General features: G+C 42.5%; 2 protein-coding genes across 2 annotated transcripts; one reads left to right on the top strand and one right to left on the bottom strand.

The window, feature by feature from the left end:
* Positions 1 to 5,769: 5,769 nt before the first annotated feature.
* Positions 5,770 to 43,288, top strand: FAM98B (family with sequence similarity 98 member B). The gene is made up of 8 exons (XM_082735614.1): positions 5,770 to 5,917; positions 13,173 to 13,318; positions 14,424 to 14,558; positions 21,302 to 21,480; positions 24,813 to 24,893; positions 25,462 to 25,578; positions 38,511 to 38,678; positions 41,255 to 43,288. The coding sequence occupies exons 1-8, from the start codon at positions 5,847 to 5,849 to the stop codon at positions 41,654 to 41,656; spliced, it is 1,299 nt and encodes a 432-aa protein (XP_082591740.1). The 5' UTR covers positions 5,770 to 5,846; the 3' UTR covers positions 41,657 to 43,288.
* Positions 43,289 to 44,920: 1,632 nt separating this feature from the next.
* RASGRP1 (RAS guanyl releasing protein 1) lies at positions 44,921 to 127,201 on the bottom strand. Its single transcript, XM_082735613.1, has 17 exons — positions 126,896 to 127,201; positions 122,198 to 122,382; positions 79,821 to 79,926; positions 74,398 to 74,460; positions 73,278 to 73,409; positions 71,176 to 71,329; positions 67,740 to 67,913; positions 66,538 to 66,654; positions 64,018 to 64,293; positions 62,411 to 62,491; positions 60,985 to 61,089; positions 60,116 to 60,225; positions 59,118 to 59,262; positions 58,337 to 58,373; positions 57,279 to 57,431; positions 55,507 to 55,892; positions 44,921 to 47,434 (listed from the first exon to the last, which is right to left on the bottom strand). Exons 1-17 carry the CDS (start codon positions 126,928 to 126,930, stop codon positions 47,300 to 47,302), a joined length of 2,394 nt encoding a protein of 797 aa, XP_082591739.1. The 5' UTR covers positions 126,931 to 127,201; the 3' UTR covers positions 44,921 to 47,299.
* Between the last annotated feature and the right edge of the window lie 110,061 nt (positions 127,202 to 237,262).

Below are 237,262 nucleotides of genomic sequence, written 5' to 3'. Positions count from 1 at the left end.
CTGGGGAGGTTAGTTGTCATGATGTGAGAATATCCAAGTAACCTTGAAAGAGGCCCCCATGGGGAAGGACCAAGACCGCCTACCTACAGCCAGCACGAAATTGCCAGCCACAGGACAGATCCACCACAGACTTTAAGGCATTCTTCTGCCCCACCCAAGCTTTCGGATAGCTGTGGCCCTGGCTGATGTCTTGACAAAGATCTCATGAGTGACCCCCAACCAGACCACTCAGCTAGGCCACTCCCAAATTCCTGACCCATAGAAATTGTGACAGATAATACATGAGTATTGTTGTCTTTAAGGCACCAAGTTTAGGGGCAATTTGTTAAGTAGCAGTGATACAGTTATCTTGCCAAGACAAATGCAACTGAGCATTTTTGAAATTTAAAATCAATTAATTAACATATAATGTATTATTTGTTTCAGAGGTAATAAGTCTGTGATTCATCAGTCTTTTTTTTTTTTTTTTAAGATTTTATTTATTTATTTGAGAGACAGAGATTACAAGTAGGCGGAGAGGCAGGCAGAGAGAGAGAGAGGAGGAAGCAGGCTCCCCACTGAGCAGAGAGCCCGATGCAGGGCTCGATCCCAAGACCCTGAGACCATGACCCGAGCTGAAGGCAGAGACTTTAACCCACTGAACCACCCAGGTGCCCCAGTGTGATTCATCAATCTTACACAATTCACAGCACTCACCATAGCACATACCCTCCCCAATGTCTCTCACCCAGCCACCCCATCCCACCCCCCCATCCCCTGCAACCCTCAGTTTGTTTCCTGAGATTAAGAGTCTGTTATGGTTTGTCTCCCTCTCTGGTTTGGTCTCGTTTCATTTTTTCCTCTCTTCCCTTATGATTCTCTGTCATTTTTTCTTAAATTCTACATATCAGTGAGATCAATGATAATTATCTTTCTCTGACTTATTTTGCTTAGCATAATATCCCTTAGTTCCATTCACATCTACATTTATTTTCTGATGGCTGTGTAATATTTTGAGGAATCTTCAAACTGTTTTCCAGAGCGGCTGCACCAGCTTGCATTCCCACCAGCAGTGTAAGAGGGTTCCCCTTTCATGTTCATCCTTTTGCATCTGCTAAGCATGTATGTTTGCTGCCCATCATGATCCCATGGAGCTTTACCACAAGCCCCTGGACTGACCCTTGGTTAGATTCTAACTGCCACACAGAGTGCCACCCTACTTCAGTAGGAAGCAGGCACAGCGGTCATAGTTCCATTCCCTAATGGCAGTTAGGGTTCCTATTCCAGGGGGTAATGAATGAGGGATGGGAGTGGGGGTGGGGTGCTAGATAGGGTGAGATAGGTAGGGAGCTAAGTGATCAGGCTCATAGAAGTCCCCCAAATGTGGAGGTGTGTGGAAACCAGAAATCAGGGGACAAATTGGACCACCCTGCCCTAGGCCTTCGGGGTGGATTGTGTGAGTTGGGTTGTGTGGGGTGGGTGTCTTTATTGGTACTGTGACCAACAAAGAATAACCAGCCTTTACAAAGGAAGTAAGCCATCGAAGGTGTTAACAATAGATATGTTAAAAGGATTTAAATTCCTAGTGAGGTCCCTGGGTGCCTCAGTCCTTCTGCTCAGGTCAAGATCTCAGGTCCTGGGACTGAGTCCCAAATGGGCATTGGTGTGGAGCCTGCTTCTCTGTCTCCCACTCCCCCTGCTTGTGTTCCCTCTCTCACTGTCTCACTCTGTCAAATAAATAAGTAAAATCTTAAAAAAAACAAAAACAAAAACATCAAGGATTTAAGTTCTCTAGTTGTCTGGTTGACCAACCATGAAGGCCCTTGTTGGCAACCCTGCCTGTCACAGCCCTATCAGGACCCCCTCACTTTTGAGAGCTTTTCTGTATCTTCACTTTAAACTTCTATCATTTTATTGAAAAACAACAACAACAAAACAACTTTATTGCCAGATATTCACCATGAGCAGCTCAGGTTGCTGCTCCACAGCAGAAGCAGGAACTTATCTGAAACACAGGATCTTTACTGGACTGTCTCTTGTTGCTCTTTTCCCTTTTATGACTACAGATGGTGAATTTCAGCAAACGTGGCTGCCAACCTAGATGAAGAGAAATGCACCCCCCCCCCCAAGAGTGCAGGAAACCAGTACGGAGGACCAGGATGGTGGGTATCCATTACAGCTTGACCAGCTGTACCATCAAGGACTCCAGCTTGGTTTGCTAACCATTTTAAAGTCTTTTGAGGTTGTGTGTCCACCACCACAGTTATCTTATATCTCTCCTGTCAGAAAAGGAGGGAGGGATTTAGCCTCGGATATAAGAGGGTGCAAGTTGGCTCTGAATGAAGCAAGGGCTGAAGTGACAGGCTTTCATTGATGCAGCATCTAGAGCTCCTGCACATGCATTGGTTTCTGGCCAGAGTGGCCCCTAGCCATAGCTTGTGCTTTTCAGTGGTTGGGGAGACCGCAGTTGCTTCTGCTTTCCTTGCTCCCCCAGACTGTGGGCTTGTGGATGTATTTCAAAGTTATGGCTGTGCCACATACCTGGTATTTCCTGCCCTAGGGACTATGTTGAGCTACTGAGGTATACAAGTAACCTGGAAGTGTGAGGGAGTTCTCCTCCACATGGAGACAGGAGCTAGCTCTTAATTCTTCCTTCCTCACCCAGAGAGAGGTCTGAGAAATATGTTCACTTCATAAGACATCAGTAAAGAGATAGCAAACCAATTGTTGTTCTAAGCCGTGGCCACCTTGGTAATACACTTCATATATTGGTTTTCCTTTCCTGTCCCACTCCCTTCTCCCATTGGTTCTGCTTTCTAGGATTGAATTTTCTAGGATTGAATTTCTAGGTTTTATTGCCTAAGATTTTTGCCTCAAACTCAGCTTTTTATGAGACCCAGGCAAAGATTGTTGATACCATTTATGAAGTGCTTACTATATACTGGACACTGTTGCAAGCACTTTACAGTAATTTTTTTTTGCAAAATATATATAACATGAAATTTGCCATTTTAACCATTTTTAGGTATAGAAAATTATTTTTAAAAGTAACTTAAAAGTTAAGGTGGAACATACATAGAGACAAGTAAAGAATTATTATGTGTATAGCTCAATGGATTTCTGTAAATTAAACATCTGTTCAAAGATTTATTTACTTGAGAGAGAGCTCAAGTGAGCCCACAGAGTTGGGGGAAGGGCAGAAGGAAGGGGAGAAAAAGAAAATCTGATGCAGGGCTCAGTCTCATGGCCTGAGCCAAAATCAAAGTTTGTGGGTTGCTTAATTGACAGAGCCACCCAGTCTCCTCAGGTTTTCTTTTTAGTGATGTCCTTACGACGTCTGTGTTAAGGTAATTTTGTCCTCATAAAAAACATTGCAAAATGCTCTATGTTCTTCTAGTCTATGGAAAAGTTTGTATAAGATGGATGTTCTTTCTTTCTTAAATGTTTGGAGACATTCATCAGGAAAGCAATCCTGGCTTGAAGTGTTCTTCATGGGTGAATTTTAATTAATAACTTGATTTCTTTAATAGATATGAAATTATTCATATTTAAATTTTTCCTTATATTATTTCTGTCAAAATTGTCTCTCAAGGAATTTGTCAGTTTCATCTAAATTTTCAAATTTATTGCATAAAGTTTTTCCTAACATCCTCTTACTAACTCTCTAATGTCCTCTTTTTCATTTTGGATATTGATTATTTGTGTTATCTTTTATTTTCTTGATCAACTTGACTGAAGGTTTGTTATTATTAGTTTTTATAAAAAAGATGAAAATTTGACTTAATTTTCTCCCAATTATTTTTATTTATTTATTTATGAGAGACAGAGAGAAAGAGAGAGGCAGAGGGAGAGAGCCTGATGTGGGACTCGATCCTAGGACTCCGGGATCATGAGCTGAGCCAAAGGCAGATGTTTAACAGACTGAGCCACCCAGGTTCTCTTTTCTCCCATTTCAATGATGTCTGTTATTGATGTCTCTTTATTATTTCTATTTGTTTTTCTGGGATTTAATTTGCTTTGTTTTTCAGCTTATCTGGATTCACATTTAGATAATTAATTTTCAGTCTTTTTAAAATTTCTAATATTTACATTTAATGCTATCTCTTTTCTTAAAAAAAAAAAAAGAACGAGTCTAGAATCTCTTCTAGCATCTGGCCTTTTTTCTTTCCCACGTACCTGTCATGCTTTTTTTTTCCTTGTATTTTTAATTTTTCTTTTTTTCTGTGCTTCAGTTAGTAAAAATTGCAGAACACTCGAGATCAACGTTAATAAAGAACAGTCACCTCATTTCTATTTGATATTTGTAGAGACTTTTTTTTTTAAGATTTTATTTACTTATTTATTTGTTAGAGACAGAGAGAGAGAGAGAATGAGAGCACGCGAGAGCACACACAAGCAGGCAGTGGCAGGCAGAGGCCCAGAGAGAAGCAGGCTCCCTGTGGACCCTGGGATCATGGCCTGAGCTGAAGGCAGTAACTTAACGGACTGAACCACCAGGCGTCCCTTGTAGAGACGTTTTTTTTAACCAAGCTTACTAAAAATAGTGCTTTTTATGACTCTGCACCTGTTTGAAGGAGGCAACAATCATTCAAAACATACATTCTCTCTTTGGTTTAGGGATAAATTCAGATACATTAAACTGCAAATAATTTTATATTTAAAGCCTGGGTTATATGGTAGTCATTACTGAAATGGGTTCAAATTTAGAATTTTACAGTTTTGTGGGTAAGCTTTTTGTCTGTAGCAATAATGGAGAGGTGAGGGCATTACTTGAACTGGATCAAGGGATGCTATCTTCCGCAAGGGAGGGGACAGTACGTCGTTACAAGGGCCAATGGTTATGTGTCTGCACAACTCTCCGAAGACCCATTGGGTATTCATGTAGGTGATATAACTGGTTTTTGTTTTAGAGAGGGGGAGAGAGAGGAAAGGGGAGCAGAGAGACAGGTAGAGAGAATCTAAAGCAAGCTCCATGCCCCAGCACACAGCCCCACACAAGTTTGGATCTCAAGACCCTGAGATCATGACCTGAGGCCAAATCAAGAGTCCCACCCCTCACCGACTGAGCCACCCAGGTGCCCAGTGATCAAACTGTTAGTAACGGTTTTACCTTAAATCCGGACTCTCTTACATATGAACGATTAAGTTTTTTTTTTTTTTTTTTTTTGCATGGCTTAGAGAGTCTGAATTCACACAGAAGGAACATTGTTTTGTTTGGAACTTTATGGAGAGTTAGTCACAATTTTGGAAAACCCCATCGACCACCCTGCTCTGCCCCGGTCTCTGTTTCCCGCAGCGCTCGCTCGCGCAGACCGGGTCAGCTCTACCACACCCCGTCTGCGTGTGCCTTGAAGAGGATTCCACACAGACACCCGCCGAGCCCCGTTTCACAGCCCAACAATATCGTCATACATTCCTTTTCCTTTATTCTTTTTCAGTTGGAGCATTGCTGTGCACACTGATTTAAAAATAAGTGTCTCTGTTTGGCCTTCTGTACCAATTTTAGCCCAAGATAACGAACGATTCCATTTTGGGACTTTCGTTATTCAAAGAGAGATCCGGAGCCTGATGGGTTGAGAACAACTTGGGTAGAATCACGGTGTTTGCTAGGATTGCGTTCAACACACACAAGAGACCCAGCACAAAGCAACCTTTTTATGACTAGAATTTCCTGTTATCTTAAACCCGTCTCACTGTCCTCTCAAGCGGCTTTCCTCACCGCCCGCGGAACGGCCGGAACGGCTACGCCCCCAGTCGGAGGCGCTCCTCGTCAGTCCCGACTTGAGACTCCACCCGGAACCTTGGTGCCGTGACGCAGGTTTCCGGCGGGCTTCTTAGAGCGCCGAACGGCTTTGGGCCGAAGGACCATGAGAGGGCCGGAGTTGGGTCCCGAACCTACGATGGAGGGGGACGTTCTGGATACCCTGGAGGCGCTGGGGTGAGTATTCCCGGGGACGCCCTTCCCCTGAAAACGTAAGCTCTCCCTCCGCCTGGCTGCTGTGGTCTCCTGCCCGTGGGCCTCCGCTGGGCTCCGGCATCTCGGTGGAGGCCTCCTTCCCCGCCGCGCTCCCGCCGGCGCCGACGGAGTTAAGAGGGAGGCGGGAGGGAAATCCGTTTGGGGGGTGGAGCAGGGCCGGAGAGCTGGGGCGCGTGGCCCCCTCTTCCAAACTCCTGGCCTCGAAACTCCGGAGCCGCGAGCTGCGGCGTTGGCGTGGAGCAGCAGGGCTGGCACCAGCCGGTCTGAGGAGCGTGTCCCTGCCCCACGGGTGCTATTTGTGTTGACGTAGTTGTCCCGCCTGGGGCTGTGGGGTGCTGGAATCCCGACTGTGGCTGGGGGCTGTTGTCTCCGGCCAGGTACAACCTGTGGCTTAATTAGGGCTGGGGAGCGAACCTCTTACTTCCTTGACCAGAGCAAGTGTCCAAATTAATTGTGGGTCCATTCATTCAACCGTTTCATCCGTTCGTTAATTGCATATTACTGTGGCATTAATAGGCATTAATTAATGCATATTTATGTGCTAGGCAGAGGAAAGAGACAGTTTGCAGATTACCAGTAGCTCCCATAGTTGTTGAGGGCTACAAAGAGTCTACCGGAATTTGCAATTCAGAATGCTAAGTGCCGTGAGAACTCCTGGAATGATGTTAAATACTTCGAAGCACTGGGATCAGTGCCTGCAAAGTAGTTTCCCTTTCTCTGTTGTCATCCCAAACTATCTTGTGCTGTGTGTTTATTTAGCCTCTCTGGTACTGCCACCCCCCCCCCCCATCCCCCACACTCCAGGAAATCAGGTGCCTTTATCTGTCTTGTTCCAGCAACCTCCTCGAGTGTGGTCTGGGAGAATAAAGAGCGGTTGAATAAATGGGTAAATGAAGAGAAGTTCAAAGAAGAGAGTGCATAGAGACAGATAGTTTAGGATCAAAAAATACACCTTACTTAAAGAGTTTGGAGCCATCTGCACAATAGTTTGCCTTGCCAAATGCTGGAATTTCTTGAGTGGGGAAGGCTTGCCTTTGCACTTTACGGTTCTGTAGTGAAGTTTGAAAACCCCACCCCACCCCCCTTTATTTTTTTCTAAAACTCCACTTGCCTCTTCTATCAGTTGCTTCTTGTAGACCCCAGGATTATCTACTTTGTGATGTAACAAAGCCTTGCATTTAGTAGATAGGTCCAGGATAAATGTTTGTCAACTGAAAGAACTGAACCAGTGATCACTTAAGGGGCATTTTTATTCTGTAAAATCTCTTGGAAATTTTCACCTGACTTGCTTAAGCAGGTAAGCAAAACAAGTTAAAATACTTACTAGAAGTGAGTAGACCCCAAATAGTTTCAGATTCCAGGGCCTCCAGATAAAAATAGTATGATTCTGTAAGTAGTTTATGACAAAGAGAAAGTCAGTGCTTTTTTTCTCTTATTTCATTCGATTTATTTATTTATTTATTTTAGAGGGGGCTGGGTGGAGAAGCAGAGGGAGAGGGAGGCAGAATACCCTGACAATACTCTGAGCACAGATCCTCATGAGGGGCTCAATCTCATGACCCCTAGATCAGGACCTGAGTCAAAACCAAGAGTCAGATGCTTAACCAGCTATGCCACCCAAGTTCCCCGAATTTGTTTCTTTTGTAGGCATTTTGAAAAATGAACTTTGCTATAATCTTGACTTTTACCAAGGAAAATTAGTTTCAGATCATTCTATATGGAAATTAAAACAGTTTGCATACTTTATTTATTTATTTATTTATTTTTTTAAGATTTTATTTATTTATTTGACAGAGAGAAATCACAAGTAGTCGGAGAGGCAGGCAGAGAGAGAGAGAGGGAAGCAGGCTCCCTGCTGAGCAGAGAGCCCGATGCGGGACTCGATCCCAGAACCCTGAGATCATGACCTGAGCCGAAGGCAGCGGCTTAACCCACTGAGCCACCCAGGTGCCCCCAGTTTGCATACTTTAGAATTGATTTTTCCTGAAATAGCTGAGGACAAAATTTTGAAGTTGATTTTTCTTACAATGATAATGAAATGTGGAAAGTGGTATTTACTTACAATATGTGTTGTATTTGAGCACTATTGTAAAATACCCATTTAGTTTGTGAATAATGCATTTTCTGTTGTGACTGGACATTTAGCCTGTTAGTGAAAGTTCTTTAGTTTATAAGGTAAAATTGGAAATTAAAGGGAGGAGTTAAAAGGGAAAATGTATGTGAAAGAAGAGTTTAGTGATACACGTGAAAACTGGGTGCAGATAACTTTATTTCCTCATCTGAGAGGAGGAGACTAAAGCACATGATTTCCGAAGTCTTTTTTTAGTTCTGACCATCTATGATTTTGAGGAGGGGATCTCAGCCCTGGTTGTGCATCAGAATCATGTATGGAGCTTGTGAAATAAAAGGTTCCAGTCTGTTCTGTACGATATTGACTGGATCACGATCTTAAGGGGTACAGTACGGCATGCATATTTTAAAAATCTTCACATCTTAGTTTCGAATCAGCATTATGGAAGGAAGTTTATTTCAGTTACTTATTGAACACAACTGTATGTTGAAAACTTCAGAATAGAATTGATCTCTGTCCCCGTGGAGCTTACAGAAAAACGGATGTGATCACACAAATACTATAAACCTTAATAAGCTCTTTAAAGGAAAAGAGCAGGGTGACATGACATGACAGGAGGCGGACAGGAGTAAACTAGGTGAGATTCATAGGAAAAGAGGACAAGGGTGTTCTTAAATTGGGAACAAAAGATGAAAGCTCTTGAAGTGGAAAGGAACTTGCTGTATTAGAATAACTGGAAGGAGGCCCATGCACCTGGAGAGCAGAGAGCAATGGCCAACATAGTGGAAGATCTGATTGAAAAGTTAGGGGAGGATGAAGGCACGAAGCAATTTTTAGGCTGTGTTGTGGATTTTGTTCTTTGTTTTAACAGCAGTGGGGTGTGTTTGAAGGATTTTAAATAAAAAAGGGAGAGATCAGATATCTCGTTTTAAAAGTTACTTCAATAAGGTAGAGGTGGAGAATTTAGTAGTCAGGGCAAGAAGTGATGACTGCTCAGCGGAGGTGGATATGGAAAAAAGTGCGCACTGTAGAACTTAGTGATTGATTGGATATAAGAGCTGAAGGGGGGGCGCCTGGGTGGCTCAGTGGGTTAAGCCGCTGCCTTCGGCTCAGGTCATATCTCGGGGTCCTGGGATCGAGTCCCATGTCGGGCTCTCTGCTCAGCAGGGAGCGTGCTTCTCTCTCTCTCTGCCTGCCTCTCTGTCTACTTGTGATCTCTCTGTCAAATAAATAAATAAATAAATCTTAAAAAAAAAAAAGGAGCTGAAGGGGATGACGGTATCAGGGATTCATTTCTTCAGTAAGTATTGAGACCCAAAATGCAGTGATACACCTTGGAATCTAATTTGGAAAGGGAAGAAAATGAAGATAGCAGAGAGGTAGGAAATACAGAGAATATGGAGTGACCAGTGGAATGGAGGTAGAAATGAGATCCAAGGAGAGATGAAGGTGAGTGGTCAAAAGAGCAAGCTAAAAGAATAGTAGGTTGTGGTCAGGGAGTGACCGGTTTGATTTAGTGATTTCGGGGGTGGAGTAGTTTTTCCGGTGATGGCAAGGTCTAAGGGGTGCCTCATTGACATCTCATGGCAAAGGTCTGAAAAGATGAATTCCAGGAATTGAGAGCTCAGGATATTGCATAGGGTATGCATACAGGCAAATAGCAGAAATGGGATTGGAGAGAAAAACAGCACAAGGAATTTTGGGGAGTGTCCAAGCGATTAATAGGTGAAAACCACAAAAGGGAGAATGGCAAGTCTGACTGGCCTGCGCCTAAAGAGAGAAGGAGGTATTTATAAGATGGTGTGGGACCAATAATATGGATATTGTTTTGGGAAGCAAAGAGGGCAAAAACCCTACCATCTGTCTTTTAAGAACTTTCAGAAAGTAAAATCACCAAAGCTAGAGGTGGTAGGGATAATCTTTCTGACTATCAATCTTGAACAGTTGTTTGTAGATGAAACGCAGTGGAAGAGTTTGGGTCAGTAAGTGGAGAGCTGGATCAGAGACAAGCTAGTAGTGCATACAAATGACAGAGGGAAGGAAGGGGTCTCCTATTTTATATGTTGGCTGATGGAAATGGAAAAGAGAAAGTAAATTAGTCATCGCCTGTGTCTTTGTGGGGGTTTGCCAGTGGCCCTAATGGATTGAAGATTGGATCACCAGAGCTCGAAGCAACTCTATTTCCCAAATAGGTGGCTCTGGGAGTCTAGGCCTAGGGGAGGTGTCCCCAGTGTTTGGAATAAGAGTAGCACTTTCCTACTTAAATAAAAATACCTTGAATGAACTAAGAACATAATCCCTATCTTATTAGATATGGCAGTTAAGTGAGGTGATATACATAAAGCACACAACACTGGCCTAGTGTAAAATCAGTTTTTGGTGTTAGTTACCATATAATTGTGATTATTATTAGATGTTTGGTTTTGTTAAATGCATTTTTTCTTCTTTTTATTTTTACCTGATTTGGTGAGCTTGAGGCCTTAAGATTTGTAGGGGTTTTCCCCCTTCTAAATTCAGTATTTTTTGGTGATTTGAAAAATTTTATTGAATTTTATAATCGGCATTTAAGTTAAAAATAACCTCACCAATGATAAGAATTCATTAAATTTATTCAAGAGTTTATGATTATTTATTTACTGTAGAGATGAAAGTAAGTAGGGGGAAAGAAGATGTTTACTATTAAATCTCAGTAAGAGGCACTGTGAGATATGGAGGAAAGATAATGTATAGAAGAACCAGTCTTGCCTGTAGGAGCAGAGACAGTGATCTAGTCCCAGCTCTCTACTTGGCTGTGTCAACTGGCCAAGTTATTTCATTAACTTTCCTTATTAGCATAGACAGAAGTTTGAGTTCATATGGAGTGTTTGGGTTCAACTCTAGATTTAAATCCTAGTGTCATCACCTAGCTATTATCTTCTGATCCTACAGCATTAAGATCATGCCGACTTCACAGCATTGCTCTGAATACCAAGTGAATTACAAATAAATATAATTATCAGTATCTATGGCTGTATCTCTATTTGTGCATGCCTGTTACTGTGCCTAGCCTGCTACTTAAGGCAGGTATCTTAACCTCATTAAGCCTTAATTTCTTACCTGCCAAATGAGGATTTGAAAATACTCACCCTTCATGAGCTATGACCAGAGAATTCAGAGAAAAAGAAATGCAAATGGTCTTTAAATATATGAAAAGATGTATGGCCTTGCTTATAAGAGAAATGTAAATTAAAACTCTACTGAGATACCAGATGGTCAAAAATCTAAATGTTTGGCAACTTTGGTGAGTTACGGAGGAATGGGTACTCTTACACCTGATGGTACAATCACCGTAGAGGAGTATTTAATAATATCTAGCAAAGCTACATATTCATTTACCTTTTGACCCATCAGTCTTACCTCTAGAAATCTATCCCAGGTATAACCTGCCAAAAAGTTGCCAGTTTTTTTGGAAGAGCAAAACACTGCAAATAACCCAAATACTCCAGACATTGGAGTACTGTACACCTATAAAATAATTGAGTAGTGAGGCACCCGGGTGGCTCAGTGGTTTAAGCCTCTGCCTTCAGCTCAGGTCATGATCTCAGGGTCCTGGGATCGAGCCCTGCATCTGCATCTGACTCTCTGCTTAGCAGGGAGTCTGCCTCCCCCTTTCTCTCTGCCTGCTGCTCTGCCTGCTTGTGATCTCTCTCTCTCTCTGTCAAATAAATAAAAATTTTAAAAAAGTAATTGAGTAGTGTCTCTGCTGTTTTCTAGTATAGTTGACAATATGAATTTGAACCATGTGGTCCATTTGTATGTGGACCTTTTTCAGTAAGCTACGTACACTGTGAAACTATGGATGGTTTTCTTTACCGTACAAAGAAAGTATATAGTATGTATACAAAGTATGTGTTAATTGGCTGTTATACAAAAGAAGTATATAGCACGTATACAAAGTATGTGTTAATGGGCTGTTTATGTAATCAGTAAAGTTCCAGTCAGCTGTAGGGTAGTAGTAGGTAAGTGTTTCAGGAGTCAAAAGTTATATGCAGATTGGCAACTACATGGGGATTGATACCCCTCACCCCTCTGTTGTTCAGGGATTGGCTGTATATGTAAATGTATGTGTGTGTATTGTTTAAAGCAAGGAATAGAAGAGTGTATAGTAGACTACCTTTACCTAAAAAAAGAAGTATGTATATGTTTATATTTAAAAACAGAATGACAACCCCAAACTAATAAATATAGTTACCTATGGGGGTGGGGGAGAACAGAGTAGAGGGAACAACATTATGATTGCAAGCTACTTATAAAAAACATTAAAAAATTAAAGAAAAAAAAAGATTGAAAGCTTAATTTGAATGTACCTTGTTTTGTAAATTATACTTTGTAACAATGTAAATGTTTTACATAATTATAAAGCTAAATTAAATAAAATGAAGTCAAAACAGAGAGACAACAAATTGCTGAGTTGAAAGCAAAATGAAAGAAATGTTTATCAGTATATTGAGTAGGTAGTTTCATCACATGGAAAGGAATTTTTTTTTTTGTAAGATTTTATTTGTCAGAGAGAGAGCGCACACAAGCAGGGGGAGCAGCAGGCAGAGGGAGAAGCAGGCTCCCTGCTGAATGAGGAACCTGATGCTGTACTTGATCCCAGGACTCTGGGATCATGACCTGAGCCTAAGGCAGATACTTAACTGACTGAGCCACTCAGGTGCCCCTCAGCTTTAATTTTTTAATTTAAAATTTGCATGTATTCTTTTTTCACTAAATTTTCTTTTTTCTAGTTTTTGTTAGTAGTATATGGTTATTAGATTCTGTTCTATTTGACTTTGAGTTAGTTGTAATATTTATGTTAAAATTGGTTGATAATTTTACTAAGGAATGATAAAATAAAGGGAAAAAAGCCAAATGTCAGTTAAATAGGGCAGAAAATGGCAAACTATGTCTATAACAGACCCAATAATAAAAATCACAGGCTTTGCTGACCATATTAACAACTCTGGAGTTGCATTGTGAAAGCAGCCAGAGACAGTCTGTGAATGGATATCTTTATTGGCGATGTTCTGCTAAAACTTTATTTACAAAAATAGGGAGCAGGCCTTGGTATAGATTACTATCAAGTTTTTTTGTTTTTTAAACCTTTTATGTCTTCCTTTCTAGGTATAAGGGACCACTGTTAGAAGAGCAAGCCCTTACCAAGGCAGCAGAGGGTGGACTGTCTTCACCTGAATTTTCAGAGCTCTGTGTTTGGTTAGGCGCTCAAATAAAATCATTGTGCAACTTGGAAGAAAGTATCACTTCAGCTGGTATTGTCATTGTGTTTTATTTACTTTTGTATAATAGTAGAGTGAAATGATAGCTTATGATTTATAGTTTTGCCTGTGGTTCCTCTACAAAGAAAAAGCATTAATATTATGAAGGACTACAGTATATAATATTAAATATACTTAAATTAAATTATATATTAATTCAAAGTTGGCTCTTAAATTTATATAAGATTATAAACAATAACTGTTTACAGTCTTAACCTTAGTATTCTTTAGAAAAAGTAGAGTCTGAATTTGATTATTTACACAGTTTACTTTTTGAATAGTGCTTATTTTAAATTAAGGTTTTGTTTTTGTTTCATTAAAGTAATTTGAGTTGCATTAGCAAGCCTGTAACTCAGGACATGAATTTACATAAGAATACCATAAAAAAACTGTGCTACCTCAAAAAAGTTTAATTCATTTACTGTCTTGGTAAATGGAGTCCTTGTGGATGTTCAATTTGTAGAATTTCAATGAGAGAACTAAAATGAAAAATTTTTTATGATTGAGCATTTGATGGGGTACAAAATAGTCTTCCCTTCTGAAGCTATCTTTACTTTAAAATTTTCTTTTCTTGCCACATCCAATAGAATTCAAAGTAGCAAAGTAAAATTAGCTGAATTTAAAACATGTGGCACAAATTTCTACATAATTAGATTGTGAAAGAAAGATAAGCAATGAGGCTTAATTAGATGATTGCATTTGTTATCTGAGTCTGTAGAAATACAGTAGAAATAGATCATTTGCTCTGAAGCCAATTAATAATTTTAGCCATAGTAATGTTTTTAATATTTCAGTTACTGACATAAAATATTCCCAGTTTATCTGCTTTTGTGGAAAGTTTGTTGGAAAATACTCATCAGGGATTGAAGTACAAAAGTATATATCTCATGATTAGATACTTAAGTTCTTAAATTTAAGTGTTACTTTCTGTTGAAGTTGTTTGATTACCTGAGCATTGGGGTCACATGTGTAAGGATTTAATTTAAAGTTGAAAATTTATAATTGAATGTAAAATTGAAATCATTTGGAGGTAGATTTTACAGTGTCAGATTAGATTGTAAATATTTATTAAGTGTTTTATGATTTTTCTTCTTTAAAGGGAGAGATGATATAGAAAGCTTCCAGCTTGAGATAAGTGGGTTTTTAAAAGAAATGGCTTGCCCATATTCTGTACTCATATCAGGAGATATTAAGGACCGTTTAAAAAAGAAGGATGACTGTTTGAAGCTTTTATGTAAGTTACCTTTCTTTGAACATTTAAATTCATTTGTTTTTTGTGGTTTTTGTTATTTTCAGTATTTATGAAATTTCATTAGTGAAGCTTTAGAAATTTTGTTAGAAAGGTTTTAATCTGAAGCTGACTTAGAGATACTTATATAAATGTGGTATAAATTCTAAAGTGCAAAGATTTCAACTACTTACGATTGATTTGGCCAATATAGAATGCCCTGTTTGTGATTTATACATTATTTTAGTTATTTTTCTTTCATGTAATTCATCTCTGAGCATGCATGACTAAATGATTAAAGTTGGTCATTTAGAATCCTATTTATTCTTAAAACTCTCTGAAACTAGGCAGCTAAGTAGATTATTTCATGTTGTTTGTAGTGATAGATATTCAATGACAGTTCAAAAATACTTATTGATCACCAATTACTGTACTAGAAACTGCTCTAGGCACGAGAGTTGTATCTGTTTCTTAAAAAATTGTGTTCTCTGGACATATGAATTCTAGTGAGTGTGGTGTAATTTTTTCAGGGGTGAGTTTGGAGTATTGATTACCCTACATGCAGATAGTTTCCATAAATAATATGTCTATTTCTATTGGGGTCCTTAAAATTTTTTTTTTTAATTAAGTTGAATTTAATGTTGTTTTGAAAGTTACACAGTGGCCATTTGAAAGAATTTTTCTAGCATCCCTATTACTGAAGATTTCTATTATTTTGGGTTTCACCATTTATAAAGTGATCCATGTGGTATATTCCTAATAGGCTCTAGTGTTAGTAATGTTTGTTTCATTGGTGCAGAAATCATAAATGTTGAGTGGTACTGATAGTAGTGTCGACATTTGAATTACCTTGTGTGTGTTGGGGGGATAAAAATTATGTGCCCTCTGCCCCATCTCTTGCACTGTTTCCCCATCTTCCATTTAGTATGAGTCACTGATTTAATGAACCATTGTTAATAATTGTAGGTTGTACAGTAACCCTTAGATATATTGGGACAGAAAGGAAGCTAAGAAACAATGGCCTAGAGGAACTTTTATGCTCTTTCAGTCAGTGAGAACTGTGTACTCAATTGTGTTTCCCTTTTTGCATTATCTGCTAAAAATCTGAGCAATAATAGCAATACAGATTTATGGTACAAGTAAAAGTGAAGAGGAGATGGAAGAGAAATTGATATAGCTTTTTCTGATTATGAAAATGCATGCCTGCAAGGTGGGGCAAAACAGGGAATTAGTGTTAAATGGGTATAGTATTTGTTGGAAGATAAAAATGTTCTGGAGTTGGATGGTGGTGATGGTTGCACAACAGTGTGAATGTATTTGATGCTGTTATGTGCTTGAAAATAGAATGGAAATTTTATATGTTAAAAATTATATAATCATCCTAGAAATCTTAAAAAGTAGAAAGAATTGTAAGGAAAAAAAGTCATTGATAATCTCACTCCCCAGAGAGAATCATTAATAACTTCTTGGTATATTTTCTTTTCCAGCTCTTTTCCTTTACACACATACATTTAAATAAGATTGGAGTTTATCATAGATACAGTTCCTTCTCTTTCTTCTTTTCATTTAATGTGTTATGAGCATTTTTTCATCACTTAAAATTTTTTTTGGAAAAAATAAATTGGCTACATAACATTCTATGCTATGGGCATAACATTTTTACATAATGGCATTTAGATTCTTTTCTGTTTTTAATTTGTTTGTATTTTTTAATTTGCTCATTCATATTTTTGTTACTTTTACTTATATTGTCATATTTTGCCTCAGAGATATACCAGTTCACAGTCTTACCACCATCTCTTCCATCTTGAGTTCGACTGTCTTTAGAACATACTGACTAATAAGCCTCTTCATATTTTTCTTTGGTGTGTTTGCAACATGTAAAAGATAAAAAGGTCCTTACTATGTGAAGAGCTTTTATAAATCAAGAAGAAAAAGATAAAAACTCAGTGGAAAAATATGTAAATTACAAAAGACATGAACTGGCACTCTACAGAAAAAAGTTTTTTAAAAATTGCTTCTGAGGGGTGCCTGGGTGGCTCAGTGGGTTAAGCGTCTGCCTTTGGCTTGGGTCATGATCTCAGGGTCCTGAGATTGAGCCCCTCATGGGGCTCTCTGCTCAGCAGGGAGCCTGCTCCCCCCACCCGGCTTGCTGCTCTGCCTACTTCTGATTTCTCTCTCTGTCAAGTACATAAATAAAATCTTAAAAAAAAAAATTGCTTCTGAACATGAAAAGATGAAACAGTATTTCTCAGAGTTAAGGAGTTACAAAAGTAAAATGGCAGGATACCATTTTTCACCTAATAGGCGAGTAAATACCAAAAAAAAAGTCATCGTATTAGGTGGGAATAAGCATTCTCTTATATGATAGGCATGAAAATGTGGGAGAATAACTGTATAACCTTTTAGAAGGACAAATTCTCAGTATCACTTTAAAATTCACCTACCTTTTTTTTTTTCACCTACCTTTTGACTTGGAAATTCCGTGACTAGGAATACATTCCTATTTCCCTAAGTGTACAAAGATATATAAAAATGATGTTTATTATGGCATTTTTCATGTAGTTAAATAGAAAATGGCATATCCTGGGTGACTGGGTGGCTCAGTGGGTTGGGCCTCTGCCTTCAGCTCAGGTTGTGATCTTGGGGTCTTGGGATCGAGTCCCGAGTTGGGCTCTCTGCTTGGTGGAGAGCCTGCTCTCCCCCCCCGCCCCCCCGCCTGCCTCTCTGCCTACTTGTGATCTCTCTCTCTCTCTCTGTGTCAAATTAAAAAAAAAAAAAAAGAAAGAAAAGAAAAAAAAAAAGAAACGGTATATCCTTCCAGTGATACCATTATATAGCCATTAGAATGAAAATATATCAAATGTACTGATATGGACTGATTTCTGTATTGGTAAATTAAAAAAAAATACAGAAATGTGCAGTATGCTCTTATTTGTATAAAAGAAAAGTGTGTAGATGGTAGATGTGCATTCTCCATATACATACACATATGCCTAAAAAGATACCCAGGAAATTAATATTGATTGCCTCTAGGGAGGGGAAATCAGAAGGTCTGGGGTGGGAAGAAGACTTTTTATTATATTGTTTGCCGTCTGAATGGATTAGCACTTTAAATATTAGACTGAACTCTTTTTTGTTTGTAGAATTACGTGGAACATGTTTCCCAGAACAAAGGCAGACTGGCTTAGGTTCTGTCCAAAATACAGATTTTTGGTGATCTGTTTAAATGAAGTTTTGAAATCAGAAGGACTTTGGCATAATCCTCATAAACACGGCTTGATACATACTGGTCTTAACTTTTTGTGGGCTCTTTTGACTGTCACATGTAAACTTTGTGGAAAAGTCTTTAAGTCAGTGACTCTCAATCCTGCCTGCACATGAGAATTACCTTAGGTCTCATTAGCATATAGTAGCTCAATTCCTGCTTCAGATCTGCTGGTTCAGAATCTTTGAGGGTGGGACCCTGGCACCTCCACAGGCGTATCTCAGAGAATACTGTGAGTTGATTTCCAGACTACTACAATAAAGTGAGTATCACAGTGAAGCAAGTCAAATGAATTTTTTGGTTTTCTAATGCATAAAAGTCATATTTTCAATATACTATAGTTTATTAAGTGTGTAATAATAGCATTATGTCTAAAAAATGTACACAGCTTAATTAAAAATGCCTTATTGCTAAAAAATACTAGGTGTCATTGAGCTTTCATTTTTATTTTTTATCATTTTTAAAGATTTTATTTATTTATTTGACGAAGAGGTCACAGGCAGGCAGAGAGAGGGGCTGAGCAGAGAGCCTGATGCGGGGCTCGATCCCAGGACCCTGAGATCATGACCTGAGCCAAAGGCAGAGCCCCAACCCACTGAGCCACCCAGGTGCCCTGGTCATTGAGTTTTTAGTAGGTTGTAATCTTTTGCTGGTAGAGGGCCCTGCCTCTGTCCTAATAGCTGCTGGCTGTTCAGGGTGGTGGTTGCTATAGGTTAGTTGGCTGTGGCAGTTGTTTAAAATAAGACAGCAGTGAAGTTTGCCACATCATTCAACTCTTATAAACAGTTTCTCTGTAGCATGTGATGCTGTTTGATAGCATTTCACCTACAGGAGCACTTCTTTCAAAACTGCAGTTTATCCCCCCAAACCCTATTGCTGCTTTATCAACTAAGTTGATGGAATATTATAAATCCTTTGTTGTCATTTCAACAGTCTTCACAATATTTCACAATGAGTAGGTTCCATCTCAAACCATTTTCTTATCCATAAAAAGCAACTCCTCATCTGTTGAGTTTGGCATGAGACTGTAGCAATTTGGTCACATCTTCAGCTCTACTTCTAGTTCTCTTGCTATTCCCACCACATCTGCAGTTACTTCCTCTACTGAAGTCTTAGACCCCTCGAAGGCATCCACAAGGGTTGGAGTCAGCTTCTTCCAAATTCTGTTAGTATTTTGATCTCTACCCATGAATCATGGATGTTCTTAATGGCATTAGAATGGTGAATTCTCTTCAGAGGGATTTCAATTGACTTTGCCCAGATCCACCAGAGGATTCATGATCTATGGCAGTGATAGTCTTAGGGATTATATTTCTCAGATAATAAGACTTGAAAATAAAAATTACTCCTTGATCCATGGGCTGCAGAATGGCTATTGTGTTGGCAGGCACGAAAGCAACATTAATCTCATTGTAGAGTTCCGTGAGAGCCCTTGGGTGCGTTGTCAATGAGCAGTTCTGTTTTGAAAGGAATCTTTTTTTCTGAGTAGTGGGTCTCAGCAGTGGGTTTAAAATAGTCAATAAATCATGCTGTCACCCACGCTTTGTTGTTCCATTTACAGAGCACATGCAGAGTAGATGTAGTGTAGCAGAATTTTTAAGGGCCCCAGGATTTTTACAATGGTGAATGAACATTAGCTTCAACTTGAAGTCCCCACCTGCATTAGCCCCTAACAAGAGGTCAGCCTGCCCTTTAAAGCTTGGAAGCTAGGCATTGGTTTGTCTCTCTAAGAAGTCTTGGATGGCCTCATCTTCCAATAGTAATTAGGCTGTTTAATCTGCACTGGAAATCTGTTGTTCAGTATAGCCACCTTCATTACTTAGCTGGCTCTTCTGGATAACTTGCTACAACTTCTGTATCACACTTGTTGCTTCACCTTGTACTTTCATGCTGTGGAGACAGCTTCTTAAACCTCATGAACCAACCTCTGCTAGCTTCAAATTTTTCTTCTGCAGATTCCTCACCTTTGTCAGCTTTCATAGAATTGAAGAGAGGTAGAGCCTTGCCCTGGATTAGATTGGTTTAAGGAATGATGTGGCTGGTCTGGTCTTTTACTCAGACCACTCAGACTTTCTCCATATCTGCAGTAAGGCTGTTTCACTTTCTTATTTGTGTGTTCCCTGGAATAGCTCTTTTATCCCCTTCAAGAATTACCAAAATGTGACACGCAGACAGGATGTGAGCAAATGTTGGGAAAATGGCACTGATAGACTTGTTCAACACAGGCTTGCCACAGACCTTCCAATCTGTAAAAAATGGAATTGTCTGTGAAGTGAAATGCAATTAAATCAGGTATGTCTGTACTTTAGTTTTCTCAGATAGTTCTCAGCTGGGGTTGTGGAGTGTGTTTGTAGTGTGTATATAATTTTAAACAAAAACCAATCAGGTATTTTGACTACTACAGTGAAAGTTAATTTAAAACAAAACTGTAACCATGTATAAGAGTATTGAGTAATTTTCTTCTATATGGCTATTGAAAGGAGTAAATGAAATGATGGTAAAGGAACTTATGAACAGCCTGGGGTGGTCTATGCTGAAGGCCAGTCGTTATTCAGATTGCTCTGTCAGCTTATAGATCAGTTAAAGCTGTGCATTCTCCCCTGAGTTGAGCACTCTGTGCATATGAGAGAGCATATTTTTAGTTTTACCCATTCTACATTCTTACATTATTGATTTACTGGTGGGTCTCTCCTACTTGACTTTCAATTCTGCAGTAGGCATGATCTCTTTTTTAAAAAGTTTCCTCCTGCCCTCTTTATATTTGTTTTTGTGATAAGAACACTTAACGTAATGATCTACCCCTTAGCAAATATTTTTTAAAGATTTAATTTATTTTCAGAGAGAGAGAAAGGGAATGCAGAAAGAGGGGCAAAGGGAGGAGGGGGAGAAGCAGACTCCCTGCTAAGCAGGGAGTCTTACTCGGGGCTTGACCTCAAGTCCCTGAGATCACTGACCAAAATGTATCAAACTTTGCTTATGACTACTGTGCCATGGTCCCTCTGAGTTTAAAACCTTATTAAAACAGATCACCTGTTTCGTAAAAATTTGTTTGATAACTTCCAGTTTCCTTCCTGCCCCAGCCCCTGGCAACCACCATTCTATTCTCTGCTTTATGAGTTGGACTGTGTTAGGTTCCTGATAAAAGTGATATCACATTATATTTGTCCTTCTGTGTTTGGCTTATTTCACTTCATGTACTGTCCTCCAGGTTCATCCATGTGTTCACAAGTGGCTGGATTTCCTTTTTTTAAGGCTGAATATTCCATTTTGTGTATTATACTACATTTTCTTTATTCATCTACTGAAGGGTACTTAGGTTCTTTCCTTCTCTTGGCAATTGTGAACAGTACTGCAGAGGACATGGCAGTGTAAATCTCTTTGAGATGTTGATTTCAGTTCTTTTGTATATATACCTAGAAACGGGATTTTTAAGTGGTTCTTGTATATTTTAACATTATGTTTTTCCCTTTTTTCATTACAGTATTTTTAAGTACAGAGCTTCAAGCTTTACAGATACTGCAGAACAAGAAACATAAAAATTCTCAGTTAGATAAAAACAGTGAAATTTATCAGGAAGTTCAAGCTATCTGTGATACTCTTGGTGTACCCAAGTCAGCAACTTCTGACATTCCGCTTATGCTAAACCAAGTGGAATCAAAGGTACTGTATTTGTTTTATTTTTCATTTCCCAAAAATGGAATTAAATGCTAACGTGTAAATGTTGAATTAAAAATGAAAATATTTCCTTTAAGATACATTCTATTTCTGGAGAAGTGTATGTTCCTGTAAACCAAATATTGGGTTTTGAATTAATATGCATGTGATTTAATTTACCTATAGCTAATATTCAGGAATCAGGATTTTTTTTTTTTTTTAAAGATTTTATGTATTTGACAGAGATCGCAAGTAGGCAGAGAGGCAGGCAGAGAGAGGGAGAGAGGAGGAAACGGGCTCCCTGCTGAGCAGAGAGCCCTATGTGGGGCTCGATCCCAGGACCCCGAGATCATGACCTGAGCGGAAGGCAGAGGCTTTAACTCACTGAGCCACCCAGGTGCCCCAGGAATCAGATCTTAATGAGTGAGGGCCCTTAGGCCTTTCCAGAGTTTTCTGTGCTAGAAATCACTTTGCAAGTTAAAGGATCCCTTTCCTAAATAAAGTTGTGTTGTAGTATAATGAAAGAAGTAGAGTAATCCTCCAAAGTCAAAGGCAAACTACATTTAAAAAAATACTGATGCAGAATTGTAACATGGTTGTCTTTCGCAGTGAGCAAGCAGTTTCTGGTGGATAGGTGTTTAGTAAGTGTTTGTTTTATAGAGAATGAGTGAATGAGTTACCTGATATAGTTAAAAACAACCACAAACTGTATACCTTAAACTTTTTGAAAATTTCTTTTCAGTTATTAAACTACCTGCCCTTCTTCCCTGTTGAGCCACATATTAGAGAGAATGCTACTCTTGCACACCAAATTCCAGCCTAGTTTCTAGGAGTCCTCTAGGGGAATAATATAGGATTTATTTTAAAGGAAAAGAACACTTGCACTCTCAACAATAGGTACTAGGTAAACTCCAGTTTTAGACACACTGTTATACCAAATCCGTGAATAAAATAGCTTTGCTTTGATAATTTTTGAACTGAAAAAATAGATTTGTTTTCATTGAACGTAAGATAATTTTGGTATCATTAAGATGAAAACCCCATTTTAAAAACATTTTTTTCTTTTTGTGAAAACTGCAGACCAAAGAATAACACTGTGAATCACTCAAAAACATTGTTTTGGAATTAACAAGTTACTCTTCAATGTTTATTTTCTCTTTTATCTGGATTAAGAATGATACAGAATTGGCTAAAATGTCTAGGATAATTTCAGATTGAGACAAATTTCTAGGCTCTTTCTAATCTTCCCATACCTCTACATGTTGATCCCAAAGAGGCTTTTCCCTTTTATGGGTCTCCGTTAGTATTAAAAATACCCCAAACCTTTTGTTTCCCTACTTGAAGTAGGCGATAATACCTGTGTTCAGATGCTGGCAGGTTTATTTTAAGGTAGTTGTTACTTGGCCATTGTGGCCAAATATTTACTTGAAAAGACTTTTTTCTCCATTCGGTTCCTGTCAAAAGCAAAAATTTCCTTATTATACATGTGATGTGTCCAGAATACTCTTTGTCACCATCAGGAAAGAAAATTATTATTTTCTAACTTGAAGCTGCTCAGAGGTGAATCTAATGTAATTATAGTAATATAATGACAGACTTACAGCATTTACTGTTCTAAATGTTTATATATAATAACTCACTTATTTCTCACATTATAGATAATGAGGTAGTAGTTACTATTATTCTCTGCAATAGCCATATGAGGAAAGATTTAATAAATGGGACAAGTGTGTTTCTGAGCAGTAGTGGTAGACCTGAGGTTTGAACATAGGCAGGTTCTGGAGTCTGTGCTCTTAACTCCCTCTCTATTTGGGTTTAATTCTGAAACTTACTAAAACTGTTGTCTGGTGTTGAAATCCTGAGAGTGGAGCTGAATGTGATTATGTGTAAGACGTTGTAAGTATGCATTCAGAATCCTACATGAGTGAGGAGTTACAAATCATACTTTTAGTAATACATGGAATGATTAAAGTTGGAGTTATATACAATATTTGGGAAATCTACAGAAATTGACTATCTTAAGAAAATAATTCTTGGGGTGCCTGGCTGACTCAGTCATTAAGCATCTGCCTTTGGCTTAGGTCATGATCCCAGGATCCTGGGATCGAGCCCCACATCAGGTTCCTTGCTCAGCGGGAAGTCTGCTTCTCCCTCTCCCAGTCCCCCTGCTTGTGTTCCCTCTCTCACTGTCTCTCTCTCCCCCTTGTCAATCAAATAAATAAATAAATAAATAAATAAAATCTTAAAAAATATAATTCTTAATGATATGTAAGAATTGGACCATTGTACAGGCATATTTGCTGTGAGGCTAAGAAAGCTTAAGCTTTGAAGCTCCTCATTTGCAGAAGTTCTAGTTTCTAAGCTAATTTTTAAAAAAATAGCTTTCTGAAGATACAGTTTACATATCAAATTTACTCATTTAAAGTAGGTCAATTTTAGTATTTTTAAGTTATGGTTAGTGTATTTAGAGGCACAACCGTCATCTGAATAGAATTTTAGAACATTTCCATCACCCTCAAAAAACCTTATGCCCATTTACAGTCACTTGCCATTATCACGTTTCTGAACTAATTTTGTGTTCAAAGTTTTTAACTCATTTTCTGAAGAGTGCTCCTAATATTAAATAAGCTTCATATTCCTCAAAAATCTCTTGATTATTTTCCCTAGTTACCTTATAACTAAGAAACCGAAGATAGACCATTTGGTTTTGAAATTGTTTCTTTAGATAAAGTTACTTAAGATAGGAGCATGAGCCCAACTTAGGCTTTATTTTTCAGTCATTTTCTTAGGGATAAATTATTATTATGGGATGGTTGATTTGCTATAGTAAAAACAAATGTCTGATGTTTCGTTCACTAAAATAAAAGTGTTTCTTTGTAAAAGTAACCAAGTGTATATGTGGTCACTATAATTTGGAGGGATTGCTCTCCTAGGTTGTCTTGCTGAACTGTGAAACCAGAATGCTTAGAATTGTACCATGTGTAAGAGTGTGCATAAGAATGTGCCATTTCAAGAAGAAGTTCTGAAAATTATTTCACATAAGACCATACAGATTCTCATAGTATAACCTTTCAGCAACTGCTTCTCTATTCATCTGTGTATATTATTTCTTACTCTGGAAGAGAACTGTGCTGTGGTTTGAATTAATATAATTAATGCATCTTTGAAAAAGATAATCTGCATTGTGATATTCTTTCTTGGTATGTGAAGGCGAATTTCATTTACTTCACTTTAACATTTCACTTATTTTTTGGCATTCAAAACAACATTTTAAGAAGGAATAAGATTGTTTTAAATTGGAGATATACATTTTCACTATCTTCTATATTTACTTTTAGGTGAAAGATATACTCTCAAAAGTCCAGAAAAATCATGTGGGAAAACCACTGCTGAAAATTGACTTAAATCTGCAACAAGCGGTAAATTCCCTCCCTTTATTAGAGTAGTGAACATGGCTTAATTTTATTATTGGACACCTAATTTTACAGTAGGTAGCATGTGTTTATTATTTTGGAGAATTGATATCCTAGAGTAATAGGTCATAACATTTCTTCAGTCAGATTGTAAATTAGTTTTAATAATGCTTGGCCAAGAGTATGTATAGCATCCAGTATGTTAGCATAATTGTTATTTGAAAAGGTTAGTAGCTCAGAGTCAACAAGGTAGAAATTTGGGGTATTTTCTTTCTTTATTGGTCGACCACTTAACAAGTAGATATTTTACTTAACATGCTTGAAGGTGAGGTAAAGTCTCCCAATGTAAGAGTTTAATTCTTATGTTTACTATCTTCTGATATCATAAATGTTCTATCAGATACTCTTTATTGTGTAAACAATTTTACCATAAAGTCTCATGGGAACAGAAAGTAGTCACCAAGTACAGTATCTTTTGAATCAGTAGGACGTATTGAGTACAGTTTTTCAATTTTCTTTCTGGGCTATGCCAGAAAGAGTGTAAAGTTTATGATTTTTTTTCTGAATTCTTTAGGAACAACTGGAAAGAATCAATGATGCGCTGTCTTGTGAATATGAGTGTCGCCGGAGGATGCTAATGAAACGGTTAGATGTGACTGTGCAGTCCTTTGGTTGGTCTGATAGAGCAAAGGTAAGACTGTTTTCCCATTTGTGTCCTGTAGGTGGTACTCTGTGACAGCTCTTCAGGCTTTCTTGTCTCTTATTGTATAACTTGCCACATTTGCACTGATCATTCTGTATGAAGCACATGCCCAGGCCAACTGCTGGTCTTATATAATGATCCTAGTCTTTTGTAAATTCTGTCTGCAGATATCTTAATTTCTCTCCAAATCTCTCACATATATTTTAAACTCCTAGATGTGATTTATGCAATGATACTCATAAAGAAAAGGACATTATATGAGACAGTGACATAGAATGAGCAACTGGTCAAGAAAGCAGAATATTGGAATAAGTATAGGTAGTACTCATACCAGAACAAGTCTTCTTAAAAATGTCTAAGGCTGTGAACTGTGTTCTAGTTGAAGAGGACATTGGAGGGCAGATAATGAATATATTCACATAGTCCTGGAATGCTGTCTCCCATCACTCCCATTTTATGCCGTTAATCTGTAGCCAGGCTTCATCTGGATGCTCTGATCCACTCTGCATCATATTTTAGAAACTCTCCAAACAGTTAGCTGGGACATTTATAGGGCTCTCCACATTTGCTTCTCCTGTTTCAGGGATTACTGTTTTGTGCTCCTCGATGTCCAGAGTCTGAAAATCATTGCTTTGTGTAGGTTGTCCACTTTGCTAGTTGTTTGAGGTAGGAGGGTAAATCTGGTGACTCTTATCATCATAACATCATCATCATTATTATTACATTTTTTGTATTGACTTGGCAGTTCCTCTGCCCCCACGTTGTATCAGCTGGGGTCACTTACGGAGCTTTGTTAAGCTGGTGCTTGGAGTAGGCTGAAATATTCAAGGTGGTTGTCTCATATATCTGGCTTCTGTTGAGTGCTAGGATGCATTTGTTATCTTCTTCCTTCTTATGTGATCTCTGTCTCCATGTGGTGTCTTGTACTGGTTTCCTATGGCTGCTGTAACAAATCAGCATACACTTAGTGGCTTAAATAATAAACTTTAATTCTCTTATAGTCCTGGACATCAGAAGTCCTAAAATGAAGGTGACAACCAGGTTAACTTCAGCAAGGTTAAGTTAGCATTCCTCCCAGATGCTTCAGGGGAGAATCTGTTTACTTTGTATTTCCTAGCTCCCAAATGCCACCTGTGTACCTTTCTCTTGACTTCATCCTCTTATCTTCAAAACCAGTAGTGTGAGATCTTCCATTCTTTCTCTCTGCTTCTTTTGTCACATCACCTTTTGTTTCTCTCTTTTAAGTATTCCTATGATTATAGTGGACCCACCTGGATAATGTAGGATAATCTCTCCATCTGGAAATCCTTGAGTTAATGACACCTATGTCTGCAAAGTAACATATTCACAGGTTCCAGGGATTAGGATATGGACATCTTTGGGTGTCATCTTCCTTCTACTGGATTTTGTTTTTTCTTGCGTTGTATTTTTTTTTTCTCTTAAAGATTCCATCCACTTATGTGACAAACAGAGATTATAAGTAGGCAGAGGCAGACAGAGAGGCGGGGGTGGTGGTGGTGGAAGCAGGCTCCCCACTGAGAAGAGAGCCTGATGTGGGGCTCGATCCCAAAACCCTGGAATCATGACCGAGCTGAAGGCAGAGGCTTTAACCCACTGAGCCACCCAGGAGCCCCTGTGTTTCTTTATTATATGCTGCTGCTCCTTTTCTTTCTGAATATACTTTTAAAAATCAAATATTCTAATGAGTTCTCCATTTTCTGTATAATTTCCCTCCCAAAATACAGTATTATCCTGTTGCAATCATGGGCTTTTTGCATGGCTATCCTTGGTACTCCACTAATTCCTGGTTGCTGTGGCCACCTTTGTCATTGTTTATTCTCTCATTTTCCTATAGTAAGTCCATATATAACTTATAACAAAAGGTGCATAGGTGGTGATTTTTCTGAATCCTTGCATTCTGAAAATGTTTATCCATCTGTCACATTTGATTGATAGTGTGAGTAAATATAAACATCTAGGTTGAAAATATTTTCCCCTAGGAATACTAAAGGCATCCCTTCATTGTTTCCTAGTGTTTGGTGCTGCTGGTGAGAAACCTGATGTCATCCTATGTCCTTTTGGATGACTTTTTATTTTTCTTTGGAAGCTCTTGGGCTCTTTTCTCTAGACTTGGAGTTCTGAATTTTCATAGTAAGCGTTCGTATGGGTCTTTTTCTATATTCTGCTAAATACTGTGGACCTTTGAACATGTAGATGCTTAGCCTTTATTTATTTCTTCATTAATTTCTTCCCTTTTGTTTTCTTTGTTTTCTCTTTCTGAAAATCTTCTTAGTCAGATTTTGGACATCAGATTCATTTGAATTGCTTTATTTTTTTCTCTCATTTTCCATCTCTTTTCCTTTTTTGATGCACTTTCTTAGAAATGTATTCAATTTTATTTTGTTCTTAGCATTGAATTTTCTTTTTTAAAGATTTTATTTATTTATTTGACAGACAGAGATCCTAAGTAGGCAGAGAGGCAGGCAGAGAGAGGAATGGAAGCAGGCTCCGCTGAGCAGAGAGTCCATGTGGGTCTTGATCCCAGGAACCCAAGATTATGACCTGAGCCAAAGACAGAGGCTCAACCCACTGAGCCACCCAGGTGCCCCTTAGCATTGAATTTTTGTTTCTGCCATTTTTGTTTAATTTCCAGGGAGTCTTTTTGGTTCTTGAGTTTTCCTTTTTTCATATTTTTTATTCATTTTATGGATATATTATCTTCTTAAAGATGAAAATGTTATTTATTTACTTATTTACAGATTTTATTTATTTATTTGACAGAGAGACAGCGAGAGAGGTAACATAAGCTGGAGTGGGAGTGGGAGAGGGAGAAGCAGGTTTCCCACGGGGCTCGATCCCAGGACCGTGGGATCATGACCTGTGTTGAAGGGAGATGCTTTACGACTGAGCCACCCAGGCACCCCAAGATGAAAAATTTTAAAAAAGTTTTTGTCTCAAATTAACTGTTTCCTCCAGGGTAATTTTTTGTTTGTTTTTCTTAGTTTCTTTCTTTCTTTTTTTTAAAGATTTGACAGGCAGAGATCACAAGTAGGCAGAGAGGCAGGCAGAGAGAGAGGGGGAAGCAGGCTCCCTGTTGAGTAGAGAGCCCGATTCGGTGCTCGATCCCAGGACCCTGGGACCACGACCTGAGCTGAAGGCAGAGGCTTTAACCCATTTAGCCACCCAGGTGCCCCTCTTAGTTTCTTTCTTATGGTAGTTTTCTTCAAATGCAGGACAGTTCTTGGTTGTTCCTATTTAAGAGCAAGATACTGAAAAACTCTGTGTGTTTGCTTTTTAGATTTCATATATGTGAAATCACACATACATGTGATTTCACATTTATGTGATTTCACACATACATGTGATTTCACATTTATGTGATTTCACATATGTGTTATATATATTTCATGTAAGTGAAATCATAGTGTGTTTCTCTTGGAGTGGCTTAATTCACTTAGCATTATACCCTCTAGATCCATCCAGGTTGTTACAAATGATAAGACTTCTTTCTTTTATATAGCTGAATAATAATCCATTATTCATGTATATATATATACACACACACAGACAGCCTCCACACATCTTTTGTATCCATTAATCTGTCAGTGTCCACTGAGATGTTAGGGTGCTTCCATATCTTAGCTACTGTAAATAATGTTACAATGAACATAGGAGTGCATAATCTTTTCAAATTAGTGTTTTTGTTTTCTTTGGGTAAGTACCCAGAAGTGGTATTGCTGGATCAGTCCTATTTTAAATTTTTTAAGGACCCTGAATACTGTTTTTCACAGTGCCTACACAATTCATGTTTTGACCAATAGTACATGGGGGTTCCCTTTTCTCCATATGCTTGCCAACACTTTTTGTTTCTTGTGTTTTGATAATAGCTATTCTGACAGGTGTGAGGTGATATCTCATGGTGGTGATTTGTATTTCCCTGATGATGAGTGCTGTTGAGCATATTTTCATGTGTCTCTTGGCTGTCTGTATGTCTTTCAGGTCTTCTGCCCATTTTTTAATCTAAGTTTTTTTGATACTGAGTTGTATGAATACTTTATATCTTTATATCTAACATTTTTTGGATGTTAAACCTTTATTGGTAACATCATTATATATTAACATCTCATATTCAGTAGGTTGCTGTTTAGTTTTATTGGTTTTCCTTGCTGTGCATAAGCTTTCTTATTTAATGTTGTCTCATTTGTTTATTTTATTTTTTTTGCTTTTACTGTCTCTGCCTGAGGAGACAGATTAAAAAACAAACAACCAAAAAGCCTGCTAAAACTGATCCCAAAGAGCTTACTGTTTTCTTTTAGGAATTTTATAGGTTCAGTTCTTATTTTAGATCTTTAATCCATTTTGAGTTTATTTTTATGGATGATGTAGGAAGGTAGTCCAGGTTCATTCATGTAGCTGTCCAGTTTTCCTAGCACCATTTATTGAAGAGACTGTCCTTTCCCCATTGTATATTCTTGCCTCTGTTGTTGTATGTTAATTGACCATATAAGCATGGGTTTATTTTTGGGCTTTCTACTATGCTACGGTGATCTATTTGTCTGGTTTTTGTGCTAGTACCATACCGTTTTGATTTCTATAGCTTGTGTATAATTTATAATCAGGGAGTGTGATATGTCCAGCTTTGTTCTTTCTCACAATTGCTTTTCCTATTTGGTATCTTTTCTGGTTGCATATGAATTTTAGTATTATTTTAGTAGTAGTAGTCTGGTTCTGTGAAAAATGCCATTGGTGTTTTTATAGAGATTGCATTGAATCTCTAGATTGCTTTGAGTAGTGTGGACATTTTAAAAAATTATTTTTATTAACATATAATGTATTATTTGCCGCAGGGGTACAGGTCTGTTAATTGTCAGGCTTACACATTTCACAGTACTCAGCATAGCACATACCCTCCCCAATGGCCATAACCCAGCCGCCCTATCCCTACCCCCACCCTCACCCCCAAGCAACCCTCAGTTTGTTTTGTGAGATTAGGAGTCTCTTATGGTTCATCTCCCTCCTGATCCCATCTTGCTTCATTTTTCCCTTCCCTACCCCCCACAACTCCCTGCCCTACCTCTAAAATTCCTCATATCAGAGAGATCATATGATAATTGTCTTTCTCTGACTTATTTCGCTCAGTGTAATACCCTCTAGTTCCATCCATGTCATTGCAGATGGCAAGAGTTCCTTTCTTTTGATGGCTGCATAATATTCCATTGTGTACGTATTGAATAGTATGGACATTTTAACAATACTAATTCTTCTAATCCTTGAGTATGTATGTCTTTCCATTTATTTATATTGTCTTCAGTTTCTTTCATCATTGTCTTATAATTTTCATTGTACAGATCTTTTCATTCCTTAGTAAATTTATTCCTAGGTTTTGTTTTGTTTTTATGCAGTTATAAATGGAATTATTTTCTTAATGACTCTTTCAGATAGTTATTAGTATATAGAAACACAACAGATTTCTGTGTATAAATTTTGTATCCTGCAACTTTACTGAATTCATTTATTCGTTTTAATAGGTTTTTTGGTGTAGTCCTTAGGGTTTTCTATATGCAGTCTCCTGTCATCTACACATAATGACAGTTTTGCTTCTTACTTTCAGTTTGGATGGCTTTTTATTCGCCTTGCCTAATACCTGTGGCTAGCACGTCTAGTACAATGTTGAGAACAGTAGCAAGAATTAGGCATCCTTGTTCTGTTCCTGATCCTAGAGAAAAAACTTTTGAGCTTTTCACTGTTGAGTGTGATGTTTACAGTGGGTTTGTCATATATGGCTTTTATTATGTTGAAGTACATTACCCATTTTGTTGAGACTTTTTATCATTAATAAATGCTGAACTTTGTTAGATATTTTTTCTGCATCTATTGAGATGATAAATCATACAATTTTTTTTTAAAAAAAGGTTTTATTTATTTGACAGAGAGAGCGAGAGCAGGAACACAAGCAGGGGGAGTGGGAGAAGGAGAGAAGCAGGCCCCCTGTGGAGCAGGGAGCCCGATGTGCTGGGCTCAATCCCAGGACCCCAGGATCATGACCCAAGCCGAAGGCAGACACTTAATGACTGAGCCACCCAGGCACCCCAGATCATACGATTTTTATCCTTCATGTCACTAATGTGGTATATCACATTTGATTTGCAGATGTTAAACCAACTTGTATCTGTAGAATAAATCCCACTTGATTATGTATTTTTAATGTATTGTTGAATTCCTTTTGCGAATCATCTGTTGAGGACTTGATTCTATGTTTATTGGGGATATTGGCCTTTAATTTATTTTTGTTAGTGTCCTTGTCTGGTTTCAGGTGAACAGTGGCCTTTAAAAAGGAGTATGGAAGCATTCCGTCCTCTTCAATTTTATGGAATAGTTGGAGAAGGATATTAATTCTTCTTTAAGTGTTTGGTAGAACTTAACTGTGACACTCTCTGGTCCTGGACTTTTTTTTTTGTTGGGAGTTTTTTGATGACTGATTGAATTTCATTGCTAATAATCAGTGTATTCATATTTTCTGTTTCTTCATGGTTCAGTCTTGGAAGATTGTATATTTCTGGGAATTTATTAGTTTCTTTAAGTTGTCCAATTTATTGGCATGTAATTGTTCAATAATAGTCTGTTATGACACTTTGTATTTTGGTACTATTGATTATAACTTCTCTTTCATTTCTAATTCCATTTGGGCTCTTTCTTTTTTTCCTGGATGAGTCTGACTAAAGGTTTGTCAATTTTGTTTATCTTCAGAGAATCAATCAGTTCATTGTTTCTTTCTTTCTTTCTTTCTTTCTTTTTTTTTTTTTTTTAAGTCTGTAGTGCATTTATTTCTGTTCTGATCTATATTATTTCCTTTCTTCTGCTGGCTTTGGGCTTTGTTGTTGTTCTTTTTCTAGTTCCTTTAGGTGTAGCATATTTGAGGTTTCTTTTGTTTTTTCAGGTAAGCCTGTATTGCCATGGGCTTCCCTCTCAGAACAGCTTTTTTGCATCCCATAGATTTTGGAATGTTTCCATTTTCATCATCTCAGTATTTTAAAATTTTCTCTATGATTTCTTCATTGACTCTTTGGTTGTTTAATACATGTTGCTTGGTTTCCACATTTTGTTTTTTCCAGTTTTCTTCTTGTAATTGATTTCTAGTTTGGTGCAGTTGTGGCTAGAAGAGATGAATGGTATGATTTCAGTCTTAAATTTGTTGATACTTGTTTTGTGACTTAACATCTGTTCTATCCTGAGGAATGTTCCACATACCTTGGAAAAGAATATGTATTCTGATTTTCTATGGAATGTTCTCTCTATATTTTTTAAGTCCATTTGGTTTAATGTGTTTTTTAAGGCCAGTGTTTCCTTGTTGATTTTTCTGTTTGGATGATCTATTCATAGTTGTAAGTGAGATGTTGAAGTCCCCCACTATTACTGTATTGCTCTCAACTTCTTCTTTTATGTCTGTTAATTTGCTTTATATATCTAGGTGCTCCTGTGTTGGGTTCATAAATATTTACAAATGTTATGTCCTGTTGTTGGGTATTCCCCCCTTTTTGTTATGTAATACTCCGGTTTATCTTTCATTATGGTCTTTGTTTTTAAGATTTTTTATTTATGTATTTGAGAGAGAGAGAGCAGCAGAGGGAGAAGCAGGCTCCTTGCTGAGCAGGGAGACCGATGTGGGGCTCAGTCCCAGGATCCCATGATCATGACCTGAGCTGAAGGCAGATGCTTACCTGGCTGAGCCAACCAGGTGTCCCTGTTCTTTGTTTTAAAGTCTGTTTTGTCTGATACAAGTGTGGGTGTCCAGCTTTCTTTCCTTTTCCATTTGAATGTAATACCTTTTTTTTTCCCATTATTTTTAGTCCCTGTGTATCTTTAGATCTGAAGTAAGTCTCTTACAGGCAGCATATAAATGGATCTTGTTCTTTTATCTGTTCAGCCATCCTGTGTGTTTTGACTGGAGTTTATTTTATTAACATTTTAAGTATTATTGATATGTGTATTGCCATTTTTGCCAGAATTGCCATTATGTTAATTGTTTTCCAGTTTTTTTTGTAAGTTCTTCACTGTCTTTTCTTCTTGCTTTGCTCTCTTTCCTTGTAGCTTGATGCCCTTCTGTAGTCTTATGTTTAGCTTCTCTTTGCTTTATTTTTTGTGTATCGTAGGTTTTGGTTTTGGTTATCATGAATTTTATATATAACAACCTATGTGTATAATGGTCTGTTTTAAGTTGATGGTCACTTGGAATGAGTTGATGAATGCATACTAAAAGCACTACATTTTTTATTTCCCATCCCCACCAACATTGTATGTTTTTGGCATCATACAGTATATCACTTTATTTTATGTATCCTTAACAAATTACTGTAGTTATAGTTGATTTTACTACTTTTGTCTTTTAGCCTTCATACTAGCTTTATAAATGGTTGATCCACTACCTTAATTATATAATTGCCTTTACCAGTGAGATTTTTTTCTTTTATATATTATTTCTAGTCATGGCTTTTCATTTCTGCTTAAAGAATCCTTTTAACATTTCTTATAAGATCTGTGTAGTGTTGATGAACTCTGTTAGCTTTAGTTTGTCTGGGAAATTCTTACCTCCCTGCTAATTCTGAATGATAACCCTGCTGGATATTCTTGGTTTTAAGTTTTCCTTTCAGCACATCGAATAGATCATGTCACTCCTTTCTGGTCTGCAAGAATTTTGCTGAAAAAAATCAGCTAATATACTTATGAATATACTTATGGGAGTTTCCTTGTATATAACTAGTTGTTTTTTCTCTTGTCTTTAAAGTTCTCTCCTTATCTTTAGCTTTTGATATTTTACTTATATGTTGTGGTATGGATCTCTTTGTTTGGGACTCATATTGCTTCTTGGACCCGGATGTCCCTTTCGTTCCCAGGTTAGGGAAGTTTACAGCCATTATTGTTTCAAATAAGTTTTTGCCTCTTTTTTTTCTCTTTTCTCCTTCTGGGACCCCTATAATGCAAATATTGGTACATTTGATGCCTTGGAGTTCCCTTAAACAATCCTCATTTTATAAAAATTCTTTTTGCTTTTTGTGTTGTGAGCAGGTGATTTCCACTACCTTATCTTCCAGGTCACTCTCTGTTCTTCTCATTTAATATGCTTTTGATTCCCTCCTATCTTCTTTATTTCATTTATTGAGTGTTTCAGCTGTGATTGGTACAGTCTTACACTGTTGAAATTCTCGCTTCACCTGTTTTTCTCCTGAGTTGAGGAGCATCTTTATGCCCATTACTTTGAATTGTTTCAGATAGATAACTTCTGTTTCATTAAGATCTTTTACTGGGTTTTGTTTTTTATTTCATATGGAATGTATTTCTCTGTTTCCTCATTTTGTCTGACTCTCTCTGTATGTATTAGGCAAATTGGCTGCCTCTCCCAGTCTTAAAGGACTTTGTGGCTTTGTGTAGATGATGTCCTGTGGGGTCCAGAAGTGGACTTCCTCCCGATCACCAGTGCCACCTGCTCAAGGGGCATTGTCTGTGTGAGCTGTGTATGGGACTCCATTATTTATGGGACTCTGCCTGTGAATAAGGCTCTCAGTGGAGCACTGCCAGCATTAGCACATTAGATCGAGAGTTCCAAGATGGCGCCTGCAAGCATCAACACTAACAAAGTAGAATGTGATCTCAAAACTGTCACATAACAGTGTTTCCATTTCTAGAGTATATCTCAACAATTGCTTGCCTCTCTGTGCCTGCCAGACACCCCCAGGATTAGAGAGTGGACACGTTTACCCATGCTCTGGGTTCTTTTCCAACCTGTGTTTTATCTTTGGGTTCTTGGTTCAGTGAGCCCTTTAAAGAACAGATTTTCTCTTCTGTGTAGCTTAGTGGTTTTCCTGGTTGTAATCTCTGTTTCCAAAGTCTAACTTTGGGGGGGCTTATCTCTCTTGTGTCAGATATAATTCTTGGAGTGCCTCTGTTGAGCTCTTACCCTTCACTCCTCAGGGAGACATTCCATGTTTTTGAGATTCTTTCCCAACTGTGGATGGCTGTGCCTGGTGTGGGTTTTTTGGGTTTTTTTCCCCCTTGGTGAAAGGAGGTCTCCGCCACTCCTGCTTCTCTTGATGCTGCCTCTTAGTTCCTCTTTGTGGAGGCTCTATTTATTCAGTTTTCAGAGCTTTTTCTGAGGGACTTACTCCTCATGTATCTGTGTATCTGTGTATTTGTTTTGACCAGGGGAGGATGTGAGTTTCGGGATCCTCTATGCCACTGTCTGAACCCTCCTCTGAGAAAAAAATTTTATCATGGTAATCGAATATCTATAAGGCAGAGTTGTAGACTGTCATTCATGTCTTTTCTCTCAATAAACATTTATTCAGCACCTCATATGTGTCAGGCATTATGATGTACCTGGCTCTGGATGAGCATTTCAATATCCTATATGATCAGGTATAGAACATTTTTGGAAGATCTCTGTATCCACGATACCTAATCAGCTTCTCAGATGGGGTAAGCCTGTTTGTGTTCTCCATGTGCACCAGGATAAATTCCAGAAATGTGTGAGTGTGTGTGTGTGTGTGTGTGTCCATGTCACTGGAGTGACTGTTGTATGCAAGATACCCAGATACTCTAAGATACTCTTAAGAGCTATGAGTTAACAAAGAAGTAGATGACATGATTGGGGACCTCAAAAATGGAATAAAGTTCAGATCTTTGGGAGATACCAATTTTATTCACCTCTGGTAACTTTAAATGGAGTTGCTTTATGTATTTGGTTCTCCAGTTTAATATGATAGAATTTTCTTTTTTTAAAGATTATTTATTTGAGAGAGAGAGAAGGAGAGTGTGCCCGTGACTGAGTGTGCGTGGGATGGAAGAGCAGAGGCAGAGGGAGAAGCAGACTCCTTGCTGAGCTGGGAGCCTGATACAGGCCTTGATCCCAGGACCTGAGATCATGACCTGAGCCAAAGGCAGGCACTTAAGTGGCTGAGCCACCCAGGTACCCCTTAACCTGATAGAATTTTAATGGGAAAAAGGAATTTGAGAATATAAGGAAAATTGCGAAATGTAGTGCATTAAAGGTGTCTTAACATGCTAACTTAGGATGTTTTCACTATTGTCCTTAAATTTACCCAGAAATCCAAAATGAGTTTTGGTATGTTGTTTTAAAATTAAGAGGGACAGTTCATTCCAACACCATTTAAAACATTGTAGACGTGTTGACTCTTTCTTAGTCTTAAAGTTGGAGACTTTGAGAAAATATGCCTTTCGGCAATACCTTGATAATTACCTTCTCATCTTGGTCTTTTTTTCATCATGTTTAGGTCAAAAATTGTCTTTTTTGTTCTTTATTCCTTAGCCTGGATGATTTCTCAAAATTCTTCTTCTTAGGCTATTTTAGGTCAGTTTTGTCCTCTCAGTTGATCCTTTCCAATTAATTATATGAATACATGCAATTATACATGAGTTTTCTTGTTAAATTTAATATATCGTTGTCATTTCACCCCATTTCATGTGTCTGAGATTGTTGAACAACTCATAAAATATTGTTCTACAGCGTTCAAACTCTTTGTAGAATATTTTATCATATAAGTATACTGTATTAATACTGAGGTTTTAATTTTGTCTGACCTTCTAATGATATGCTCAGCAGTTAAATTTTTGTTCATGTCCATGATGTATTCTTAAAATGGAATTTCTTGATGAAACAGTATGTATAAATTTTAATGTTTTGATGCATACTCTATCTAGAATTGCCCTTTGGAAAGATTATATATGTTTATTAGTCTGATTTCTTCATTATTTTGCTAGTGTTGAGATAAGACTGAGTATAATTATATAGTTTACTTTTTTTCCACTGTATTCTGATCATTGTCCCATACCTCTAAAGGTTTTAATATTCTTTTTAAAGTTAATTTTTAGGAAGCGCCTGGGTGGCTCAGTCAGTTAAGCGTCGACTTCGGCTCAGGTCATGATCCTGGGGTCCTGAGATCGAGTCCCATGTCCAGCTCCCTGCTCAGCTGGGAGCCTGCTTTTCCCTCTTCCTCTGCCTGTCTCTCCTCCACTTGTGCGTGTGCTCTCTCACTGTCTCTCTCTCTCTCAAATAAATAGAAACTCTTTTAAAAAATTAATTTTTAATTTTTTTGCAGTAAAACTTGCCATCTTAAAGTGCACAATTGGGTGGTTTTTGGTAAATTCACTATATTTTGGTAACCATTACTATTGTCTAATTCCAAAACATTTCCATCACCCTAAAAAGAAACATGTACTCATTAGCAGTCATTCCCAATACTCCCTGTCTCCCTCCCCTGACAACTACTACTGTGATCTGCTTCTTTCTTTCTGGATTACCTATTCTGACAGTTCATGTAAGTGGAATCATACAGTATGTGGCATTTTATGTCTGATAGCTTAGCATAATGCTTTCAAGGTTTATCCATTGTTACTGAATGTAGCAGTACTTCCTTTCAGTATCCTGTTTATGACTGCATTATATTTTATCATATAATGATGCCATAATTTCTTATTTTAAACATTTTTTCCTGTATTAACTACTACTAGGAATATTAATGCATGTAACTTTTATTTGTAAATTGTAAGCTATATTCTTACGGTGGATTCAGGTTTTCTTTTTGTTTTTAAAAGCCTTGCTAATGTTTCCTTCGTAAAGGTCCTATATGTGCTTTTGGTTAAAGCTATTTTTAAGTATTTTTTTGTTAGCTAGTATTGATGGAATCTTTTTTGTGTGTTATTTTTTAATGACTTGTTATTGGTAATTATATATTATTTGGCATCTGTTGGTCTGTTTTTTCGTACAAATGATGAGATTTAAATGTTTTATTTTCTGTTTCTTCTTGCGTTATCTCTTTATTATTTCTTCTTTCTGAAGATGATGATTGCCATTGTTCTTTTATTGAAATGTTCTTTGGCTCTTTTTTCCTCTTTCTTTGGTTATTTAGGTAAAAACAGATGACATAGCAAGAATTTACCAGCCTAAGCGTTATGCTTTATCACCCAAGACAACGATTACACTGGCACATCTGCTTGCTGCTCGTGAAGATCTGTCCAAGATCATTAGAACAAGTAGTGGCTCCAGCCGAGAGAAGACGGCATGTGCCATTAATAAGGTTGGTTTTTCTTTCAGTATGGTGGAGAATGAATTTATATCTTCATTTGATGTTTTTACTGATTTCAATCCATTTTTCTCTTACACCCTGGTAAACTTCTAGAACAGAAAGTGGCAAAATTATTTCAGTTCATCCAGGCTTAGTTATGTTTTGCTTGTGCATGTTCATTTGAATCTCCATGTTCATAAATTGAACCACAGTTTTATTTGAATTAGAGTAATTAAGAATTGATTTTATCAGTAACTTTAGCAGGAATTATTTGCCTTCTTTTCAAGAATGTATTTATTTTTTGTCAGTAAAAATCTGCAGTAGTTGTTTCAGGTACTGACAGGTTCCTTTTATCCTTGGTGTAAAGGAAGAGTACATGCTTTGGAGACCTATAGGTCTGGATTCATATTCCAGTTCTGTCATTTACATAGATCTTGGGTAGGTTAGTGAATCTTTTGGAGGTTCCATTTTCTGATGAGTATAAGTCTATTTCTCCAGCATTGCTTTAAAACAAGCTCAAAGAGATTGAATTTTTTTACAACAGCAGCGATGGCAGTAATCTAGATTTGTCAGTTTGATTGGCATGTGCTCTGTATTTAGAGCACTTTATGTATTTAGAGCAAAAAGAAGGGATTTGGGCAATTTTGAAACATTGTTACTCAGCAAAAAAAAGTGTACTTGATAAAGTATATCTTGCTATTGGGGTGTTGGTATATAAAGTCTACTTGTTGATTATTGCTAAGTTAGTCACCAGTGTTTGTTCCTTCCTCTTCTATTTTAGATCAGCCTCCTCTGCCTTTTGAAACTATTCTGTCTTTAAATATGTTACTTAGTATCTTCTATCAGGTCATGGTCTAGTCTGATGGGATTAAGAGTTCTACTTTAAGTGACATTGCCCATCTCTTTTCCAAGTTTATAATTTGTAGTCTATTTGAAGGCAGTTTTATCAGTTCTTGGAGCAGTGTCCCCATGTGGTCACCAACATAGCACCTTGGTTTTGTGGAGAGACCAATAAAAATAACCACCAAGAAAAGCTGTTTTTTTTTTGCATTTGGTAATTAGGACATATTATTGGTGACTTGAAGAGAATGTTTGCATTCTTCCAACATTGCCCCACAGTAAGGATGTTGTGCTTTTTGTCTTACTAAAACATGGTTTTGAATAGAGGATCAATGGAAGTAGAATCAAACCGATTTGTAGGTCATTTTGGTTGAGGCAGTTACCGTTTTACCTTCTTTCCTGAAAGAGACAAGCAGGAAACTAGTCTCCTAGCTTTCTTTGTTAGCACTGTCAGTCTGTATTTATGGGCATATAAAGTAGCCCCTTTCTACAGAAGGCTGGGGACTTAAAATCAAACTCTTCCTGGCTTATCCTTCAAGTATTGTGAAGCATGGTTAAAAGAGCCTATCGAGACTTTATTTTCTCTATGATAATATATAGTATCTAGTATCATCATTGAAAATTAGTGAGCTTAAGTTTCATAAGAAAGGAATAGTTCATTGAGAATCCCTGTATCTTTAGAGGGATACCTTGGATTATAGTCATACGCATCTCTAACATCTCATTAAATTCACATGTTACCATATATACTTAATACTTTTAGTATATGTGCTGCCGAAGCGAGCACAATGCTTAATACTTTTAAAATAACATGTGTTTAGGTGTAGAGTTTTTTATTGGATAATCCATGACCAAATGAATGGCAGTGGAAAGTCCAGAGTTGTGTATAAATAGATACAAGGTTAATGAATATAGGGTATATAATTTATGTATATTGAAATTATTTTGCTAAAAATGTTTTATTATGGTGGGTACTGCATTTGTTACAGAATTTGGAAACAAATTTGAGCAAGAGAAAATTAACAAGCCCTTAAGTTTCAGCAATATTCCCCAGATTTTTTTTAAAGATTTTATTTATTTATTTGACAGAGAGAGATGACAAACAGGCAGAGAAGCAGGCAGAGAGAGAGGAGGAAGCAGGCTCCCTGCTGAGCAGAGAGCCCGATGTGGGGCTCAATCCCAGGACCCTGAGATCATGACCTGAGCCGAAGGCAGTGGCTTAACCCACTGAGCCACCTAGGCGCCCCCCGCCCTTTTTTCTTTTTAAAGATTTTATTTATTTATTTGACAGAGAGAGATGACAAACAGGCAGAGAGACAGGCAGAGAGAGAGGAGGACCCAGATTTTTTTTTAATTTTTAAAAAAATTTTATTTGTCAGAGAAAGCACAAGAGGGGGAGCAGCAGGCAGAGGGAGAAGCAGGCTCCTTACTGAACAAGGAAGCCGATATGGAATCAATCCCAGGACCCTGGGATCATGGCCTGAGCCGAAGGCAGATGCTTAACTGACTTGAGCCACCCAGGCTTCCCTTCCCTGGCTTGTTTAAAAGTAGTCCACACTGTGAGGAATTTGTCATACATTACATTTCTATTTTCAGTATTAATTCATGCTGCATGTCTGATGCTTTCATGTCCTTAAATATTTGGCTTCTGTTTCTTCATTAGAAAAAGTTCTATATCACTTGAATCTTTTATATAAATTGTAAGTTCTAAAATATTAGAAACTGAAAGACAGTGTTTTTTCACACAGGTGTTGATGGGAAGGGTGCCTGACAGAGGAGGACGGCCAAATGAAATTGAACCACCACCCCCTGAAATGCCCCCTTGGCAAAAGAGACAAGATGGCGGCGGAAGGGGTGGTTGGGGTGGCGGAGGTGGTGGGGGTGGTCGAGGAGGTGGTGGGGGTGGAAGAGGTGGTTGGGGAGGTGGGGGAGGTTGGGGAGGTGGTGGAGGAGGAGGTGGTGGGGGAGGAGGGTGGGGAGGAGGCGGGGGAGGGGGTGGTAGAGGAGGAGGTTTCCAAGGCAGAGGAGATTATGGGGGGAGGGGAGATTATGGTGGAAGAGGAGGGGGCTACGGTGGAAGAGGGGGCTATGGTGGAAGAGGTTATGGAGATCCATATGGAGGAGGTGGTGGTGGATATAGAAGATATTAAAATCTACCAAAATTAGATAGCAGTGCTTACTTCTTGGCAGAGACATTAGCTATAGTGTTGTAGATAACATACTTGAATGTCATTTTTGAAGTAAATACCATGTTAGATTCCCTATACCATTCTTGAATTGGGTTAATCTGTAAGAGTATTGTTTTATACTACCATTTGATCTCTTAGAGTGATGATTTTTTCCATATTCTGTGTACCCCTGAGCATGTCTTTTTAAAAAACAAAAAATGAGCAAAAATTATTTTTAAAAATGTAAATATTTATTACCATCATACTTGGAAAATGGAAAGTATTTTATTGTCATGATTGAATTTAGATTGTTACCTGTATTTTATTCAGGTTTGAAACATAAATTACCCAACTTGTAATGGAAAGGAATATAGACTATTGCCTCATCTGTATTCCTGTGGCTGTGTTTTGTATTTGATTATTATACTTTATGAAATAGGGAGCGGGACTGATCTAATAGTTGTGTTCAATAGATAGCTGTCATGACTTGTTTGTTCTTTTATAGGCAGCAATTCTTCTGACCAGGGTTTCTGTTAAAGGTCCATTAACTGAAGCTTAAGCCTGCTTTTTGCTATGCATATTTGATTTATTTTCCAGGTGGATTTGAAGTCTGTGATTTTGTTTAAGAAAGCAAAGTTAAAGACTGAGGTCAGAATTACTCTAAAGGGATAAGGACAAGTAATAATTTTATACATGGTGGTGTAAAAAATATTCTTCATATAAACCCGTCTCTTCATCATTTGTGCCATCACCTTAGGTGTTTGAATATTAAAAGCAGGCTGAGCTACATTGTTCAAGATTAGGGCAGTAATTGCCAGTGTCAGTCCATCAGAGGTAGGATCTCGGCATCCCTTGGAAATTCTGATTCATAAGCTCAATTTGGGAAACAGAGTCAGGGAATGGTTACATGTGTTTTGGTGGTTAGAGCAGGTTTGGAGATCAAGAGTTGTGAATTTGAATCATGGCACTAACCCAGGGGGTACTGTGGGCTGAAATGACCATAGTTCTCAAGGATTGATTTGTCCTCATTTGTCAAATGAGGAATGGTGACACTTGCACTCTTCTCAGATCGTTTCATAAAGACTTGAGTACAAGTACCATTTATTGAGGGGTGGTGTGAAGTGGTCCAAGTAACACATTTTTCTCTTAGTATAGAGAGTTAGATAAGATAGTTACACACACTTTTTCATTCCCACTGTAAAATGTGTATCCCAGTGTGGGCTCTTGGTTGACCTGTGCATAACAACTTTTTGTGATCTAGCAAACTCAACAGATAGAAAGATGTTTACCAGTGGACACATGGTATTTGATATTTGGCAGTTTCATTGTTATTGTTTTGTTTTGCTTTATAAAGTAAACCCTGTAGTGAAATCTAAAATAATGTTAAAACTTTAGATATTGTGTATATACTGCAGTCTTTGCCGTGTATTTTTCAAGCTAACTCTTTAAAGGAATTTGTTCAGGATAGGAAAACAAACTTTAGATTATTTGTAAAGTAGATTTTAAAAATGTGTTTATATTTAATGAAGATACTTAATTTAATAGTTGGGAAAAAAAGGATTCTTTTTAATAGCTATGAACTCTGAAAAATAAATAATTTTTAAAAGTATGTAATCAAAGACTACTGGAGTATAGTTGCTGATACAGAAGGGGTTTACAACTGCTTTCATCACTAAAGGTTTGTAGTAAACAATGGCAGAAACATTAATTTATCCATTTTTGTAAGATTTCCTTGTAACTTCATAGGAGTGCTGTTGAGTTACCCACTATACTCACTGTAAATCTTACCTGATTTATCATTCCTGGAATCCTATTGGAGCTGGAACCACTCCTATTTACATATTCCTATAAACTTCACTCAAATAAAAAACAGGGTGATCTAGACCCTAATATCTTATTCTTCCCTGGAAGGTAGGCTTTTCATGATACTCTTTTTAAAGAAGAATTTGTTTTGTAGAAGAGTGTGCTGAGAAGTATCTAGACTAGCAGTAGGCAGTTTGGGGCTTTGATATCAACAGCCATAATGTGAAAATGTTTTATAAATTGACTGCAGTACAAATGCAGAGTATGATGAATGGTACTTTCCAGTTTCCTACAATCTAAACCTTTTTATGGGCCTCCTCTTCATTCCTTTTTGCCTAGATCTGTTTCATTTTTCCCCTATTACCTCATCCTCCCCCCCCCCCCTTTTTTTCCTCCCTGCCTTAGTCTAGCCTTTGGTATCTTAATAGCACCTACAGACATGACTTAACTGAGAAATTCTGGATTAAAGTAACTAACCTCTTACCTGGACCTTATAAAGAATATGTGTCCCCATCTATTTTACACATAGCTCTCAGTAGAAGAAGGGACCAGGTGTTTTCTTTGAACCTATGGCCTTGTGTTCTGTAGATCAGGGAAACCTTGGTTCACTAAAGAGAAAAAAACCTTTCAAACAAGAATGCTTAATTACCTATATTTATGTCAAGAGAAGGTATGATGACCCAAAAAAGGTATGATGACCAGGGAATCTTCTGAGCAAAGGGATTATACCTTATAAGGAGCACAGGATAGATTAATTTGGGATGGAATCTGGGGATGGAAGAAAGGAGGCAGTTTACTTTCTCCTTCAGTGTCAGGTTGTCAGTGTGACTTAATTTGTATGAAGTGTTAGGAATTGCCAAAATGATAAATACACCCACATCTGAATGTACCAGAATGCATTCATAGTGGAATTTGAATGATTGAATTTACCCCCACTCCTCATTGGTCAGGTTTAACAAAAGTTGGCTGGGATTAAGAGGAAGTCAAAGCTACCTCTTAATCACTCTAAGTAGTCATGAACACAAATGAATTGCTCTGGGTGGTCTACACTGGACTGAACTGTATTTCAGTGAATCAATTTCACGTACAACTTCAAAGTTCTAAACTTGCTAGTTTTCTTAGAACTGTTGAATTAAAGACGAAAGCCACAGAAAGACAACCTTACATTTGTCTCCATTCTTAAGTATTTATAGGCTTAATATTTGGAGATTGCTGTAAGTCCTTATGCAGTAAGAAAGGAAAAGGTTGAAAATTTCTATACTGTTACTTCATGTTATAAGAAGGTTTAGAATAACTTAAATGAATAATTAGTTGCTTTGCTTTTCCTTCCAGGAAAACCCAGTTTGGTTAATAGAATAGGGAAGTGGTGTCAGCTTGGATTTTAGTAAAAATTCCAGAGAAGCTTCTACATATTCATGAACTAGAAGAAACACAAGACAGCTATTTGGTAGGGATCCTAATGTCTTTTATCATATAAATATTACACAAAGAAAGCTTACATTATGTATTTAAAAAAACCCTTTACAATCTGTACACTTGTTTTTTCCTTGCATTTCTTTTACATTATAATCCTTAGACAGAAATTCACAAATGGTCAGTAAAAAGGCAAGTCAGTTAACCAAAGAAAATGAGAAGTGATGTTGCTGTTGACAAAACAAGATTTGTCCTTGTTTTGATGGATAAATATAGCACAAACTTATTTCAAGTCAAGTCCTTATAAGACAGAAAAATGTGTATCCTAGGCTTGACAATTTTTTTCCAGATTATTTCTGTAGATACTACTAATCCCATGTAGCTAGTGCAAATATTAACTTACACGCTATTCGTCTTTTGCCCTTGCTGGACTGCAAAAAGTTGTGATAAAACTATTCCTTTCTGTCCATTTCAGTGGTAAATTCTGGAGTGCTTGAGACCCTCTAGGCGTATTAATTTAACTGATTAAGGGAGCTCTGACCTTTGGAATTCTAGAATTATAGATTATGTACACAGGAATTAACCTGAAGTCTGTATTTTGGATGGAGGGTAAGGAGAATGAAAAAATTTGTGTCACATGTCTATGTTTATAAAGAAATTGTGCTGTACCACCTTTGGTCTGTATCAGAGGAAAAGAATAATAATGAAGAACATGAATTTTAGAGATTATCATAAATTCACATTTGCTACTTATATGGACAAAGTACATCTTAACTTGTATACCAGGTGATGGACCTAAGCAGCCTGCTATGGGGATTTCTGAGTTTGGAATTAGGAAAGGGTAAATTTGTGTGTAAAGTAATTCTTTAAAACACTAACTGAAAGCTACTCACTAGTTTTGTCACTAAAGCTCAGTACAAGGAAGTATGCAAATGGAAACTGGTCTTTCATCAAAGAAACTTCTCAAATGATCTGACTCCTCCAAGGAAGTTACACTGTATATATACTTTGTATTCTGAATAAGATTTGGTGTTGCTGGCTTTAGGTTTCAACCTTTTAATTGTTGAGATTATGTTCTTGGCAGTTGGTCAGCTTGCATATGAATTTCAAGTCGGCTTGGTACCAAGTTTTCCAAGTATGGAAGGTAAGTTCCGCTTAAAAAGAAAATGATTATATGAACTTTTTAGAGAAATCAAGAGTGTGATAAATTTTATAGATCGGCAGTTTGTAAACAGTTGTCCAGACAACTAACTGAGCCCGTTTATCCTTAACCTTCATTAATAAAAAAACTCCTAGGACTCTTAATTGTAATTTTGCTTAACAGTACATTTTACATTGTGAGCAATTTATGTATCCTGTAACAAGCTAACTTTATATTTGTGGATTTGTGTAAATGACAAAGTTGTTTAATTCATTTCCATATTTTATAAAGGAAGAAACAAAATTCCAAGTCACATGCATGCTTGATATTATATACACATAATATATACATATATACACACTCTCAGGTCTTATTGAAGCCTCTCATCGAACTAGCTTATTTCTAAATAATATTAATAGTGAAGACAGTACAGCACAAAATCAGTTCAAAGTAGTTACTTCAAAGAAAAAAAGATAAAGATGGCACATGAAAAGTTAAACGGACTCTTTCAAAAAGCCATAAATTCCTAATTCTATCCAGTGTAGATATACAAGGACAAATACCATGTTGGCAGTAAAAATAGCTACCTGGTCAGTCATGTATTAGGTGGTATTAGCTATGTTTCCAGGTTTTTAGTTTGCCTACTTATGACTGTGAGACTAAAACTGTGAGATATCCTCATGTGAGTATGAGCCTAGTGAGGAAGGAGTGGTAGAAGGCTAATTGATTAGATATCTGAGGTAGTGAAGTGGGAACCAGATTTGAAAAGAATGCTGGAATACAGAGGAAGTGAATCTCTTTTGGGAACGTGAGTATCTTCCCATTGTAAGCAAGCTTTGGATGGAACAAAATAAATCCTTCAGTTCAAAGAAAACCCACAGAAGGAAGCAAATTGATTTTCCAGGGATTTTAGTTCTGAGGAAGTAGTAGTAGCTACACAGGCCACATAGGAGAAACAACCTTGTCAGAAATCTTGGTCATGTATTTATCAAGCTATTGGTATTAGTCCCAGGGGGGAAAAATGTTTATGGTGTGAATGGCAAAAATTCTGCATTCTTCAGCTTTCCTACCCATTGATTCACTGACTGAAGACAGTTTCACTCATTAGGAGTCTTCTAAGTAAAAAAAGGGTAACTTGCTTTTCTGTTTTAAAGTACCCTTTTTATATAACTGGTTGATCTAAGGTTCCCCAGGTGTTTGTGTTACTCATTTTACTTAAGAGATCTCTGATACATTCCTCTACACATTGTGATCCTTCAGTTTCCGGGCTAAGAACAGTCACTGTGATCCATTTGAGCTAAGACATGATTTTTGCTTGCAAGTTGGAGGGTTTCTATTTTCTTCTGTGCATATTTCAGTTGGATCTTTAGAGCATCATTATCTGCTTTCAGGGTATTTATTTCCTAAAGGGAAGGAGATGAGGTATGTTAATAAAGCAGCAATGAATAGCAAATCAGTTGCAATATTGGAAGTACTACACTTGATTGGCATTTTCTGTTCACTGTGGCTGAGAATTAAAAACTATTTTCAAGACATTTATTTTGCTCTGAATAGAAAATAACAAGTTAAATATCAAGTGAGCATGTGCAAACAGCAGTTAGTTTTTGTTATCATCTCAAAGATGGCTAGCAGGCAGAATAAACCATAAGAGGGGGATATAAAACCTTCGAATGCTGTATAGCGAGAGACCTCAGTTCTGAGGTATGAAAACAGTGACTCAGAATACTGTCATGAATATTATAGTTCTTTTAGTCTTCAGTCCCCCCCCAACAAGTCACTGAAAACTAATGGACTCCTTTGATAAAGAATTTTATCCTACCCCCTAAACTGGGATTTAATTATCTAATTTTCTGAGCAGTTGACTTACAGGCTATTGCAGTTTTTAAACTGAATTATGTCTAGCCTATGACATAGTATAAATTTAAGATATACAGCAGGTTTTAAACTGAATTATGTCTAACCTGTGACATAGTATAAATTTAAGATGTACAGCATGTTACTGTGGTATGTTGTAATACTGCCATTGTAAAGACAATCAATACCTTTCATTGTTATATTATCCTTTTTAATAATTGGAATAATTAAGTTCTGGACTCAACAGGTTTGAGGATGATAATTCAGTATTATCTACATTCATTGTACCATGCATCATATCTTTCAGGCTTATTTACCACTTGTAAGTTGGTACCGTTAAACAACGTCTGTACTTCCTGTCCTTTCCCTGGTAACTACCATTTTATTTTTTATTTTCATTTTTTAAAGGTTTTATTTGAGAGAAAGAGAATGAGCGAGAGAGAACACAAACTGGGGGAAAGGGCAGAGACAGAGGGTGAAGCAGGACTCCATCCCAGGATTTGGGGATTGTGACTTGAGCTGATGGCAGAGGCTTAACCAACTGAGCCACCCAGGTGCCCTGTAACTACCATTTTAATCTATTTTTGTAAGTTTGGCTTTTTAAAATTCCATATATAAGTGATGTCATACAGTATGTGTCTTGCTCTGCCTTGTTTCACTTAGCATAATGTGTTTGAGGTCTATTCATGTTGTTGCAAATTCCCTTCTCATGGCTGAGAAGGGAATTGTGTGTATGTATGTGTATATATACATTTTTGTTGTCCATTCATTGATGAGGTATAGACACTTGGGTTGTTTCCTTATTTTGGCTATTGTAAATAATGCTGCAGTGAACATGGGAGGGTATCTTTTTGAGTTAGTATTTTTATGTTCTTCAGCTAAATACCCAGAAGTGGAACTGCTGGATAATATGATAGCTCTGCTTTTAATATTTGAGGAACCTCCATGCTGTGTCCCATAGTGGCTGCACCAGTTTGCATTTTCACCAACAGGGCATAGGGTTTCCCTTTTCAGCACATCCTAGCAAGCACTTGCTCTCTTGTTTTCTTGATGCTAACGATTCTAACATGTGTGAGTTGATAGCTCATTGTGTTTTGATTTGCATTTCCTTGATTAGCGGTACCGAGCATTTTTTTTATATACCTGTTGGCCATTTGTATGTGTTCGTTAGAAAAATGTCTCTTTACTCTTCTGTCCATTTGTTGCCATTAAGTTGTATGAATTCTTTACATAATTTGGTTATAACCCTTAATCCGGTTTAGGGTTTGCAAAAATCTTCTCCCATTCTGTATATTTCTTTTTTGTTGTGTTAATTCTTTTGCTGTGCAAAAACTTTTAAGTTTGATTTAGTCTCTTGGTTGAAGAGACTATTCGTTCCACCTTGGGTGCCCTTGGTACCCTTATATTATCTCACTGTATAAGCAAGGTGTGATTCTGTACTCTCTATTCTTCCTTTGGCCTTTGTGTTAGTTTTTGTCTGAGTACTGTACTGATTTTATTACCATAGCTTTGAGTATACTTTGAAATCAGGAAGTCTGATCTTTACCTGTGTTCTTTTGTGGTTCCACACAGATTTTAGGGTTGCTTTTTTCCTATTTCTATAAAGGAATGCCATTGGTATTTTAATAGAGATTGTATTAAATCTGTAGATGGCCTTGGGAAGTATGGACATTTTAACAGTTCTTTGGGTCATGAACATGAGATATCTTTTCATTTGTTTCTTTCACTTCTTTGGTCAAATATATTCCCAGTATTTCATTGCTTTTGGTGCTATTGTGAATAGGATTGTTCTATTTCTTTTTGAGATATTTCATCCTTAGTGTGTAGAAATGCAGCTGATTTCTGTATGTTGATTTGGTAGCCTGCAGCTATACCTAAATTTTTGATTGGTTCAAACAGTGTTTTGGTTGTTTTGGCAATTTTATATATGCAGACTCATCATCTGTAGATACTTACACTTCTTTCCTGATTTGGATGCTGTTTCTTTGTCTTGCTTAATCACTCTAGCTAAGATTTCTAGTAATGTGTTGAGTAAGAGTGATGAGAGTAAGCCTCCTTAAGTCTAGTTTCTGATCTTGAGAAAAAGTTTTAACTTTTTTCCCACTAAGTATATTATTAGCTATGGGTTTGTCGTTTCGGGCCCTTATAATGTGGAAGTATGTTCCTTCTATATCCAATGTTTTTTTGTTCTTTTATTTTGAAAGGGTGTTGTATTTGGGGCACCTGGGTGGCTCAGTGGGTTAAGCCTCTGCCTTAGGCTCAGGTCATGATCTCAGGGTCCTGGGATCGAGCCCCGCATCGGGCTCTCTGCTTGGCAGGGAGTCTGCTTCCCTTCCTCTCTCTTTCTGCCTGCCTCTCCGCCCTTGTGATCTCTCTGTCAAATAAATAAAATCTTTAAAAAAAAAAAAGGTGTTGTATTTTGTCAAATACCTTTACTGCCTCTATTGTGATGATCATGTGATTTTTCTTTTGTTTTACTAATGTGATGTATTACATTCATTGAGTTGTGTATATTTGTTTATGCTTGCATCCAAGGGATAAATCATACTTGGTCATGGTATATAATGAGGTTCCCTCATCATATATTGTATATCTTGGAAGTGTTCCTCCTCAATTTTTTGGAAGAGTTTGAGAAGGACTGGTGTTTATTCTTCTTTGACTGTTTGGGAGTTGCACCAGTGAAGCCCAATGTTGGTTGCATATATGTTACAACTGTTATATCTTGCTGATGTAATATGTTGATGTATCGAGCCTTTTACCATTATATAAAGACCTTGTTTGTCTCTTGTTAACATTTGTGGCTTTAAATCTGTTTGACTTAAGTGTGGCTATGCTCCATTTTCTTTGGACTTCTATTTGCATGGAATATCCTCTTCTATCCCTTTACTTTGAGCCAGTGTGTGTCTTGAGAGTCAAAATGAGTTTCCTGTGGCAGCACAGAATTGGTCTTTTTTTAATCCATCCAGCCGCTCTGTGCCTTTTGACTGGTGAAACCAATCCTTTTTTTTTTTTTTTTTAGCATGATTACTGTTATGTAAGGACACACCACTGCCATCTTATTCATCTTACTTGCCTTCTGGTTGTTTTATATCTCCTTTTTCCCTCTGTTTCTGCTTACCCTTCTAAAGTGTGATTTTCCATAGTGAGTTGAGTCTCCTAAAAATTTTTACTTCAATTTAACTAACATATATTGTATTATTAGTTTTAGAAGTCGAATTTAGTGATTCATCAGTTGCATACAAGACCCAGTGCTCCTTACATCCAATACTCTCAAGGCCCATCACTCACTCACTTCAACCCTCCTCGCCTCCAACAACTGTCCGTTTGTCTCCTATAGTTAAGGGTCTCTAATGGTTTGTCTCCCTCTCTGTTTTCCTTAAATTCCACGTAGGAGTGAAATCATATGGTATTTGTCTTTTTCTGACTGACTTTGCTTAGCGTAGTATCTTCTAGTGCCATCTACTTCATTGCAAATGGCAAGATTTCATTCTTTTTGCTTTGTGATTATCATGCGGCTTACATGTAAAACATCTCATAATTAAAATAGTCCTTTTTATCTTGAAACTTTATAGGTGACCAAAGATAAAGTGCTGTCTCCACTCTTTTATTCCTTCCCATATATATATATATATATTTATTTACATTATATTTATTTATATTATTATTATAAATATTATTCATTCCCATATATATAATATTTATATATATAAATATATATATATTTAAAGATTTTATTCATTTGACAGATATCACAAGTAGGCAGAGAGGCAGGCGGGAGGGGGGGGAGGCTCCCTGCTGAGCAGAGAGCCCGATGCGGGGCTCTATCCCAGGACCCTGGGATCATGACCTGAGCTGAAGGCAGAGGCTTTAACCCACTGAGCCACCCAGGCGCCCCCCCCTTTTATATTTTTGACATTATAATTTATCTTTTTATGCTGTGAATTCATTGAGAAATTATAGTAGCTATAATTATTTATTAGAGAGAGAGAGAGAGCAAGCACAGGCAGACAGAGTGGCAGGCAGAGGCAGAGGGCGAAGCAGGCTCCCTGCCGAGCAAAGAGCCCGATGTGGGACTCGATCCCAGGACGCTGGGATCATGACCCGAGCCGAAGGCAGCCGCTTAACCAACTGAGCCACCCAGGCGTCCCTATAGTTACCTTTTAATGTTCCTTTCCTAAGGCCTTTCTCCTACAATTAAGAGGTTGAACACCTCATTCTAATATAGCTAGCTTTCTGATTCTGCTTGTTTCTTATCATTGCTGGTGTACTGTGTACTTTCATTAGCTTTTATGTCACTATTTAGCATGTTTTCATTTCAGCTTGAAGAACTACTTTCAGCATTTCATGCAAGGCAGGTCTAGCAGTGGTGAGCGCTTTCAGTTTTTGTCTGAGAAAGCCTTTATTTCACATTCATATCTGAAAGGTGACTATTGGATGACGTACTCTGAGCTGACAGTTTTAATACTTTGTCATTTCACTCTCTCATGGCCTATAGAATTTCTGCTGAGAAACCTGCTGAGAGTTAATGGGGTTCCTTCATAGTTTTCCTTTTTTTCCTCAATTTTTAAGATCCTTTCTCATTGGCTTTTGACAATTGCATTATAATCGGGTGGCACCTGGGTGGCTCAGTCAGTTGAGCATCTGCTTTCAGCTCAGATCATGATCCCAGGGTCCCTGGGGTTGAACCGTGCTTTGGGCTCCCTGCTCCTCAGGGAACCTGTTTCTCCCTCTGCCCTTCTGCACCATTCATGCTCTTTCTCGTTCTTTCGCTCAAATAAAATCTTAAAAAGTAACAATAACTGGGTGGTCCATTAGTTTCTTGGACTTGTGTATGCTCCAATTTCTTCTCCAGGTCTGGGAAATTCTAAGCTATTATTTCTCTAAATATGCTTTCTGCTCCTTTTTCCTTCTATATTTTTTCTATCATAATGATAGTTCTTATAGGGTTTCTTCACTTTTTTAAAATCCTTTGTTTTTTTTGCCTCTTCACAGTCATTTCTAAGTTGCTAGTTCTTTCCTTGATCTGCCTTATTTCCTAAACTTTCTAGTACATTCTTTATCTCATTGAATTCTTCAGGTCTAGAATTTGGTTCTTTAAAAATTTCAGTCTTTTTGACAAAGAACTCCTTCTGTTCATTAATTTTATTCCTTAGTTCACTGAATTACCTGAGTGTTTCTTGTAGCTTGCTGAATCTCTTCATAACAGCTATTTTGAATTTATCAGTTAGACCCCAATATTCCATGCCTTTGAGTTTGGTTGCTGAAATTTTTTTCTGTGATACGTGAGTTTCCATAGTGTCCCATGAAATGTGCCTCTGCCATCGTATTTGAAGTAGCATATACCTCTCTAAGTTGTTTACTTTGTTACCATTCAAGAGACTGGCAGTTAAAGTTCTTTCAGTTTTCATAGGGTGGCCACATAATATAGCTAAGTTTTGGGTTTCTTTTTACCTTAGCTGGCTCTGGTGCTGCGCTTGGGAGTGTGCATTAAAAAAGCTGGTGTTTAGAGTGCTGGCGGCAGAGGTGGAGGGCTGCCCATAGCATGATAGGGGGATCCTCAAGTGGGGGTACTCCCAGAGGTCCATGGGCAAACCTGAAACCCCAAGGTGGGGGGGCAGTGGGGAGAGGAGGGATGTGTTCCTTTTGCCTTTTGTTATTCTTGTATCTGTTTCTTTCCCTTCCTTCCCCCCATTCCTGGATGTCCCTCCTTAGAAACCTGAGTGCTGCTGGAGAGAAATGGGTCCCTCCAGCTATAGCCTGTGCTGTCAGGGGGGCAGTCACTCACCACTTTTGCTTTCCCTGTCCTCTGTGAGGGAGGAAGCCAGTGCATTGCAGTGTCATCCTGGGGAGGGAGGCTGAGTCCTAAGATTCTCCTCGGCGTCTGCCCCCGAACTCTACGTGGTCTGGCTCCACTCCCATGGTGCCCCAGCTGGTGGGACCTCCCAAGCTTGTGTATCTTTCCAGCATGTCTGACCTGGTTTACACTTTCCAGGGTTGCTCTTGCCTGATCATGACAAGATAGGGTGGAGCAGGCTCCCCCCTCGTTTCTGGGCACAGGCAGGTATAGATCCCCTGGGTGTTCCATGAGGTCACTTTTTTTGGTTATGAATAACCAGTTTGTTGTAAATAAAAGGGGAGAGTAGAAAGATACAACTCCCCTTGCCATGATGATGTCTCCAGTCTATGAATCTGGTTTCTTACGTTATACCATATTGATTACTCCCTCCCTGCAGTGGTAAGCAGTTTCTGGGTAATAAGAGTTGTTTCTTAATGGAAATTATCTGGATTGCTATGTGCTAGGTAAATGCGTTCCATAATAACAGAGTAATTATTCAAGATCTGGGGCAAACCATAGAGAGCATGGACTCCTGGCCTTGTATTTTACAGAGGACTAAGCCAGGCACAGTATCTCTGAGATTAGAATCACAAATCTGTGTCCCCAAGATGAGTTCTTATAAGTTGCCTTTGGCAGTTTCTACACCTGAAGAGAAAGGGCTTTGTGTAATCCACATTTTGTCACCTTCTGATTGACTTATTAAAGCAGGTCTTAAAAAAAAAAAAAACAAAAAAAAACAACAAAAAAAAACCACTCTGAGCCAGAGAATACCTTTCATCAAGAAAATTTGTTCTTTTTTCCTATATTCCTCCTACTATTATGTTCTTTGTTCCAGGCACCAAACCAAGAGTTTCACATGTATTATCTCACTTGTTTCTTCAACTATTTCTGTATTTCAGTTTCTAGGAGTCTGACGGGGAAGGTACAACACTAAGAAGAACGCAGGGAATTCTGAGGCCATTTTGGACAATTTCACTATGTAGTATGTTGAATTATTTAACGAATCCTAGCTAGATGGTTGTTGGTTTTCTGTTTGTACTGCTAACACATTGCTAACCTTGACATTTTAGAAAAATCTATGATGAAGTGGAGCTGAGCTTCCCTATCATTGGTAGGAAACCATCTGAGCCAGGACTCACCAAGAGCCCTGTACGCCAAACAAAAAGTACATTAGTAATTTTCCCTACAGAATTATTTGGGCAACTGCCTATTGTCCCCTTTCCTGTCCTCCTCTTTCATTATGCCCTTTTCTCTAACCTTGGAACCATATTCCCAAATTTGTGTTCTTCTTTTCTTGATAAACTTTTTTATAATGCCTTTACGGGGCCCCTTATAATTAGGACATTGTAAGCTGCACAGAAGAAAAAGCAGCTTCTATAATTGTTTATAGATTATATACAGCTGTTTATATGCACTTGCCAGATACGGTCTAATGCATATAGAAGATTTGCACATTCTTCGATGTGTTTGAGTTTCATTTAGAAAAAAGGGTGTGGTGTCAGCACCGTAAAGCTGATCAGTAGAAACTAGTTTATTCCTCAAAGCATCTACTTTGAACAGACTGCGTCCCAGCACCAACACTTTGAAAGGGCAGTAGGGAGCCTGGTATATCTTGTTCTACTCATTTAATGTGAGACATGGCCTCCACTGGTTTGAAAGAAAGCCAGAAGCCTTTCTTTCCTTTTTTGGTCTTATTAACCAACCTGGTTGGAATTTTTAGCTTACATATTCTTCCCTGGTTTAACCCCATTTCTCTGAGTCTAAAAGAAAAGAAAAGGAAGGTACCTGTTCCAGCTCTTGGTAGGTTGGAGGTCTGAGATGACGGAGATCCTCCTTTGACTTTATGAGGGATTCTTTGTTTTCCCACTTGACGAAAGCCCGCTTTCTGATCAAGACGGGGCTGGGGCATGGAGATGTGGGACTTGGAAGCACATAGAGAGTATCCTGGGCTGTCTTCCTTGGAGAGGACAGCCTAAAGGAACTGGAGGGGGCCTCAGTGCCAAGCCAAGGCAGTGATTCTGTCTGGGTGGCCTTGTGGGCAACAGTTCTCTTTAGCCGAACAGAAATCTTCTGTGAGGACACTCCCATGAGCATGATGGTCCGATCTTTATTTTCCTCACTGTGTTCCACAGTCTCCCCATTAGGGAATGTGAAAGGTCCTTCCTCAGGAGCTGTAGAAAGATACATGACGTATTAGTACTCTATCTCAGAAAAGCAGACTCAGGATTGACCTGTTACTTTCAACTGAGACCCTTTTTGTTGCTATAGGAGTTCCATGGGTCCAAAGTGGATTCCTTTTCAGGCACCCTCTTCAGGGAGTGAAGGGGCCTGAAGTCCAGGGGCTTTTGTTGGTGAAGCCACAGCCACTGGTGCCAGGCTACATCTACCTTGAGGACAGGACATTTTTCTATATGCACAAAGGTTGCCTAGAAGATTTTGGTTTCTGTAGATTAGCTGAAGTGAGGCCCTGCTTCAGTGCTCTAGAGAGAAATGGTCCATGCAGGTTTGCTGTGGACATTGGAATGTGGTAGCTCTCAGCATTCAAATTTTGGTCCTCATGCAGGTGGCCTCCAGGAGCTGGTACGAATTTTCTTTGGGATCTATTTGTACAGTCGACGTGGCTTAACTGTGAGAGTTAAAGTTCCAGCTTTGTGGAAATATGTCTTAAAATGTATTACCCTTAGTATGATACTAATTGGTAAAAGGAGAGAGAATCATTCTGGTTTTCTTCTTTCAACCAGCACCCTTGCCCAGGACCCAGCCTGAATATTGACCATTAGGAATAATTTCTTAGAAAAGTAAAGAGTGGATATATTTGAGATGATTGGTAGGCTATAAGGTAGACTATTGATCATCTAAATTTATTGTTTTACGAAGACTCAACAGTAATTCTGGGCTGTTTGGAACACATTTATAAATAGGTTTTAGATTCTGTTTAGCCTTTTTCATTTAATGAGGATAAAAAGGTTACCTTCCAGGATTGGGGAAAATGAAACAAAGTGTTTTTTTAAGAAACATGCATTTCTATTAAAATGTTACATATTTTTCATTACTAAACTTTATAGCCAAGATACTGGATTGGTGTAATCAAAATGGCTTCTGGACAACAAAAAGTTGTCCAAATGACAGTTATAATTTAAACCAGTAGTTCTAATACTAGAAACCTTATAAGGATCGTACTTAATTTTTCCACAGGGGAACATAAATTGACTTGAAGTATTTACCCAAATAAAGCTCAAAATTGTAATTATACTGTTTCAAGTATCAGAATATTTAAATTATTTACCCTAAAATAACAACCCTATACTTTTGGGGAGTGTTAGGGTGATTTTTTTCTTTTTTTTTAATTTCCCATTTTACAACCTGACCTTTGTGCTGCTGCCACATTTGTATTTTATGTGACAGAACTGTGGTCCCCAAAAGTGATATGTAATTCTTGAAATGTATCTGCAGTGGTTTTTACTAAGAGGGAGAAGAACAGAGGTAATCTTTGCTCCCCGAAAACTTTATCCTTTCCACTTCATTTTCCAAGATAAGTGTTCTCTGTGCCTACTTACCATGGAGCAGGTCTTTGGCTCCCAGTGGGTAAAGGTTAGATGTTGGCCCTCCACCAGGGCTGTTCTCTGTGGGGGCTGCTGGGTTCTTGGCTCGCTTCTTGCACTCAAACACCACCAGATCTTTGCATTGTTTGTGGCAGTTCATCCCGCAGTCTGTGGACAAGACATTCTGGTCAGGAAGTCTTTCGCTTTCTTCTCCAGACTCTCAAAACCATGTTTGTGAAGTGCTGTCCTGTCACACACGCCTGTCCTAGTCTGGAGTTGCCACCTCCTATTCCTTATGCACCTAGTAGTCTTCTCATCGTGAGTCTCAGAATCAGAAGCAGCACCCACTATCTTGGAGAGAAGTGGTTTCTTAGTCATCCTACATACACTGCCTACTTTACAGAGACCCCCTGGAGGCTCGTAGCTCTTACTCTTTCTTCCTCGCCATAAAAATCTCCTCTCCTTCACTCCTGAATTTTTCTAGTTATAAGGAAGGACAGTTAGGTCCAGAGGAATCTACTGATAAGAGAAAAGCTGAGGGGCACCTGGGTGGCTCAGTGGGTTAAATAAAGCCTCTGCCTTCGGCTCAGATCATGGTCCCAGGGTCCTGGGATCGAGCCCTGCATTGGGTTCCCTGCTCGGCGGGAAGCCTGCTTCCCACCCTCTCTGTCTGTCTCTCTGCCTGCTTGTAATCGCCCTCTTTCTGTCAAATAAATAAATGAAATCTTAAAAAAGAGAGAGAGAGAAAAGCTGACGAGGGCCTTTGGTAAATAACTTCTTTTCCCAAAGTGCCTTTCTTTGGAGACCCACCATCCCTGTTTCCAGGACAGCCCACACAGAGAGAGGACCGTGCAAGGGTCGGGGAGCTTCATAACTGGTCGCTCAGCCATTCCTCTTCTCTGTGGTGGCAGTCACTTTCAGTGGGTGCTCTAGGGAAACCAGTTCGGGAATGAGGTTGGGAGCTGTGCTAAGAAGTTGTGGATTCAGTGGACAACTCCTCTGGTAAAAAATGCTTTATTAGGAGAGCCTCTGAGACCAGGGAAAACAACACAGTAGACAAAGCTGAGCCTTACCTTTACATCGATATCCTTGTTTGATCACTCCCCAGAGCTATGAGACAGACAAGATACGGTTAGAGTGTACCGGCGACCATTCATCTGTCCAGTATGAGGCTACACAGTGGCATCCATTCTTTATTTTCCCTCATTGTGTTCTCTTCCTCAGGTGGGAAGGAAATCTCCTTTATCTTCCCCATCTTAACTCTCCTGACCTTAAATTGCAAATAGGAAGAGTTTGTGCTGATCAAAGTAAAAAATTCTCAAGAACTCACTAGCATGGACTTAAGAGGCCTTCCTGAGGCCTGAAGTAGATGAGTCAAAGAACTAACCACTTTCTCAGGACTCCAAACCAAGAACAAGCATGCAGAATCCTGGAGTCATGGACTGGGAGAGCCAGGGTGGGAGGTCAGAGAGGAGGAGAGCCACATGACTTCTTAAAGCAGTTCCTTTTGAAGGGGAGTGGGCAGGGATGTCTCATACTTCTTTTCTCTTACAATACCAACAGCATATGACTATAGTTACTTTAAAAAATATATCTGCAGTTCAACATTTCTTACCATTTGTCCCAGGCCTGTGGACCAAAGGAAGAAATCAGTTTGGGAGAAATGGTAGAGGAGTTCAAGTAAAAGCCATGCATTTGAGAATGAGCTTATTCCAGGTGTTTGCTTAGGCTCTAAGCTGGGATGGTTGATAGTTGATAAGGGTGGTAAGGTCTCTGCCTGGCTTAATCATTTAAATTGTCTCATACCCCCCCCCCCCCCCAAGTTCAGCCTCAAGCATTCAAACAACTACTTACAAATCCAGCACAGTTGTCACAGAAAGTAGGTTTCAGGTAGGTGGTCTCTTGAAAGTTGTGAGGAAAGCCCAGGCCCAGTTTGGAATAGATTGAGCTGGCCCTCATGAAGTAGGCTGTGATTTCTTCTCTGCTGATGAGGCCTTCCCTGCCAGCAAGGGACAGACAAGGTGTAAGTGGGGTCTGGGGTAATGAGAGTGGCTTCTAGCCTTAGAAACTCATCTCTGTTTTTACCCTTCTTTGGTAGGTATAGTACATAGTACTGGGGATGGTCTCCATGAGCCCTGCTTTTCCGTAGGTATGCGTAGATAGCATGTCATTAGGAGATAAGATGGCAAGAGTCATTTCTACAGAGGTAGAGTAAGTTTTCCTAGCCAATTTGAACACTCAAAAAAGACATGGAAACTGTAAGGGAGAGAAGTGCCTTATGCTGTGGTTTCTGACTTTAGACCGTACCTGACACATAACTGGAGCCCACCAGCCATCCTTTGATCTTTTTTTTTTTTTTTTTAAGATTTTATTTATTTATTTGACAGAGAGAGATTACAAGTAGGCAGAGAGGCAGGCAGAGAGAGAGGAGGAAGCAGGCTCCCTGCCGAGCAGAGAGCCTGATGCGGGACTCCATCCCAGGACCCTGAGATCATGACCTGAGCCGAAGGCAGCGGCTTAACCCACTGAGCCACCCAGGCGCCCCCATCCTTTGATCTTACACAGAGATCCAATATAGAGCTTGTGTAACCTTCCGAAAAGTAATGGGCACAGTATTAAATAATTGTTTCTCTTAAATCTGTGGATCAAGCAAGAAGGAACACTAAAGGTTTTCTTAATTTATAGTTGACTATTCCTTAACTGACAGGTTTTTGAAACCTTCAATTCTGACACATTTAAAACACTTTTATTTTTCATGGTCTGTGGTGGTCCGAACCAACACCAGATAGCCATTCGTGTGGTGCTCGCTCCTCAGCACCAGGAGCCTCCTGTTCCCGTTCACAAACGCTCACCTATCTTTGTCCATCACACAGAAGGAAAAGGGAAAACTGGCAGCAATCTTTTCAAACTCTTCCTGAGAAATATATCCATCCTGGTCATGATCATAGTTCTTGAAGACGGACTGTGGGGAAAAAAGGAGTTTCTTTGGTGATTACCAAAGCAAAACCATTCATTTCTCTCTGGGGCTGGAATATCTGACAAAAGCCTCTCCTCAGCCTGAATGAGAGAACGAGGAGACGTGATCCCAAAACTGCAGAGAAGCACTGGGGCACGTGGCAGGTCTGCCCTGGTCCCGTGTCTGTGGGGGCTGGGATACAGGGGCTGCTCTCCCTCTGCTCTGCCCCTCTTCCAGTGCTGCTGCCAAAAGCCCAGCGGAAGTGCTCCTTCCCCCTTAGTCCTACACTGCTCGTGGTTCTGTCACATACTGGCTCTCACTTTTCTGTTACTACCAAGGATTGGTCCACAAGGATGAATATAGAGACCCAAAAGGATGTACTCCCTGCTCAACAGGATTAGTGAAGACAATAGAGAGGCCCCAGATTTTCAGTATGAGATTCTCCTTATTATCCTTACTCAAACCTTTTCTAATGCCTCTCTGTCTCACAAATCAACTGCCAGCCTTTAAATATATGCCCTCCTAACTAGGTCTTCAAGAGACAGCACACCTCCCCCCAACATGAGGCCCGAGTGTGTTTGCAAAATGTAACCTGTGAGCTGTCCTGCAGGCACAGTATGAGAAGCAGCTCCCCGTGCTCACTAGGAACAGGTTTCAAGTTTCCCACCTTTGTGTTTCTGCCATTGTGGGTGTGCCTCCCCTGCCCCCCATAAAGCTAAGCCAGGCTGTGCCTTGCTTTGTCTGCTGAAACATAGCTGTACTTACATCCACCATCCTCTGTACGTGTTTGCTTATGGTCTTTGGGTCCGGTTTGGGAGATACTCCAGAGGCCCAGTCCACTACTACTGGTGGTTTTGAGGGTGTTAGTGGCTGAAATGAAATATTCAGAGAAATCCCCATGAGTAGAATGTAGTACAACGTACAGCTCCTTCCTTTCCCACTACCTCATGGCTGCACTACGGACAACTGCCCGCTCTGTGCAGGGCACAGGGGCAAGCTGCTGAAAGCCCACATGGAATTGAAATCTCTCAACTGTCATTGTGGCCAGTGCAAGTGTGCTTCACAGCTGACCAAGTGCCCCTCATATATATTCAAATATATATATCTATTTGACATTGAGAATTTTGAGGTAACTCAAAATTCTCCATTCCCTCTGCATTAAACCTTTTGTCAGAGCTATCAGCAAAAGTACAATGGCTCCTTTAAATTTTCTCTCTGTTCTCTACTTACTAACAGACGTAGATGAGGAGAAAAATAGCTGAAACAAAGGCAGGATGACAGAAGGAGAGGTCTAAGACCTGGACAAGCTGCGATGGAATCCATTCTTAACATGAAACTTGCCCCTATAAAAATCTTTTCCAAACATCGGAGAATGTACCCTTTCCACTGAAATACCCTCTAACGCCCTGAAAACAAACTGCCAACTATTTTCAGTGAAGAGCTTTCATTACAGTAGGAGCTAGAATGTGATTTTTCTGTGTAGAGGCAATGAAATCTGGCCACCTGAACAGAGAAATTGGATTACTTATGCACGGGTACCTCCCTGCTTGAGTACCACATGATTGGGGGCTGAGAAGCGTCGCAGGAGACTGGAGGGTGGGGTGGTGGATACCCATCCTTCGGAAAGAAGGCTGAAATTCTCACCTGCCTGGAGGAGAGGCAGGCCAGACAACCTGTAAGGGTCCTACCAGGCAGCGCCTGGACTGCGGTTTTGAGGACTCCTCTGCACAAGAGGTCAAAGGCCCCAGCAGACTGCTCTTTCTGACCCAGATGAATATAGGATGATTGGTCATTCCTAGTTGGGATGTATATGCTTATCAACAAATCAGAGAAAAGAAACAACTGATCCAGGGTACTCTATAATAAATAGGAAGAGAGGTCACTATGGCCAACAACTCTCCCTTCTCTATTTGGTAAATCACCAGCCACTCACTGGGATGTGCTTAGGGCACATGTGCGTTTACCGTTCCCATATCTGTCTTATCCCTTCAGGCAGACGACAGGCTCACTATGGTCAGGAACTACTGAATCATATGTTGAAGCTCTGTTCCTAGCACAAGGTTGGGCACGTAGTGGAAACCTAATACTTATTAAACTGGATAAATATGTTCCTTAAGATGATGGCCTCGATGAGCAGCTTGTAAAGTACGTGTTACATGCAGTAATCTTAGCATAAAAATGCACAACTCACTGGGGCTTTGTGGTTCCTTGGTTCCCGAGCATAGGAAAGCTCATAGATTTCATCTTCGGTATAGTAGAGATCTAAAGACAGCTGCAGGTCAAAGCAGAACACAGTTACTTGCTAGGATGCCGTTTGTCTGTCCCACGGCTGATGTGTTTCTTTACTCTTTTAGGCCGTTCTAATAGCTTGTTTTTACAAGTCACAAAGTTTGGGGGGGTGTAACACTACTGTAATTGGGCTAGCATTAGCTCCTTGTTAAAATGTTTTTAAATTGTGGGGAAGTATCAAGATGTCCTCTTTTAAAATATAATATCTAAGCCTTTAGAGCTTAGGCAAAAGGCTCTATCTGGTCAGATGGTCCCACCTCACTTGTTCTCTAGAGCCGGACCCAGTTTAAGTGATAACAGGTATTAAATGATATTAAAAGTTAATCAGTTTCATGTATCTTAACACCATAAAATCTAGAAGGGAGAGTTCTTAAAAATAATCTTATTCTTGGGTGCCTGGGTGGCTCAGTGGGTTAAGCCTCTGCCTTCGGCTCAGGTCATGATCTCAGGGTCCTGGGATCGAGTCTTGCATTGGGCTCTCTGCTCAGCGGGGAGCCTGTTTCCTCCCCTCTTTCCCTCTCTCTGCCTGCCTCTCTGTCTACTTGTGATCTCTCTCTCTGTCAAATAAATAAATAAATGATCCTAAAAAAATAATAATAATCTTAACCTAGAGCCTGTGGATGACTTCAAGAGGCCCAGAACTCATGTATATTTTTCTGGGAAGAATGTTAACAGTTTTCATCATGTGATTTTGTGATTCAAAAAAGTTAAGATCGGTATATCTTCACAGGTGACGTCTATGGCCAAGACCTGCCATGGTCACCTGGCCAACTGCCAAAAGGGCTAGGATGTGAACCGTGGAGCTCTTGGAATTATCCTATAAGGGCAGAAGAGGTTCTAATAATTATGCCACTCTATGAAAGTGCAGATTAAGAACTGTGTAATTTTAGAACTGAAAGAAGTTACAAGTTATCCCAGAGACTGATCTCTGATTTACAGAAAAGGTAACAGATTTAGAATTACATGCCCATAGTCACACAGCTGGTGAACTACAGAATTATGGGTCTGGAAGGGACCTCATCTGATCTCACTGTGGACCCAAAGCGCAAATCCTGGTCCCTGTACCATAAATGTTCACGTATTCTTGCCTTGAATGCCTCCTTTTTTATTTTTTCCTCACTGCCTTACTCTTTTTTAAATGAGAATATGTGTACTCCAACTCTTACAAAGCCTAGGTCCTAATTTGCTATCAGCTCCTCCTAGAGAGTTAAGGATTGCTTTTGTAGAGGGGTGTGAAACAGTTTTAGAAGTCCTAAGGGCATACTGTTCATAAGCACAGCCTCTGGAGTTCCACTACTTGGGTCTGAATCCAGGTTCTGCTGCTTAATCATGTGGGGTACCCTGACCAATTAAACCTTTGTGCCTCAGTATCCCTATCCATAAAATGGTGACCATCATAGTATCTACTTCCGAGAGTTTTTATTAACTGAGCTAGTATCTGTGAGGCTGCAGGGAGTGGTGGGTGGCACACAGCTCATCCTTAGTATCTGCCTCCTATGGGAACCTCACCGTCAGCAGGTGCACCAAGTCCTTGTTGGCCTCCAAGGGTGGGGCCACCTCTTGCAGCTGGACCAGTTCACTGATATGATTGTAAAGGGCCAGCAGCTTGTGAACGTTGACCTTCCCATCTTCCAGATAGTCGGGCATGGCTTCGTACAGAGAGATGAGATCCTTGAGGTGCACCCCCAGAATGGGAATCTTAAATTGGGTGCACTCCCCATAGGCTCGCCGGTAGTTGTCATAGTTTCTACAGGAGGACAGCAGCTCGGTCATCTCACCCAGAACCTACAAAATAGAAGACACCCAGTCACAGGTATCCACCAGGCAGCGTGTGTTGTCTGCAATACTCTCAACTCCTCCCATGATTTCACCCCATCCCGAATGGGGCAGGAGCTGATTCACCTAGAAGTTGCAGACTGTGACTCCCAAGTTAAAACTCTGGTTTCTTTCAAGTGTCAGAGTGCATATACAAACACAAGGTATGCTTTACTTGATTATACTATGTAACTGAAAGTGCAGTCTTACCATTTTATGCTAGTTTTTTAAAAATACACACCTGAGATGAAAACTAAAAAGGCACAAGAATATATAGTACATAGTAAATGTCCCTCTGATCTCTATCCCCGAGCCATGCTGTTCCCTCCCTAGTATCTTCTGCACGCTTCCAGAGACACAAGTGAAGTGTGCCGTTGGAAGTGCTGACTACTGCAGACAGGGGGGAAGCTGTGGGGTTTCAGCGGTCCACACATGCTCTGCAGGCTTTATCTCAGGGATTCTCAGATGGGCCTAAGTCAGAGGAAGCCCATGCTACTCCATTCACAGACTGAAACCCTGCACCGGAGACCTATTCCCAGCAGAGGGCATGCAGGAAGACCAGGCAGAAGGCCTAGGGAGCTCTTCCCAAGAGCCCACGCCCTGCCCCAGCCCTGAAAGGGGCACGGCTGCTCACCAGCATGAATAGGGAGCAGCCAGCTCCGGGTGCTCCACAAACATGCCTGGTTCAAGTGAGCAAGCAGTTCGCAGAACCCCAGTCCTCATGCAAGACGAACAGCTTCCTCAGATACAAAGATGGGGAGGCCAAGACTGTCCACCGATCATGTTAGAGCACAAAATAACTTCTAAATGCTGCTGGAAATTCTTGTGGCCTAACAAGTACCATTTCTCTTCAGTGACGGATTTGAGGCTTGGAGTGAGCTCCCCTCAATCACTGTGAGTGGGCAAGAGCCTCCTTCCCATTTACCTCTCAGCAAACAGTGCCCGTGAGCGTGAAGTATGGAAGGGGCTCCCAGGACGACAGACTAGCAGCAAAAATGAGATAGTTCTGCTCCCTTTGGGAGGTGAAATAAACTACTAGAGGAGAAGGAGGTTCTTGCTTTACTTCTGGCCTCACTAATGGGCTGTGCAGACTGCCCTGATGGTCAAGGAGCTTCAGACACGGAAGCACTGCTGTGGGGGCGCCACGCTGGAGAGAGCAGGCTCCATCTTGCCAGTGAGGTGACGCGAGGGCATGTTCATCTCCAGAACTGTCTCCCTCTGTCACTTCTGAGACATGGACAGTATTTTTGAAGGTTCCACTAAGTTTCACCAGAACTAGTAGGGACCTGGAAGGGGGATGGTAGGGAAGCATCCCCAGAACTCAGGATGGTGAGAGCAGGGGATGATGAATCCGAGACTTCCCAAGAGTAGGCTGAACAGCTGGGAATGACAGGACAATGGTACACAGACATGTCTCCCAAAGAAGAGCCTCTGTGCAGCACAGGAGGGCAGGTGGGGGACCTAGGGGGTTATGATTAGTAAGGGAGGGCTGGTAGGTCCTCATGTGAGATGAAAATGCTCAAAGAGCAGTTGTTAGCTAATCCATACCATACATAACTGCATTTCTATCTTCAGTGTATCTTAGTGGTTTGTATTCATAATAACAGCCCTATGTTATAAAAGACTAAAGCCTATTCTGTAAAATCTAAAGAACTGAGAAAAGTGCATAAGGCATTTAAGAGAAATATTCCTCAATAAAACACTAGTACAAAATGGCACCCGAAAAGCTCGTTTTCAACTCTGGGAAAATTCAACTGTCTGGAATGTCATTCTCCAAGAGATCTGGAGAGGTAAGTTTCTCATGTGTCACTTACATACAAACTGAACTACGGTCCACCCAACCAGTCTTTTAGGAAACCATTTTGGAACAAGTTGCGGGATCAAGGGAGTTGATATTAAAGACCATGACTCTGAATATTTGTGGGCGTACCGGAGAGAGGCACACATTTTTTCAACTGACCCAGAGGGACACGTGCAGTGACACTGAGGTCAGACTGAATTACAGTCACTCTCAGACCTGGGATATTCCCATCCTGTGGGTTTTTGCAGGGGTTTGCCTCTCCAGTATTTTGCCTAGTTAGTTAACAAAGGGTAATATGGTTTAGAAACGCCTTCTGGTTGAGAAATGCCTTCTGGTTGCCTCTTAATAAGTGTTGAGGCTGGTTCTGGGAAGGCTGCTAAGAGGGCCTGGGGGAAGGAAGCAGTGACACTGACCTTATTGATTTCATGCGGGACATGCGAACTTGTCTCCTTGAGCCTGGAGATTGAGCTGTGACAGAGTCCACCTATCACAGCCATCAGCGTATTGAAGTTCTGTAGCTGGTGGAGCTTCTGAGACACAGAAAAGCGATGAACGTAGTTAATGCACATCAGTTACACACCTCTCGGCTCTGCACTGCTAGTCTTCCTAATACTGGTCAAAGCCTAGCAGTCAGGTGTTGTCTATTTTCCCCTGTAGGCTTAACTTCAGACCGTATCTAGCAAGGTGGCACATCTCCTTCCTTTGTTGCACTAGTTCCGCGGGCCATCCTCTACATCACTGTTTCTAAGAACCACCCAGCATACTTGCTTAATGCCGATTTCTGGATCTAAGTGCAGCTATTCTGATTCCTGGTATGTGGGGCTGAACTTAGGTTAAATCCTCAGTTAATAACAGAGCAAGTGGCCCATGTACCAAACTTTGAGAAACACTGGTCTTGACCATCTAGAGGTAATAATATTCTATATTCTTCATCTCAAATAACCAGACTTTTATTTTTAAGGACAGAGACTTTGTCTTATTCTCTTATGTCATGCCAGTGCCTATGCAGGACAGTCACTGGGAGAGAGGAGCTAGAATTTCTGTTTTCCTCTCATCGGATGCTTAAACTCTGCCATGTTCATACGTTAAACGCAGCCATTCAACACAATATGGGCTCAAAGGGCTAAGACAACTGAGGTGGTCCAGACCCATTAAGACCTGGGAGACTGCCTTTGCCATGTGGGCCAGATTTGGGGAAACAATGTGGGCTGGGAAGCATCTTCTGAATATGTTAAAGGATCTAAACAGAAACTTGGGACACCTGGCTGGCTCAGTCAGAAGAGCATGTGACTCGATCTTGGGGTTGTGAGTTTGAGTCCCACATTGGGGGTAGAGATTACTTTAAATTAAAAAATAGTAAAAATATTTCTTTAAAGATCTAAAGATGTAAAGATGTAAAAGTGTATCCCAACCCCTGAGATAATCAGCATGGTCCTCACCATATTGTTCTTATGTGGGAAATAGAAATGTCACCTTATCTAAATCTGGGACAGTTTACATCATATAAATTCCACTGTGGTTTGGGAGGGGAAAGCAGCTCTAACAGACAGACTGGCTGGCGGGGGGGCGGGGTCCTTTGTCTCATAGGGGTCAAATTCTTAATCTAGTCACTGACCTGAGCCACCTGGATGAACTTGATGAAGACTTCTGCCCGGAGCTGCGGGGTGGGGCGGCTGAGAACCATCAGTTGTACCCACTGGGAGATGCCGTTACACAGGGCAATGGACCGCTCCATGGTGGGATTCTCCTTCACACAGCTATTCACGAGGTAATTCTGATAGTCGGAGAACTAGGGAAAAAGAAACCCATCAGGACTGGCCCTCTGGTCATCTGGGAGATCCGAGAGGCACAACACTTCTGCTCTGCGGACGGTTCAGTTGATGCTATGGGGCTGAGGACTTTGTGACCCCCCTCTTGCAAGTCTTCCACTTGGCTGATGAGAATGGTGGGAAGGAAATCTTTCTTATGCTACCCAAAGCATGGTTTCTCTACATCAAAAGCCATCAGGCCCAAGTGGATGTGTCCACACACTAGTTAATCCAAATACTGTATTCTCAGTCAATAATGATACTGGCCCTTCTACGGAATACAATATAGAAGAGAAATCTCAGTATAGACAGTCCCTGACTAGAATGGTTTGACTTAGGATTTTTTTTGGGGGGGGGGGATTTTTAAATTGTACAATGTTGCAAAAGCCATATGCATTCGTAAGAAACCATACTTTGAATTTTGAATCTGGATCTTTTCCCAGACTAGCCATATGCAGTGCAAAACTCGTGATGCCGGGCAGCGAGCTGTGGCTCCCAGGCAGCCATGTGATCACAAGGATAAACAACTGATATGCCTACAACCATCCTGTACTCCTATAAACTTTTTCACTTTCAGTACAGTATTAGTAAATCACAGGAGATACTCAACATTTTATTACAGATAGGCTTTTCAACAGATGATTCTGCCCAACTGTACACTAATTTTTTTTTTTAAGATTTATTTATTTGACACACAAGATCAAAGGCAGAGAGGCAGGTGGGGTGGGGTGGGAAGCAGGCTTCCCGCTGAGCAGAGAGCTCGATGTGGGTCTTGATCTGAGGACCTCGAGATCATGACCTGAGCCAAAGGCAGAGGCTTAACCCACTGAGTCACCCAGGTGCCCCTAATGTTAGTGTTCTGAGTGCACTGAAGGTGGGCTAGGCTGAGTTGTGTATGATGCTGGCAGGTTGGAAGTGTTAAAGCGTCTTCAACTTGTGATATTTTCAACCTACAATGGGTTTATGGCCCAATAAACCCATTGTACATTGAGGAATATCTATACTAGTTTGAGTTCTGCCGCTGAAGTTAAAGGGAAAAAATCTCCCCTCTCTCGCTCTTCCCCCACCCCGTGTACCCGCACCTGTTTTCTTGAAAGTGGGATCATAAATTCTGCCCTAAGTCACGGAACTGTTATAAACATAATGTCTGAACATGTGAGGTGGCACTGACAGGATAATCAACCTCAAGTGACAACAAACCTGTTTGGATTCCCTTTGACTCACCAGCTGGAGCAAAGGCCGTGTGGTTAGCTATTGTGTAGTGACCAGAGTTTTCCAACTGGACAATGACTCTGACTAGGGCTGACCACGGTCAGCTCCTGTGAAAGGGGAGCTGTCTGGGCAGGTCACTGGCTAAGCAAGGATTACAGCCACCTCATCCCTCTCCCTGATGATTCCCTGTTCAAGTGGTACAACCAAGAGGGAGGAGCCATCTGATGGGGGGGCGGGGGGCTTTTGGTGCGGTTTCTCAGTTCTTTGGAGCTCTCTGCTTCTGAACCACCCACCCCCTTTGAAATCAGACATGAGGGAGCCAGTGATTGCTGCTGGGTGGAAAAATATGAGCAAAAATGACTCAAGAAGGACACGTAAGCAATCTTCCTGGTTCCGGGGGAAAGCTCCCATGACTTTCTCCAGTGAATACATGGATATACCCCTCCCACTGTAAATAAAACATCAAAACCACTTCGTTTTTAGAATCAGTACTATAATACGGCCTGTAATTAACAGAAAATATAAAATGTCACTCTGTTCACAGCAGACAGAAATTTCCCTCCAACTACACTGAAGGAACATATTTGGGGAAACTGTTTAGAACCGTGTAGGAAAATGAAAAAATCCCCCACCCACCCACCCAAATCCTCTCCTAGGAGGGGATGATGCCGTCCAGAAGAAAGTTCAAATGGACGTTTTCATTGGCAAATGGAGCACGGCCTCCACGGGGGGGGGGGGGGGGGGGGGGGGGGGGGGCTAGTCCTAGTGCCTAGTCCTAGTGCTCCGGGATCCTCACTCCCGCTTTTGCGGAGCTGAGCCTCCTGGAGGCTGCAGGAGCCGCCCTGCCTGCTGGGACCCCACATGGCTCACACCGCTGTGTGCTCAAGGGCTCTGTTCAGTGTCCTACCCTGTGACGGGAGCAGCACTGCCAGATGGAAACTCCCCGGGTGGAGCTTCCTAATAGGGGCCTGTGGTTTTGTTTGGGAGTACCGTGTTGGGGGGGGGGGAAGTGGGGGAACCCTGGAGTGCTGGTGGGGATTAACGCTTCGTGGCTTGTTTCCACATGGGAGCTGGGGGTAGGGGGGTCAATGTCAAAGAGCCCAACAACCACTGTGAGAAACAGGACGACGTCAACATCACGGGAGAAAAGATAAACTCTGAAACTGGTTTGTCCTTCCACATACAGATTGGAGCTGAGTGATCAGGAGGCATAGGACTCCAGACCCAGCTCTGACTGCAATGAGCTGAGTGACTTTGTTTAGGCCCCTTTCTGAGCAGCACCCATCCCCTCAACTGGGGAACCCAGCTCATTCCAAGAAACACATCCAACTGCTAGCTACGCTCTATTTTTAGAGATTTTTAGATAAAGCTGAAGCTTGTATGTACCTCTGGGAGGGGTGGGCCCTGAGTGGGCTAAGGGTGTCACTTCTCAGGTAAGCCCACTGGCCGGTGGGGGTCTGTTGATCTGACATGTTGACAAGTTCTTTTGGGTATCACATACAGAGTTTTAAGGAGCAAGGTTTGGGGCAGCCTTGTTTAGATCTAGAATCATGGGTGATTGCTGGGCCCGGTCGGCACTACTTCACGAACTTAGGTATATTCTGGGCCAGACCATTAGCATCTACTTTATTTTAGGATTTCCCTGAGCCATTCAAAGCCTCTTCCAATAAAACTCTGAGAAGTCATATCCCTATTTTTTTTTTATAAGGAAAAAAAAAATCTGGAAGCTTAATGGTTATGAGGGTAAGGTGTGTCTGTGTGAGGGTGTGTATGCTGTATGCACACGTGTGTGTGTCTGTGTGCAGGGTGTCCCATGTGCCCACAGTATTGGCACGTGAGTGGTGGGGTGGCACGGAGGATGGGAGGAGAGCACAGCCCAGCTACAAAGAAAATTCTAGTGTACTCATTTTCCAGACTGCACTAAGTCTGATGAGAAAGTCGACCCTCCCTAAGGGGAGATCCAGGGGCCACTGAATTTCTCTCATTTTCTGAAATAACCCAGGGAAGTTCTTCTGCTCCTTAAATACATACGGATATCCTCCGGAAAGACTTGAACTCCAGGTAGGTGAGGTGCTCCGACAGCTCCTCTGGTTCCAGATGGTCAAAGAGCAGGGAAACTTTACGTTTCTTGCTGGTATTTGATTTTATCCTTTGAGTCAGTTTCCGGGACCAGTCACGGGCATTGCTTTTGTAAGTAAACATGAAAGGGAGAAGATGGGGAAAAGTAAATCAAAATTACTTTTTTATTTCAAGTAAATTCATGCACATTTCCCACAAGGAGATACAAAGCACCATTAATTAGCTAACTTTCCTCGGCCCAAACAAAGCATTAAATGGTTTCCCCCAATCACTTTTTTTTTTTTTTTGGTCCTATGGCACCAAGTAGGAAAGCCTTGCTGGTTTTCAGTGAACCTTCTGAACACATCATGAGACTTGGGTAAAATGTTTTTACTTTAAGGCCATGGGGAAAACAGTCTCAGGCACGGGTCACAGTTTCCTGGCCTTTGGTCCTTGCTCTCCTTTGACTAGCCCCTGGCATCTCTGCTCTCTCCGTGCCTTCTGTGGGTTCCTTCTTTCTTAGGAGGATGATGGGGACTCTATCTCAAGGTGGTAGGGCAGCTTTCATGCCAGGAGAGCACAAAGAACCAGAGAGATGAGAAGCCATGATGCAGGGAATCGTGTAGGAACATGTCATCACTCTGGGCAGACTTGGGGCACTTTCCTCAAATTTTCCCAGCCGAGGAAATGACCGAGGAAGGCTAGCTAACTCTAGAGTGCCCTCTGCCCCCACATTTTCTTAGAAACACATGACCCATGTGTTTCTTAGTTTCAATTTCCTTCACTAAGGAAGCAAAAGGAAGCAGCATTTTGAGAGGTAGCAGGGTACAGATCTGTTTCCCAAACTGGTATTGATGAGAAACTTGTCCCTTGACAAAGGGTTCTGTGGTCAAGTGAGTTTGGGAAAGGTTACAAATTCTGTAGCCTATATATGTTATAACATGTTACAGAGTGAGACACCAAAGGGAAGATGAACTCATTATTTCTCAAGTATATTTGGTCGGACAATATCCCACTGACTGCTTCCTTAAGAATATACCACGGAAACCTGGCAATTCACAGACCTGTACCCCTGGGGATAAAAATACATGTTTATAAAAAAATAAAAAATTAAAAAAAAAAAAAAGAATATACCACGGAAAATCTTGGGAGATGACAGTCAGCTAGGGACACCCTAGGACAAGGAGATCAGAGTCTGAGAACTGCCCCGTGCCCCAGGTTCTACAGCTTTAAAATAAGAACACTGTTACTTTGAAATTTTCTTTTATATTTCAAGTTGCAAATTCTAAGCAGAGAAGTACAGGGGATCCAAACTGGCATCCACAGAGCAGTACCCAGGACGATTCAGTGTGATTCTGAAGTCATTTCTGTGGGGCTCTGGCTCAGTGCACGGAGGGCTGCCTGAGTCCAGCTTCTGCTCTGCCGCTGTGTGACCCCAGACGACCTTGCCAAGTCTTTGGTTTCCCGGATGTTGCATGACATGATCTCTAGGATATGCTTCAATCCTAGAATTCTATGTCCTAGGGATCTCTAGCATTGCAAAATAAAGCAGTCATGTTGCAAAAAACTTTAGCTGTGACCATTCTCTCTCAAAATTAGGAAAGGCCCTCATTTTTCCAGAGGGCACCAATATCATAGATAAGAAATCCAAGGAATAATCTGAACTATTCCCGTGAACCTTCCCATCTCTGCAAGTCTTAAGTGTCTCTTGTAGACATCCCCATAGATTAGAAACCCACCACTCAATCCATTTCTCAGCAGTCCCTTCCCCCAGGCTGTAGCTGCCAAGGAAGCTTCTAGGGGTGGTACTTTCAGTTTCTCATGATCTGGATACATTTTAGTCACTATCTCGCTACCTGATTTCTTCTTCACTGGGACTTTTTTTTTTACCCACTCTTTGATATTAGTCACTCACAGCTTTATCACGGGGGGGGGGGGCGGAGTTGGGGGGAGCTTCTCTGCTTTTCTGTTAAACATCAGTCTTTTGCCCTTGGGGTTACAATCTGAGCCTGTCTGAGCAGCCCAAGAGACATGTAAGGGGGTCTGGAAAGAAGAGTCAAAACCTTGACACTCACATTTGAGTTGTGTCAATCAGGCGGCAGTGTGACTCCTCACCACTAGCCTTCACCAGTTCCTGAAACTCTTCCATAGTGTTTGTCAAGCTGGCATCCATTTTAAACATGATCCAGAATTCTGTTATCCAGTACCTACGGGCGGGTTGAGGGGGGGGGCAGTTAAAACAACAACAACCACAACAATCCAAAACTGAAGCCAAGGACTCGTGCTTTTTGGTGGGTTCTTCCCACAAAGAGGAATCAGAAAAAGAGGCTGCTTTGTCCTTCTATGTGCCTGGGAATATGGAATGTAAATTCTATATACAGAATATAAGGGGGTGGGGTGATGGTGTGGGGGATGGAAGGAAAACCACCTGCTGAGAGTCCTCTGCCCCTCCACACACCATATGCTTTGACAGGATAGGCACAGCACAGCAGAAAAAGCCATGGCAAAGATTTAGGCACAATCGTGTGTATCAGAGATAATTACAAGGAGTATGGTTATAGACAAACCAAATGTCCAAAGATGGGGGAGTCAATCTGTAAATCACACTTTCTCATATCTTACAATATATTACCATGAAAAATAATGTCCACAAAAAAGCTTTTAATGACTAAAGAAGATTCCTAGGATATAAAATTAAGTGAAAAATACAGGATTCAAAAATGTCTTTTGATCTCAACTATGTTAAAAAAGAAAAATAAAACTGCTTAAAAAACTGACAAAGGAAATATTCCAAAATAGGTAGTGGGATATGGATAACTATTACTATAGTCAGACTCCTTACTGAATTTTCAAAATGCTCTAATATAAGCTGTGTTATTTTAGTAAATAGGAATAAAAACGAAAGGACGAGGAAGTCCTTCCTTATCTCTGTATCTCTCCCTACGCCATTTGATACAAAAATGCTTTAAGACTGAATAAAATGTTGGTATCAAATATTAAGCTCGAGTACATGAGCCAAAACCATGTTCCAGTAAGGAATCTCCAGAAGGCTGCACTGCCCTTTCCAGTCCGTCCAGAGCTGTTCTACAGATGGTGCAGGAAAGGTGGGGAGCATGAGGAAAGAACTAGAATCCCATGCTTCAGGCTTTCATTTCACCCTACTCCGCAAGTCCCAACTGCGCACAGAGACATTACCTTACAAAATAGCAGATCTTCAGGCAAAGCCCTGGGGAATTCTTCGCCAAGGCATCCTTATAGGTAGGCTACAGTTAAGGGAAGTAAAAGTTTTTGTCATAGAAACCAAACAACATCTCATCTTTGGAAGGATTTGCTAAAACACCCCGCGCCAATATTTTCTTATGTCTTGAAGAACAGATAAACAATTTGTACAGTGAATTAGAAGAGGAATGAATAAATATTCAGCTCTCCTGTCATGAAAATTAAGAGCAGTAATGTGAAAAATGATAATCTATGCCTGGAGGAAGTCAGCAGATAGACCTGGGAAGTGATGGCAAGTGAGACAAAGCTATGTGAATAATCGAAAATGCAATCCAAGATCACGTTTACGGGTCTGTGGCACTCAGAATATTCCATGAGAACGCGGCCATCCTAAGAGTATGAAAGAACAGTAAGATCACATTGTGTTGAACTCTTTAGAGATCTGTGGAGAGGGTATTTCATTCATTTTACAAGCCAAAGAATTGCAAAATCCAGTCCAGTGGTACCCTGGGTGGGTCTACCATCTCTGGTCACTAGACTGAGGAAACAGGCTATGTGCACCATGAGCCCTGTGAGGCTGTACCCATTCTCCCTTCTAAACACTGTGCCATCAGAACTGCGGTACGGAGTCCAGTGAATTCCTGCAGGGCCCCTTCCAGGAGTCCAGTGAGCGGGCTAGCAGAAAGCTCAGGTAACGGGGTGGAATGGTCTTCCTTCAGGGGGGCATGTGTATTTTAAACCTGGGAAAAATGCAGAGGTAAACATAGCCAAGTCAAAGTTCACATCTTAGGATCTGTGCTTTTGATTAGGGAGTAATCTGAGCATTTGGGGATTTTATATCCCTGTAATGTTTAAGAGCATACTAGAATGAGAGTCTCGAAACTTCCCTTTAGAATATATAATTAAGTGCTTTAGACTTGTGGTTTTAAATTGAAATTTTGGAACTTCAAAGATGATGTTATCTGTCTATAACTTTAATAGTTATAAAAAACTATTTAGAATTCAGGAAGGCATCTGAAGTATTTAAAAATCATCCAAAATGTAAAATTCATAACTGTAGTTTACAACCATTGGAAGTATTTAGTTCATTAGCATTATTCAAATTAACCAAACATTTTTCAAGGTCCCTTAAAAATGCTTGGAGAAACATGCTAGATATAATAGAAAGAATTGTATTTGCAAACTAAACTTGAAGCCGGCCTAAAGAAGAGGTAGGGCTGTAAAATTTGTACTTTTAATAAAATCACTTTAATTTAAAAACTAAATTTCAATAGATTTAATGCCCATAATATCTATCCTCAAAAGCATCAAAACAAAACAAAACACAAAAACTCACATGCACAGCAACACAGACAATAAACAAGTCCAGGCAACTGGCAAACCGGATGAAATAAAAGGCTCTGTCTGACGCCTGCCTTTCTTTGGGCATAAAAGCTAAAAGTGAAAACAAGGACTTTACATGTCTTTAGTCCATATCGCTGAGGAAGTGCGTGCCTTCAACACAAAGAGCTCCAAGCACAGGGCACCTTCTAGATAAATATGGCCCAGATTCTGTGTTTTTATTATTTGATGCGCTTGTTGACATTTTATTCTTCCTTTTTTCATGAAGAAGGGACAGAAAACGCACTTCTCTTTTATAACAGCCAAGTAGATCTATAAATCAACACAGTGCCGTTTACCACAGAGCTTTTATCTGGTGGCTCCCTGCCAACGTCCATCCCTGCGGTGCTGGGCCGCAGAGGCGGCAGCGGCAGCTGAGTGCGGGCCCTGCCCACAGGCTCAGCGGCTCGGGGCTCGCTGAGCCTGTGGGCAGGGCCCGAGTGAATGGCTCAGTGCATGGAGCGCTCCTTGCGCAGGGCCCCACAGGACGCTGGGCCGGAGGGCAGAGCACGCCCCTCATCAGAGCCCCTAAGCTACAACAAAGGGAGATCTAAAGTGAGGCCAGGCGCCCGGGTGCAGGGGTTCATGTCACTGTTTGCTGGAAGATTCAGGCTCCACACATCTTCCTTCTCTCCACAGCCAGTATTCTGACTGTATGGTTCTGACTGTACTTTTCAGGCATTTGAGCCATTCATAGCATGTTTTAAAATCTTTTTAATTATGAAAAACCAGGAAGTATCAGGAAACCATGAGCTTACTTAACTAATAATTCTATTACTTCCAGGTCAGAAAACAGAGACCTTAAGCATGAAGAAAAAATTGTTCTGCTGTCAGTGTTTAACCCAGGTTTCAGTGACAGGCAGTCTCACTTCATATGCCCTTCTTAGAATCTTGCCCCCCGCCCCAGAACAAAGCCTAAATTTCTCACCTAAAAGTCCCGATACAGAAAGCGTATCCAATGTTTTGCTCCCATAGTCAGGCAACATTCATTATGTACTATTGTGAGATGGCCTTTGAGCTAAGTTCTAGAGAAATAAATATAAATAAGCCCTAGTTCCTGATGCGGGGCCAGACAGACTACTGTGGGAGACACGTAAACAGGTAAGTTACAGCGTTGGATTTTTAAATCTATGTTAAAAATATATTTACACTTTTTTCTTACGGTAACTTGTAATTAAATTTTTAGTACCTTTGTAACTTTCTACAATATGAACAGAACTCAAACTACAACAGCTAGACACAAAGTTGCTGTGGCGTACCTGAAATAGTCATCTATAGAGACCAGAGCATGCAGCACACTGCAAAACTTACAGACTGAAGTCTGGGTCGATCAATGTATTTAGCTAACAGAATAAAAATACTTGGCACTTTCTGCAATCGAAGATGAAAAGCTTTTCAAAGCAGATTACATCCAGACTAGAGATGTGAGAGACACTCACTTAGGCAATACAAAATGAAAGGCAAAGGAATTAGATTTTCAGAGCACTGTCTAAGCTCACTACACGTGTTTTTAGAAGGGAGAGGTGTGTGGAAGGCTGACAATGTCAGGAAAGACTTTACAGAGGGGTCTGGAAAGAGTCTGCTAGGCAGTGAGGGAGGAAGAGCTATTCCAGGCACAGGAATTGTAAGAGGACCCGTTCCATCTGGTGCACCAAGAAGTTCAATGTGGGGGAGACAGGCCCTCGGAGAGAGCTGCAGAGAGAGCTGGGCATCCCCCTGCTGTCTGCAGAGGCTCTGAAGCAATGGCCTTCATGATCTGCTTCTCGGGAAAGTGACTTCAGAGGTGGGTAATGACTTCCCTGGGTGGGAGGTGGGGAGGGCAGCACACTGGTGAGAACGGCAGTCCGGACAGAGAGGGGCCTGGGAGAGAAGACAGAAGCCCACACTAAGGCCGCGGCAGGGAGACGGAGAGAAGAAAGCAGCTAAGAGTCATTTCTGGGGTAGAAGCCCAGGGATTGAGTAATGGACTCTGTAGGCGGTGAAAGACGGGAGGAGTCAAGGGCGCCTCTGCGGTTTCTGGTTTGGCTAAGTGGATGGGCAGGGACACCACAAACTGAAATTGAAAATGAAAATGCAGTTGTCAAAGCAGAATTAATAGGTAGTAATTGGGGAAGATGAGAAAATGAATTAAGACAGAAGTGTCTGCAGCACAAACTAGTCCAAGTATTTTTTATAAAGCGGTCTGGGCTAAAGAAAAACAGGCTTGAGACAAACTGAGGGTTGCAGAAGGGAGGGCGTGGGGGGATGGGGTAACCAGGTGATGGGCATTAAGGAGGGCACGGGATCTGATGAGCACCGGGTGTGCTATGCAACTGATGAATCCCTGAACACGATACCAAAAACTAATCATGTACTATGTGTTCAGTCATGTACTAATCATAAATTAATCAATAAATTAATTGAACTTAATTAAAAAAAAGCAACCACACAAGAAACACAGACTTGAAAGGCCACAGCACAGAGGGACAGAGGTGGAAATCCTGGTGGGAAATCACCCAGGGAAGGAGGTAGAGGGAGAAGGACACCAGGACGCTGTCCCCCTGTTTGAGAGGGGCTCAGAGGAGGGGCTAGATGGGAGGCCAGACAAAGGACTGGCCGCCCAAAAAGGGGAGGCCCTGGGGAGGTGGAGGGGTGTCCACAAAGCCCAGAGTCAATAGGGACAGGAAAGAGCCAAGGGGCTGAGCCACCAGAAGGCTAGTGGTGACATGAGAGGAAAGTCTGAGTGCCGGGGTGGGGCCCCAGCGGAGGGAAGGAGTGAGTGCGAGTCCAGAGACGGGAGATAGTGATGCAGACTATTTTAGGAGGTTTGTGCATCAAATTTCTAACCCTAACAGGGGAGGGAGGGCAGGGTGGAGAATTAGTTCCTAGGCTGGGGAGACCTGAATGTGTTTTAGATGGATGGGCAGGTATCATTGAAGGGGCAGAGGTCAAAGTGGAGAAGAGGGGACACAGGTGAAGGGTCAGACCCTGCGGGGTGCGGAAGGGAGCGGGGTCTGCGCAGGGTGGAGGCAGTCACGGGGCACAATTCAGTCCTTAGAGCAACAAGTTTCTCACTGAGGAGGTTTTAACCACTGACACTGCTTAGAACTGCTGGTACCTGGAGTTAACAGAAATCAACCGCCTCTGAGTCAGCCTTGTAACGGCTTGAAAATTCTCTGCAGACCAGACACCCACTTATTACCTGCAGCTCTTACTACACAGACCTCTGCCAACACTCCACCCTTGGAATCCTTTGATACAGCAAGTGAAGATTTGTAAGTAGGTTTAGAGAAGGACTCAGTCTCTTCCGGTGACTTTTATTTTTCTGTGTGCCATGAGGTGAAAAGGAAGGGGCCAGGGGAGGGGCAGAGAATGAGAAGAGCCACCAGGCGTGACTCAATGCCAAGGGCACGGGCTGCAGGTGCTCCACGGTCTCCCCCCACCTGCAGTCCTTCCTCCAGGGCCGAGGCTTACAGCGTCCCCTGGGGACGAGAGGGAGAGGGCAGGCTCCTTCTCCGTCCCACGGGATTCACACCCTGTAGGAAGGTTAAAATCCAGCAGGGTTTGCTTGGCCCCCAGCCAGCGCCTCTGCCTGAAGCATAAAAGCACCAGGGGCCGTGTCAGATGCTGTGGTGTCACAGACCCTTCTTCAGAGCCCGGGGAAAGGGGGCGGAATGGGACAGCACAGCCAGCTCATCACTGCAGTGGTGGCCGCACCCATGTCAACCTGCACCGGACGAACAGGAATCTTGACTAACCTACGGGAAAGGGACTTTTACTCGCCAGACATACTGAAGGCCAGTGATTTCTTGGACGTCTTGCCCGAGCCGTCAGCACGGACGATACTGCCCCGCCCAGCTGCAGTGACGCACAGGTGTCGACACCCCCATGCACAAACCCCGTACCTCCGAAAGGACATGTGAACCCACTGACCACTCTGAGTGGTTCCAAACCACTCAGAACGAAAGCAAGTTTCAAACTTCGAGGTACTTCTGAATGAATCCCACTGGGGGATTGCCTGTCACTGTGCTGAAGGATATAGGGTGATGACCTTCTGGAGCAGTTCGGCAGAGGAAATGATAATTCGGTGCATGGTCAGCATGACTTGCAACAGCTGGTTACTCCGACACAGGTTTCCATCCGCATCTGAAAACACAAAAAGCGGCATCTGAGCATGGCCCCTGAGAGAAAGGAGTCCCCTGCTGACAACCTCCGTTACCGGAAGGTAGAGGGCTGGAGTGGGGGCCTCGCCACTCGCTCTACTGCCTTCTCTCCCTGCCTTGAGCACCACAAAACCCCCTTCTTTGCTTCTTACCCCCCTGCTGCATTAACCACCCCGCCAGAAAGATGGTAAGATCTTGGGAAAGGGATAAACATTGCACCATACACTCGAGTCTCTGTTGAAAGCAGAAACACATTCAAGTTTTATGCAGTCCAAAGCACATATAAGGTGGTGGGTGGGGGAGTCCTTTCTAGGGTCAGAATGAAAAATATGTAGTCTTAAAGAGATTACAGTTAGGGGCACCTGGGTGGCTCAGTGGGTTAAAGCCTCTGCCTTCAGCTCAGGTCATGATCTCAGGGTCCTGGGATCGAGCCCCCGCATCAGGCTCTCTATGCAGTGGGGAGCCTGCTTCCTCCTCTCTCTCTGCCTGCCTCTCTGCCTTCTTGTGATCTCTGTCTGTCAAACAAATAAATAAAATCTTAAAAAAAAAAGAGAGAGAGAGATTACATTTAAACACCTGAACTTTGAAAAATTTACAAGAACAGGTGACCATAGGAATACATTTCTAGGGCTCTCTCACGGCCGTGGAAGGGATTCCTGCCATTGAGGGAAATCTAAGCTTTCCTAGTTTTATGGGCAAAATGCCTCCGGATGAAAATAAAGGAGGAAGACTAGAGGCAAACGTGACATTTGGAGATGATGGCTGGGTTCATTTCAAAGATCACGCTTAGCTAGGTTTTCCTAATCCCAGCAGGTACCAAATGGTCAGATGCATTCTTTACACGGGCATTGGGTATACAGATTCCCTTTGCAGTGGTTTCCAAAATCTTTTCAACACTTAGACCATGAAGTGTTAGGGGCTGTGTTGCACGGATTGCTTCACTTTGCCAGCCAGCTTCCAGGTGGGCTCAGCCCTGGGGAAGCATCAGCAAGGGGCAGGAGGAGAGAGGCGTCCCAGTACTTCTCTCTTGTGCCCTCTCTGCTTTGGTACCACTTCCCTGACAGCAGCTCTAGGTCTTTTCAGTGAACGGCCTATCGTTCATGACACCAGCTCTCTCAGGGATCTAACCCTGTGGATCCCCACGGACCCCTGGCCCACGGGGGAGGGACAATGACATCCGGTTGGTGACAGTCTGGGTCCAGCATCCCTTAATTCCACCCCCATCTCTGTACGTGGTTCCTTCACTCCAGTGCTTCTCCTTCAACCAAGCCGTGTGAACTCGATCCTCGGAGGGGAACTTGGATGATTCAAAGCATCAAAGGAGAGAATGGATGTGATATGCTGTAGCACTTCAAAGCTCTTTAAAACACATTATGCAAAAGAGGCTGTCGTTTTCAGTCTTTCCAAGGGCACCGGACGATAAATGAAGGGCACCGTGTACTTGGGCTCCGGTTTCGGAAGTCCTGGCTCACCCGAGATGATGACCTAAAGTCACAGTTCATGGAAAAATTGTGCATCGAGGGGCCAGATCACTCACCTTCCCCTCACCGAATCCACCGATTTCTGTGCGTGCTGTTCCTCCCCCTGCTTGCCCTCCCCTGTTTCCCCGGGAGGCCATTCTGAGGCCGTGGCTTCCACTAGGCACATAGTCTCCTTCTTTCTCGAGGATGCCGATACTGCCTCTGTCCACATTCTCTCCTGCGTCATCCACTTCCCTCTCTCTCTCCTGCTTTCCTCACCCATACCATTAAACACAGTGGAACATGGGGTGCCTGGGTGGCTCAGCGGGTTAAGCCTCTACCTTCAGCTCAGGTCATGATTTCAGGGTCACGGGATCGAACCCCACATCAGGCTCTCTGCTCATCAGGGAGCCTGATTCCCCCTCTTTCTCTGCCTGCCTCTCTGTCTACTTGTGATCTCTCTCTCTCTGATAAATAAACAAAATCTTTAAAAAAAATAAGAAAAATTTTAAAAAATAAAAATCATTAAAAAAAAAAAATAAAAAACACAATGTAACAAAGCTGTAGGCTCTCACCAGCTCCAGGACTTCATTTCTCCAGATCAATTTCCCACCTTCTATTACATTTTCAACCAAACCATTTTAACTTCTACCTCTGTTATCCCAGTGAACAGTTTATTTTCAAGGCCACCAACCAGCTCCACGTTGCCAAATCTAATAAGTTTATTTCACTGGCTTCGTCTGACTTCATGATTCAGGTTGCATTCAACCCAACCCAACCCAAGTTGACAATCCTCCTTCCTGGAACACTTTCTTCTCTTGGCTTCCATAACATCACACTGTCTCAGCTTCTCTCTCACACTCTTCTTCTGTCTCCTCTTCCTCTGCTGAGCATTTAAATGTCACCATGCTCTGTGGCTTAGCCCTCCTACTTCCTTTTAAAAACAGTTTTAAAAATTTGAAACTTCTTAAATTTTAAATTAAAAAATTTAACTTTCTTTTCTAGGGTGAACTCATCTAGTTCTTCGGTGAAAACGCCATCTATTTGCTGATGACTGCCCAACTCCCATCTTTAGTCTGAGTACCAAATTAACATGTCCAACACCCTCCTTGGCAAAGCAACGCAGAGTTAATTTCCAACCTAACTCACCCCATCAAAGCTCCTGACCTCTCTCTCCCCCCAGTCCAGCGCTCCTCCATTCTTCCTCATCTCGGGAAATGGCACCACCAACCGTCCTCAGTTACCCACACAGAAAACCTAGAAGTCCTCCTTCATTTCTCAGTTGCCCTCACATCCAGTCCATCAGCGGGTCTTGATTCTACTTCCAAAATGAGCCTCGGACCAGTCCATTTCTCCCCATCCTTGCCACTGCACAGACTAGTTGTAACCAGCACCATGAGGCACGAACCCAAATGACCCCCCGCTTCCTCTCTTGTCCATCCTCCATACAGAAGCCAAGAGGCAGCCCGTAGGTCAGATCATGGGGTTCATACCCTTTAACAGATTCCATTCCACTTGTAATGAAACACAAACCCCTTGCTGTGGCCAGTGGAGTTCTGGCCCCTTCTAACCTCTCCCACGTTTCATACCACATCGCTCCTCTTCAGAGGGGAAATACCTCTGTTTCTACCTCAGAGCCTCCAAGTTTCTTCCTAACACACAGACTTGCGTTTGATATTTCCAGCACTGTGGCCTTTCTTCCCTTGGCCTTGCACGTCATTCCAGTCTCAGCCCCGATGTCACACCCTCCAAGAGGTCTTCCTTAAACTGCTGATGTAGCCATTATCCTGTCTGAGAGTCTTCATAGCACTTACCAGGATTAGAAGTTATCTTTTCAATTTTTATTTTCTGAGTCTCCCCTAGAATACAAGCTGTGTGATGCCCCCGCCCTGTTTCTCCCACAGCCTTGTTTCCAAGGCCTAGAACAGGGAGCACACAGGGCAGGTATTCAATAAACATTTGTTGAGTAAATGAGTGAACTGTATCACAACGCTTTTCTTAGGTCTTTGGATATTGGATTTGCTTTTGCTTTTGTCATTACCTATTTCACTGATGAAATAATATATGTATTTCTTTTCTTCTTGGCTGAAGTTTACCAAGAAACCCTCGAGGTTACAACATGACGTATCATTGTTATGAAGTATTGTTAGGATGGTTATAGTTTTGTTCATTTTTTTTTTTTAAGGTTTTTTAAAAAATTGTATTTGGGGGAGAGAGAGAGAGTGTGTGTGAGCACATTAGCAACAGCGAGGGACAGAGGGAGAGGGAGAAGATGACTCCCTGCTGAGCAGGGAACCCGATGCAGGGCTGGACCCCAAGACTATGACCTGTGTTGAAGGCAGACGCTTAACTGACTGAGCCACCCAGGGGCCCTCATTTCATTAATCTTTTATGAATTCTTCTCAGCTTAGTGAGGCACAGTGGATATGTCAGGTGTTTCTCATTATAAGCATCTTTGCCACAAGCTTTTTCATCATATAAGTAACAGGCAAAACTAAGGCAATTTTGCTGTAAAAGGTAAAAAGCAAAAACAAAAAAACCCCAGTTGACAGTGTGGCTTCATTTTTCCATGCTGCTGTGCTCCCCATTTTTATAGGCAATGCTCAGCCCTCACAATGGTCTATACAGTGGTACCGAGTTTTGAGCCCACGTTTCCCACAGAACTTGGAATGTCCGTCACAGACACAGGACAATGTGCCAAGAACACACAGGAGTGGAGAAGGGCTTCACAATGCGGTCTGCAGCTCAGGTACAAATATGCCTCCTGGTATTTGGAAACTGGTACCTCTCTTAATGACAGAGGATATTTTATTTTATTATTATTTTTTTAAAGATTATTTTATTTATTTGACAGAGACACAGAGAGGGGGAACACAAGCAGGGGGAGTAGGAGAGGGAGAAGCAGGCTCCCCGCTGAGCAGACAGCCCAATGTGGGACTTGAGCCCACGACCCTGAGATCATGACCTGAACAGAAGGCAGACACTTAACCAAATAAGCCACCCAGGTGCCCCTGATGGAGGATGTTTTAGCAAGGAGACAAATCCATAAGAAAAAAAAAAAAGCTATAGTATGAAAGACTTTGAAGACTGCTTTGCTACAGCACACAGAAACACTCAGTTATCTGCACAGTACTGCCATGGCACATGTTAAGGGCACTCAAATGTTTTGTATTGTGCAACAAAGTTGTTTTAATTTTGTTATTCAGTTTTCATGTTTTCTCATGTCCTTTTAAATGAATATCCCTGTGTGTGTGTGTGTGTGTGTGTGTGTGTGTGAGAGAGAGAGAGAGAGAGAGAGAGATTTTTATCTTTTATGGCCAAATTGTTTTTCACCTGATTAGTTATGCAGCAAAAATGCTTGTGGGGAAAATGCTCACTGCACAGGTGTTGGTGCAGAAATCGCCTGGAACTGGTTAGCGCTGCGCCCTGTCTTCTGGCCCAATTTCTGTAACAGTGAGATCTTGCCACGGAAATTCCACATAACAAACCACCCCAAACCTCAGTGACTTAAAACAGCACTCAATTATTTTTTCTCGAGTGAACTGGCTGGCAGGTCAGCTGAGAAAGGCTGGGCTTTGCTGGGGGCCTCTGTTACACGACCACACCCTGCCACCCCCACCCAGGACCAGCTGGCTGGTTGAGCTCTGTTCTTTCATGGTGATGGCGGGGCATGAAAGGGTGACTGGAAATACGAAGGCCTCCTAAGCTTAGGCTTGGAAGTAGCATGCTGTCACTTCTGTCTCGTTCTGCTGGCCAAAGCAAGTCATACTGCTGAATCCCCGCAAAAGAGTGGGAACTTTAAAGTCACATGAAGAACATCACTGACACACAGAAGGTGAAAAATGGGGGACAGGTGTAACAACGTCATCAAATCTATCACAATTATGAGGAAGCTAACTTTTCATTTTTTAAGATTTTATTTATTTGAGAGAGAGAGAGAATGAGAGAGTACAAGAAAGCAAGGTGAGGGGGGGAAAGGTGTGAGGGGCAGAGGGAGAAGCAGATTCCCTGCTGAGCAGGGAGCCTGATATGGGGTTCGATCCCAGGACCCCGGGATCATGATGTGAGCCAAAGGTAGATGCTTTACTGACTCAGCCACCCAGGTGCCCCATGGTGGGTGGCTAAATTTTCCAATTCAGCATCTGACAACATGGTTTCTATAATGCTCCTTTCCTCACCGAGGTAGTAGGGTCATATTCCAGGATACTATGGTAAAAAGCAGGGAAAATGAAGATCTTTGTGGGGTATGCATCAGACCATTCAGGGGAGCCGTAGACACAGTAACGGGCTTTTTCAGTACGCGCAGGCTTGCTATCTCCACCATTCTCTGTGGCTGCCTGGCATCTTTCCATGGATGCTCATGTGTTAGGGAAAAGGACTTAGAAGTGTCCTGGGTGAGATCAAAACCAGTGACACGTGGAAGGATTTGAGGAACTAAACAGGTTTATTCCAGAGTAAACTGAGGAGAGCTCTTAGGACTATCTTCACATGTCCGCAGTACCATCTATGGGAGAGGGTGTAGATTTGTTCTGTGGGGGAGGCTGAGAGGAACCAGGGGGCAGAACCAGGGAGGCGGAGGAGGAGAGAGGACTGAGCACCACACGGGGCCGAAACTTCTAACCACCAGGACTGCCAACAACGGGAGCGCTCTCACCACGGAGGTGCTCATGGGGAGGCTGCACCCACAACCGCAGAGCCATTGCCCACTGAAGTCCTATGAATCCCAGGGGCTGCGCTAAACTCCTTAATGTGTCATCTCTCATTCTTAAAATAACTGAGCAATGTTGGTGTGGCCCCACACTGCGAGCCGAGGAAATCAAAGTATAGAAAGATGAGGTAATGTGTTCTAGGTCAAACAGACAAAGAGCGAGGATCCAGATCTGGCTCCAGGTCTGTCTGATTCCAGAACTCCAGCTCTCTCCACGAGACGCAGCTGCCTGTCACGCGGCCATCAGTTAGGAGAGGGAATTCAAGTGCGAAGAGGGGGCTGAAGAAGACCAGCTTCAAGATCTCTTCCAGTGCTCAGGGCTGAGTCTAAGACATGCTGCTGGGCTGCTGGATTAGAAGCAATGCATGCCTGGAAGAAGAGTTTTTATACTCTTGATGATTTCTGAAAAACTTCTGGATGCTTTGGCTGATACACACTGATCATTAAAGTTGCCCTTAAGATAAGAAGGGTGTTGTGCCTAAGATGCCAAACCATATTTGCTCTCCGCTGTTACCCTGCACCCCCTCTTCCAGAGTTCTACAATGTTCCCCCACCACGGCGTGGTAATCGTCACAGGCTCTCTGTGGGCGTGAAGGCTGGCAAATGGTAAGGCCAGGAGTGGGTGACTCACTCAGCAAAGCGAGGCAGGAATGGGGTGAGGGAAGGAGCATGTCTGCACCTACACTCAGACTCGCTTCTTGGCTCTCCTTTCCAGCCAAGAGGAATCTGGCACGTTCCCTTGCCCTCGCTCCGGCCGCCGTCCCTCCCCAGTGTGATGCTCAGCCTCTGTGCGACCGCATCAAGGGCGCCTTCCCTTCTTGACTTCATCTGACGAACAAGCGCTTCTTTTTTGAGAAGAAGAGCCTCCCTTTGAAAGTCAGATTTCTAAGTGGGTGGTCAAGAAGAATTTACCTTCCAGACTGCGGGATTTAATTTTGATATTTCGATATAATCGCTGTAAGCGGATTTAAATATTTCAATGAATAATTTCATTTTGTTTGCATCTTTAGGCTTTTCAAAATGCAGGGGATCATACTAAAAATTCTAATAAGTAAAATGTGCAATGCATAAGAAAGTGTGCATATTTTCTCAGTACCATCTGCTTCTCACACTTCAGGGGAGACTTCTTTAGGGGGCTGAAACCTCAGCGGGTTACAAAATGTCAGTCTTCTATACTCTATCACTAGACCTGGGGAGTAATATATGCTGTTGGGGAAGTATATTAGTTAAGGACCCATCAAACCTGTGGACCATTTGGTCCATAAAGCAAAAAGAAAAGCCATGTGGCTTCTAGACAGTCATTTATCTATGAACCAAAAAAAAAAAAAAAAAAAAAGAAGAAGAAGAAGAAGAAGAAAGAAAAAAAAAAAAAACCATTTTCCATTAGGAAAATTGGGCTCCGTGGCAACAATAGCTACATTTTATGGAATCACAAAATCTCGGGGTGGAAAAGACATTTGACATTTTCTACCTCAACCTTCTAACTCAGGAAAGCAAGCGACTATCTATCATTTACTTGTACCTTTCCAGGGAAAGGATATGGCTCCCCAACTATTCTATGTAGTGGCTTTTCATTCCATTTCAACTAAAAACATTTTTTGATGCAATTAACCTCTACTGGTGACTAATCTACTCTGGGGGAGGCACTGTCTTAGGCCCTAAAGGAGAGCTGAGGAGAGCTACGGAAACCTCTCCTCATTAAGAAGCCCGCAATCTACTTAGGGAGTAAGACGCACACCCAAGACATAATCTACCAGGCAGTAAATGTTAAGAGCGAGCACACAGAAGAATGGCAAATTTCGGAGGAGGGAGAGACCTTATAGAGTCATGATGGCTCAGGAAGCATCTTGGTGTCTGTGGAAAAGTGACTCAGAACTTGAAGATTCAAGAGGTCATCTGGTTCAGCCCTTTGCCCCTCAACGGGTCTGCACACCCTCTTCTTCCTTTCTGTGGCTTTATCTTAAATAAGTTATTTGCCTCTGACAGCAATGAACTGCTCCCTAATGATTGGAATCCTATGAGAGCAAACTAGCAGTCCGCTGCATTCCAGGTACCGCTTCTTGCTGACAAGAGATGAGGATTGCTTTCCTACAGCGAATGTCTGTCCGGGCATGAGGCATGAATGACTTGCAGCAGAATGGACATAAAATACGACCAACACCAGAGAAACTGCAGAACACAATCTTTGCTTCTCCTTTGTTTTGGTTTCCAGGGACATCTCTTGATATGTGGAGAATTTTGAGTGTACAGGCAGAAGATCTGAAATTGGCATACCGCGAGCAGGCAAGCTGTCGGTCTTGGGGGTACAGATCAAACAGCAGTTGTGTCAAAACCAGGGACCAGAAAAAACGGTAATGGGAACTCTAGGGTCAAAAGCATGGGGGGCAGAAGTGGATCTAGAGCCTCAAGCAGAGCAGAAATCGTGAGTGGAGGTCAGTGTCTCCAGAAATGAGAAGACAGGATCCAGGGAGAAGTTGACAGACACACAGAGAATCGTAAATGCGTAACACCGGATAAATGTTCTAAAGAAACAAAATCTACTTGACAGCAACAATAGAAATCCCATTCGGAGAGGATACATAAATCAGCAAGCTGAAGGATACGTCAAGAGTTTGTTGCCGTTCCTTCTTTTGCTTTTTAGCACTAACAGCTGCCACCAGGGCAGGACGTCCACAGGAAGAGAGAAGGGGGTGCTCCGTACCCTGAACTCCCACAACTCCCAACCGCCTGCACAGCTGAGAACATGTGTCGGGTACCACCATGGTCTTGCTTTTGGTCCTTGGGCCCCCAAGCCAGCATGCTGGGGTGGGGGTGGGCAGGTGCAGGGCTTGGCAGCCCACCTGAGGTCGAAAAGGGTGGTCTTGTCCAGCAGCGGTGTTCCTTCCTACCAGGTGCTCCTGAACCCATGTTCACCCCCATCCTCGTCTCCCTCTGGACCTTGGTTAGTGATGGAAGGAACAGTTAATCCAGACCCAGAAGCTCCGCTGGTGGAGAAGGATGTCAAGGGTGAAGCTGCTCAGGAGCTACAACAGCAATTTGCCTGTGGTTCATGCTCTAAACCAGGGACAAAAATTTTAATGTAAGGTGAGAATTTGGGAAGAGGGACGCTCCCAGTTCTCTGTAAATCCAGCCTCGGCCTTATTCCCTTTGGGATAACCTGGCCCATCACAGCCAGGCCAAAGGTGCGGGGCCGGCCATGGGATCGTGAAGATGTAGGCAGAGTATCTGCTAACCCGTGGCCCAGCAGGGCGTCCGGGGGCTCTGAGGATCTCGGTGACAACTGGCTTTAATTATTTATTTGCAGTGGCTGGGGGACACCACGACATGGACAACACATAAGCCTCAATTTAACCATGACCTGCACCTGCAAACTTGACCAATAGGCCTCTAGAGGCAGAGTCCTCCCCAAGTGGGGAAGGGGCTGGCCAGGCTCACCTCTTCTCCCTACTCCCACCCAACCGCTGGGACAGGGACTGAGAGAAGGTGAAAACCTGGCTTGTCAGCCTCTATCATAAAGGGGATTTGGTGCCATCAGGCCTGTCCCAGGAAGACACTTGGTGGGGAAAAGCCCCTGTGCCTCCTCCCTTCATTCTATCTACTCTCCATCCTGTTGGGGCAGGGTGGGGGTATGAGGAGGGGCAGGCATTTTCAAGTGGCACAGCACCTAGACACATCATGCGCTCGCGCACACACACACACACACACACACACACACACACACACACACAATGTGCACATGAGCAAACCATTCCTGAAGCCAGTGGACAGAGAACTGCGCTGGCCTCCGCAGATGACAACGCCTAATAGCAATACTTGGTTTTTACTGCACTTAGGTTCCACGAACAAAATCACTTGTGTTGAACGTGGGAGTTTCACAACCCTGTGCTGTGGCCGGGGCCGTGGGCTCAATGTTAAAGATGAAGAAACAAGGTGTTATGCCTTGGCCATGGTCACAGGGCTGGTGAGTGGAGGCTCCTGGGAAGGAATGGCTTTCTGACCCCTGCTCAGGGCTCTTCCTTGGCACAAGTGTCTCCTCAAGGAGTATGCGAATGGGTGAAGACTGGCTATACTGGGAAGAGCCCTGCCTTTCAGCCCTCCACAGTACAAGGCAAACCCCCTTACCCACAGCCCTACTTCTCTTTCTCTCCCCAAGAAGCTCTGTCCCTGTACGGACCAGCTCTCTCACTGCAGTTAGGGTACATTCTCTAAAAATCACCCTGGATATCCTAACACTTAAACCTACCACTTTTCATGACATCCACACAAAGCAGCTATTACTGGCACCATTTAGCTAGGACAGCCAGAACCCAGAATGCCTGCGGAGCCAGTGGCTGTGTGGGTGGAAATGCTAAGGCCCTTGGGGAGCTCCCAGCCCTCCCGGGTTGGCCCACCTCCCCTCTCTGGCGCAGCAGGTGCTCTCTCTCTGTTCCCTTGGCCCAGCCAGCAGCAGGAACACTCCTCCCTGGGCATGGCTGTTCTTCCGATGCGTGAAGCTCTATGTAAAAGATGACCCAGATTTTTTGGATGAGTGACTGCAATCTATAAATGTCTAACCAAGTGCACGGACTGCCTAACGTGAAAAAGAGCTTTTAGCTGTGTTGTCTCTGCTGAGCAAGACGGCGGCCTTCCTTGGGGACCGCTGCCTCAGTCTGGGCCTGTCACGTCTGAAGAATTGGGGGCTGACAAGTCGTGAGAGAAGCTGTCCTCTTTAGTTCTGCAAATGAGACACAGTTGAGGCGGGAGTTGGGCTGTCACTAACAGGCCAGGGGAGGGAAAGCTGTGACCGGTGCCAGGCAGGCCCAGTGATCTGACTCTGGGATAACACCATGTCCTCAAACTCTCAGAAGGTAGCATCCACTGAACGCCATGCGCGGCCGTTTCTCTGGCTCTATTCCCTGGGGAACAACTCAATTGTCTGCCTGGGGAATTGGGCCACCACTTGATTCTTGGGTGAGCTGCCGTCAGCAGAGCCTACTTGGCTCCCACAGCGATCATTCCCCAGCACAGCACCACAGGAATCCACCCGGCAGAGGCCTGTCCCAGCTCCCTAGAGGACACACACGGCTGCCAGCAGGTGGCCGGGAGAGAGGCCAGCAAGGGGGGGGTGGACCCAATGAAAGAGAGATAGTGCCAACACAACAGGCAGGAAAATCTGGGGCAGCACTCTACTCCAGCTCACTGGAGCGCCTTCCTATCGCTTCATTCTTGTCTGTTAAATTTGGGGCCTCTTTTGCATGTTCGTTGACAGGCTGAAGAGGTACTGAGGAGCAACTTGGGGAACTTCCCACATACCACACAGTGAAATAACATGAGGCCTCCCTGAGACGGACTGGGCAGCCCCACGATCAACCTTCTTCAAAAAGTTTTTCTCAATGTGTGACTAGATCCTAACAGACCTACTTGCCTTGGGCCCCTTGTTCCGGGACATGATGGGGATGAAGTAACCGGTCTGTGATGACATGAACAGTAGTACACCGAGTGTGGTCGTTCTCCAAAGACACGGTTCTCAGATTAAAATTCTCTGCCATGAACAGTCCTGTATGAAACCATGGTCACCTCACCCTGTATGGCAAAGGTACCTCGGCGAACTCTTTCATCCTTGGATAGAAGTTACCCTGAAAGTCTCCCGTCGCCTTCCTTGGTTGTAGTTAGGATTAGATTATGTTTGATAAAGGACAAAAAAGGGCCTAGTGGCCTGTGAGGTGTTACAACTGTCAGTGAACTGTTCTTATTTCTCTGGCTGGATCTGGAACACCATTTTGTTTTTCTTTTTGCTTCTGCTGGTCTTCAGCTACTCCAGCTGGAACTATGATTCTTCATGAAATGCTGTCATCATGACTCTGAGGGGCTGTCCACGGCAGGATGTCACGCTGCCCAGGCCAATGATGCTGGACTTGGCTTCCTCTCAAGGGTGGTCCCATTCCATGGCAGAATTAACTGGGAGGCTTTCCAAACTTCCTCACCATCCTAGGTTTGAAGTGCCCCTGCCCCTCAGACCCTCAAGACAGGAGGACAGCTTAGAGTTTGGTGAGGTGCTAGAGAGAGGTCTGCATGAGGACCTGGGAAACAGTTCTGGTTCTAACAGACCCACACACCTAGATGATCTTGCTATCCAGACAGGACTCTCTTCCAGTCTGAAGGAGAGCAGCAGCCTCCCTCTACTCAGGAGCCAAGAGTGAAATAAGAATGTTCCAACGCACCCCTACTCATGAACCAGTGCTTGTCAGCATCTCACAGAAATAGCCCAGACCCAACACTGAAACTCACAATGTTGGTACCAACTGGAAGCTGGGTGAGCCAGGAGGGCTATTTGGTGCTGCTGGAGTAAAGGCAGCATCTGATTAGAGGAAATGAACTATATTCAAAAGTTAGCCTGATGCTGTCTCTATCTTCTCGTTAACATACACAAAATGCTTCCTATGTATGAGAGAGGCCTTACGTGTATTAACTCTATGCAAAAGGTGGTATTATTGTCATCTGACAGATAAAGACACTGAGGCAGAAAGGGTCTAACTTCCCTGAGTTCAGGTAGGAAGTGGCAGACTTGGAGTTTGAACCCAGGCTGAAGGGGCCTGAGGTAGCTCATTTCTGAGCCTCAGCTTGCTCATTTGCATAATGAGAGCTTGGCAGTATCTTGCCCCCAGCAGCCCAGAAGAGAGCAATAATCAGGAGATCGGTTGAGATAAGGAAAGAGCTTTGATATCTTTTGGGGAGAACGAGGTCCTGAACTGAGTCCAAATCATGTGACATCTGGGCTGCCTGACAGTTGTCACGTAGGCACATGAAACCCTCGATCTGTTGTGGAGGTACCATGCGGGTGCATTTACCGGTGCCCTCTTGCCAACTATGGCCTCCTTGCACGCTAGCTCATTTGAGCCTCACCACAAATCCGGGGGACGGGTATTAGTTTAATTATTTTATAGTGTGGAAATGGACAGTAAGGTGATGGGATCAACCTCGAGTCACCCAGCCGAGGGGTAACAATATTGGGCCTTGAGTTCTGGTCTTTTGACTTAAGCTCTGCCCTTTCCCCCACAGCCATGGCTGTTCATCCCGAGAGCTGGGAAGATCACTTCCCCTCGGCTCCTGAGGGCTGCGGGAGCCAGCTTCCCTGGTAAACGAGAACCCCGACATCAAAAACCACCGCCAGGGACTGAACCTCTGCGTGCCAGATGCAGGCGATGCCGTGTGACATCTGCTCTATCGCCTTGGCTCTGCGTGCTACCCGTGTCTCTGTTTCACACATGGAGAAACACTCAAGAGGGGTAAAACGACTCAATCGTGGTCCCCAAGCAAGGTCATGGGATGAGGGGGAACTACTGTTCTGGTTATCCTTTTGACTCCAGGGTTTTCAGTCTATGATGGGTCTGCATTATCTTTTAAATGGGAATCCTCCAAAGGATAAGGAAAAGGGTTGGTTTCCTTTCTATTGGTTTCCTACAGTCTCTAGTGCCCTCCTGTACCTGTTACACTGGGGCCACTTTCTCCCCCCAAATCGCAGTATAGAAGAACAGTCATTGACTAGCACTGATGACACGGAACAGTACGTGCACATTTACTATAAGGAAAGAGTAAAATGCTTTTCAAAGAAAGAAACAGCTAGGGATTTCTAGTCCCAGGACTTGGAAATATGAGAGGATGTAGGGAGGTGATGCTGAGGAAATTAACATAGTTTTTTTAAAAAAAAGGGGTAAAAAGAGTTGAGAAACTTAAGGACAAAACACAAACTAAGATTTAGACTGTTCTTTCAATCTGCGTTAATGTCACTGGTGTTTAATTCCATTTACAGACCTAGACAGAGCAGCCCCTTGACACAGTGACAATAAGAACTTCTCAGATAGCTTTAAGAATCCTTAATTTTAAGGTCATTGTGCAAGAGAACAATATGTCCTCCAGTGAGAAACCCAATCAAGATGGCAGAGTAGGAGGATCCTGAGCTCACCTCCTCCCAGAGGTGAGGCTACAATTACATGTAGAACAACTCTCTCTGAAAATGACCTGGAGCAGAACAGCTCTTTTACAGCTAACAATATCAAGAAAAAGTCATATCAAGAAAGGTAGGTGGGGCAGAGATGCAGTCTGGGTAGGACCTATAGCCCCAGTGTGGCAGAGATGCACAATGAGAGGGCTATCACAGGCACTATTGTCCTCCCTGAGGAGTGAGGGGTTCAAGTCACATCGGATGCACCCCACCCTGGGGACCAGCACTAGGAAGAATAGCCACTAGAAAGTTTGGCTTTGAAAATCACCAGGGCTTACCACTGAAAAAACTTGAGAGCTATAGGAAATCAAGACTCCACTCTTAAAGGGCCCACATATAATCTTACTTGCTCCAAGACCCAGCACAGAGATGGAAGATGAGAAAGTGTCTGGGCCATATGTGAGGGAGATTTACTGGTTTTCAGGCATGTGCTGGAGAGGCAGGGATCTACAGGAAGTTTCTCTGGGAATGACATACTTGCAGGCACCACATTCCCCCCCCAATCCCCGCTTTTGCCTAACTGGCCCAACACTGGGTACTAGTTCAGACACTGTCTACCTTGTTAGCACTGCTCACCTAACTCCAGTGTTACCCTGCAGACCTGCACTACTCAACTCACCTATGTTGGCAGACACCCCTCCAAAGGGGCTCTTGCCCTACTACACCTGGAAGGCAGCCTTGGCTGAGACAGTGCCCTCTCAAAATGGCTCCTGTCACATCACACCCAGCAATTAGCCTTAGCCAGGACTGGCCCCTTCTACATAGGCCCAGTCCTTCAAGACTAGGAGACAGAGCTAACCTATCTAATACATAGAAACAAACACAGAGAGTTCAATAAAATGAGGAGATAGATATGTTCCAAATGAAAGAACAAGACAAAAACTCAGAAAAAATAACTAAAAGAATGGAGAAAAGCAATAATTCTGATTAAGTGTTCAAAGTAATGGTCACTGGGCACCTGGGTGGTTCAGTTGCTTGAGCAACTGCCTTTCGCTCGGATCATGATCTTGGAGTCCCAGGATTGAGTCCCGCATTGGCTCCCTGCTCAGCAGGGGTCTGCTTATCATGCTGACCTTCCCCCTGTTATGCTCACTTTCTCTCATTCTCTCTCTCTCACAAATGAGTAAAATCTTAAAAAAAAAAAAAAAAAGCAGGACTTCCATTAAAAAAAAATAGTAACAGTCATAAAGATGCTTACTGAACTCCTCTTATTATGGTAAGAACTTCAAGAAAGAGAAAATATAAGATGGAACCAATAATACCCTAGAGAAAATCAAAAGCAGATTAGAGGATGCAGAAGAACAGATCAGTGATCTGGAAGACAGAGCAGTGGAAATCACCCAAACTGAAAGAAAAATAAGGATAGGTTATGGGACCTTTGGGACAACATCAAGTGTAGTAACATTTGTATTATAGAAGTCCCAGAAAGAAAAGAGAGAGAGAAAGAGGCAAAAAACTTATTTGAAAAAAATAATAGCTGAAAACTTCTTTAACTTAGAAAAGGAAATAGAGATATAGGCTAGGAACTTCAGAAAGCCCCAAACAAGATAAACACAAGGAGGTTCACATCAACACCCATAATAATTAATGTCAAAAGATAAAGATAAAGAGAGAATCTTAAAAGCAGCAAAAGAAAGGCAATTAGTTACATACAAGGGAAGAACATCCATAAGACTATCAGGTGATTTTTTTTTTTTTTTAAGCAGAAATTTTGCAGTGCAGAAGGGAGTCTCATGATATATTCAAAGTGCTAGGGAAAAAAAAAACTACAACCAAGAATACTCTACCCAGCAAGGCTATCTATTAAAAACTGCAGGAGACAATTTCCCAGACAAACAAAAGCTAAAGTAGCTCATCACCACTAAACTGGTTTTATAAGTAATGTTAAAGAAAGCTCTTTAAGAAGAAAAGTAAGGCCATAAACAAGATAATAAAAGAAAAAATATCACTGGTGAAAGCAAACATACTAAAGGTAGTGGATCAACCACTTATAAAGCTAAATGTTAAAACAGTAACCACAATAATTGGTTATGTGATACACAAAATAAAAATGCAAAATATGATATCAAATACATGTAACATTTGGGGAAGGAGAGATAAAAATATAGTGCTTTTAGAATGTGTTTGAACTATGTGCTATGCACATAGGGTGTTTGTTATATACGAACTTCAGGGTAACCACAAACCAAAAACCCAAAATAGATATACCAAAAATAAAAAAGAAAGAAAGATAATAAGGAATCTAAAAATAACATTAAAGAAAGTCATCAAACTATAAGGGAAGAGACCAAGAAGAAAGGAATGGAGATGAACTACAAAAACAACCAGAAAAAAAATTAACAAGATACAAGTATGTATATATCAATAGTTACTTGAAATGCACTTGGTCTAAATGTTTCAACCAAAAGATACAGGGTAACTAAATGGATTAGAAAAATAAGACTCATCTACATGCTGCCCACAAGAGACTCACTGCAGATCTAAAGACACAGAGAAACTGAAAATGAGGGGATGGAAAAAGATATTCCACAAAAATGGGAACAAAAAGAAAGCTGGTGTAGCGATAATTAGATAAAACAAAAGAGACTTTAAAGCAAAGGCCATAGCAAGAGACAAAGAAAGGGCATTCCATAAAGATAAAGGGATCAATCCAACAACAGGACATAACAACTATAAGTACCTATGCACCCAACATGGGAGCACATAGGTGTATAATGCATATATTAACAGATGTAAAGGGAGAAACTGACACCCCATTTACATCAATGGATAGATCATCCAGACAGAAAAACCAGTAAAGAAACAGAGGCCTTAGATGACACATTTGACCACATGGACTTAATAGACAGACACAGAACATCTCATCCAAAGACAGCAGAACACACATTCTTTTTCACCTGCACATAGAACATGCTCCAGGAAGATCACATTAGGCCACAAAACAAGTTTCAATAAATACAAGAAGACTGAAATCATACCATGAATCTTTCCCAACCACAACAGCATGAAACTAGAAATCAAGAAAAAATGAAGAAGAAAACAGGAAAAAATTAACACAGGAGACTAAACAACATGCTACAAAACAACCAAGGCATCAGTGAAACAAAACAAAACAAAACAAGACAAAAAAACACATTGAGACAAATAAAAATGGAAACATGATGTTCCAAAATCCATGAGACAGAGAAACAGCAGTTCTAAGAGGGAAGTTTATCATGATACAGGCCTACCTCAAGAAGCAAGAAAAGTCTCAAACAATCTAACCTTACATTTAAAGGCAAGAGAAAAAGAAGAACAAGGACCAAAGTTAGCAGAAAAGGAAATAACAAAAAATCAGAGCAGAAATAAATGAAACAGAGAATGTAAACAAAACAATATAAAAGATTAATGAAATTAAGAGCTGGTTCATCATAAAGGTAAAACTGAAAAACCTTTAGCTAGATTGAAAGAGAGAGAGAGAGAAGGAGGAGAAGGAAAAGCAGCAGCGGCGGCAGGGGTAGGAAGGAGCAAGGGCTCAAATTTAAAAAGTGAGAAGTTATAATTGACACCACAGAAATCTGAAAGATGATAAAACAATACTATCAACGATTATATGCCAAATAATTGGACAACCTAGAAGGTATAAATTCCCAGAAACATATACTCTTCCAAGACTGCATCAGGAAGAAATAAAAAAACCTGAATCGAGAGATTACTAGTAATGAAATGAAGCCAGTATCAAAAAACATCCAACAAAAAAAAGAGTCAGGACTAGATGACTTCACAGGGGATTCTACCAAACATTCAAAGAAGAGCTAATACCTATCCTTCTTAAATTACTCTAAAAAACTGAAGGAAGAAGGAATACTTGCAAACTCATCCTATGAGACCAGCATCACCCTGATGCCAAACCTAAACAAAGACAATACAAAAAAGAACATCATAGGCCAATACCTCTGATAAAGATATACGCAGAAATACTCAACAAAATATTAACTAAATTTAACAATACATTAAAAAGACCCTACACCACAATCAAGTGTGATCTACTCCAGTTTTCAAGGATGGTTCAATATCTACAAATCAATGTGCAGTATCATATTAGCAAAATAAATGATAAAAACCTTATCTCAATATATGCAGAAAAAACATTTCACAAAATTTAATATCCATTTGTGATTAAAAACTCTGAACAACATGGGTATAGAGGGAACATACTGCAAAGTAATAAAGGCCATATATGACAAACCCACAGCAAACATCAAAACAACAGTGAAGGGGCACCTGTGTGGCTCAGTGGAGTAGAGCCTCTGCCTTCGGCTCAGGTCATGATCTCAGGGTCATGGGATCGAGCCCCGCATCAGGCTCTCTGCTCAGCGGGGAGCCTGCTTCCTCCCCTCTCTCTCTGCCTGCCTCTCTGCCTGCTTGTGGTCTCTCTCTCAGTCAATTAAATAAATAAAATCTTTAAAAAAAAAAAAAGTGAAAAGCTGAAAGGCTTTCTCTAAGACCAGAAATAAGAGAAGGATGCGCCCCCTCACAACTTTTATTCCACATAGTACTAGAAGTCCTTGCTGCAGTAATCAGACAAGACAAAGAAAAGGCATCCAAATTGGTAAAGAGAAATAAAACTGTCACTATATGCAGATGACATGATACCATATATAGAAAACCCTAAACTCTCAACTAAAAAGCTATACAATTAATGAGATGAATTAATTAACAACTATTACAATTAATACATGGATTCAGTAAAGATTCAGATTACAGTATAATATTCAGGAATCTATTATGTTTCTATATTCTAATAACAAACTATCAGAAAGAAATTAAGAAAACAATCTCCTTTACGACTGCATCAAAAAAGAAATATCAGGAATAAATTTAATGGAGGGGATGGAAGAGCTGCAGTCTGAAAACTGTAAGACAATGATGAAAGAAAGTGAGGATGACACAAATAAATGGAAAGATACACCATGTCCAAGGATTGGAAGAAACAGTATCATTCAAATGTCCAAACCATGCAAAGGAATCCACGGATTCAATGCAATCCCTATAAAAACACCAATGACATTTTTTTTTAATTTGTTTATTTGACAGACAGAAATCACAAGTAGGCAGAGAGGCAGGCAGAGAGAGAGAGGGTGAAGCAGGCTCCCTGCTGAGCAGAGAGCCCGATGCGGGACTTGATCCCAGGATCCTGGGATCATGACCCAAGCCGAAGGCAGCGGCCCAACCCACTGAGCCACCCAGGCACCCCCAATGACATAATTCAAAGAACTAGAACAAATCATTTTTAATTTTGTATAGAACCACAGAAGATCCCAAACAGTCAAGAAATCTTGAGAAAGAAGAACAAAGTTGGAGGTATCACAACCCCAGATTTCAAGATACACTACAAAGCTATTGTTATCAAAACATTATGACAGTGGCACAGAAACAGACACCTAGAGCAAAGGAACAGAATAGAGAACCCAGAAATAAACCACGCTTATATGGTAAATTAATTTATGACAAAGGAGGCAAGAATTTATACTGGAGAAAAGAAAGACTCTTCAATAAATGGTGCTGGGAAAACTGGACAGCTATATGCAGGAGAATGAACCTGGACCACTTTCTGACACCATACATCAAAATCAACTCAAAATGGATTGAAGACCTAAATGGAAGATCTAACACCCTACAACTCCCAAAAGAAAACAGAGGCAGTAAACTCTTGGACATCAGTTTTAGCAATATTTCTTTTTGAATCAAGCAACTATCCAAAAAGGGCAAGGGCAACAAAAGCAAAAATAAATATTTGGGACTATATCAGACCAAAAAACTTTTGCACAGCAAAGGAAACCATCCTCAAAACAAAAAGGCAACCTAATGAATAGAAGAAAATATTTGAAAATGATATACCTGACAAGGTGTTAATATCCAAAATATATAAAATGCTCATACAATTTAACACCTCCCAAAAATTCTGATTAAAACAGGGGCAGAGGACATGAATAGATATTTTTCCAAAGAAGACATACAGATGGCCTACGAACACGTGACAATATGTTCAACATCACTCTTCGTCAGGGAAATGTTAATCAAAATCATGACTCACCCCTGTCAGAATGGACATTGTCAGAAAGATAAGAAGGGGCACCTGGGTGGCTCAGTTGGTTTAGTATTCAACTCCTCATGGAGTCTGTAGAGAAAAGGGAACACTCATGCCCTGTTGGTGGGAACTCAAACTGGTGCAGCCACTGTACAAAACAGTATGGAGGTTCCTCGAAAAATTAAAAATAGAAATACCATAAGATCTAGCAATTCCACTTCTGGTATTTATCTGAAGAAAAAAAACAGTACTTCAAAAAGATATATTCAACCCTGTCTTCACTGCAGCATTATTTACAGTAGGCAATGTATGGAAGCAACCTACTTGTCCACTTATCGATAGATGAATAGATAAAGAAGATGTGGTGTACATACACAGTGGAATATTTCTCAGCCAGAAAAAAGAATGCATCTTGGGGCACCTGGGTGGCTCAGTGGGCTAAGCCTCTGCCTTCAGCTCAGGTCATGATCCCAAGGTCCTGGGATGGAGCCCCGCATCAGGCTCTCTGCTCGGCAGGGAGCCTGCTTCCCCCTCTCTCTGCCTGCCTCTCTGCCTACTTGTGATCTCTGTCTCTGTCAAATAAATAAATAAAATCATAAAGAAAAAAAAGAATGTATCTTGCCATTTGCCACAATATGGAACTAGAACTTATGCTAAGTGGAATAAGCCAGAGAAAAACAAGTATGTTATGACTTCACTTATACGTAGAAACGAAAACAAAAAAAAACCCAAAACAAAGGAACAAGCAAAAAAAAACCAGAAATAGACTCATAAATACTGAGAACAAACTCGAGGCTGCAGATGGGGGTGGTGAGAGGGATGAGTGAAACAAGTAAAAAGGGTTAAGAGGTATAATCTTCTAGTTATAAAATAAATAAATCACAGGGATGTAAAGTACAGCATAGAGAATATAATCATACTGTAATCACTTTTATGATGACAGACGGTAACTGGACCTGTGATCATTTTGTAATGTATATAGATGTCAAATCACTACGTAGTACACCTAAAAGTAATGTAATATTGTATGTCAACTACACTCCAATAAAAAATAATTATAACAAAAGCTTCAGTGAGAAAAGCTTTAAATTAATGTTCAAAAAGCATTTTCTTTTGATTTTGATTAGGTCTTCCAAAACTTATTTCCTGAAAATTTAAATATTCAGAGCTGAAAGTTAAAGGGAGATGCTTCAAGAGTTGATATCCTGAGTTTCTGTAGGCTCCAAAAGGTTGATTCCAAGATTTCTCTAATTTCTGTGTCTTATTCAACTGACCAACAACTCCCCAGTCAGCTCCTGGGATCCTGCTCTGAGCAAAGCAGATGGAAAAGCTAAGGGCAGAGTAACCAACCCCACACATACAGCCCAGAAATCCCACTCAACAACCCTGACTTACATTTGCATAACACTGCTCACTTGACAACATACTTTCAGGTGCATAATCTCACTTGACCATCACCATCCCCTTGGGAGGTGGGGATGGGCTGTATCCATCTTAGAGAAGAGAATGGCACAAGAGGGCGGATGTTGAGTCTGACCAACTGGCATCTGCTTCATATTGATGAGGGCCTGTGCCACAGCGGATAAATATTTCAGGTATCACTCCCGGATAGACAACCAGCCCATGGATAACACCAGCACCGAAGAGCAGAGGTGGAGTTTCAGACTTGGATGTTCTCATCGTCAGTTCGGGGTTCTCTGTTTCAAGAGTGCTGTGCTAGGTACTGGGGGAGGGGATGGGGGGGCTTGCAGAGATAACCAGGATCCTGTCCCAGGAAGTATCCAGAAACAACCAGCTATAATATGGTACAGAATACAGTAGAGCCAGGGGGGTTGGTGTGAACAAAACAGTAAGACAGTGTGGAGAGGGAAAGCCAGGTTTGACTAGAAACAACCTCTTCGTCTTCATGAACATCTGGCCTCGGAGATGGGCCTTGAGATTGGGCCTCCAGGAGGGCTCAGATTTTGACAGATGAAGATGGAGGTGAGCATATTCTGGGTTGCGGAAGAAACATTTTGCCGGAGACGAGAGAGGTCCGAATAGATCTGGGAAAAGATGTGAAGTCCAGTTTGGTTGAAACAGAAAGCTCTGGTGAGGCAGGGAGAGAAATGCGGAAATGTCCCTCAGGGTTGCACACACTGAGTTGGGGAGCTGCCCTTACCCTGACCTTTACCTTGAAATTCTGCCAGGGAGATGGTCTGCAGAAGGAGAAAAACAGTGTCCTCTCAACTCACATTCTGTCCCAATTGCCAGGCTATTGTACCTTGGCCTTAAGGGCTCTTTCCAAGGTAGATCATTTCTAAAGTACCTTGCACTTATTTTCATCTCCACTTCCATAGTCTCCTCTAACCGCAGAGCTCCCGAAGAGGAGACACAGCCACCCAGGGAAGCCTAGGAAGTGTGTGTGTGTGTGTGTGCGCGCGCGCGCACACGCATATGCACACGTGCCCTTGCTGTTACAGCAAGTGACGTCGGCGTAGCATGAAACCCTGTTTTTTGCTGAGCTCAGCTGATTTTGCTACTGGAGCAGCACGGTTGTGTGTAGTCACTATTCCTCCTAGCTCACTTTGCTGGCATCAGCACTGTGACTCCCAACCTCTTTCCCTGTCCATGTGCTTCCCCGCCTGCTTAGAAGCTAAGGAACCAGGCGGAAGCCAACCATGATTACAAGGGAGCAAAGACTTTGGCGGTCCCCAGAACGGTCATGGCCAAACAAATTCAGACCCCTTCCCCCCAATGTATAAGAAGTTGGCAAGGAGGGGGCTCTCAGTTGGCTTTCGCTTCACCTGCTTGGCTGAGTTTTATCACAGGAAGGTAGACATCATCACTTCATCTTTGCTCCCTCCTAAGGACCGCCTGGCACAGCTGCCCAAGCCACGCTCGAGACTTAGGGAACATGACACCCTTTCGCCAGTCCAGACAGGTCTAGGGCTGAGCACGAAGGAGGTAAGCACTTCGATGCTTTCCCCACTTGGTGTGTTTTCTCCCTTTCGTTTCCATGTCTCTGCACACTGAGTGACTTATGAGAACCATAGGAAGGATGTACCTACGTTAAAAGGTGTTGGAGACTTCAATATTTTTCAACTCATATTTGCATAATAACAGTCATCCTTAAGGGAGATAAAATAATGAAGAAAAGTTTGCAATTTAGGGTAAAATTGGGGGCTTTGGTGGGCGAATCCCTTTTTTTTAGTGAGGAGGCCTTAATGTTAATGGAGAGTTTCAGGCAGGAGGTGGGGAAATCAGTGGTTTTCTCTATTAGAATGAAGACCTTTAGGCTTATCCAGAGCAAATGAATATATGAAACCTGATGAACTTTTCGAAACCTCCTGGGTAGCTTAAACACGAACAGAATAAAACGGATAACCTCCCCCCAAATAGGCTCCTCATCTAAGGTCTGCCAACATCAAGATATCCATGGACGGGGCACAGAATTTATACTTTTAAAAATCTCTTTGTGGTGCCTGAGTGGCTCAGTTGATAAGCGTCTGACTCAGGTCATCTCATGGTGGTAAGATCGAGCCCCACGCTGGGCTCTGTGCTGAGCGTGGAGCCCACTTAGGATTCTCTCGCCCCTCCCTGCTTGTACTCACTCTCTCTCTTTCTCCCCGCCACATTCCCCCCAATCTCTTCAGAGATCTGATGACCAATCAAGTTTGAGAAGACTAATTGAAACCATTTAGCTCATTTCCTGCCCTGGGGTAGGTCTACAAGCTACTGAGGGACCCCATGAGGACACCGGCGGTTTCAGAAATCAGTGGCCCTTCAGTTGTCTTCAGGGCTAGACACAAGGGAAGTACTTAAAGAGGTGACTTGGTACCAACATTACCCATTCCCAGTGGGGCTGAATTAGTTCTAATTTATAAAGCACAATCAGTAGCACACTAGATATCAATCTGGGGTGAGCCGGAGGCCCACCATCAAAGGTAACAAATCTGGGCCGCAGAGTTTCCCACTGTAACTAGCAAAGTTCACCTCTGGATAGGGCCTGCACAGGCATATGCTGAGGTGACATTTTATCCCTGAGGCCAGAGAGGAGGGCCCTTCATACTCTCCAAAACAAAGATGTCCATTCCCCTGGGGCCTTCATGGGACCTTCTCTTCAGTGGTGTCTAGGGTGGTGGGTGGGCAGTCTTCTTCCCCTCCGCTCCTGGTATCCTAGGAAGTGTTCACTGGGGGTCTATCACCTTCCAGGCATTAATGAAGGGACACCAAAATCTCAACCCCAGGGATGACGCTGGTCTCCTTTGTTTAAACTGGGGGATTTTATCCAGGATAATAAAATACTTCTCTTTCTCACCACCCAACTCTTGGGCTTCTTACCACTAACAGCACTTCTGCCTGAGAGGACTCACAGGGAGACTGAACACTAGTTATTTATCATTTCAGCAACTCTGGCAAAATAATTGGAACAAACTCAAAAGAATGATTAAAACAAAATGTGTGGAGTTTCCTGGTGTATTTCAGGGAACCCCTCCTGTAGACTAGTGTGGTCTTCTGAATCCACTTTCAAGAAATCTGGCATTTTACATCCTTAGTTCCTAGGTTTTCTGAAGGGCATTTCGTTAGCAGCCAGTTGGCAGATTAAACAGAGATGTCCTCTCCCACAGGGTCTTATTTATCTCCCTACCCCTGCCCAGTGAGTCCTTGCAAAGGACCTCTGGTTTTTGATTTACTAGACATTTCATCCTCAGATCTGGGCCCTCAGATATCAGATCACACACGACCACAGAGAATTAAACCAGATTAAACCAGAGGTGAACCCAAAGTTAGTCATTTTCACTGGTCATCTACTGCAATCTTGAAAGGTCTCGGTCTGCCTCCTAACAAGTTCTACTACAGGTGCATGGATTGTTAAAAGGACCTCTCCCCTCAAAGTTCCTATAGAAGGAAATTCTACAGTTTTCTTATAGCCTGTTTAAGTGTTGCTGTTTTGTTTTTTTTCTTCAGTAACTTTTTCTACTTTAACTGAAGTACAGTGAAAGGCACATATCTCACTGTATAGTTCAATGTCTTCTGACAGATACACCCATGTAACCCAGACTTCTCTCAAGATCTAGCATATTTCTATGACCCAGCAAATTCCCTAATCTTCCCAGTCAGCTCCTATGATCCCAGCCACCATGAAGGCACCACCCTCATTTTTTCAAATCCCAGATTAGTTTTGCCTGTTTCAGAACTTCATATGATTGGAATCCTACAGTATGTATTTTTTGTGTGTAATGAAGCAAAATGTTTTAGAGGTTAACCTGTGTCAACTCTATCAGTGCTCCATTCCTTTTTATTGATGGGTAGGTATTTTGTTGAATAAGTAACATATTTTTCTTATTCTTTTTGATGTTGAACAATAATCTAGGTTGCTTCCAAGAGTGGGATTTTTAGGTCTAAAGCTGCTGCGGACATTGTTGTATACGTCAGATTGGGGATATAGGTTTTCTTTCCTCTTGCATCAATACCGAGGAGTGGACTTGATGGGCCATAGAGTAGATGCACCTTTAACTTTATAAAAAACTGCTGTCATTTTTTCAAGGTGATTCTGTCATTTTATGACCCTTTCAGATGCTCCACCACCTCACCAGTTGCTCTTGGTGGTCTCCAGGTGTCGTTAGTTTTTCCAGTGGGTGTAGCGTGGTAACTTGGGGTTAAAATTCATATTTTCTAGTGATGCTGAGGATGTTTTACATGTTTATTTGCATTTATAGGTCTTCCTTTGTGAGGTGGGAGTTCAACTAGTTCTTCCATGTCATTATAGTCATCTTTATTATTCAGTTGCAATGGTTCTTTTCTATTTGGTATATAAAATTATATACCAAATATACAAAAGTATATATAAATATATATATTTAATAAATATAAATATATGATATATAATCATATATAATATATAATATATAATATATTTTATATTTTGACATAAAAATACAAAATATATGTATGAAATATATATTTATAAATATATAAATACATAAAAGTATATAGAATTATATACTTTTATATAATAAAAGTTCTTGTAAGGCATGTATTGCCAAGCATTTCTCTCCAATTTTGAGGTTTGTTCATTTCTTTCTTTCATGGTTTCCTTCATTGAGCCTAAGTCTTTTATTTTTATGAAGTCCAACTTACTACATACATTGTTTAGAGTAAGTCCTTTGCATTTTGTCTAAAAAAATACCTACCCCAAGTTTACAAAAGTATTCTTTTAATTTTCTTTTAGAAGCCTTATTGTTTTAACTTTATATTCAAGTCCCAAGCTCATGTCAAATTATTTTTCATGTATGGTACCAAATGTAGGTATCAGTTTTTTGTTTTTTGTTTTTTTTCATGGATATCAGTTTGTTGTTCCCATTTGTTGAAGGGACATGCCTTTTCTTTGGACATGCTTTGGTGCTTTTGCTGATGATCAGTTAGTTGCCCATATATGTGGATTTCTGAATTCACTCTTTATTTAAGATTTTATTTATTTGTCAGAGAGCAAGAGAGAGCACAAGCAGCAGGAGTGGCAGGCAGGCTCCCTGCTGAGCAAGGAGCCCGATGCAGAACTCATCCCCAGGATCTTGGGACCATGACTTGAGCAGACACTTAACCGACTGAGCCACCCAGGTGCCCTGAATTCACTCTCCTGTTCCATGGCTATGTTTGTCTGTCCTTAACACAGTCTTGATTTTTATAGCTTTAAAGTTAATCTTGAAATCAGGCACTGTAAAATTTCCATCTTTATTCTTCTTTTTCAGGTTGTTTTCACGGTCCCAGGTCCTTTCATCCCCCTATCAGCTCTAGTTGTGTCACCTGAAACTCTAGTTGTTGTTTTTTTTTTTTTTAACTTTCACTCTTTTCTCTCTGAGATACTCACTTGCCTTCAAATTCAGATCTTTGTTTTTTCGGTATCCAATACAGTATTAAGCTCATTCAGTGGATTTTTCCTTTTGGTATTTCTTTTCACATCTAGAATTTCCATTTGGTTCTTCTAATTGTTTCTATTTCTCTATTAAGGTTACCCATCTGTTCACATTATTTTAAATCCTTCAACATATTTCTAATAGCATCTGTAATTCCTTAAATACTAGTTCCAACATTTGCATCAACTTAGAGTTCATTTCTATTAAACTTTTTCTTCTGATTATGGGTCACATTTTCTGGCTTATTAAAAGGTCTGGTAATTTTATATTACACGCTGGGCACGGTGGATACAATACTGAGGATTTGGATCATGTTTCTTTACAGAGACATTTAATTGATGGGAATCTTAAATCGATCCTGTCAAGGCTTAGATTTAGGCTTTGTTAGAATGGGCTAGAGTACCTCAATGCCTACGTTGCCCTTATTTTTTATTTTTAAAGTTTTCATTTATTTAATTGAAAGAGAGGGAGCAAGAACAAGTGGCAGGGAGGGGGAGAGGGAGAAGCAGATTCCCTGCTGAGCAAGGAGCCCGACAAGGGACTCAATGCCACAACCCTGGGATTATGACCTGAGCCGAAGGCAGAGTCTTAGCCAACTGAGCCACTCAGGCACCCCTGTTAAAATATTTTTTATGTTTCAGAGCGCCTGGGTGGCTCAGTGGATTAAGCCTCTGCCTTTGGCTCAGGTCATGATCCCAGGGTCCTGGGATGGAGCCCAGCATCATGCTCTCTGCTTGATGAGCAGGGAACCTGCTTCCCCCTCCCCCCTGCCTGCCTCTCTGCCTACTTGTGATCTCTCTCTCTCTCTGTCAAATAAAAAAAAATTTTTTTTTGTTTCAACTGATTGTCCAAGGTGCTCTATCTTTCCGTTTTGGTTGGTTGGAACTGTAATATTTCCCAACCATGAAACTTCCTGTGACTCACAGATTTCCGTATCATGGATTTCCATCATATTCATACACAGTTTAGTATTGAGCCAAAGACTAAAGGAGATGCTTCCTCTCCAGGGCGCAACTCCTCCAGTGCCAACCACCCCAGAACCATAAAGTCTGTTCCCTGCATCAGGCGAGGTGCTCCTCTCTGGGCTCTGGTTCCCTGTACCACAATTTGTAAAGTGCCTGCAGGCAGAGAGCCAAGATGAATTTTGAGTTTACCTCTTATCTTTTGATTTTATTCACCACCACAAGTCTCTAATACCTAATAATGTTCTCTAATACCCCAAAGTACTTGCTTCACATCTCTTATCCAGTTTTTATAGAAAAAAGAGAATTCCAGTACCCAATATTTCATTATGGCCCAAACTAGAAGTTCTTATTTTGATGTTTAATACCTTTAGAAATGGAAAGCTGCAGTTCTTTGCTGAAATATAAATCCAATGTACTCTTTATCTGTCCTTTTGGAAGTAAATAACTCATTCTGACTCTTTTATGCTTAACAGTACTGGGACAAACATGCTTAGCACTATGACGACAAAGAAAAGAGAAACAGCCCCTCATCTGTCTGTCCTCTTTTTAGCTGCTGCCACCTTTTATCCTCACAGGTTCTACTTCTACATTTCTGTATCATGTCTTAACTGTCTATCTCCTCTGTCCTCTCTTAGCATTCCATTCCTATCCCGAGACTCAGGGAGTAAGCCTGGATTTAATAACACTCTCTAGTCTAGTGTTCGATCACATTTTTTGGGTGCAACAGGCAGATACTGTTGTGTGTGCCCAGAATAGCAGCCTTCCTTTGGGAAACATTACTTCCCCAACCTCACTCATGTGATTTTAGTCAGGAACGCTCCATTCTTAAATTACTCCATCCTTGTGACCACAGTTCATTGGTTCAAACAGCAGCCACCCGCCTCAATTTCAACCACTCAAAGTTCTTCCCTGGCAATTTTTTTCACTGAACTTAAGGCAGGGGGGAAACACGAAATCTTTATTGATAAGAGATCCAACTAACAGCCATTAGTACTGTATTTCCTGCCCATGAAGGAAAACAAATCTTCAGTGAAAGAGAATGATGAACTGAGAAGCAGAGAGAAGCAAGTCTGAGAGAGAAGACGGGGAGGAACAAAGGCAGAGAGACAGAGAAGTGCTAGTGTCACCTGATGCTGGCCTAGTCTCTGATTTCAGATGTTCCCAAGGCCTGCCCAGGCATCCTACACCCATCCCGCACTCTAGTTACAGGAAATGTCTGTATTCCTTCTAATAAATTCCATGAGATAGCTCATGTTGGATTTCTGTCATTGACCTAGTATTTTGAAAGATAAGAGAATTACTTTTGGGGATCTTATTTACTCAATACATGTTAAATAGCTTAAATTAAATGATGCAGTCATTCCAGTCAGGTATCTCCAACTTATATCTGTATAATGTGGTTTTGGATCCCTACGCAGTTTGCATTACTCTGAGGGAATGATACACTAATATTCAAATCTACAGTAATAATGATTACTACTATTTTTGAGTATCTACTATGTAATGGCACTTTGATAATATTTTATGTAAATGCATTCTACTAAGGCAACCATATTTATTTTCCAACCAAACTAAAACCTTCACAATTTTTCCCCATTATCATCCATTTTATAGATGAAAAAAATTATAGTAAAATAACTTGCAAAATAATTTGGTAAATGGTTGAGTCAGGAGTAGATTCTAAAGACCACGAAAGCACTATGTGGTTTCCCATGGCCCCCTCTGTAATCTGCTCACTGCCCCCTGAAATCAGGCTATGCCACAAGCATGGCATTTTCCAGATCAAACCTGGGTGTGTGTGAGGTGAGGTGGGGTGGGGAAGAGAGTATTACATTCTCTCACTTACTTAACTCTAACTCCCACCTCTGATGGTGAGATTGAAGATTAAAGATTTCAGTTTTGTTTGTCTTTCTGGATACCAGATATTCAACATCTCTATGTTGAATAGGGAATGGGCTGAATGTGATGTGGAAAATCAAGTTTAGGACATGAATAAATTATTTCTTTGGTATGGAACCAAAGTATCCCATTCTTTTTTTTTTTTTTTTTTAAGATTTTATTTATCTGACAGAGAGGAAGAGATAGCCAGAGAGGGAACACAAGCAGGGGGAGTGGGGTGGGAGAGGGAGAAATGGGCTTCCCGCAGAGTAGGGAGTGAGTACCACAGAAGTGGTACCACAGAAGTGAGTACCACACTCACTTCTCTGTCTCATATTATTTTAAAACAAATCCCAAACATAGAATGTCATCAGTAAGTACTTCAGTATATACTTTTGAAAATAAGGATTCTTAAGAAAAATATACATTAAAATGCCTAAAACAAAATGAATATTAATTCCTTAATATCATGGAATACCCAGTCAGCATACCAATTTCCAAATACAAATAATTAATACTAATGTAATAGGAGTTTATGTGTGTATGTATGTATGTATATACACAGTTTTTAGAAAAAATATTCACTATTTTTTCTTTTTAAAATAGTGAATATTTCTTTATTTATTTGAAAATATTCACTCAGGGTCCTGGGATTGAGCCCCGCATCGGGCTCTCTGCTTAGCAGGGAGCCTGCTTCCTCCTCTCTCTCTACCAGCTTCTCTGCCTACCTGTGATCTCTCTGTCAAATTAAAAAAAAAATTTTTTTTTTTGAAAATATTCACTATGACTGAAGTGTCCCGTAAGTCTCTTTAGTCGAGAGGGTCCTCCTCCACCTTTCCTGGGATTTTGAGGGCACACTTTCTTAGTTAACTAAGGCTAAGTCCATCTCAAGTAGACATTGGTGGTTGCTGGGCAGGTAACAGCACTCAAAGCCATTGGGGACAGAGAGCATTGGGGAACCACAGGCATAGTCAGTGTGGGGAGCTTTTTCTTTGGCGCTTAAAACAGAACCAGACAGTTGAACCCCAGGGTCACTCTCTGAGACCAAGCGCCCTGCTTCTCCTTGGCAAAAACGGAAGAGCCGGGCAGCTGGCCGCATGGGTACTCCAGCCGTGTTCTGGGAAGCAACACATAAGAAGCTGTGTGACCTCAACTACCTGGGAGTAGAAGTAAATGGTGAAACCACCAGAGCAGTTCTGGATGGAGTAAATCTGGAGCCCATGATGCTGATGAACTGAAAAAAGCCTCTGGCATTGAATAACGATGCCAAAGCCTCCAGAATGATTAACTGCTCATCGGTTTTTAAGGATGCTCTGTAGGCTGTACCCCATTCTAACACAATGGAACCATAAATGCTAAAACTAGAACATTTCTTGGCCTCTTCAATGCCCTTGGTGCCCTCTTAAAATGGGGTTGTTCACAAGATGACAAAAACAAGTCCCAGAAGGGGTTCAGAGAGAACGGTGAAGGAAAGCCAGACCTGGCTATCGTTGCTCCTCTACCCCAGAAATTCCCTGATGACTTCATCTCGGAGCACCTGCCTACTTTGGTTAGTCCATTGTCTCCTTCACTGTAAAACCAGTCATCTCTGCTTCTCCCTCCCCTGCCAAGAACAGTGCCTCTGGTTTCTACTTCTTTTGTCCACTTCAGTGAATCACTGGTGTCCTTAATCCAAGCTCCATCCCAGCAGCTTGAAGATTTTGGAAATACCTCTGCAATCTCCCCAAGGCCTTTGACTGTTCTCTGGAAAAAACCAAAGTACTCAACATGGCCTGCCACACCACCACCCACCACCTCTTTCCCTCTGCAGAACAGAGATGAACCAAATTGTAGCATCTTTGTTTCTTCTATGTATCTTTCCCAGTTTCTATGTCTTAAGATTCCTTCAGAAAGTTTATCAATAAATACAGATTTTCTCATTGTTTCTGAAAGTAAAGCTTCTTTTCAACAAAAGCCACCTTTCTCTACACATTAAAATAAAACAAACACATCCTGAATTTTGAGTTAATGGAAGTATTTTTGTTTCCTTGTTTTGGGTGGTTTTTTTTTTTTTTTTTTTTTTTAAGATTTTACTTATTTATTTGACAGAGAGCGAGAGAGATCACATGCGGGGGGGGGGGGGGGGGGGGAAGCAGGCTCTCTGCTCAGCAGGGCTCGATCCCAGGACTCTGAGACCATGACCTGAGCCGAAGGCAGAGGCTTAACCCACTGAGCCACCTAGGTGCCCCTGTTCCCTTGTTTTATTACAACTATGGTCAGCCATGGTTATCATAATTAGCACTCAGCAGTAAAAAGAAATGAGTAGCTACTCTTCTTGTAATGCTATTCATTCCTCATTAGACCCATTTTAGTTGCCAGACAACCCTCACTTTTATGTCCCACATTTGAAGGGACTGTGCTGAAATCATTCCTTAAAAATCCATTTTAGGTTTGAACAGCAACTCTGTGTGCAAGCACAGCTCTACAAATACTAATACTGACTATAAGATTATAACCGTTTAAAATGTGAATGGTAGAAAACAAAGAGTTAGTTACAGTGACTCTACCACGGAAAAGTTACCATGATTATCGCACATGTGAAAAACATGTGTAGAAGAGAAAAGAGAATCCAGAGACATACACCAAACAATGTTAGTAAGGCTTATCTTGCTCTTGGTGGTAAAATGGATGGCTACAATTTTCTTCTTTTTGCTACACTGTGTTTTCTAAATTTTCTACAGTGAGCTTAAATAAGTTTTAAAGTTATTAAAATTTAAAAAGTAAACATGAGGGCTGAGTTACAGTTAGAGCTTTGTAAACATAAGAACTGATCAAACGGTGCGGATTAAGTGACAATATATGTCTAAGGTGTATTAATACAAACACCATGTTGTTCACAGTAAATACTCAGGAGTTAACTATTACTAAGTAATATTGTAAAAGTCTATGTAAGTGGTAAATTGGATGCTGTGTACTTTTTTTTATTGCAGTAAAAAAAAAATAAGAACAGACTCATTCTATATTAATAACTTAGAAGAAATGGATTTAGATTTGGCTGGTTATGTACATCTCCACAGTGAGGGTACTTCAAAGAGATCAAAAGTACGTTCTTTAAATACATAAATAGGTAAAGGACTTTCTTCAAATTTACAGTCAATATCATGATCAAGAACACATGACAACTTCCCCCAGACACTGTCAATACCAGAAATCACTTCAACACCACCATAGTAAGGGGAAATTGAGGCTCTGAGTTACAAAGTGACTGTCCAAGCTCCCTAGTTTTAAGCCAATGACAGTCTCAGAAACAAAACTGGAGGCTTCTCTTTTTTTCCCTCAGCAAAAACCTACTGACAAACTTTCACTGATCACCTGCAAGACTAGTATATGGAACTATTATCATACAATGGATTTATTTTGTTCAAAACTTTGATTAAATGACAATGCAACATTCACTAAAACTTTGTAATACGGAAAGGAAAAGATTTAAAAAATGAGGAACAACAAAAAAATGTAAAATTTCTAAACATTAAAATCCTAAAACTGACATAAAAAATGGAAATGGGTTGGAGGTGCGGGAAATGTCCATAGCAAATGGCATTCAAAGAGTTAAGAGCTTTATCATATAAAAAGCTTTCGCAAACCTCTCTATAAAGAGAACATTAAATAGCGAGTGATAAATAGGTAAAGGATATGAACAGTCCACACAGTTGGAAATACAGTTAGCAAACAAACTTATGAAAACATACTCAACAGAAGCTTGGATAGAGATATACACATATATCTCAGTAGTACCTGTTACCACATAGCAGGAAATGGAGGCAAATGATTGCATAGATGCAATCAGAAAGAGAGACAGCATATAACACATTTAGAACAGAGGTCAAAAAACTGAGACTGGGTTGGCCAAAAATAAGGGATAGTTTAATGACGGAGAATTTTTAGAGGATGTAAAGTTAAAAACAAAACAAAACAAAACAAAAAAACTCAGCTTCAATTCCAGAATGAGACTCCCTGAGTTTTTAAGTTCCACTGTGGCTTTAAGATAAATCTGCAACTTCACTGATGTTTCATTTCCTTATCTCTAAGGTAAATTGTTCCTTTGTGAAGTTGTTTTATAGGATACTTACAGGAAAGAAGACAAAAGATGACAAATAATTACTTCTCCTACTTAGGTGATACAAAGTAACCATTCCAGTTTTCAACTCTCCTCCCCACAGACACTTTGCTAAGAATCCTCTGCAGCTGGGAGGAGGTGGTGGGCTGGGAAAGGGTTAACAATGCCTCTTGGTTGGGGGGGGTGTGTTCATCAGGAGTAGCATTTGTTTATTTCCATGGTGTGAACAGAGCCCCCCCCCCCACCCCGCATGGCATCCACACTGTGCCGATACAACAGGCAAAACCTCAAGAGCACAGAGAAGAGTAAAATGTGGTCGTACATTAGGAAATGGTGAGTCTAGGGACTTCTTGCCTTCACTTTTAATATAATTGTAAGCTGACACACTTAAATTTTTAATGGAGGTTGTGTCTAACAACTGGCTTAAAAACTTCAGAAAATACAGCATTGCTGTTGCAGATTAAGACTTTCGGGACTGCTCCAGTGCAGAATTGACTGTGGTGCCTGTGAGGCTGGCTGGCCCTGCTCCCATTTGTGGTCTTTCGCTAATTGGGAGGTAGCCCAAACTACCTGCAGACCAAGGCTCACAGTCCAGCAGCTGGAACTGCTCCAGGCAGAAGAGGGCCTGGGGGTGGGCCCTCCAGAGGCCTCTGCCATGGGGACTGTTTCAGCCAACTGCTGAGGACAGTGTGTTTGCTTTCACACCATTTCCTACTGTGTTACTACCATGGACTTAATAATCTTCATGTCAACATGTGGCCTTAAAAAAAAATCTGTTGGAAATGTGGCACTTTTAAAAAAATATTATTTATTTATTTATTTGTCAGAAAGAGAGAGAGTATAAGCAGGAGCAGCTGCAGGTAGAGGGAGAAGCACGCTCACCACTGAGCAGAGAGCCCAACGAGGGACTTAATCCCAGGACCCTGGGATCATGAGCTGAGCTGAAAGCAGATGCTTACCCGACTGAGCCACCCAGATGCCTCAGAAAAGTGGCACTTCTGGGAAGTACTTAGATGAAGCACCTCTCCTGCTTCCCAGCATTGCCACTACTTCCAGACCTCCGACCTCTGGGGAACACGCACACAATAAGGAGCAAGGCCCTAAAGCACCCCAGTTAACTGGTCTGAGTGTGGCTGACAGGAGGAAATGAAGGCAAGGAATATTGCCTTGGAGTGCAAAGAATGAAAGTGTAGTTGTAACAGACACCCATGTTGTTAATTTCCACGGTCAAACGACTAACGGGCGGAAGTTTTGAAGGGAGTCTGCACACCTGGGAAGGGCCAACAAGTGTGCTAGAAAACAAGATTTCTCCAAATCAATTCATAGGTCACCTCCCTCAAATCCACTTAGTGACTGGGGTGCCTGGGTGGCTCAGTGGGTTAAGCCTCTGCCTTCAGCTGGGGTCATGATCTCAGGGTCCAGGGATCCAGACCCACATCCGGCTCTCTGCCTGCCTCTCTGCCTACTTGTGATCTCTCTCTCTCTATCAAATAAACAAATAAAATCTTAAAAACAAAAAACAAAAAAACAACAAACCACAGTGACTGTGCAGTGAATGAAAAATCTCTGGAGGTGACCTTCAAGAATTTGAATGAAACCTTCCCTCCCCCAAACAATTACTGCTCAAGTTCAAGTTGGAGAACCTCTAGTAGAGTAAAAAGAACAAGAGCCTCAGAGATAAGCCAACCAGAGTTCAGATGCCGGCAGCTCTCCCACTAATGAGGTGGGCCACTTTCCACAGGCTATGTAACATCCCCAAGCTTCAACACTCTAGTAATTAATAAAGCAAAATAATACCCACCTCATAGGGTCGCTGTGAAGATTCACAGGCCCAGCTCAGATAAAGGCCCAGCACCCCACACAGCCCACAGTTAGTGTTCAGCTACTGTCTGTCAGTCTCTCAGCAGTAACCCTTATCTCTCTGGATGGACTCACCGACTTAATGTGCTCAGGATTCCTGAGACACTGTCAACCTTATGCACTGACATTTTTCTATCACAGAGGGAGGGCTACCACGGACACCACCACAGAGGAGAGCACAGATGAGAGTGAAGGGGACCTCCCACCTCCTCCTTTCTCAAGCCTCGCAATTACTGTACCTCACACCTGAGAGAGGGCAGACACGTCAGGCTGGGGCACTGGGTGCCGCCAGCCCATCGAAGATGCAGCAGAGGCACTCCTGGGAATCAATAGCATCTTGGTCACAGAACGCTAATGCGCTTCAAAGGGTTAACAACAGTCATGACTGGCAGCTTCTCTGAGGCCTCGACGCCTTACAACAGGGGTGTCCCAAGGACCATTCTCAAAAGTGACACCCCAGCAACTGAGGGTCCCACTGAGGAGGCTACTGGGTTAGCTCTGGTCTTCCTCACAAAGGACCTGTCATCCATAACAGACAGGGCTTTGAGCCCCCCCCTTTTTTTTTAAAATTTCTTTTCAGCATAGCAGTATTCATTGTTTTTGCACCACACCCAGTGCCCTCCCCAATACCCACCACCTGGTTCCCCCAACCTCCCGCCTCCCCGTCCCTTCAAAACCCTCAGGTGGTTTTTCAGTGTCCACAGTCTCTCATGGTTCACCTCCCCTTCCAATTTCCCTCAACTCCCTTCTCCTCTCCTTCTCCTTATGTTCTCCATGTTATTTGTTATGCTCCACAAATAAGTGAAACCATAGGATAATTGACTCTCTCTGCTTGATTTATTTCACTCAGCATAATCTTTTCCAGTCCCGTCCATGTTGCTACCAAAGTTGGGTATTCGTCCTTTCTGATGGAGGCATAATATTCCATAGTGTATATGGACCACATCTTCCTTATCCATTCGTCCGTTGAAGGGCATCTTGGTTCTTTCCACAGTTTGGCGACCGTGGCCATTGCTGCTATAAACATTGGGGTACAGATGGCCCTTCTTTTCACGACATCTGTATCTTTGGGGTAAATACCCAGTAGTGCAATTGCAGGGTCATAGGGAAGCTCTATTTTTAATTTCTTGAGGAATCTCCACACTGTTCTCCAAAGTGGCTGCACCAACTTGCATTCCCACAAACAGTGGAAGAGGGTTCCCCTTTCTCCACATCCTCTCCAACACATGTTGTTTCCTGTCTTGCTAATTTTGGCCTTTCTAACTGGTGTAAGGTGGTATCTCAATGTGGTTTTAATTTGAATCTCCCTAATGAGCCCCTTTTTAGCACTTGGCTTTGTTTCTTGGAGCTGCCCGTTCTTAGGTGGAGTGCCCCTCAATATCATGGCCCTGGGCTTCTGGTCATGTGTCCTTGCTGCCTCTGGGCAGCTCACTTTGGCGCGCAGACTGTAAGTTGCAGAGTGGTGAGGAATACCTCGCCTTTCCTTTGCCACAGAGGGAACTGTGTGTGGTCCCAACACATGTGTGTCTGCCTTCTTTGGCTCTGATTTTTAACAGTTTTTGCCCTTACTAAGTTGAGGTCTATAAAATGCTTTCAACACTTAAGTGTTCCTTGGTGCAGAAAATATCCCTATTAGCTTAGGAGGTCTTTGTATAGCACTAGTGCAATGCGTATGGTGATTTTAATTAACACTTTGTTCAAGATAGAGTTTCAGAGGGACATATACACAGGGGGTCTAATGAATATTTCTCATATTGAATGGAGTTTAATTTCTCACCCGGAGGACTCCAGACCTGCAGAATGTGGGTACAGGGTTCAGGCCTATTCTGTGTCCCCTGTACGAAGGGAGGCCTCCGTAGGAGAAGGGTCTGAGCGCACCCCAGCTCAGGTCGCAAGTGGCTGGTGGGGACGGAGGAAAAAGCACACAGGCAGCATGTTTTCTCTCTGGACCTGGGGGCATGAGGCAAATTGCCACAATCCTCAGAGACTCAATTTATTTTCTCATTTGTCCAATGGAGACAATACCACCTGACCTGTCAATTTCAGAGTGGTTTTGAGTTTAAAAGACAACCAATACATATGGAACTCCAAGAAAAATTAAACCACACCCTATAAATATAAGATATTAGCTAAGCTGCATTTCCCTTCACACTGACAGGTACGACAAAGACGCTGAACATCCTCCCACACCCCACCTGGGAGCAGGAGGGCTCCTTGCTGGGGGTCCCTTTCTGGGACATGTTTGCAGTTTTCTTTCTGATGCAGTTGAAAGCTGTCTTGCATTCAGAAGGCAGCAAGGGAAGAGTTCTGTGAATTTGGACATGGGAAGCCTTCCGTTTGGCCCCAAATGCTGGCAGCCCTCTTAAAAAGTGAAAACATTAAAAACCAGATGATCTCATAGGTCTTTTCTACCCCTGAAACAGATGGTGTGAGTCACATATGTTTGACATAAATGTACCAGGTTGTGATGATTTGCCTCATTATGCTCAGCTGAAGAGTAGATTAAGGAGCAATAATATGCCGAGAAGGTAAAGCATGACCTCTGATTACTACCAAAGGTGGGAGTGGCTTGTCTCATGGCTGTAGCAGTGAACTATGACTCAAGGCTCTGAGTTTCTCATCACAGGTCTGTGACCTTGTCTGTGACAATGGGAGGCTCGCTGGAGATCTTCAAGAATACCCTTAGTCTGGATGTGCCGGCCAGCCACCCTTTAAAGAACTACAGCAAGTCCCTCCTCTGAGAACAGTGTGGGTGGTAATTAATGATTGAGAGTACTAGAGAGGCGTCAGTAAAGATGCTAGATCCAAATGTCCATGACGCCTTAGACAGTTCTAAGACTATTATTTAGAGAGGCTAGGAAAATGTAGATCCCACAGTTTCCAGGAGGTCTCTCTGTTGCTCTTCCCCTCCAAGTCAACCATCTACCTCATGTAACACTGTCCAGCAGACCTTCTGCCATGATGGAAATAGTTTCGATTTACTCCGTCCAGCAGTAGTTACCACTCCTGGCTATTGAGCACTTGAACTATGGCTAGTGAGGCTTACTGGGAAATGTTGAGAGGAACTACATTTTACATGTGATTTAGATTTAATTAACTGAAGTATTTATGTGAATAGCCTCATCTGGCCAGTGGCTACCATACTGGACAGCACAGACCTAGCTAATCTAATCCGCCTCAAAGCACCTGCATGAAGATGAGGTTGAGAAAGCAGGGCAAAGTAAATTAACTAATTACTCTTTAGGTTCAAAACAGGCTTTTTTCCCCCCCAAGTTGGTGGGAGTAGCCAAAGCCAGAGTCTTAAGTGTGAGATTACCAAAAGACAAAAGTTTTGCCTCATTTCTGTACTATTTCCTTCTCTTTTCACTGGTTTTAAAATGAGAAGGCATCTAAACTCATTAACAAAAAGCTAGGCTAGATTTGCTTTATGCTACAGCAAAACTTTTCGGTACAAACCTGAGAAAATAACCAGTAAGATAAGGTTCAAGAGAAGCACGAGGCCGGCCCTGCACTATTTTCAGATCACCTCTGAGGAGACCTGCAGAAGCACAAGCAGGCTTTTTGCCCTGGATTGTTCTTTGTCAAGGGCTGCTAGCCATCCATCCCCAGCTTGGCTCACCTCTGTAGTTCAAGATCCGCTCCCCTCCCCCACTACAGAGGGCGGGGACAACACAGCCCTCAAAAATCACTCTGTGTCTCCCGCTCCCTCCAGACAAGCTGTGGCTTTTCTTTTTCACCTATTTCATATAAATTTCTGCCGCACAAAACCCTGTAGTACGTACTCTGCAAAACCTTGAGATCAGACTTTCCTGATGCAGTCCCATGGCCAGGGAGCTGTGAGAACAGTGGCTGTTCTCCACACTGTGCCCTCACCCATGAAGTGAATTTCCTCAAACTCTCTGTGTATGAAGAATTCATCTTCCTGCATTCCTTAGCTGATCGTTGTCTTGCCTCATGTATCTATTTTTTCCTGAACAGTGCATCCCCCACGTCTTCGAAGCTCTAATAAAGGGACAGGGGTCTATCTGGTCCCTGTAATTCCCCTCATGCACTGCCCAGCCTGTGTCAGATGCAAGGGGTGGGGGGCGGCGGCTTAATCAATGCTTCCTGAGTGTGGATGAAAGACTATTGGACTCAATGGGATTTTTAAAGCTTTTGGATGTTAAGATACTTTTTTCTCAGTTTAACATATTCCAGAAAACAATGTATCTTTCACCCTTGTAGGATTTGTTGTGGGGTGGGGGGTGGATTAGGCTTGATTCTTTCCGGGAAGGACTTCAGAATTGGTCCTGGATTTCTCAGGCTGATGTCATGATTATTGGAAGGTTAGGAAAAGAGACTTGAACTCAGCCAGCAGTTGCCAAATTGGCACACGAGGAAGAAAGTTAGCATGATAAATACTATTTCTCCATCCCTGGTCCCTATTTTCTCAACAATGAAATGGAGAAAGAAGAAAAATCCTTATTCCTGAAACAGTTCACAGTGCCCTACAACAGATAGACCTATGACTCCCAAGACCCTGTAAGGAGCTTCGCAGTTCATTCCACTGAGGAGCTGAAAGTAAAGTACACGAGGAACAACACTGCTCACAGCCATGTGCCCACCAGTCTCCTGACTGCTGGTTCCCTGCCTTGCCTGTGTATTTTCTAAAGCTATTTAAAAAGAGAAAACCAGGGACGCCTGGGTGGCTCAGTTGGTTGGACAACTGCCTTCGGCTCAGGTCATGTTCCTGGAGTCCCGGGATCGAGTCCCGCATTGGGCTCCCAGCTCCACAGGGAGTCTGCTTCTCTCTCTGACCTTCTCCTTGCTCATGCTCTCTCACTGTCTCTCTCTCAAATAAATAAATAAAATCTTAAAAAAAAAAGAGAGAGAGAGAAAACCACTCACCCTGCTCCCAAAGTCATTCCTTACTGAAAGATTAGAGCATAAATAGAAAGTTAATTAAAATTTAAGACTAAACCAGTTATAATAAAAATGTTCCCTCTTTTCCAAGTTTTAAAAAAAGAAAACTCTACAACAATAAAGCAGTGCTTCTCAAAGTGGGTTCTTGGATCAGCTATACCAGCATCACCAGGGAACTTGTTAGAAATGCAAATTCTTGGGTGCCACCCCAGACCCACCAGAGCAGAAACTTTGGGGGTAGGCCCCAGCAATTGATTAAAAAAATAACACCTCCATGTGATTCTGCAGGAACATTTGAGAAGCAGTGCTTTAAATCAAGGTTGAAATCATCAAAACTACTCAATGTTGTAGTAGAGTATACTAAAAGAGTATCCCTAAAATGTTGTATCTTCCCTAATTCTATAAATAAGGTCTGACCAAGCAGCCAACATGTCCAGCCAATAACCCCTAGCTCTGAATTCTAACCCACATGCACTCTCCATGTCTTGCTGCCTGGGATCTGGTCACACCTCCCCTGCATCCCCAGGAGGCTCCCTGAGGGCCTGGGCTGGGAAGGCACTTGGGAGCTGAGCCACATGTCCACGTCCCCTTCATGGTGGGAGAGACAGACTCAAAGGGGGCACGGAGAGGGGACAGTGATCTGGAAATCTATGAATTTCCCATCAATGGTAAGCATACCTTTTTTGGAGCAGAGCCCATACTTAGTACTTTCCCATCACTATTTCACAAATAACAATCCCAAAAGAGACAGTGCTTATAAAATTTTTTTTTAAATGGGCATCTTTGCAGATAATTGCTCGTGAGCTACACGAAGTGGTGCACCCTTCATGCTCAGGATGGTAATGATGGCGTGCAGTGTTCTAGACCATTCACAGTGAGCGTGTGTCTGTCTGCTTCTTCCCCAGATCCTTGACCTTCAATCACAACACCTACTGACCAGAATCTGCCAGTCACACCATTCTGGCTTCACCCTGTCCTTCCCTAGCCCGTCACAACCACCCTCCGATTGTAAGGGGAATTATGAAACTTGACTGCCCCCATGACCCAAAGGCTTTCAAATTCCTCTTTGCTGACAGTGTTTGCTCACAGGGCTTTGCGTGCCCTAAAACACCAGGGCAGAAAAATGTCCCAGCACCGGAGGCACAGTAGCATTTTATGAGATTTCTCATCACGAGAAAAACCTCCGTCCTAAGAGAAATGGAAATGTAAACTCTCCTCAGTAACTTTTCTCACTTGAAATCACACCTCTCATCACGACCTATTACACCCACACAGTCACGTGCCAGCAGCACGGTGCACGGTCTCCACCATTTCAAAGGCTCAGAAGATATTTTTAAAGCCCAAATACAATCTAGGTTGCTCTTCTACAAAGCAACTTTTTAGGGAAGGACAAAGTAATACAGAGATTTTTATGCATGTGGGCAGTTAGCCAACTCACCGAATGACTGAATGCAGCTGTCGATGAGCTCGTCCAGGCTGGCTCCTTTGGCTAAATGTCCCAGAGACACCATCATTCGGAACTGGGTGATTTGGGCCGGGATGCGATGGGAGGGGATGGGGCTGCCGGCTGGCTTCGCCTCTAGTCTGGTTTTTGTGGCAGCTCTGCAGCCATGAGAAGGTTTCCTGGGGAAAAAGAGGAGGCAGTGAGAGCGAGCCGAGTAGCTGGGGGACAGACTACCCGGCAGCTCCAAGAACTGAAGGCAGATAGGACAGGAAAGGAGTCGAGATAAGACAATTAATCCTGAGAGCTGGGCTGATAGAAGACATACCCCTCCCACTTGGCAAAAGCACCCAACGGGACTGGTTGGCTGTTAAAGAGATAACTCCCCAGTGAGTAAGGAGGTGAGATTTCAGGGCTGCAACCTAAGGAGGTGAGATTTCAGGGCTGCAACCGGGGCCCTTCGTCGTGGGCTGCAACTGCTTTGGCCTGCTGGCTGCAGCTCCCAGAGGGGAGATGCTGAGGCGAGACCGTCTTGACAATCCTTTGAGCCTAGCCATAATTGATTTTAGCAGGGAGTCCCGCTGACTTGGTTCTGAAGAATTGCTTAATTCGGTCTCGTCTTCGGCTAACTTAATTCAACTTTAGAAATACCAGAGATGCTGCAGAAAGGCCAGGCGCCCCCAGAAATACCTCTGGCCTTTGGGGGAGAAGTCAAAGACTAAGGACCCGCCTGCAGAGGATTATGGTGGTGGTAGTTAGATTTAAAGCTAATCCTGCCTTTCTTACAAATCTTGGATTTGTTCTGTTTTTCATTGCTGATAATACAGGCAATCATTGAGTCATTTCTTACCACTAAATATTCTATTAAGTCCTTACTGATTAAAACATAAAACAAAAAACAAAAAACAAAAAAACAAAAAAACCCACAGAGCTAAAGGGAGCTTTACTCCAGAACTGAATGTAAAAGGAGAAGTCTGGATCTGGAAATGGCTTAGGAGTCTAACAGGGTACCCTCACCCTCTCTCACTTAGCTTTATCTTTTGTCATGACCTCATGAGAACAAGTCAAGTTGTTTGAAAAAGGGTATATGAAAGTTAACTAAGCATTTTACTTTCCTTCCCATTTAGACACACTCGCAGATACATATCTATAATCTTTTCAAGTTTAATAGTGATGGGTGTTGTTGCTAGTAACTTCTTCAAACATATAATCAATTCCGTGGTTTTGGTTATTTCATGGTTTACTAACAAAGAGGAGACGAAAAAATATGTACCTCAGATCCATAACTTCAGCTACTCACTCTATATTTTGATAAACACATAATGGCATCAACTAATAAGTGCTTATTCTATAAGTGAGACACTGTGATAGGCCAGAGGGGCAGGGGACCACAGTGGAAGAGTCTCCGAGAGGGGTCTCTGTAAACTGGAAAACGTACTCATTATGTTAGCTGTTGCTGTTGTCGTATAAAGGTGAACGAGGAGTTCCTTAATTCAAAAAATCTAGTTGGAGAATCAGACCTAGTCCATGAAAAGACAACCCTATAAATCTTAAGTGTCCTGTGGGTGTCAAGCCTGAGAAGTGTGATGTTCTTAGAGGAATGAACCAGTTCCAGGTGGAGTGGTGCAGGGAGCAGCTCCAAGAAGACTGAATATCATCCAGAAGGAGCCGAAATTCTCAGATCAAAATAAAATGCTGGGGCACATGTGGATTTCGGGAATCCAGCTAAGAGATCATGTACTAAACTCTGGGCCACTCTCAGTCCACAGCTAGACTAGTGGAAGGAAGACCATGCCCTTTGAGCTCTGTTTCAAACTAGCTCCAGGATGCTGACTAGCAGTGCCCACAGGACTCTGCTTTTGACCTGGGGTGAGGCCACGGAAATTGCTTCAGCTACTGGCTTCTGAGAATATACTAACCCAAGGAAATGATTGCTGAAAGATCAAGTTGGTGCTACTGGATCTGATGTCTGACCATTACTGATTTTTATCTAGGCCCTGTGATAACCCCAGGATCAGATCAGTATCTGAAAACAAGAGAAAATAATGAACATAATCAATTGAGTACCTATGATATGACAAGCACTGCACTGGGGATTTAAATGGTTTTCAAAGCTGATACCCCAGAAAGATCTTATCTCCATTTCATGAAGTTGAAACTGATTCTCAAAGCCGCTACAGGACATAGTCAAGGTTGTACAACTCAACCCGTGCTACATCTGGGCTCTGTACCTGGGGCCTCTCTGGTTTTATTTAATAAATATGTACTGTGCTTGGAAGTGTGTGCCCTTCGCTACACAAGAATCTGCAAGTAGACGGTCACAGAAGGGCTGGAAAATTCAAGACAAAAAAAATCCTCCAAAAGCAACGCTGCTACCCTAAAGGCTGGATCTCAGTGGGTCTTATTCTTCCTGCAGGCCTCTGGAACAGTCCTCAGACACCAGAGCTAGGCAGACTCTTCATGGTCATTTCTATATGGGGAGGTCCAGGCTCCGAAAGCCAGTGCCACTGGCTGCTGGTGCAGAAGCTGGTAGAAGCCAGGCCTCCTGTGCCCCCAGGCCTTGCTCCGCAGTCAGGTTCCCTTCCCTTCCTGAAAGTACTGACAACTCTCTAAACCTGGAGCTGAGTGCCCAAAGGAAATGGTCACTGCTTGCCTGTTTACCATAAAGACCTCCACCCAAGGCAAAGCGGGGAAAGATGACATAGTCCTTCTCAAGAGGAGTCCTTTTCTCTTAGGCCACCCTCATTACTTCTCCTCAGCCCCCCAAGAGGAGGCAACTGCTACTGGAGGCTGGGTCTCCACATCCGGCTTTTGCCCCTGGGGCTCCCAGGTGTTAACTCGAGTCTCTCAACTGTTGCATCCAGGAGAAATTCCATTTTGTCTCTCGGTTGGTGGTATCGACCACCACCAAGGACTCTGAAAACTGCCCCTGGCTCTAATTCTAGTCACGTCTCCTAATGTCAGCAGGAGGGGAAACCACTTTGGTTCCCAAGGTAATTCTCAGAGGTGAATGCATTTACAGGAACATAAGAGGGACCAGGGGAGATTCAAGCAGAAAGAAGGAGTGTGAAGGGAGTATTCAGGGTGGGGGGAAGGGAAAGTGAGAGACCTAGTCTAGGAGTATTGAGGCCAGACAGACTCAGAGGCTCTGGGCCCGAAACACGACAGAGAAGAGAGGCTACTAAAAACCAACTGCAACCAGAGAGGTCTGGGAAAATGGTGTTATCTGCGCCATAAACTAGGAAACTCTGCTCTTTTTGCTGGCAGTCTCCTGACCAGCTGCTTCCTGTCAAACCTGCAAACCCCGTTCTCTTCTGATGAAATGGCTGTAGGTAAGGATGCATAAAATGTTCCATTACAGGCATATCTAAGGGTATCAAACAATTCACAGAAAGAATAGTCTAAATCTCCAAAGCGTATTTTTAAAGGACTGGAGCCAAATGTTCCCATGTAAATTAAAAAAAAAACAAAAAAAAAAAAGGCCGAGAGAGAAACAGATAAACTTGTGTTTTCTTGGAGCGGCCAAGGCCCAGTGGGGTTTGCCACAGGAGGCTGTCAAAACTCCTAAATGGTTCAGGTCAAATCCTCTCCAGGCACAGGTGCCTCCCTGGAGGGCACACACACTTTCGGGCTAAACTTTTTATGAAATCTAGCCAAGACAAGGAAGGGATGAAATGGAAGAAGAGAACACAGATTTCCCCAACTTTTTCTGCAGTAGAAGGTGGCTTTAATTGGCTTCTGGTGAGGACTCTTTCCAGTCCTGTCCTCTCCCTCAGCCCCTACAGTACAGACGCAATGTAATTTACCAAGGCCAACCCCCTTCCCCCAAACTAGCTGAAGGAGCCCTGCTGTACCCTTGGGGCAACAAGGCTCCTACCCCCCTACTCCCCCTCCCCGTAGCAGGAGTGCAGAGAGGGCCAAAAGCCTTTGGCTGCATAAAGTCCAGAAGGTTAACCCTTCCTGCCGCTCCCGGGCCTGTCTGTGTGGGCTGGGCACAGCGCTGTCACACCGGAGTCCACGTGGAGGGTGCTGGGCAGAGCACCACTCCTAAGCTGCAGTCAGGCCCTCCCTGCTCTAGGGGGACACGCTCCAAGTTGCCTGGCCCCTCCAGGCCGCTTTCTCCTGCCAAGAGACTAGCACTATCACCCTTCCTTCATCTTCAAGATCCTCATAAGACATCTCTCTTGAACTGCAGTTGGGGGGAGGGGGGTACAGTTTCCACCCAGAAAGCTGTGTGTTTAGGGGGGCTGCCGCCGGCCTTTCCGGGCCCTGCCTGGGGTTCGCTGGGAGCCGGAAGAGGCCGCCAGGTGGCGCTGCCCGAGCCCCGCGCCCCGCGCCCGTAGCAGGTGCGGATTTTGCGTAAAGTCCGCAAGCGAGAGACCCAGGTGCCGGACGCCGGGGAGCCGGGGGAGCCGGGGGAGCCGGGGGAGGCGGGGGGGTGAGGGGTCGGTGCAACTCCGGAGCTCGCGGCGCGCATCACCCAGCTCCCTGCCCCATTTGCCCCGCGCGCCGCCCCGCCTGAACTTGAGCCGAGCCCCCGGCCTGCCGCCGCTCGCACCTCGGGTCAGCAACTTCCCTTAGAAGGAGGCGCCCTCGTCGTCCTCCCACTTCCCACCCCCTCCCCGAGAGGGCTCAGGGGGCCGCCCGCCCCCAAAAAGGAAGCTGGCGCCGCCGACGGCCCGGACCCCTACTCACCTCGGGGCCTCTCTCGCCTTGCCCAGGGTGCCCATGGCCACGGCCGGCGCTCCCGCGGCCACCTCACCTAGCGCGCCAGGACGGGCTCGGCGGGGCGCGGCGCATCGCCGCCACCGCCGTCGCCGCCGCCCGTGGGGCCCCTTCGCCCCGGCCGCCCACCTGCCGCGCTCGGAGCCGGAGAGCCCGCCCGAGGCGCACCCGCAGGCACAAAGTTTCTGGGAGCGCGCCCTCTCGCCCTCCCGCGCGCGCGCACTCTCGCCCGCACCAACCACCTGACACGCGCTGATGCTATCGGCGGAGGAGCCGTGTGGCGCTCTTCGGCTGCTCTCCGAAACCCGCCCCCATCACTCGCGAGCGCCCCACCGCGCCGCCCGCCGCTCCCGGCCCCAGGCTGAAGTCTGAAGGGGAGGACGATTGGGGAGGCTTCGGGGGGCGCCGCGGAGGAGGCGTGAGGCCGAAGGCTAGGGCTTCGCGGAGCGGCTCTGGGGAGGAGGATCCTCCCCCCGCCCGCACTTCAGTCCCGCTTCGCCGGGACCCCTGGCCCCTTCGCAGGGCCCCCTGTATCTATCCGAGCACCGCCAGGGGCGGGGTAGGGAGCCAACTCCCAGGTGTGACTCTGCCTCGGCCCGCGCCTTCCGCGCCTTCGTAGTAGCAATTTGCAGGACTTTGGCTGGAGATTGGCGCCCTGCACCCTGCGGGAGGCGGCGGGTGTGGAGGTGCGCGCCGGAGGTGTGATCCGTATCTGGCGGGAGACAGCTGCCTGGCGTCTGTGGGTGTGGGAGATGCGGGGAGCGGTGGGAAGAACTTTCTGACAGCAGGCAGGGCCAGGAATGGTGCCCTAGCTCTGCTTGGCCCAAACACAGCGATGATAGCAGTAGCTGACTGACGGAGTGCATTGTGCTGAAGGACCTTCTATAAATTGCCTCACTGAACCCATCCCCCCAAATCCGGAGAGGTCACTATTTTCGAGATGGGAAAAGGACGGTTTAGAGAATAACATGCCTCCTGTCACACAACCAGTAAACAGCAGAGAGAAATGTGACCTGGGCTGAGATCTGTCTGACTCCCTGTAATCGCTGCTGGGCTGTCCTAATAACACCTAATAACACACCCATTATCACTGTCACATGCCTTAATTCTGGCCACAATAATAGGTGTCTTCCCAGCCATAATGTTCTGGACCTTAAAGTCTCCCTCTGTGACTTCATTTCTATACGTCTTCATGTTTATATGCCACCTTCTAGAAAAAGAAACTTGCAAAGGTAGCTTACAAAGGTACGCAACTTACCAAAAAAGTGTGTGAAATAAAGTGAAAAATAAATCTTATAAAATGGAGCCAGAAGTGAGTCATTTTTTTTTTAAATGCACCTAGAGTCCAATGCACTTGGCTACAAGTGGGACCAAAATTTGTCTCCCAGATTTCTAGCAGTAATGTTCAAAAGGGAGCTTTGTATAAAATTCATTTTCTGTCACATGCAAGATCAAAAAAAAAATTGTTCAAGAGAACATCAACTCTTCTTAATAGTAAGACCACTAAGAAATTTCTCCAGAGAATCCTCATGAACATTGGGTAATTGAACCAAGTTCTAGACACAGCCATATATATAGAAGGGGCCCATGGATATTTAATAGACATTAAATTATAGCACTTCTAGACTATATTGTACACGCATATGTATATATATGAAATGGATGAACATACCCTTATGTAAATGCAAAATTATATGAAAGAATGTGTTCATATCTACATATACAGATAACTAGGCTATTTGGTATATACGCACAATACTGAACACACAGGTAAGCAGTTGCAGACACCTGTACATCTGAGTCCATTCTGTATGTAAGTATAGAAATTATTCGTTATTCATTCAGTAATTGAGTTTTGTTGAGTTTTTCTAAAGAAAGAGGCCAACTTCTGCCTGGAAAGCATCTTTCTCTCTGGGTTCCTGAGAGCCCTGCATTCTGCATGCATCTAACTCTGTGTCTGGGCCCACCCTGAGCTTTTTGATGAAGCTTTCTAACTATTCCTACTTAAGCAATTTGTCTTTTCCAAACATCTAAAAAAATCAGAAGTCGGCTCTATCTCTTTCTTCATCTTCTGCCATGTGGTTAGTCTTCTTGGTGTTGTCTGAGGCACCTCTGACCTCAAGAACAAAGTTCTCCTTTTCTCTTGTTCTCTCTTCTGCTTTTCCTACCTCTCTGATGGGCAGTAGTCAGTGTCTCTGTAGTAGTTGAGAAGATTTGGGGACCATTGTCTTCCTCTGCATGCTTCTTGGGTGAGCTCACTCCTTGGGACTCTGTCATTCTTCCTCTTTTCAATCAGGACATCTTAACTGATGTCCATGGACCTTTTACTTGGCATTTTGGTGGGTATCTGTGAAGCTTCTGGACCATAAAACATCCGCTTTCATCAGATTTTCTAAATTATACATTACTCAGATTAGGTGTTTTTATTTTCTTCCATGACTTCGACAGGACCCATATGACTCTCCGTCTGAATATTCGACTTCAATATCTAATATCCACACCCACGTTTCCAACTGGTCACCTCCTTTGATTGTCCCAAAAGGCTTCCTTGCCATCTCTCCGGCCACATGGTGGTCTTGGCCCCCATTATCTCTGAATCTGGACATGTGTCATAGACTTATAATTGGCTTCCCTAATTACAGGACATCCTCTTCTCTGATCCTGCTTTCATTTCACTTTCAGAATTACCTGATCATGTCATTTCTCTGCTTCCAAACTGCCAAGGAACCCCCGTTGCCTACAGAATAAAGTGTGAACTTGTCAACATTGTGCCCCTTCAAAACCGGACCTCATCTGTGCAGCCTAGCCTCTGGCTGTGCCCTCCCAGGCACCTGACCTCTTAGGTTGCACCGCAGCACTCTTGCTATAGCTGTGCCCAGTGCCCTCGCAAGACTCGGTGCTTTTGCTTCTGCACTTCCTTCCTTCCACCTGGTAAGCACACAAAGGCACAGTTTTACCCAAAGCCTGTCAAACTGACAAGTCACCCCAGAGAACACATACAGGGCTACCTCCCCAGTGCAGAGGGGTGCAAACCCAACTGCCTGCTTGTGCTCGGAGAACCTATCGGAGGCCATAGCTTCTACTCTGATGCTTAACATCTATTCTTCCATTTAAGCTATATATTCACTGGTTGCCTACTTAGTGTCAGATGCTGTCCTTGGCACTGAGCATCGGGTAGAGAACAAGATAGACAAGATAGACAAGTTCACAGAAGCTTACATATCTATCAGGCAGATAGGAATAAAGTCAACAAATGAACAAAGACACCACGGTTTTACACTCTCGATTTCCAGGAGCTACCACTTCAGAGTTGGGTTAGCCCCCCGTGAGGAAGACCCCATGAGATGTTCCAGTTGAAGCCCCCACATGGACCTGTGAGGAGGCAGCTGCTACATTTAGGGGCACAGAGTTCCAGAGGAGAGTGACGAGAGATGGAGAGGGAAAGGAAGGAGCCAACGTGGAACCATCCTTTGCTCTCCTGCTGAGTGCTGCTCCTGTTTCTGAGACACGGAGAACTGGCCGCATTATTTTGCGGCTATGTTGGCTGTCCCGAGCAACAGCACACTGAACACAGTAACTTCCTGCTGCTGCTCACCTTGGACCAAGGCTAGAGGGCTTGTCCACATAAGAAGCAGTGCCATTTTGCTCCGTGCCTGTAAGCTGGGGGCTTATGGTGGAAATCCTGCTGGTTTCTTTGTCCTTGTGTGTCCTCTCATGCATGCAGCAGCGTGCCTCCCTGGGAGCCTCTCTGGCTATGGGCCAGCTGTTCTGGACAGTATTCCGTCCCCTTGAGGCACCCCCAGAATTCTCCAAGGGATACTTTATGAATGTCCTAGAATTATATTTTAAGATGGCTCATCCCAGATACAGACCTTAATTGCAAATATCCATTCTTAATTTCTGCTGCTTTGAAGGATGCTGCCTGGCTCTGTGAAGCCCTTCCCCCACAGTGAGATTTATTTATATCACACAACCGGTATTTTTTATTTTGGATTTTTTTTTTTTTTTTTTTTTTTTAGCTTCTAACACAACAAACAAACAAATCCCCACTGGCTTTTACTCTCCTCAGATGGGCACCCCTTGAAGGGGGTTTTGAACAGAGGAGGAACAGGATGGAACTTCTGCTTTAATGGGGTCACTCAGGTTGCTGAGTTCCAAAGTGACTCATGAGAGGGAAGGATGGAAGGTTCTCTGTGGAAGTGGCCTTCATAGTTTCCAACTCCTAGGTCCCCCAGGCCAGTGGCTTTCCAACCGCTTTGAATATTACCTCACGATGAGAAGTACGAAATTACATGTTTTACACTCTGTGACTCAGATGTACATTGACACTACACGTGAGACTGAAACACAAGCTCTGTGAAACACAATCCTTTCAAATATATATATTTTTGAATGACATTAAGAAATGAATTCTGGTCAGGACCCACGAGATTGATCCAGGACAGGGTTGGGATCATAGTTTATGAACTATAGCTCCCAAGTCTACCTGTCATGATAACAATAGATCTTGATGAATACCTCTGGAAAAGGGAACTGGTTGGCTCTGCGCATGGGGGGGCTGGCATCTTCAAGTTCATTGTTTCTCCTTTCATAACTTTTATTTTTGTATCATGTGCAAGCATCTACTCAATAAATAGATCCTATTTTGAATCGTTCTGGCAGAGAGCTTACTTTCTGATTCTGACCTGCATGGCTTTGAAAAACCAGAGTCTGGGGCCAGTAAAGGTGAGTTACCAGTGAATCTATTTTGCTCAAATTCATTAAGAAAGAAAGAAAGAAAAAAAGAAAGGAAGGAAGGAAGGAAGAGAGAGAGAGAGAGAAAGAAAGAGAGAGAGAAAGAAAGAAAGACAGACGGGTGCCTGGGTGGCTCAGTGGGTTAAGACTCTGCCTTCAGCTCAGGTCATGATCCCAGGGTCCTGGGATAGAGTCCCACATCAGAGCAGGGGGCCTGCTTCCTCCTCTCTCTCTGCCTGCCTTTCTGCCTACTTGTGATCTCTGTCAAATAGATAAATAAAATCTTTAAAAAAAAAAAGAGAGAGAAAGAGAGAGAGAGAAAGTCAAACAATATGCTTTTCACAACTATTTGGGAGGCAGAATGGCACAGTAGTTAAAAGCAGGAGATCTGGAGTTCAACTGATATTGGATTTCAGCCCTCATGCTTCCTGATAATGTGACCGCGAGCAAGGTATCTTTTCTAAGCCTCAGTTTTCATGTCTGTAAAAATGGACGCAAGCAAAGCCTACCTCATGGGACCTTGCTAAGAATGATATGGCACGGTCTACGCCTAGCATGCAGTAGCCGCTGAGGACATACTGTTTGGAGTGATGATTCTGTGCCAAGTTGTGGGCATTCAAAGTTTTGAGAAACTAGTTAAGGACTAAGAGATCACACCGAAGGGACAGTACCATAGCTCTTGACTGATGGGGAGCCAGCTTCTTAGAGGAAGTGAGATCTGGGTTAATATGCAAAAGGTAAGGTGAACAGTGAGCAGAACAGAGAGTAAAGGGGAGAATGGGGGGAAGAGAAGAGAGGGTGGGGGAGGGGAGAGAAGAGGCCCGGTGGGGAGGGGAGGGGTGGAGACTGAGGAGGGGAAAGTCTTTCAGAGAAAAGGAAGGTGGGGAAGCAAGGAGAAGGAACATGCGCTTTGCTGAACTACGACACTCAGGGACTGATTCTGCTTCCCCCCCACCCCACCCCTGCCAATGCATAAATAAGGTTTTCAAGTCTGACTTAATCGTATTGCCTTGGCAGAATCTGAGAGGGTTCACACCTTGAAGAGTTCCCCATGAGCTCTTTAAATCCCCTCCACTTTGGATGTGATTCAATTAACACCACTCCTCAAGTCTGCCTTTGGGTGCTTGAAATGAACTGTTGAAAAAGGACCCAGTTAATTAGAATCCAACACTGGGCTCCTTTTCAAGTGGCTGGCATTGCAAACCCAAGGGCAATAACTTAAATGCTAAAACTAGTTTTGTAATGCAACCAATATCTTTAAAAACTCCAATTGTGCACCCAGCACCATACCCACATTAATGCTACTCAATAATTTAACATGTACAAAGACACATGGGTAAAAGCTGGGGAAAAAAACCGTTCATAGAAAGATTCAAATGGTTTGGACCCGTCAAAGGATGTGGTTTTCTGGGTACAAAAACTGTTTAATATGCACTCAAAAAGGTACTGTAATAAGTATGGTATAGAGACTAAAACTCCTGAATATTAATAGATGTATTTGCATATGAGCAGTGGAGAAAACCATTGTAAACTAATGGGGTGAGTGCTTTTCAAACTGGGATCGTCTATAGACACATAGTTAAGAATCTAAAAGAAAAATTTTTTCCCTTTAAAAAGGGACCATTCTTCCCTCCTATTTAGGAAATACTAAAGTAACTTATTTCATGCCCAATTTACAAGCAGTAGGTGGGGTTCGAACACCCAATCCCACTGCTCTGTGCCAAAGCTTAGTCTCCCACTACCCCACCACGTGGGGAGTGTCTTTTCGTTCAGTCTGATCCTTTGTAATCCTGTAACAGGCTTCTGTATTCCTCTGGTTTTGGAAGTAGGAAGTGAGATTCTATGGGCCCCCCTAAGAAGGGTGTTTCTTTGACCTTGTGGGTAACTGTGCTGTGTTTCACGAATAACAGAGTGACACCCAAGAGAACATCATGCCAATTAGAAATGCATTGACTAAAAAAGCCCAAAGCTTCAATTTGCTGCAAATATTGATTGACATTGATCGGCCTCCATGCCTAATTGGCAACTGACTCAAACCTTTTGGTCAAAGTAATTTCTCAGCATGCGTCCGAACGATCGCTAAAATTTACTGTAAAAGAAAACTGTCTTTTTTGTTTTATATTGCCTTTTTTCCCCTGCACCTTGCATCAAACTGGGGATCCTTTGAACAAAGCCTGTAGCCTGAGAAGTTTGTGTTGTGGCTTCATAAGTATGGATAGAGCCTCACTACCAACCAAGCAAGTCAACTGGCTGTTCAGCTGAATTGATTTTAAGTTAATCAGTGAAAAGCACTGCCATATGTTGTGATAAATCCAGTCAGTGCCCACTTAGGTGTGATCTTTCGTGTTCCAGAAGTGAGGCTTTGTTCCTTGAGAAAGGTTACCACATGCTGCACCTTAATTTGGCCCAGGCAGGTGTGATCCTGCTGGAGTGTTACTGCTTTGACGTCATAAGTTTGTATTTGGGTGGGGGGCGATAGGGTGAAGAATCTGGGTTAGACTTATGATGGAAAGAGACAAGTTGTATATAATCAATGTTGGCAGTTGTCTAGAAAGTTCTCCTAAAAATCTGAGTTGTTGTGACTTTGGTCTGTTCCAGCCAGAGGGAGGTAATGGGTTGAGGAAGAGGTGGGGATGGATAGTAGTTGAGTTTGCCTCAGGACTTCCCCATAGTAGGGGCCATATTTTGATATTTGTGGGCCCCTTCCTCCATAAAAATGTATTTTATGGGGACTCCTGGTGGCTCAGTCAGTTAAGCGTCTGCCTTCAGCTCAGGTCATAATCCCAGGGTCCTGGGATGGAGTCCCACACTGGGCTCCCCACTCAGCGGGAAGTCTGCTCTCCTTCTCCCTCTGCCTCTCCCCCTGCTTGTGCTCTCTCTGTCTCTCTCTCTCTCAGATGAATAAATAAAATCTTTAAAAATATATTTTATGATTGTGTTAGCATGAAGATGAATATCGTCCAGGATGAATTTATTATTATGTATTTACTCATCAATTTTTTTCTCTTCTAATTTTGAAAGAAATTAAATTAAAACAATTTCATGGGCCTAAACAGTGGGCTCTAGGCACTGCACCTCCTGGATTCGCCGGCCCTGGGAGTTAGGCTGTCCTCATGAAAGACAGGGTGTTCTTTCATGGGTCCCGGCAAGTAAGTGGCTTCTAGATGTTGAAAAATGTTGGCATAAAATAAGGGACAAAGTGAGCTTTAGGAGGAGCTCCCTCTGTCCCTTTTGGACATGCAAGAGGGAGGCACAGGAAAGATTACCTGGAGAACAGTAAGATGAGAGATGGGATGGAAAACCAAGGCTCGCCTGGAGAGGAGAGGTTTAACTAGGGGCTCTGAAGTGTCATTCAAGGTCAGAGGGTCCAGCCTAGAGGGACCAAAACAGTAGTATTTACTGACCAGCTGCCTTAGGGATTAAGCAATGCTTGTCCTATACCTTTAAGTACCTATTGCTTCCATGTGAGACTTGAACTTGGGGCTAATGTACCTGAGACCCAGCCAGAAAGGGCCTGCCAGCCCCCAAGGTACTGCTCTAGTAGGCTCTACCCTTGGGCACAATTGGTAGGTGGCAAAACAACAAGCAGACAAAAAAGGGCCAACTTCCATGTCAAGCTACACTGATCTAGATCCTAGGATCATGTAGAATGCTTTTTCCTTTTTTCTCTGCATTTTCAGTTTACCCTGAATCCCTAATGATGATTATATGAGCCAACATAGTGAGTACTTCCCACACGTCACTCATTGTGCCAAGAAATAAATAAACATTATTTTATTTCAACCTCACAAAAAAAATATTTGTGATTTACCTTTGTTGTCCCCACTTTATAAATGGGGATTTAAGGCTCAGAAAGGTAGTGTGATTCACCTAGGGATGCATTGCTAGTGAAAGGTGAATCTGGGTTTCAAGTCAATATGACTCTGGAGTTTATCACCATGTGCTACATTGTCCACTCGCAATTAGATTTTGCACCCCAAAACAGTTGAGTTTGTTGGCAATTACTCATTATGAAATTCTGGGTAGGCAACCAGTGCTAACCATATTATTGAGGATCCCAGTGTTGGGATGTTGATGCTATCTTTCATCTGTCTTACCAACCACAAGTTATAAACCCGAGCATCACAGGGATCAAAATTTTGGTCTGTTACAGCCACTCCCTGACCCAGCTCAGGCTAGAACTGTCCCTAAAAAGATTTGGCCATTGGTGTGGGGACAGAGAGCCACTGATTTAAGCCTTCTTTGGGCCCTACCCCAAGGTTTCAATGTAAGTTATTTGAAAAAGGAAAGTCTAAGATTGTCAATGTGTTACAAATATGGTGGTTATCTTTTTTTTTTTTTAAGATTTTATTTATTTATTTGACAGACAGAGATCACAAGTAGGCAGAGAGGCAGGCAGAGAGAGAGGAGGAAGCAGGCTCCCTGCTGAGCAGAGAGCCCGATGTGGGACTCGATCCCAGGACCCCGAGATCATGACCCGAGCCGAAGGCATCGGCTTAACCCACTGAGCCAGCCATGTGCCCCGGTGGTTACCTTTATATATCAGTTCTCACTGTGACAGGTGACAGTGTGGTGACAGGTATCATAGCTCTAGAGTGTGTGTGTCTATACATGTGAATGGTTCCCAGATTGAGCCAATACATGGTTCCCACTATAGTCCGTTCTCCATGATTCTTTTTTTGGTGGGGGGGCTTTGATCTTCTCTTTAAGAAATGAGAGATTATTAGATCAAGTGATTCAAGCATTATTCCTTAGGGCTTTCTTGCTACAACCCCAGAGATTTGATTTGTTTATTTATGTGAAAAGAGTTTTAGCTGTCATCACACTTTCTTTTTTAAGTTCTCCCAACTGAGCTATTAATGGAATTGCATTCCAACATTAAAACCTACTCTCAACCAGTGTGAAATATAAATACAGATATTTGTCCTAGCCTGGTAAATTAGGAGTGAAGACTGATTTTGACTTTTCTGGGTTTTGGATTATTTTGTCCAGTTCCTCAAGTGCCCAGTGCAGACCATCCTTTCCTGGAACGTCCCAGAAACCCAGTGTTCTCAGCGTTTTCCTACTTTATTGCCATACCCAGCCCACTCACAGCTTCTGATACAGACCCAGTCCTGAAGAAGAAGAGTCCCTCACTTGCCTTGCTCTCAACTCAGAGCAAATGGCATGCCAGAAATGTCCTGTCTCAGCGGTGTGGCTTTTCTTCCACATCCTCGGCTTCTCTAGAAGACTCAGAGGTGACATACAAACTGCCTTTTCTTGCTATTATTCTATTAGTGCCTTGCTTTTCCTTTCACTCTTTTAGGACCTTTGAGGACTACTTTTCATTTTATGTTCTACTTAATGCAATGTCTGGCATCTCTGCCAGCCCCGAGAGTAGATACCAAATCCTGTTCTTGCAAACACTGGAGAACACGAAGGAAGACACAGGTGATCAGCTGCTCAGGATGCCTATAGCATGGAACCTACAACAGGGGCTAGACGTAAGGAAGGCCCACATCCTAGGATCATGTAGAATGCTTTTTACTTTTTTCTCTGCATTTTCAGTTTACCCTGGATCCCTAATGATGATTATATGAGCCAACATAGTGGAAGGAAGGATGGAGGTGCAGCCAGTAGGATGGCCCACCTACTTTCTAGCTTTTGCTATAAAGAATCATGTTGCATCCAGGTTCCTGAAAAATAACTCGACTATATCCCATGCTACTTCAACCTCTGGGGAAAGGTTTTCCCTCTACTCAGACTTAGGTTGTTGCCCTTGTCACTTAGAGACAGGGGGTTGAACTGCCTGAGACGGACAATAGTCTTCCTATTTTTTATGCTAAATCTTTACTAAGGTCCTATACCCCAAACCTCCAAAAGGCTTCTGAGAGTCGAGGGTGACTTCTGACTCACAGGGTCAAGGCAGGTGCAACTTTACCTCACTGGTAAGTCTTTGTTGCATGACATGAATAGGGCAAAAGCTAAAGACAATTAGGCTTTCAAGAGATGGTCTGAAACAATCTTTGGGTCCCTGGTATTCAGGGTTTCATCCCTCACTGAACCAGGCTGCTCATTTTGTAGGGAGAAAGTTCATGGAACTGTGCTCCCTGGAAGCCAAGTGTACTTGGATTGGCAGGTCAGCCGTCACTTACAGAGAGCAAGTGCTCATTGCCTTGCATAAATTTGATCTGGAAGAGGAGGAAATAGATAACCCTTTCCTGTATTTTCTGCATTTATTCTCATCCGGTGTTTCATGATGCCATGGCTATACTTATAAGCACGTGTCAAACCAAACAGAATCATTCCAAAAGAGAACAGAACTCAGGGAAATTGTTGCCAGTTTACCAGGCTTCTTCTTCCCTTTATTTTTATTTATTTATTTATTTATTTTTACTCCTTTTGAAAGCTATTGAAGTCTAGTTGTTTCTTAGGGAGGTCTAACTCTGATCCAGAGCCAGTGCTGATCTGGAGGACTCACGAGGGTCTTACCAACTGTAACACTGACCTTAGGAGGTGAATCCTGTTCTTGGCATGGCTGGGCCCAGCACTTTTAGACCTCCAAAGACCCTATGGACATTTAAAGATGCACTGGTCTATTGGGGGAGATTTAGGGTTATTGGAGTCCTCTGAAAACATGCTAGACCCAGTCTTCATGACTGGAGACTGTCTAACACAGAACAGTTCTAGACTTTCAGGGCTGAAGGGTGGGGAAGCCCAAACCCTCCTGAATTTTTCCTGGGATTTCAGTAGATGGGTGGTGCCTCTTGGTCCACAGACGACTTTCCCTTTTGTGTCTTTATTACTCACAAGAGTCCTTCCCAAGGCACAGAGATAAGTGACTTGCTTTGGGCTGCAGGGTGACTCATTAACAACTTGAGAATTGCACCCTGCCTTCAAAGTCTAACTTGGTCTCCTGACCAAAACAATATTGAGTCTTTCTTCAAAAGATCAAGTCACATGGTAAAGCATTGGTCTTTGCCTTCATTGGTCTCATTTCTGGTTCCTAGCAGGTACTATTTGAAAAGTTTGATTAGCCTTCATAATTGATCTCCATCACACAATTTTGTTTTTATATGCTCCTCCTCTGCTGCGTTTTGGTTTCATGTAAAAAGACAGAAATCCATGTAATAAAAAGTAAAACGGCATATCAAGATTGTGTATATTCCTGGAAACCATCCCTGCTGTAGTCCTTGCTATGCGCTGCACCTGCTCTCACAGTTTATGGAAGCAAGCACTCAGCTCAATGGCTAAGAGCAATTTTAGTATTGACCTTGAATGTGTCATTTTTGTTTTCTCATGGAGACTTGTATGTATAAACTGGAAGCACACATTCCTATCATGGACATAAATGTCAAAAGTCTGTGGAATTTCATAGCTTGTTTTGCTGCGGGAAAAAAAATTCCCTAAGAACATTGATCAGAAATCTGAGGAATTTCCGGAGGGGCTAGATGGCCTCAGACGTTTACTTCTCTTCCCTCTCCTCTAAAGCTGCACCAGCCAAGACACTGTTAAACTAGTTCCCAAAGAGTTTATTGATATTGATTTTGATTTTGATTTGATTTGATTTAATTTGATATTGAGTTTTATAGAGTTTCCCACAGCATTTAAGTCAACGGCGTTAGGTTGCTAGTTCAGTTCTTTGTTTCTTTGCTTTGTACACTAGACAGGTCACTCCTGAAATCTTGGTCTTCCCAGCAATGCTGTAGTTAGTAGCACCTGTGATAACTTCCATCTCATGTAATCTTGACTGAACTCCATGCTCTTCAGTTAGTGACGTGGTATAGTTAAACACCATTAGTCCAGACTCAATCTTTTTTGAGATTAGTCATTCCAGGGTAGGAGATGAAGCTTACTATTTAAAAAAAAAAATTATATGAAGAAACTGTTTATTAAGCCTAAGTATATGATTGCAAGAACAAAGGGCTCACTGCTAAGAAGAAAACTCTTTGAAGATCCAAATACTTTTTTAAAGGTTGTGGCTACTAATTACAGAGAAATTGAACAAAGTAGACTGAGCAACATTCTAAAAGAATTTTCAATTATTATGTCCTGTGAAGTTAAAAAATAAAAATAATACAAACTCCATATCCTTGAAGATGTTCTATAGATGAGACTTAAAAATATATATATATGGCATTGGCCTTCTTCACATCATTTGGTCCAAACTTGAGAAGTTTAACTAGGTGTCATAATGTTGTAAGGTTTGGAGGGACTGACTGAATCATGATTTCTGAGAGCAGTCTCAAGCTCTGGTTTTTGAGTGTGGTCTTCAAATGCATGAGTCTGTTCAGGGATGTGTGTGTGTGTGTGTGTGTGTGTGTGTGTGTGTGTGTGTGTGTGTGGTGTGTGTGTCTGAGCGTGTGCACCCATGCAGATGTGTGTGCTGTGATGACAGACGTTTAGTGCTGAAGGAGCGTAAGGGAGCAGACCCAGGGAAGAGAGTAAGGGCATTTGAGGTTACCTACAGAAAAGAGGAAAGAAATCATCTTGGAAGTAGTTAAGTAAAAGAGAGACTTTGCAGCATCAAAAAACAGAGAGGGAAGTTGGAGGTCCATATAACTTCATCAGAAGTATTAAGATCTTTGACAGAATAAAATTGGAACCCACAAGAAAAGAACTTCTGAGATAGATAGTTATTTCTACATTTGCATAGGGTTTATGTTTGGGGATAATAATAAGTTTTGAGGTTTGTGGCTTAGAGTAAGAGGCCTGTATTATATTCCTGACTCTAGCAATGAGGAAGAAAATCCAATTCGACCAGTTTTTAGGGAGAACAAAGACATGCAAAAACTCCTTCAGGAGCTTTTTTCCTAGTTAGTAGAATCTTTCTTATTTTTCCTCCTTTCTTTGATGCTGGCAAATTGCCTCATTCCTCTGAGGCTGATTTTTTAAAAATTTATTTTTTTTATTATGTTCAGTTAGCCACTGTATAGTGCCTCATTAGTTTTTAATGTAGTGTTCAATGACTCATTAATTATGTACAACACCCAGTGATCATCACCCTTTTATCCCCTCCTCTCACCTCCTCCTCTTCTGAAACCTCCCTCTCTTCTCTTCTTTGTTTCCTGCAGTCCATAGTCTCTCATGGTTCCTCTTCCTCTCTGATTTCTCCCCTTTCAGATTTCCCTCCCTGACCCTATGGTCCTCCGTGCTATTGCTAATGTTCCACATATGAGTGAAACCATCTGATAATTGTCTTTTTCTGCCTGACTTATCTCACTTAGCATAATCCCCTCCAGTTCCATCCATGTTGATGCAAATGGTGAGTATTAATCCTTTCTGATGGCTGAGGAATATTCCATTGTGTATATGGACGACATCTTCTTTATCCATTCTTCTGTTGAAGGGCATCTTGGCTCTTTACACAGTTTGGAGATTGTGGCCATTGCCACTTTGCACATGGGGTATGTATGACCCTTCTTTTCACTACATCTGTATCTTTGGGGGTATTTACTTTGGGGGTAGTGCAATTGCTGGGCTGAAGGGTAGCTCTATTCTTAACATCTTGAGGAAACTCCATACTGTTTTCCAGAGTGGCTGTACCAGCTTGCATTCCCACCAACAGTGTAAGAGGGTTTCCCCTTTCTCCACAATCTCACCAACATTTGTTGGTTCCTATTTTGTTAATTTTTGCCATTCTGACTGGTATAAGGTGGTATCTCATTGTGGTTTTGATTTGTATTTCCCCGAGGGCTAGTGATGTTGAACATTTTTTCACGTGTCTGTTAGTGACTTGTATGTCTTCTTTGAAGAAGTGTCTATTCATGTCTTCTGCCCATTTTTTGATGGGGTTATTTGCTTCTTGGGTGTTGAGTTTGAGAAGTTCTTTATAGATCTTGGATATCAGCCCTTAATTTATAAGTTACTTGCAAATATCTTCTCCCACTTCGTGGCTTGCCTTAACAGTTTTGTTGACTGTATTCTTTGCTGTGCAAAAGCTTTTCATCTTGATGAAGTCCCAAAAGTTCATTTTTGCTTTTGTTTCACTTGCCTTTGGAGGCGTGTTTGAAAGAAGTTACTGTGGCCGGTGTTGAAGAGGTTAGTGCCTATGTTCTCCTCTAAGATTTTGATGGATTCCTTTCTCACTTGAGGTCTTTCACCCATCCTGAGTTTATCTTTGTGTGTGGTATAAAGGAATGGTCCAGTTTCATTCTTCTGTATGTAGCTGTCCAATATTCCCAACACCACTTATTGAAGATACTGTCTTTTTTCTATTGGATATTTTTTCCTGATTTGTCAAATATTAGTTGACCATAGAGTTGAGTCTCTATTCTGTTCCATTGGTCTCTGTGTCGGTTTTTGTGCCAATACCATGCTGTCTTGGTGATCACAGTTCTAAGATTGATTTAAAATGACAGATGTGGACACCACATACCTGTCTTTATCTTACATCCACTACAGTGCTCTGAGCACAAAGGACATTATGCCAAAACAGATTATTTTTGTGACTGTCTAGGGTTCTTTGTCCATAGGGATGACCCCTTCCCACATTATTTGGATAGTTCTACTTCCAGATGTTATTTGGCATTTCATAGTTTCATAGCCCCTTCCAGCTCTCAGTTAAGCCAGGCTGCCCACCCATCTCCTGCTGGTAGAGCAAAGGTGAGCCATCTGGGCAAGGCAGGGGCTCTGTTGCCATATCTCTGGAGCATATGGCTGGGGACAGGGGTTTCAGAGAACTTCTCTCTTTCCAGGATGCCAGCATTTTGAGCCAAGCTAACACATAACAAAGTGATATCATTGGGCTTCCTCCAAAAAAAAGTAGCTTCCTCTCTCATTGGCTCCAAGGCCTGGAATTCCTATCAAAAGAGCTAAAGACATATGGCTACATGTCTGAATTGAAGTCTTCCAAAATATGGCTACTCAAGTTAGAGAGTAAATGGTAAATCTAGAACCGGCATCTTGATCTTTGGTCTTTACCTTTAGTGTTTTTCACTACTAACCAGGTTTCTTCCTTTATGAAATATTCTACCTTTAAAAATATTTTAGCACAATTAGTTCAGTGGACTAACGGCCTTCAACAGATAAACAGTCTCTATTTAGAATACAGTCTAGAGCAGATGAGTGTGGATGTGTTTTTTCCAAGTTTCTATTATGAATTTCAGACATAGAAGTTGAAAGAAGAGTGTGTGGAACATCCATCTACCTTCCATCTAGTCTTAACATCTATTAACAGTTTGCCTTATTTGCTTGCTTTCTTTTAAAAAATAATTTGTAGTGGCGCCTGGGTGGTTCAGTCAGTTAAGCATCTCCCTTGGGCTCAGGTCATGATCACAGGGTCCTGGAATGGAGACCCACATCAGGCTGCCTGCTCAGTGGGAAGTCTGCTTCTTCCTCTGCCTCTGGCTCTGCACCCCCGCCCCCTCATTGTGCTTTCTTTCTCTGTTCTCTCTTTGAAATAAATAAATAAAATCTTTAAAAAATAAACAAATAAAAACTAAAAATAATTTGTAGATATCATGATACTTTACCCCTAAGTACATCAGCTTAAATCCCATAAGTATAAGAAGTTTCTCCTACATACCCATAATTTTCATTTATAACAACAATAATTCTATAATAATAACTAATAACTCGTCTATAGTCTCTTTTTTCCCAGTTGTCCAGTTCTTATTCAAACGTTTTCAGTTCCTCTAAGAATGTCTTTTCTCTAGAACTAGGATCCAGATTAGAATCACTTACTGACTTTGGTCATGTCACATTAATTTCTTTTAATTGAGAACTGTATTTAGAGTACAGTAGGTATTAGCCAGATATAGGTAGTAAGCAGTTAAAATGTGGCTAGTCCAAATTGAGGAGTATTTTATCTAAAAAAAGCTTTTTCAAGTCATCTCTACACCCAATGTGGGGCCTGAACTCACAACCCTCAGATCAAGAGTTGCTGTACCAACTGAGCCAGCTAGATGCCCCTGAGACCCGTACTTTAAGTCCAAAACATACATCAAATTCTGAAGGCTTAGTATAAAATACAGAACATAAAATATCTCATTAGTATGATTTTAATGTTGATAACATGTTGCAATAATATTTTGGCTATACTGAGTTAAATAAAATATGTTATAAAAATTGGTTTCAGCTATTTATTTCTCAAATGTGACCACCAGCAGATTAAAAATGACTTATGTGGTTAGCAGTGCATTTCTATTGGACAGAACCAGTTCTAGAATATACCTTGTTCCTTTCTGCTCTATGACATTGACTTAAATGTTTGACAGTTGTCTTTAGAATATAACAGATACATTTTGGTGAGAAAGAAAAGGCTAGGAAAAACCTGCAGGAAGGGCTGTTTCTTGGGAGGCCTGGATGGATGCCCTGATGAGAAGAACACCAAAGAATCTGCTGAAAGAAGGTCCTGCAAACCTCCCTCCACATCATGCATTTGCTCGGTCTGGCTGGTGGGTTGACTTCTGCTCTATCTCCTTCACATAGATTCGTAAAGTGTCTGAGAATTTATTTTCATGTCATATTTTAATGTTTCTTTTTTTCCCTAGTGGATTTTTTTTTTTCTCCGTCTTTTTCCTTCTCCTTCCTGTGCTTGCTCACTTCTAAATTCATCCTCTCAGTTCATTTTGGGGGAAGCCAGGTGCCCTGGAGTGCTGTTTCAGTCATCTCTCAAGAGTTCCTGGACATTGTTGCCTGGGTAGATCAAGAGGTGTTAGAGATGGTCCAGACTGTATGGGGATCATCCTTTAAGTCTTCCTTTCCCCTTCCCACAGGGCTGACGCCTGACCCTGGGGCCAGCTCCCTGCCAGGACAGTCAGGCAATGAGTCCTCAGACGTCTGTTTTGAAGACAATAACTTTTCATTTTTGATTACAAAAATTAAGTGTGATCATGTTAGCAAAGATATGAAATATAAATAAGGAGAAAAATTTCTTACTCTGCCCTGACCATAGACAATAGGACAGTTTGGCTGTTCCTGGCATGACAGCCATCATTTCCTATTGCTGCTGTAACGGTCACTCCAAATTTAGTGACGCAAATTGACACAAATTTACAACCTCACCATGAGCAGGTCATGGTCTGAATTGAGTCTTATGGGCTAAAATCACATGTTGACATGTTCCTTCTGGAGGATGCAGGGGTAAATCCTTCCCAGCTTCTGGAAGCTGCTGGCGCTTCTTGGCTTGTGGTCATTTCTTCCACCTTCACAGCTCAGCACCCTGATCTTACTTCCATTGCCACATCACCTTTTTCTGACTTTGTCCCTCTTGCCTCATTTTATGAGGACCCTTGAGACCACACTGCACCTACCAAGATAATCTCCCCTTCTCGAGATCTCTCATGTCCACCTGCAAAATCCCCTTTGCCATATAAGGTAGCAGACTGACAGAATTAGGTAGTAGATTCCAGGGATTAAGTCATGGACAATTTGGGGGATCCACCATTCTATCTAGTCTATCACTTTCCCATCCTCAAAACACATTCTGTTGGGGATACCTGGGTGGCTCAGTTTGTTAAGCGTCTGGCTTCAGCTCAGGTCATGATCCCAGGGTCCTCGGATGGAGTCTCACATCGGGGGTCCTTGCTTAGCAGGGTGCTTGCTTCTCCCTCTGCCTGCCACTCTCTCTGTCTCTGACAAATAAATAAATACACAAAAAACCCCACATTCTGTTGTTTGTCTGCGCTTATGTACATGCAAATGGTTATTGTTATAATAGGAGGAATAGTGAGATTTTTAAAAAAGATTTTATTTGTTTATTTGACAGAGAGATCACAAGTAGGCAGAGAGGCAGGCAGAGAGAGAGGGGGAAGCAGACTCCCTGATGAGCAGAGAGCCCGATGCGGGGCTCGATCCCGGAACCCTGAGATCATGACCCGAGCCGAAGGCAGAGGTTAACCCATTGAGCCACCCAAGCGCCCTGGAATAGTGAGATTTTAATTTATTTGGTGGTCAGAGAGAAAAGAAAAGGGAGAAGGGGGAGAATGGAAGGTTCTGGAGGTCTACTCTAGGTCTGGCTTAGGTACTAGGCTTGAAACCTGCTGAGAGGCAACCACAATGAGATATGGATTTGAAAAAGTCTCTGTGCCTCTGGGCACATGCAGGCCTGCTTTGGGATCAGGAGAAAATGTGGCTCAGAGATACCTTTTTTATCGAGGATCCAACAGATGTCCTATGCACTGGGGATGGTAGAATGGGGGCAGCTGGATAGGACAGTGTGGTATCGACATGCTCATGCTTTTGCTGCCAGCGGTAGAGGTCATGCATGAGAGAGAGCCGGTAGGTGAGAGAAGGGACAGGTGCATGCCACAGGTCAACTAGATGATCACAGGCACACTGATGCCCTATTTAGAGGGTTCCAGAAAGCTCTCCTATGACACAAATGGAGATGTCAGAGGCTGAACATGTGTGCATATGTGTGTTCCAGTTAGCAATATATCATGAATACCTTTTCCATGTAAGTAATTTCCTTCTATGATATATGGGACTTGCCATATATCATGGTACATATATGTACCATATATCATGGTACATTGGAGATGTACCAATATTTGTTTGACAACTACTTTCTTGCTGGGGTTCCCAATTTTCCATTTTAAACCATAGTAGGATGAACATTCTTGAAGCTTTCACAAACCCACAGTTACTTCCACGGGATAACTTACCTGAAAGTAGACTTGCTGGTTGTACAGGAATCATTCTGAGGCTTTTGAAGTATGAAGTACAGTTTTCTTACCTGCAAAAGGAAAGGATGAGATGAAATTGGTGGCTTTCAAGCTCTTTTCTTTTCTTTCCAGCTGATAGACTCTGCCAGCAGAAACTTCTGCAGCAACTGGGAAGTGAATCAATCAGAGGTGAGTGCACAGGCACTGTGGCAGAGTGAAGTTGGGCCCATCTGTTCCTGCCTCCCCACCGAAACTTCAGGTATCTGAGACACACAGTCTGCAAACCACAGGGCAAGGTGACCTCACATTCCTTTCCACTGACATCTCTGCTATCAAGTGCTTTGATTGAACTGCCAGGAGTCTAGACCATGCTGAGATCACTGTCGCTGGGTCCCCGCCAGACCCCTCCCTCCACTAAGAGATGGTCCGTAGGTACTTGTTCATCTTAGATGGCAGCCAATGCACAACAGGCCAGAAGCCGGAGGGGTCCCGCAGGCCACACCTGCTGGAGGAAGATGACTGGGGAGCCTGGATGTGACAGACAAATTGGGGAAATTCCTGTGACTCAGAACTCGGGGAATGTAGATCGTATAGAATAGAAATATAATTTGAGATATAAGGGTGACCTCAGGATTATCAAATCCAAACTCCTATTTTTTGCAGATGAGAGACATGGAACTGGAGAAGGTAAAGGTTTTGTCCCAAGGCACACGGCAGCTCAGTAGCACAATCCAGCATCCTGCAAACTACCTGAGCCCTCTTCTGTTTTTACTACATTTGAACATCCCTCCCTCCCCCTAAAGGGAAAAGCAGAGAAAGGGAGGAAGAAACTAACATTCAAAACAGCAACTATGTGCCAAACAATCATCCATGTCTCCCTTAACTTGGTTCACCCTGCCTGGAGGGAGCACTGTGCCATCTTGCAGGGATCAGGGTGGGGTCTTTTCTTCACAACTTCGGTCCTGGCCCCAGAGGCACCCAGTGGTGAGGGATAACGCTGCAAATCTGAACTTTAACTCTGACATCAAAGACCAACCTTCTCCAACTTGGATCTATTTTTGCTAACCTAGAGAGGTACCTGTTGCCTAAATATCAGATTGCAGAGGAATTTGGGCAGTAATTTTAAGAACAGATAAAGTGGGCACCTGGGTGGCTCAGTGGGTTAAGTCTCTGCCTTGGCTCAGGTCATGGTCTCAGGGTCCTGGCATCGAGCCCCCACATCAGGCTCTCTGCTCAGCAGGGAGCCTGCTCCCCCCCCCCACCCCTGCCTGCTTCTCTGACTGCTTGTGATCTCTCTCTGTCAAATAAATAAATAAAATCTTATTAAAAAAAGAAAAAATAAAGTAAAAGATGATAAACAAGACCCGATAGTAGACAAAACTCCAAACAGGATCTAGACATAGAGATTTGATTCAAACACATCACCTTGAGAACGGAATAGGACCTGAGACCCTGCCCTGAACATGTCCTTGGAGATGCTTTCTTGGCATCAAAGTTGGTACTATAGGGAAAGGTGTAACATAAAGAAAAATCCTCTGCCTCAAATCAGATTCCTCTGGGAAAGAGCATCTAGTGTTTGACACTGTAGAGCCCTCTCTGAGGGGGAAACCCAAGGTACTCTTCATAAGAATGTGAGGCCTGCATCCAAATCTCCAGTCATTCAGAACATACAGGCCCCCAAATGGCAGGCATGGGATATAATCCCCGGGAAGATGAGGATATGTGCATATTTACCTTGAGTTTGAACTTGCACACCTGTTTTCATCCAGCTCACATCTATAGGAGATCGTACCATGATGGGGTATGGGGGTAGGGGACATTCCAGGTCTTGTCCACCCATGTCAAACTTGTCTTGAAAGTTTACAACGCTCTACACTGACATGAGTTACGAGAACATTGGGAAAACTCTTGGGTTTACTGATGGGATTTGGTTGCCCTTGCACCAAAGCTGTAAGGTTCAGGAAATCCACTGGAATGTGATTCACGAGCCCAGGGTTTCATGAATAAAGCAGCCTTCAAAGTTTCTCCTGAAGTCAACGGTAGCTGGAGTCTCACTCTTCTTCCCCACTCCTTCGAGTGGATTCCAAAGCCATTTCCCTCGGCCCAAGTCATATAACAGTAGGGTTGTTTTTTTTTTTTTTTTAAGATTTTATTTATGTATTTGAGAGAGAGGGAGGGAGAGTGAAAGGGAGAAGGAAGCTCCCCACTGAGCAAGGGAGCCCGATGCAGGGCTTGATCCCAGGACCCCATGACCTGAGCCAAAGGCTGATGCTTAACATACTGAGCCACCCAGCTGCCCCAAGAGTAGCTTTTTACTGCTGAGAACTACAAGCTGCTACCCCAGTCTGGCATGCTCTCCACTGTGTCCCCTCCTCCACTGCCACAAGGCCCAGACCCTGTTGCTTTCCCGACTGATGGCATCACCCTCTACTGTTTTCCCTGTGCTCAGCACGTTGGTTGGTTACTTCTTTCCTCTGTTATACCACCGAGATTGTCATTAGCTGCTGTACTGTAAGCTTTTCATGTGTGTGAATCTCATTGAATTCAAAATTTACATAGTTTTTGAGCTTAGGGAAGAGATGGGGTGATGAGTTTGACTACCATTCCAGTGCAGGAGATCTTAGAGAATGTAGGCATGAGAGCAGGACTGTGAAGTCAGACTGCCTGAGTCTAAATGCAGAATCTGTTGGGTCAAGTCAGTTAACTCAGCTGCGCTCCAGCCTCCTCATCTGTAAAATGGGCATACTAGTGGTGCCTACCTCACCCGACAGGGAATTCACGTAAAGTGCTGGCACATTTTTAGTCCTCAAAAATATCAGCTGCTATTTCATTCTTCTCACTTTCCAGGCACTGAGTGGCCATTTTCATCCACAATCTCATTTATTCATGGTAAGAATTTAATAGGGTGTCGTGGCAAACACGGTCGGTTACCAACAGCCCGAGCTGGCTCCCGCTTCCTCCGTGTCTGGGAAGTCTGGCTGTTGTTTAGGTTTGTCTTCCTACCACCGTACCCTTGGAAAAGGTGGTTTAGCCCTCCGGCCAGGGGTGAGTGATGAAGGAACCGGTCATGGCACCCATCACCTGTGCCTGGTTTGCAGGTGGTCATGTGACCCTGTTCCAGCCGGTGAGGTGCCAGTGAAGCTCCGGCTGTCCTCGCTGACGAAAGAAAGGTACTTAGAAAGAGACATCCCTCTTCCTTGCTGTGGACCTTGTGGTGTCTGGACGTTTGCCTGGAATTTCTAGAGCTGGAACGGAAGCCAGAACAGAGGGAAGGGGCCAGAGCCGAGCAAAGCTGAGGCAGGCCCCGGCTCCTGCCATAGCTACGCACTTGCGTGTCATGAGATGGGGCTTCCCTCGTTATCAAAGTGCTCAGGTCATGCTTCTTGGGGGAACTGATGCCCAACGAAAGCATCCTAACTAATATACACAAGTATTTGGCTCCCTGTCCTCCGGATGAGGAAATGGAACTCCAGTGAGATTTGCAGCATTTGCTCCCAGCCAGGCAGACAGCAGGTGACCGCGCAGAGTGGCACTCACACGTCGTGCCCTATGGCCTCCAGTGCCCGCCCGGGGTGTCGTGGGACAAAGCCGACTGTTTACTGAGCAGGCCGCACATCGGGAGACTCGTGTATGTCGAGACAGACGATGCAGTCTGTGTTGCCTCTGGGTCATCAAGGGGTTCTGCGACACAGAACACGGTGACACACCAGGCTCCTGCGGTTTTCGTGGCTTTCCAACCCCGGGTGTGTGCTGAGTCTCCTGGGTTCTCCTGAAAGCAAGAGGAACACCGATCTGAAGTGATTCTCATTTCTAGGGCATACTGCAACACACTCAGCTCTATCATAGTCATGCTCGCTCTTTATTTCCACGACAAACTTGGGTTTGGTAATTGCCACTTCCTGATGTCACCTTTTTTTTTTTTTTTTTTTTTAAAGGACAAGATTCATGCTGCAAGTGCCCAAGAAGAGGCTCATTTTCTTTTCTGCAGCAGTTGTGCAGAATTGATCTCAACATTCGTCTCCGCCCTGAGAAAGTCCTCTTTCCCAGGTTCCGGAAGGAGAGCTTTTGGGGTGAGGTCTGTAAGAACAAGATCCAGTCCCCTTGGGAGGTGGATGTCTCAAACTGTTCTTACCCCAGGTGCCCTGCTCTGTCTTAATAAATGCTCTCTGACTTTTGTCAGGGGGTGGGATATTAAAGCATGTTTTTAATCCTACTGGATGCCAACCAAGGGAAAAGTCACCAACAAGGACATAGCTCAAAGTCCCAGAGGAATGATTGGGTCCCCTTTATGTCCTTAACTCATTCAGTCTGTGCCAGCCAATCCCAGTCCTCACTGAACCTGCACCTGGGCAGACTTCAAGGTCAGTGACCTCGACTCCAAACGAAGGAGTTTAAGCCAGTGGGCTCAGAATATAGCTGGATTGTTGCCTCTCTGTACCAACCCATGATAGCCAAATTAATTGTTCAACCCTCCTTCTATCTTAATTGTAGGAGAGAAACAAATAATCATAAAAGGTGTGATTATTCACTGAGCACTGAGCACTTATTACATACCAGGCTTTCTTGAAGCTCTTTGCCTGCATTCTTATTTGAATTCACATAACCTGTGTTACTTCAACTGCCACAACTTGTATTAATTAGTATACGTCTTACAATAACAATAGGAGAAATACTATAATTATGCATGAGAAAACCGAGGCATAGGGAGGTTAAATGACTTACCCAGGGTTTCAAAGCTCAGAAGTGGCAAAGTCAGAATTTTTTTTTAAAGATTTATTTATTTATTAGAGAGAGGGAGTGCCCACACAGGTGGGAGGTATAGGCATGAGCAGAGAGAATCTCAAGCAGACTCCATGCTCTGTGTGGAGCTCACCGCGGGGCTTGATCTCACAACCTGGAGATCAGGACCTGAACCGAAACCAACAGTCAGATGCTTAACCGACTCCATGACCCAGCGCCCCACTGGTGAAATCAAAGTTTCAATCTTGGTATTCTAACCTACCACCCATGGACATGGATGGAACTGGAGGGTTTTGTGCTAAGTGAAATAAGACAATCAGAGAAAGACAGTTATCATATAGTTTCACTCACATGTGGAACATAAGAAATAGCCCAGAGGGAAGGGGGGGAAAGGAAGGGGGGTAACTGAATGGGAAGTAATCAGAGAGGGAGACAAACCATGAAAGACTCTTGACCCCAGGAAACAAACTGAGATGGGGGGATAGGGTAATCTGGCGATGGATATTACGAAGGCACGTGTTGTGATGAGCACTGGGTGTTATAGGCAACTAATGAATCATTGAACATTACACCAAAAACTAATGATGTACTACTATATGTTGGCTAATTGAATTTAAATAAAAAAGAATAAATCTTGGTATTCTAGGTCAGGAATGCAGCTCTAATCACCACTCCCTAGTCCTTAATAACCAAAATAATTCACAGGAAGGAACAGATGGTTTGAAAATGGTAAACAGATGGTGAACAGCAAAACACTTTTATCAATCTAGTTTCATTTCTCCACCTTCACTGTGCCCGAGAGGCAGCAGGGCATGGTTGTATGGAGTGTTAGCTGGAGCCCAGTTCTGGCTCTGCTCTGGCTGGTTTTTAAGGTATGCAGAGGGTCAGCAACACATTCCCCTCTTTTTGATGTTTGCTGTCTGAATTAAAGCTTCAGTATAGGGAGGCCTGGGTGGCTCAGTTGTTAAGCATCTGCCTTCAGCTCAGGTCATGATCCCAGAGCCCTAGGATCGAGTCCTGCATCTGGCTCCCTGCTTTGCAGAGAGCCTGCTTCTCCCTCTCCCTCTGCCTGTTGCTCCCCCTTCTTGTGCTTTTTCTTTCTGTGTCAAATAAATAAATAAAATCTTTTAAAAAATTTCGGGGCTCCTGGGTGGCTCAGAGGGGTTGAACCCTCTGCCTTCAGCTCAGGTCATGATCCCAGGGTCCTGGGATTGAGCCTCGCATCGCTCCCTCCCTAAGCAGGGAGCCTGCTTCCTCCTTTCTCGGTCTCTGCCTGCCTCTGTCTACTTGTGATCTCTGTCTGTCAAATAAATAAATAAAGTCTTTAAAAAAAAAATCTTTTAAAAATAAAAAAAAATAAACTTTCAAGTACATACAAATCATCAACGGGCTCAGCATATTTAGGAATGGAGATTTGGGATTGGAGAATGGGATTCTGCATTGGAGAATAGGAATGAAGAATGGGATTCTGCATTTCTAATACGCTTTCCAGATCATTCTGATGGAGATAAGTCTTTGGACCATGATTGGAAACAGCTGATTCTTGGGCTTCCTTTCTGCTCATTGTTTAATGACACCAGGCTCCTTGTGGTGGTGGTGGTGGTGGTTCTGGTCTGCTTTTGTCATGGGAATTGGGCAATGGTGGTGGATTACTCACAGTTCACTTCACTACCTCTGAGCCTTTTTCCTCAGGTAAAAGTAGAATTAAAGGAGCTCAAAACTTGAGGGCATAGAATGGATGTTGGTGCGTACCCTGATTATTATATCATTATAGCCATTGCAGAGAAAAGTTGAAATTTTAAAGACCCTCCAATTCTTTTCTTTTTCAAGTTTCTTATCTGTTTTTTTTTCCCCTTCCTTCCTCTCTCTCTCCTTCTCTCCTTCCTTTCTGCGTTACTTCTTTCCTTCCCTCCTTCCTCCTTTCTTTGTTGGGGTAACATGACATTGTAAGGGCTGAGGGCAGGCTACTCCCAGAATGGCCGCTGTGGCATGTAGATTATTCTGGGCTGAAGGCAATCAAGACCCTGCAGCTCCAGAGAAATTTTGGCCCTTCCTTAACAATATGGAAACATATAAATTGGAGGTCTTTTCCAGAATCATGATTGTTACCACAGATAAATTTTACCTGAGTGACCCATCTGTATGGTCAGACGACACCTAATTACCCAACATCTGCTCTTCTCATTGCCTTGTGAACTGCAGACCCCTCCCCGCCTCTCCTTAGTTCAGGATGACATATATATCTTATTTTACCTGACTGTCTTTGGAATTTCCAAGTCCATGTGGATTCCCCATACACACGGTATTACATTTGATTTTCTCCTATGAATCTATCTCATGTTACTTTGAGTCTTAGTCCAGCTAGAAGGACCTTGAAGGGGACAGGACATTCTGGCTCCCCAACAAGATCTACCCTCTCAACAAAACAAAATTTTTAAAATCTACCATATGATATTGTTATTTATAGACAATGTTGTACAAAAACCATCTCTGAAACTTCTTCATCTTGTGTCACTGAAACTTTATACCCATTGAACGGCAACCCCATTTCCCCTCCCCTCCCCCATCTCCTGGCAACCAGCGTTTTACTCTCAGTTTCTGTGAGTCTGACTATTTTGAATACCTCATTTAAGTGGAGTCATGCAGCATTTATCCTTCTAAACACTGGCTTCCTCTGCTTTGCCCAGAGTCCTCCAGGCTCATCAGAGTTGATGCATATGGCTGGATTTCCTCCTGAGGCTGAATAATATCCCGCTGCTCCTGGCACTGATTCCGTGGATGTGATACCAAAAGAACAAGCCACAAAAGCAAAAATAGACAAGTGAGACTCGATCAGCTAACGAATCGCCAATTCTCAAATCACTTCAGTTATGTGAGTTAGAACTCTCTCCTGCTCTCTGCACCCCTGCTTTGGCCATCCCCCTCTTTAAGATGATTTTGTCCAAGCTCCTCTGGTGTAGGGCTAGCGTACGTGAGGCATTCTTTCAGACACACCCCTCCCATCCTTTCTTTGGCCAGATGCTTCTCATTGGTACTTTCCTGCCAGCCTGGGGGCCAGGCTATCTTCACCCACAAATTAAACATGGCTGCTGCGGTCCTAGTCCCCATGCAAAGAACCTTTGAAATCTTCATTTACTTACTTTTAAAGCTGAGTCCTCTGGAGAAGCAATGTGATCTGACATCTAGTCTAATTTTAGGGTCACGGCTGAGAACAGAGGAGTGAGAAAGGATTTTATGGTTGGCTATCACATTGTGGACTCTCTCCTATTAAAGAGTGATTTTATTTTTTAAAGATTTTATTTATTTATTTGACAAAGAGATAGAGAGCACAAGTAGGCTGAGCGGCAGGCAGAAGGGGAAGGAGAAGCAGGCTCTCCTCTGAGCAGGGAGGCCCATGTGGGGCTCGATCCCAGGCTCTGGGATCATGACCTGAGCCGAAGTCAGATGCTTATTCGATTAAGCCACCCAGGTGCCCCAGGGGGAAATTGTTTTAAAAGTACAAGCATGACACTCCCACACAAATATAGAATGAACACACGTCAAAGGTTTTATTTAACTCACAGATATTGAGAGGCTAAGAAGATGTTAAAATTACGTCAAAGGCAAAGCTCAAGACGGTCATTTACATGGGCAACCAGAAATGCTGATTTTCACTTGCTCATAGATGCAAAAACAGCCTGCACCACAGGGTGGAAATCAATCGTAATTTCATGGGGCCAAATTCGTTTGCTTTTCATGGACAGAAATCATTTTCATCAAATCTCAGTTCTCCACAAGTTAAAAAGGTAAAGTTGTACAATCATTGAAGACCAAGAAAGGCAGAGACCTCCAATGAACCTGACCACCCTGGAAGGGTCCTCCAGACAATATGTAGCATTCCATTGAATGCAGATACAATCATCTGGGCCGTTTCCAAGTTTTTTCCTCTTTTTTTTTTTTTTTTTTTTTCTTGACCGGACTGTATGCTTCAGTCTGCAGGGGGCTAGATGGCCTTTGTCTGAGATCATGACAGGAAATACTTCACAGCACTACTATCCCCTCTGGCAACATTGTTCTGTAGCTGAAAATCAGCTCAAATGAGCATCAGGTTCTCCTAAAAAGCTGTGCAGGGCAACAGACTTGCTTTACCTTCTTGCTTCCTGCCGCCCCCCGAGAACTCTGCCTGACTGGGCCTGGTCAGACCTCGTGCTGATGGCGGGCACCCCAGATGACTTCTCTCTTGCCTTTCTCCACCATCCAGGAAGTACGTTCTCTGGGAGTCCTGTGAAGACGGAATGCTTGCTCCGTGTATCCTTACTTCTCCTGAGGGTTCACGGGTAAAGATGGAAAGCAAGGGAGGCAATGTTTAGAACTCAAGTTTTCTGATTACTAATGTGACTCCAAGTTTTAGAAGAGGAAGAACACTAGAGGAACTGCCAGAGGGCAAACCTAGTATTTGTGTGTGGTGTGTGTGTGTGTGTGTGTGTGTGTGTGTGTGTGTACGTATGTTGATAAAGACTGTCTCCTTAACCAAACTTTAGTCAGGTTCCTCTCAGCTAGGCCTCCCAGTCAGTCCTTGTCCTGTCTTGGGCCCGTGAGCCAGTTTAGCAAGAATCCCCCTAGCCTTGATGTCTCCTCTTAGTAACGTTTCACCCACTGACCCCTCACTCTGCTCTTTGGCTCTCAATTTCCACATGTCCTTGTTGTATCTGGAGTTGCGAATCCTGCCCCATGGCAATACTCCTACTGCAATAGTCTTGAATAAGCCAGAATTACTTTTTCTTTAACAGTGTGTGGACGTGTGCGTGTGTGAGTGAGAGAGAGAGAGAGAATGAGAGAGAGAGAGAAAGAAGGAGAGGGAGAGAGAACCTTTTCTAGAGGGACTAACGCCTTGCAGTGAGAACACCAGGACAGAGAGTCTGGGAAGGAAAAAGTAAACACCAGCTCTCCCACTCACTGTACTGGCTGGACAGGGGATTTAACTTTCCCTTCCTCAGTTTTCCAATCTGTAAAATGGATATAACAGTAACTATCTCATAGCATTGTTCTGTGAGTTTATTAATATGGATTTTATTTATACAGTGTAAGCAGGAACATTTATCAAGTACTTATGTGCATTTCACACGTGTTTTATTTTATTATTTTAAGGTGTTGTTCCTCACCTTTAAGAAAAGCACCACTTCTCACCTAGGTAGAGTGATATAAATAGCACAAAAGACCTCACAAGCTGCTAAGAAGGGGAATCATGAGTAGGCGTGCTTTCTTCTGCCCTGCGTGGTTAAAATCCTCCAGGAAGAATGCTTCGCTCTGTAACGCCTAGAGAGTTAACTTGCTCCTGCTCAGAGCAAAAGGGAAAGCAAAGAGAGAGAAGCACCCTGGCCTTCCCAGAAGCAGGGACTCCAAAGTGCTCCGCGTTGGCCATCCCGTTCTGACCAAATGATGGAGCAGGATGGTCTCTGCTCCAGGGCCCAAGCTCCCAGAGGGGAGCTATGAGGAAGCACACAGTCTCACTGGGAAAGCTCTCCTTCGGGGTGGTGGGAGATAGTGGAGGTGAGGCAGATGGAGGTGGTAGCTGTGGGCCCCCACCTATCTCCCAGAGAGCACTCAGGAAGGTACTAACCCATCATCACTCTTGAGAAACCCACTGTTTGTAGAGAGGCCTGAGGCCACTGAGGAAGTGATGCCCACAGCCTGCAGGCTGGAGGAGGGCCTGACCTCTGGGGCATGTGGTCCTAAGCCTCAAGACTATCTCCTGAGAGAACTGTCCTGATGATGAAGAAAAAACCTTAGACATGAGAAAGTCTTGGGTCAGCTAAATTTGGACTTTATTCCTTTCATCGGCCCTTGCCTGAAACAATAGTGTGATTGATCTATCGTTGGTTTGGAGGGTTATTTCTTTCTTGGCTTATTAAAAAACATCCTGTACATGGTTAGCTTACAAAGTGTCCACAGTGAAGCTGTGTTAAATCAATGGCTGGAAAGACAAATCTGGTCTCAGAGCATTAATTATGAAGAAGAAAACATGCAGGCACTGATGAGAAGGTCATTGAAAGTAGTTTGATAATGAAAGGGCTCGCTCTGTTTGTGCAGTGGATTTCAGTTGGTTGGTTAATTGACTCTCGAGAAAGGTTTTTGAAAGGCACGTAAGTTTCAGTCCCCTTTTCCTTAATGCTGCCAGTCATTGTTCGGATCAACCACAGGGTGACCTTTCTACTTTACGTATACGAGGCTAGTCTCCGAGAAGCCAAAGTTTTCTCCCTCCAAATTAGAGAAAGTTCTCTTTGTGGAGAAAGCCACAAGATGAGAAAGAGAAGGGGAAATATCTTACTCCCCACACCACTGACATAGCTGTAGATACATGAAAACTGTGCAGGTAGAGAAGAAAAATGAAGAAACTCCTGGACTTTCTGTAGACCACCAGGAGGTTGGAGATGGAAACTCTATTTTTATATTAATTTCCCTCCTAAAGCTTACTTCAAATTTTTGAAAGTTTCATTCTCCTTACATACTTCCTAACATGTCCAGAAATGTTCCTTGCAATTAGTGTTACTTCTAGAAATTACTTAGGGCCTAAGAAACTAGGAATTAGGTGAAATGAAATGAGGCATAATTTTTAGTTAATTTACTTATATCCCCGAATAATTTTTTTTAAAGATTTTATTTATTTATTTGACAGAGACAGAGATCACAAGTAGGTAGAGAGGCAGGCAGAGAGAGAGAGAGAGAGAGAGAGAGAAGGAAACAGGCTCCCTGCTGAGCCAAGAGTCCGATGCGGGACTTGATCCCAGGACTCTGAGTTCATGACCTGAGCCGAAGGCAGAGGCTTTAACCCACTGAGCCACCCAGGCGACCCCCCCCAAAAAATTGTTTTTAACATAACCTAAAATATCTTCCAAAGAATATTTTTCCGTGAGATATTAACACACACACACACAGAATTTTATGGTCAAAGGAGTTTGAGGAATACAGGGTTAATATGTTGTACATGTTTCTTTGGGGTAGGATGCTTGCTTGGAGTCTCAGAGGTGGCATATACATCGAGGGAGATTATCTGGTGAGCAGTAATTCCCAAAGCTTAATCTCGAAGTGTCATGGCACGTTAGTGATTTAAGGAGCACACTTTAAGAGACACTGACTAGGGGCACCTGGGTGGCTCAGTGGTTTAAGCCTCTGCCTTCAGCTCAGGTCATGCTCTCAGGGTCCTGGGATCAAGCCCCACATTGGGCTCTCTGCTCAGTGGGGAGCCTGCTTTCCTTCCTCTCTCTGCCTGCCTCTCTGCCTACTTGTGATCTCTCTCTCTCTGTCAAATTAAAAAAAAAAAAAAGAGAGAGAGAGAGAACGACTATTTTTCAATCAGTTAGTTGACTTCACCATCTGGAAGTTTCCTTCCACTATTTTCACCAGGGCACACTATAGAGCCACCATGGGGCAGAGAATCTGACACAAGTCAGGGACTGGGGTTCTGTCTTATATTTTTTTACTAGCAGTGGCAAGTAGTAGTGAGTTGCTGGGCCTCAATTCTATCATCCGTAAAACAGAGTAATAGTGGCCTTTGCTTGCAAAGCAATAGTTGGGAATATCAAAGGAGGAATCTGCAATAGCATCAGTGTAACTTTGTAGTTGTTCTGCTATCTGGGCTGGGAAATCCCTTATCTTCTTTATTTGGATGAGACTTCAGGGCAGCTCCACTTCTCTTTGTTCCTTATTTACTCTTTACCAAGTGAACGAGAGTCTGAACTCCTATTTTGTGTAAAGCACTGCTTGAGTTGATTGTAGAAGAACTCTGCTAAGATTCATAGCAATCATCGGGAAATACTTAAAATCCCAAGATTGCTGGGGTGGCATTGTTAGGGATGTTGGGCAAGTGCATACATCACTTTGGTTGTCTGGACAAGCTCAGTCTGATCGCCCTCTTCCCCTGTTACTCACAGTCATTAGTGAATTGTTTCCTTGTTAAATAAACCAGTGGAGGCAAACATGACTTTCTGGGGGCAGATTTTGCTGCAGGGCATTTCTGCCTATCACTTCTGTGAGCTGAGTTTTCTTCCTATAAGACCTCATTTTGTGGGGCGCCTGGGTAGCTCAGTTGGTCAAGCATGCACTTCTGATAGCAGCTCTCGTCTTGATCTCCAAGTCATGAGTTTGGGCCCTGTGTTGGGCTCCCGGCTGGGCATGGAGCCTACTTTAAAACAAAACAAAACAAAACAAAACGGACCTGGTTTTTTAACTACCTTTCCAAAGAAAAAGGCTAGCATTGACTTAGATCATTTTAGAGTAATAGCCCTGGACATCTTCAGACTGCGAATCACCTAACTTTGTTGTGTGGAAGAAGAAACAATGGGTCCAGATAGAGTTATTTGCCCCAATACAGCAAACCAAGCCGTCTCCCAGCAATGTGATCTTTACACCGTCAATTTGAAATTTCCTGATCTGTGCTAGTTGGGTAATATGTATAAGAAGACCCCTGCCATTACCTTTCCCCACAAGAGGAACTGGCCTGAAGCAATCTTTCTTCTTTTTCTTCTGCTAATAACTTCCTTGCCCCATCTTCTTCTGCTTATATAAACATTTCACTTTGTACAACTCCTCAGAGGGCCTTTCTAACCCCTAGAAGGTATGTATGCTGCTGGAGTCAACCATTTAATAAAGCATAGATCTTCAAATATACTCAGTTGAATTTTTGGTTTCTTTTTTGTTGTTGTTGTTGTTTTTTTTAAAACCATTGTTTAAGGGTGTTATCAAACCCGCACTAGAAAAGGATTTGTTTCCAGGGACATTTAAGTTTGGCAACTGTTGACACAAATGTTCTTGAAAGGGGTAGGTCTGGCAAACAAACTAGTTTGCAAGTCAAGGGCGTAGCATGCTGGAAGACCAGCACAGAAGTACCTGTAGTAGGGCTTGAATAATAATGCCATTCATAGCATTTACTGTGTGTTATGCAGTGTTCTCTGCAGCTGGCATAGATTATTTTCTTTAAATCTCATAACACCATGGGGGTGTACCATTGTTAACTTGATTCTACGTGTGAGGACCAGGTTTACAGGGTTCTGGTTTCAAGGATAGTAAGAGATGTCCTAATATGGTGGACACATCAGGCAAATTGCCTGGACAACCTGAAGCTCTGGTGTGAGCCAACAGGTATCCATCCAAGAGCCAATCAGCCTTAGCTGATTGGACTAGCCATAGCTAATTAAATCCTTGAAGGATACCTGTCTCAAAGCCCACCAATTCATTGGCCAGTCACACTTTTTCAAATGAATGGGGAGTCTTAGAGATAAGAATCTCTTTAAAAGCTTTGGAGAAGAGGCAGCAGCCATTTTGGGTCATATGTAAGTAGATGAGGAAGTAGAGGGAACTCTTGAACTGAGAAAGGCAGAGAAAAGAAAGAGCCATAGGATACTAAGAAATGGAGAAAAAAAAAAAACACAACAAAAACAAGCACTTCAACTCTGGGGTCCGATGGACGGGGGTTTGAATCTAGACTCTGTTAATTATGAAAGTGGGCCAATTACCTAACTTATCTAGGACTCTATCTGTAAAGTAGAAATATTGTCTTTTCCTACTGTAAAGTAGGAATATTTCCTACTGTATATTTCCTACTGTAAAGTAGGAATATTTCCCTATCTGTAAAGTAGGAATATTGCTATCAGGTGAACTGCTTAGCACAATGCCTGGCACAGGATAAGCACTTACTACATGGTAGCTATTAGCATTATTATTAATATTTCTGGTGGCTTTTCTGTTCTCCTGAGGTCTGACTTTCCTTAATTTCCATTCCTATAAGATTCCAGCATTGTATCCTTATCATAACCCTCCTTTTACTAGAGTGAGACTTGATGGGAATGCATGGGCTGTCATATGGTACAGAGATAACTTACCCTCTCCCCCGCTTTTTAAAAATAGACTTTATTTTTTAGAGCAGTTTTAGGTTCACAGCAAAATTGAGCAGAAGGCACAAGGATTTCTCATGTATTCCCTCCCCGCACACATGCAGAGCCTTCTCTATTATCAACATCCCCCCAAAATGGTACATTTGTTACCACATTTGTTAAAGCTTGACGAAGATATATTGACCTACCACCCAAAGTCCATAGCTTACATTAGGGTTCAGTCTTGGTGATGTATATTCTGTCGGTTTGGACAAATTAAGAGTGACATTTATCCACCATTATCATATCATATAGAGTGATTTCACTGCCCTAAATATCCTCTGCTCCATACATTCATCCCTCCCTCTCCACCAGCCCTGGCAACCACTGATCTTTTTATGGTCTCTGTGGTTTTGTCTTTTCCAGAATGTCATAAGTTATACTCATATGGTAGGTAGCCTTTTTGGATTGGCTTCTTTCACTTAGTAATATGCATTTAAGTGTCCTCTGTCTTTTCATGGCTTCATAGCTCATTTTGTAGCCTGACATAATACTCCATTGTCTGGATGTACCACAGCTGATTTATCCATTCACCTACTGAAAGGTACTTTGGTTGCTTTTAAGTTTGGGTGATTATGAATAGAGCTGATATAAAAATCCATGATCAGATTTTTGTATGGACATAAATTTTCAACTCACTCAAGTAGATACCAAGACATGTCATTATTGGATTGTATGGTAAGAGCATGTTTGGTTTTGTAAGAAACTGTCAAAGTGTCTTCCAAAGTGGCTGCACCATTTTGTATTCCCACCAGCAATGAATGAAAACTCCTGCTAATTTCCATCCTCACCAGCATTCAGTGGTGTCACTGCCCTGGATTTTGGCCACAACCCACCCCTTTTAAGACTAGTTCTTGAGAGAATGGTCTAGGGCACATGCAGGATTTGTTCTTCATAGAATCATAGCAAAAGGAAGACAATAGAAATAATTTACTCTCCCACCACTCCATTTCTTTCTTTCTTCATCAAGGGTGGCAGTTCAGCAAGAATGATTTATTTTCTTTTCACCGTGTACTTAATACCACACTGGTGTGTGTGTGTGTGTGTGTGTGTGTGTGTGTGTGTGTGTGTGTGTATAGCCCTGTCTCTGGCCAGAAGAGCTGATGGGTTGGTAGAAAAAACAAAATAGCAAACTCAAAACAGTTGAAAGATTATATGATAGTATGTGTCAAGTATGACATGTTTCTTTACAGACCAATGGTTCTTAAATGAGGGCCTGTAGGAACATTAAAAAACAACAACAAACTAAACCAAAACCAAAACCAAAAGACAGATTTTTCTAGCCTAGCTTCCCAAATTTCAAATTCAGACAGCCTGAGGAGGGCAATAGTAAATATTTAAAAATCTCCTTAGAAACTTTTTTTTTTTTTTTTTTTTGTTCCTTTGTTTTGTTCCTTTGTCTTGTCCCTTTGGGATTGCCCCTAGAGGTCACAAGTATAGCTAGAATTTCTGGAGTCTGGGGTTCTCAACAATACTTGGATAGAGTGTTGAAAATTAGACTGGATCACAGAGGCTGTCAGGGAGAGAGAGAGACAAAAGGGGAAACATTCCAGACTCGGGGGACAGGAGGAGCAAATGCAGGGAATTTGGGCTCTCTGTGACCTGTGGGGGGGCGGGTAGAGGATGGAGGGTGAGATAGGGAGACGTATGAAACAGGAGTCACATGTCCAAAAGGGAGAGCCACAAGGGCAGAGTGTCAGGCTAAAAATTTGCATGGACATTTGCAGATTCAGCATCGTCTTGGCCTATTTTTTAATTTTTTTTTTTTTTTAAGCAGTCTCTTCTAAAGTAGGTAAAGCAGTGCTCCTGCCACTCCTGGTAGCAAAGCTAGGTAACCTCTAGTTAGCTCTGAAGATGTCTCATTTCTATTCTTGGACTCCACTGTCATTGCTATAAAGCAAAACCCAGCTCCAAATGCAAGGAGAAGACCAATGGTTGTTGCTGAAGAGACACCTCATCTTTGCAAGGAAGTTCTGGATCTGTTGGTTGAGTTGAGATGCCTGGAATAGCCAGTTCTGTCCAATCTGAGCCAGCCTCATGCTCCGTGATGGCCTCCAGGAAGTTGGCAGCTCAGCTGACTCACAACTTGGTTTTGTGGTACCAACACTGTCTTTTACAAGAATTTATACAGGACAGAGGAGTCCTAGCCAGGAAGACTTCTAAGAAACTAGAAAGATTTTAAAAGAAAAAGTTGCCATGTGCCTTTGCCATACGTAACTCTGTGTTGAACCCAGGACTACGCCTCCCTTCCTCCCGGGAACAAACAGCCTGGGCATGGATCTGATGTGGAATTTGTCTTTCTGAGGGATTCCCTTCTTCCACAGCCTGGTCTCCAATGGCATTGCCTCCCTGGGACTGCTCTTCTCTGTGTCTACCCCAACTTTGGACATAGTCTGTCAACTTTTCCCTTGTTAGGTCTCCCCAGTCCTGTATCCTTTGAGATAAAACACAGGCATTTGACAAATAGAACCCATGCAGAGTAAATTCTATAAAAATATAGAAAAAGTGACAGAAAATCCTATAGTGTTTTGGGCTCTGACAGCTCCATGAATCAAAATATTTAGGGCTCGGGGAAACTACTGTTAATTACCCTCATTGGAGTTTCTGATGTCCACTCCCCTTCATGGCTATCTAAACATGGAGCTTCTAGAAACATCTTAACTCAGGCTGAGTTTCATGGTGGGAATTTCTTGCTTTGTAGTGAAGAGTGAGGGTAGAAATATGTTTTGGATGGAAGGTCCTTTCCAGGCCCTATTGTCCTTAGGGCACCCTCTAGGAGAAGACTTGTTGTCAATGAGTTTGCTGCACAGAATTTCCTAGCTCTATAGATTCAGACTCAGATATTCTTTACTCCCGTGATCTGCCGTATTGTTATTGTACTTCCCCCACCTCACATAAAGAAATACAACAAAACAGGAGTCCCATAACCTAGGACCTCAATAAGCCATATGTTCTTGTGAGAAGTGAGGGCAAGGACATTTGTTATGGGAGCGTATTTTTTCCTCCCTTTCTGCATGCACAGACTGGTGTCATTTGCTGGGGAAGCCTGGGTGGGGTGTGTGCTCAGGTGACTCATGGGGAGGGCCACACCCCTCTGGGGAGCATAAGCTCTCTCATGAAGTGAAAAAAAAAAAGTCCCCAATATTAGACTTTCAGGTCACTCACAGGCCTTGTTTTGAATAAATTGTGTCATCGAATGGGTTGAATCCACATCAGGGAAATAGGTCAGTCCTCTCCAGCAGTATTTGTGGCTGCTGTTTTGAAGTGTGCTGGGCTTCCATGTTCAGTAGTTGAGAATCTCACTGTGCCTATTTTCTGGGCTGTACCTGCAAGCGGCCCAGCACAGACCAGGACCTCAGCGAGGGAGATTCTATGGGGTGCCGCCATTGTTCCTGGTTTCCTTCAAGTGCCATGAAGGCAAAGATTCACCTGTCTTGTTCACCATGGTGTCCTCAGTGTTGGCTCAATAAGCCCATGTTGGATGCATAAATTGATTGCTTTCGATGGTTGGAGGATGGTGCTGGAGGTATGAGCTAAGTAGGATATGGTATGAATTGACTTAGAGATAGGAATTGGCTAAGACATGGGTGCTGTCCTGCAGAGTTCCTAGGCTACTATATAAGGCAAAGAGTTGGGGGAGAAAGCAACACAAAATATGATAATTGGTTGGTGTAAGGGTCCTAAGGGAGCTCTAAGGAGGGAGTTAATTGTGCTGGGGGGGCATGCTGTGGATCAGGACTTTGCAGAGGAGGCAAACAGAGGGGGCATGTGAAAGCTTGAGAAATGTGAAAGACTGAGAAACATTAGCCAGTTAGAAAGAATTCATGCTTCACCAAAGGAGTAAAGAATGAGCTGGATCTTGAAGGATGGTGAAGGGGATGGAGAGTAATGGGGGAGAATGACACAAGCACAATTCCTATTGCTGAGGAACTCGCTGTCTAAAGGGAGGGTCAGGGCCCCTGTGTGAAGGGGTTTGGCCAGCAGGCATTACAGAATGTTACAGTGGGACCACTCCTGCCTCTGTTTTGTCTGAGGCACCAACACAAGAGTTATTACCTGCCAACGACCATGTAAAACAAAGCCCACCACCTCCATACCCTCTGCAGAAGTAACTCTGAGGACATGCTTCCTGTCTGTCAGCCCCTTGGTCAGATCAAGATCAGTGCAGGGCAGGAAGGCATTTCCTGTGGACTAGACAAAAGCTACTTGGGAAAGACATGAGGTGGAGCCAGCTTGGGTTGCATCCAGCAAGAACTGCTGTCCTATCTCAAGAGACAGGAAAAACCCTACAGTAAAGAGCCAGAGGCACATTGCACAATGCTCAGGGGATGAGGAAGTTGGAAGAGGCCACCAAGAGTGGAAGTGCATTGCCCAGGTCAAAAGGGCCCGCAGGACAGATGAGACCCAAGAAGAACTAGAAAAGCACTTCTTAAGAGAAAGAGTTCTCCTACCCAGGGACACCAGCCTGAGCCATGTGCTGGGCTCAGGGAGCACAGAGCCATTGTCAAGTAAGTATGGTCCTATCCCCTCCCCTCTCCCTTCTCCCTTCCTCCTTTAGGTCTGACAGCGAGGGAGTGGACAAGATTGTGGTAGAAGAGGAGAGCGGAAGTGTCAAGCCTCCTTCCCCACTGTAGGTGTCCAGCCTGAGGCTGGCCCTTGGAGAAAGGATTCAATACTAAGTTGAGTTCAGCCTCTGGATCATTACACGGGTTTAGACATCACTGGGACCAAAATGGGAATGTCCTTGTGACTTAAAGTGACTCCAATACTATGCTATTACCTAGAAGTGAACCAAAAAGCCCAAACACCTGCCAAGGTTTCTACCCAAGAGGTTAACCCACTGAAAAAAACCAGTATGGGACATTGGGAGACAAAAACAGTTCTGAGTACATCATGAGTCATACTTATTCAACACGCCTATTACACATATAAACAGCACTTGACATGCAGCAGGTGTTCTTACGGAGTAATGACAATAAGGTTATGGCGATGATACCAGAACTCCCTATGTGGAGAGACAGAAGTTATACGAGCACTGAAAGTCAAACCTAGAAGTTGTGGTTTGGGGTTGCTATGAAGTATTTAGGATTGTTAACTATTTGGCCTTACAGGGTGACATCAGGGTCCACATGACATTCTGAATGGGGTAGAGGGTCCAGGGAGCCAAAGCCCATAGATGATGTCCCTTTGTGGACAACAGCTAACAATGATTCCTGCTCTTCTGTCTCCTTACAAGATGAGGCGAGTTGTTTTCAATGTTTCCACAAGTGAGGATGCAACCCTACCTTCGGATTGGCCCCCAGGCGTCCAGGATGTAACTGATAGAAGGTAGAGAATGAGCCCTTCTTTGCGGTTTCCTCATGGGGGGCTATGGTGGAATGGCCCATCCATTCATTCAGCTCCACTTGGAGAGTGTTTGCCTTTCTCCCGCAGAGGCTGGAACTAAACAAACAAAACCATGACATTCTCAAGTCCCTGGAAGCCTGGCTTCCTGAGGTGATTCAAGTTTGACCCACCAGTGGCGCTCACGTGCCCTTTGCTGCATCTGAGGACCAACAAGCACATGGAGGCATGTGGCCTTTCCAGCATCTTTTGTGACTTTCATGGGTGGTGAGAGGCAGTGTGGGACGTTCACTGGTATCCCGGCAGGTGTGGCATGATCCAGAGCTGGTGTCCCTGGAAGATTCCAGAATCCGGCAGCTTCCTTATTGTTGCAGCCTCAGTGTAGTGCTGGCAGAGGTAGCGTCCCAGTTGTAGAAGAGAGAAGCAGTGCCCAGGCTGGGCTGGGTCGGGTCTGTAGCGTGCCTCAGGAGTGCGTCCTCAGAGCTCAACCTACGGTCTGTTTCTCTTGCCCGATCAATGAGTCTAGGAGTCGCTTAATACCCGGAGTAAAGCCCTTCCTGCCTAAATGAGTTAGAAAGGATTCTGTCCTCTACTGCTTAACCCCAATGGATGTAGTGTGGTAGGTAAAAAAAAAAAAAAAAAAAAAAAAAACAGAAAACAAAATGAGTATGTTTGAGAAGCTCAACACAGGGAAGGATAAATGCGAGAGAGAACTGTCTTATCTGGGAGTGGTGGGTAACATTCAGCCGTCGTTCCTTCCTTCATCCCATATTGAGTAAGGGCTTCCCTGTGCCAGATAACCAGCAGCAGGAGCCAATCACGGGGGAAAAGACTAATGGGATCCTGTACTCTTGGTGCTTAAGGTCTAGTAGCTCATTCCTCGTTTTCTCTCTCCGGCTGACAGCGTTGCCTTGCCCTTCCTTCCATTTAGTGATCGGACAGCTGAGTGGCTTGCTCAAGTGAAGAATGTGGTTCCTAGGGAGCTAAGAACGAACTCCAGGACCAAAGCTTTACCCTCAACCCAGGTCAGTCACAAATGCTAGGGACTGAGTGTTCCCTGCCAGACACTGGTAATTAACCAACAAAAACAACCTATGATTAATGTTAAGATCAGAACAAGTTCCAAACTACCAGCAGAGTCAATTCCCCTCTAACTTCTTTTTTTCCAGGATGACGCATGTGTGCGGCGGCCCTCGGGATGTGTTGTTGCCGAGATCTTTTTTGCCGCAAGAGCTGGTGGTGAGGCCCGCTGTCAGCAGCAGGGTCCCTGGGGATCCGGCCCAGCTTTGGGACTGATTGAGCACTGCCCAGGCCATCCTAGCCAAGTCCGAGCTCACCGAGGCCCAGGAGCCCAGGGTTTCATCTCTCCCACCAGTCGTGGCACCTGGACTTCTCACCCCATCCTCCTTTCTGCCCTTTACCGTTCATAGGGGTCAGGCCTCTGTCATAGTTGGAGGCCTTTCCCTACCCACTCCTGCTTCCTCTCCTCTTTCCCTTTCACGGGGCTTATCTCTGGCAAATCTCTCAGATCCCTAACTTGGTCTCGGTGTCTGCTTCCTGGAGGACCCAACCAGTTCACTGTGCACCAATCCTTTTTCTTTTGAGAAGTTACCCACTTACTTCTTACTTAAGAGACTTTTCATTTGCTTTTGGATTTCTTTTTCTTTTCTTTTCTTTTTTTTTTTTCTGGATAAAAACTCCCAAATCTGAGGTTCTAGTTTATTTGATCGAGGCCCACTTCAGTTTCAGTAATAAAGGAGGTGATGAGGGACCCTGGCAAGAAATCTGTGTAAAACAAACAAATCAGGAATGATATCAGTAACTGGCATTTAGCTCAAGAATGTCCCTGAGCCTGGCACAGCCTGGGACAGCCCTTGGCTGTCTTTCATGGAGCTAGATTGTTCCGGCAGACACAGGTGTGTGGCTGCCCCTGCCACACATGCTACCATAATTTTTGGCACTGTGAAATCAGTGACTGCATGAGAATGCCCATCCCAACACCTGTACCATTCACCTGCATCTTCTTCAAGGCCTAACTCATCTCTCTTTTTTGTGAAGATTTTTCTGCTCTGTCTGGGAGCTTCTCTCAGTACCTTTGGTGTGCCGGTGGTGGGGTGGACACAGTTGCCACAGTGTGTGGCAATTACTGAACACGGGACTCCTCCCTCGCTGGGGTGTGAGTTGGGGCGGGATGATGTCCATCTCAGATATTTTATTATTCTCCTTGGAGGTGTGGAACTAACATTTTGTAGGAGCCCAGTAAGTGCCGAGTGAGTAGTAGGTGCAGGCCAGTCTGGAACAAGGCAATGAACTAGACACTTCTGAGGAGGCTCTTCAGCCTGTGAGTCCAGTTCTAGCTTTTGGCCTGAGGCATTCTTGGGCATCTGGTCGGTTCAGTAAATTTTGGCTGTTTTCCCCCAGCAGGTGAAAAGCAAGGAGCAGAAGGGAGGAGTCCAACCCTGGTTCCTCACTAGACTTTGGTTTCCTTATCTCTGAAAGAGGAGATTGGCCAGATAATCTGCTGGGGTTTTCTAGCTCCAGGTTTGTGCATGTGAGGACATGTGGCTGTGTCATCCACTGGCCACCTTCTTCCTTGTGGCTAACTGAAGACAGATTCTCCCCTCACTGTTGCCTGAACATCTCCCAGAACTACTTACTCAGGTTCAGTGCAGAGAGAGGCTCTTCTGCCTGCAGGCATGGGCTCAGACTTGAAGGAACCCAGAGAGGAGAGATAAACATCTATCAGGCACCTATAACAGCTGATGCTTTCACGGATGTGACCTAATTTTTTATTTCTCTCTACGACAACTCTGCGAGGTTAATATTATGATTTCTAATTTTAAAGATGAGGAAATGAGACTGGCTCAGTTGGTTAAGAGGCTGCTTTCAGCTCAGGTCATGATCTCGGGGTCCTGGGATAGAACCCTGTATCTGGAACCCTGTCTGCTTCTCCCTCTCCCTCTGCTCCTCTGCCTGCTTGTGCTCTCTATCAAATAAATAAATAAAATCTCATAAAAAGAAAAAGAAGTAAATGAGACTCACCAGGCAAAAACAAAAAACAAAAAGAAAAAACCCAAGTGCCATAGGTCACATAGCTAATGAACTAATAGAGGTGAGATTTAAAGCCACGTGTCCAGATCTCCCCTGCAGAAGGAAGGCATGAGTAAAGGGACAGAACTCAAGAGCATCGAGAGTGTTTGGGAATCAGGAAACAGTGCAGACAGAGGGTGGAAAGCAGAGAGCATTTAAAGGGAGAGGGGTGAGACATGGCTGGCGTGGTAGACTGGATGTGCCCATCCGCCAATGACCATGGACTTGATAAAGTGTGTGCTCTAGGGAACCATGGACAGTTTTGAGTACAGATAGACATACTCAGAATCATATATCACAAAGGTTAATCTGGCTGTGGAGTAAAATAGGGAGTGAATGGGGAAAGTCTATGGGAACAGCCTTCCTCCATGTGAAGCCACCCGACAGACAATCAATGCCTTCTCTCTGAGCACTGTGCTCAGAGCCTTCTCTCAGAGCACTGTGCTCCACACTGACACATACAGAGATGAAATAGACCTGAGTCCTGCCTTCAAGGAACTTATTATCTCAGAAGAGATGACATAAAGACGGTGAGAACAGAGGGTCTTAGAGATGGAAGTGCTAAGAGGTATATTTGTATCCCTGCCTCATAAAGTTCTCCCTTGGATAAAACCCACTGGTTTTAAAGGGGTCAGAAATGAGTTTTTGGATATCCCATGTACCGCAAATTGGGTCTGAATGTTTGCTTCTCAATATAAAAACAAATTGTCACTCCCCACCTTTTCTCCTTCTAAGCCTCCAGTCTCCTTCACACGGGTGAGTCAAGGTGTTAGAGACCGCCGCAGGGCTTCACCTGCTCAGGTCCGGGTCGGGACCACAGTCTCGAGGCAGGGAGGCCAGAGCTTGCTTTGCTCCCAACTCCTCCTGGAATTAAGGATCCTCTTATTAGCTCCCCCTCTTCTCCACCGAGTCCAGGACGTCCATTAGCTCACCAGGGTCCTCAGATCTCTCTGCCTTGGGAGATGTGGAGCAGCTCCTGCTTCTGTAGTCTTTGGCGTAATGTGTTACCTGTGTGTTACTTTGCAGGTGCTCTGCACATTACAGACTGATCTGCACCTTCCACTGCCCACTGAGTGCTTATGTATCAGTTCTTGGATATTTCAATTACAGTTTCAGGAGGGACATTCCTAGCTTTTAAAGCAAATTAAATTTAAAGCAATTAAACTATAATTGAAATATCCAAGAACTGATACGTAATTTGAAATGAACATGCAGGCAAGAGAGGAACCAACACATTATTATTTTTTCACCCCCTCCCCCCCTTTCTTTTGGCTTCTCCTTTTGTGTGTTCAAGCCTCTCCTCTGTGCTCAGGATTGTGTTGCAAGAGATGGAGCATGGGGATATGTTATTTATGTATTTTCCAAAAATTCATAGAATGCTCTATGCCAGTTTGTTTTCCGGAGACCCTCATGTTTTGGATTCCAGCTCCTCAGCAAAGAGCTGCCGCTAGTTAGGTTCGTGCCTGTCTTGTTAATCCTGACTGCTTGAAGATCATGCTTCCATTTGTTTTTAGATGTTTCTCTCTCTTCCTGACAACCACCTGCACCCCACACAGCAGCCAGCAGGGAGAAAAGCCCATGGAATGAGAGCACAGAAAGTGAGAGGAATCCTAAACGAGAACCAAACCACAGCTCTTTACAAGGCTCCCCGCCCTTGTCATCGACTTTCCCATTTTGCAAACTACTCAGGAACCTGTAGTAACCTTCATGCTAATACCGATAGTAGGAGCTTATCATCACTACCTAGATTTGTGCCATTAAATATTTAGAGTTCCACCCAGCTCAAGGTGCTGTGTCACACTTACACCTGGAGGCAGTTGCTCCAGAGCTGCAAAATCACAATGTAATAAGGTCAAGCTGGAGGAAGAAAAGCTTTGAGAATCCAAAGAGCCCCATTCTGATCCCACCTCTGCCACCTGGCCTTAGTCTGTTGATGATTTAAGAGAGGCTTGGAGAAATGAGTTTGTGCTTCTAATCTCAGCACTTCTAATCTTCTCTCATCTCTGTTTCCTTATTTTCCTTCCTTCCTTCCTATCTTCCTTCTTTCCTTATTAACTAATTTATTTATTTATTCAAGCTTATTTATTTATTTATTTGACAGAGGGAGAGAGAGAAAGAGAGATCGCAAGTAGGCAGAGAGGCAGGTAGGGGGGTGGGGCAGGAAGGGGGAAGTAGGCTCCCTACTGAGCAGAGAGCCCAGGTCCCTGGGATCATGACCTGAGCCGAAGGCAGAGGTTTAATCTACTGAGGCACCCAGGCACCCCCTTCCTTCCTTAGTTAACCATCCTTCTCCCTCCCTTCTCTCTTTCTCTCTTCCTTCTGCTTCTCAGCCCAGCTGACCATAACTCCATTGCCTTAGTTTGTAAGTAATAGCTTCTAGAACATAATGCACACCCAAAAAAAGCATGATTGTTATTCCCAGCTCTCAGAGAAATAAGAAAGAGAAAGTCATTCTTTGCCTTTATTGATGAACTACTAGGGAAACGGAGTCCCTTGTCTCTTAGCAATTTGTAGAAAAGTGGTCATTAGGGTTGAGACCCCAAAATGCTGTTCTCCTTAGCTCTAAACTTTAAAAGAGGTTTTGGGGAAACCAATGAAGGTGGGAATGAATTACATGTTGCTAGATCTTCTGTTCTCCTAGCCTGTCTCCTTGTCATGTAGCTTACCTAGGCCATGTGTTATAACTTTTACCCAACAGAGTTGAAAGAAATTAGCTCATGGTGACCAAAGGTTATTTACTAAGTTCTTACTGGACTGGCAGGTAGCAAGTATGCATGGAGTGCTTTCTTTTGAAGGGGCCAGTGATGTACAAAGTTACACTTCTTGCAACATTCTCAGGGGCAGAGGTTACTGATGATGATGGCATTTTAGAAACAAGATTTGGAGAGAGGGCTTGACAAGCAGTTGTTTCCTATTTTGTGACTTACATGAAAATCCAGACACACACACACACACACACACACAGTTTTGTTATATATTAAATGAATCACCTTTATTGCAGAGAATAGTATATAAAAATTGGGGTGATCTCAGAAAATTAAACATGTAAGGTCATGCTTGTGGCGTGCAAAATCAGAAGCTGCAAACTGTAAGGGATTTAAAAGTATGATCTTAGAAACAGTAAATGCAAACTTTGTCCCTTAGTGCTGTCACAACCCAGGAGTAGCTATGGGATTGGGGTGGGTTATCAGCTAAGGCATCTGTGGACATTCTGGATTCAAACTGGAAGAAAGGAATCGTCTAGCAGCTTCTTTCTGTTTAATCTCAGAAGACTAGAGGAGATGCTCTTGCTGAAATATGCAAAACATGAGTAAAGATAAATAAATTAGTCAGCTGGTGTCATCAACTGCTACCCAAATTCACTGTGGTATGACTCTCGCCTTCTGCTCATTCTGACCAATTTGGGTTTAGGTCAAGACCCTGGAAGATTAAGGAAGGAAATGAAGTATGCCACAGTAACCACATTTCTAGGTGCAAAAGGATATGTAGGAAAATTTTATCCTAATCCTCATTACTTTAACCCAATAAAAGGAAAAAAGACATGTAGGGCAATATTCTACTCTGTGAAGGCCTAAATTAAGATGTATTTCTTTGAGTGGACACAGGGGCTGTGAGGATATTTGACTGCCTTTTCCCCATGGTAGCAGGATAGAGAGGCCAAGAATATTCCACATGGCCCTTCAGTACTCCAGTCTTCTCATAAAAATGCAAATCAAATTGTGTCACCTTCTGTATCAAACTGTCCTGTGGTTTTCCATTTTCTTGTTATTCTTGCCCTGGTCCAGTCCTTGGATTCCTACTTTGGTCTACACAGCCCTGTAAAGCCCTATGAAGTCCTGGCTCCCACACAGCCCCCCAACCTCATCTCAGGCTACCTCCCCCTTATCGACTGCAGTCCAGGCACAATGGCTTTCTTTCTGTCCCTTGAGCATGTAGAGCGTGCCCCTGCCTCAGGGCCTTTGTACTTGCATCCTTAGTCACTCTGACCTCAGCTTTTTGAATGGCTCCTTCATCTCATCCTTTGGATCTTAGTTCACTGACATCTCCTCCATGACCTTGTTTAACCTCTTAAATTAACTTAGGAAACCCTCACAATTATATAACCCTATTTTATTCTTTTCATAGTCCTTATCACTTTGTAGAATTACTATGCTTATTTAACAGTTTACTAGTTTATTGACTGTTTCCCAGATGTAGGTTCCTGGCACATAGTAGGTCCAGAATAGTTGGGTAGGTTGGTGAATGATGACAACCTGCCCACTACCCCATCTCCACAGCACTGACATGCTTCATGGATGGGACATAGCTTTCCTTTTGTAAAATGAGTCCAAGTGCCTGGTTACTACAGAGAAAGAGCTAGCCTAGGACCTACACCAGAGCACTTTTCAAGCTCTTGGAGTTTAGGGACAGCTCATGTATGGCATCTAATATTACCCAAGAGGGGCAGTATGATAGTCTCCAAAGACAGCCACCACCAATGTCTTTCCTCCCTGTGTAGGCATGCCACTTGACCCCTCAAGAGGTGCAAACCATTTCCTCTTCCCTTGAATCTAACCATGCTTGTGATTTGTTTTGACTAACAAATAGAAAGCAGCAGAGTGATGTTCTAGATCCTCTGAGGCCAATCCTTATTAGAATTGGGAACATCTGTTTCCTCCTTTCTGGAAGCCAGCTGCCATGGAAGACGTCCCAAACCCTGAGAACACTGTGCTTTGAGGAAGCCCATGCTATCCATGTAGAGAAACCCAGGGAGGAGCACTGGGGCATGGAATATATGAGTGAAACCTTGAATCTTCCAGTCCAGCCCATTAATTCAGCCTAGGGACTGTCCCTAGCCCATGTCCCCTGAAGCAGAAGAACCTACCAACTGAGCCAAGTCAACCTACAGCATCATGAGAAATAAATCATTAGTATTTCAAGACAGCACATTTGGGGCTGGTTTGTTGTGCCACAGGCAGCTGATGTCAGGCTGTTGTTGCTATGAAATTTTATACAACCAAATCTCGAGGCCTGAAGACACTTTGAGATTCTCAAGCTTTAATCTGCCAAAAAAAAAAAAAAAAAAATCATCAGGGCATACTGTTAAAAGTCAGTTTCTGATTCTGTAGGTCAAGAATGGGGTCGAGATTCTGTATTTCTCAGAAGCTCCTAAGTCATGTGTATACTGATGACATAGCACCTGGAGTGCTCTCAGAAGGGCAGGCTAGTCCCCAGGCTCCAGAAAGTTCCAAATGAAATCGTCGTAGAAAACCCATGTGTATTTGAGGAAAGACTAGTTTGCCGAAAAAGTTCTGGTCACGTACATTTGGGAGACACTCCCTGCTAGATTCTACCACTAGCGATTCACAACATAGATTTGCTGACAGAAAGCTCCTAGAGTTCCTCCAGCCAGGAAGCTTGTTTGGCTCTGATTAGCGCAGAGTGGTTCCTGGATCTGTTTTGTGATACCTATTAACGTCTTCAAGATCTGATGTTCTGTGGATCGTTCCTGGAGAACCACAAAACCACTGTGCATGTGTGTTTTTTAATTGACTTAGCAGACTTCTCACTGTCCCTCAATAATAAATCCTATGTCACAGATTTTCCTAACCCAGATGTTTGGATCTAACCTAACACCCTGATTCTTGCTGAAGTGTAAGAAGTCCTTCTTCGTTTCTCACAGAGCCAGAGGACAAGCATCTCCTCACCGTCCAGCCCGCTCTGTACTTGAACGTCTGCCTTCCTTATCCAGGTCTTTGATCTTCCACTTCTTCCCATTTTTCTTCCTGTTTCCCAGAACTCCATTTTCTTTTTCCAGCTCTGTCGCTTAACCAGCTCTGTGACCTTGGAAGACTGTTTGGATATCTCGAAGTAACAACCCCCGGGTGCAAGGTGGTGATACTCTTAGTATTTGGGTGAGTTTTAAATGCATTAATCTATGTGGAATGCTTAGCGTAAGGCCTGCAGTCCTAATCACTCAAATGTCAGCTTTTGTTGTCACAGGTCTGGGTCTCAGCTCTGTCCTGGAACTCCAGCTCTCCAGCATTAGGGAGGGTCATGTCCCACTGAGCTGGGGAGAAGGGGAGAGAAAGGGGAGGGGGGACGTGCGGCCGATCCAGACTCCTCTAATTTCACTGCCTGATTTGAGCTGCTATTCTTAGCCACCTTCACACCAAATCTTTCCCCCCCGGTACTGCTGAGCAACTTCAGAAAGTCCAGGCTAAAGTTAGAATCCAAATCTGTGTCTCTGGAAGTCCACCCACTCCTCATCTCTGGGAGCTGTTCTTTGAGGCCGACACTGGCACTTTAAGGGTTATCTGCTATTTTTACATTTTTGTTGTCTCTTTGTGGAAACAAATCAGGGATTGTCTCCCAGAAGCCAGACTCAACACTGGTAGGTTTCCCACTGTAACGTGGCTCTATACAACTTCACCTCTACCGTCTGCCCTTTATTCCAGAGGCTACCTGTAAATGTGGCTGAATTCCTTGCCACTCTTGTTCCCCAGGAGCTTAGGAGAGAGCAGGCAGCTTCTCATCCATATTAAAAAGCTGTGGCACTTTTCTTTTCACTGGCTCCTCTCCCCTGCCATTTGCAGACCCCACTAATAGCATCATACTGTGAGGCTCTGCTCCTATAAAGGGCGCACAGAGTAATGCAAGCTGTCCCCACTTCTCTCTTCCGTGGCCTTAAAAGGAAGGAGCCCTGGTCACAAGACCAGCTTCCTTTTCCATGCCGTGGGAGAAAAATCTGCTGGATTTTGTTTGCTTTCAAGCGTCATATGGTTTCTTCGTGTGTGCCGATCTGATGGCGTTGTTATCGTGTTTCTTGTGGGCACCCACAGATGTCCTTCACTCGGGCTACAACCGAAAGCCAGAGCAGAGGGCTGAGGGCAGCAGGACTTCGGCCGAACGCGACAATTCAGCTTCTCCGTGCAAGGGACGTTAAAGCTCCCATTTCCATCTAACTCCTAAATGGAGGGGGACCCAGGCCGATAGCTAGCGAAGATGTAACGTGACAGATGATCCAGGCACTGGGCTAACAAAACATCGGAGCTGTAATCTCATCTGTGGGAGCATCTGTATTCCCTTTTGATGGCAGCTACCTGAGGGGTCTCAGGAGAAGGGAGGGGACATAACTTGCCTGGGGAGCACCTGCGTCTCATGCCTGTCCGCTCCACACAGCAAGGAGGGTGCTGTCGCTCCTATCTGAAAATATTTGGGAGGGAAGTCATTCCACAGCTAAGTCTGACCAATCTTATGGGGGTTTCAAGACCCCGAGACAGGAAGCTTTAGCCTGAAGTTTCTGACTATTTGCATCTGAGAGAAATCTGTGCTGGAACTCAAACCAGTGTTCTTCTCTCATTAGCTTCCCACAGATAGGATCCAGAGAAGTTGCGACTTGAAACTGCAACGCACATATGGTGCCCGTCTTAGGACCGTTGTGGATCCAAAGAAAGTTTTCTTTTCTTTTTTTTTAAGATTTTATTTATTTATTTGAGAGAGAGCGAGAGAGAGAGAGAGAACAGGAGAAGGGGTAAAGACCAGAGGTAGAAGCAGACTCCCTGGGAGGCAGATGGTTAACTGACTGAGCCACCAAGACGCCCCTACAGAGAAGGTTTTTATTACCATTCTCATTACAATATTTATTCTGCTTCTGATACTAATTATAAAGGATAAAGTGGCCATGCCTTTGGTTTCAAGGTGTTTTTGTCCTGCATTTTTTTTTAAGGGCCTTGCTCCTCAGAGTGTGCCCCAAGGACCAGTAGCAGAGTACCTGATAGCTTGTTATAAATGCAGACTCTTGGGCCTTCTGGGTGGCTCAGTCCTTAAGCGTCTCAGGTCATGGTCCCAGGGTCCTGGGATCGAGCCCCGTATTGGGCTCCCTGCTCATTGGGAAGCCTGCTTCTCTTTCTCCCACTCCTCCTGCTTGTGTTCCCTCTCTCACTGTCTCTGTGAAATAAACAAAATCTTTTTTTTCTTTTTTTTAAATTAATTAATTTATTTTCGGCATAACAGTATTCATTATTTTTTCACCACACCCAGTGCTCCATGCAATCCGTGCCCTCTATAATACCCACCACCTGGTACCCTAACCTCCCACCCCCCCGCCCCTTCAAACCCCTCAGATTGTTTTTCAGAGTCTACAGTCTCTCATGATTCACCTCCCCTTCCAATTTACCCCAACTCCCTTCTCCTCTCTAACACCCCTTGTCCTCCATGCTATTTGTTATGCTCCACAAATAAGTGAAACCATATGATAATTGACTCTTTCTGCTTGACTTATTTCACTCAGCATAATCTCTTCCAGTACTGTCCATGTTGCTACAAAAGTGGGGTATTCATCCTTTCTGATGGAGGCATAATACTCCATAGTGTATATGAACCACATTTTCCTTATCCATTCGTCCATTGAAGGACATCTTGGTTCTTTCATAGTTTGGTGACCGTGGCCATTGCTGCTATAAACACTGGGGTACAGATGGCTCTTCTTTTCATGACATCTGTATCTTTGGAGTAAATACCCAGGAGTGCAATTGCAGGGTCATAGGGAAGTTCTATTTTTAATTTCTTGAGGAAACTCCACACTGCTGTCCAAAGAGGGTGCACCAACTTGCATTCCCACCAACAGTGTAAGAGGGCTCCCCTTTCTCCACATCCCCTCCAACACATGTTGTTTCCTGTCTCGTTAATTTTGGCCATTCTAACTGGTGTAAGGTGATATCTCAAAGTAGTTTTAATTTGAATCTCCCTGAGGACTAGTGATGATGAACATTTTTTCATATGTCTGATAACCATTTGTATGTCTTGATTGGAGAAGTGTCTGTTCATATCTTCTGCCCATTTTTTGATATGATTGCCTGTTTTGTGTGTGTTGAGTTTGAGGAGTTTATTATAGATCCTGGATATCAACCTTTTGTCTGTACTGTTATTTGCAAATATCTTCTCCCATTCCGTGGGTTGCCTCTTTGTTTTTTTTGACTGTTTCCTTTGCTGTGCAGAAGCTTTTGATTTTGATGAAGTCCCAAAAGTTTATTTTTGCTTTTGTTTCCTTTGCCTTTGGAGACATATCTTGAAAGAAGTTGCTGTGGCTGATATCGAAGAGATTACTGCCTATGTTCTCCTCTAGGATTCTGATGGATTCCTGTCTCGCGTTCAGGTCTTTTATCCATTTCGAGTTTATCTTTGTGTACGGTGTAAGAGAATGGTCGAGTTTCATTCTTCTACATATAGCTGCCCAGTTTTCCCAGCATCATTTATTGAAGAGACTGTCTTTTTTCCACTGTATATTTTTTCCTGTTTTGTCAAAGATTAATTGACCATAGAGTTGAGGGTCCATATCTGGGCTCTCTACTCTGTTCCACTGGTCTATGTGTCTGTTTTTATGCCAGTACCATGCTGTCTTGGTGATCACAGCTTTGTAGTAAAGCTTGAAATCAGGTAACGTGATGCCCCAGTTTTATTTTTGTTTTTCAACATTTCCTTAGCGATTTGGAGTCTCTTCTGATTCCATACAAATGTTTGGATTATTTGCTCCAGCTCTTTGTAGAATACCGGTGGAATTTTGATTGGAATGGCATTAAAAGAATAGATTGCTCTAGGAAGTATAGACATTTTAACAATGTTTATTCTTCCGATCCAAGAGCATGGAATGGTCTTCCATCTTTTTGTGTCTTCTTCAATTTCTTTCATGAGTGTTCTGTAGTTCCTCAAGTACAGATCCTTCACCTCTTTGGTTGGGTTTATTCCCAGGTATCTTATGGTTCTTGGTGCTATAGTAAATGGAATCGATTCTCTAATTTCCCTTTCTGTATTTTCATTGTTAGTGTATGAGAAAGCCACTGATTTCTGCACATTGACTTTGTATCCTGCCACGTTGCTGAATTGCTGTATGAGTTCTAGTAGTTTGGGGGTGGAGTCTTTTGGGTTTTCCATATAAAGAATCATGTCATCTGTGAATAGAGAGAGTTTCACTTCTTCATTGCCAATTTGGATACCTTTTATTTCTCTTTGTTGTCCGATTGCTGTTGCTAGGACTTCTAATACTATGTTGAACAAGAGTGGTGAAAGTGGGCATCCTTGTCTTGTTCCTGATCTCAACAGGAAGGCTGCAAGCTTTTTCCCATTGAGGATGATATTTGCTGTGAGTCTTTCATAGATAGATTTGATGAGGTTCAGGAATGTTCCCTCTATCCCTAAACTTTGAAGCATTTTAATCAGGAACGGATGCTGGATTTTGTCAAATGCTTTTTCTGCATCAATTGAGAGGACAATGTGGTTCTTCTCTCTTCTCATATTAATTTGTTGTATCACATTGATTGATTTGTGAATGTTGAACCATCCTTGTAGCCCAGGGATGAATCCCACCTGGTCATGGTGGATAATCTTTTTAATGTGCTGTTGGATCCTGTTTGCTAGGATCTTATTGAGAATCTTAGCATCCATATTCATCAGTGATATTGGTCTGAAATTCTCCTTTGGGGATCAGGGTAATGCTGGCTTCATAGAAAGAGTCTGGAAGTTTTCCTTCTGCTTCAGTTTTTTGAAACAGCTTCAGGAGAATAGGTGTTATTTCTTTGAAAGTTTGGTAGAATTCCCCAGGGAATCCATCAGGTCCTGGGCTCTTGTTTTTTGGGAGGTTTTGATCACTGCTTCAATCTCGTTACTAGATATCGGTCTATTCAGGTTGTCGATTTCTTCCTGGTTCAATTTTGGGAGTTTATAGTTTTCCAGGAATGCATCCATTTCATCTAGGTTGCTAAGCTTATTGGCATATAACTGTTGATAATAACTTCTGATGATTCTTTCTACTTTCTTGGTGTTAGTTGTGATTTCTCCCTTTTCATTCATAATTAAATGCAGACTCTCAGGCCTCATCCCAGATTTATGGAATCAGAGGCTGTATTTTAACAGCATCCCAAGCTTCTCTGTGTACACCAGACATTTGGGAGGCACTGTCTTCTGGAACTAAAAGCTTGAGGGTGGGGGACAGATGTCTAAGTCTAAGACAATTGCTCACCAGGCTGGTTGCACCTTAGAATCACCTGGGGAACTCTAGAACGTATTACAGACTGGGTCCCATTGCTTCCGATGCTGCATTCATTTATCTAGGGCGGAAATATGTGAAAAAGTTTCGTGGGTGCCATCAGGGCTTAGCTCCATGTCCCAAAGGAAAGCCAAGTCCTGGCTACGTAGCGTTGGACAAGCTGTCATAAGTATGTGGATCTGTACAAGGACGAGGACTCTCTAAATCTGCATGGATGTAAACCAGGCTCAAGGAAGGACATTAGAATAAACATCATAGTACACAATAAAGCCCTAGCCTGTGTAGATGGAGTGATTGATTTTTTTTTTTTTTTTTGAGAAAGCAATGAAAAGGGAGCCATGGGAACTAGGTTCAGAGAGAGTCAAGATTTAGAAAAATGCACCACTGTTATTCGGACTCAGTGGAGGGAGTGTTTATGGACAACATCTAATATCCTTCATTCAATGTTTGAGCATGTTGAGGGCATGTGCCTGTTTTATGGCTGCTGGAGTTAGCAAATAAAAAATACAGGATACTCTCTCGAGTTTGAATTTCAGAAGAATAAAGAATAATTGTTCAGTGTACCTTTCTAGTATGCAATATTTGGGACATACCTTTAAAAAATCGTTCACTGTTTATCTTAAATTACCTTAACTGGGGGGGGTCCTGTGCTTTATCTGGCAACCCTCGCCTGTTTAAAATAGTGAACCTCAATCAATGCTTCCAGACACAACAGTATATTCAAAAAAGAGGCCCTTGATGCACTGTGAGAGTGAGTGGCTGTGTGTGGGTGTGAAAGGTATTGAAGGGGCAGGGATGCTCGCTGTTGGGAATGAGAAGGGAGGGGAAAAAACATCATTAATGGTAAAGAGAATGAGAAGAATTATTCCTAGTATGTCAGGAAAAAGTTCACCTATAAGTTAAAGACTGAAAACACTGAAGGAGGCTTCATGAAGGAAAATTTTTTTTCTATGATAAATTGATTTTTTTTTGTGTGTATACAATTATAGAAGGGATATATGCTTATAAAAATTTCCAACTGTGCATACAGGTATAAAATAGAAAACACATGTATTACAACCTTTCATTGTCATCCCTAGAAGTTATTGCTCTTAACTTTCACTTGTGTATACTTCTAGAAATTCTGTAAATTTAACGTGTATATATAAGATTTTTTTGAATTTCTTTTTTTTTTTTTTTTAAGATTTATTAGAGAGAGAAAGAGTGTGTGCATGCAGGCAAGGGAGAGGGAGAGAAGCAGACTCCCCTTTGAGCAGGGAGTCCTATGCGGGACTTGATTTCAGGACCCCAGAGTCAGCTCACAACCTGAGCTGAAGGCAGACACAACTGACTGAGCCACCGAGGTGCCTTCAATTTCAATTTTTAAAAGCTTTTACATACTTCTGCAAGTTGCTCTTACGTTACTTAACAGTATGCTTAGGTATCTTTTCCCATATATGCATGTAGATGTGCCGACCTAATTTTTTAACAACTGTATTATAATTTATTTACTTGTAGGTCTATTTTCATTGATCATTTATTTAAGGGACACTGAAAGGTACTTTCTCTGTGCAGAGCTTCCTCTGTGTGGGGCCATAAATGGTTGTTTCTCATCATTCGTATTCAATTTACCTTTGATACCTGAACTGGGTATCAGTCCAAATAGCATGCCCTCCAGGGAGCCTTCCTGTTCCCTGCAGTAAAAGAAGTTTTGTGCATACCCAAACTCTCAGTCTTCCTAAGCAGTTACCCTGTGTGGTTTCTTCAGTGGTGATTATTTCCATCTGAAACGATCTTGCATGTTGGTTTCTTCCATGCTTGATTGCTTCCTATCTGTCCTACCCTACTGCCATTTAAGCCTGTGGGCAGGAACACTGTTTAGTTGATGGCTGTCTCCCCAGCACTGAGCATATCACAAAACACACAGTGGGTATGCAAAACATATCTGTTAATGGGTGAATGATCACATGATGGACTTGAACATACGGTGGTATATATCAAGATAGACAAGACATGATCAGGGAGCCCATGATTTCTTGAATGGGGCCAGCAAGTGGAAATCACTTTAATTTAAGGCATGCTGTTTTAAGAGAGGGATACTGTTTGTGCTATGGGTAGCCCATGCAAGCACAATTCACACAGAGGGGGCAGAAAGCAAAGGTGTCCCTGACTGGTGGAGACTGTGGGCATGGTTGCCCAAGGCAGAGAACCTGTCTAGACGGAGTCTGGAGATGGTGGCTGCCCAGCATGTTTGGGAAGTGGTACCTTGGCCACCACCAAAGGAGCTCAGAATGCATTTGCAAAGGCACCATGGGTTGTGGAGGGATTTAAAGGCTGTACTGAAGAACTTTGATTTTTTTCCCCCTCTAAGCCCTGAGATACCATGAGAGGTTTTTAATGTAGAGAGTGGTGGGTTAATTACCTATCCTGAGAATACACTATTGTCAGCAATGGAAATAATTGTTGGAGGAAGGGGACCTAGGGGTCCGGAAGAGGTATTAACAGACGAGAGAGATCTGCAGGTGTGGCCTTTCCTGATGGAGAATTAGTTACTTTGATGTTTTCCCTCAAGATCAGGAATTTGCAAAGGAGGGCCTGAGGGTCAAATCTGGTCCACCCCTATTTTTTTTGTCAGTGAAGTTTTATTTGGAAACAGCCACACCCATTCTTTTACATATTGTCTGTGGAGGCTTCTGGTGTAGTAGTAGCTGAGACCCAATGGCCTGAAAAGCCAAACAGATTTCCTTCTTTACTCTTTCCAGACAAATTATGCTGGTTCCCAGTCAAGATTAACAACATCTATATCCTAGGACTTGGGCGCTCAGATCAGTGGTATGGTAAAAGAGAGCAAGCTCTGTCCCAATCCTCTGAGAACCGAGAGTCACACTTTCCCCATCAACCAGGGCAGCTGTTTGCCTTGAGCTTTGTCCTAAATTCCAGCGGAGTTAGGAGCCGTGAATGGCCGAAGCCAGGATACACAGCTCTAGAAGGCTGATTGGGAAGGAGATTGTCATCCCTGGGCAGCTACCACATAGCTCAACTTCCTCAAGAACGGACCTCTGCCTTTGCAGAGCCCACACAGGACGGCTGCGCTCAGGGCCCTATCTCCTTGCCTTCGGAGCTGCTTGGCACCCTATCTCCAGTCTCCAGTTGGACTTCCTCCAAGCACAAGTCAGAGTTTCCTGATCTTCCTTAGCATAAAGTAGAGCGGCCATGCCACGACCCCCTTTCAGAATGCTGAGGGACTTTACATTCACGCGCACATGGAGACTTCTCTCAAAGAGCCTGAGTGGGGAACCTCACACTTGGCAGACAGCATGTTACCAGCAGCCCTGTTGCTAGGATACTTGTCATCTGATTGATGTTTCCAAGATCCTGGTTGAAATCCCTTTGTTTCCTGAGTCTTAAGGCTAAGTCTTCAAGTTTGTATGTTTTAAATGGAGTCTGCGGTTGTTGTCTAAAGAAATGAGTTGACATTTTCAACAAGCTGAAAATGCCCCAAAACATCATCTCTGTGTTAGTAATAGTGACGCAGACTTTCCATTTTGGTGAATGGCCCTACCGTTCCTCACTTCAAGATGCTGGGTGAAGGGGAGTTTCCTTGCTGACTTTTCTCACCTTGCTTTTTCTTTTGACCTACCCACTTAACAATCAGTTTTTGCATAGAAATAGCTCCTACTTCTTTCTAGAGTGGAGAGTTTGTATGGAGGTTTTTTACTGGGATCTCACCAGCTGCTCAGGGGAAAGCTAATTTCCTTTTGAAAATTGCCATTCTGAAGGCTGCACATATTTGATTGCATCGCCAATAGGAACTGAAGGACATGTATCTTCATGCTGAGTGATATACCAGCAAGCTAAATAAAAGTGATCCTACTCTTGCAACCAAAAATAGATAACATTGATGGGAACTGACCCTACTGTGACATGCACAAAATTAACTTTCAGGCTCTCTGAGCCATTATCCTTCAACCAGAGGCCTGGATGACTGCCAGTCAAGAGAGGCAAGCCATATGTATTAAGGTTCTTTGAATAGAAGAAAGAAGTGGTAGTTTCAGATAAGTTTCACATTGAAAGTGACAAGGGCAGATGCTTCAGTTTATAGGCAATGATTTGCAAATGAGCTATTTCTTACCCTGGCAACTCTAGGTGGTGTGCTTCAGGCCATGGAGCTTAGGGGCAGTGATTCTCAACTGGGATGATTTTGCATACCCTCCCCCCAACAAGGGAGTGTGTGGCAATGTTTAGAGATATTTTTGATTGTCACTACTGGAAATGGGGATGTTACTGTCATTTAAAGAGGCTGGGGATGCTGCTCAACATTGTACAGCACACAGGACAGCACCACATAACAAAAAATACCAATAGGGCCAAGGTTGAGAAACCCTGTCCTAGGAATTCAGTTCTTTTACCATGGTTGATGATTGGCCTGGGCAGACAGGTAACGCTACATGCGTGCTTGTAGTAAAGTGTCTGCAGTGAGACCCATGAAGCCCACTCAGTAAGTCTCACTGGGAAGCAGAGGTGGGACGAGGGAGTCTGCAGTGAGTTGGGGTTGGTGGGGGTGGGGGGGTTGGTTTCCATGCCCAGGTGTGTGGAACAAAAAGTTTGGTCTGGGGACAAGTGGAGGAGAGTTTGATAGACAGTAAGTGATGATCCTATAAATGGGAGCAGTGGAACGCTTGGGTTGGGGGCAGGTGAAGAATTTCTTGCGAGTGCACACATGGCTTTGTGTGTTCTGGCCTCTGTGCCCACTTGTGCTCCAAGTGTGATGCTCCATGAAGCACCCCCTCCTCCGTGGAGGGAGAAGGATTTCCACCACTCCTGGTGCTCCCCTGCTCACCTCTTCTTCCAACTCTCCCTTCTAGATGGACCTACAGGAAAGCAGTAACAGGCTGTCTCCTGGAGATCTCTGGGCAGCTCTCAGCCAGTGAAGAGTATTTAGGGAGTGAGCTCCTGGAGAGGGACAAAGTCATTCTCCAAAATGATCCAACCTTGCTAAAACTGTTCCGGGAAAAACCAGGAACCAGATGGGATTGCTTATCATCAATATCATTACTTAAGGGGGCGCCTGGGTGGCTCAGTGGGTTGAGCCGCTGCCTTCGGCTCAGGTCATGATCTCAGGGTCCTGGGATCGAGTCCCGCGTCGGGCTCTCTGCTCAGCGGGGAGCCTGCTTCCTTCTCTCTCTCTCTGCCTGCCTCTCAGTGTACTTGTGATTTCTCTCTGTCAAATAAATAAATAAAATCTTTAAAAAAAATATCATTACTTAATATTGGCTTAGGGATTCTGGTGAGTGCCATGGTGTTTTAAAAAATGAAATAGTTTGTATAAACTTCGGAAAATAAGAGAAATTAACCCCTCTTGCTGGATCTGCAGTTGTATTCTTGGAAAATTAGTGTCTGGAAAAAAAAATACTAGGAGGAATAAAAGGATTGTGTAGGTGGCTATGTATAAGATAAGCACATACAAATCATGAGATTTTCCCCATATTACCATAAGCACCTAAAATAAATATGCAGAAAACAATCCATTCTCAGTAGCAGTAACAATTATAAGAGATTTACAAAGGCATACTTTATTCTTGGAGAGGAAGATGTAGAATTATAAATACATTTTCCTAAGCCTAATATAAAAATTAAATCAAGCTTTAATGAGAATCTCAATAGATTTTCCCTTGGAATCAGATAAAATAATCTTAAATATCACATTGCAAAGTGAATGTCCAAAAATAGCTTAAAAATGAGACTAAAAAAGAGGATTTTCTAGAGTTGGATTTGTACTCCAAGATATCAGAACAATTTGTAATTGTATAAATATGATGTTGTCTTAGGCATAGAGAAAGAGACAAGCCTAACCAAATAAGGAAACCAGAAAACAATTGAAATATACGTGAGGAATTAATATGCTTCAAAAGTGACAGAGTGGGGAAATGATGAATTTTTACGTAAATGGTGCTGGTACAACTGTTTCTTCATCTGGATAGAGATAAAATTAGACTCGATCTTATACCATGTTCAAAAATCAAATAAATTTCAAATGGATTAAAGATGCACATGCCAAAAAAAAAAAACCCACCACAAAAAATGCAATAAAACCTAAGAAACCCCATGAATAATTGAGTCTACAGGATACTTTCTTAACTAAAAGCAGACGCTATGAAAGAATATATAAATGTATACATATGTATACAAAAATACCAGTGAATTCAGAGACCATGAGTGATGTCCAGAAACAAATGATAAATATGGAATAACAGCTCCAATGCAGAAGACAGAGCAAGATTTTCTCTGTAATATTTGAAGAGCTCTTATAAATAAATCCATAAGACACAAATCATCCAACAGCAACAATAACAACTATAAAATGGCAAAGGAAATGGAAAAGCAATTTACTACAGAAAAATAAAAATGGTGACAAACGTGGGAAGAGGTGCTCACTCTCAGTCAGGGAAATGCACCAGTAACAAAAAGCCATCTCTTTAATCTCACCGGACTGGGAACAGTCTCTCAGAGCCAAAATATCTATTTCCTCCGAGCCAGCAATCCCCTTTCTGGGTATATTTCCCACAGAAGTAAACACGGAATATGAAGCTCTACTTGTAGCTCTTCCTGCAGCCTTGTTTGTACGGCTAGAATAGATTTTTATTTATTTATTTGACAGAGAGGGATCACAAGCAGGCAGAGAGAGAGAGAAGGAAGCAGGCTCCCTGCTGAGCAGAGAGCCCGATGTGGGGCTTGATCCCAGGACCCTGAGATCATGACCTTAGCTGAAGGCAGCGGCTTAACCCACCGAGCCACCCAGGCGCCCCAGTACGGCTAGAATAATTGGGAGACAAGTAAGGGCCAGTTCAGAAGGAAAGAATACAAAAAGTATGGGCCCATCACACCATCACATATTGCTCAACTTTAAAAAGAAAAATTTAGGGACTCCTGGGTGGCTCAGTTGGGTAAGCGGCTGGGCTGCCTTCGGCTCAGGTCATCATATCAGGGTCCTGGGATCGAGTCCGGTCCTATCAGGCTTCCTGCCTGGGGAGTCTGCTTCTCCCTCTCTCTCTGATCTCTTATGCTCTTGCTCTTTTTCAAACAAATAAATAAAGACTTCAAAAAAAAATTAAACATTTTCAAAAAAAGAATTTGACTTGGAGGGATTTTTGTGACACACTGTTGACTGAGAAATGCATGATGTTAGAAAGTTTGTGTAATAGAATTTCCATTATTGTCCAATAAGTCATGACCCATTCTCAGTAGATGTACTAGTGTGCATGTCACCATGGAGAAAAAGACACAGAAGGATTCCTACTAGATTTAGCACCTCATGAGGAGGATGTGGGGAAGAGAAGGACAGAAAAGGGAGAAAAAAAAAAGGAAGGAAAGACTGCAACATACCCTCACTCACATATCTGTGACATGATTTAATTTATAATTTAAAAAATACAATGTTATATTTATGTGCATATTTATTTTTGTATGTGTTACCAGTGTAACTGGTAAAAGAAGTTAACACAAACTGTGATTTTCAAAGACATGCTAATGCTACCTTGAGTCTATATAGCTGTTTTCTCTCAAAGAATTCTTAATGCTTTTATGTATACCCTTATTTTTCTTCCTCATGACATCCTGGGGGGTGTGACCTTTAAATGTCGAAGCCCATAGGGCTCTCTGCCTACCTCCTCCCTCCCCCCAAGATGGATATCTACAGGGAGACACTGGGAGCAGCCAGATGCCATTCTTTGTGGGGGAGCTGGGCTCTGTTGCCTGGGCTCTGCTGCCCTGCGGGGGTTTCTCTAGGATGCTCTGAAATGTGCCTTCTCCCCGAGATATAGCTCACTCTCATACGGGGAAAAGGAAACTTCAAGGTTTTACCAGGGTTTGGAACACAATCAAGGCACCAGGGAAGAGAGGAAAATCAATCCATCAAGGAAAAGCCTAACAAATGGTTTACCAGGGACTATCATAGCTAGATCACTAAGTGAGAGAACTAGTTCTAGTAGGGAGTGAACTCACGGTTCAATACAGCAAAATCATGGGGCTCTTCCCTCAGAGGCTGCGGGGATGGGCGGGGAGGGTGGGGGGGTGCGGGTCAGGGGAGACATGGGGAGTGTGAAGAGCACGGGTTTGGAATGCAAGAGTCAAGAACAAAATCTTGGTTTTACCACCGTGGAAAATTATTTAACTTTTCTGAGCTTGAATACCAAATCCTTCCCCAAATAACTCTTAGACGTGCTAGATTATTGCAAGGTCATAATGAGGGCTGACTATAAAAGCATCCAACACTGTCTGGCACCTAGGAGGAGATCAACCAGCAGATGGTAGGAAACCCGTGGCTGGAAAGCCTGTGGGGATTTGGCCCTGAGTTCTCTCCGTTTCTCCTCCCCTCCCTCTCAAGCTTTCTCCAAACTTTTTCTGAGTTGCTGTCACACCAAATACCGGGCCTTGGCACTCTCACAGTCTAATGTAGGAGTCGGAGAGGAATGAGAGGAATACAAATACTTCGCCGTGAGCTAAGGGCTTTTATTTTATATATTTATTTTATTTATTTATTTATTTATTTTGGCTAAGGACTTTTAATCGAGAGACGATGTACCAAGTGCTGTGGGGACGTAGGAGGGTGATGGCGCAGGTGTGCAGGAGACAGGAAAGGTTTACAGACAGTGCTGTTGCAGAGCTCAGCCTCTTGCTGGGGGTGGGGGGAGGGAGAAGAGTGGTGATGGGTACGATGTACCAGTATGAAATAAGCTCATGGACAGGAGGACAGATATGTTAAAAAAAAAAAAAGGCCAAAAGATGAAAAACCTTGCTATTTATGGCTTCCATTTTTGGTAAAAACCAACAGGATTTGACAAAGAATTTTGTGCAACTGCTTTTTACCCGGACTTGCTACAATGATTTAGACCCTGTAGAAGAGAGGTGTAGCAAAAGGATGGCAGCTTATAGGGACAACTAAATAACATCTTTTAAGTCAGAACTGGGACAGGCAACCTTCTGGATGGCCCCCAGTGATCCCTGCCTTCTGGTTTCCAAGCCTTCATGTAGCCCTCCTCTCACACTCTGCCAGGGTTGGTCTGGGGGATCAATAGAATATGAAAGATCACTTCTGAATGGAGGTGATCACATTCAGTGGCTCCGTCTTGGGCTCTCTCCTTCTTGGGTCGCTTACTCAGCAGGGACACTCAGGCAGCCTTGGGAGTCCACATGGAGGAGATCAGGTCTGCCCACAAGCATGGGGTAAGCTTGAGAGCACCTCTGTCAGCCATCGAGCCTCAGATAACCGCAGCTCTGGCTGACAGCTTGATTGGAACCTCATAAGAGACAACGAGCCAGAACCACCCAGCTAAGCTGCTTTTGGATTCCTGATCCACAGAAGCTTCCAGATAATAAATATTTTCTGTTTTAAGAAAATGTATTATGCAGCAATAGATATTCATTCCTTATTCTTTGCCCGCCCCCTTTTTTTGCATCAGTGCCCTTTGCTATATAATAATGCAGTTTCTCCCGCTAGAGGTAGAATATCTTTCCCTACTCCACTGACATTAAACTGGGTCGTGTAACTTGCTCTGGCTAAGGAAATGTGGACAAATATGACAATATGTCTGTTCTTAGCCATCTAGGCCTTAAGATGTAGCATATGTTTCTGCCCAACTTTCTGGGAGCTTCCATATTCCTCCATAAAGAGGAGCTAGCAGCTACTGCTCTGGTAGCTGATGCCCTTTGAGCCTGGGCCCCATAAAGGGCACACATTAACAGAGCCAGTCCCACCAATTTGCAAACCTGGGAGCCTGAGAACAAATTATTGTTTCAAGCCACGAAGTTTAGGGAGATTGTGACACAGAATTAATGTGGCAATAAATGATTGGTGCTGTCTCCTTAGACATGTCAGCAGAATAGGCACATGAAGATTGCGAATGATGGATGAGGTCGGAAATTCAGGTCATGGCTACCTTGAGAAGAGCCTCAAGAACCGAGTTACGGAGTTCAGATTTTATTCTGTGGGTCCTCCAGAACAATTCATTTTTGGAAGAACACTTTGGTGACTGTGCTGAGCACGGGTTAAGGAAGGCAAGACTACAGACCAAAGTCGAGGCAGGAAACTTTGTAAGAGCCCGTATGAGAGGTGATAAGGGCCTGCATTAGGGCACCGGTAATGACAGTGAAAGGAGAAGATCAATTTAAACTTGAGCTGATCTCCTGAAACAACTTCTCTGTTTACCAAGGGAATGTATAAAGAGAGAAAGTCTCCCACTGCAGACTTATACCTGCCTTAAGCCAGGAAGCCCACTGATGGGAAGAGTTGGATTAATTTGATTAAATTTCCAGGCAGCTCTGTTCTTCCCTCCTCTTGGATCTTTGGGAAAAGTTCGAGTTACTCCACACGATGTTGGGCAAATCCATTGTCCAAATGCCTACCAGGGTACAACTAGCCTAAAGTGGTTGTCCCACCCTGCTTTCAAGAAAACATTCCCTTTGCATAGACGTGGATAATTTCTCTTTCTTTCTTTGACCCCACTCCAGCTGTTTTCTCCAAAGTTAGGGGAATATGGATTAGCTGTGGGTTTCTTTGCTAAAAGAACTCTCAGATGATGTTCAGACGTTGCCTATAGAAAACGTGGTTGCCCACTTGTGATTTCTCTCTGTCAAATAAATAAATAAAATCTTTAAAAAAAAAGAAAACGTGGTTGAAATAAAGCAAAGGCTTCTTGAGAAATCTTTTCAGTTTCTACCATGAGGTATGAATTAAAATGAGTATTACAAGTAGGACAGGTTTGGAAGACTTTCCTCCTCACTCTGAAGTCACAAGTTGGGCCAGCAAAATTTGGATCCATCTGGCCTTGTCTCTACTTTAACGTATTAGCTGGGAGGAGTCATGTTATTGCCAAAGGGTGATTATCATGCCTACATGTTGGAACAGAGGTGTGTTTTTTGCACGTGGGAGTATGCTCAACAAAGCCCAATAGATACTTATTAATGTGAAGTAGTCATAGAATGAGATTGGTGTAGTCCACATCTGTCTGGCAGAATTACACAGTCCATATTCTTTTTTTTTTTATTTTTTTTATTTTTATTTTTTTTAAAGATTTTGTTTATTTATTTGACAGAGAGAAATTACAAGTACACTGAGAGGCAGGCAGAGAGAGAGAGAAGGAAGCAGGCTCCCTGCTGAGCAGAGAGCCCGATGCGGGACTCGATCCCAGGACCCTGAGATCATGACCTGAGCTGAAGGCAGTGGCTTAACCCACTGAGCCACCCAGGCGCCCCACAGTCCATATTCTTAACAGTGAAGATGGAATTTGAGAAACCTGTAAATGGATCAGGGATTTCCAAGTGTGAGAGACTTAGAGCCAGGAGAGACAGGATCATATCACTTTGGTCAACTTGTGATGTAGTGAAGGGCAGTTCACACTCTCCATGTCTCAGTTTTATCAAATTTCACTATAGAAATTTCCCTCTTGGTCTGTTGAGAGAATTAATCAGCATTTGCAAAGAATTTACAAAGACCTTTGATAACTGGACAAGCAGCTAGAGGGTGTAACAGAATAGCCCTTTCCTCCAAGGGAGGGGAGTATGGATTGCTGTGGGCTTCTTTGTTAAATGATCTCTGAAGCTGGGAATTAAAGACATCAAGAACAGTGTTTTTGGTATGATCTGCAGTGGCAGCTGGTAGTAAGATTCAGAGCTTCTAGCATCCAGGAGACTGATATGACTTGAAGAGAAGTTAGAGTTAAGTGTGGGGTTGAGTACAAAGACCCATTCTGAAACCACAACCACCTGTTACCTTGAATATCACAGCAAAGATGGCTTCACAGTAATCTTTTTTGGAAACAGTGCCGTTAAGTCAACAAGGGCCACAGATACCAGTGATGGCAATGACCCCATGAGTCCCGGGCCTCAAAGATAAGGAATCAGGGTCTGTTAGTGCCAAAATGTGGTTGTTCTGAGAACTAAACACAAAACTTGTCCTCACAAACTGCAGTTAGACTTTAGGACTTGTGTGGATTAAAAAAGAAAAAAAAAAAACAACAAACCAAAAAAACACAGGTGCCTGGCTGGTTCGGTTGGTGTGACTCTTGATCTCCGGGTTGTGAGTTCAAGCCCCACATGGGGTGTGGAGTCTACTCGAAAAAAAAAAAAAAAAAAAAAAATTCTGTTGTGTTTTTGTCTAGCTCCAGGGGCTCTATCAGAGGACTTTTTATGGTATGTGAAAACAGGAAAGGTTCCCTGAGGACTCTCACTTTGGGGAAGAGGATTGAGGGCAAAGAGGTGAAGTGACTCCCCCAGGTCATACAGCTATTTGGTTGGGATCAAGGTGGAACCTGACACAAGTTAGGTCTCCTAATTTCCAATCTATTAATTTTTCTTAAATTTTGCCACTTTTGTTCCTGCTTCTTGAAATTGATCATATCCCACTCCAACTCCCAGAAGCAAGCACCTGCCTCTTTCAAATGAAGTAGTAGATTAAACTGCTTCTGATTTCCCTGCTCCAGCCTAAGGAGCTTCTTGGAGTTCTGCCTGCCTCCAAGCATAGTGCTTGCCCGTCAGCTTGGGCTTCTCCTGTACCAACCTCACCGGACCTGAGCTTTCTCCTCCTCCACATATGTTTCCTTCCCCACAACCTACCTGAGCAGCAGAAAAATCTTTCATACCTACATTTTATGTTACACTTCTCAAGGAATATTTGAATTTTACTAGCTCCTTTTAATATAGGAACCCAAGGGGTGATTCATGGTAGCAAGTATGTACTTAGGGAATCCAATTGGGGAATTCAGTTAGGACAAATTGATTTCCTGTGCTCTTGAAAACCGTACCTTGTAGCTGGCCTCTTACCCTGCCAAAGCAGACAGCTACACTTGGACCTACTACTTTGTCTTAAACAAAAAAGGTGACTCAGTTTGGAGGATGTTTTCATATAAAGTAAATTAGTAGTATTACAGGGGCGCCTGGGTGGCTCAGTGGGTTGAGCCTCTGCCTTCAACTTAGGTCATGATCCCAGGGACCCTGGGACCAAGCTACGCACTGGGCTCTCTGCTCAGTGGGGAGACTGCTTCCCTCTCTCTCTCCGCCTGCCTCTCTGCCTAGTTGTGATCAAATAAATAAACAAACTTAAAAAAAAATTAGTAGTATTATAGTTGTAACCCATTCTGTGAGTTACTAAGCAAAGAAGTTGAGATAGGGATGGGCAACCATTAACATGATGGCCAAATGGTAGTTAGCCTATTGCAAAATGTAAAGGAATTTTAAAAATCCTACCACCTACTTTGCAAACGTCTGTTAGTTAAATGGGGTATGATAACCTCTCTGCAATATAATTACACGTTACTTTTACATGTCATCACACCAGATAATAATAATGGGACACTTTCTAATATTATCCTTTGTGACCTTACACAAGTAAATTCCTTCCCTTATCCCTCAGTCTCTTTATTTGTAAATAGGGCTAATGCCACTTTATCACATCTAAAAAATCAGGCCCTTTGAACTTAACCACCCTATATTTCCTTAAATCAACTGTATCAGTTACCTGATGTCACACTAAGGTTGTGTAACAACCAATCACAAAAATTTCAAGGACATATAATGTTGATTTTCTCAAAGGTTAGGGTAACCAGTGTGACTACTGTGAGACAGACTTGAGTCAAACTGTTTGTTCATTACTCAGTCTCCCATAAAATCTTACTCTGACTAGTGGACACAGTGGTGCTCTGGATCTCCAGGAAATTAGGGAATGTCCACTAATCCCTAAAAAGTATGATTAGTGTTCCTTCTCCAGTGTATAGTTGCACTGATAAATGGCCATAGGTACCTTTGGGGAAAGTTAGGAAGATTTACAATATAAATTGTGCATGTGGCAGGGTTCTTATTCAAGGGGTCAAGGGGACCCCTCTTTATTCAAGGGATTCTGGGTCTGTGAGCTGGCTCAAGTCTAGGAGTTGGTTGTTAGATTTCTGTTGATGTAATCTGACAAAAACATTCCATTCTTTTGTTACTTATTCTACCTCCTCATGACTCATGCTTTGTACCTTGCTCTCTTGGATCTTTTGGGACTCGAGTCTAATTATAAGAGCAGTAAGAGGTGGTAGGATTTGGTTGGAAGGAAGATCAGCAACTCCCTGCAAAGCAAAATATCTCTGGGGTTCTTCACGCAAAAGGACCCTAACCTCCATAGACAGGGAATGATGGGCTGCTTTTCCTGACAAAGGAGGCTTAGTAGAGTTCAAGGGTTCAAGTTGCCTATCTTCATTGGAATATACCCATAAAACCCCATCCTGATTCTCAAGGTCTCACTCTGCCCAATAATACTCTAATATGGGAATCTGTGTGACAGGGAAGTCAATTTGCATCACAATTCAGCCACCTGCAAGAGTGGCTTTTGGAATCTTGGCCCTAGGGCTGTAGGAGATAAAGGATTCTATTAGGGAAGTCACATATTTTGGGCCCCTTATGCAGATATTGAGCTGGGAATTTGCCCTGATTTCATCATTTTCTTTCTCTAAGTCTTCCAGAACATTTAGAAACAACCAACCAAACCACTCCCAAAAACAAATTTGATATTAGTCAAGGTTCAATCAGAGAAGCGGAAACCACTATGAGCAATTCTGGATCATTATATCATAATAAGGAATTTTTTACAGAAATCTGACCTTCTGCAATTGCGGAAGTTTATGTGTCATTGTCGCAGTTGTATTGGTATGTCGTATACATGTTATTTACATATGTGTTTTACATATACACATATATACATGCATGTATATATACATATGTAAGTGTATAGAGGATGTAGAAAATACATAAGATGTAAATGCATAGAAAACATGTACAAATATGTGGCTGTATACATAAATACACAAACGCACAACTATGTAGAAAATCTGTGGCTTCTGGAAAAAGAGCAGACCAAGAGAACCCGAAACTCTCCCACTATAAATTCTGAGGAAAGCTAAATAAAATGTTTAAAAATTCTTTGAGGGGCGCCAGAGTGGCTCAGTGGGTTAAGCCTCTGGCTTTGGCTCAGGTCATGATCCCAGGGTCCTGGGATTGAGCCCCACATTGGGCTCTCTGCTCAGCAGGGAGACTGCTTCCCCCTCTCTCTGCCTGCCTCTGCCTACTTGTGATCTCTCTCTCTCTCTGCCAAATAAATAAATAAATAAATAAATCTTTAAAGAAATAAAAATTAAAAAAATAAAAATTCTTTGAAATTTATATCTGAGCCTATAAGAAAAAAAAGGGAGGGGGGAATCCCTAGATTCTAGAAATAAAGAGAGAATTGAAAACCAGATCAGTAAGCTTAGAAATGGACATTGGCTGTCCTTGGGGTGCAGATTATGGGTTCCTGCAACCAGGGCCTTGGGTTGTAGGACTAGTGCATGTGAAATTAGCTAGAGTTTACATGGTACAGAGAGTGAACTTGATCTATCTGAAAAAGCCAAGACATTCAGAGGCTGAGACTGTAATCTCAGTGAAAGGACAAAAAGGAAAAAAAAAAAATCTACTCTAAAAGGAAACTTTTCTGTTTCTATATGGTTCTTGGTGAAAAAAAAAAAAAAACTCTGACCTGAGAAAATGAAACTACAGACATATGCCTTGCATAGGCATGATATCCAAATTTAAATTCCCCACATGGTCCAGGAATTCAAAATGCATAATAACTGATGTAAAACTTAGTGATAAATTGTCAAGCAGTGATATAAATAATAACAGCGCCAAAAAAAATGATGACTACTGTAGGGATGTAATTTCAAGGTGGAATTAAAGTAGATGGTAATGATGATATGTAGGAGAGTTTACTGACTTAAAAGTTCTAGTGTCTTCTATCATGTTTGGGGAAGTTAGAAATATTGGTTAAATTTAGATTTTGTTGATTAATCATGTATGTAAAATTTTAAGAGTAATCCTCAAAATATAGAAATTAAAAAAACTTCAAACACAGTAGAAAGCAAGGAGGAAGTGGAAAATATAGTAAGTCCAGAAGAATTTAGGAAAAGCAAAAGTAGCAATGATATGGGTCATCAGGAAGCATAATATAAAATTATAGAAATAGACCCAGCCAAATAGATCAGGAATCGTGATAATGTAAATGGGCTAAATTCATAAGTTCAAATACAGAGGCTCAGATTATATGTAAAACCCCCCACAATTCAGGGGCGCCTGGGTGGCTCAGTGGGTTAAGCCTCTGCCTTCAGCTCAGGTCATGATCCCAGAGTCCTGGGATCCAGCTCGACATCGGGATCTCTGCTCGGCAGGGAGCCTGCTTCCTCCCCTCTCTCTCTCTGCCTGCCTCTCTGCCTACTTGTCATCTCTGTCTGTCAAATAAATAAATAAAATCTTTGAAGAAAACAACAACAACTACAAGAAAAACAAACCCCACGATTCTATAACCTAGATATATGATGGCTTCAAAGTACATAACTACAGTGTCATAAAAAGTTGAAAATAAAATACCAGTGAAAGTGACACCATGAAAACACTAATACCAAGAAAGCCTAATATCAAATAAAGCAGACTTTAAAAACACCCCCCTCAACACACACACATTATTATAAATGATGGTTATTAAAAGCAATTTCTAAAAAAGAACAATTTTTGAGAAAGGTATTACAACACAGTGTCAAAGTATATAAACCTTAAATTGACGAACTCCAAAGAGTAACTGATAAATCAGCAATCACACAGTAGGAAATTTTATCACATATATTGCTTAGAATTTGATAACTCAAGAAGATAAAAAACAAGTTAGGACATAGGAATTCTGATTAATACAGTTAGTATAGTAGATCTGATGGACTTTTATAAAACCCTATATCCATCAATTAGAAAATATATGTTGATTTTAAGGGCAATTGTAGCATTTACAAAAGTTGATTATTTGGAGTGCATTGATTAGGGTTGGATCTCGGGGATCAGTTGTTTTAAAGCTCCCTAAGAGATTCCACCAAGTGCTCATCACAGTAAGTGTACTCTTATTCCCCTTCACCTATTTCACCCATCCCCCACCCACCTCCTCTCTGGCAATCACATTTGTTCTTTATATTTAAGAGTGTTTTTTGTCTCTTTTTGTCTTTGTTCATTTGTTTTGATTCTTAAATTCCAGATATGAGTGAAATTATATGGTATTTATCTTTCTCGGAGTATTTCACTTAGCATTATACCCTCTAGATCCATCTACATTGTTACAAATGGCAAGATTTCATTCTTTTCTTATGACTGAGTAATATTGTATTGTGTATATATACACCACATCTTTATCCATTCCTCTGTTGTTGAACACTTGGGTTGTTTCCATATTTTGATTATAGTAAATAATGCTGCAATAAAAATAGGGGTAAATATCTTTTCAAATTAGTTTCAAAATAGTTTCTGTTCACTATATTGTGCATCTGAAACGAAGATACCACTGTACATTAATTATATTGGAATTTTTAAAATAAACGAATGAAAATTCTGGAAAAAAAAATGAATGCACTGGGGTCCCTGGATGGCTCAGTAGGTTACACAAATGGCTTCAGCTCAGGTCATGATCTCAGGGTCCTGGGATTGAGCCCTATGTTGGGCTCTGTGTTCAGTGAAGAGTCTGGCTATCCCTCTGCCCCTCTCACCACTCATGTTCTCTCTCTCTTTCTCAAACAAATGAATAAAATCTGGAAAAAAAAAAGGAATGCACTATTTTTTCATATATTGATAATGGGTACATCTCGTGAAGCTAATGTTAAGGAAAAAATCTAGTTATAAAAGGATCACATACTAGGTTTATGTCATTTGAAAACAGAACAATGGTTCTGTTATTTCTAAAAAATAGCAAATATAGCAAAGTATCAAGATGTTTAAATCTGATCATAGGTGTGTGGATAGCTGTTACATGATTTTTGTACTTTTGTATATTTGAAATGTTTCATATTTTAAAAATTGAACAAAAAATAAATTTACAGATGAATTAGATTTATGTCCACGGGTAACTCAAAGTCAGGCTATTGACCAAGGAAGAAGTGGTAACAGGCCTTTTTTTTCATAGTATTTTATAGAATGACATTATCTTGGTGATTCTGCAATGAAGCTAGATCTTTCAGACTCAAAATTTTGATTTGATACTAAATCAATTCACAGTGAAAAAAGCATTCAGCGACCTCAATATTCCTGGTGTTGGACACCTTCTCAGGCTTATACAATGTTGGAATAAAAGTCCTAAGGGAAGTTTGTTCAATGCATACCAGATCGGACTAAGTAGAATTGTTTAAACAATGATTTTGTTTAACTTCATCAGGTTCTGATAACACCAGAGGCAGCCGTCTCATAATTAGGTTGACCTTGGCAATGTGATTGGAAATTCTCTAAGTCCGTTTGCAAAGTTTGTCTCTCCTCTGGAGAGAGCTGAATGGGCAGAGTCTACATTTGACTTTGTGAATGTCATTTTTAAGGTATTCAAGACTGAACAATACTTCCCCATTCCTTCCACTTCCAAGTATCTTTAGATTGATTGATAGAGGTTCTAGTCTGCAAAGACTTGAGACATTCTGTCTCCTTATGGTAACTTTCCATTTCTTAGCTTTAATCAAATTTGGGTTGGTTTCATAATTTTGCTCCAATTTTGAAGTTTCCAAAGAACTTCAGGGATAACGTTGGACTGTATGTCCCAAAGGATGACACAGTGACCACAGCACTTTCCTGCTTAAAATATTTCTATGCCTCCCTCTTTCAGGTTAAGGCTCAGGCTCCCTACAATGGCAGGACATGGTTCCTGCCCATAGCTAGTCTTCTCCTCTGCCCTTTCTGTTCTAGCACAATACACTCAGCAATGTTGCACCAATGCCCTGCTTCCTGTTTCCCATACACTGAGCTGTTTCTCTCCTCTGCCTTGATTCCACCTGCCTAGAGCGCTAACCCATTCCCTGCTCTCTTCACTTGCTAGATGCTGGCTACTGTGCACTACTCACTTGGGTGTTACCTTCACTAGAGGCCTCTGCTACCCTCCACACCTCCCATCTTGAACTCAGCATCCTACTCCTGGACCCCATAGCCTCTTTTGCAGACTTCAGTCTTGGCACTCAGCACACAGTGTTTGAAAATTTCTGTTTATGTCTGTCTATCCAACTGGATTGGTTGCTCCAACAAAAGCAAGAACCATGTCATTTTAGTTGTCTGTCTTGTAACGTCTTTAATGCTGGTCACTGACTGTCTCTAGTTCTCTGCTTCATGGTAGGATCGTACTTATGCTCCTTCTGGAGCCATGTGACTGGTTCTGGCCAATGACTGATGTGTGAAAGTGATTTCTGTAAGTCCTGGGCCAGAAAAGTGAATTGTAAATGAAAAACCTTCTAGAATACTCTGGCTTCTCTTAGATGACTGGCAATATACTTGTACTGACTGCTCTGTCAACCTAGTCCCAGAGTGAGGATGATGAAGATGGTGAACAGATAGATCCCTAGACAACCTATGGGGCACATTTATTATGAATATAAAATACACTTTCTCTTTTTTAAACCACTATGATGTGGGCTTGTGTGATATCACAATATGAGCAACTCCATCCCAACTGATACATATCCCCAGCGTTTGACATGGCACTGGCACCTGTAGGTGCTTAATAAATGTTTACTGAAAAAAAAAAAAACAAACCTCAACTACTCCAGGAGACAATTTAACCAGAGTGTTTGTGAAAGTACCAGACATCTGGTAGGCACTTATTAAATATTAACTGGATCTAAGGAAGACATCTATATTTTGGGTTTCTTTTTAAATAGTTACTTCAATTGTATGTGAGAATAAGTGTCTGCTGGAATAAAAATTAATTACTAAGTTAGAAACAGTCATCAGGAAGAAAAAGAATATCATTTATAGCCAAAGATGAAAAGTGCTTAGGGAACACATTTCCCTAAGTAGAATATGTAATATCCCAAATTAAACAAGCATCCTATTAAAAAAGAGTCAGCATTTGATATTCTGTCCTAGGTCTCTTGTACTCTTGGCACGCTGTATAATTTGTTTTATAATTATTCATTTAGCTTTTCACTGCCCTTTCCAGATTCTACAGATTTTTCTGAGGCAGAAAAAGACACATTTATTATCAGCAGTGGGGGATGGGAGGGACAAGGGGGTAAAGCATGGGAAATGTTTATTTTGAATAATTTTCTTGGCTTCTCTCATTGTTGCTGCTTGCAAGAGCAGCATGGCAGCTGAAACTGGATTCTTGATAGCCGAACAAGTAAAATTAATAAATAAGCAGCCACTAATGTTTACGGAGAATGTGATAATGTTCTAAGAATTCACAGAGTGCAAAAGAGAAATAAAACTCCCACAAGAAACTTAGAAAGTGCCTAGATAAACTTTGCATGAGAAGCCACTTGCAAAGGTACAGGGATCTTTATTGATTTGTGCTGGTCAAAGACCAGGTGTCTGTGTTAGCAGGTGTGAACATGTATTTTCCTTCTGTGAAAAGGAGAGTGCTTGTATATGTTAACTAGTAATCTTCACACTGCTTTTCTCTTCCAGGAAGAAGGGCTGCAAGTTCCTGGGAAAATAAGAATGGTGCTCCAAATCTCAGACAGTTCGCAGAAAAAGAAAGGAAAATGGTTTTTGAGCATACGAAAATGTTTAAGGCCTTACTTTTAATAACAGAAATACATACAAAACCTCACTGGGATACAATATTCTTACCTAACAGATTGACATAAATGTAAAAGATTGACAATATATTTTGTTGGTGAGGCTGTGGTGAAAGAGGCAATCTAATACATTGCTAGGGGAATGCAAGATAGTATAGATCCCATGGATGGGAATTGAACTTATTCAGTAAAATTACATATGCATTTGCCCTTTGATTCAGTAATCCAACCTGTGGGAATTTATCCAATAATATGTTGGAAAAGTAAAAAAAAAAAAAGCCTTTAATATATGACTATACACTATAGAATTTTTTATAATAGTAAAAGATTAGAAAATATTGAATAAACAATGGAAAGCTCTTCCAGTGGAATACTATGCAGTTATAAACAGGAAGGTAATCTCTATATACTGCTAAGAGTTATCAGCTCAGTAAGATATTTAGTAAAAAAAAAAAAATTAGATGGCAAGGTATAATAGTATTCTAACATTTATCTAAGAAAGTGTGATATGAGTATATGTGCATATACTTGCTGATAATTAAAGAACCATAAAATAAAATAATTACTTAAAGGAATAAGAAGGAGAAGGCTGAAGAGGATAGGGACAAAGTTAGACTTTTCTGAATGTACTTTGTTTCATAGATATAACATTGGTACAATGTAAATGTCTTATCTAGTGGTAAAAAATTAAATCAAAATTAAAGAAGCAATTCCTTGAAATAAAAAAACAAGTTATTTAAACTTGTTATGTGACTATATTATAGCCCTAGTGTGAGGATAAAAACAACTGCAAAAAACCCCCAAAACAACAAACAAACAACTTAATGATGGCATGGTCTGTCATGAAATGGCAGTTTCCCGAAATGGTTACATATATTATAGTATAAAACAAATAAATGATTATGTTAGAGAGATTAGAAACTGAGATTTGCCATGTAAGAGAAGAAAGGATACACAATCACAGAAGCAAAGACTTGTAATCCTAAAGTTGAATTCACAATGAGAGTATGAATTTATGATACATTAAAAAAATACTTTTTGCCTGGTTCTATCAACCCAATAGCAGTAAACACCCCTGTGTCCAGACTATGGCATCTAAAGGACATTTTCCAGTAAAAAGAACCAGGGCTCTTTGGAGAAGTGGATGTTCCAGATCTAAAGGCAGAAAACGGGCAAGAGGAACCTAGATATCTTGTCATATTAGGTCGCAGGGAAGTTATCAAAGACTATTAGGCTTGTGTCAAACTTTCTCAGGAGCCAACTAAAGCTAATCGGTCATCTTTGGGGGATGCCAAAGGACCAATGCAGTGCCCTGAATAATTCACGGTAGAAGGAGAAAGTCAAGCATTTATCTTTCCTTTCACGTGACAACTCCTCTCAGGGTAAGCAAGTAGTTAATGAGAAGAATTTTTTTCTTTACAGGAGTATTACAGCTGATAAGGAAGAACGACAGAATCAGGATAGCACTATTTTACAACTCCTAATTGAAATAATAGATCTAGGTATCAACCGTCAATAGCTCCTAATAGCACTAAGAGAGAGACAGCCAGTGGATGCACACAAGTGAAGTATTCTCGTAAAAAGATTAAATCTGAATCGATTAAATCGATTAAATCTGAGTTGAATAGGCAAAACTGAAACAAAGCAGTGAGAATACAGTCAGCCAAATCCAGAAGGTGAGACTCCAAGGTCAAATAAAGCAGTTTATTCAACAAATACATTTTTTTAAAAAGACCATATATAGATGAAAATAGCCCTAAGGTCACTATCAAACGGACGCTACTGCACTCTGTTTAGAACCTAATTTGGATGAATCAAAATGAACAGCAATAAAAATTATGTACAAATCTAGTCTTCAAATTTTCCTGGTCATCTTATGAAAGGGAACATGGTCTGGATATTTGGTGATTTTAAAGAACTGTTCATTTTTGGAGGTAACACACTGACATTATGGTTAATTTTAAACCTTAGTCCCTAAGGTTTTTGGAAGTTTATACTGAAGTCTTTGTGGATAAAGTGGTATGATGTCTGTGATTTCCTTCAGAATAGTCCTAAGTATGAGTATGTTGGAGGGGCAGGGGAAGACTGGCAGTGGATGGAGTTATAGATAAAATAAGAGGGACAATGAGTTCATGCTGTTGTTGCTGAGTGTTTCTGTGTGGTTTGTTATGTTGAGTATTTCTGGATTGTAGTTGCTCAAGACAAGGCCTGGCAGAGTGTAAGCACTCAGAGGATGAGTCTCTGAGGGGATCTGGGACATGGACATTCTGGAGTTCTGGGAGACAGGGTAGAGTAAGTTCCTTTGTGGATCCTAGATAGTCCATGTGTGGAAAAACGAGAGGAGACTTTTTTTTTTCCCCTAAATCATAGCAGCAGACTATCCACATTATTCTGTACCTTACTTTTTATCACTTAATAACATCTCTTGGTAATTGTTCCATATCAGTGCCCAGGGAGCTTCCTCATTCTGGTTTTTTTTTTTTTTTTTTCTTGTAACTGTTCTGTTTTCCACTAATGGTTATGCCATATTATATTTAACCCACTCTTTACTGATATCTGTTCCCATTTGTTTTTTCGTTTTGAGTGCAGTATTTAAGAACTCATTCCCTTAGGACGCAGGAAGGGTTTTATTTCCCACAAGGGGCTCCGTGGCTCCAGTAACTTGCTCAGCTGTCAGAAACAAACCAAGACACTCTTGTGACAGTTGCAACCCCCCACTCCCACCCCACCATCGCAGGAGTGCACGCAGCGACTCTCACACAATAACAATTAAATCAACTTATTTTTGAATAAGCACCTTAAGGGACACACCCCTCGAGTGTGGGTTTAGTTTGGTTTGCCTGGGGTGTGTGTCGAGTGGGTGGGGCAGGATGGTGAGTTCTTTTTTATTGTTGTTTGTTATGTTTGAATTTAGACCTTCTTCACTAGCTGGGGCCAGAGTCTTCAAGCTTCCAACAGGAGTTTCTAGAGCCCCTGAACCTTCAGAGAATGATAGCAAAGCTCCTGGCAGGTGTAAGAGTCAAAGGAAGTGCTTTTACATGGGGCTGCTTGGAAATGGGGCAAGTAGCTAGGTTAAAAAAAAAAGTGCAAAAGCAGAAAATGGCCCAGGGTATTTTTAAACCTCTTACAAATAGGAGCAAAGCCCAAATTTAACACCGGCTCGTTGTTTAATGTGGCTTTCTCTTTCACCCACCTTCTCTTCAAAGGGATAGTTTTTTCCTCTCTCTGCTGCAATATATATGGGCTCAGGTAGTAACTACTGAACTCCAAGGGGCAGAGCAAGTGAACACTTGTGAGAACTTTGCTCAGAAAGCAAAGGAAGCTGAAGTTAAAACCACACCTCCTTCCCTTCCAGGTGACAAAGATAACCTTCCCCCATCTGGCCTCAACGCTCTGGCTATAAGCACGCTGAAGCAAAGGGCAAGAAAGAGAAAGCAGAACTGGGGGTCCTGCCCATCTGCCCAGTTCGCTTACTCCTCTGTCTCCTGGCCTCTCTAGTTCTCCATCCCCTACCCCCCAGCCCCCGCCACCGCCAGAGTGGGCCCAGCACGGAGAACTGCCAGGGGAACTTGCAGCACCAGCTGTCTCTGTCTGAAGTACTTCTCCAAGTCCCTTGAACATGTCTTCTCTTCTCTCAAAGTAGCTCTCAGAAAGGGTGTGATAAAAATGCATTCGTATTACGGTATAGAAAGACACCGTAGAGGCATCTACGCTATAGATAATTAATGAGCTTTTATGTGCCATTCCTTCCGGGAATACTCTTAACCTTAAGACAAATGACTCTGTGGGGCATGGCAGGCATCTGAGATTCATGAATGGGAGATGGTGTGGGAGAGGATCTTCTGCCTCTAAAATCGTACGAATGGCTACCTACACGCGTACGCAGAAACACAGCAGTGTACAGCCTGAAACACAGCAGTCAACAGCCCTAAACACATTTAAAGCATGCATAAACCCTCCCTATTAAGTGACCTGTATTCCTACACTCCTGTGCAGAAAGGCAAAGGACCCTTGATCCGAATGAAATTGGCGCAGAAATGCCAGGACCAGGGCCCAGGCCAAGGAGCCCATCCAGCTATGGCCGGCTGGCTCGCTGTAGCCTCCTGGTCTTGAGGTTTATATAGTATGAAGTTCCCTCAAGGAGCTTAGGTCAGAAGCTTGGTGATACTCTCAACATAAAAACATTCATCCATTTCATTATTCACTTATTCACATTCAACATTTTGGTGGCCCAAAGCATAGGATCTGAAACTCTGCCCTGTGTTGGCCTCTGTGTTCTGGGACCCTCCGTCTGGAACCGAAGCCGTGCAGGGTATACTCAGACTTGTCCTGCTGATTAATTCATAAAATCGATAACTCCCTGGCTTTAATCTCTGAAACGAAGTAACTTCAAGGGCTGGAGTGAGAAGGTCCTCAGACTGAAAATATAAGCAAAGCAGCATGCAGATGAGAAGGGCCAGCAGATTTCAAGTAAGTAAGTAACCCTCCTGTGCGTTCTCCTCTGCCCTTGTCTGGGAGTCACTTTCTTGCAGCCTGGCGTTCTGTGCTGTCAAAACCCCAACCTTAAAACTATTGGTTTGGTGATTAGACTCTGGGTTTTGGGGTCAGGAAGTGAGGTCGGGGAGGGGGGTGGAGTTTTTCTGTGGCTGTCTGAGCAACCTTAGAAGAACTCTTTGATCTTTGCAGGCTTCAGAAATGATAACCACCTCCAGCGGGCCTTTGGTAGGTGATAGGCCAGGGTGGGGGTAACTTTCTACCTATCTTTGAAGAATGTGGGACTGGGTCAGCGAATTGAAATTCAGAGGGGCTGCTCTGAAAGGGGGCCAAGCACCAAAGGCCAGATAAGTATCTGAGGGTCACAACAGAGGGGCGGGGTTCACGCCTTCACAAGCTAGCTCCTCCCTAGGTTCTGACAGATTCTGGAAGTGTGCTCTAGTGACCTGACTTTAAACCATCCAGGATCCTTGAAATTCTCACTGTGAAGATCAAGAGACCATGAAATCTTCAGGAGAAATCTGTAGACAGATGTTAGAATGATGTCACTGAGTGTCAAGGTTGTCCAGGAGGAGTTTTTTACTCTCTAGCCATTCTGACATAGGGAAATGCATCCAAGAGATTTCTATTTTCTGAGACCCATCTAAGGAAAACAGTAGATCAAGTCAAATCTCTTCATAAGAAGGTGGGAATAAAAGCCCCTCTTTTCTAAAACCCGATGGTATGCTGACAGGCACTCTTCCCACCCACGTTACACAAGAAGCCCATCGTTAAAACGCAAATAAACACAAGGGCCTGTAATTTCCTTGTTTCAGGAGAAGATTATGGCGATGTCTCCTGATGTCTCTGAGTGATAGAGTCAGCATGCAAATAGGAATAATGTCTAAGCAGGATAATCTGGGCAGTACTTCTGAGAAAAGGACACACAGGGAAACAGGAAACCTTCCTTCCAAGGAGGAAGAGCTGGGGAAGGGCCCATCAGCAGGACTGAGAGGGCCTCTGAGCCTCAGAGAGGAGAACCACGCAGTAGAATTCCTAGAGAGGAGCTCTTCAGGACTTGGTGAAGCAGGGGAAATACTCCTTTCAATCCCTAGCCAAGGAGGGTTTTCTAAGGAAAAAACTTGCTCCTCTAGACACTAAAGGGAGTTGACAGCATAGTCTACATGGGACGGGAAGATAGATCAGGATTTGAATAAAGAAACTGCAACCCTAAAGATAAGGTTCCAGACAGCTCCATTCAACAGAAATACAATGTGAGCTACGTATACAAGTTTAAATCATCTAGGGGCCACATTTAAAGAAGGAAGAAGTAGGTAAAATTAATTTTATGAATGTATTTTTACTTAGCTCAATATATCCAAAATATTACCATGAACACATAACCAATATAAGTAATGCTTGAGATATTTTACACTAATTTTAATGTTGAGTTAATTAAAATTAGTTCAAATAGAAAATTTGGCTCCTCATACATTTCAAGTACTCAACAGCCCATGTGACTAGTGGCTACCATGTTGGACAGTGCAAGTCTAGAAAAAGGGCCCTCAAATTATGGAACAGAAGCACTTTAAAATTGGATCCAGAAAATGGAATTAGATGAAAATCTATGTTTTTCCTGAACTTCAGAGTTTATTTTCTCTTGTGAAATTTAGTTGTGTATGGTTGAACAACCATAGGTAGAACTGTGGTGTCCAAGGTGGAGAGACTGTCCTTGAGGTGACTCTAAGAATGTAGGAAAGGGTCAGAAACGTAGTTGTCTTTACTAGTTGGGATAGACTAAATGCTGGTGGCTTTACCCAACAAAAGCTGGGTATGCATCCAACCTGGGCTGGTGAAAGAGGGATTTGGAGGGATGTGGAGATGCTCTGCAGACTGGCTCCTGATCTAATCTGGCAGAGCGATTGCTGTCTGGAAAACTGGTGGTCACCACAGTTGAGGAGAAAAGTGCTCTGAACAGGCTCACAACTAAATGATGGACCCAGAATTGACGTGAGTCGCTTCCCCTCATTGGCTAGAACCAGTGTCATGGTTACACCCAATCCCCAAATCACCAGGAAATGCAATTCTGCAATGTACCCAAAAGTCAAGCAGAGAGGTGGACAACTTGGTGAACAGGACTTGTGACTATCTTTTTGACCTTGGCTTGTTGTTGTGAAGTAAACTCAGATTATACCCAGGGATAGGAGCTCGATGTTGAGCTCTGTGGAGGGGAAGGTCCAGAAAGACACATTTTCAGGCAGCGGAGGTTCAAATAGGAGACAAGGGAGCAGTTTTTTTTTTTTTTTTCTTTTTCTTACCTCTGATAAGAAATCAGAGATTCAGCTTCTTAATTGCTCTGGGACAAGAGCAACAGTTTCTGCTCAGATACGAGATATGGTCAAGAAGCAAAAGTAAACACAAAGGCATTGCCTGTGTTTGGAGAGCAAATTCTTCCCAAGCACTAAACAATAAAAAAATAACCAAGCTCAGATATATTTTCAAAGGTAGTGTGCTGACATTAATTAGGGGAAAGGAGGTCATTTAAAATGGAAAATATTGCTTTGTTTATTTTTGAATCACAGAATCATCATCTTTGCAGCAGGAAGTCTTTTTTAAAAAATTATTTTTGTTACATATAATGTATTATTTGCCCCAGAGGTACACATCTGTGAATTGTCAGGCTTACACCCTTCACAGCACTCACCATATCACATACTCTCCCCAATGTCCAGAACCCAACCACCCTCTCCCTACCCCTCACTCCCCAGCAACCCTCAGATGGTTTTGTGAGATTAAGAGTCTCTTATAGTTTGTCTTCCTCCTGATCCCATCTCGTTTCATTTTTAACTTCCCTACCCCCCAAGCCAAGCCCCCTGCCTTGCCTCTCAAATTCCTCATATGAGAGAGATCATATCATAATTGTCTTTCTCTGATAGACTTATTTCACTCAGCATAATACCCTCTTGTTCCATCCACGTCGTTGCAAATGGCAAGATTTCATTTCTTTTGATGGTGCAGCAGGATGTCTTAACCTCATTTTACAGATTAGAAAATCAGGTAAAAGAGTTAGATGCATTGCATGAGTTTGGTACATTGTAAGTCATTGGCCTGGTTGGCATTTAGTGCTGAACTCCTAATTCCCTGATTAATGATTTTTTTTTTTATCTTGGTGACATAATTTACATATTGGCATAATTGGTGGGTCCTCATTATTTCCTTCCTTTCTCTTCATTTCTCGCTCTGTCTTCACGTCTCAGTAGATAGAGATAGATGTGAGCTTCATGAGTTCAAGGACAAAAAAATTCTCCTATTTAATTAACATTTCTCTTTGTGGACAAAAAAAATAAAGCTTGGGACTAGTTTTGGATCTGATTTTATGGTCTCTCTCTACCACCACCTCCACCCCCCATTCATATGTCAAAGCCCTAACCCCCAATGTAGCTATAACTGCAGATGAGGCCTTTAAAGAGATAATTAAGGTCAAATGGGGTTATAAGGGTGGGACCCTAATCCTGTAGGACTAGTGTAGTCCTAAGAGGAAGAACTCTCAGTACACACAGAGGAACAGCCATATTTAAGTCTCTAGTGTTTTGTTATGACAACCCACGCTGACTAATCCAGAGTCCATCCCATAATTCTCTCTTCTAGTGATACAGAATGTCTTACTAGGGTAGAGTGAACAGGATATTTCACTGATGTGTTCAGTTGCAACCTGAATTCAACCAGGCCTACATTTGTGGTTGGCACCCTACTGGGTGCTAAAGGGAACAGGAAGCATAAGACACTGTCTTCCAGAAGTGTAGAGGTAGAGACACAGAGATCACCACAGGACAAATCCCTGTGGTCTAAAAAACAATACTGTGAGTTCAGGAAAATGAATTCTGACTGGGAAGTGGAAAAGCTTCCATAGAGGAGATAGCAGTGGTTGGGCCGGCCTTCTTCCCTCAACACTGCCATCTCAAATTGTCCTTTTAATTTGGTTTATTTTTACAGCATCCACATGTACATACCATTTCTTAGTGAAATCAGTAAGAGAGTGTTTATTAAAGAGAAAGAAACTAGCATTTATTGAGCACCACCTATGTATAAAGCCCTCCCAGATTTTATTTCATAGAAACCTACAATAGCTCAATTTTGTATTTTTAAAAAAGATTTATTTATTTGAGAGAGAGAAAGAGCATGAGCAGGGCAGGGGAAGAGGGAGTGGGGGTTAAGCAGACTCCCTCTCGGGGCTGGAGCCCATGATGGGCAGAGCAGTCCATTTTGCAACCTTGAGATTGTGACCTGAGCTGAAATCAAGAGTCAGATGCTTAACCGATTTTGTGGGTTTTTTGCCCACTTTGCCGCTGAGAAAACAGACTTAAGGTGACTTGTCTGAAAAGGATGAGCTTATTAGTGATAGAGCTCGGATTTGAACCCACATCTGTCTGACACCAAAACCCCCAGCATATTGTCCCTATAAAGTAAAAATGTTGCTGCTAAATATGTCATAAATATTTCTCAAAGATCAGTTAATCGGTGGACTTGACATTTCATTTTACCTATAGGTTTATTTATCTTCTTAAATTTAGATGTTCTTGCCACTGTTCTTTTCCACTGATGTATCCTAGGTGCCTTTATTAGTGCCTGACACATAGTACTAAATACTTGTTGAATAAATAATTGTTTTTAGTTCTTTAAAAAAAGATGTAAAATATAGCTTTTGGAACCATAAATAGATACCAGTTCCACTGATCCCTTTACTTGATTGAAACGTAAGGAGGTAGGATTTTTGAAGATCAAGTTTGGTGCAGAGGTTCTTTCAGGCTGATGAAAGTTTTCGAACTTCTGAAATTTGGGGAGCCAGAGATTTGAGGAGATAACCAACAGGCACCCAGCAAAGCTAGCCTAAAGATCAAGACAGATCTCTGGGGTTATTTTTTTTTTTTTAAGATTTATTTATTTATTTTAGACAGAGAGAGCACAGGGAGAGGGGCAGAGAGAGTCTTAGGCAGACTCCGTGCTGAGCTAGAGCCCCAAGTAAGGCTGGATCTCACCACACTGAGATCATGACCTGAGCCAAAATCCAGAGCCCCCCCACCTAACCAACTGAAAGCCACCCAGATGTCCCTGTGGGGCTGTCTTTATAGGACGGTATGGAAGGACAGAGTTGAGGGAGAATTGTAGGGCGAGGCTGGAATTCAAAGTCTAGTTATTCTGACTTCCTGTTAATAGGAGGTAGGTATGTTCCAAACCAAACTATTGTGCTTTCATTCCCCTGCAGTATCAGCCCCTGATCCGTCATACCTTCTACCTCACGTTCTTTTCTTTATGCCCCTGTTGACACTTTTTTCCCCTTTTCTGGACTTAACTTCTATATGCGGCCCCATTCTTCAAATCCGATTTCTGTGAAACTCTCCCTGACTTTGGCTCCAGATGATTTATCTCCTGAGTTTCCACCACTTCACTTTTTTTTAAAGATTTTATTTATTTGTCAGAGCGAGCACAAGCAGGCAGAGTGGCAGGCAGAGGCAGAGAGAGAAGCAGGCTCCTCGCTGGACAAGGAACCCACTGTGGGACTCGATGCCAGAACTCTGGGATCATGACCTGAGGTGAAGGCAGTGAGCAGCTTAACAGACTGAGCCACCCAGGCGTCCCTCCACCACTTCACTATTAATCCAGTGATCTTTGCTTTTCTGATTGCACATCTCTACCAATAGAGTGTTTCTGAATGTATCTTCTGATAAGGTCCACTTACTTTTTCTTTAAACTATATACATGCAACTGCTCTAAAACATTTTACAGAAATGAAAGAAATTTTAAAAGATGAGCTAAAAATGAAATAAACAATATTTTAAAATATTATGCTCATTGTTATGTCTTTATGTTCTCATCAACTTATATCTCAAGGGGAAATATTCCTTTAGGGGTAGGGCTCATAATTAACGATACTAGATGTAAATTGACACTTCAAATACTTCTTTTTTTATAATTTCAAAAATTTGTTGACACCGGGCCAGATCTGAAAAATCATCCTTAAGTTTATCTCCTATTGAAGCTGATGAAGAGCTTGTACCAGAAGAGATGCAAGTGTCAGCCCTGCCATCTTCTTGTAGTTAATTTGTGCTAAAGTTATTTTCAACCCATGGAAATTAACAAAAAGAAAATTTCATGGCATTTGTTCACTTCGTGGGAATTCTATTTTCCAGTCTTTACTCACCAGTTGATAAATCCATTCAAGCAGGGACACAGAAGTCCATTGGTCACAATTATTGGAAAGCAGAGCAGCCACTGTCAACTCTTCCTCCTGTGAGAATTCCATTCTTCCCTCATTACCATGACTATCTGGCATAGGGTCTAGGCGAAGATCCTAGGGTCACCCCTCTCTTGCAGTACATGCACTCCCTATTGGTGAACCGTGGCCCTCTCTACATTCCAAAGCACCTGACTTCTCATTGGCTTGAATTCCTCTGTTCCTGTGTTCTGCCTCTCTTTAATTTCTCAAATTGTTAGTAACTCCTTGGAGTTTGTGATGACCATGTTGTCCATCTCTGCTGATGGACTGGTGACCCTGCACTAATTCTTTCCTTCTTTATCTGTGTCACCTTTTTCATGAAGATTGAGTCAAGGGAAAACTAGGGTTCTAAGATTATTCAAGAGGCTAGCATTTCCACTGTGATATATGTGAACAAACCACAAGAATCAAGTCAAGTCCCTACACCAACGTCTATTGTTTCTCTCTGAATTCTTCAATTTATATCTTTTTTCAAGGAAGGTGCTTCCCCTTAAAAGCCTGGCAAGATCTTCACTTTATAGCTTTTAATTAGAATGCTCTATTCTTATACTCTGTCAATCTCCCCTTCTCCCCCACTACTTCTCGCTCTTTCTGGAGTACAGAATTAACTTACCTGAGGCAGTTTATGAAAAACAAAACAAAACAAAACAAAAACCAAAAAACCACAAAACAACCTGGGAAATTACATTTTGTTTAACTTCCCTCCCGAAAATAGTGAGTCAGAAATCACATTTTCTATGTAATCTATTTATAAGTAGCTCTTCTTGGCCTGAGTCTCAGCATTGGTGCCTAACTGAGTGCTTTCATATCTGGTGTTGTGACTGAGGGCAGACTCACCTAACCTTATCGCTATGTGCAATAAACACCATAGACAGTGACTGACAGTGGCTAAAAGACCCCTCACCATGGTGACATGGGGTCTTCTCTTGGCTCTTTCTACTCATCATGGCAGATAAGTCACTTCACTTGTATTTCAACATAGACAAAATTCCTATTCACTTCATTAGCTTGTTTGGAGGATTGTTCAGAAATGGTATAGTAAACATACTTTGACAAAGTGTAAGATATACATTTGTATACAAGTATACATTGGTCCCAAACCATAAAATGTAATATACCAAGACTGAACCCTAATGAAAACCGCAGTCTTTGGGTGAGAATCATCCATTGTAACACCTGTATCAGTCGGGTGGTGGATGCCAAAAATGGGGAGACTGTGCATGTGTGGGGGAGGGATTTGTGGGGTATCTCTGTACTTTTTCAATATTGTGGTGCACCAAAATTGTTCTCAAAAATCAAGTTTATTTTTAAAAAGTATAAGGTATGATACAAATGCAGGATGTCATAACACATTTTTTTATCTTCTGCAAATATTTTCCATTCTTCTGCTCTTATAACCCTGGGCAATAGGCAGTACTTAAGTTTCTTCCCGGGAAGAAGTGGGATGAAGAGGAAATTGTTTCTTTTTAAATCAGTGCTTAGAAATGATTTAATGCACAGGAATATCCGTGGTGGCAGAGAGTGGCATTTTAGACTGCATTGAGGACGATACGGGTCAGAGTGGAGAGGGGAGCTCCCTTGATCTTTGTTTTCTCGTTTATTCTTTACCCATTAGCCCCTTCTTTCACCATTCCCATGTGCTCACTTACACAGCATCCTGGCAGCTTGGGCTAAGGAAATGGCTCTATATCATACTATGTATGTACATGATTCTTTATTGGATGGTTAGTTTGGCAGCATTTCTTTAAAAATACCGAGATAAATAAGAAATATTCCCTGTCTACATGGAGTCCCAGTTCATGACTTTTGTAGCCCTTTAAATATAATACTAGATTATTTTCTCCTCAATGCTAGATTTCTGCAGAAGTCAAGTTATCAGGTTGAATGTTATAGTCCAGGTGTGGCTTGTAGCATGTATAAAGGAGTTAACTGTATCCAGAGACCTTGGGAAATAAAGCTTCTTGTAAATTTCCCCAGTTGTCATTCACCCTTCTCCTTTCATGTTGCCCACATCAACCTAGCTAAGCACCTTCCCCAAGAATTCCCCATTGCATCACTAAGTCAGGAAGCTATTAGCATGTACACTCTCCTAAGACAGGTGATGTCCCTCTGGGTTGAGACTATGAAGTGGGTGGTAGGGCTGCTTGAGGATCTTCGATTTGTACTTTTTAGTAGGAAATCATTTATATCCACAGAGTTGTAAAGTATGGCATGTGTATTTTCAAAAAACTTGCTTAGTACTGAAACAAGGCTCATTTTATCAAGAAGGGGCAGCTTCTTTTATCATGGAGAAATTAAGGCATAGATGGAGTAAACGATTATCCATCGTCTGAAACTCCTAAGTTGTAGAGGTTAAGACTAACATTCTCCCGCAGAGACTACTCAGTAGTAACAGTTTGCTTCTCATCATGTGTTGCCTGTATATTTTATGCTATGTCATCCATGTCATCTCATATCATGCCATGTCAGGCTAGTTAATTTCTTGTCATTTTTAATATTCACAAGTATTTATAGAGCACCGTTTTATGCAAGGCAGTGTTTTAAGGAAGAGATGGACGTAGTATGTTCCTTTTGTCCAAAGAACTTACAATCTTTTGTTTGTGTTTCTATTAATGCTACCAACTCTGATGCGCCTTCAGCAAAGGCACCCACTCCTGATGGCACAGCTGGGGATACTGACACGCTGGAGAACCCAAAGCTCAGCAGTAAACATCATGGTGAGTGTCCCATGGCAATGGGGCCAGCAGTGACAGCAAGTGTCTGGAAATGATAGCATCAGCAAAGAACCATAGACAGCATGCCTTCCTCGTATTATCTGAGCCTGGATCTCATCCTTTCTGTCAGTTCTCTGACTTACACAATATCTTTCCAAAAATTTATTATTCTAAGTTAGCACTAGCTTCTGTTGAGTGTACCCAAGAACCCTGATGTGTCTTTCCAAGAAATTATATATGTGTATACATATATACTATATATGTACATATATAATTGTATGTAACACACACATACTCATATGTGTTTAGCAATATATATGTAAAAATATGATACTCCAAAGAATGATTCTAATATAACTACATAAAGCCCAGATTTCCATGGCCACTCACACAGAATGCTATCCAAGGGCCACCATTCCATGTTGCTGCCCCTGGTCTTTAGCACTGTCCTTGTCCTCTGTCCCCACCTGATCTCAGAGTCTTACATCCCCACACTCAGTGTAGACTCAGTTTACAGGGTCAAAATGGAGAGAGAAATGCTACTGAAGGCAGCAACTCATACTACATGAGCTCTGTCCCTCTTTTGGAAGCAAAGCATTGCTGATTTAAATTGTTCTAAAATGGAGCCAGTGGGTAGAGATCCATTATAGCTATTTCCAGATATATCTGCCTAGAACATGTCTATTTTGCAAAGAGTTCCAGGGCCATTCTGAAAGGAAAGAGTTTTTAGTCAGCTGGGGAAAGATTTTGACAAGAGACTGTCTTAGAAAACCACATAATGGGGTAGAAAGGTAGTGCTTGCTAGAGACAAATCAGAGTGCATTATCCATAACAGAAAATGGCTCCAGACTTGAAGTCCGAAAATTCTGGAATTTTCTATGAACCTTAGATTCATCCACTGACACCTACAGGTCTTGGAATAGGCACCATTAATTTCATGTCCCATACAAGGCTTGTTTACACATCCAGAACTTTTGACTAAATCAATAGGCAAAACTGATTTTAACTGAAGTTTCTACAGAATCTTGTTACACTCTATATTAGGAGGGGTTCTCACTCATGGCTGCACATCAGAAACACTAACGGAGCTTTTCTTTTCTTTTTTCTTTTTTTTTTTTTTTAAGATTTTATTTATTTGACAGTGAGAGAGACAGCAAGAGAGGGAACACAGCAGAGGGAGAAGCAGGCTTCCCACTGAGCTGGGAGCCTGATGTGGGGCTTGATCTGAAGACCCTGGGATCATGAGCTGAGTCAAAGGCAGATGCTTAATGACTGAACTACCCAGGTGCCCCTGAAGGAGCTTTTCTAAATACCGATGCCCAGATTTAGAGATTCTGATATAATTGGTATTAGTTGGGTGGAGGGAGACTTTTTTTTTTTTTTAAGATTTCCCTAGGAAACTCTAATGTGAGGCCAGATTGGATATCATTGATATATGAGAATGAAAACATTAACAACAACAAATCATTGTTTCAGTCAAACCTTAAGGCAAGGAGGAAGAAAAGAGGAGATCTTAGAAATTTAAAACTCAGAACAACCTTTCAAAGTAGTGTCTTCATAAATCATGACTCTCTTATAATGGGCATGGCAAGAGTCAGTAGCTAAAATCACTGATCTCCTCCATTCTACGGATAAGAAAAATCTTTGCTTTCTTGTACTTCCCAAAGTGTCCAGTATGGAGCTGTGCTCAGAGAGCTACTTAGTTAACATCAATATTTTGCATTTTCGCCTTCATAGATCCCTTTGCTTCTAGCATTCTTTTCTATTCATTTACAGAACCCACTCACCTGTTTGTTCCTCAGTGGGTTTTATCTGTGGGCGGACAGACAGCTTAGGGCAAATGAATTGAAATCAGATAGCTTTAGGAAGCCCTGGAGATCTTCAGATGTGTTGAATTTAGAGCTATAGTTCTCGTCCCTCAAGGAACCCACCGTAACAGCAACGTTGGCCGGTACATCTAGACAGCTGTTTGGTTTTTTTTTTTTTTTTTGGTTTCGGTTTTGGTTTGGTTTTTTGTTTTGGTTTGGTTTTGCTTTTTCTCTTCTATTTTTAGTGGGGGGTGGGCGTTGAGATGGATGCCAGAGCTCTGGACAAATGCTTATAGCCCCATGGTTTGCCTGAATATGTATGCACACATGCGAACGTTTCAAATGTTCATGAATTCCCATCAAGAACAAAACTATTAAAATTGCAACGCTCTCCATTGACACCTCCAGCTGAAGAGCAATTTTATGGCATAATTATAATGCATTGCATAATTTGGAAAAGCTTTTGTTCTCATTGTGATTATCTTCGGAGAGCTCCTTTTTCACCTCCCCCTTTCCACACTGACTGAAGTAAGAATATCCGACCCTCAAAGGCTGTTTTTCCTTCACAGAATAAAAGTGACGCTTTAAGATGAAGTGCACAAGAAGTGATGGGTGGGAGAGAAATTTTGGTACGTGACTCACCTCTTTCTTGCGAAGGCAATTATGACTGTTCTTAGCAACTTTTTCTCCTAGGATTTCACTGGGGTAGAGGGGAAAGGGGCCTGTGGAAAAGAATCGTAGGTATCAAAAACCCCTGAAAGACGTTAAGGTTTACTAGTTTGTTCAATTTTCTCACTTTTAAAATGATGAAACTAGTCCAGATGACCCTTGAGATTAACTCCTAAATACTAGGATTCTGTTTATTCTGTTTTACTCTGATTCTGTTTATTTAATTCTATTCTGTTCTGTATTCTGGGAATGTAATATGGGAGAGAGCTAAGGAAAAGACTAGAAACCAAACATCAGATCAACTCTTTATAGACATCCAGAAAATGGAGTGTTCTGGTTCACTTTGGATTTGCCTTTTCATGGGATAAAGGATTTTATAATGGTCATATTTCCAAGTCCCCCCGAAATGCTGCTGACTTTGCTCTAGATAAGAGTGTCCGATTTTACTATTGGGCTATAAGCAAGACCCCTTCAAAGGGAAATAAGAGTAAATGAGAGTAAAGGCTTCAAAATATACGGTCAATCTTGAGGCACTCTATATTGGGACTTGTTTAGCAGGAATAATATAAAAAGAACACCTGAAGCTTTTCTCTTTCTTACTAAGTACGGATTTTTGATGGAGTTAGTTTGTTGTTTTTGTTTTTCCCCTGCCAACTGTACCTAGCGTACCGAGAAGGTCATCATAGGGATGGTAAAAACATGAAAGGTACTTGGAACCTCAGGGCCTACCACTGCCTGTTATAAATCATCAAGACAATACCCACATGCAGTGAGGCATGAGCTGGTACGGCCAAATCCAAAACGATAACCGCCAATTTTTATTTGATTCCTTTCTTCACTTAGTCCCCTTCTTATAATGATTGATAATTTTAGCTGTCCTGGTACTTACCTCGATAATTAAATCATATGCTAGTGGTTTTATTTCCTGATTTCTTCACTTTGGACAGTATTTGTTTCTTCTTTCTATGAAGGGTAAGGATCGGATGGTTCCTACTGTCTCCCCATTCCCTATGCCTTTTCTGATTTTGGTTACTAATGCTATCAATTTTTATGTTCTTCTCTTTTTTACTTTTGGGACTTAAATCCTGTGACTTTTCCTCTTATTTCATGTTCTATAAAGCCATGGACTTCTTAAATGTCCCCACTCTATCAAATTGTCTGGCCAGGGCGCCTGGGTGGCTCGGTGGGTTAAGCCGCTGCCTTCGGCTCGGGTCATGATCTTGGGGTCCTGGGATCGAGTCCCGCATCGGGCTCTCTGCTCGGCAGGAAGCCTGCTTCCTCCTCTCTCTCTCTCTGCCTGCCTCTCTGCCTACTTGCGATCTCTCTCTGTCAAATAAATAAATAAATAAAATCTTAAAAAAAAAAAATTGTCTGGCCAGTCCCTCCATGGGGTCTACTGGCTCACTCTTCTGCTGTTAATCCTCACCCACCACTTCCTCCAACACACTGTTTAAAATGTTCTCATCCTCGACCTTAACTCAAATGTAAGTGGTGGCCATTCTTTAATGGTTCTTAGTCCACGCATGCACGACACTAATATTACTTGTTATGTACAGACTTGAATATATCCTTTATGATGCATGCTGGTCCTAACTTACTACCTATCCCTATCAACTAACGGAGGTCAGACACGGTCGTCATTTCTTGTCTGTCCACAGAAGTCCACGCAGACAGAGCTTTGCACCAAAGTGTGCTCAGTACATGCTGCTTGATTAAAATAACTAAAGAGACACATTCCCATCCCCCAAATCACTGTTGACAATTTCAAGTGTCAGTCCTAAGTCACAGTTTGGGAAGAAAATGAGATTCTTTCCAGCCTAGGAGAGCACTTCTGTTCACCTTGAGGGAGTGTTAATTAACCGATTTCCAGTGTCTCTACCATCTCTTGAGAGTTAACACCTTCCTCGGCAGTCAACCAAATAGGCTGGCATTAAGCTTTGCAGAGATTAAATAAAGGTCAGGTATTTTCCACACATTGCTTTTTGGATGTGGACTTGTTTTTTTGTGCTGTCCATCCATTACAAGTTCAGATGGCTCTTTTTTTTTTTTTTAAATAATTTTTTAAAAAAAGATTTTATTTATTTATTTGATAGAGATCACAAGTAGGCAGAGAGGCAGGCAGAGAGAGAGGGGAGGAAGCAGGCTCGCTGCAGAGCAGAGTCTGATGCCAAGTTCGATTCCAGGACCCTGAGATCATGACCTGAGCCGACGGCAGAGGCTTTAACTCCCTGAGCCACCCAGGCGACCCCGGATGGTTCTTGATTCCTGATCCACTTTTCATTCTGGGTAGATGAAAGTGAGGGGCACAGATCAGAGGGGATATGGTCAGAGGAGAGGGCAAACGACTGTCTAATCCTGCTGTGGTTCTCTCCTTGCCATGGTAAGATGGGTGGAGCCGGGGGGAGGGTATGGACACCCTGGAAGATTAGGGATCTCCTGGGATGTAGCACAGACATACAAAGGCGTTTAATCTCTCTATTAATTAGCTCTTACCTTTTGATAAGGTTTGTTCTGAAGAATCGAAAGTACTACAGAGCCTCCGATGCCTTTTTAAAATCATCAAATCCAGATTAAATTAAATTCTATATAATCCCAAGTCTTTGAACAGTGGCAGTATCTGTGGTTAGTGGAAAGCATTCCATTTCCTGAATGTGGTGGATCATAAACTTTACTTATAAACTCTGAAAGGTGTTTCTTCTCCGCCTTATTCTTGTGACTTCCTCTTTGCAGGTTAGCCGTGGGATGAAGGCCCACCGCTGCTCTGTGGTGACCCCAGCTCAGCACGCTTACAAATGAGGCCTTGCTCTGGTGCACCCTTCGATCATATCCACAGTTTAAATGGGGGGGGGGGGGTGAGCATGGGCAAGCTGCTCACAGAGAAGTTGACTCTTCATGGTAATACAGGAGACCCTTGCTTGCCCTCCCCGCTTTACCTGAAGGCAGTTACCAAGCCCTGAATGGAATTTTATGGGGTGAATAGATGTGAGCTCTATGTACAATTTTAAAGTTTCTAGGAGGGGGTTAGTTAAAGCAGGGGCCTGTCTAGGGCTCAGCCGGTGTGACCACAACTATGGGAAGGGCCCCAAGTGGTTCTCTCCATCCAAGAGGGGCTTCCAAAAACACCCGCAGTATTTTTCCAGAGTCCACAATTGCCTATTCAAGAACATTTTCTGCTAAGTGTCAGAGAAAGCGTTATGTGGGAGGCAACATGGTACAGCCTTACTATTGCCTCAGGAAAGCCAAGCACAATCTCTCTTAATGATGAAGAGCCCATCCCCAGCTATGGCTGGGGAAGAGTTTCTAGCACATTATAATACAGAATCACAGAGATGGAAATTGGTATTTATTGGCTTCTAATTTGCTGTCTGTCTTAATATTTATTTGAAATACAAACACGACAGAGGAAGAGCACTATAGCCCTCACAAGGATGAGGCCATTTTCCTCAGAGCAGGCTGTCTTTCCTCCGGGCTGCTGTGAAAGGGGTCATAGGGAGGGCGTTAAGAGATCAATGCCTTTGGCTCTGTACTTTCTTTTCCCACAGTGATTGCCCAGAATGCCTTAAAAATAATCCCATCTTTTCACATGGAGTGGATTTGCAGGTCTGGAGTCCTTAAAGCCAATTTTCATTTTTAATCTGGTTTGAGCCCATCTCATTAATCAGTCAAGGCCTCCTTTTCACACTTGCCTTGGGACACAAAGGGAACCCAGTTATGAGCTGTTAATTAGCTATTAGGGGACTGGGAAACTTCCAATGGGTCATTATTCACACTGTTTGAGGCTAATACTTATTTAATTAGAACTATTCCGTCCTGTCATAAATCCCTAGTTAAAATAAATTTAGCTCAAAACGTCAGCTCAGCTTAAAAAGAAACGGGTGGCTAATTCAAATTCTGACTTTTTATGGGGCAGACACTCAAACAATTGCTGTCCTGCCAAGCCAAGCACAGTGACCAGGAATCAATCAGAACTCACTCAGGGGATGTAATGTGTACATGTGAAGATGGAGAGGCCATCTTGGCTTGGTGAGGCCAAGAACGTGGGCTCCCCTTGGTTGTGGAACACTCCCCTGTATGTTTTCTTCAGTGTTTTGAAAACTTTGGTAAGAACACAAGATCTGCTTATGGTAGAGAAGGAGGGAGAGGGAGGGGGTAGAATGGCACCATCCTTCCTCACAGACATTCCTATGCTACGCAAACACAGCTTCCTATAAAGTCACGCATTCTGAGAACCAGGATTGGTTGAGGCACTTGAGGAGTGGTGGCCCGACTAAGGAAGTTTCTAGATAAACAGGGGTTTGGAAGAAAGTCTTTTGTTTCCATTACTGAAGTTTGTGAAAAAAGAGCTTCTCTATTTTCCTCCCGTTTCAGTCATCTGTGGCTGTATAGCAAACCACCACACAACTCAGCAGCTTAAAACAACAAGCCTTTATTTGTGAGTCATGAATTTGGTAGGGTTCAGCTGGGGGTTTCTTTAGATCTATATGGTGTCTGAGGGGATTCACTTGGCTGTATTTGAAAAGGCTTTCCCTCATGTCTGGCACCTCAGTGCTGCTCCAGAGGGGGTCTCTCTCTCTCTCTCTCTCACTCTCATTATGGTGGGCTCGGGCTTCTTCATAGCATGGCAGTGGCGGGGGATGGGGGTGTGCTGGGCTCTGAGAGACAGTATCCCATGTGGCATGTTGGGAGCTGCAAATCTCTTAAGGTCCAGGATGAAAGTCACCCAGTATGACTCCACTGCGTTTTGTTGCTCAAAAGTCCCCATGGACAGCCCAGACTCAAGAGAAGGGGGAACTGACCCAGTCTCTCAATGACCTCCCAATGACAAAGAATGTGGAGCCTCTTTAATGCACCTCACGAAACCTGCCACCTTCAAACTCCAACTCCTGTTTGTTGACTGAAGACTATGTGGGGTCTCTTGATCATCATTCAAGATGCGAATGGTGTGTGCAGTCATGTGGTGTAGGAGATGTGACAGACCTCAGCTTCAGTTAAAGTTGCTTTCGGCTGTGAAGAACCAAAAACTTCTATCTGTTAAGGTAGTATGAAAACGTGTTTGCTTCTTAGTAGGAAGTCCTGAGATGGGGGCTCGCTTGGGTTGGTTGATCCAGGACCTTACTGAGGTCATGACTCTCGTTCCTCTTCTGTGACATTTGCAGTACTGGCTTTGTTCTAACTTCTCTTCTTACGGCAGGAAGGCTGCCCATAGTAATTGTGGCTGCTTGGTTCCTTGTTCACATTCAGTGGGTGAGACAGTCACTATCTGTGGTTCTTTCTTAAGAGAAAGACAGTTTTCAGAAGATCCCCGTCACAGCTCTTCTCGTGTCTTATTAGCCAGAGTTGGGTCACATGCCCACTTGTGAACCAATCACTAACAAGAGGAACTGGGTTATTCCTTCCAGTCTGTCCCATCGCTGACCTGAGGAGGGGGGGTGGTGCTTCCCTAAGAGACGTGAGCTAACACGGAATGGAAAGTGAAGTTGGGGTTTTATTAGGAAGGTGTTGAGATTTTTGGATAGGCAGCCAAGAATGTCACTGCATTGCTTGAAAAATAAATCCATGGCATATTTATTTTTTAAGATAGAAAATGCTTTTTTTTTTTTTTTTAAATTGTGGATTGAGTTTAGGGAGAAATTATTGTAGGATGAGACACACTTAGTTAGAATTCTGTTTCTGTATTGAGAAATCTAAGTCTTGGTTTTCTCTCCCTAAAGTCTAGATAAGAGGCCATGCTTCTCAGGGCTGGGATTTCAAAGTGATAATGTATGCAGGATGCCAGCAGACAGAGTAAATAGCCCTATGCTGGAGAGTGGTGGCATGGTGCATCCCTCTGAGGGGAGAGTGGACATTTCTGGAGTGCTAAGGATAGAGAGAATGTGGAGCAAAGCAGCTCTTCAAGGCAGAATACATACCTGTAAGCTCAAAATGTGAGCTTTTGCAGCTAGAACCACCTGGAGAGGGAGAGATGGTGGCACAGAGCTGGGGCAGATTTTCTTTTGGGCACTTCATCTCCCACAGCATGGTTTTTAGAAGTGAAATCAGGTGACAAAGAGCACCAAGGCAACTAGAAAGGGAAAATCATAAAAGAACAGGCTACAGCTTGGGGACATGAGGTGTACAGCATGCTTATTGGGGAAGGGGATATGGGAGAGTGGGCGCACCTCTTTGGCTTTAACAGATGGCTGGTTGGGTCATTAGCTGATGGTCTCACCTCCTTCGTGCTTCCTGCCTGGGTCACAGCTCAGCTAAAGACCCAGTGGGATATGCTAGGCCAGTCCAGGTTCTGGGCCCACTCACCCCACCCAAAGGATGACTGTAGAGCTCTCTGTCTCCCTTACCAATAAAACGTGGTGGTTGTTTCCCCTTCTCTTGCATATGCTCCTCTCAGTGCTGGCAGGGCCTTTCTGCTCTACAAATGCATTTCAAAATTAAAGGAAAAGATTCTCAGGGAGGAGACGTTTCCATCTAGGTATCGTTCAATCAGGATGGTTTTTCTCATGCTTGTTATCTCCAGCCAACATGTCAATGTATTTGATGCCTGAAGATGTAAAATTACAAGGTAAGATCTTCTTCAAAGGTGAAAAACAAGCCCCAGATGTTTGCAAGAGCAGTTAAGAGCCACAAAGTGCTTTGAAAAATCTCCTCTAACTTTGTTTGATTCTATCCCAGGCAAACTAGCAAAATAACGTAAAATAAACATTCACTTTAAAGAGTAGATTTCAATGTGGCACAAAGCTTCAGGTTTCCAATATTTGAGACAATTTTTGTTGTATTTGGGGTGATGTTAAACCTGGAAAGAATGCCAGACGCATGTAGTCACAGACCAAGTCAATTCCAGCCCCTTTTGTCTTATACCCGCTTCCTGCCGATACAGTTCCATTTCTGGATCCTGTTTGGCTCCTTGCCAAAGGTACGTTATGCACCCATTGGGAAATGTGGGCTCTGGCTCTAGCTCTCATTAAGAGGGAGGCCCTGGAGAAGCCCCTTGCCCTGGGTGCTCAGATGGTCTCTGATTCTGCTCTCAGAGACCATCTGAAAAGCCCTGGGAAAGCCCAGATTGCTTTAGCTATTTTGCATGACCATCTGAACCTTCATTGAGCCCTTTCCTGCCTCTTAGCTCCCCTGAGGGGTGTGGCTGGGGCAGAGTCTCATGCAAATGTCGCGGGAGGAAGGAGCCAGTACAAGAATCTAATCTGTCTTGGCTGAGAGAGCCACCTTTGACCCAGCCTCCTTGGAATGAGGCACTGGAAGTGGGTTGTCTCAGGGAATATTGCTCCTAAAGACCACATTTGTCAACTGTCCAGACTGAAAAGTAAATGAGGTTTTTGTTGAGTCAGTATCATGGATCTCTGAAAGAGATTTTGGCATGCTTCCAAGGCAATATAGAAAATGAGGTCACAGGGACACACCTGGCCATTGACAAACTGCAGAAGGTGGGGTCAGGGAGGGAAGGGGTGAGATTCACTGGCTGGCTTCTCTGAGACCATGGCTTTGGAAAAGCGGGAGGCAGTTCCAGGCATTGTAGAGATACTGATGGACTGGAGCTTCAAAGTAGGTGGGAGAGGGAGCACCCAAAGAACAAGATATGGGGACAGAGAAGGTGCTCATTGAAAGAGACTGTAGACAGGGATAAGAGGTCAGCTCTGGGTCTGCTGGATAATGACCCAGTTATTTCCTCTGCTTATTTTTTTCTTCTGAGGACAGTTGCCTGGGATAGAGACTGCATCCAGGTCTCCAAGGCAGGTGGTGAGACTTCCTGTAACTCCACGCTGGAAGATGGAGGAGGACAGGGGTGTGCAGATGTAGACAGACTCGGGAGACGTTTGGCTACCTGAAGGACAGCCACCTTTTCTTATAAATGATGCCTCTCTTCTCATTACTTCCTCTCTCTATTTATCTAACTCATAGCTCACAAAAGAGTTGCAGAGCTCTGGTTTTTATTTTTAGTTTCAAGGGGGACCTTGAAGGAAGCTCAGGCAAACCCTTTGGTGGCCTTGGCCCTTGTGGATGATATGTTCCTGTTTGTGAGGGGTGAAGACCTCCTACTGCTTGGAGCTAGCCAGCAGGATCTTTGGGGGCCAAGGCGGGGAAGGACTCTTTCTTGTGGAGAATGCTTTGAAAATAAGAACACAAAATCCACCCTGGGTCCTGAATATTTGGGCTTAGTTTTCATGGCTTCAGCTTGTTCTGAGATACTCGGACTGAAACCCACATGAACTTGTTGTCAATGTATCATACATGCTATACCAAACCACACAGACCAACTAGAATACAGTGTAGGGAGATCCCAGCTTTGTCTGAATAAAAAACCCACAAGTCATAGGAAGATGTCCTTTCCTACCTCATGGGGGATTTCCTTTAATAGCGTCCATGATATATGGGTAGTAGTTTCCTTTTGAACAGTCTCCGTGATGAGAAACTCAAGGAAAGGACACTTCGGGGTACCCCAATGACCTCTTGTTGAATGATGTTCCTCTTTATACAGAGCTGAAGAGTGCCTCCCAGTAATTTCCACCCACAGGTTCTAATTCTGGAACCACAGGCACAAAATCTATTTCCTCTTTCAGATGACAGCCCTCTAATATTGTGTGACCGCTTTCTTGCCCCTCATTCTCTTTTCTGTTCTTTCTTGGGTCTAAATGTCTAGGTCTGGGTTCTCTCAGCTGTTCCGCACTGACTTCCAGACCCTTCTTCTGGAGACACCCTGGGCTGTCAGCGTCCCTTGTCCTGGACAAATAAGTATTACAGATGGGCTTGTCCTAGCATAGAGGCCGAGGGGCTGTGATCTTGCCTGAGCCCAGCACGGAACTGCTGTTCCAGCTCATTGACCCCAGAGGATGATGTTCAGTGAAAGATGACACAAATGATTACAGACTGTAGGATTCCTTGGACGTGGAGTCCAAGAATAAGCCAAAGAGATCCGCGGTGAACATCAGAAAGTGGTTCCTCTGGCCAGAGGGGAAAGGGTGACTTCACTGAAAAGGGGCACAAAGGAACTCTCCGGGGTGTTGGCAAGGTTCCTTGTTTTGTTTGCGTTAGTAGTTCGTGGGTGTACAGTTGTCAAAACTCATTAAACTCATCACGGATCTGTGTGCTTTACAGTAAGTTGTACTTCAAGATAAAGAAAACACATATTTCTCATATGGGAAAACCACCTTTCTTTCCCCTTGAATTCGCTTGTCACTTGTGCAGCTTGAGGTACTGATAAGGTAAGGAAAGTGCCACAAATGTGTGTCAAGAGCAGTTGTTGGTTTTTCTATTGTGAGTCCATTAAATGTGCGTAAATTTGCCTCCTCCACCATGTGATCCTGCTCTTGTCTATTGAAAGAGAAAAAAAAAAAAAAAAAAAACAACAACCCCAAGCACAGGTAATATTTTTATGCCAATTATCTTCATGAAAACTAATTGCTCATTGGTATTTTCTTAAAATGTAAGGATTATAAGTGATTCACACAATATCTCTATGGAGCTGAAATAAGACATGTGCTTTTACCATGGGGCAAACAGTACCTTCAAACAAATGGGAATTAAATAAAAGCTAATGGAAATTGCCTAGTTTTTTTTTTTTTTAATAGATACTACAGGGCAAAGAGTAGGTCTTTTTAAAAAACAGATATTCTGAGACTTTTCCTTCTACAATTTCCAATGCTCAGAATTTGCACATTAGCTTAACCCACCAAAGCAGCAGAAAGAATGCTCTCTTCAGTGAGTCATTGGGAATGTTTCCAAAGTTATCCAAAATTGGATACAAAGAAGCCAAGGAAGCCCCATAACCCCAGTCTTACCATGAAGAAAGTGTCAGACAAATTTCTACAGAGAAGCACCTAGGATGTATCTGCCCAGTACTCCTCAAAACTGCCAAGGTCATCAAAACCAAGGGAAGTCTAAGAAACGGCCACAGTCAAGACATGACAACTGAATGTGGGGTGGTACGCTGGTTGGGATTCTGGAACCGAGCAAAGCCATTAGGGAAAAACTAAGAAGACCTGAATAAAACATGAACTTCAGTTAATAATAATGTACAAATACTGCTTCATTAATTATAACAAATGCGCCATGCTAGTGTTAGAGGTTAATAATAGGAGACACTGAATGAGAGGTATATGGGAACGCTTCGGTGCTATTTTCTCAAGTTTTCTGTAAATCCAAAATAAAGTCTAGGGGCGCCTGGGTGGCTCAGTGGGTTAAGCATCTGCCTTCGGCTCAGGTCCTGATCTCAGGGTCCTGGGATCGAGCCTACTCAGTGGAGAACCTGCTTCTCCATCTCCTTTGTGCTCCCTCTCAAATAAAAAAATAAAATCTTAAAAAAAATTAAGTCTAAAAAAATAGGTTACTGATTGGTTTGCATAGCATGGAAAGAAGTCCAGAAGGTCATATACCAAAATATTTTCAGAAAAATGAAGTGTTCAGAGGTTACATATCTTCATGATTAGAGTAAAGACTTTTTAAATAAATGGAAAAAGGAAGCCATGGAAGAAAGTACCCACGGCCTGAACACTTTGCATACTTTGGGTCTGGGGGTGGGCAGTGTTAGCCCCAATCATGTGCTTTGACTACACATGGTCTACTGTCTGAGGATTATGAGACTGACTTTTGATCCCCAAATCAAATGGTCCGCATTATGGCCGACATTTGGTAATATCAGTCTTTTTTGTAATAGCTATGTTAGTGGGTCAGAAATGGTTTCTCACCGTGATCTTAATTTGTATTTTTATTTTTAAAGAATTTATTTATTATTTGTCAGAAAGAGAGAGAGCGAGCACGCACAAGCAGGGGGAGTGGCAGGCAGAGAGAGAGAAGCAGGCTCCCTGTTGAACAGGGAGCCCAATGTGGGACTTGATCCCAGGACCCTGGGATCATGACCTGAACTGAAGGTAGATGCTTAACTGACTGAGCCACCCAGGCGTCCCTTAGTTTGTATTTTTCTGAGATGACAACTAACATCAACAGTTTTTCTCATATTCCTGCCATTTGAAGATTGGTCAAAAAGGGGCGCCATCACTGTACTTCTCAGGGATGCTGGCCTGCCCTCTGCTCGTGTACTTATGGCTTTCCTGTGGAATGTAATCCCTGGGTGGGGATGGTAGCCCAGAGAAGAGTATCTACTCAGCACACCCACCTGTCTGAATCTTTCAATCCTTTCTTCCAGCATCTGCTATGTAATTCTGACCTGTCGCGGTCCCTTGTAAGGAGCCATTGCTTTGTCCATCCTTCTAGGAAACAGCCTAGTAGCAAGTATGTCCCATTTCTGGGGGGTCTTGCCAGGGTGTTAAAATCTGTACTTCAGTAAACGTCCCTCTGTTCAGTGCTATGTCCTGGCCTCCTTGATCAAGTACCTTCAGGATCCAGTCCTGCGCAGGTACCGGCTAGGAGGTCTAGCACAGGATATTTGCGGCTACTGTAAGCTGCAACTCCACCCCAGGATCAGGAGGAGAGGGAGAGGCCTCTGCATCATCTCTAAACAAGGGAGTGGTCCTAGTTCTTCATGGGAGAGGTGGAGCATTTCTTTAGGCTCTGAGGGTTTAAAGGAATCTGGAAATTAGAGAGCTTGGAGGAAATCCACCCAGACAATTAATCTCAGGAGTCAGAATTCAATTTCCCCAGTCGAATTTCGGACTCTGGCACAACATCCATCCTTGATTGGGGTTTTCACCTTCCCTGAAGTTTGGGCTCCCCTTACGGTGCAGGCCTGGGTCTCCACATTCTGTACGTTTTATAATCTACGTTTCTCATTGATATTTTATGGACAGTTTTCTCTGACAGTGACTATAAATCAATTTTGTCATTTTAGTGGCTGCAGAGAAAGGCTTCCTTGAAGGAGAGGCTGGATGGGGTTCGTCCAAGAAGGAAGACTCTGGAACCACACTGTCTGGCAGCCGTGTTAGCTCTGTATGCACCGGCTTGCAGGGGTGGGATGAGTTGGGGAGGCTCTGAGTCCTTCAGTCTGATGCTGATGGCATTGGAGTACCTGTCTTTTGGGAAGATTAGAAGAGCTACCATGTGTAGAGTGTTAAGATAAGAGCTTGGCATTTAGGAAGTGCTAGGTAGACGGTGTTAGTGCTTTGTATGAAACACCACCATTTATTTAACCTAAGTCTCCACTTTTTGCTATTTTCTCTGATAAATAATGTTGTGATGAATGCCCTTCTACCTGGGGGAAATCTAGGATATTTATTTGCCTAGTTTCCTCAGATAAATTTCTACAATTGAAGTGCTATGTAAAAGGGCAAGTGCATTTCAAAATCTTTTAATATTTTGTTGCCAGAAAGACCCATCAGAATGCTGGTCCAACTTTTCAGAGCACACTATTGTATGAGAACTCCCGTTTCCCCCAGCACAGATCTGATCATTCTTGTGAAGCTTTGCCAGTCTGCCAAGTAGAAATAAGGCTTTGGCTTTGTATTTATTTAATAACTAGAAATGTTGACTTTTTTTCATAGCTTCATTTGTCAATTCTACTTCTTTGGACCAACTGGCTACTTAGGGCCTTTGCCTGTTTTTCTAGGAGGGGTTACTTTTTCCTTATGGATTTGAAACAACTCTTTATATATGAAGGCTATATCCTGTATATTTTATAAGTATTAAATATAAAACTGGCTTCTGAAGCTTCAATTAAATATTGAAGTTTGAGCTAAGCATGAAATCTATGTTTGATATGAACGAGATAACTGCTTTCCCGAAACCCTATTTTAAGTGAATCTAGGTAAAGGGTAAGTCGGTGTTCTTTCTACTGTTCTTTCATTTTTGTGTGTTAGTGTGAAGTCATATCAAAATAGAAGTTCCAAAAATATATATAACCCAAAAGGAAGCTGCCTTGTGGGTGACTGGGGCCTGGCCAGCCCAGCCAGAAAACACCTGACTATTCTCTTCGACTATGCATGTGTGCTGCAGCTAGAGATTTTGTGGCTGCCTCTGTGGCTAGCCCGAGACAAGTCTATGAGCTACCTCTGCCCAGACGAGCCGCCTAGCACTCTGCCTACCCCTAGCCCAAACCCAGACCTGCTAGAACAATCATACCATCCTGGTATGTTATCATGAGCTCAGTATCCTGCTGGAAATGGTTACCTTAGCTAGCTTCTTTGGTTATGGAGACTCCCTGTCCTCCCATTGGTCTTAGGAGGCCTGGCGGGGACCATGGAGCTTGCTTTTGTGTTCTCCATTCTCCCAAGTCCTTGCTTCTTGTGCAAAGGCCCACTCACTCCGAGCTAAAAGACTCATTCCTAGCCTAACTCTGTAACTAGAAAGTTAAGCCTTAGACTAGCATACTTACGAGGTTATGCCACAGAAACAAATTAAGGCCCAAATCCCTGTGGCTTAATTCAATAAAGATGTCTGCTACCTAGCCTCCATGAGCCGTGGAGGTCGTGGAGCATGAGGATTAGTGATGGCTGTGCTCCACACAGTCACTCAGGGATATGGGCTAATGGGGGTCAGTCACGTCACTAGCTGTTACAGCAAAGGAAGAGAGAAGCGTGGAGAAATCATACTCACTTTTCTCTGATTTGGCTCTGAAGTGTCACATGGGATTCCCCCTCACAGCCCATTGCCCCGCACTAGTCACAGGGCCCCACCTAACGGTTAGGTGGCTGGAGCATGTGGAGAAGCCCACAGACTGTGGGGTAAGCTCTGCCTGCTCCCAGCCCAAGTCTGAACACTGCCTCCCAGTATCGTAATTTAATTATTTATAATATTTTGGTTAGTGTCCGTCATCTTGCTAGACGTGGACCTTTTGAAGGCTTGGGACTCTCTTTTTTGGTCCACTACTGGATTCTTAATGCCTTAGTAAGGCTTCAGGCATAAAGTACACCAACAGAACTGTGACCTTTGATGCCATCTGGTGGTCAAGTCCATGTATTGCAGAGCACTGTCTCAAATTCTGTAGTGTCTAAGCTCTCAAACTTCCATTGTTTTGGGGGGTGTGCTAGTGGGTTTGTGGGGAGGTGGAACAGAATGTTTGAAAATGAGAGATGCTTCAAGATTTCAGTAGGCAAACACCCTAGAGTAAGAATGTCTGCATGTCATAGGGTAACTGTCCTCTCATTTCTGTCTTCCCCCACCCCCCAAGTCTTCCCCCTTTCCCAGTATGACTTGTGTCAGAGCTTCTGAGGTAGCCTGGGTTTTCATAGTTGTCAGGAGACAAAAGGATTTCAATTTTATACCAAACAGAATTTAAAAATCTCCCCGTAACTGATTTATTGGTCTACCTGAACTCTGGCCTGCCCACCCTCAGCATCGGGGACAGAAAACAGATGACATTAGCCACCTTCCCCTTCCCATCCCCCCACCCCCCCACCCCCACTGCCAGTCCATCACTCTTTCAGAATCCACGTTGAAGTGGTTGCTGTCAAAGCTGAAAACATTCAAGGTAAAGAACAGGTTCAGGAGGTTTCCAAACAATGATCTGGCTCCAAACTTGGAGATTTCTGAGAAGTGCCAGGGCCAGCTGTGCTGTGTCAGATGAAAGCTAATAACCCCAGGGGCGGACAGAGGGTTTTAAAGAGCAAAGCTTAATTGGAGGTAAGAGTCGGAGGCAGGGCAAATTGGAGAACAGTAATGGAAGGAGTGCATTAGCGAGATTTCTGCGCTGTCATCTTGCACCCAGAGACTCTGGGCTCTTCCATGTAAGTGGCCCCTCGCTCTCCAGAATCCATTATCTCCCCGGGATGCCCCGGGAGGCACTCAGTGAGATGGAAACGCGGTGCCCTGTTACTGGCCCCACGCGGTGCCCTGTTACTGGCTCTGGGGAGGAGGAACCTAAGGCAAACACCATTTCCCAGAATACAAGAAATGAAACAAAACGTAGTTAAGCAACAAAGAAAGCAGGAGAGGGAACCTCAGCCCTCTCCACAACAGGCTGAGAAGTTTGCTTTGCTTTGGGAAGAACTAATGCAACAAAGGGCAATAAGCTGACGAATAGAGAATTACAAATACGTATTCCTTGCCAATACCATTTCTGGAAGCAATCAAGAAAAACGATGAGAGAAAGCTCACTGAGGCAGCAGCCTTTTTGGAACTGAGGAGGACAACCTGGAATTTTTAATCCATAAAAACTCACATTTCTGGGGCAGTTGGTAGGGCCAGGCTGTAGGAAGAGTGCTAAACAATGGTTTATTCCTCAATTCTCACAGGCACTCTGTGTTGCTATGATGTTGCTGTGACCCCCATTTCAGAGGGCAGTAGTGGGCTCAGAAAGGTTCTATTACTTGCCTGAAGTCATGTAACTAGGAGGACTGGGACCAGGACTCCACTCTAGGCCTGCTGTCCCCGGAGTCCTGGCCTTCGTGACGGGTCCATACAGTGTTCACTCTGTCCTTCCTGCACCCTGAATCCTAGCTCCTAGATCTTAGCATCATTAGAGTTCCTACGACTCATTTTGTCCCTTGATACCACCTTTCCTGCACCCCTCCATTCTTCCTTGCCTAGTTAGTGATAAAGAGCCACAATCAACATCATCAAAACCTATTTATTCTGAACTAGAGACATAGCCACATGTGAAGGAGGGACTCCACTGTTCCCAGAAGTGATGTATGTAGCCAACCTAGGTTTTGCATGGCTGGTTCTTCTGTCTCTTCATTGCCAGTCCTCCCACTCTTTCCCCTCCCCCACCAACCGCTTTTCTTGGCCTTATTCACACTTCAAAACTCAGAGCTTGAAGGCACCCAGAGAGATCTACCAGAGGCCCCAGAGCCGCCCTTTCCTGTAAGAAGGTTCTTAGAATTCTTCAAAGGATAAACTCAGCATTGCAGGGTTACAGGGTATCACTCAGATACCAAATCAGAGTTTAGTATCTTCTTCATCGAAATGCTTTAAACTTGTTCAAAGTCAGTGTTTTGAAGGTCAGTTCATGTTTGCTCTGACCTGGGCAGGGATAGTGCAAAAGGTAATTTAGGTGAGAAAGGTCCGCTGGGCTCAGAGCTCGCTTTCATGCTATGTGAATGAATGTTTGCACCAACGCACACGAAAAGATGGAGGGTGGTAGAAACCTCTCTGCGGAACAATGGGGGAGCGTGCCCAGAGCCCAGGCTGCAGAAGCAGGAGCAGAACAAGGCCGCAGGGTGGTGGATGTGGCTTGGGGGTGGTTGTATTTTTTAGCACAGGGTAAGTGTGCCCGGGGATGGCAGTGATCTTGGAGTCAGCATAGGGTCACAGTAAGGGACAGGGTTTAGGACCAGGAATTGGAAGATGAGGGCATAAGCTTTTGCTTTGTCAGTGACAGTCCAGGATTCTAAGTGTGTCTCTGCCTTGGTTTCTCTATTGGTACAATGGTGGGGGGAGGGGGGAGGAGGATAGTGCTGCTGTCCTGTCTCATGGATTCTGTTAATTGATGGAATAAATCAAAAGTAGTAAATTATCTGGAAATATTCTGGTCAAACTTTTTTTTTTTAAGATTTTATTCATTCATTTGACAGACAGAGATCATAAGTAGGCAGAGAGGCAGGCAGAGAGAGAGGGGGAAGCAGGCTCCTTGCTGAGCAGATAGCCCGATGTGGGGCTCGATCCCAGGATCCTGGGATCATGACCCAAGCTGAAGGCAGAGGCTTTAACCCACTGAGCCACCCAGGTGCCCCTCTTTTTTTTTTTTTTAAATTTTATTTATTTGGGAGAGAGAAAGAGAGAGAGTGAGAGGTAGAAGCAGATTCCCCGTTGACCAGGGAGCCCAACATGGCGCTCGATCCCAGGACCCTGAGATCATGACCTGAGCTGAAGGCAGACACTTAATCGACTGAGCCATCCAGGCACCCCTGTCAATGGCCTTAATACTAAGTAGATCTGATCACATTAAAACCTGCTTAAAAATCTGTGGCTCACAGAAGAGAGTCACATTTCAGCGTGACATACAAGTTTCTTCACCAGCTAACTGCAAGGCCATATTTCTTCACCCCTCTCCCTGCCCTATGTGCCCACCACACCCACCTGTCTGCAGGTCACGACCAAAGACACTTCCTCACACTCCTGTCCAGGCGGTTTCCTCTGTCTCTGATGCCCTCACTTCCCTTGTTTGCTCTGGAGCTGGCCATTGGCCTTACGCCCCTTCTCTCCCTGAGGCCCCAAATCCTCCCTTTGTAAGCCAAATGCCTCTCTACAAATTACTCAGCTCATCTGAGCAGTGGTTTACTTATCTCCCAGCTGTGGGTAATAACAATTCCCAGGAGTACACCTAGAGATTCTGAGGTGAATGTGAGGGAGCACAGTTGTTATCCCAGACATGACTACCGTTATGACCCGGATGAGGGGCCTGAGAGAAAGGAGTGGGGGTGCTGGGTCTGTTCAAAGTGCATCGAAACTTCGCTGGTCCGAACAAGAGACGACAGAGGAGATGGTCAAAAGACAAGGCCTCTTAAAAAACACATTCACTCTCCTTGATGGTAGAAGCTGCCCATGTTTCTGAGGTAATCTCCAGACTAGCTGAGGTGAGGCCCAAGGGGAGAAAGTTTCTGTGGCATCTGGCACAGGACTAGACACACGGAGCTCCTTGAACAGGAGTTATGACTTCTATTTTGGTTTAACTGTTCTTTTGTCATGCTCCCCTGGTCCACTACGGTTAACTTACCATGTCACTTACTTCTGAGACGTTGCGAACCTTCTTTGCACCTCAGGGCTCCTCACTGGTCAGTCGGGAAGGAGGACAGTGCTGACGTGTAGTGGTGACCCGAGGTTATATATAAAAGCCCGCTGAGTGCTCAGCACCCGGAGTGGAGGACTGTTAAAGGTCATTTTCTGGGAGGCAATCCAGCAATGTGGTCAGAGTGAATGGGTCTGATAAACATCAGGTCAATGCAAGGACATTTGGGAAGAACGAATACGTTGAGACTTCCTCGAGTGAGGATCTCAGGAACCCTAGCCAGTGATTCTTGCGCACCCGCAGGCGCGGATTTGGGGCACTTGCTTACCTCCTGGGTTTGGCTAGATTTGTGGAGAAACCAGAGGCCTTCAAATATAAGGACAATTGAACATTTTATTTTTTTAATTTTTTTATTTTTATTTTTATTTTTTTTTAAAGATTTTATTTGTTTATTTGACAGAGAGAGATCACAAGTAGGCAGAGAGAGGGGGGCGGGAAGCAGGCTCCCTGAAGAGCCAGATGTGGGGCTTGATCCCAGGACCCTGAGATCATGACCCAGGCCAAAGGCAGAGGTTTAACTTACTGAGCCACCCAGGCGCCCCAGAATTGAACATTTTAAATGTCATAAGCTCTAGCACAGGTGAGAGGTCGTGCTAGCCTTCCCTATGGCTATGAAATTGCTTATGGATGAGACTTTGGAAAGATGCCTTTTCCAAAGACCTACAGTTAGTCTGGGGGACAAGTGTTGGTCATAAAGAAGAGATATTAGGCGTCGTGTTGGCATCTCTCTATTCAAAGCATGCATGTGGAGTAGGGGAATGCACTGAGGCCTGAGGGGGGAAAGGCATTCCTCAGCCAAGGTCACCTGGGTTCTCGGCCCCTGGCCGTTCACCACCATTCCCCAAGTCTGCCTTTCTAGTTCTCTCATTTTCCACCACTTCCCTCGAGAGACAACCCTGGGAAGATGATTGACCTGGGAGGATGAAAGAAACCGAGGGGGCAGGAGAGAGAAAGTTGGGCCAGGCCAACAGGCTGGGAAGATGGGGAGAAGACAGAGGGGAAGGTCTTCCTTCTTATAGGAAGTTGCGGCTTTCGGAGTTATGGAGGAGCGAGGCTGGAGCAATGCCAACTGGCGGTCCATTTCTATTGGTCTCCATCTTGCTTACCTTTCTATCTCTCATAGTTCAGTCCAGTTCAGCATCCCTAAAGATATAAGGAATCAGAAAGAGTTCTTCAACTCAATTTCTTCCCCCAAAAAGCTCTCCTCGGTAGGATCTGACCTGATCTTCAAGGGAGGAAGCAAAGAACCAGAGAGCAAGGAGCCCGATGTGGGACTCGATCCCATGACGCCGGGATCATGACCCGAGCCGAAGGCAGCTGCTTAACCAACTGAGCCACCCAGGTGTCCCAAGAGTTTGGGACCTTCTAAAAGTAGGGCAATGTGCCATGACACCACGCTGGTCTTAGCCCAAGGTGGGAAAGTACTAGGGTGTGGGATGGTGGTGATGCGGAACCAACAAGGGAGGTGGGAGGTCCGTTACTGCCAAAGTCATACAAGAGAAAGTGTTAGTTAGCATTTCCTGTTCTAGAAGCAGTGTACTCTTCGTGGAAGCAAGGACACACTTTCACAGGGCTTCCGTGGGGAGAACATGACTGGGAATCACATGACGATTCAGGCTTGGGAAATAGGGCAGAAAACGCAAACTCCGTGGCCTTACAGTATGGTACCATCTAGATGACCCTGTGTTTTGAACTTCGAAGCTCACAACCCCAGTGCTAGGAAAAGTCACTCCAATGTGAGGATCTGAGTCCTTCAGGCAGTGGCTTCAACACCCATCAAAGTGTAAAAAGCATCTTTTACTCATGTGAATGTGCATGTGATTCTGTCAGGGGAGAAGTTTGGAGCCTGAGAAAATAGCAGGCGTCAAGTCGATGTGTTCTGAAGTAGAGAATAGCAGATTAGTAATTGCAGACCAAAAAGCTCTTCTCTCCGGAGCCTGAAGGCGAATGCAGGCATTGTTCTTCCCTCAGGCACCCTCATCACCTAGCACGAGTGCTTCAGAGCGTTTATACCTATTACGGTATGATCATCACAGCGTGTGACAAAGCCTCAAAATTATACCTTTTATAATCTTGTTATAAAGATTTTGTGCCACAAAGTCTTATGCCGTGTGTTAACTTAAGGCAATTAACTTTATCAGGAAGAAAAGACAGACCAGCCTTGACTTTTTTCTTTCTAGATGCTGAAAGTGCCGGATGAGATGGTCTGGTAGCATCGCCCACAAGCGCCCCCTTCAGGCAGCTCCTCCGTACTGCTATGGCAGAAACTCTTGCCATAAGCAGAAATACAGCCGCTTGTGGGATCTGGTTGGTACAAGACCTTTAAAGAAACACTTGTGTTTCTGGTGACTGCTTTTTACTGCAGATTTGATTATCTTATTATGACCAAATAGTAAGGGGATATTGTCTGGAGCTTATAATCTCTGGCAGGTTTCCTCCTTGCTATCAACTTGTTTTGTGTCACTCGGGGTGGCTGACAATGACTTAGTACTAAAGAGGGGGTACAGGAAGGCTAGACCAAAGGATGCTATGTTCATGATGGTATACTCCCCTCACCCTCCAAGGTGCCCCTGCCAGCACATTTTAGGCGGTAGAAAAAGAAAGTGACAACTCCCACTGGCATTTGGGGTTGTTTAGTGTGAGTGGCCAATAGCCATTTAAACGAGGGGGCATTGAGCACCCCCTTCTTGGTAGCTGTTCCTGCCACCAGAAGTCTGGTTGGACAGAATGAGGTGATATAATGTGGATGGAGCTGAAGGATATTAGTTATTAGGGCGTGGCATCCAGATGTA

This window comes from Mustela nivalis (assembly GCF_964662115.1).
Source record: "Mustela nivalis genome assembly, chromosome: 6".
In the NCBI taxonomy this organism is placed as follows: domain Eukaryota; kingdom Metazoa; phylum Chordata; class Mammalia; order Carnivora; family Mustelidae; genus Mustela; species Mustela nivalis.
Note: the sequence above shows the minus strand (reverse complement) of the source record. Positions and strands in the feature narration are given on the sequence as shown.

Coding starts and splice junctions, on each gene's coding strand:
- FAM98B (XM_082735614.1), top strand. CDS start 5,847: ATGAGAGGGCCGGAGTTGGGTCCCGAACCTACGATGGAGGGGGACGTT. Junction 21,481..24,812: donor TAAACCAAGTGGAATCAAAG/GTACTGTATTTG, acceptor ATTTACTTTTAG/GTGAAAGATATACTCTCAAA. Junction 38,679..41,254: donor CGGCATGTGCCATTAATAAG/GTTGGTTTTTCT, acceptor TTTTTCACACAG/GTGTTGATGGGAAGGGTGCC.
- RASGRP1 (XM_082735613.1), bottom strand. CDS start 126,930: ATGGGCACCCTGGGCAAGGCGAGAGAGGCCCCGAG. Junction 61,090..62,410: donor CAAGGAACCACAAAGCCCCA/GTGAGTTGTGCA, acceptor ATTTCATTTCAG/CCACTAACACCCTCAAAACC. Junction 58,374..59,117: donor GTGACAACTGTGCTGGATTT/GTAAGTAGTTGT, acceptor TCTGTCTCATAG/CTCTGGGGAGTGATCAAACA.